Below are 288,358 nucleotides of genomic sequence, written 5' to 3' on the forward strand. Positions count from 1 at the left end.
AAAAAAAAAAACCCAAACAAAACAAAACAGTTGTTATTACTAGGGAGTGTAACATTTCGAGGAAATTTGTGTACATTTCTGGACTTTTGCTCTGACAAAGCATCTTTGTCAAGCAAATGAAAAGGTATAATGAAATGAGCCTTGAGAAAGACAAAGGAGGAGCGGAGATCCCCTTCTCTGGGCCATACGCCGTTAACCGTACGGCCAGACCACCCAGCTCTTCTCTCTGCCCCGGAGGTACCTGCTCAAGAGCCCCGGGCATCTCTCTGTCTCTCTCCTTATGGAAATTTGACCAGAGAGGACATAGGTAGGGTAGATGGTAAATACAGGTCTAAATGAAAGGAAGGGTTGGAGACATGAAACAACAGATGCTATTAGATTTGATGATTCCTTAATCTGATTGATTGAATAATCAAACTTGGAAACGGGGAAGGAGAAGGAAAGCAGCGCTCGCGTCCCCAACCGTACTCCCTTGAAACAAGTACCCGACTGGGACTGGCGTCTCACGGCCTTCTCTCTCCTTTGGTTTGGCTTACGTACGTTTCCAACCCCTTTAGCGCAGCGTAAACCTGGCAGAGCTAAACCAGATAGTTTGGGGTACGCCAGTATTGTGCAGGAGAGACGCTGGCACAGGCCCTGACTTGTAACCAGCCCAGCACCTCCTCTTCTGCTGCCGGGCGGCAGGAAAGGTGCGTCGCTGCTGAAGCGAGCCGCCGGTACTGCGTCGCAGCGTTGCCCCACGGGCAGCGTTGCCGCTGCTGAACTTGGAGCTCGGATGCCGCAGGCGGCGGTTCTCAGCTGCCCTGCTGATGCCGGTGACCCTGAGGACCTGAACAGGACGATTTGTTTGTATTCACGAAGAGGAAGGTTGTTTGGGCGTTTAACGTACTGGTTTGTGAAACAGGGGCGTTCGGTTCCTGTGGTACCTACCGAAGATTTTGTGATGTTGCTTCCGCAGTGTAGTTCCACACCTGTTGCCGAAGGCTCCTTTCCTCCCAGCCCCTCGCTTGCCGTCTGTGCAGACAGGATACACATTCAGAGTGAGACCTCGTGCTACGTGGATGCACAACTTTGGCTTGGGGTCAAATATTTAGTTGACCTCAGTATTATTCAAATATTTTCCCGTTTCCACAGAACCACGCTGGGTGGCTCTGGAGACCTGAGACCAGTCACTGGGGAAGAAAGATGTCCATGTTCCCAAGAACCGATCCACAGAAGGGCAAGCTTGGGAAGCGCTGCTCTGCCGCGATTCCCCCTGGGAGCGGTGGGATAGCAGCAGCGTGTGCCTGCCGCTCTGCCCTCTGCTCCGACGGGTACTCTGGGGCCCGAGGACCGGAGGGAAGGCGCACGCATGGAGAGAATCCTTCTGAAATACACATTTCACACGGTAACTTCTCGAGTAAAGCTGCACGTCCCTCCAGAGAGCAGCACCTGGGAGGAGGCCCCTACCTCCGCCAAGGCTCGGGTCTGCTTTGGCGAGGTCAAAGTAAATCTGGTCTTGGGGGTCGGAGCTGTGGCCCCGCGTGTGCAGCAGGCTGGGCTAGAGCGGCTGCGGCCAGCCAAGGGACGAATGACCGAACCGGCGTTTTTCTACCAAGCCTGCCGTGGCCGCGCTCCGAAACTCCGCAGGCTTTACCGCTCCTTTGGCACTTGCGTTCAGCCTCGCCAAGCCGGGGACTCGGACGTGACCGGAGCGGAGCTGTCCCAAACCCCCAGCCGCGGCTTCCGAGCGGTGCGACTCATGTTCCCCCCCCCCCCCCCCTCGCCGTCCCGCGGAGCCCCCGCCGCCTCCCGCGGGGGACGGAGCCCCTTTCCGACCCGAGGGGGCACGTTCCGCGCTCCCCCCCCCCCCCCCCCATCGCTTCGCACCGTCCGCGGTTGGGCTCCCGCCCCTCCCCGAGCGGCGGGGGTGGGGAGGGGGGTCCCGGTGCCCGGCCGGCGCCCGCCGAGTGCCGCGGAAAGGCCGCTCGGGAGCGCCCCCCCCGCCCCGCTCCGCTCCGCTCCGCTCCCCGCGGGCAGGCAGGTGGGCGGGGCGGCGCTAGGGCCCGGGGCGGCGCGGCGGCGGCGGCGGCGGCGGCGGCGGGGCCGGGCGGGGGCGGCCCCTCCCGGGCGCAGCGCGAAGGCGGGCGCGGGCGGGCGCGGGGCATGGTCCCGGTGCCGGCGGCGCAGCGCGGAGCGGAGCGGGCGCGGAGCGGTGGCATGCGGCGCGGAGACATGCGGCTCTGCCTGCGCGCTGCCCCGCCGACATGGACCGCCGCCGCCGCCTGCCCCCGCCGCTGCTGCCGCTGCTGCTCTGCGCTGCCCTCGGCGCCGCCGGGCGTCTGAGCGCCCGCCCCGGCAACGAAGGTGAGCCGCGGCCCGGACGGGTGGCTGGGGGGGGGGGACCGGCCGCGCGCTCTCCCGTTTTTTCCCCCCATTTTCCTATCCCTCCCCACCCACCCCCCCTTTTTTTTTTTTTTTTTGTTTTTTTTTTTGTTTTTCTTTTACCCCCCCCCCCCTCTCCCCGTTAAGGTGGTCCCGGGCGTCCGCGGCCCCTCGCCCCGGGACCGCAGGGCTCGCTCTCGCGTTGCGCTGAGGCAGCGCGGCCGCCGCCCGCTGCGATGCGGTGTTGGGGGGGGGGGGGAAGGCGGTCAAGCCGCCCCAGCCACCCCCCGAGGAAAGTTGGCGAGGGAACGGCAGCCCGTGCCGGCCCCCGGCCCTCCGCCAGCGGCCGTGGGGGAGCAAAGGGAGGCGGCGGGCCGGGGGCGGCCGCCGTCCCCCCCCCCCCCCCGCGGCGGGGGAGCGGGAGAGCCCCGCGCCCCCCCGGCAGGTGCCCCGCGGCGGGCCGGGCAGGGGCGAGCCGCCGCGCCGCCGCCTCCTGTCCGGCCCCCGGTAGCTGGCGGCGGTAGGAGGCAGGTTCGCTCGTTAGGGAATTAAAAAAAAAAAAAAAAAGGCATAAAGACTAAGGGGTAGCCCCCGTCTCCCTCACGCCGGCGGTGACCGAGCTGGGAGCCCTTTTCTGCCTGCCGGGGGGGGGGGGGGTTGGTTTCATTAGTGCTCCCGTGTTTCCAAACTTTTAATTAATACGAAAAAGAAGCTCGCTCCCCTATAAAACCTCTTCTTGCTTCCGTAGCCGTTCCGTATCAGGCTTCTTTTCGGGCGTTAAAACGCGCGTGTGTGTGTGGACGTGTGTAAATTTTCGGAAACAAAGCACGAGCGGTTTTGTTCTCCTTTGCTATGGTAATTTTTAAGATGACATTTGCTGAAAACGCGTGTTAGGTTTCAGGGAAAAATAACGATCGCTAGAGACTGTTTGAAAAAGTAATCGCAATACTTTTAGAAAAAGATGAAATGGCCCTTTCTCTAGGAAAAAAAAAAAACCCCAAAACAAACCAACAACGCAGCTTTTGCCCCCATGCACAGTGGAGGCAGTCAGCATGATCAGGATGTCCAGTGTAATCGTCTTTAGGGATAAAATCTGGAGGCCAAAGGTGGTGATGAACTTGTAGCATCAAACAGCCATGTAAAACTTGCACCTGCTTGAGTTGTAGCGTTTCTGTAGAGAAGCAAGTATGAAACCTTTTAGAATAATAATTTCTCCTGTACAAATAGTGTTGACGTACTCATTGATATCCTGGGTGCTTGCGGGATAAGGCGGTGAGATAAGGACTTTAAATGATTTCTGGAAGGAAAAAGAAACGTAATATAAAACAAGTAAGGAAAGATTCAAACTTTACAAATCCTGGGTAATCTTAAATCAGTTGGTTTTATTGCTAGGAAGAACCTGTGGTACCGTCTTACCAGAAGAGCAATATATAAATCTGTTTGTATGTTTTATGTAAATTTGTTTGGCATGCACAGTGCTCGATACGTTGTTTAAAAGAATGTGCTTTTAATAGTTGGTCACTCGTAAAGCCTCCAGATATGTGCTGTTTTGTAAATATTGTCATCTTTCACAAATGATTTTCAGAAACAAAACCAAGAGCGCTGGTAGAGGTTATTCTTGTCTTATTATTAAAAGCTTTTTGGGATCGTATGTGCTTCTGTCAGTCAGCAGAGCAGCTCTGCCTCCATGGCAGTGGTAGACAGACACAGTCTGTAAACTGAGACTAATTATGCAAAAAAAATATTACAGCATTCCAATTTGCAAAAAAAACCCCACTTTTTGTTTCTTTGTTTAAAATCACTGGCACTGAGAATTGAGAAAGGAGGAAAAAAATTGGTATCATACAGAATGCGCGTTAAGCATACTTGTCTGAATCAGCTTTCAGCAGATACTCTTTCCATTCTCTCTTTTCAGCTTCAAGAACTTGTACAATATGGGCAATATTTTCAAAGTGGCTAGTGAAAGCAACAGTATAAATGCAGTTACTGGACCGTGACCCGCTTTTGCATGTTTACTTTTTTTGAAGTATGTATTTTGCTATTCCTTTCAAAGAAAGGAACGCTGACAATTTCTTTTAAAAATAAGATCAACTTTAAAGGACTTCCCCCCCTACTTAGGAAAGCTTAGTAATTCTTTTATTTATTTACAGCGTATTTAGGCTGATCATGTGAGTTTAGAAATCTGAGTTATTGTAACTTGCTGACGCAGTAATTAGTTTGGCGATCGAGCGTTAGCATGCGGCTTTAAATGGTGTCAGAAGATTATGTTTTCCTCTTTTAAAAAAATCTTTTTCTCACCACTTCACTTACATCCCTACTGCTGTTACCGTAAGTTTCCTCCCAAAACTAGAGATAGATGTTTCTGCAATTCTGTGGGATATTTAGAAAAGTTTTCTTTTTCAACCACTGAGAATGAAAAAGACGTATTTTGGACAGAGATCGTTAATATAGGCATCTAGATAAAAACGTATACTTTTTTTTTCTTGCACTTTATAGTGTAGGAATAGTTATAGTTGCAATTCTCCGTATACATTGTTTTAACAAAGGATGGAACTAATTTTTGGTGTGTTTATATAGCTTTGTGTAACTTCTTGTGGATGTGAATGTTGCAGTAGGCATGTTAAAAAGTATGTTCAGAGCTACCAGTAGTATTTCCTAAATTTATTTGGCTTAAAAGAATTATTTCTATTTTTTAATTACGACTTCACTCATCATTTACAATTAACATTCAAACTGACGACTGTCTGAGTTAGTACTAATACTGCAATGGAAGTAGATGGGATGAGGGGAGAAAAGGATGAAAGAGGGGCTGAAGGCAAGTTGTTGGTTTACTTCACTTTGTGGTGCTAAATTCGGTCCTTTTTTTTTCTTTTTCTTGGAGTGCTTCAGGTTTTGTTAACTTGCTTCATCCCAGAGAAGTTTTGTTTAGAGATTTTTCTTGGTGAAATGTAAAATTTTCCACTGAGTTTATTTTTAAACTATCTGCCGTGCTCATCGCAAAGCTGCATGCGTTTTACCTACGTAATCACAGGAGCTCAGGAAGGTTCTCTAAAGTTCAGATTTATCTATGTGCAGTGGTAAGGTGTGTGCCGTTTTCTGTGAGGCAGGAAAATGTCAGGAAGATTTAACATCTAACTTTTCCAGCTCCAAGTTGCAAACCAAACCCCGTAGGTGCCTAGAAACCACATGTTCTGCTCCTCCATTCTGTTGGATATTTTCTGCTTAGGGTTGTGGGTTTTTTCTTAGAAGGATGCAATTTCTTTCTGAATTATTCCTACAGTATCAAGAAATCGAACGAGCTATATCATTCTGTAATTTAGTAATTGTTCCGCAATCTCTTTTGTAACTATATGGCCTGCCTGAGGGTACCAGCAACCTTAATTTCACTGTTTTATAACCCACAACAGTTAACACTTGACCTAGGTCATTAACAGGATTATCAGCAAATTTGTTTAAGCTTTTACTGACAACCTGAATTGCTTCAATAATATTTTGACTGTGCAGACAGGAAACTTCTTGGAACCTCTCAATCTAGCATAAAATTAATTTCTTGTGAACGCAGCTACCAAAAGATCAATATGGTAAATCTGCTTACAGTACTTGGTTTCAAATAGTGTCTGTTTTGGTTTACAGCAAGAAGGTTCCAATCAGCCTCTCCTTTCAGTCTGTATTGGATTTGGAGATGCGGTTTCATCTTTTATGCATCGATTACTACCTCAGAACTTTGCGTAACTGCGCAATTAAATGACTCTTTTTATCTGGGCTCGTCTCTTGTTAACACTTAAAAGTCACTGAAGATGACTGACTGTGCCTTTGTAGTAATGACACCCCTTGGTGTGGTTTTGAAAAACGCGGTGTTTGCACATGGAGCAAAATGCCTGCCCAAGTTTCGCGTGTAATTTTGGGAAAGGCTGGCAATACTGGGAACTTTTCAGTAGAATCAAAAGGGATTGCACGGGGAAATGCCTTTTACAAATCTCGCCTCCCTGTATGTCAGGTATCATTAGGTCAGGATAAGTCTTCATTTATCATGACACAATTCCTGCTGGTGCCTCTAGCTTGCTTTGGAGTGTTTATCTGCAAAAGAAGTTAAAAGTAGGTTTAGAAATCTTAATGCGATACCTTTTAAAATTTAATTTCGGAAAGCTCAAAGTCATGGGGGTCTAGAGGGCTGTTTTTCATACAGCTGTATCTTATTCAAAGCTTCTGTGCTTAATCCTGAGCTGTGTGATTAGACAAATAATGGACATGCTTTAAAACTGGCACCATGATGTTTTTAAAATCCTGTGCAACAGGAGAAGTAACTTGGGTAAATCCCTCATTTTCTGTCAACGTTTTTGATAGCAGGCTGTAACACATGGAATAATTTATTTTCTTTTCTGTTTGTCACTGAAGTTTGTCTTGACTTACTGCTGATTTCAGCATGGTGTATTAAAAAGAAAAATCACTACACTGTCTATAGCAAACTTAAAGCAGATGCTTGAAATACAAAGATGTCCAAATTGGACGCAGCAATTAATTCTTATTGCAGTTGATTTGGATACAACATATTTGCTACCCAACGAAGCAGTCAGGGCATAGAAACGGGTTAGAACTCTTCTGTACTCTCAGCCTCAGGAAATTAGGCTTCAGAGGCACTACCAGAAGGGAAAGCATTAAACAGATAATAGACACACTAAGTTCAACAGTTGTTCACATGAAATCTTTGCAAATCAGGAGCGCATTCTGATTGAACTTAAATTTTTCATTCCCATCTGGGAAGAGGTACAAATTAGTTTTAATTTATTTTTATTATCTGCTGGAGTTAAGGAAATTGCTATTAGTATACTTTCTTTTGATTCTGTTTGAGAACTTGTAACTTTTCCTCTAGGAGTGTATGTAATGGCTCTTGTTCTTGTAATCCCCACTTGATGAAAGTTTAGAAATACGGATGCAGGTGTTCATTTTCTTGTTTTCTGAGCTCTGGGTTTTATCACCAGTGAGGGTCACTACAGAGCTGTTACCGAATACAACAGTACTGTTTGTAGATTTTTACACAGAGCCTGAGTTAGTTCCATAAGGTACCTGTAATTCCTGTAGGTACCACTGCTTTGTAGCTGCTGTTTGATTTTTCTGTTAAAAAAAAAAATATAAAAAAATAGCTGGAGATACAATCATGTCCTTACTTTTGTTAAAGTTCAAAGCTCTACTCAGTGGAGCTGGTATTAAAATACAGAAAGGTAATTTTGATACCCTAAGATGCAAAATTGACTGGACTTGTTCAGAGGTGGGGCAGAGGGCTCTCACTAACCCATCGCCTTTCTAAAAGATAATTCCAGGATTTGAAGAGTTGTTTTTCTGGAGTGGGATGTAGGGATTGTAAATTTTTTTTTTTTTCCAAGTGTTTCCTTTCTTATGAAAATGCATTGTTCAATTTGTTGAAGCATTGTTGAAAATTGTTGAAAATAAATTTATGAGGAGGAAATGACTTGCAATAAGAATATAGTGAAATGGAAGAATTTTTGTTTACAAATGCATGTGACTACTGTTAAGTGATACATTTTGCTAAAACTGCACTGCAGTGATGTAGCCCTTCTTATTTCCATAAATGCTTCAGAGCAGTAGCTTTTTTTTTATATATATATACCTAAACTGTTCTAAACAAGAACCAAAACTTAAAAGAAAACAGTTTAATTCAGAAGATTAGATATGAACTCCCAGTGGTGTAATTTTGGAAACAGAACATGGTAGTAATTTGCTGGGTTAGGATTGTGTTCCCCACCGGTAGTCTTGTGCTTCTTAGTTTCTTAGGCGCTTGATAAATCCCAGCACAAGTATTAATTTTGCAGTGTGAAACTCATGTAAGATAAAAATTCACTCTCTTGGACTGAAGATTCCTTTTAAATTTCTGCAGTGAATGAATGAAAGAAATAAAGATAGTCCTGCCTGAAAGACATCTTGGGATGGTGACAATCAAGTTCCAGTCTGTGAGAGTGGTGGGTAGCCTGAATGAAACACCAGCATGTACAGCCTTAAATTTGCAGAGATGTTATTAATATTAAACCAGACACACTGTAAGCAGAAACATTAGTGCCATGCTCCTTTTTTTTTTTTTTTTTTTTTTTTTTTCATTAAACTACTGTGTCCTGCTGTTTCAGGCAAAATATGCAGGAAAATCCCATTAATCTGCTGGAAAAATATTGATGAAAGAAGAATAACACACCAAACGAACAGTGGTTGAAACTTGCTAGCAATTAAGTGAACAATAGGATGAATGTTAAGGTTCAGTCAGGGCAGTTTAGTGTAATAAGGTGTGGGAACGGTGCTTTTTTTTTTATTTCCAGATGGTTTCTCATACCATCTTTGTATCTATATTTGGATGGAAAGGTTTGCACTGCATTGGTCCCCTTTTAAAAAAAAATAAAAAAATTAAAAAACATGCTAAACCATAGCTGCCTCACGTAAGAGGACAATAATTAAAAGCTAAAACTTTTGCATTGGTGCCCAAGAAAAGAGGGGTTTGTAGAAAATCCAGAGTGATGGGCTACCATTTAAATAAATAATAAGTAAAGCACAAATATATGTTTTGGTCCACGGTAGGCTTCCCACAAACTTTGTGCAGTAACAAATAGCAACGAGTGACATTGGGTTTCTGGATTTAGTTGTTGAGAAGCTAGAAGGCAGCTAGAGAGTTTTTGCACTGCTTGATTTTTTGAGAGGCAAGGCTTTTTGAGAGATCTCCTTTGGAGGACGAGAGAAGGATTAAAAGAAGAGGATAGGTAGGCAGAGATGAAGTGAAAGTTGGACCTGAATCTCAGAAAAATCAGACCAAAATCCAGACTTTCTCCGATTAATGACAGTGTTAGGAACCCAGAATTTAGTGCTGACAGTGATCTGAACACTGAGCAAAGCACAAATTAAGAAATTCCTTGCCTCCCTGAAAGTCGAAGCTTTGTTTACATTAGTAAGCTTCATGACTATGATTTACCAGTGGTAAATTTCAACAGAGGCTGCAGTTAAGACAGGCTAGAGGCATTTTTACCATTCTATTCAATCCTTCTGTAACAGTGCTTTCTTTTTTTTTTTTTAAAAAAAAAGAAAGAAAGAAAAGCAAGTTGTGTCTGTCCAGCCTTAATGTTCATGACCAGCTGTGGGGAACACCCACTTTAAGGCATTTCTATCAAAACAGGTTCTGAGATGGTTAAGAGCCTTATCCTGCAAAAACTTCTCTCCCACATATGATTTACCTCGGAGAGCAAATGTCCTAGCAATGGTTGAGAGTTTAGTTTGCCTGGAGAACGTGGTTACAGCTATGGAAAATCCACAGTGCTCACCCAAACCATCTAGAGATGACCCAACCATAGGGAAACCTCAGCAGTCTCTTTCATTCCCAGCGTGCCCACCCACGCTGCCCTGCAGGCTTTTCTCTCATGCCTGTGCTTTTTCTTCTCTCTCTTCCTTCCCATAAATCCACATTCAGCCATAAAGAGTAGAAGGCAAAGATCGTCTTTTCTTTTCCTTCCTCAGTGATTGGGAGGACCGCGTGTCCATTCCTTCTTATTAAATGCTGTTTACCAGAAGGGGGATGCTTTGATCTTGTAGATGCCCAGAAAAAAAAAGACAGAGGAGAAGAATTATACGTTTAATGGCATTGCTTTTTCCATAGTTAGTTGGTTGTGTTGATCCCGAAAGCTGGGTTAAAGCTGGACAGAGGGTGTTCAAGAAATCAAAGCAGAAGTCGTCAATGGTAACCAAAGAAAGCGATTCTGGAGAAGAGGCGTGAGGAACATAGTTTGTGGAACATAATAGAAACTGGAACCATTTGTGGGAAGGTAATGGAAGTAGAGGAATAAGCAGAAGACAGGGGTCTGAAAAACTGTCTTGTGGGTAGATGGGAATAGAACAGTCATTTAGGCATTTACCTTTGTTATAAATATTTGTATTTCTCACATATGGAAATACTGAAAAAAGATGTTAGCGGGGTTTTGGTTGCAAAGGCAGCAAATGAAGTCAGGGGCAATTCCATTTTTCATATGGATAGCTCAGCACACATGTTCTGCATTAATTACCTCCATAAATTCTGTTAACCTGGCAAACAATGAAAATATCATGTTGGTGACATCACTGTATTGGAAAATAAAACTGGTTTTAGCATCTTGATTTTCTCAACATGACATTTGAGGAGATTTCTTATGCTATTGGCATTTTACTCCCCCAATTTGCACCAAGATGTTTAGTCATTTGCTCTGTGGGTTTATTTTATCTGTGGAGTAGCTGTGTAAGGACCCAAGCATTTCATAGCCTGTGCAAGCTGGAGCCCTTGATCCATAGAAGCAGAGAAGAAAAGCTTGACAAAACTCTGTCAGGGCACACCTGAGTAGGTGGCTTTCCAAATGCAGTACTTCAGGATTCTCAGAAATTTTTTTACAAGTCTTAACTTCCGTGTTTCAAACTTAAAAAAAAAAAAAAAAAAAGGGGGAAAAAAAAAAAGCCCACAACTAAACCCAACTTCACTTGCAAGGGTTTTATTTTTCTGTGCCCTATGCGAGGAATTTCTTAAAAGCAACATTTTTTTTCTGAGTTGTGGCATGCTGCCAGCTGATTCACTTGGGGGGTATCACAGCCTTCTTAACAAATGAATGGTCATTTGCTGGACTTATGCTCTGGTCCCCGTCTCAAAAATTTCTGTCCTCAAAGGAGTATTGATTACTTGCTGTGATTTTTTGGTGATTTCAGGACCTTGAATATGTTTGAACTGCAGTAAAGTTTGTGGGAACTTAAGAACTTTTAGTCATGGGTGCTGCATGTTCCCAGGTGTGTTTTCATGCTTTTTGGTGTCTAGAATTCTAGAAACTGAGCATGTCACACTAGGTGTTGAATTCTCAATTTACCTTAAGTGAACATCAACACTATGTTCCAACATTTTTTCTCCCCTTTAAGGTGCTAGAAGCTGTCCCAGGGGGGATCTTTGTGACACTCTGGTAGACCACAACTCTAAGAGATCTTCAGAGAGCTCAATTCTGCAAAACTAGTGAATACTGAATATTATTTTTTTCCCAAGAGAGGAGGAATGCAGAAGTAAAAAGACATAGTTGTGCAGTGTGCTTAAGCCCTTTTGAGAAGTGCTTTAGAGCTTATTAAAATTAATTGAGTAATGTTTGCTGTTGAGTTTTGGCTAGACATAGGCATATGGTGCCATTTTATGTGCCTCAGGATTTGGGCACCCAACAGGACTGGCAAATCTGACACATCCTGCGAGAGACCACTTCTATTCTGGGCTGGTGAGAGGCACGGAGTGGCTGGGCTTAGGTAACTGAATCTCATCCTTAGTTTCTGGTATAATTTTTTTTTTTTTTTTTCTTTCGTGAGAAAGGCAAACTTGGGTTTTGAAAGTTAAACTCCCTTTTAAAACAGTGGTCCCCATTTTGCATTTACGTGCGTAACGTGGTGCTTTACTGATGTCAGATTTAATACTATACTAGTAGAGTAGAATGAGCTTTGGAGGATTTGGATTTGAACGTGAGTTCAGCTGATCAGCAATCCAGGTATCTAAGGGTTTATGCCTTTTGTGGGAGGTACTAGAAAAGGACCAATTGGAACTGTTTTAAAAAAAAAAAAGAGTGCAAAGAAGTGAAAGCGACACAGTAATTTGGAACCCATTAGGTTAATCCATTTTTAATTTTTATATTCTTGTGTTAATGAAAAGAACTGGGACATATCAACTTACAGGAAATAGCATAATAAAACTGAAACCTTATTAGGCCCCTTTGATAAACACTGCATTCCAGCCCACCAGTCATATGTTTTTGCATAGTTGGAAATTGAGCTTTACGCCACTTTAACAATATCAAGAGAACTCTCATGTTTCAAACTAATAAAAAAGAAATAAGATCCGTTTTGTCTGTGTTCATCCATGAGAATGGATGGGCGGTTGTCAACACAACCCAGACAGGTACTCTGAGAAAAAGCAGCGTGCAGATTTGTCACCTCGCTCCTACAAAAAGAGCTGCTAGTTCATATGTCGTCATCGGTGCAGAAACGGCTTGTCTTTGTTTTCTCTTTACAGTAGCCGAAAGAACTTCTGCAAGGTACTAAGGTAGGAGGTCTGAGTGTGCCTGCACACCTGCGTAGACGCGATACAGATTGACGAGAGGGTAAGGTGAAAGCTTTACATATGCTGCCTCTCCTTAGCTATTGCTTGGAGTCCCTCCGCAATAGGTTGGGGGGAACGGCTTTTGGTGTTATGTGAACACTCCTAAGATTTCTAGCAACAAAATGGTTACTTGTTTTCTGCTCCACTTCGAAATCAGCTTCAGTTTTGTCTGCTAAGGAACAGTACAGTTCTGCAGTTTTTTGAAACCTCTCATGCGAAGCTTTTGGTTTTGGACCCAATTGTCGTTGTCCTGTCTGTTCAGGAGACTCAGGATAGCGTTGTCCCTTTTCCGCACGCGGGCTCCGTACGTAGCGAAAGGAGGAAGGCTGCTGGAGAGCTTCTACTTGGCATCAAGTGCAGGTGATGAAAGCCAGGCTGGCTGGGCTGAGGTGCAGAGAGGGCCGTGGCTGCTGCCGAGCACGGTCTGAGCCACTGTGAAGGGGGTACGGGAGGACTGCAGATCCCTGGCCGGGTCGAAATTCATGCTGTGTGCAGCGAGCAGGGAGAGGGCTGCTGTGTCCCGCCCCGATCGGCTCTGGCTTTGCAGTTTACAATCTGGGCTTTTATTTATAGGAATTCCTGCATTGCTCATCGCCGTCCTGCGTTCTCTCCTTCGTGGCAGCCTTTTGAGAGAAACTTGCAGTAAGGTTCCTGCTTTGGCTGCTTCAGTATTCAGCTATAGGAAATACTGAGGTATCTAAATCTGGCCTCAGACGCTCTTGGGGAGTGTGTTTGATGAGAAGGATAAAAATCTGGGGGGAAAATGAAACTCTTCCTCTTCAAAAGCTGAGGGCAACTGCCATAAAAGCAGAATTTGCCAAATAATCCAAGTTGATGTAGGAACCTTCTATGTTCTATGGAAGCCATAATCTATAGGTAACTTGACACGTGTTGCTAGTCTTTTGTCTTTTCACCTGAGATTTGTAACACAATCTCTTGATTTTGGAAACAGTTATTTACTGAACATTTAAATGAAAATAACGGAGGCTTGGGCTGTCCAGTCTTCTTTTGTGAAGATTCCCGTGTTCAGTATTGGAGCAACTGTTTTTTAATTCATTTTGGTTTTCTCTTGTTTGTTCATTGCTTGCTCCCCACCCTGGTGGAGTTCTTCAGTCAGCAATTTAGTCACAGATTGCACATGACAGTTGCCAAATTTGGAATGTTCTGCACAAAGTCATATTTGTATTGTACAGTATAATGGCACAGGCAAGAAGGGTTGAAAGTGCAGACCTCACAGGGTTGTGCCTCTCGAAGGACTGTAGTCTGGCTTTGAGCTGTAGCAGAAATCTCACTGTGAGAAATCTTGCATTTGGAGAACAGTTGTGTAGTAAATGGGCCAAACTTTGTTGGCACTTGCGTTGGGTATGCGTTACAAAGTATGTCCTATTGGCTGTTTTTAGGAGACTTTACTCTGTGTAGTTTAATGTCACTTTGATTCCTAGGGTATCCCAGGCCCAAGGGAGATAAAGCTGTAAAAGCAGAGCTGGTAGATGGGGACCTAGAAGAACTCTCTTACGCTAAGGTCATTTACTTCTGAACAATAACAACATCTTCACTACAACGTTTGAGGGGAAATACGGGACCGTAAAATCACAGAAGACTTGATTTTCGTTGATGGATGAGCAGGAAATCAGGCCCCATGTCTCTGCTGCTTAAAACCAGGCTTCACTGTTGGACACCCTTCCACGAAGAGAGTATTGCATTCATTAGCGTTGCTTCATGGAGTGGTTTCTTATCTACTGATTTTACTTATTTATTTATTTGTTGTCCCTTCCAAAAGATTTCACAGTCTACCTTAGCAAACTTCCTTGTGATTTCAGCAACATCAGCGTGATGTCTGATCCTAGTTGGCAATTCTGGGGAACGCACCAAGGTGCAACTTTGGCCTTGCCTGGGCCCAGCCTGTCTGGCTGGAGATGTTGCTTCTAGCCTCAGAATAAAGCAAAGACACAAAACTGATCTGCTGCCGCTCTTACGTCACTTTCACCACTGCTGGGGGAACGGAGAGTTGAGAAGACTCAGATCTGTACTCATAGGTGGATGAAAATCCAGGTGCAGCTCCCTTTGGGCAGGAAGAGGCCGACACCATTCTAAAAATGTACGTCAGGGTTTGCGCTGACTCCGCTCTGTCCCACCCTGAAACCAAGTTCTGGCTCACTTCTTGCAACAAAGTATTTTCTTTGCTGCTCAGGATTATATGACACATTTCAATTATGAGCATTCACCATTTTTTTTTTTTTTTTTTGGTTGCATAGCAAATTTGATTTTCCCCATTTGTTGGTGTTTTTTTTTAATAACTAACTAGTATATTTCTAAACTGACAGTTTGATGCCAAACAGGAAAAGACAAAGCAGTGATGGTTTCCTTTCTCTTTGTTTTTTTGTTTTGTTTTGTTTTTTAACTTTTAATTGGACATGTTAATTACTTGAAAAAAATTATATAATTTACCTCATTAGCTATTGCTCTGTATATTCTTTGTAAAGAATATGATTTGGAAATGCTTTCCAGTGGTGAAGTTGTTTGTAGGTTCTTCTTTAGATATTGCAAGTTGCCTCCTAGCAGGCTTTCCTCCCAGTCTCTTAGGTCTTGAGGGGGATCTCGGGATAGTTCTACCTGGCATAACGTTTGTTTATTTTCTACTGTGGGAGGCATTTACGCTGTGTTCAGTCCACGGTAGCGGTTGTTACTCCACGTGTTACTGGAAATGCTGCTGCTTTCAGACTAGATTGAGGTATCTTGTTAGTTTTAAAGTTCTCTTTCACTGACATTACTCCTGATGAAACCTGCTCTTAGTGAGCCGCTTGGCAGGCCCTCTACCATCGCTCTCAAACTGGAAGTGGTTTCTGGTAGCGTGAGCAGGGCCATGTGTCAAATTCCACCCAAGCCTTCATTCGTCTTCTGCCTGACGCCACGAAAAGGAGAGGGAGCGAGCTTTGCATTTCACATCCATGTCCCTGCTTCAGTGGCTGGAAAGAGATTCATCTTTACCCCCTAGGCAGAAATGCATATTGAGGGAACGAATAGTGCTTTCTCTTGCAGTTGTGAACAGGGAGGGGCCAGAGGAGTCAGGCAGGAGAGAGCTTCTAAAAAGAGAACATGTTCTCAGTCGGCGTTTTGCCAGTATGCTGCCACTTGGCAGAAATAGCTACAGTGTACAGTATGGTGAGCAAGGCTGTTGTATGGAGGGACCAAGTCACTGATTTTCATAGCCAGACGTGATGGTTGCTCAATTTCTATAGCACTGCGGTATTTTAATACCAGTAAATTCTCCCTTGTACTTACCACTAGTTTTAAAGCAAGTTAATTAGATGATGGGAACCGGTGCAGGAGAGTGAGATTATTAGACAGCACTTGATTTATTTATTTATTTGAAGTTGTTTTATGAGAACTCCTCTGTGTCTCCTTAGCATAACCAGTGATCCTTTTCAAGGCATTTTGTAGGAAGGAATTGTCAATAGGAACAAAACTGTTCAGCTAGTTTAAGAGTTGCCCTTAGTAACCGGCTGGTCAACCTCAGGGATTTCTGTAAGAGCTAGCTGAATGATACTCACACAGTTCTGCAGGAGAACGAGATACAAGGAGAGCAAATGAGTTGTGTGAGAAACACATAAGCTTCAGAAAGAGCCTGGAAATTCTGATTCTCTTTCGTGTGGCCTGACTTGTAAAACTACCTCTTTGCTCTCTTCTGGAAAGACGTAATAGGAAGGAGGAAGAGTTACTGGCTGTATTTTTGGGATATAATATGCTAACCCTTCCTCTTCTGTTCTCCAATACCTCAATTAAGAACACGAGAGCTGTGGGTAATCAGCCTCTGAAGTTAGGACCATATCTGACCTGCAGTTACGATTGCTTGCTCAGCTGTACTCTTCACTGGGCCACTTGCTTTAGAGCACTTGGTTGTTACACTTGCGACGAAAGAAAATGTATTGCCACACAAAGTAGCTTGACCTCTTTTTTTTGTTTTTGTCTTGAGTCGTTCAGTTCCCTTCATGCTAGTGTGGCTAGAGGTGCACACCTTGCACAAGACAGTGCCCCGAGAGAGGTTAGAACTCTCTTCTCTGCAGTTCCTTCTCTCATCTACTAAAGACGTCACTATGGGCATTTGTAGTACATCTAAACATTGGCTTTCATTTAACTTTAATCGTATGTGGAAAAATGCAAGGGTCACACTGATATATGCCTGCTGCTGCTGATCTGACTGAATATGTCTTCATGATACACTTCATGAATTGGTCAGGTCAGTTTCGTGAAACCAAGTATTGCTGTTTGTTACACTAGAGGATATATCAGGGTTGGAAAAAAGTTGAAATGAGTCATTGTATGAATCAAGCGCTTGTGTAAAGTTTTACTTTTTTACTTTTTACCTAACCATACAAATCCATGCAAAAAAAATTCAGACAATGAATATTGAATCCATTCTTTATGTATTTCTTCAGTCTTAGCGTAGGGAAATGCTTTTTTTCTCCTTCAATTTCCAGATTAATACGTACTGTTAGGACATACAATGACAAATTATAACGCTGCCCTTCCCTATCATTTTTGTCTAGGGACCATGATCGCTGCAGCCTGTAAGTTCCATCTTAATTGTTTGCTCTCTGTTGAGGGGTACAGCTCCCTCTTGAAGTCACAGGGAAAATGAGTGTCACAGAAGCTTTTTTCAAGGAGAGGGAGGTGGGTTTTTTTTCAGGTGACTACCTGAAAGGAAATATGTTTTGCATTTTGGATACTATTAAAGAACAGTGCACTTTTGGTGAAAAGTATTTTTTTTCCAAAATTTTTAATAGGGAAAAAGTATTGTAGGTATGAATTGTAGCTGGATTCTAAACAATTTCAGCACTCAGGCAGTCTGCTCTGTGTTTCTGCTTGCCTGTAATATAATTCTTACTAGACAAACGATAAAGACATCCAGGCAAAGTGACGGTTATCTAGGGCGTCAGTATAATTATGTTTTCTTTCTTTGGGTATTTTTTCCTTCCCCTAGTTTTTCACTTGGCATTTCACAAAAAAAGAAAAAAAAACCCCAAACCAAACAAAAAACCCCCATGAATGAGTGATCTTTATAAACATTGAAGACCATGTGGCTAGATAGGTGAAGGAACTTAAGGTTTTCTGATCTTATTCTGCTAGATATTAAATAGTTACTTGAGACGACAAGCTTTGTTCCTTCTTGCACAAATGAAAGTGGAGGAATTTGAAGATTGTGCAGTATGAAAGCTTATAAATATGTTTAGCACAAACCTACTTGTTAATGAAGTTACAGGCCTGGAATATAGCTTTGCTTTGCTTTGCTTCCCTTTGCCCGTGTCCTGTGTCCCATCCCCCCCCCCCACCCCCCCCCAGTAATGGGAGCATTTATACCACTCTTTTTCGGTACCTACTTGCATCTACTTCTGTTCTCTGACTTGCATCCAAACTAGAAGCCTACTGTAGTGGTGTGAAAACCTCCCTTCTAAGGATTTCTAAAATGTAGTGAAACATGTATGAGCATGGAAAAGTAGTTTGCCTAGCGGTGCCAGTTTGGAGGAGATAAGGAAGGTGGAATGAAGGAGAAGCTGAAAAAATACTCTTGCTATTGTAGATTTGATCCCGATGTATTGCAACACAAACTGCTCCATGGCTGAGGCATCTACCTGTCGTGGGCAACGTGGCTTGCACTGAGTGTTGAATTGCGCCCCGTGGCCCTGTCATAATGCCTGTGAGTGCCGGTAACCTGGTAAATCTGCTCTGAGATAGGCAGGCAGTAGGGAGTTGACCGTGATGGAGGTGGCATAGAGAGATATGGACAGTGATGCTGAATGCTCATCTTCTGCACCTTGAGGACGTGCTGTAACTGCTAGGTTGCTTGGCAAGTCCGGAGAGGGAAAATACCACCAGGTTGTGAGTCTACTGCCTGTTTATTTTTTCCAGAGGATTCTGATGAATTTGGATTGAATTCATAAATTTCGGAGTGGCTGCAATCATGTTTTCAAGAAGCTCATTTTTAAAGAATAAATGTATTACTGAAGTTTACTCCTGAGTGATTTGCCTTAGCAACTTATTGCCAAGTAATTTACCTCAGAAGTCATACTTCCTTCACCACCATGTATTGCAGATGCACATCAAACATACCTGTCTTATCCCAGGAGATCCATAATCTGGGGGAATTTGTAGTCACAAAAGCAAGAAGTGCGCTTTTTCCTTTTGAATTTTTATTAGCGTTTCCTTTTTATAGATGCAAACCTTGCTTCAGAGTAGTCTGCCTAGGGCCCTATGCACTCAATAAAGGACTGATTTTTCTTTGTGTAGGTGATTGAGAATTTAATTATTGATAAATTCAGACCTAAGAAATATATAATACTGGATTATGTGCTTTCTCTAAGATTAGTGAAGATATTTTGTTTATTGATGTAGGTAAAAATTCAAAATACCGTTGTTTTCTTTTAAAGGGGTGTATAACCGTAGGGGGAAACATTTTTCCTCATATAGATGGAAGAGCAGCTGATTCATAGTAGTACAGCACTGCATATGTACACACACACCAGAAATGCATGTCCATACAAATGTAGACAAATGTGTATATTTATGGTTGGTTGTAAGATGGTGTTATTTCTAATACTGTACACCTGTTTTTTCCCTACTGTGTGTCCTCCTGTACATCCCAATAGCAGGAAAAATAATGCCTTCATAGCGCTCTTTTTTAAGTGATCTCCAAAATTAACCAGCAATTAAAAGGAGGAGGATGAAATAATAAAAATAGCTTAACTCAGCAGATTCATAGATGATTTTCCTCATTTTTTCCCTTCCTAGTCCTACTCTTTTATTTTCTCTGAGCTCCAATAGCCAGACCATCTGGTTCTGGGAGCAGTGACAACTCTTCAGGCTTACGAATAGAAGCTGAAGCTTCTCAGACTGCTACAGTGGCCACCTCTAATAGATCCATCATTCTCGCATATTAAAATTCCCTTGCATACGATGGGATTTATTTCTTTTCTCATTGTCAGTAATTTCCATATTCAAGAAAAAGAAAAAGGAGGGGGGCGGGGGGCGGGATGACAGACAGCGAAAGTAAGCCCAAATTGCAGATAATAAATATTTAAGGGGCACAGATTAGTGCAGTTGTGAACAACGTTGTCATGTAGTGTACTAATACTTAATTGGTTTGTGTTTATATAGAGCCTTTTTTTTTGTATGATACTTTGTATTTATTCACCTGTTCCACTTCATGTTAATGAAGAAATGGTTAGTTAGGAAATTGTGATTAAGCACTTGGAGACTATATGGCCAGGGTAAAAAACAGAATTTATTTTTGTGCTTGTAAAAACGAAATAAGTAAACACCAAAGAAGAATATCCTTTAATTTGTTTGTATTTATTTATTTATTCATTCAAAGTACCTGTACATGTTTTAAAATGGGTATAAAAACACTGTGATTTTAGTGAGTGGAAAATGTCTGTATCAGACTGTTTACAAACAAAATCTTCCTTCTTACTCTGAAAATTGTTGCATGCCTCAAAAAAAAGATAACAGCAAGATTAGTGATGAATTGATGGCCCTCTTTGAAAGTAGGTTTGTCTGAACTTGTAACATTGTAAATAATTACTTTTGTAGCTAACGTGTTACACATGACATGTAGAAAACACTACTGCAAGAGAATTTGAGAACAAATTGAATCAGAAGGAAGAAAGAACTGCAGGAAAGACTTTAATCAGCATTCATTATTTATTCCTCTATTCTGAGAAAATTATATATGCCAAATACAGGCCTTTAATCAAATAATGATTAAAATAGTCAGATCTCACCTATGTAGTTGGATGCATTGACCCAAATTTCAGGCGTCCAAGGGGAAAACGCTGTAGTTTGTGCAGCTGATAGAAGCGCGCTGTTCCCACCCCCTGCTGTAATTAATTTGGCCAGCAATCCATTGTTTGTTGTCACTTTTTTGTTTTGAAAAGTTCCCCGTCTGCTGTTCATACTATGTTTTAAGATAAACAAGACAATCCTTTTCATTTGTCTGTCTTTTTCTTCTTTGTAGCTAACGGCCAGGCCACCTGAACAAATCAACTGCTCACAAGGTCCCCAAATAAACACATCTTTTGGTACGGGTAACTGAGGTTAACTGGACAGAGGCAAATGAAACTCATTCCTCTTCATTTTGTCTTCTTTTGTAGTTAATCTGCTGGATTCAAAAACAATTCAAGGGGAGCTGGGCTGGATCTCCTACCCATCACATGGGGTGAGTTCACTAGACTGTGAAATGGAAAAGTGCTGCTACAGACCAATGTGCTATTTAACCATTGTTTCCTCTTCAGAGGACACTGTGCAGTAGTGCTGGTTCTTTGGAGCTTCAAAAATAGTCTGCTCTAAACTTGCAGTATATAGCTTACATAGCTATGGTGCCTTCTCTTTAGAATATACATCGCAATGCGTGTAATCCCCAGGAAGAGCTCACTTTTATTGGAGAAAATGAAAGCCAGAGGTGCATTGAACAAAAAAAAATAGTCCTCTTTAGGTACTGTTCCTTCTTCTATTGCAGTGTGTATTTCTAAAAGATATCATGAGACTGTTTCATAGCATGGCTTGCTAATTTATTCAGATGGAAGTAGTGGAACGTGAAAAATGTGTGGACAGAAGTGGGTGATGTAAGTAATTATTTGATAACTTTTGTGCTGAATTGTTCAGGTATTGTTACTTATGAGTTAAAATGTTATTAAAGAAATGTCTAAATAATGTTCTTGAGGGTTGGGACTTTTTTTTTTATTTACCTTGTATCCAGATCTAATGAAACTAGACCTTCTATTTGGAGAAGTGCAGTCTTAGAGCATCTGTGCTTTCAAACTTGCTAACTCCATCATTTATAAATAGCATTTGCCACCAGTCTCTTTAAAATCAGTGCATAGCCGTCCAGTGGTGCTGACACCTGGTCGCTCCCCAACTTCTTGTCTCTGTGGAATGTGTATGTGTGTTTGTTTTGTAGGAACATCCCATTACTCTCTATGTTGCATAGAGCAGATACGCAAGGAGACCCTTGCATTCCTGCATTCTGTCCCCCGAACAAAAAAAACCCCCGACACTTGGCAGGCTGAAGCCGTGGTGTCTGGAGCTTCCCTCACCCTTAGAGAAGGCTGTGCCATCAAGCCTTTGCTGAACAAAGGCACTCGGAGACCTGTGGCTCCTTTTCTTTCTGTCCCATCACTTGTGTATACCCTTAAGGTGCTTTGTTTCCTCTGTGGCAGTCTTATTTTGGTTTCCTACCTTTAGGATGACAACTCCTAGAAGTTTTCATGCGTCTCTGTCTGCCTGTGTCTTCTACCCAACAAGTAAACGTCTGCCAGAGAGCACTGCCACTTCTAAGTCCTTGGGAAACGTTGACTCTAGTCTTGATAAGGGTGAGGAGTTGCTAACTAAGAGTCCAGCCACCGTCCTTTTTCCAAACCAACTGCATTTTGATTCTCGGTTTTGGCAGGTATTTGCTCATTGGTTTGTTTGTAGGATCATGAATATCCACTTTTTGATTCTTCTGTGGCTTTGGGCAAGCTGTTACTTCATCTTTATCAGTTTTACAGAGATCAGTGGTAACAGTACTTCTGCATGTCTGCCGTATGGGATTCAGTTGTTATTAAGTGTTGATATTAAGTGTTATGCAGGTGTTTAGCAGTAGTTAAGGATTAAGGCTTGGGTTTTTTTTTTTTTGAGTGTACACGTGGATCTTTCTCTGTATCTCTGAACAAGTTGTTCCATTCTCATGGGGAAGAAGTGGGAAGAGGGTTCACGTTTCTTTCTAGTGGCTGTTCCTGCTGACTTTTCCCAACAAGAAACCTCTATAAACAGGGTGTCCAAGAGCGAACTCTCCAGCAGTTTCTAGCTCATCAGGGTTTTTTGTCTTTACTTGCATTTTTCTTTTCTTTTTTGCAAAGCCTTTTTTTTTTCTTCTCTCCCAGCTGCCCTGCCCTCCTCTGCTTTACTCTTCTACTCTGTTCATCGTCTTGCAGCTGTGCAGATCTGAGGCTCTGCTCCCTGCAGCTGTGCCTCTCTTGCCTTGGATGCCTAAAGCAGTTGGTAGGGAATGATACAGAGTATCTTGGGGGCTGTAAGAAAACCAGATGTGCTACATTACCACACCAAAAAGGGTCCCCAGATCTCTCAAAGCAATTTTATTAGCTTCTGCAAGTTTTTGTCAGGTAAATCTAGCACAACTCGTTTGTGTGTGTCTGTGCATGCTGATCCTATCCATGGATGTCAAAGCCAAAGTAAATCATGGAATTGTACTGATGTTCTTACAAGTTAATGAAATTCTTAGTTAAAAAATCACATGGCAGTAAATTGATGTAGATCATGTACTATGAATGTTTTTGTAAGAGAACTGAGACTCTAAACTATAGCCTTCAAAATACTGTGAAATTTTCAGCTTACATATTGAAAATCTGAATGTAAAGTATAGAAATAGCAACACTTATCCTATCTGAATTGGCATTTTGCTGTAAAATGACAACTTGAAATCATGTGAAAGAGATGCCTTCTTTTTACAGCCCTTTATTTATAGTCAATTAATTAAACCTGGTAAATATGGCTGCATCTGTCTCTGAGCTAACTAAAATATGAACTTAAACTTTAGTGGAAAAACATTATAATAAAGATGTCACATCATATTGAAAGATTGCTAATAGCATAGCGGTGATTTACAAGGTAAAGCTAATAGAGCTACACTTGAGGCTGTGATTCACAAATGAGAATATTGGTGTTGTGCCAATTCTTCTCCAGCATGCAGCAGTGTTCTCATTCTGAAGCCATAAATGTCAGTGTACTGAGGCCGGAGACTTACAGAATTTTTAAAAATAGTTTAGCCAAAGTGTTTAATAAACCTCTTACTAGGTTAATAATTTTATCGATACATGATATTGATCGATTTCTGGCAAAATGGCCCAAATTAATTGGTTGTTGTTTTCAGCGTTCAATGGTTCTTCTTTATTCTTTTATGTCTGCCTCAACTTGGGCATATATAATAACAGCTTTCCAGAAATTCCTGAATATTCATGTTAAGATTTATAGCTAATTTGTATTCAGAGATTTGTGTCCCACATAAAACCACTCTAATGGCAGTGTTTTAGACCATGGTTAATAATATCACCCTGTAAGAATGTGATCTCTCCTTGAACCATCCCACACAACCACAGTCTTGGCGTCAGTAACACTGATCTGGTCAAGCTCATTAAAATCCCTTAAGTACAAAACATTGGCCCCTCTAGATAGCAAGGCAATGGAATTAAAAAATATAATAGCAGGCTTTGCTGATGCTTGAGTATGATTGGCAGCAGCCACACGGCCTGTATCCTGTACTACCATCTCCAGCACCTGCCTAGGCAACCTTTTTGTAATGCCAATCAGTCAAATACCAGTTCCATTTCTATAGGTTTCATTAAAGGGGAAAGAAAGAAGAGCTACTTAGTCTGTGCAGAGTATATTATTGATATGCTGATTAAGCATAATGCAAGTGATCATTAACTGCAATTCACATAAATTACAGCAGCACAGATGTGGGGGTTGGGAGGATAAAAAAGCAAGTCACTTTAATAATATACAATAGAAATGTGATAGATAATTCATACAGGACAAAAAGAACACAGGCTAAATCTCGCTCTGCATATTCATGCAAGTAGTTGTATTGGTTTCAGCATCATTTTTTTAGTAAGAAAGATGTATCTAATTTGACTCTAGCTTCACATTCTTTGGGAAGTTTGGAAAAAAAATAAAATTTGTGACATAATAGCACTACATCGTTCTGCAGTCACCCAACTTGTGACTTGATCTTTACATGTTTATTACTCATATTTATGGACTTGAAAGTTGTGGGCACTTCTTAATGTAGTTGCTAGAAAAGTAAAAGAGAAATTATGCTTATCTTGTGTCGTGGTTTAACCCCAGCCAGCAACTAAGTACCACGCAGCTGCTCACTCACTTCCTCCATCCAGTGGGATGGGGGAGGAAATTGGGAAAAAAAGTAAAACTCCTGGGTTGAGATAAGAACGGTTTAATAGAACAGAAGAGAAGAAACTAATAATGATAATGATAACACTAATAAAATGACAACAGTAGTAATAAAAGGATTGGAATGTACAAATGATGTGCAGGGCAATAGCTCACCATCCGCCGACCGACACCCAGCCAGTCCCTGAGCAGCGATTACCTGCCCCCCTCCCCCCCCCCCCCCCCCCCACTTCCCAGTTCCTAAACTAGATGGGACGTCCCATGGTATGGAATACACCGTTGGCCAGTTTGGGTCAGGTGCCTTGGTTGTGTCCTGTGCCAACTTCTTGTGCCCTGGCTGGGCATGAGAAGCTGAAAAATCCTTGACTATAGTCTAAACAATACCGAGCAACAACTGAAAACATCAGTGTGTTATCAACATTCTTCGCATGCTGAACTCAAAACATAGCACTGTACCAGCTACTAGGAAGACAGTTAGCTCTATCCCAGCTGAAACCAGGACATCTTGTTTTGCTTGTAGCTAGAGAAAAGAATGCTCTGGCATTTATTACTGCCATGTAATAGATAATTGTAAAAAAACCCCACAACAAAACAGGCCAAAAAACCCAAACAAAAACTCCAACTGCAACATGTTCTGTATGTGACCAAAGTTAGCAAACTACGGGTAAAATTTTAAAAGACTGGTTGGGAAATAAAGATATTGTCTTTGATTGTGACAGTTTTCTAGGTCCCTGAGTTTCTTCAGAAACAACTGACTTCTTTGAGAGCTGGCCGTGCTCAGTACCTTTAAACTTTTGGGCATGTACTTGAACTGCCAACTGTACGCTGAAGTGCTTTGAAAATCTGGTGTGGATAACTTCTCTTTTTCTTGGTGGTCACTCCCATGATCATTTGATCTAAGCAAGCTGATCATGTCAGTAATGGAAACTGGTTTGGAAGTATTAAGAGGAGAGAAGGATAACATTCCCTGCTTCTGTAATAGTTTGTCTTGTGCTAGGAGGGCTAGAGTATGTGTGACTGAGGTTAGTGAGAGTTTCCGTCAGCCAAAATCGGGTTAGAATCCAAAAATCCAAGTGAAGATGAGTAAAAAGCCTCCTTTCTTATATTTCAAAAGCCTGAAAGTAGTTTGTCACATTAAACTGTGTTACTGCCTACCCGTGACAGTGACAGTCTCCCTGGCTGCATTTGTTCTGGTTTCAATAGTCAGCTAATGTGTGGCACTGTAAAAACTTTTTGGCCTTGTTTTGTGGGATATCGTGGAAACAGCGACTGCAGAAGAGTCTGACTAAATAAGCACTTGGATATCCCTTGTGACTAGATGAAGGTAGAGGAGAACTTGTGCAGAGTTACATTTTGCCTATGATTAAGGTGCACTCAAATAAACTGTATCCAAGAATCAGTTAGTTATTCAGGCCACTGTGAATGGAAAGTTTCTCTGTTTATATGGAAGATGTTTTCAAGATTAATAAGTATTTCCATGAGCACTGGAAATGATGAGGTTTGTTTTCCTGCAGCTTTGTGTCTTGTGGTTAATTGCGTCCTGTGATTGAAGGTTTCTTTTGCAGTAGGTCCTTAATGCCAGTGGGTTTCCTGGTGTCAGAAATGCTTCAGTCTGCCCCTCAGCTGGGCATGCAAAGTTTCTCTTTCCTACATGTCTCTTATTTTCACACCACTGCAGAATCTTAGGGCAGCTGAGCCATCAGAAAAACTTGAAACTGGCCAACAAATACAAAAATTTATGAAACAACCTAATTTTAGTTTTCTTTTGATACTGATTGACATCTTGGTCTGTATTAATTTTTTGTCTGAGACACCAAACTTACCGTGTCAACTTCTAAGCGATACTGTGTTTGAAGTGGGGAGTATTACCAAAATCACTTGGTGGTTGTGAAAATCAGTTTCAAAGTAAACCAAATGATATCAAACAATTGGTATGAGATAAAAGATTGAAACTGAAAGGTATCTTTGTAAAATAAAAAATTACTTTTTTTCAAAATGAAAACAGGCATGTTATGCTATTATACACTTTCTTTTTCCTATTCATTAACAGTGGCATTTCTGTAGTACTTCTTAAAAAAATGCATTCTGCTAAAACCAAGTTTTATCTATGTTTTGCATGAGCTCTGGTGTCCTTACAACTTCATAGATTTCCTACTGTCACCCTGCCTTTCACGACTTGTGTATCAGGTCTGAAATGCAAGCAGACTATTTTGGCGATTGAAAGTCAAACGAACCACTTGGGATTCTGTTCTTGTGAATCACAGACTTTGTTTTGTCTTACACTGAATGACTGATTGAGAAAGTAGGGGTTTTTTGGTTAATATACTCTTTTTTAATCACTAAGGTATTTGCTTTTGGGGTGCATTGAAAGTTTATCTGTTTCATTTTATTCTCTTTTTCAAAATAATGAAAGAGATCGTGTTAGAAAATTAAGAGCACTTTTACTATAGCTTTCATAAGTTCTTCCCTTCACCTCCAATTTTCTGTAATCAAGCATGTGCTATTTCTCGTTCTTAGATTTTGTTTTCTTCCTACTAGAATAAAACTATTTGATTTTTTTTTTTTTTTTATTACTGTAAAGTGGATGAGTTTGCTTCGGAGAGGGACATATAAAAATCTGCCTCTTTTGAATTGAAAACTGTTCGTTCACACACAGAGCCTTCAGAATGCAATCATGGTTTCTTCAGCCTGTCAGTGCTGCTTTTAAACAAAATCTAAACATGTCAAAAAATAAAGTTATTTGTGCTGTACTTTTTTCCCCTTTATGATAGGTATTAATTTTAGCAATATAAAGCTATGAGATATGCCAGATGATTATTTTAATTATAAGATATTGTTAAACTGATGACAGCATGGTTTAGTACTGCTTACTGAACATAATATGAAAGCTTTCCTGATGTCTTCAGAAGTGGCGTGCAAGTAGTCAAGGGTAGAATATACTTTTGGTGTACTTTAGCTGACTTTGACTTGTATTTCATCTGCACGCTATCTTCAGCTGCTTGCATTAAGGATGCATTTCAAATTGAAGTTTAAATAAAAAAAAAAATTAGGTGGAGTTGACTAAACAAATGGGGGAAAAATTGAGGTCATGTGTATTACTTCAGAATTGTATTTATGCCTGTCTCTCTTTATGAATTGTTACCAGAAAAAAACGCCTTTTTAAAATGCAGAGCACTGTGATACGCTTTAGATGTGTTGTTTTGGTAATTGTAGTCTTGTATTGCTTTCCTTTGAAAAATTCAGTATGATCATAACAGTACTGTGTTTTAGTTCATTTTAAAAACAGCTTTGAACATGACATAAAGTAAAAAGTGTGCTAATTTATTCTGTGATCATCATTAAGGGTGAGAGAAAGCCTTTTTTTCCCTTTCTTTTGAAACTAGCCTTTTTACCATGTTATTTCAAGTTATGAGATTTCTATTTAAAAAAAATAATAATTGCAACAACAAAAAAAGCGGAATGTACAATAAGTGCAATGTCCTTGTACCATTTTTTATAATGAAAAATAAGGGAACCCCCCTCGTATTTCATTAGCCTCATCAGTCATTTTACTTTACTGGTAATAGGTTGCTGAAGGTTGGGTATCAGTTTTCTGTGGTTTCAAATAAAAAAAAAAAGAAAGAAAGAGCAAGCAAGTTTGGCTTCTATTCCAAGAGTTAAATAAAGATCTTATTTAGAGCTGGAATTGCAGATACTTCAGCTACCAATTTTTCTTTTTAACTTTCAAAGCTTAGAAACAACATCATTCTCCTCATGGGCAGAACATTATTTCTGTCAGCATAAACTCAGGCCATTTGTGAGAAGTTCTCTCAAATGGCCTGGTTGCCATGAGATATTTTTCCCTTTGTAAAGAAATGCTTCCTTTATAATTTTATTTTCTTTTGTGCTGAATTTATTTGCATAAACCAGAATAGAATAAATACAGTAACTGTCATGAAATACAACGTTATTTATCACGGGGGCACACTACAGTCCATTTTAGGACTCTTTTTTTGCAACATCAAGACCACAAGGAAAGTAACTACAGTCTCCAGTTAAAAATGCCTATAAACTTTTTTGCTTGATAGCTTTGCTGTGGTTGTGGATTATTTTTTTTTTTTTAATGGTCTAAATAGTTTTGGTAGATAATTTACTCTGGGTATATACTTTTTCTCTTCTCCCCCCCCACCCCCAGGTTTCTGAAAATATTCAGTGTGAAATGATTGTCCGTGTAGAATAGTATTTTCTACAATTTGGAGTTGTTCTTTTAAAAGGTATTGGAAAGGAGGCGTTTAAGTGCACCGATGATGGCTTGCTGGCTGAAAGAGCGGGGCTGAGAACGCAGTAGTTCCTAGGCAGGAGACCCACGTGTTGCTTAATTTCCCCCCCCAGTCTCTCAGCGTTGTTTGCGAAAACAGCCCGAGGATTCCGTTAGTTAACTTTTCCTCACTTCGCACACCTTTACCTTCTCCGGAGTGCTTTCCCCAGCCTTCCTCTTAGCCTTTCGGAAACGTGAGAAGGAGAAGCGGCGAGAAGCAGCAGCCTGCGCTCCCGGAGGCGAGCGGTGACCGGCCCGGCCGCTTTCCCGTCCCTTCCCTTCCCTGCCGCGGGGGGCGGCGGGGCGGCGGCCAACGCCAGGCCTGGTCCCGCGGCTGGCGGGCAGGTGAGGGACGGGGGACAGCCGGGCGAAGAAGGCCCGTGCGGGAGCTCCTGCCTTCCTTCCTTCCTTCCTTCCTTCCCTCCCTCCCTCCCTCCCTGTCAGAGCCTGCGGGTCGCGCGCTGAGGCCGTTGGGGCGGCGGTCCCGCGCAGGGCTGACCGTTAGGCTGCCACCCGCCCTCAGCGGGACCCCGGCGGGGTTCAGGGCCTCCTGCCGGCCGCGGGGCCGCCGTGAAGGGGGCGCGGCAGGTTTCCCCGGCGCCGGTAGGTTCGGTCGGGCGTCGCCGCCTCCGTGCGGGAGGTGTATCTGAGGTGGAGTACCGCCGGGCCGGCTGAGCCCGCCTCACCGCTTCCCCACGCAGCCCGGCCGGGAGGCGGTGGTCGAGCCCCCCCCGGGCGGCGGTGGGGTTCCGCTGGGTTTGCTCCCTTGCCGGGAGGCCGCGGGCCGCCTCGGGGGAGGGTTAAAAACTTCTAGCGGGTGGCCGGGACGGTGTCTCCGGTAATACTCGGCGCTTCAGTTACGGCCCTCCTACTTTTAGCGGTGCCGCTGTTACTGAAAAGCGACGGCGAGGCGCGGGTTCAGCGAGCCCAGCGCGGCTGTCGCGCCTTGCTCCGCAGCGGCCCCGGCCTCCCCGCTCCTCCCTTCCCCGCCGGCCCGGCTCCGGCCCTGTGCCCGTGCCAGGGGCCGTGCCCGCGGCGCGTCCCGGCGCCGGGAGCGGCGCGAGCGGCTCGGCAGGTGGCGCTGCTCCTTCAGCGCGGCCCCCGCCGGGGCGGGGCGGGGCGGGCGGTGCCTGCCCGCGGAACTCGGCCCCGCGGGCAGCGGCGGGCCACGGGCTCACGGCCGGCACCTCTTGGCTCCCGCACGGTTAGGCTGGCCGCCGCCTTTCAGGCAGGTGCTGCGGTTCCCTTTAGGTACGCCGTCCGGCTCCCGAACACAGCAAGCGCCCGGTGTTTCAGTTCCTCGTGTGCGAGGTGTGGAGCGGAAGGCGTTATGGTGAAACACGTGTTCCGTGCCTGTGTTCTGCTTTTAATCAGCGGTGGAGCTCGATGAAGGATATGGTGGGGTTAAGGGCTCTTTGCACTGTGTGTAGATACTATCTCACACATAACGCGGTGGTGAAATCTGTGAGTTTTACTCCGTGATGTTTGGCCCTTGCATCTGCGTGTTAGTTTTCCCTGCCTAACCACTGTTCCTCGATGTCTCTCAGGCCAGAACTTTACTTCTAGCTGTTGGATTTTTAGAGGCCCCAAAGGGTAATTAAGACATGCGGAATGATTGCTAGTTGTCTGTTAGCTCACGTACGTATGGATGAGTGCTGTGCTGCTGTGTGGTTTGTGTGCTGTTGCATTAGACGAGTAGGGGCAGTCAACACCATCCTTCCTCAAGGGCCTGACAGTTGATTTTAGTTAAGACTCCAGGGAAAAAAAATTTAATCGCTCTGGCTATGTTCTTGTTTTTAAACAAAAATAAAAACGTAAACCCAGAGTGAACCTTTTAAATCTACAGGACAGTCACTGTTTACAGTAACTGAAGCTTAGTTTCTAAATTGGATGTCAGCATTCACATACAGTACTTTCTGTATGGAAAAGCTAGGGAGTGGTAGGAATTAGAGGGTTTGTATCCTTTATCAATTGTTTATCTTAGAACATTACAGGTAGATTTTGACCACCAGTCCTTCAATTAGTACCTGTTTGGACTTCATTGATATTGACAAAAAAATGGTGGTGAATTAACTTGTTTCAGGTTCTGATGTTGCCCCAAAATGATGACTGATGGGAGAGGTGAATAATGTTAGTGTTGGTTATGGATCAGGCTGCAGAATGGCATAAATCAGAATCTACTTTTCACTTGGAATCTCTTTTAAAGTTTGATACTGAAATGTATCTCAGTTTTAGAGGTGTAGATTATCAGAGAAATAATAAAGTGTGGTTTGGAAATGTTGCCAGGAGGCCATCTAGTCCATCCAATCTCTTGCTCAGTGCAGGACTATTGCTAACATTGTATCAGGTCAACAGTTATGGTTTTGGATAGCGGAGTCTCGGAAGCTTCTGAGGGCAGAGATACCACAGCCCTTCCAGGAAGCCTGTTTCAGTGCTGCACACGCTTCTAGTGGACAGAATTCTGCCTGATACCTAATCTGAATCTCTCAAGACATAGTTTGTGGCTGTTTTCTCTTCTTACACTGTCTGCTGCTAGTGAGGAGAGTTTGATTGTGTTAAGTCCCTTTCAAGTTGTTGCCCTCTATAATTAGATCACTCCTTAGGTTTTTCTTTGTACAAGATTGAACAATCCCTGCTTCCTCACATCATGAGCTTAAAAGATAAGTGTTGGTATTGAGCAATCTTTCTCGGTATGATCCCATGCTTATTGCCAAACTAGCTTCCTGAACTGGGCGAGATGAACATGTGGAAAACCTCTACTAGGATGGCAGGAAAAAAATCCAAGAATGTGATGAAGTAAGACTGTAGGTGCCTTATCTATGTAACTGATCAAGTGTTTGAGTCTAGAAACAGTTCACAAGCAACATTATATTTTCTGATGGTTCTTTTACCACCAAGGGATTTGACAAGTAGAAGCTAAATGGGATCTGGAGGAGTTGAGATTTCTTGGAAAGAGAAGGTAACAGTACAGTATGGCTTACTTCTCCAAAGCTCTTAAAAATGAGAAGTCTGGTCCTATACTAGCTTGTTATCTGGAAGCGTTTATAATGGGAGACATGTTTGTCCACAATCTGAATGTTTTCAAGGCCTTTTCCAATCTTAAGAGCTTTTTCCGTGATAGCGAAAAATTTTAAGCTTGTATTTTCTGCCCGAAGGGGAGATTTTATTTGCTTAAGATTCGGTAGCAGGAGTGCTTTTTGCATTTGAGCGTTTTCTTTTTTTTTTTTTTTTTTTTTTTTTGGGAAAAAAAAAAAAGGCAAACATGTTTCTTGGGGGTGAGTAGGGCACAAAAAAAGAGGGCTAAGGAAGTAAGGGGAGCTGAACTGAAGATGAGAGCTCTGGGTAGAATGGAATGACATTAAAGAGTCAAAGCCTGTATGGAGAGAGCTGTCAGGTATGAGGGTGAGTGAAGAATCAAGATTGAAATCTGCAGAAAGCAACCTAGATTTAAACTGCTTGTGGATCTATTCCTGCTGCCTTCCATCTGGAAGACTTGGAGCTTCTTTCCCATGTGACAGTAGGGAATAAAGATGTCACAACAACCTTCATGTTCCAGAGGAAAGGCGGGAGGACCCTTTGGCTTTTGCAGGAGGGAGAGAGCTTGGGTTAACTCCTACCTTCCCTGTGACTGACTCCTTCCTTCATATTGCAGAGGTTGATTCAATGACATTTGTGCTTGTCATCTGTTCAAAACTCTGCCTTCATGAACCTCTGTGTAAATATTTACTAGAAGTTCAAACAAACACGATTCTCTCTTTTCCACTTTTCACTTAATGCTAATGCAAAATTAAAATCTAACCAGAACTTCAGAAGTTAATTTTCATTTGGCTGTGTAGTTTGATACATAATGTGCAATGCATTCCATCAAACTTACGGGATGTGTAACCTGGCAAAGCAAACATTGCTACTGGAACTTGAGCGTTTATGTTCCCTGATATCCTTGTGTTACCTGTTTAACTTCCACTAATATTTTTGTGACACTTTATTAATAAACATAACATATCTATGGCAGTAATTTAATTTTACTCTGAAACCTGGTAATAAATGTTTGAACTGCAGAGCATTTATGTAGAAGTGCTTTAGCCTGAAGAAATGTTTAGAGGAGAAGCTGAGCTGCGCTTCTCCTGATGGCACTGTAATTCAGCAGCATATATTCAGAAGTAAATGGTTTTCAGATTAGAACACCCTCTTACATTGATAACATCCAGAGGGTTGAACGTTAATAAGTTTGGTAGAAAAGTACTATGTGGATGAAGGACAGGCAGGGATGGTGAAGTAGCACACAAAATAAATGTGCAGCCCAGGTGGAAACTTTCCCTCTGCTACGTGACTGATTTGCTAGGACTATAGGACTCCTGAATTATTATTCTCTTCTAGACTGGGAACTAACTGTAGGTATCTCCAAAGTACATGTGACTGATCAGAGGTATTGGCTTTAAAGCACAGAGGATGGGATTGGATGGGCAGACAACAGTTACCAAATCTTGGAGCAAGCTACTTAATGTAAGTGTTTAATTTGCATAGTGTTTTAAGAGAAGGGTAGGCATTGTCTGTCTTGTGCTATAGCGGACGGTGGATTACAGACTGCCCCACTTCTGAGCTACTGAAGAGTTTGTGATTTTATTTTAAGGTATTGGTAAATAAGGTGTAAGCAGAAACTGAGAGAATGGAGAACATTTTGGAAATAGAAAGTAAGTGTTGAATGTTGGTGTTCTTAAGATTTTAGGAAAACTAATAGATACGTGGCATACTGCATCTTGAAAATTCAGTTGTTGCATGTGACTGCACCAGTGCAATGTCTTGATTTAGAAGGTGGAGGGCAGCATTGAACTCATAGAGCTAATTTCCTTGGTTAAACCACTATTAATAGAGACATGAAGTGAAAGGTCTGCAATTTGTGTTATATAGGTTGAAATGTAGTGACTTTGAGGACTGAGCAAAGAAAATACAGTTTTACTTGACTGGGAGTTGTGTTTTAATCTGAAGAATGGCAGGAGTCCATGTAGAAGGTGTAAAAGAGTAATGTAATCTGTTATTAAGTATATAATCTGTATTAAGTATGTAATCTGTTTGTGTTTATGTCATTTTAAAAACAAAGTCAACAGTGGAGCAAGGAGGTATCTGAACTGAAGGTATGCCCTTGGACAGTTGCAGTGACTGATATACAAAAGTTTGCAGGATTATGTCTGCCATCCTATTTTATGTTAAATATAAAATGTATATTTAATTGTTTCTGAAGTGTTTGGAAGTGAACTTTTTAAAACCATATGCATTTTAACTGGTGCATGTTAGAGGTATTTACAAACACTGGTCAAATATGATGTAGGTTTGTTTAACCTAGTTTACTAGTTGAGTTAAAGGCAGTGCTATGACCAAACGTAAACAAGATTTGGCACGGCCACTTGCAATGTGTAGAAATCAAGTTCATTTAGTAACTAGGGCACTGTTGTTTTTGGTTTTTTTTTTCTTTTTCCTCTTTGGTTATGCCTTGTTTAGAAAAACTGATTTAAATATACAGATTCAGATCTTCCTTTTGCATTTTTCTGTAAGTCATAGATACTGAATTAAAACCTTCCAAGTTCTTTTCCTTTTATTTGCCTGTTCAAATTCAGCAAAAGGTACTCATCCAGGAAAGACCTAGGAAATGAACAAGAAACAGTCTGTTTATAATTTCTGTTCCTTTTAAAAAAAAAAAAAAAAAATAATCAAACAAAAAATAAAGGGGGGGGGGGGGGGGGAAGAGGAAAACAAAACTCCAAGTGATAGCATTCCATTCAGCTTACCTTTTTACTGCTAAATTTCCCTCCTTCACCATTACAGGAGGAACAGACCAATCTTCCTGACTCTGTTTCTTGCTAGTGAATGCTTTGGTCCAGTTGTTTCCTCCTGCATTACCTACAGTGAGATTCTACCAACTGCACGGGAGAAGTTTGCTGGATATAGTTGAGATCCAGGCCCAGAGGTTTCTGAAGCCCCTGTAGGATGGGAATAACATGGAGGTCTTCTCCAGTGCTCTGCTGTGGATTGTGCAGAAGTAACTGTCTGTGTGTTCTCAAAGTTGGGTATTCTGGAAGAATGTCATTTATATTGCCTTATGGCTCAGCTGTTCTTTAGGGATACAAACATTCTTAAGTTGATTTAGTGACAGCCTTCTGTCAAAGGTTGAAAGATCCTGTAAGGTGTGTGTGGTCAGCGTGAGGACATTCTTCAGCTGTGATGTTGGTACGCATCTCTGGAACATATATATGCTGTACACTGGAACATATAATACACTGTATTACTAAAAATGTTGATAATATATATTGAAAAAAAAAAAGACCATTGTAAACAGTTACAATATCAGAATTGAATCCTGCCATGTTTACCTTGATCTATTAAGTCAATAGGTTTTTGTAATCCTGATATAAATTCTGTTATTTTTCATCCATCCCTAATAACTTTTGAAGACTGTCTCTCTGATTTCAGCCACATTTGACTGGAGGGGGCCAGGCAGCATAGGTCTTAAATGTACTTAATTCCTACATTTCACATAATAAGGACTTAGTCTTAGACTTAGTATCCACATGGAGGACAGCCATTATAAAAGTCCAACTCAAGAAAATCATTTAGATAAAGCTCTGCATCCCTAAACCTAAAATCAGATAAGCACCAGATAAAAATCTGTATGAAGCAAGGCTTCCTTAGTTCTCACATGCATAGGAATTATTTGTTCTAGCAAGTTTCCTTTGACTTTGGAGGGCTTCTGAGGGATGGTACATGAGTTGCAATGGCAAGTGGTAGGTGTGACCCCATAGAGGATGTACATCTCTCTTCTACTGCATAGAAGCATAATACATAAATAGAATTTTAAAAGCCGTAGAAATACATGTATGTTTGAAAGTCAATGTTTACATTCCTAGCAATTAACATCCTTTAGAAAATCTCAAGCATATGATTCTGCATTTAAGAGGGAAGCACTTCGGCGTTGTTTGTACACGCTCACTATGTTTTCCACTGAAAAGTGATTCTGCATCCTATTAAAAACTTGTATTGAGTATTAATAGTATTTGAAAATTATGCAGGAACAACTTCTGCAATATCTGCTGTTAATGAGATAGAAGAAAGTGTTATAGGAGTAATATATTGGAGGTGTGAGTGGGAAGTGACCAACTGCTTCGTAATATATATATGACAGAAAACTTTTTATCTTAGATATGTCAAATGACAAGATGATGTTAGGAGGTCTCTGCTTCCTAGCAAAGGAGCATCAGAACCAATACCTTAGCTGACATAGTTACTTCCTATCTGAATGCTTTTAACAATGTGAGGTAGTTGAAAAGGTTTATGTAGAAAAATAGTAGAGGAATAATGAAAAGAATGTCTAGAAGAGTTACGCTGATAAATTTCTTAAACTTAATTCTTAGCAGGGGGCAGAATCACTTTTATCTTAGCAAGTCTATCACTCTGGACAAAATGAAGGCTGGACAGAGCTGTAGGGACCAAAGTGTATTAAAGTTGTTGTTAACCTACCTGTGAACCCATTTAAGACATAGGAATTGTGTTGGATTTACATTGTAATTAAGAGTGAAATATGGCTTCATGCAAGTAATGCTCCTGCACTGAACATAACAAAGAGACTAGTTAATATAGTGGTTGGTTTTTTTCACCTCTGTCATCCTAAATATGAGTAGTGTTTTGTAAATGTGATGAACTGAAATAAATATAAACTGTTATATTTTGGCACCATCTTTTGTGCTGGACATTCTGTGGGAAAAAGTCATGGCTGGAAAGGACAGACATGAAATAAGTGTCTGAAGAGAAATCATTGGTTCAAAATGGCTATAAATGCCTTTGCTGTGAAGAGAGAATGAATACAGAAATGCAATAAGCAATCACTGATGGGTGGTGTGAGCAATACATATATATAGTATATTGGGCAAGTGGAAAGGTTATGGAATGGTTAATGGCAATATTAAAATGATAATAAAGTAAGAGTGCCAAAAGATCAAAACGAATAATAAAGACATATTGTATTATCTGAGAGAGAATGGGCCAATTAGGAAAAAAAAAAAAGTGAGGTATCTTAGAAATAACCCAGGATAATTTGATTAACATGGGATTTGCATAAAACCAAAATTAGATTAAAGAATTGTTTCAATGTCCACAAATCTTTAAAAATGTGTAAACCAAGAGTAATGCAAGGAAGATCATACTGGGCTAACTGACTGTGGGAATGGTTTAGCATTAACTTGTTTCGGTGACATTTGGCATTTTGTACACCGAAAGGAGCAGGGATATGGGGGAAAACAGTAGATGATGATGTAATAGACGCCTACAGCAAATGTTGCGCAGAAGGAGATGGAACTAAGGAGAAGAGCAGCTAAAGAGAGGACGTTCAGAAAGAGGGAGAAAAAAGAAAAATGAAGGATGCAATCTAACTTGAATATATATAGCTATGTATGAGCAGGCTGTGAACTGAGAGAGAGCACCATATGGCTTACAAATTAAATATTTTTTCCTGCTGTTTGTTAAACTAGTAGAAGAGAGTCCATGCTTGCTTCATGCCTTGTGGCCTCTATGGCAGCATAGTCCTTTCTCTCCGAAGGGCTGTCCATGCTCTTGGGGATCCCGAAAGGTGAAGGTGAACAATTGGCAGCTCTCAGAGCAGTGACTCCTTCCGTAGCAGCCCTCTAATTCTGTCAGAAGCTGTCAGCAGTTTCATATTGTATCATTGGGGTGTTATTCTCTGGTTAGCTGCTGAATCCTTTTACTGATCCTGTAAAGTAGCTGTGGGATGAGAATGGTGTGGTGGAGGGTAGGGGTGGGAGACCAGAAGGTAGGCAGGCAGCAGTTGCTGGATCCTGTAGAGTAATGGCTATCCCAAATCGTAACTACCCTTGTGTTGTCCAGATAAAATTTTGCTTAGTTGATAATGTAAAAATTTACTATCAGCTCTGATTTTTAACATTAAGACACAGTGCTTTTAAAAGTTTACCAGTGGATTTAAACCAGTTGGCATTGCTCTGTATCTTCAAGTCTGTTAACAGTTTCTTTGTTGCTCAATGAAGAGAGTAATTAAAAAACCAACTATGAGACCTTTATGCTATTCCAAAACACTGGTTTGCTGCTGGAAATTATCTTTTAAAAAAAAAAAAAAAAAAAAAAAAAAAAAAGAAGGATTCTTTTTCCAAGGTTCAGTGAATACCTTAATGGGTAGAATGAATACATAATCCTGGTCAAAAGTATTACAATATAAAGCAAAATTCTAATAGTTCTTTGCCTACACTTTTATGAACATAGTAGAAGCTCCCTGTTATCTTTTTTTCTGTGAAGGTCACACAAATGCAGATGGCTTTATAGCCATGTAGACACTGACTCTTGCCTGATAAAGTAGTTGAAAGACAGATGACTGTGCAAAGTTACATACATTAAATACTGTATGCAGCCTTTTCTGTTTATAAACACACATGCCTCTATTTCATAGCCTTACAGTACATGTTATCAGTGACCTGAGTAAGTCTTGGCAGTTTTGGTTTATAATGAGTTTGTTTAATGAATTAATTTTCAGGTGGTTTCAGCTATAGTTTCATAGATAGATTGTTTCTGGAACACTGAAGAGAAAATCCTAAAAGAAAGTAGTTAATTAAGTGTCATGTATACATTGTGAAAGTTAAATTTTTGCCCAGATTGACAGAGACAAAAAGATGATATGGTCACAGTTGTAAAAGGACTGGATGTCAGAACATGACACAGAAGTTGTATGTGCAGTATAACAAGTGTTACATCTATCTGTCCAGCCAGGTATTGATTGAATCCAATTGATGATGGAAAATTGCTATTTTGGGGTTCTGTAAGCAGTTTTAAAATTTGTTTCTTGTTTTGTGTATGCCAAGGCTTTTCTGTGGATGCAGGGAATAAATATGGAACATTTTATTAATGTGAAAGATACCATGTTTCCCTTTTCCACATGGGTAGCATCTTTTGTCTGTCAAGAGTAACAGCATCTCCCTGTAGGAGTGTTCCTAAACTCTAGTGGTATGAAGATGAATTCAGACCTCAGCCGCAGGTCACAGAACTTAGTAAATGTCGCTCTAGTTGTCACACTTACTTACGTCTTTAAATGACAACTTGGGTTCTTCAGGATGGGAGTGTTTTTTCATCCCTTCATTTATCTTTCTACATGTTTCACTTTATTAAGGTTTCAAACTTCTATGGACATGATATTTTTGAGTCAGCTTGCATATTTTGTCATGCAAAGGTTTCCAGCAGCAAATTTTCAGAAAAATTCTTGCTCCATCAATGCGGCTTATAGGAGAGGATGCTGGGAGCAAAGGCAAAGGACTCCATGTTTATATAGGAAGCAATAAACAAGAAGGGGGAGGGTGAGAACTGAGTATGCAGGGAGAGTGTGTGTGCAGTTTGGTGATGTGAGAGCTGCCTTTCTTAGGGAACTTGCAAAAGCGGTGCTAATGTTTGGGTGCTGTAGGAGTTCCTGCTGCAGATTTTTACTTTATCGGGTATCTGCAGTACATACATACACACACACACACACACACGAGAGAATGATGTACTCCTTCATTAAAAGTATTATTTTAGGGTTTTAACCTGAATTAAATTGACTGCATCATGGAGGCATAAGTATTCTCTTTCCTTCCCCTCTTTGCTTCTTGTAACTAGTCCCCAAGAATAGAAATGGAGGTGAAGTTTCTGTTCTTGAATTTCTGGAATAATCAGTACCTTGATCTGCAAGGGGCTCCTCTGTCAATTTTTTTGTGAATACAGTTTACCAATTTAGAACTTTGGATTCAAGCATTTGAGACCAATTTCATAGAAGAGGAGTTTGTTCATATGTATTATTACTTAGTTCCTTCTCTGTTTGGTTCTGATGTGCTAAGCTGGTGAAGGATCTCTCTCAGCTGTGGAATAAAGTCTTGCTTTATTGTGAGGGTGGGAGCACGAGCAGGTATCACAGTTACCATTCAACAGGAGTCTCAGGTGCCAGCACATTCAGAATTTGTGAATTTCTTTTGCGAACAGTTTTTTTGCCTCTCAGTTGGCAAAAATGGACCTGACAGTGGTCCATGTCAGAAGATACAGTCCTTGTGCTGTTTGTAAATACCCTCATTCTAGTAGTGTGTGAAATAAAAAGCTATTCTCCAAGTTGCTAATTCCCAGTGGCAGCCAGTACAAAAAGTCCTGACATCTGCTAGCAGTTTGCAAAGGGCAGCTCTAAATACAGCATTTTAATTTCCAGTTCTGGAAATACAGGTGGGCTTTAGGAAGACCGTCCTACTTGTTTCAGTAATTTGATGAAATCAATAACAGGGAAGTGGAGTATTTGAATAATTTTCATGACAGAATGTTGGTGTTAGGAAGTATTTTCTGCTGATCAACTGATCTTTTGGTGCTTGGTGCCATACGCCAACATGTTAGCTCTACTTTCCTCTTAGGAGTTTCCTATTGGAAAATGAGCTGTTACTAGTAATTTAAAAACAACAGTAACATTCCACCTCCCAACTTTGGGAGCGTAGTTATAGTTTATGGCATTCAATTAAAAATTATGTATTGAATTATCTGGATTATATGGCACTAAACAACAAAAGTATCTCATGGATCAAGGGTTTTTGTCATTGCAGTCTGCCATACAAATCTTTTCATCATGCAAACATGTACATGTTTGTTTGTTTTTTGCATATACGAACTAATTTTAATCTAAAAGAACATGGAGTATGCATACTTTTTCATAAACTAATATTTATTACACTAGAAGCTCTAATGCTAAGCAGAGTGCTAGTATATCAGACTAGCCAAATGCGGTGAATGTGAACTGAGGGAAATACTGTCAAATCTTGGAAATCAGATTTTGATTTTACTGGAAATTAAACAAAAAACAATCACAAACCAAAAAAGTCTTACCATTCCTACAGGAAGCAGTAAGTATTAAAATAATTCAGTTTAATTCAAATGAAGGCTATAGACCAGATCGTTGTATTGATATTAAGTTATTTATGATTTATGGTACAAGAGTGTATATGAAATTAACTTGATAGTCATTGATCTTAACTTGATAGTCATTGATCTCGTACTGCAATGTATTGACAATGTGCAGTGTGATAATCTGTCTTCCAGAGTTTGATGCTTTCTTATCACTCTTAAAGTAAAGGTTATTCTTTATTACTCTACTTCCTACTTTTTTATTAATATGAAGGAGAAGTGAGAATTCTGACCTTATTCTCCTACTGTTTTGAGGAACTGGTTTGGTTTCACTGGCATTAGATGATTTGGCCTGGACCACTTTTCTCCAAATTTATATTTGAGAAATTAAGTCTTCATTAAATGCTTTGCTCCTGAAGTCTTCATAACGAAATAAGACTTACTGGGTGACTATATGTGTAATAGATTCACCAGGTTTGCAGAGTTAAAGTCTAGGTGATAAATTGCTCTATCTTGGACCAATTTACTTGCTCTGTATTTTCTAATCTATCTCCCTTAGGTCTATTGCCTTCATTTAATAGCTCCAAATAGTTTTGAATAGCTTCTTTGAAAAGTCATCAAACCACATAAATATGATTTATTTTATAAACTTTGGAATTTAAGTTGCCATATAAACAACATTTAGACATGAATACAGCGTTCAGTTCAATGTCAGTTTTTCATTACATTACCTCTGGCTGCTTGGTGCTTGTAGGCATAGGGAAACTGTTGTAGATACTGCTCAGAGCTTTAGGGTATTCCTCTGATCCATTTAGATCTGCCTTAAGGGCTGGCTGCAGGGAGTAGCCATATAAATATCTCTCAAATATCACTCATAGAGGAATAGAAAAAACAGAATAGTATCTATCAGAAGTGTAAAGGAAAGTAGTCACATATTGTACAAAATCTTTTAATGGTTGGACTTTCTTACTAGAAATAATGGGCATTTCAGACTGCATAACAGTTTCATGTGAGACGTAGGAATATGGTGTGCAATGAGGAGAAAAAAATCAATTTTGTCAGGCCTTAGAGTCATAGTATTTCTGATAGTGGCAACTTAATTTTAATAGACAGTAAGTGATGTTCCATAGCACAAGCCTAGTCAAATCCTAATTTCTAGTAGTAAGATATAGTAATACACCTCAATATTTTTTGAGGGTAAAGAAGAAACTATTACTGTTGTTCACCAGTAACTTTTAGCAACATGTGACGTCAGCTCTAATCTGAATTGATTCAGTATACTACAGAACGGTTCTTATTTAGGTTCTGGTCTTACTAAAGGTTGGTATATGGAACTAGTTTTACTGACCATTCTGTGAACTCACATCATTGACTCTTCCAGTGCTGTTAAAGTAAATCCATTTATGATATGAAAGTAATGAGAACAGACTGTGCCTGTGACTGACAGGTAATTTGCAATGAGCTTTTCTAGGGCTGCAGCATAATTTCAATAGTAGCTATAATTATAGAGTGTGAAGAGTTTTGAATATGTGTGTATGCGTGTTTTAGTGATATTTTTTTCTTTGTTGATTTAAATATTAATAGGAAATTCTTTGGGTGCAAATCTGGTCTCAATTTTCCTACCTTTTACTGTAGCATTAGTGTGCTGATTTCAGAGGAACAGCTCTTAGATGCTGTGATTATATCACTATATAACCAGAATAAATGCTTACTTCAAAGTATTGTTAATGAAATCACGTTTTCTTCCCAGTCACTAAATCTAAGTGGGTGAAAGTGTGGTAAAAGCTAGAATCCTAACTTGCTGAAGTTTTGCTGTTGTTTTGATTCTTATTTATGTCAGGCTAATTTTACAGGCTTGATTATTCTTACAAGTAAGAACCATCTTCCCACCACCACCACCTTTTTCTAAGGCATAGGCACATACTTGGTTAACATGAAGTATTGCTGTTTTCTGAAATTAAATTAGTAGTCTGTGTTATTTAGTGATAAATAACAAGAGAAAATTTGTTCATTGCATAGCTGCTATATGTCTCACCAGCATGTTTTCTTTGTGGGGGAAAAAAAAAAAAAAAAGAAAGAAAGAAAATGCCCACCAGGGGCTGGCAGAAAAAAAAATCACGTAAAAAATATAAGGTTTTTTGGGGCTATGAGAAAGTGAATAAGAATTGATAAGATAAATAAGAATAAAATGACTTTTAATGAGAAAGTAGTTTTGTTTTCTGTTGGTGATTTGTTCTAGTTGCTGCAGTATAAAATAAGAGTTAAAATCAAACAAATGGTACAAGAAGTAACATTACTGAGGTGTGGAGTTTTCATCTAAGCTCTTAAACTTTGAACTGTGATTTTTACTATATCATTAAGCATGTCTCAAAAATATAGAGAGTCTTGATATTTGGAGACAAATAACTTGTGTAACTGTTGTTGCTTTACTCCCTGGAGTTGATTTTCAGATTTTCTGTAATGTCATTTTGAGCAGAAGTTCTTTAATCTTCTGTTACTAAGGTTTGACACTTTCTAAACTACAAGATAATGTTTTATTGTGGTGGTGTTTGTAAATAGTAAATTTAGTAAATTTTAATAGGGCTACCAGTAAAGAGCTTCAGGTAGGCATTTTTGTTGTTTAAAATTAACTAGTAAACCACTGTTCAAGGATGCTTCACTGGGATCATTAACTCAATTTAGTAGGGTATTGGACCTACAGTTGCTGAAACTTCTTGTGTGAGCTATATCCTTCAGCCTCTCCAAGGATCTGTCAATATTGTAACTTGCAGCAAAATCCACGTATTTCAGCTTCTGTGACAAATTGTGATCGTTTGTCTAGATTATATGGAGTGTACCATGGGGGTTTGCCCAGAGTGGAATACTATAGTACCTGGAAGCTGGGGACATGAAACAAAGGTTACAAAATTCAAAAGACATCACACTTCATTAGTAGGTATAAGCTTAGCTGGAATTGACCGAAGGCAGAGTTTCAGTTCAGCAAATACAAGTGTTTGAATTTGGTGGAACTATTGCAGCAAAAAGCTGAAAAAAGTAGCAAAGATTAAACATTTCAGTGGGTGAGTGGGATCATTTTTGGAAGAACTGCATTTTACCATGGAGGATTGAGGATTGCCGACCATTTTTTAAACAGTATTATGTAACAATTTGGGTTCCTCAAAAAACCATATTTAATTTTAGTTTTCATTTGTGGTATGTGATCTGTATATCATGCACACATGATATGTTTATGGCTGATACATTTATCAGCTGTCACAATGACACATCACATACTTGAGTTTTAGCATTTTAATTATACGTATTTGACTTAAAATGCTTATGCATCTCCTTTCTTGGTCAAGTAACAGTATATTATAAATCAGAGGAAACCAGAAAAAGCATCATCTTTGGTGTTGTGTCTTTCATGACTTGGAGTTTGAGACTAAAATAATTTTCTTGCTGTTCCTAAATTTGCATGACCCAGATGTTACTTAAGTGTAAGGAACAAACATGAACCTCCATAGAGTATTTTTGTAGGAGCAAAATAGTTAACATTGTATTTCAATCACATCCATAGCTGTTAAAGTTTATATCATTTCAAAAATTTATGGACAATATATTACAGAGGAGGACTGCAGTGTGATAAGAGAGCACAGGATATTAAAAGATATTATATATCCAAAAAACAGAGAGATTTACTGTACTCAGGAACTGCAGCATGCATGTGGAAAAATGGAAAGTTAGCTTGCAGATAAAAAAGAAAAAAAACCTTGAAACAATTGAAGGTCAAACACTGACAAATTTTGCATTTGAGTGATAGTCGGGCTTTGTCACTTTCTGCAGTATTCTCCTGCTCTCTGGGCTTACTGCACAGTGGTCGTGAATGCAGAGATAAACTTCTTAGTCCTCTCCTAAGAGAGTCTGTAGATATGTTTGTATCAGTGGCCATGGTAAATAGAGGCAGCAGTGCAATGTAGAATTGGAATACAGAGTTTTCCAGGCTTTCCCAGAAAACTGAATTGCAGGCCTGTTGTATGATCATGAAATAAAACAGCCGTTCAGGCTTGGTTTTTGTTTTTGTGCTTGGTTTGTTTTGTTTTTTTTGGGGGGGGGGGTGGTGTCAGTCTGTCTTTTTGTTTCTTAACATCAACTAGTCTTTTTCACCCTGAATTATGTGTATGTCACTATGTGTAACTGACACTGTAGTTCACAGAATCTCTGAATTTGTTCCAGAGTTTGTCATAAATACCTGATACTTCCTTGTCCTGTTGTTTTTAGCCTGCTTGTGCAAATGCAATGAACAGGATTGTATCTTTTTTTCTATAAATATTGGTTTACTCAAAGCAGATGTTTTGTGACAAATAATTTGAGGGTATAGCATTGGAGAGACATGAAATAAAGCTGCTTGAGAGCAGCATTGTCTGGAGGAAAAAATTGAGGCATACGGGGAAAAAATAATCCAGCAGTACTGGTGCCACCGTAGTTGAAAAAACGAATGTGTTTATTTTGGTAAAATTTGCTGAGAGTAATTTATTTAAGGTGACTGTGATGTTATAGTGGAGTTCCTAGTATAATTTATTGTATTAATCTGTTTTATGGTAAGATTTCATTAGTTCCTTGATACGTTCAGCAGTATCTGGATGTAATAAAACAAGGATAAAATATTTGTAGGTAACTCTAGTACTAAAAATGAGCACTGAGAGGACTATAAGAAACAGATTTAAATTGAAAGGGAACAGGTGGATTGAAACGGAAGAACTTTTTAGAGACCAGTACAAAGGCTCATTACTTTACTTTTCTTACCCCACCTTCCTTTGGGCTTGGAATTTTCAGTGTTTTACAGCTAGGAGAAATAGGCTTTGTAAGTACAGAAGAGCAGGAAACACCGTGCCTTACCGTGGAGTTTTTGTCCAATGTGCTACTGCAGGAGTGGCGTGAGACCTTGTGGCTGAGAATAGTCTGTTTGTGTTTGTGCTTGGATCGACAGCAAGGTATTTCACCTATCTGTTCCTGAAAAACGTGATAGAGTAGCTAGTACTTCAAGCAGCAGAGCTGTATTTTCAACACTGCTGTAGAAAGTTAACATTATAGAATATGTCTTAAACTTACCTTTGCATCTCTCTTGTGTTACCCAATACATAAAATATGTAAAAGCATGCTACGGATAGAAAAGAGTTAAAATAACTGAGGCCATAACTCCCTACTCCAGCCTTATATACCCCCACCCTAGGAGGGCAGAATGCAAACGAGCATCAAAACCATTCCCCTAAGGGACTGATCACTAGTACTGATCACTGCTAGTTCCACGTTGTTCTTGGAGAGAAGCTTATAGGCCTCTAAGAATTGTGGTCAGGAGGTGGTTTTTATGGTATTAGACTGTTTTCTAGCTTTTTTTAATAGGGACAGGAATTCATACTGTGTAACTGTAATAAGAGATTGTGCTTTCCTTACTTGTTCTGTTTAGCAGTCAGCATGTAAACATGCCGGAATAAGCTATTTGTTAAAACCTAACTCGAGCTATTCTGTGTTCTTTGAAGTAATGCTGGTGATCTTACTGCTTGGCTTTCTTCTCGGTACTTTTCTGATTCAGACCTTCTCTCCAGGTATTACACAAAGAAGCAAAATAAATCCAACTAACCTGAGAAAGTAACACACTTGAAAGGGCATCTTCCCATCCCCTAGATGAGCAGGTTGGATCTCTGAAGTACGTGTTCTTACATGTTGTTCAGCCTAATTTTAAAGTTCCAGCTTATGGGGTTCCTTTGGGAGATCTTTTTGCAGCCTGCTTTATATCTCTCACTGTTGTGAATTATTTGCTGATCATCAGTCTCTTATTTCTTAATGGGATTTTTCTTTTAATGAGTTCTTTTTGACTTTTACCCTGGTAAAACATATGAAATAAGTCCTTTTGTATTTGTTTGTGCTTTAAAGAGTTGTTATGCGATAATTTTGGTTTTGCTCTTTTAGCAAAAATACATAGCTCTCTAACTCCTGTTTCTTGCATCAGTCTACCTAGTTTCCATTTCTGTTTTTTATTTGGGTTCTCTGCCATTGTTGGTCCCTTTCTAAACTATTGCTAATAGTAAAAAGCAAACTCACTGGGCAGTCTCCTAGTTTTGAGCTGATGGAAGCATAGGTATCATTTGAAGGAATCTGAGAAATTTTTCACCCATAATAAGTGATGATCAGCAATGAAGGGGAGGTCAAATGACTATTTATGAGAATGGGAATGTAGGAATTAACAGTGGTTGCAAAGGGACGGCTCAAATGAATCCAGTGAACCATGTCAAGTGTTTGAAAAGTAATAATTCTCTTTGAAAGTAGTAGTTTATTAATGATTTATTAATTGCTTTCATCTAATTTGTACACAAAACTGAAGTTACACTGAACTGTGGTAAATTAGAAATACAGAGATAGTAAAAGGGGGAAAACACTTTGATTTATACAGTAAGCAGGAATGCTAGGCACTATTTATCACTTGAAGGGAAAAGAACTTTCATATTTTGATATCATTGAAGGAAATTCTCCTTGTACAGGGGACATAAGAACCCTTCTAAGTTTGGGCTTTGATAACTTGGTTATCTCTGACTCCAGCATACTTGAATTAGAGAACACCAGGAAATTTCATGAATGTTTTTCATAAACATTTTAAAGTAATATGCACTATAATCTTAACCCTGCAATTTAAAAAATATGATTCCCTATGGAAAAGCAGATTAGGCCAGATTAAGGTTTAAATAACTGATTTAAACTTAAATGCTACTTGTCCAATTGAACTCGTAATTCTTTCATTTTATGAACATTGTATTTTTTCATTTGTATTTGTTACTTTAAAATCACAATGTGACAAAGAGAAAACAAAATTAGTTCCTTCTAAACACCTTTCATTTTTTTGTATTCATTGAGTGATTAGCATGCAGATGTTTCTAAATTACATTCCATGACTTTTAAAAATTGTTAGTTCTTCTTTGTATATACAACTTAGACACTAGTTTCTGTGTGTATATATCAATTACAAATTTCATATACGGTGGCAGGAAAGAGAAATTGTGATTACAGGTATTTATACTACCTGTTGGTTCTAGCTGTTGTGAAAACTTCACTCACGACAAAGCTTTCAAGTTGTTCATAATAAAAATAAATCTGCTTTGAGGAGCATTTAGCAGCCTATGCCTTGCATTGAAGATGTGTGTGTGTGATGGATAGAAAACAGCTGAAAGATTAGTTTTTGCCTTTGTTTTCTCCTAATGGAAAAGTGGAATAAGGTCACTTGAATCCCAAAACTTAGTCCACCATGGTTGCATTAATTCAGTCTTGAAGGATCTGGAGATACCTGTTCTACAAAGTGTAAAGCACTTGCTAACTTTATAACAAACACAAGTAGATTGGTAAATAGCAAACTTCAATAGTATAAGGTCTGTAACAGTAATCCAGCCACAACTATGTTTGACACAGAATTGAGACCAGACATTAGCATCCTTTCTCAGCGACAGGAAATTTGTTATGTAAAATTGCAGATGTTCTTAGGAACTGGGCCATGACACAGGCAAGAGGGCAAGATATGTAAGTGAAAGTTCCTGAACATTATTTTTTGATATGATATATTTTGATAATAATCACTTTATACTTGCAGTGTCAAATGAGTTACACCAACTACATACACAAGAGACTTTAATGACATGGCAGCCACGAGGATACCCTATAGAGGAAGTGAATTTACGTTCTTCCCTTTTCCATATCCTTTCTTCAGCATTCCCACCTTTTTCAGTTTACTTTATCTGAGGGTTAGAAATATGCAGTTTGCTCCATACAGTTCAGGAGGAAATGCCCTAGTAAAAAATAATGTGTTGCAAAGACATCCAATGCAGCTGTCTTTCTAACTCAGGGTGAGATGCCAAAACATTTGATACTTGAAAAAACTGCGCTGCAAGCTTTGTGGTTTTTTTTTTTTGCTTCTGTTTGGGAAACTTAGTAAGCTCCAATTTAAAACATGTTAGCTTGCTTTGTCTGCTGTCAAAAGTCCGTTGGTGATGCAGGATTGTGTGTCAGCTTTAGAACTGATCAGACCATGTAAATTTCATCCATTAATGTCTTAGGAATATCTGCTTTTAATAGAAGAGCTATTTGTAATTAATGTTTTAAGTAGCTATCCAGAAGACAGCTTGAATTCATATTTTCCTATGTGTGTTTCTTCTCTAATAATATCTTACATTTTATTACTGAATGTAACCTTTTCTAAAAATTTGTCTCTGCTTTGATGTTTTTTGTTGTCTTGAATTAGGAAAGTACGTAAGCGTATCCTTAGCTTAAATGACTTGAGAACGTAGCTGGACTGGTTCCTGCATGTCTTACACTATTTACTGAACAGTGGAGTATTTATCATCCCTGAGAGGTATGATGTTTGTGTATTCATACCTGAATGGAGGAATTCATAGATGGTTTTCCCTGAGTAAGCAATACTTGTAATTTATACATTGATAGCTCTGGCTACTGTTACATATTTTCTGTTGTCTCTGAAAGTGAAACATCTGTACTGTGTTCCCAAACTAGAGTAGTGTTTAGGTATGTATACTTCGGTTTTGGTATGATACATTTTTCTTCTCCTGGAAATCTTTAGGGTAGGTTTCTTTCTTTCAGCTGTTCTTATTTATTGTTCTTATTTAATAGGTAAAGCAGCACAACAATATAGAAGGTACATTCATTACAATGGATGAAATAAGGCACTAGTTCTGCAAAACCTTCTACACCTGCATTGCTCACCTTTTTGGATCCCATTGGAATGAACAAGTTTGCTATCTGTTAAATTAAATATTTACCTCTGAATTTGCAGGAGCAAGTGTTTTATAATTTTTTTTATTGTTGTTTGAAATGTCAGTGTTATGAAAGTTCTCTCATAAGGAGTTAGAACTGTAATAGGGAAAGTTCTAGGGACTGAAACAGCTTTAGTTTTGGAGCATCAGAATTTATTTTGAGGTTGAGGAAGAGGAATCGTGCTTTTCTAAGAACCTTGTTTCACAGTTTTATGGTTGGGTTGCATGTGCTGGCTGACCTTGTCTCTGAAGTTTTTCCTGTTACCAAACTTGTCGTCAGGTTGTGAAATACAAAGGCACTGTTAAAGAAGGAGAAAGAAGAACCTTACTGGCATTTTATTGGAAATGTTTAAAGCATCAGAAAACTACTACTAGGTTAAATGTTGGCATTGTAGTAAAAAAAAAAAAAAAAAAAAAGAGTATTCTTGAACTAATTTAAAGTCCACAATTAGCCTGGATCACAGGTGGCAAGAAGAAGTATTAATGATAGACTGGCCCAGGCCTTGAGGTAAATCATGCATAATTATTCATAACTGCTATTTTTGGCTTGCTTGCATTTGTCCTAGACCTCTGCCTGAGGAAACAATTTGAAATAATTAGTGTGCGAGTGCACTGACAATGATGAATGAATCAATTGCATCTGGTGCCAAACATGGATCTTGATAAGAAGCAGATAACTTTGGCAACTGTGGTTTTTTTGTTTTTAAATCTCTGAGACTGGGAACAGTTTGTTCATTTTATTAGGCTGACATGCTCAAGGTAGAAAATTGCCACTCACTGGGCCATGATCAAAGTGCAGCCAGGAATTCTAGCATTGCGAACACGAAACAGGTCTGCAGACTGTGTGCACAAATATTCAGGGCAAAGAAAATGAAGGGGATATCAAGGCGGAACATTTTGAACACATGGGTCAGAAAAGCCAAAAGTTAATGTTCCAACAGCAAAATGCATTGCTTATCTTACACAGGTTGCAGGCACATTTTACATAACTGTTCAGCAGCGTAAATACAGCTGTATGTCATTACTCAGGGAAAAGCAAAAGCAGAAACAAAAAGATTCTGTTCGGATTCATGCATTATAACTTAGGAATGCTTCTGTAGTCTTCAGGGCTGTTTGTTTCTTTCTCTTTCTTGAGTGCTCAGTTTCTTGTCTACGTAATAGAGTTTGCATGGGTTTAGATGCAGGTGATTATGAGGCTTTTCTTAAATAAAAGTGTTTAATGAAGAGGGGAAACAGTGCATTTCAGTTAGTACGCCAAGATAGCTCATTTTTATCTTGTTGGATTACTGAAAGAAGTCTTAATAGATTCTGAGTTGGCTTATAATAAATTTAATAAAACAAGAAGAGGACACAAGATAGTGTTCAGGTCAGTGACTCAGTAACTTAGCTATGACGGGCAATCTCTCAATGCAGAGATTATGTGGCTTGTAATTACTACCTTGAAGTTAGACCATTGTGAGTAAAGTTCTCTGAAACAAATGTGGCTGCAAGGAAAGATTTTTTCAGACTGAAATGTGAGGTAAAAATTTGACAGAAGAGCTGATAATTTGGGAGCTGAGCTGTTTATTCACTTTTCCCTGTACGTGTTTCAGGTAAAGTTGTTATAATGAGGATTTAAATTTTTCAGCTTGTCACCTGCTGCTGCATGTGCTGTCTTTTAAAGGAGTTTCTTGGTGGTACACTTTTTACGCATTTGGTTGGATCTTAAACTCTGCGTAAACTCGAATAGGAGGAGTTTAGTAAGTCTTCTAGCTAGGCTTCCAGCTTCTGTTTCTACATATAATTAATGTTTTTCTAGTGATTTCTAGTGATTTTTCTAATGAGAATCTCAGCATTGCCTCAGAAACTTACACCTGTGTGGGTGGTACCTGCTACAGAGCTCTAATATGTTGTGGATGCCGTTGACAGAATATGGATATAAAGTAATTTTTGGCCTATCTAAGAGAAATCCCTCTTCCTAAGAGAAGTTCTGCTGTGATGATATGTTTGTGTGATCAGATATTTTTCTTGTAAACAGCTCTCAGGGCCATGTCCAAATCCCCTAAAATCACTGAAGTTTTTTGTTTGCTTGCTTGTTCTTTAATCTCAGTGGTCTCTGGATCTGCTGTTTGGTATTAATGTGGGAGGAGACTAAGGAAAGAAAACATTGTGAATGACTGTATGTTCAGAGTCTTTAACTGATCAGTTCAGAAACTTAAAAAAAAGTGATCTCAAGTATTAAATTCTGACTCGCTGCAGAAGCACCTTTCAACTTGTATACTCAGAGGCAAAGTGTTTAACTAGCATGGATTGTTTTGCATCATTTTAACTGCCAAGATCCCAGAAGCAAAACTCCTTGCAGTGCTGAGGCTACCGGGTAAAATGCCAAATGAATGCCTGAGCAAAGGCTCTGTCACAGTCATAGACTGCTGAGAGACTTTTTCATTGCCTTCATTCTGGATTCTGCCTCTCCCCATGACTGCTAAGCTTCTGCATCCAGCTCATGAAGCTGACCCGATGTGGGCATTGTCTTTCTGCAGCCTGGACTCTTCTGCTGAACAAGTGTCTTAAGATAGATCCAAGTGGATACTTCATATCCACTGTACCAAATCCAGGGGCATCCTGACCTGTGGCCAGAAGTTGGAATACAATTTTTGGTTGCCCTGTAAACTGGCTCTCTCCAGAAGTATCTGAATCCAGATCCTACCAGATCCTACTATTCAGCAGAATTTCCCACTCTCCTGGAACACAAAGGTCTTGTGGGAAAAAAGGTGTGTAATCACCGAATTAGGTAGTATCATAATGCATATGCACAGTGGAGCAGAGTTAGATTTCCGTGTCTCAAAGAGCATACAATTGATTGACATTTCAGTGGCTCTGTGAAGAGTGAGAGGAAATGATGTTATTTTCTGCATTCCTGTCTTTTTGAGGATCTGGTGGGGATGGTTTCTTTCAGGAGGTGCTGCCGGCCTTTTAGTAGATTTTGCAGCTTTGGAATCAGCATACTATTTGTCTTCTACACTGTCGGGACCTTTTGACCTGCAGGGCAAACCCAGCATCTTGATTCATTCCTGCTTCCCATTACCACTTGGTGTTCCATGGGAGATGGGGCAAGGACAGTGTTTCTTGGTAGGCAAAAGTGTTAGCTGATAGAGCAGTTAATTTTTAAAAGATGATGATTGAGGCACTGGATGAATGTCTTTTTTTCAAACTAGCAGGACTAAGATAATTAAAAAATAGGTCGTGACCTCTTGTAAGTTGTTAAAGCTGTTTATAATCACAAAGTTTATGTAGGTTTTTACTTTCTTGAAAATCTTGCCACATGTTGCAAAATGCTAACGCCTGCTCCAGTTCACTCAGCTGTGCTTCCTTATGTGCAGTGGCTTAAAATGTAATGAAATTCAGACTGTTTTGTCAGTGTTACTGAATTATATCTGAACAATTAAACTTAATAGCTTGTTCCACAAGTGGTAGGACAAAGCCATTTTTATTTTCTCCAGATTGATATCCTAATCCTAGCTTGCCCGCAAATGTCCTGTGGCTTCTCTCCTTCATAGCAGTGCTATTTCTCTAGTGTCTGTTGTTATTCCTTTTGTAGAGTTTCACACTCATTCCTGTATACACTAGCTTTCTCACTTTGCACTTGTCATCTTCCTTCATTCACTGCCCCCTGAATTCCGCCAGGCAACCAGCAGTCTTCTTGTGGTGGACTTAGCTCCAAAAAGTAAGTGTGTGTGTATGTGTATCTGTGTGCCCACTAACTGGATGGCAGGCCAAGAGGCATTGTATTTCTCTTCTTTACCTGTCCACTGACTTTTACAAGGCCCACAGAAATCCTCTGAGACCACAGTCTTCTAAAATTTAGTTGAAATTGGCCAATAGTTTCCAAAGTTAGTGGGGGCAGCGTGGATGGGAGAGGGGAGACAAAAATTGGTTGGCATAATTATGTAAGCCTTGTGTCTTGAGGAAAGCACACTAAACCACCTTCATTTCTGCCTTTTGCAGAGGAAGTAACGTGCGAGTAGCTGAATCTTATCTGTTGGTTTGGGATCTTAAAGTGCTCCGAAGTGTGTTACGTATCTGTCTGATTCCAGAAATTGTTAAATTTCCCTGCAGATCTGACTAGAACTGAAAGATGTGTGAAATCACTTGTGGTAGTCAGCTTCTTATTCCCTAAACACCTGATGAGGTTCATGTAGGATGTGTATCAGGTGTTACGTGGAGTACATTGTATTAGTAAAATGTCACTTCTCTCTTGACACCCTAAGCTTTCTGCTGAGTTTGGATGGCTTGCAAATACCTTGTGAAAAAGGCTAAAAACCTTTGCTTTGAATGTGTTCTTTGGAGAAATTACTGACAAAATGTGTGTACCTTCTGTAGCAAATACCGCTGCCAGTGAGATAGGAATCTCTTTGTCAGTCATGCAGTTTGCCCAACAAAGAGTGTTTTGGGGGTTTGAGAAATGAAAACTCGTTCTATTACCTTTGTTTTATAACAGTTTCATTCTGCTGTTCTTTGTCCCAGCTCGTAAAAAGAAACATTTAAGAGATTTTTGATTGTATGTAGGTGCGTTTTTCAGTCAAGTTCCTCTGTGCACATGTTCATAGCAGGCTTACCTGCTACCTGAAGAGGTGAGTCTTGGTGAATATTTCTCTTTAATTTGTCTGTGGGTCAAAATCATGCAAATGTGGATTTCTCAGTTGATGATTAATAAGACCAATTGATACTTCTAGTAATTAAAGCATGAAAATGATATTGGGAATGCCTGCTGTCCTGAGTAATGTATTCACAGGTGGAAGCCTGGCAGATTTGATTTCATGGTGTCGCAATGTAAGTGCAGACATCCATGGAAAAAGAATCAACTGCTGAAAATGATCAAATGTGAACTAACCAGGATGAATGATGTTTTCTGAGGCAAAGAAGTGAGTGCTGTCACGCTGAGAAGGAAGAGACAGAGCGTTTGTTTGTTTGTTGTTTTTTGTGTGTGTGTGTGTGTTTTGAACTTAGCATAATTGATGTTTAATTCTTGAGGGTTTTTTTCTTATGGAAGGACTGATACTGCAAGGATTTGATAGCTTAGAGCTTTATAGGCCTAATTTGCTTTCTGGAGGAAAGGACTGAACCCTGAGTTCAGGAGAAATTACTAATTCTCTTTTGCAGCTGTTTAAAAAAAAAATATTGAATTTTCAATGTAATGAAAATGGGAAGTTTAACAGACTTAGATAAGTAAATAATTTAGCCTTCAAAGGCTATTCAGTGGTCCTAAAACCAAGTGGATTTTTATATGGCCATAGAAAAGAGAGTAATTCACTCTTTACCTGTAGAATTACTCTCCCCAAATCACATCTATATACAGTATTTCACATGGGTTTTGTTTTGCTGTGGGCAAATATTTTGGTGTAGATTTTCAAGAAATTTGAAGGTACTAGATAATTTTTTGTTTTACAGTGTACTCATTTCCCAAAAAGCAAAATGAAAAGGATAATTTCTCTGAGGCAACAAGATTGGACTGTGTACTGGTTCTTTCCAGATGGAAGCCTAGTGTAAGTAAGAAACTTCTTTGAGAAGGAGAATATGAAAAGGTTTTCTTTGTAGTGGATAAACCTATTTTATTGTTAGCAGTCCGAAGCTGTCACTGTCAGTCTATGGACTGAGTATGGTAATAGTAGGCTTGAAGGTTATTCGCATCTTCTTATACATGCTAACAGCTGCACAGAGATTGAGGATGGATTTTTTTGGTAGTAGAGTTTTTTGGGGGTTCTTTTGGGGTTTTGTTTTTTTTTTTTTTGGGGGGGGGGGGGTGGGGGGCAGGGGTGTGATGGTTTTTAATATGAGCCTAAAGATGAAAACCTTGTCGATCATTCTGTATCCCTGCTCTTCGTTGCCATGTCAGGAGCCTGTTGTGGGGCTAACCATCCTCAGCTATTACTAGCTGCCTAATCACACCGGCTTGCAGTGCGGGGCTGGGCTGGGGTGCTGGGGGGAGAGGACACTGGCAGAGGCAGCCAGGTGCTGCTGCCAGCCTGGTCAGTAACACCCAGTTTAACCAATTTAACCTAACTCAGCTGCACCGTGCTGCACAGGCAGGCCCGGACAACAAAAGGCACACATGTGTCCTTCGTAAGCTTCATTAACTCTTTTAGAAGAGAGAGTGCTACTTTGACATATTAATTAGTTGCCCTGCTTGCTTTTACTCCAAGTTAACCTTTGCTTTGGTCACTTGATTCAAATTACTGATAATTGCAAGGCTGTTAGAGGTCTGTTTATGCAAAGTGTACTTAAAGGGGCTTTGCTGTCTGAGTGAACAGGCAAATGTTTTATATCACTTGAGGGCTGCTGGATTGTGCTTGCTTCACGCTCCTCTTCTTAAAGAGAGAAAGAGCCAGCAAGGAGAAATAAAGCAAAGATAAAACAGCAAAAGAAGTTACTGCTAAGGAAACCAGTTGTTCTTCATTGGAAAAGAAATGGAATTACTGAAAGAGTGCTCTGAAATGAAGTTGTTACACAAAGAAAATATTTCCTATGTTATTTCCTGCATTATGTTACAATATACCATGCTCAAAAGTTACTGACTTTCAGAAAGCTAAATAATTTTTTTTTTTTCATTTTTTACATGAATGCTGAATAATGTATTTTACTCCCACAGAAAAAGAGTGAGATTTTGGATTTTTTGTTTGAAACTTTCTGGCTAAGGTAACACCAAAAGAATGTACAGGTTAACTTAAACTGGTATAGTTTCGTGGATCTCAATTTTTTTGTATAAATGTTTAATATTGTGCCATGTTTAATATTTTCCTTAACAGCTGTAAGACAAAAAACACTGCACATTTTTTGTAATGTACTTTTTTTTTTTTTTTAAACAATGAAAGCAAACAATGCTTTTCACCAAATGTTCTTTTGACACTTTGTTTCAACTTTTCTCCACTATTTCAGTCAAAGCTAGTGCCTGGAATCTCTGTATAGTTGTGATTGATCCCAAACAGGATCAGGTTTTTGTTTTTATTGGTAAGCTATTAGAGTGAAAAATTACACTCTGACCTAATTCCTAGGATTATTTGCAATATGTATTTTTTATTAGCTAAGTATTGGTTGACGAGTTCTGGTAGCACAAACTGAAAGATGGTTTTAGCCAAACTTTGTCCAGTTATGTCTTCTTAGCTAAGGTCTCAGTTTTCAGAAATAGTGGCATAAAAGCTGACTCTGTCTACTTTTATGTACATTTGCATTCAAATGTTACAGATATGTCTGCTTGAGTTTTCTGATTTGTAGTTACTTTAAACCAGGACATTACAGTTACTGTAAACCAGGACACAGACTGAAAAAACATGAACTTCTGTTTTGAGACGTGTTGCATTCTTCTTGCTGTGATAATTCACTGTAAAAAAGCATGGGACCCTCTGTGTCAAATCTATGCTATAAAATAACATCTACCATTCAGACTGAAAGCTTTTTCCGGGCAGAGATGAGTCATTCTTACATATTCCTATTATGCCTTGCACAGTGGGATTGTTCCTTCTTAGTACTACCACTTTTCAAGTAATGAATATAGCAGTAAAAATACTTCTTCCTGAACTTATCTGCTACAAAAAAGTGCTATTGTCTTGCTGTCAGGAACATTAAAGGTTTTTTTTCTTTCTTTAGGTGACCTACTTTGTAGGGTAGATACTTGTTAGAGGTCTTCCTTTTTCCACAACCAATCTGTCTGTATTCTTTATTGTGCAAGTCTGTTTCTTTGTCATTTAGTGCACTGTAAATAATTTTAATTCTAGCTAAATCTTCAATTTTAAGTTAGTGCTATATTTTATGATCATAAAACAGGAATATTAACATGGATCTTAGGTTGTTTCTGTGAGACATATTGTTTTTATACAAATATATATTTAAGTTCATCAATGTAGGGAATAAGATTGTTTTGAAAATTTAGAAATTAATTTTTAACTAGCATAGATTCATGCTAGGGTATTTACGTTGTTCATTGTAGGAGATTTGGTTGATTGTTATTCTGACTGTTAAAAGATGTAAAGCACAGGAACAGATGTTGTATGCCAAAAGAAATGTTGTTTGAGTACCTAAAAATAATGTACTGCAGCTTTCTAAAGTGGAAAAAGTCTTGCAGTCTCTTCATGATCTGATACTCTTCCAGAAGACCTGCAATAAAGGGAAGGTAACCTCCAAATGGTTCAGTAGTGATATAGGAAAAGAAGAGCTTTTTTTAGTGACAAGATAGCCTGAACAAATATGGCGTAGGCTGCTTTCCTGCTAGCAGTTTTAGCTGCTAGTTTTGTACTGTGCTTTCTCCCAAGCTTGGTATGAGATGGGTAATTCAAACTACTTTCCTGCCATTACGCATTTTCAATATTGCAATAACTCAGCAAGACCTTTTTTCATAGAGCTGTATGGTGTGCAGTGTTGTGTTCTAAGATTTGATGTAAAGGATCATTTCAGCACAGCTATACCAGAGCCCTCCACAGATATATGTGCCACAGCTGATGGGGGTTAGACGATATTCCTTACAGTGACGGCTATCTCCTTAGGACTTTTGAAATTATTTGCTTGCTGGATGGTTATTCTGCAGAGGTGAGATCTGTTGAGTATTGCTTTTCATTTCACGTGCTGTCTGTGAGACAACTAGGCAGAATTTTTAGAATGAAGCATGTGATGATGGGGTGTGTGTTAGCATGCAGTTGTCTTACGTGACTGTCATTCATATGTTCTGACTCCTTTTCAACTTGGTACACCTCTGTTTTACTGAGGGGAATTTATTCACGCTAATATGGTTATCATCTTTCTCTTCCCCCAGTTTAAAAAAAAAAAAAAAAAAAAAAAGAAAATTAAGAAAAAAGTATTTAATTGTTTCCCAAATACTGACTTCAGCTACATTGTCCCAGAATGTCCCCAGAATGTAGAAGTCTTTACATCATTACAGGGCTTTCTCTGTCTTTGTCTGTTATACTTTTCTCTGTCAAAGCAGGTGGCTGTGCATACTGTTGATGATGTGAGTTTCGCCACCCCCAAAAGCGATTTGTTTTTTTATCTCTGGTCTTATGCAGAGAATGTCTCTTTCTATTTGTAAAAGATACTTGATCTTGGTATTTTTTTAAAAAACCTTTTTTACATCTCTGAGTTACCTTATATATGCCAATGACCGTGAAAATCTAGTAAAGACCAAATTGTCTTAATTAGGAGAACAGCCAGACATGCTTGCTTGTACTGTTCTTTAGAGTCACAAATGAGAAGTTGTTAAATGCAATCTCATTTCGTTCTTCCCTGCTTGGCTCACACATGTGCAGTCACCCCAAAATTGGTGTCATGACTGAATTAGCACTGTTTAAATAAATGGCTGCCAAGTATAGCCTGGAAAGAGTTAACAGAAATTGTGTTGCTACTATAAAGTGAGAATACCATCTCTGCTGACGAAGGGGATGGAGCCCTTGGGGTACAGACTGGTGGAATAGAAAATGTTGTTGATTGTGTCAGAGGGATCATAGAAGAAGATGTCTGTGAAAGTCCTTTTATGTAAGAACAATATACCTTGCACAGGTATTCTGTACAGACTCTTGTTTCTCATCCTTGGTTTAGATCACAGTTCTCTCACCACAATTTAAAGAAGCAACTTCGTGACCCATTTGCATACAGAAGCTATAAAGTGCAGTTACCAAGTTACCAATTTAACCTTAAATCACCTGCAAACTGGTACTGTTTTACTGAGGTTTGTGCTGTGCTTGCTGTTGCTATTGCTGAGATGGACAACTTCACTTGCACGGTCAAATGGCTTGTGCCAGACACAGGGTGCTCTTCCGAGAATCAGAATGAGGTCGCTTTGTAAATTATGCAGGAAACCAGCAGTGCTGGATCCATTATAAACTCTTTGCTGCAGTGTATAGACTGATATCAGTGCGGAAGGGGCAGTAATCTAGAAAGCAAGTATGTGGAACTAGGTGTCTTTTTACAAAAGCTAGTTGCTTATATCTGGGTCCTGGTGAACTGATGATGAGCTTGTGAGCAGGGGAATCCAATTTTGCTAAGTAGAAGTTCCAAGTATGTTGTTCCTCCCCAGGTGCAGGACTTTGCACTTCCCTTTTGAAGTTGATGAGGTTCCTGTCAGCCCATTTCTCTAGCCTGTCAAGGTCCCCCTGAATGGCAGCATGACCCTCTGGCATGTTAGCCATTCCTCCCAGTTTTGTGTCATCAGCAAACTTGCTGAGGGTACAGTCAGCCTCATCATCCAGATCATTAATGAAGATGTTCAACAGGACTGGACCCATTATTGACTCTTGGGGTACACCGCTAGTTACTGGCCTCCAGCTAGACTTTGTGCTACTGATCACAACCTTCTGAACTTGGCTGTTCAAGCAGGTTCAGTCCACCTCACAGTCTGCTCATCTAGCCTATACTTCATCAGCTTCTCTGTGAGCATGTTATGGGACAATGTGTCAAAAGCCTCACTGAAGTCCGGGTAGACAATATCCACTGCTCTCCCTAGGCTGGTCATTTAATCATAGAAGTTTATCAAGTTGGTCAAGCATGGTTTCCCCTTGGTGAAGCCATGCTGACTCTTCCTGATGATTTTCTTGTCCTTTGTGTGCTTGGAAATGGTGCCCAGGATTAGTTGTTTGATCACCTTCCCACAGATGGAGGCTGACCAGCCTGTGGTTCCCCAGGTCTTCCCTACTCGCCATCCCTCTGTTTCTGCCCCAACCTTGGAACTGGAATTAACACTTTGTGATCATTGATCATAGTAGCTACTCTTGTGGCTTTATTTAGGGGTTGGGTGGTTTGGGTGGGGTTTTTTGTTGGTTTTTTTTTTGCCTTTGGTCTTGTTTTGGTGTGGTTTTGCCAGGTTGATATTCAGATGGATTTTCCCCTATACCAGCTCCCTGCACTGCCACTTTAACACTAATGCAGGGAGCAGAAGAGAAGGTAGGAGTAGGGCACAGCAGAATCGGCAGTTAGGCTGTTGTAGAGCCATGACTTCACTTACTGTGCAAGTTCAATCGGTTTTCCATGTGGTGGTTAGAGGTCACATGCATATTTCTGTACTCTTCACAAGAAAAAGACACCAGATAGTATTTTGGCAAGGTATTTTTTTTTGTGGTGTTTTAGTTTCACCTCGGCATTGCAGTAGTCAGACAGTGGTTATTTCTGAAGGACAGTGTATTGGCAGTAAGTGAATTTTAAATTATGCCTTAGAACATTGTGTTAGACAATCTTGAACAAAACAAAGTCATGTCCAAAATGCCCCATCTTGAATATTGTAGAATTGTCACTCTTACCTCCACACTCAAAACCTAGCAATTAGGTATCCAGTTTGCTGTAGTCAGACTACAGCTTGACTCCAAAGAACGTGAGTGTATTGCCTCCATATTCTGTCACCTTCACAGCCTTCTGATTTAATTAGGAGTTGCCTTCATAACTTTTGGAAAGCTGCATGAATTTGTTCCACCCTGTCTCTCTGTCTCTCTCTGGCCTTCATTGTATATCTACTTGCTGGTGCAGATCTTGGTATCTCTGCTTCTTCCCCACACTTCCAAGTGGCTGGGAATAGTTCTTGTACAAACTACCACCTTTATGTTTACAACGCCTGCTTTTTCCCCGACTGTCATTCTTTCTTTGTGTCTAAGTCTCACGCTTGGTTCAGTTACAGCTTTCTTTCCTCAACTTCTCTGTCCATAATAGTTTCTGAATCATACCCACTGTTGCATTGGATTTTATGTCATTGTTTATTCTTTTCCCTCTTCTGATTGCAGCAGCATGCTGCTTTCCTCATTTCTTGTCACTGTCCTTCTCTCTATTGCCTAGTCTTGTAAACCTTGACATACTTTTGTCCCCACTTTTTCTCTCCCACCTAGGCTTCTGATACTTTTCTTTTTACTTTTTTTTAATCTCTCCCTTAAATCAGTATTTTTGTTTTATTTCTGCTTGGAAAAAATACCCTTGCCTTTTGAGATGGAGCAGTACCAAGAATTTATAACTTGTTCTGTGCATTTAGGTTCCTTCTGTAAAAAAAGTTTGTTCAAACTGGGATCATTCATAAATATCATTTGAATGTTTTGTGTGAACCAGTTTCACCCGTGGAGGGCTCATGATGAGACTTTCTGCGTGATTATTCACGTACATTGCATGCTGATGTTTCTGTTTCTTTGCTAAGATTACAGAAACTTTGTCAAAAATCTACCTAGAACACTGTTTTGCTTGCTTTTCTTGTTTGTCCCCCCCTACACCTCTAGGAAATAAAGCAAAACCATTGCTAAACCCACTATGTAACCCCTGAGCAACAGCAGCAAGAGTAAACAGAGACTAAGTTTGGGCTTTTTTCTAAGTACTATCTGCCTGCTAGTGCAAAAAGAAAAGAAAAAAAAACACCCTCAAGAGCGAGATTGTAGTTTTACACTTTAATTCAAGAACCTGCATGAAAGGTAGTCTAAATCATAACTGAATTGTACTTTTACTCTCTTGTCACGCTTTTTCAAAGCAGAAGTCTCTTGTCTTGTCAGTCCAGTATTTTTTGTGGGAAACTGAATTTTCACAGAGTTCAAAAATGCTTTAATTAAAAGAGAAATTACAGTACAAAATAGGTATCTGTAAGGATGTATAGTGTGCCCTTTATAATGCAAAATGATGCCTCATTATTAAAAAACAAACAAGTTCTTTTATTATTTTTAGCTGCTTGGGCTCTCTGTCCACGCAATTATATTTAGCAGTACTTCTAAGTCTAAGCAATGTCTTTTAAAACTGTTGTATAAGTAGACATATAAATAAAATTTATTTTCTTTCCAAAATCTCTGTGTATAGTGAATGAAGAGTTAAATCTGGATAAATTATATTCAGGCTTATGAAGCATGATTCTTCAGTATTTTCACTGATGGTTTATATTCAATTTAAGTAAATAATTGCTAATTTATCAATAACAGCAACAGAATGATTTTCCTACTGGAAGTATTCTTGTTTATGGAGTGAAATATATGCAGTGTAATTACAGTAAACACAGTTTTTCATTTAGTATGAAATAATATTGCATTTAAAATTATCAGACCAGATTCTTACAGAATGTTTAATGCATAAATTATAAAACTGCTGGGCATAAAGTGTCTATTTAGCATCACCTGCATAAAATACTTCCAAGAATTCAAAGAGATATTGTGGGTTTTTTAGTTACAAATTCTGCCTTTTTAAAATTTTTTTTTATTATTATTATTATTCCTGACAAAATGAAATGGAGACAAACAAATTTGTATTTTTTTGGCTGTTTTGGGGGGCAAATTACTATTTGCGTGACAGAACTGCTAGTCTTACCACTTGAAATTTTGGTATATAGTATATGAAATAAGGGTTTTGGTGCCATCAAAGATAACATGTATATTTAACACTTTATTTTTTTGCCTAACTCCTTTGGCTTTGGATATTGCACCACAGAGATTCATCAGTAATAATTTTGCTCATTATTGTTTCAAAAATGGAATTCTGCATGTTACAGTTATCAGCTTCCTACATTCTCCATCTCATTTTCTGCTGTTGTAAGCTGTAAGTGGCATATGGGGTTCAAGCTGTAGTTCTCATTTCCCAAAACATTGCCAATTAGGATGTTGGCTCTGGGACATGTGAATATGAAACAACTATGAAATGTACTTTTGAACTTTATTGCATATCAGTAAATCTGTGTTACTAGCTGTATTTCATGGGTTATAAATCAGTAGCGATACTGAATTTTTTCTGTTTCCTGTGGCTTGAAGCACATTCCAAGTGTTTTCATGTGACGGGTTTCTCACTAGGTCCCATCCATCTTGTAAAAGAGAGTTCTGATTCCAGCATGGCAAGGATTCCTGACAGCTCAGGTTCTCCGTTAGAATCACGTGGGCTTTGAATTTCATTCTCACAACATGTTCAGATGGGGAAGTGAGTAAAGCTGAAGATCTGAAAGACAGTTACCTACATATGGTAGCTTTCGTAACCAAGTATATTAAAATGTAATTTTTATCTTCTGGTTTATGGGACTTCAAAGACCTAAATCACATAGGAAGTGTGTGACGGGTTTACCTCAGAGTTCTGAGATTGAGTCTTCTTTATCAGAAGCATAAATAATTTGACACAATTCCTGACCTTTGGGCAGAAAAAGCCCAGGGGAATGAGACAGTGTGAAGGTTAGTTTGTCTCTTGTCCTTTGCGTGGTGATTCACCCATTACTGTCGAGGTCATTGTCAGGATAATGCGGAAGACCATATGGTTACTGCTGTGGGGCTACCTTCGGGGCAAATAGAGGGTCTCATTGTATTCTGGTTCTGCATACACTTTAACCTCTGGGGCCACAATTCATCAAAATAAATACAACAGTGAAATCCTTGTCTGATTCCCCCTCCCCACCCCCCCACGCAGTCACAAATGCAGAGAACAGAGTCAAATGCACTCACATTTATCGATAAGTGTTCCAGCAGGCTTTCATTTATGTTTAGTGCTGTGGTTTGTGTAAAAAAAACCCCTCTCCTGTGCAGTTGTTTTCATTTTGAGCTTTTCACAGTATGTAATCAGTGTCTTACTGAGAGCAGTACCAGGTTAACTTTTTTTTAAACCACAGGACCTAGAAGTGAGGCAGTTTGAATGTTTGAATACAAAAACTGCAGTGCTGTACTATTGAGTATGTTTATAGCAAGCTAGTTATGGCAAAGAAATGAAGCTTGAGTAAATAAAAGTAAGCTATAGTAATATTTTCACCATTACAGCTAATGAGCCCTGTTTAGAGTAATTCTCTGTACAATATTTAATCTCTGCAGTAAGGTATTGATAGTACTGATAATAATTAGTGTAGCATATCTCTTGAAGCACATCATGCTCCACTGTACCATGGTAAGCTAGAAAATGAAAAGTAAGCCTCATATTTACGTACAAGGTCTTATGGAGGAATTTTGTTAGTAGGATTAGGTCAGGAGTTTGTGTTCCTGGTAACATCTGTCAAGTTCCCACATAGTAAGTACACAAATATACCTATATAATGAGATCTGAATTTGAGGTTCTTTGTGAGGCTTCTTGAAAATATGACACTACTTTTAGTATTGCATGTGTCCTGTTCCCAGGAGACCTTTGACTCCTCCTTGGGCTTGCAGTGACCTATGACCTATGGCTACAGCAGAGATGCTGTGCAAGATATAGGTAACATGGTGTGAACAACAGATTTCTTTCAAGGTTTTTTTGTGTGTGTTTGTTTTTGAGCTGTTTTGTCTAATGAGGTTCTGTTTACCCAAGACTGAAACTGAACCCGAAAGCTGCCCAATGACTATAGGACTATGGTTAACTGTTTTTTTGCCTCCATATAAAACTACTTATTTCCATGACATGCTTAATTTTTTCAGTTCCCAATTGTGCAGTTTCTCAAATAATGAATAGAGTTTTTAGAAAATGATGCATCTCCCAACTTAGTGCTATAGTATAGAACTGTGAAGATTAGCTAATGCTGTTGCTCCTCAAGAGTCTTTGGTTAAAGTCCTGGTTGAGTTACTTCTGTTTATTTATCTCATATTAAATTAGGCATGAGTTCCTCTTTCATCCCTAGCTTGACATATGAAAAGTAATTGTTTAATAATGTTTCAAAGCCTTGAGAAATTAAGAGCAACTTAGCCAGAGGTTGAGAAGATATCTGGACTATCTCCAGAATTCCCAGTCTAATTACTTTCTTCTTGTTGAACTGAAGTGAATTTATCTTTAGAAAATATGAAATGTCAAGCTATGAGTTCCTGTATTAAACATATTTTTCAATCAAAATAACTATGGAAATATGTGCATAGAACTAACTTTTCCTAATTGCATGGTAAGAAAATTAATTTCCATAGAACTACAGTAAAAATATAATAATTATAATTACTCTTTTGACCCAGCAGTTGACAAAAGAATAATAACCTTTTTAGAGGTATTTTTAACTTAGCTTTTTAAGCACAATGATTCTTCTTTGATTTCAACGTGTGCTTAATTTTCAAGACTGTATGTGATAGTTAGCACAGGTATTACTTTTAAAATTTGGGTTTTTTAATTGCCATTTTTGCCGTAATTCCCAAGCAAGGGATTGGAGGAAACAATGTTATGCTTTTCAGGTACATCTTGTAACTATTTCTGGCTTATCTCCATTAAATGGAAGGTACGATGGCGGAGACAGGATTTCAGATGTTGTTTCCTTTAAGAAAAGAGTGTGTGTGTTGCCTTCTACAGGAAAAAAAAAAAAAGATGACAATCTTAGGAGGAAAAATGTTGGGTTTTGTTGACTTACTATAGAACTATCGTAGTATTAGGTACTTCACGGACTTGGTTAACAGCAGAGCTGCTGATGGACTTCTGTTAACCTGTTTTCACAGGTTCAATCGGTTGATGATGAGCTGATGTAGAGGGGTAGGGGCCATGTTAGTCCTTAGATGAGACCTTTTGTGTACCAGACCAAAAGCCGTTCTGTGTGGGTAAGCATGCTGGTTCTGAACACAAGCCTTCCTCAGTGCCTGAATGAAGAGGCTGAAAGATAAAGCTTTTAGCATATAGATAAGTTAAGGGAGGCGGTGTAGGCTGTGGTCATTACTACAGCTGAAGTATGTGGCAGGGATGTAGGAGGGGGTAAGTCTGGACACTGGAGGAAGATCTGTGTGAAAGGGAACATCTAGGCAATAGGATGCCATAGCTGTTTGCATCAGTTGAGTTGAAGCTGGGGCTGAAGAAGTGGCAGTTAATGACTAACATTAGGATATGCCTGCTTAACATTTTTCTACTGGTAGTCATGACAGTGAACTTTGTAGTTTAAGTAACTATACTTCATAATGCAGTTATAAATGAAAGTGCGAAATGATGAATGAAAAGAACAACTCTTCAAGTTTTTATTAAGAAATGAGGCTGAATTTGGGAGCATGGAGATGTGTGTGTGTGGAACTCTGCTTAGCTGAGGAATATCCAAAAAGAGCATTGCCACATAAAAACAAAACAACCCAAATGCCTCTAAATGATGGTAATTACACTGAGCAGCCTTTTATGGAGTTGACTGTGAGCTCCATCTGTCATGGAAGTTGTTTGAATTTTCAGATTAAAGTTATGAAGCATTAGCTATGTTTCACTCGTGCAAATTAAACTTTCCCATTTGTAGATTAGTTCCCCGTCTAGCTTGTGCCAGGGAGTTGAAGAAAGTTTCAAGGGAATCAAGGTCTTACAGAAGGGAAAGAATCACAGTACTTGCCTTTCACTGTCTGCTGTGCAGGATTACATCCAGTGCTACGATCTTAAAGGCGGTTGTCATGTTGGAGGCCACAGATCCTGAAGCTTTTCTCAGAATCTGTGAAGCTGCTTGTAACGGGCCCCAACTCTTTGGATTTGCCGACACTCTTGACTTGAAGGGAAGACTATTACATTCAGCAGTAATGTGCTGCGCTATTATTTCAGCAACGATGTAGTGGCCTTGCCAACATGAAGTCTGCCAGAAAGCTGGAAATAGGGACACAAAGCTTAGAGCATGTCTATAGGGCAAGGCTGTTATGTTTGCGTTCTCAGGTGCATTGTACTCCCCTTCCACTCAACATGGAGTTAATCTGCTTGTGAGAAGAAAAGTTGTTCTGCACATCTATAGAAGAACTGTTTGTGGGAATCCGTATCACTTCTGGACTGGCTGGTACTGTCTGACTGTTTCTGGAGTGATCCAGCACTTACTGTGGAATGAATAATGAACTGCCCCTCACCCTGGAAACCGGTGCTGTGTCCTGTCTCTCTACCTCAGCGCACTGTCTTTGGCAATTCCTCTTTATTCATGGTCTGTGGAAAACACTGGTTGAAGGCTTCATTGGTCTCAAAGCAGCTGGCATAGCGATGCCTGGTATTTTTTTCTGTTCAGTTTTGCACTTAGAAAACAAGCAAATATTGTTTGCGTTAAAGAAAAAAGACAGCTATGCAAAATTTGTTCAGAACTCTGCATCCATCTTTGGTTTAATCATCTAAGAACAAGTCAGATTTTCTGTTGGGAAGTATGTATTTGTGTTACTTGTCCTTGTGCTGTAGTACTGCCAATATATTTATTAGCCCTAAATATTAAACAGCTGGCAGGATTCCATTGTATATAAATAAGACATTTGAGATCTGGAAGAATGCCATTTCTAATACAGCCAGCTGGTGCTTTTTACAGTTACATTCAGCACAACACTACTGAATTTCACTGTACGTTCAGTGTTGTGTTAATGACAATAGGAGAACATGGGGTGGTTTGGGATTTCTGTAGGAAATGCCATTGCGTAAAAATACATTGTTTTGAAAGACTGACTGTACCACAGAAACGCTATATTATGCACCTGTTTTGTGCATTTTGATGTAAATACTTTTGTGTTTGTGTGTTTTGCTGGCAAATACAAAGCAACAAACTGCAGAGGCTTTTCAAATGTGAATTTTTAAGTGTTTCTGTGCCACAAATGTTTTTCACTTTCTCTACTATGGTGGTGTTTACCTATTTAAGTAGTGGTTTCATGCTTAAAAACTCTTGCTTGCTGCTGCTTCTGAAACCATTTGCTAATGGTTTGTTGTTTTTTTTTTATGGAGGCATGATTGACTCTTTGTTACAGTCCAAATAATAACTAAAATAGTAACAAAGGTATCTTCCCACTATTAATTTGTTCCTATTCTATGTATTAGAAAACTGAGGCATAAATGTGGACAAGGGCTACCTTCAGATTTACTTAACCAGCAAATCGTTTGGAGAAGAACTGGCTTCTTATGATTCTTGAATGACTATGCCATGATCATTTCTTTGTAAAGGTTTACCAACAGTACTTGTCTGGCTACATCCAGAGGTAGTGCTTTGGGTGAAGCAGAGGATAATGCTGGAGGACCTGATGCTTTTTATTCCTGTTATTATTAAATTTTAACAGGAGCTTATTGTTATGAGCCATAGAGCTCAAAATGTTATATCTAACATGAAGTATGAAATAATCTCTAATTGCAATTACTGAAGACACAATTTTTCACTAGATTGCCACATCCACAGTCTTCGGTGAGTTCCATCTTGGATAAAATTCTGCTTGCTGAAGTACCCATTGCACTAAACAGCTGCTTATTTCCATCTCTGAAACAGCTACACTTAAAGGCTGTATCTTACCTAGTTTGTACAATGCTCGTGGATGAAAGGTGCTTTTATGTGAGTGGTGGTTCAGTGCAGATTTCAACCATGGGGACTGTTGTTTTGAGAACTTCCCAGAAAATCTGCTTAACCTCTGAGATAAATAAGATTGAAACCTGTTTTCAAGGAGACGTACAGCCTAGACAAAAATAAAGCTGTAAATGCTTTGCTTGTCTAAGCTCTGAATGGGCATTTGAATGCTGGATTCAGATGTCTTGTTGGAAAGTCAGATGTTTTCCTCATTGTAGTGACCTTCTTACCTCACTGTGATTTAGAGGATTTTGCTTGCAGAAGGGTGAGAATCAGCTGTCCTTACAAGTTTGATGATGAGGTACTCGGCTGTCTAGCAATTAGAGATGAGGAAAAAAGACGGCTTTACTTATCTTTCTGCAGTTTGGTTTGATTATTAGTCTAGTATTCCCATGATGAGGTGCATACTCATGCTTTCTCAAATATTTTGTGTTTATGTGTGCTTAGTACCCGTAACACAGTTGCAGTTACTTTTTTAACCCTATTTATTGTAATATTTATGTCACTTTACTTCCCAGATTAAAGTTCTTTAAAAACTAGGAGGCATTAGTGCATCCAACACTTTTGGTTTTGAGTGAGAAGGAGGGTCAAGATTTATGTTAAATTATGTATGTATTTGTTATGCCTTGGTGAAATGAGGTTTATTTATCAGATCACTGTGGCAATATATATTGTGCTGTAGGTAGCAGAGGATGATGCATCCGTAGTAGGTAGAGGGAGGAGGTTCCTGTCCTTTCCCCCTTCCTCCATGTCTGGTCTTATTTTTCTGACCAGGCTGTGATTCTATGGTCACATCATGGGACATGGTTTCTCTCCAGTCCCCTGTCAGGTCATGTGCTGGGAACCGCATGTTCTTGTGGGGAGGGTAAGAGTGGACTTGCTTTTCTTTAAAAAAAGGTAAATAATAATTTCCTCTTTTTTCTGAGTTTCACTGTTTTGGCTTTGGTTATAGTGAAAGAAGAAAACATGAAAAAAACAAAACAGGCAAAAGGTTAGATAAGAATTTTCCATTAGATCTGCTTGTTTTGGATTATTTAGGGTAAATTTGGAGCTATGCGTTATATGTCAAAATGCTATATGTGTTCACCAAATTTAATATCTGGATACTCTTAATGAGTTTCTCATTTCACCTGAAGTCTCATCAGACAAGAAATTAAGATTTTATCTTTGTTGTAATTCTGAAACTGCTTTGCTTGGTTATGAAGAAACCCCAACTTTTAGGTTGAGGCTATGAACAAAGTCTCCTGACTACAACGATATGCTGTCAGGTTTTTGTTTCATCTGCTGCTCCCACAAATGTGAAGACTTCAGTGGGTAACTGAACAGAGAAGGAGAACAGAGTGGTAATACTAGGGGGATGTTAGACTGAATATTGTTGTGTGTAATTTTATACCAATATGACCTCCTTTCAATCTTTCATTCTAATTTGTTTATTTTCTGTCACAGTAGAGCTTTTTCTTTTAACAGTTAGGACTGGTTGGTGTGAAATCATAGACTAGTAAAACAGCATTAGGAGAAAGTATACCAAAATTTGTGTTGTAGAAGGGTTTATGGGTTGGTAGTGATAGTTCCACTGTGTGTCTAACTTAATCGGAAAAATCTTGCAATGCAATTTCCTCTTCTTTCATTTGTAACTTAAAAAAAATTAAAAAATAAAAACTGGGGGAGACGCAGTACCAGCAGGTAGTTTCATTGGCTTTTGAAAGCCAAACAGAAGAAAATTTTCATGGTACTTCCTAAATTTCTTAAACTCCCAAATCGGATCATTTTCTGTCCTCTGATCTCAGCTGATTCGTATTTATGGGCCTTGCATCAGCACCTTTGGCAATGTTATGAGGAAAGTGTTTTCATATTGATGAGCTGGTCTGAAATGCATTCTTCTATGATACAGTCATTACAGGGTTTTTGTTGATAGCAAGCTTTCAGAGATCTTGCATCCTGTTACTATTTTATTAAACTTTTTATATAGTATGTGGGAAGGTTCCACTTATCTTTTAGATTTTAATTATTTTATACCTAGTCTCAAGCTGTCCTAAAATGTGTGCTAATTTTGTTGGCTGTTTGATTTCCTCACTACTCCCCAGAATTTTGGCTGTTGTTTATAGAAATCTCTCCTTGAATACATTTTTACTTTCAAGTAATTGAAAAAATACTTTGTGTATTGGCTATGAAGTTGAGTAGGATACATTAGAATCATGTTCAACATATGTCAAAGCTTGATTCTCTTACTGATCTGAATTTGGACATATTTAACGTTACAGTAAAAAAGTCAACAGAAGATCTAAATACTAAAACAAAGTAGGCATCAAAGATACTCATCTTGACTTAAATCCTGCAACCTGTTTCCCAAATGTGTGCTTCAGCGTGATGGAAATGTTTGAAATATTGGACAGTGTGAGAGAAAGAAAGTGTTAGACTGAAATATATATATATTTAATTATGATATAATTCCCTATTATCATCCTGGAAAATTTTTAGGTCAAATTCTCTCATGCAAATGTGTTTTTTTTAAAAAAAATAATAAAAATTATTTAGATAACTGAAGGAGGTGACCCTTGAATATTAACCAGTTTTCTTGGGCCCCTCTTCCCTCCAGGGCTGTACCCTATGGTACTCTACCAAGCAGATCCCTGAAGAGTCTGAAGTCTGCTCTCCTGAAGTCCAGGGTAGCGAGCTTGCTGTGCACCCTCCTCGCTACCCTAAGGATCTTGAACTCCACCATTTCACGGTCACTGCAGCCAAGGCTGCCCTTGAGCTTCACATTCCCCACCAACCCCTCCTTGTTGGTGAGAACAAGGTCCAGCAGAGCACTCTATCCCTTGGAAGGAGGTTGCCATCAACGCATTTCGGGAACCTCCTGGATTGTTTATGCCCTGCTGTGTTGTCCCTTCAACAGATATTGGGGTGGTTGAAGTCCCCATGAGGACCAGAGCTTGTGAATGTGAGGCTGCTTCTATCTGTCTATAGAGGGTCTCATCCACTTGGCCTTCCTGTTCGGGTGGCCTGTGGCTGACCCCGGCTAGAATGTCACCTGTCCCTGCCCTCCCTTTAATCCTGACCCATAAGCTCTCAGTCAGCTCCTCAGCCATCCCCAGGTGGAGCTCCATGCACTCCAGTTGGTCATTGACATACAGGGCAACACCCTCTATGGGTGTTTTATTTCAAATAAAAAAGATGGGGGTTTATTTCAACATTTCAACTCAGGCTGTGCTCATGCTCTTATTAAAGTTAATGGCACATGTCCCTTGAGAAGAAGATCAAGGGTTCTCAGGCATGTGCCAGATATACACCGAAAAGTAAATGAAAGTTTTGTATCAGTGAGGATTAATTTCCCACACTTAAGGTAAATAGCAGAGAGCATTGTGTAATGCTGAAGGATGCTTAACTATTACAGCAACAAAAATATGAAACAATTTATTGTAATATCAACTCGGCAAGGATGTCATTGGAACTGAATTTCTTTGTTTAAGAATGCTTGTTGGTGGGACTTCCATTTTCCAAAATAAGAAAATTAACTTAAGTTCATACACTTCTGGCACAAAGAAATATCATTCTGGAAAAACTGGGAAAAAAATGTTAAATACTTCTTTTTTATGTCAATCTCTTCTTTCCAATGGAATGAACATTTCACCGGGAATGTCTACTTTATGCTCATACTCAGGACTTCTACTGAATTGCCAGCTGTAGCTTTTTACATTTCATTAAAAAATTTCATATAAAAGTACTGAGGAAAATAATAATTCTAAATGGTACTAGTATAATTTAGAGTAATATCTCAAATACCTGCTGATCAGTGATCTCAGTACTTACAGGAATTGAACGTGTATTATGCAGCTTTGGAATATTTCACCATTTTCCAAGTGCTGCATAAACCCCTTATATGCCTAACTTTAAGCTCATAATAGAACATTTTGGCTATTTTGATTTTCTGCATGCAAATATAGATTATTATTTTTTTTTGTATTAAAACCTCAATAGAAATGCACAGTGTCTACACTAATCTTAGCAGTTTTAAATACTATGCTTGGTGTGTATGTGAAGCCATTGCCCTCTTTTTAGCAGGATCTCTGGAGAAAATGGAAACTACAGACATGTATGCTCTTAAGTGTGTATATATATACAAGGGAAAGGAAGATCCCACTTAATAGATGTTGAACTCAGAGGTGAATTTTCACAGTTTCACAGAGGAGCAGATGTCTCCAAAGGCTTAAGTCCCTACAAGCTTTATGAAAATAAGCAATAGGAGGAGAGGAAGAGGGAGAGAGAGAGAGACAGAGGTAACATTAATGCTCCCAGTGAGGAAGACACTTGTTTGCGCTCACATTTTATTAGACATCAAAGTCCATGTTGGAGACCAGGCATAAAAGACAGATTTGTAGGAAACTAGACTTCATGAATTCTGTTGCTCATGGCATGGCTTGTTTGTTTACCTTTTTTTATTGTAATTACCTGGCAACCAAGGGAGGGGGAAAAAAAAAAATAATTGTGAGTCAGTTGGTATTCTGTCAGTGAAATGTTGAAAAGTTGCATGCACTGGCTATCTGAAATGTGAGATTCCTATCATAATGATCTTTTTGTTTGGGAAGGGAATTGCTTGAATAAATAGCAGAAGGCAGAAAGTGTGCATACACAGGAATACATACTTTTTTGTCATTGCTCAGCAAGGCATAATAAAGGTGATTTCTTTTTGCTGGCTGAAAAACTGTACTGAATACTAAGAGCCGGTAGATGAGAGCAGGGTCAGTTTTCAGTATTAGAACAAAAAGTGTTTTTCAGGTAGAATTTGAATGGTTGTTATGCTTATGTTATGCCTCACATAAGAGGCTTACGTGAACACCTCACAGATAATGAAAAGCAATTACCCTGACAAAAAAAAAAAAAAAAAAAAAAAATCATTTTTTTAACTTAGTTTAGAAATAAGCAATGATTTGACTGCTCTTCTCAACAAGAGTGGAACATCCTAGCACATGCCGACATTTTTGTGAGGTTTCAGTCATTTCATTCAGTTACTATTTTTCTTCTGATTTCTCAGCAAGGTATTCCCCATCTGTGTTCTAGCGTGCACAGTGGTTATGTAGTTTAAGGTATGTTCCATCTAGCCACTATTAGAATTATTAATTTATGTTAAAGGACAGTTGGACATTACCTGAAATGATGCTTATACCAAATACATTATCATACCAAATGTCTTAAAGGAAAATAAAATTGTAAATAAATGTTGTTAGACCATGGCCTGAGATTGTCAATGGAGTCTCAGGGAGTTAGCTGCCTGTGTTCCATAGGGGCCTTAAAATATTATCAAACTCTATTTTTAGTAGGTATTTTATAGTTTAGGAGTTTTATAGCAATGTAACAGTGAAAGATAACATGTAGTTTATTGGAATAATGCAGTTGCGTATGTGTTGGATTGTAAAGCATGAAATAGCCTTCAATTTCTTAATGTAAAATTAAGATTTTTGATATGAAGGACAAAAAGCCACAAAAACTGAGGTACGCCACAGGAAGCATGAAAGAATTGAGGACATCACTCATGTCCTAGATTCCCACATTGAGAGGGAACTTTTTAGTGAGACTGCTCACTAAATGGAAATGGCCTACATTTAGTTCGGTATGTTCCCTTTCGTAAAGAAGAAAACCAAAGCCAGAAGTCCAGCACACTCTGCTAGATATGTTCTGGAAAAGACAATCCTTTCTGTCCTAATTTTGCCACTCAGTATGACTGGAGTGTGTGAGTTAGACCCTCTCACTGGGGATGTCGGAGATTTTTCTATACCACTGAAAGCACTGTCTTATTTCCTGCCATTAACAGTATCCAAAGAAGATTTAAAAAATGAGAAGCAAACAAAAGAACACTTTCCAAAAGCCGGATTACATGCTGGGGAGGGAGTGGTGGTATGCCACTTCTCCTGGACATGTTTCAAAAGTGTTGAAGGTGCCTGAAGGCATTAGAGTAATATGATGTAAGTCCTGCGTAATAATGTGAATTCAGAAATGGTGGTCACACCTCTGCTCCTTCTCTTTTGACAGTAGCAACAAATCCAGCACCCAAAGCCTCATATCACAGCCTCAGATTTCCAGCTCCCCCATCATGCTGTCATAAAATCCCTGACACAATTTTATAAATCTCTTTCATAGAAAAATTTGGATTTATCATCCCTATTGGACTGCTTGGAAGATAGTCCTGTCACTTCATTCTTCCAGTATTTAGAACCCAGCTATTAATTTCTAGTCAGGACTGATAAATATCCATTCGTTCTCTAGCTGCACAGTGCTGAAAGAAATGCCAGTTGGGACACCTTTGGATCCATGGACCAGCGTTACCCAAGTAATTGCATGTAATTGAGGTGAGAATTAGGTTTGAGTCCCACCAGTGTCTGATTTACATGGTGTAAGTACAGATCTTTCAAACAGTCCTTCTGCCAGCATCTCAACAGATTTTCTCTTAAGTTCTCAGCCTAACTCCCACCAACACCCTTCCTCCTCAATATTACAGTGCCAGTTTCTTCCTTCCTGGCTCAGGTAACCTTCTCTAGGTCTCTCCTAACTCCTGGGAGTTAGGAGTGCCTGTGCCCAAATTCTCTCCAGTATTTCTCTACTGTCACTGCTGTGCAGTCCATCTGTCTCTGTGACAGCTTCTCCTTCATCTTTCTGCTTATTCCTCTGATACCTTCTGGTTTATCTTTTCCATCTATCTGGAGGACAAAAATGTAAACTGTTCTTATTTTCTCTTAGCAAAGCCTCAACAAGATGAAATTTTGTATGGAAAAATGCAGTATCCTCAGAAACAAATTATCTTTTTTTTGAGTTCCAGCTGGGTTTCCATGGTAACTAAGTTTGGGTGGCCATACTTTCTTGCTGGATGCTTTCTTGCCCCTTGCATTACATTCTTGTTCCTGCAGAAATACTAGTGGTTGCATGGTTACATGATGTACTGTTTAGGAGAGTTGATTCAATAGAAATGAGCCTCCCACCCAATTCTAGTTTTCCATGGGATGGGAATAGTCCTGGGAAGCTGCAGGTGGGATGAGGGGAAGCTGAGACTGCAGCAGACTGGACTCAATGCATAAGGTGAAAAGAAGCATGTCCCTTTCTGCCATCGGGTTGCCCTACACAGAGTAAATATCTGCCTTACATCTGAAGTTTTCTTTCAGTGTCTTATATCTCCGTTGCATTATTCTCTTTTTGCATTTCATTGTTTCATTTCCATTTTGGCTGAATTCCTCTTGACGACTTTTCAGTCTCTTCCTCTTTATTACAGCTAACTGCCTTTTGACCTGTTCAAGCCCTAGCTGTCCAGGTTCCTACGTAGGCAGAATGCCAATCTTTTCTTTCTGTACCCTAAGATACAAAGACTCATTTTAATTACAACACAGTAATTCTGGGCTCTTCTTTTAGCTGATTTGCCACCCACCTCCCCACAGATCAGAATTTTCCTCATGTGTTTAAAATACCTGAGATACTTTTTGTTTCTAGTCCTTTTTCTTGTCTCTGTGCATCTCTTTTGTTCCCTACAGCCAGGGCACCTTTTCTGTAGCTTTTGTTGGAAGGAATATCTATGTCTTCTATTATAAGGAAGATCTCTGGTTTTTTACACTCTGCTTTTCTCTAAGATTAGAAAATAAACTTTATCTCATACTTATTCCTGTTCATATAACTCTTCCTTTACCTTTTAACTCCTACTTTGTTGTTCTGTTATTGCAGCTAGCTGTTTGGGAATATAAGCCAGACTGATGCCTGTACAAAGTAAAACTGCACTGACTACTGTAATGCTGAATAGGCTGTGTGGCGATGCCACGCAGGAGGTTTGCTTCCTATTGCCACTTAGCCTCTTAATAGCCAGCACGTTTTCATGACAACGCTCTCTATAAAGCCAAAGTATACATTCTCAACTACTACAGTTTTGTTTGCTTATTGATTTTTATCCTCTATGTAATGATAATATATTTTTAGTGCTGAAAGGAAATGCTGTGAGAGGCATAGTCTTATTTGCGTACTGTCTGATACTTTGTTCTAACAGCAGTGGAACTCAAGTGCAGCTTAAGGGGGAGGTGGCTCTACAAGAGCAATATTGGGAAAAGAACAAGAGATGCTAAACCAGCATGACTTTTCATTAAAGAGGATGTGCATAGTCTCCCCTTGGTCTGAAGTGGGCATAAGTTTAGCATTTTGCAGTAGTAAAACAATATGGAACTTTTTGATTAGTTGTGTTCAGAACAGGTTTGGGCTGAGAAGTCCTTCTAAATGATGCCTCAAAAGACCTGTATTGTAGGATGCCCCATGAATGTAATATTTAAGGATTTACAGTGAAGACTGCTTGCCTTCATTTGAGCCCCTGAAATCAACACAGGAGCAATTGACAATAGTGATTAAATAAGAAAACATTCAATATTTTATTAACTAACATGCATTTTATTTTTTTGTCTCCTTAATTCTATCCCTGGAATAAGAATCTCTCTCTCTCTTTTTTAAAGTAAGTAATTTTGTAACTTGTAACTTTACAGAGCAAGTTGAACAATGAATGACAAGTACAGAAATAAAAATTAAAACAACTAACAAATATAGGTGTTCGAGAAACCTCACTTAATAGAAAAAAATCATGGGTTATGGAAGGGAAATTGTCTTGATATTCTTGATAATCTGTTTTGAATTAATTTCACTTGGGGATGGCAATATGATAGTTTACTGGGAAAAGTTGCAATATAGGAGCAATCAAACGTACTGCTTGTTTTCTAGTTTGATCATTATAATTATTGAAGTCACAAATCTACTTTAATCTGGTACATGTTCTGATTTGGCCACTCTTCCTGTAGTTTCAGTGACTTATTTCACCTTAACTCTTTCTAAAGCAATAGCTGCAATCTCTATAATTTTATAACAGTTAAAGTATTTTGGTCAAGTTAGCACCCGGCATGAGAGTGGTACTTCCATTCAGCAATGGTTCAGAATTAAACGATAGATTTGAAATTTTGTTGCTTATATAAGTGGACTAACATGGCCTACAATTGTTTCCAAGCAATTTGGTCTTCATTGCAAAGCAATGAAGTGATAATTGCACGTTGTAACTTCTAGGTGAAGAACACAGTAGTGGTGCTACCTTTATCATGGAGTTCATACATCTACATTCAACCGTCTGTGTAACCATGTTGAATAAGAAAGTTCTGAAAAAAAAAGGCAAGGAGACTTGTTCAGAAAATAACATCTGCTGGGGAGGTGTTTTAAATTCTGCAGGTTCCTGGTTTTGTTTCTGTCTCCCACTGGACATGTAAGATATGTTGAACTGATTAGAAATCATATGAAAGAGATAATCAGTAGATCACATATGAATTAGTGTGAGCTGCTTTAAATGTCCATAAAATGATGTTTCATTACATAGTCTTACCTAGTTTCATCCAGTTGTTGTAACTGCATTTTTATTTGTCCAGGTAAGACCTGTAGTTAAATAGGTACATCTAGCTTCATGGGAGGCAATTACAACATCTGAATGGCTTTTTGGAGCAGGACTAGATTATTGGCTCAGGGGCTGTACTTGTACCAGGACAGCTGTCAGATGAGGGTCCTCCACTCAGTTTTGGGAACTTGGCAGAGGCTGGGAGCCAAGGTCCAGCTGCCTCTTATGCAGGCAAGAGCTTGTCCTTGTATGATGGGCTGCCACGTGGCACCCAGCTCTCAAGTGGCCGTGAGGACTGGTGTAGTAACTTTGACTCTGGAACTCCCCGTACTGCTAGCTTGCTTTGGCAGCATAGCATGTTATGGCTTGCTGCAGCATTTCAGCTGCTGTATATACATCCAAGATTGTGTTTTTAACTCTGTTGAACTAGTCAGGAAAAGATAAAACTTGTGTATAGTCAGATCTGTAAAGTGAACTAAAATAAACTTTGTTTCAATTAAAGGAAGAATATTTATACTGCTTTTATCTACTGGTTTAATAACATGATTTAGAATCACATCTTCAGTGGTGCGTGGACAATTTCATTGTGCAGACCAGCTCTTAGTCATACCAAAACTTCCTTAAGTCAGTGGGCTGGGACTGAGAACTCTCAGATGTTACTCTGATGTGGTCACTTTTTTTTTTTTTTCCTTTTCTTTCTTTTTATGTGTGTGATGCATGTATTGTAAAACCAAGAAACTGTAAAGACAGTCGACACTTCTGCACCTCAGTTTCTTGGCTGGTACAGTGGGAAGAGTACTTTCCTCTCCTAATGTTTGCTCTGCAGCACATTAAGATCCTGCAGCAAAAGGTGCTTATGTAAAATGAGTAATTGTTAGACTGAGATCTTACATATAACATTCATGTGACTTGATTTTTGAGGGAAGATGTTTTTTCTGGTTCTTCTTTGTCTCCCTCCCCCAAGAGTGGCAGTAATTTCTCACAAAATACTTAATTCTGTCTACTTCTCCAGTTTTTGTACCATGCAGCAGCAGCAGCTCTGTTTGAAGCTCTACTGCTCCCCAGCTGCACTGTGTCTGGTTGCGTGGGGCAGCGTTTGTGATTTTTGCAGAGGCTGTGTATGTGGGTGACAGCGAAGCAAGGATTTCTGTTGCCTCTGTGCTACCGCGTGCTCTATTAATATGTGCTTTATTATCACGATAGGAGTTTACCTCTTTTGTTTGCCTAATTAACTTTGAAGCGTAGAACAGAAGGTGATAAGGCTCAGGGGTATCTTACCAGTGCATATAAATGCGTGATGGCAGGGTATAGAGAGTATGGAGCCAGACTCTTCTCTCTGGTGGCTTGTGAAAGGCCAAGAGGCAATGGATACAATCAGAAATACAGGAAGTTCCATATAAATGTAAGGACCAACCTTTTTACTCAGAGTACAGTCAAACGCTGGCACAGGCTGCCCAGAGAGGCTGTGAAGTCTCCGTCCTTGGAGATATTCCAAAGCCTGACTGGACAGGATCCTGAGCAACCTGCTCTGGCTGACCCTGCGTGAGCAGAGGGTTGGGCTAGAAGGTCTGGAAGGGTTTCTTTCAACTTCAGTGGTGGTGTGATTCTCTAACAGGCATTGTTCACTGTAATGAGTTTTAATTCTAGCGCTTTGGTGGTGAGGCTCTTTATTTGGTATCTTAAGACTCGGAATATAGAACAGCTGCAGTTTTTGTGTGGGTAAAAGCTGAAGAATGATGAACTTAAAACAAAAAAAAAAATTGGTCCTAGTCATCCATTCAGGGAGAAAGCCAAGAAAGATGCATCTTAAGGCACTTAGATATGTATGGTAAATGACGAACATTAAATATTTACTTTAAGTACCCCTGTAGTATTTCTTTTTTCCTGTGATTTGGTAACTATTCCTCTCGGGTAAGCGTGACTTCAGAAATCAGGCAGGACTGGTACATGAGTAATTCACAAATAGGAAACCCTTTCCTTCCCTCTCTGGGTCAAGTACGTTTGTCAGCTGATGACTGATGTAAAAACAAATGATGACTATGTATTCTTCAAAAACCATTTTAGCATCATAGCGTATATAGTCCACAGAAGAATTAAGTAACCAAGATACTTATGGTAAGTTGGCAGTAATTTTTAATAACTCTGGAACTGGGCTAAGGTTGACTGTTTGTCCACAGGACATATATCCCAAGCAAAATGAATTGTCATGCTTTGAATAAATTTAAAACTGTAACATTTTATTATGACTATATGGAATTTCAGTGGGAGCCATTGGCTTTTGTTTGTAAGATTTAAAATCTTGTTTAATCTTTGAAATACAACTTGATTCTAACGGTGAAAAAGTGGTGGTGTCCTAGCAAACCTCTTCTGTTTGAGGTGAGTGTGGTTGTAGTAAAGACATGTTGGGATCACGACGGAAAGGACAGCACTGCATATAGTTTAAGAAACTAGAGGTTTTTAATAATGCAAAACAGCTGTAGCATTTCTTTCATGCCACCTTGAAAGAACTTGGTAAAACCTGACTTCATAATGGTCAATTCTGCGTTCTTTTAAGATGTTTATATGTTTTAATAAGAAAAAGTAAGTACAAGATTGACCAGACTTTATTGTCTATTTTATAGTGATCTCCAAACAAAATGATTTTTGCTTTTTCACAGCTTTTGTCTCTAAATGTGATTTGTATTGGTGTAGTCATTAATTTTATAATATTTCCCCTTTTTTTCTTTTTTTTTTCTTTTTTTTTTTTTTTTTCCAGTGGGAAGAGATTAGTGGTGTTGATGAGCATTATACTCCAATCAGAACTTACCAAGTGTGCAATGTGATGGATCACAGTCAAAACAATTGGCTGCGAACAAACTGGATTCCACGCAATTCAGCTCAGAAGATATATGTGGAGCTCAAGTTTACCTTGAGGGACTGTAATAGTATCCCTCTAGTTCTGGGCACTTGCAAAGAGACCTTCAATCTGTATTATATGGAGTCTGATGATGACCATTTGGTAAAGTTCAGAGAGCATCAGTTTACAAAGATCGACACCATTGCGGCTGATGAGAGCTTCACCCAAATGGATCTTGGGGACCGAATTCTCAAGCTGAATACAGAAGTCCGTGAGGTGGGGCCTGTCAGCAGGAAAGGCTTTTACTTGGCTTTTCAAGATGTAGGTGCGTGTGTTGCCTTAGTCTCGGTGCGAGTGTACTTCAAAAAGTGCCCTTTCACTGTCAAGAACCTCGCCATGTTTCCAGATACAGTACCCATGGACTCTCAGTCGCTGGTGGAGGTGCGGGGTTCTTGTGTCAATCATTCCAAGGAGGAAGAGCCACCCAAGATGTATTGCAGTACAGAAGGAGAATGGCTAGTGCCCATAGGGAAGTGCTTGTGTAATGCTGGCTATGAAGAAAGAGGCTTTGCGTGCCAAGGTAACAATGCCCTCCATGTTCATAGTTCAATTATTAACAGGGGCTTCACTTTATGTCCCTACTCTTTGTATTGGGTTGTGTTAATTTTTCCCAAGTTCTTGAGAGAAATAAATTAATTCATAAAATCACCATGAAAATGGGGTTTATTTAATTTGTGTAAATAATGTAATTTCCTAAAAAAGGAATGGATAAGGGTCAACAACTGATTTTTAGTTAATACAGTGTGTAGCAAATCTAGCCTCTCTTACCACTCTTGGACTTCCTTTCAGTAGATTATAGTTTTCTCAAATGCATTGTTTGTGTCAAAATATTTGATTTTTTTTGCGTGTTTTTTTTTAACTTTGTGGCTTGTTGTATAATTTTTGCTACTGAGCTGTGTTGATTAATTGGGATTGGTCAGAAAAAAAAAGTTAGCATTGTTTCGGGTAGCATAGTACCTAAATGCAGATACATTTGGAAACTTAATATTTGAACTTCAAAATTGCATTTTCATGAATACTCTTGTATTTAACTCAAAATAAGTTTCTCCAAACTTTTGGTTTCTGCAAACTGTGGTTATGTGAATGCTCCCAAGAACAAGACTACATGAGGGATTTTGAGTTTTTCCAGAAACGGTCTTTTAAACATTAGAGAAATGCATATTATTTTTACCTAATTTTAATACCAACCAAAATGATGGTGGTTTAAATTTTGCTTTTTATAAAAGTACATTTCGAAGTTTTGTGTTAATTGAATCTTAAACCTCTTTTCACAGAGTGCCTTAAAGGGTGCTGGCTGTGGCAAAGGGTCTTCCATTAAATAAATAAGTAAAAGTTAAACAGTAATATCTAGAAATACCATGGATGGAAGGAGTAGTAGCTGAGATATTTACTGTGGGGTGTGTGTTTGTGTACATGCACGTATGGGTGCAGCCATAAGAACAGAAATTTAAAGTATTCTGAACCTGGTTGAGAGAGCACCTATTCCTTTTTCAACAGTCCTACAGCAACCTTTATGGCAAACAAGTAAGTCCTGGAGAGCTACTAGGAGCCCACCAAACCAGAGCCCACAGGTAGTTGTGAAAACTGTTGCTCTAATTAAGGTGACTTTTTCTCAGAAAATGCCAGGGAGTTGTGGGAGGAAAGGAGTAAGAGTGCGTTTTGTTTGGTTTTGCTTTTAAGTAGATTTTAAATTGGTCTTGCCGTCAAACTGGGGAGCTGAGTCTTTTGAGTGTGCTTTTCTGCATTTAGATACCCATATTAAGAAAACCAAGTTCAACTCTTCTGTTAAGAGCTGAATCCAGGAGAGGATATTTTATTATTCAGAAATGCTTTATCAAGGGCCTCCTATAGCTACACTTAAAATGCTAAAATGTTAGTGGTACTCTAACCACTGTATATAGTGATATAGCTATATGTATATAGCTGTTGGTTTAGAATTTCAATTACACATAAGCACAAAAGAACAATCACTCCAGAAAGTGTCAGACTACTATTGAGCAAAAGGTGAGCTAAATAAAGTAAAAGAAAACAATTTAGTTTTATTAAAAACGGGTTCTCAAATGCTTGGGGTAGGCAAGGCAGCTTCTACTGCGTTCTGCAGAGATTAGGAGTGAGTTCACATCCATGTGTGAGTATATCATACATGATTTGGAAGGCACAAAATCAGACCTCAGGACTAGTGTCTTTTTCCTTCCCCCCCCCCCCCCCCCCCCCATTTTTTTTTTCTTTCTTGACTTCCTCACCAACTGTTGATCAAGGGAGTGATATATGATGAAACCATTAACAATAATGACAGGTTCTTCTGGTTTATTCTGATTTAACATATAATGTTCTATTAACTTTTATTGGAAGTCATATTTATCAAATATTTTCAGTGTGGTGTGATGGAAGTGGCACTCTAAAAGCTGTCAGTAATTCAAAACCTCCCATTTGTTGGCATCAGTAACGCAGCAGGAGTTGGAAAGCTTGGAAAAAGAGTTCAATTTTGACCTCAGGCTCAAGGCTGCTCCTGCACCTTTCCTTTCTTATTTTTCTCTCCTTCTCTTGCTCCTTCTTTTAGGGTGTTGGGTTTTAAGGGTTTTTTGGTTTGTATTTTTTGTCAACAAAAGGGCAGTAGGGTCAGGATTGTAGAGTCTGAAGAAGATCCAAAATGGTGTTACAGGCATGGGCTGGAATGAAAGCATAATTTAGGAAGACAAAAATGTTTCAGTTGAAGTTTGAAAGAGTAATAAGTAATAGAAGTTATTGTCTTCCCAGTAGTTGAAAAAATTCAGCAACTTAGTGTCTGTCACTACTTCATCCTACATTCAAACTGTTTCTGATTTTGTTTGTTTCCGTAATGCTGTTTTTGGAAACAGTGTCATTTTGCATTAGCAGGATATTATTGCTGATGATTAAAAGGAAGGACCTTCATGTTACATGATCAGCCTATTTAAATTTCATTCAGAACAGCTTTTCTTGGTACTTGGAAAAATATTAAGGCACAGTTATTCCCTCAAATAACAAAAATGGTACCATTTTCCACAACTACTTCCCTTTCTCTGCATAACCAGGAAAAGTCGACGTAAGGCTTAAGCTATTTTTTTTTATTGGTGTACATGTACCTATAAAAACATATGTGTTTTTCTAATATATTTGTATCTAAGTTCTGAAAAGCCAAGGTTGGACTATTGGCTTTACTCAGCATATTGGTTCTTGTTGGAAAGATTATTGTTCTGCTCTGAGTCCTACCAACTGATAAGCATTTTACACGTACAGCAGTACGATACCTACCTGTCAGTCAGTTAAAGAATCAGGACCAATTTTGCTGTGACCATCCTTGTCCTCATTATTGTGCATGTGTGGAGAAATGATTTCTCAAAAGCGAGTTGTATACGTCACCTTGAGGAATTGTTGTCTTCGTGGTATACTTTAGGTTAACAGTTTAAGATTTAAGACCTCCTTTAGCAAGGACTTTTGCACTTGGTCAGTATTTTGGAGGGATTGGATTTGTATAAGGCAAAGTAAGATGTCGCAGGGAGCATGTTGGAAAAGCCACTCTTCATACCTTTTTTTCCCCCTGAGCTAATACACGTTAGTTAACTAAATATGGAATATGTCATCTACTGTAGACTGTTATTACAGCTTTGTTAGCACTTGCATCATAGTGATCCTGTCTATTTAATCTTATTGTAGTACTTCATGGTTGAATAAGACTTATTCCTCACAATGTCTTTTCTAAATTATGTCTTCATGCTGTTTTGGCCAAACTACATCTCTATAGCATCTTCTTTCTTAGAATTAGTCTGTTTTAATTTTTTTTAATTAGAGAAAAAAACCAACTGGCTGGAACTGCACACTAAACCTAATGCTTTCTGATAGTCTCCATTCTATTCCCCAGTCAACGAGGATAAATCATCTTTTCCATTTGTTCCCCATCAAACGGCCATAGTAAATCATATCAGAGGTTTGTCTGCCTTAGTATTCTTTCTCTGACAGTGGTTAACAGCTGATTCCTAAGGAAAAGTATTAGAAGCTGTATAAAGTGCTGCTTTACTGCATATACCTTTCAGCTTCTGCAAATCTACTGTTCACTTTCTAAGACTTAAGATACTTTTTGTCGTGGTTTAACCGCAGCCAGCAGCTAAGCACCACTCGGCCGCTCACTCACTTCCCCCCACCCAGTGGGATGGGGGAGAAAATCGGGAAAGAAGTAAAACTCGTGGGTTGAGATAAGAACGGTTTAATAGAACAGAAAAGAAGAAACTAATAATGATAATGATAACACAAATAAAATTACAATAGCAATAATAAAAGAATTGGAATGTACAAATGATGCGCAGTGCAATTGCTCACCACCCGCTGACTGACACCCAGTTAGTCCCCGAGCGGCGATTCCCCGCCCACACTCCCCCCAGTTTATATACTGGGCATGATGTCCCATGGTATGGAATACCCTGTTGGCCAGTTTGGATCAGGTGTCCTGGCTGTGTCCCCCTCCCAACTTCTTGTGCCCCTCCATCTTTCTCGCTGGCTGAGCATGAGAAGCTGAAAAATCCTCGACTTTAGACTCAACATTACTCAGCAACAACTGAAAACACCAGTGTGCTATCAACATTCTTCTCATACTGAACTCGAAACATAGCACTGTACCAGCTACTAGGAAGACAATTAACTCTATCCCAGCTGAAACCAGGGCAATCTTATAAGAAAGACTATGTGTTATATGAAACAGTGACCTGTCACCTGTTAATCTCTGTTTTGACTCATATTTTTAGTCTCTGTAAGTTTTTTTTATGGCAATTAATGCAATATCTTGTCTTGTGTAGAAAACGTATCTTCTTGCTGTGTTTAAGCCTTCTGTTTTAAGTCAGTTGGATAAGGTTTTCCATGTCCTTATATAGTGAGAAAATAGTAACTGCCCCCTTTTCAGCTTCTGCATTAACAATTTTCAAGGTCTCTTTTCTGTCTAATATCTCATCTCTAATACCTATTTTCCCAACACTCCCTCTCTGCTGGTGCCTTCTTGTTTGGAGGGCAGGCTAATTGCTCCATACCTCAACTCATCCTTTTTGACTGTCTCTGTACATAATCATAGTAAACAATGTGATTTTTATGAAAAGGGCAATAAGGCTTGCGTGCGCTGTTTAAGTTGCAAGTACACCAGGAGATTATACAGCGGCATAGTGTTTGGAACAGCCCAAAGATCAATAAAAGGAGCATTCACATCACCTGCCCAGTGAGTGATTTGCATGTGGAGAAGCTAGGCTCAGTTTTGTTTGGAAAGCTACAGAGAGGAAATAGATCTCATGATGTGAAGATTGGTTAGTTTGGTAATAGTACCAAAATAAATGGGAAAATGTAGGATAAATCTTAGAAAAAATGTCTTAAGCTCTGTAATGATCTAGAAGTCTCCTCGGAGAAATAATGGAAGCCTTATTTCAGGAGCTGTTTTTTAAAAATGCAGTAACTAGATGATAAAGGAAATCCTGCAGTGGCAGGCTTGAACTAATAAATCTTTTCCATCCTGAATGTGTCTATTCTGTTGTTGGTTTATTTCATGCACTTCAGAAGGACTAGCTGGACACGGAGAACAATATTTGTCATGATGATATACTTAATTAGCAAACGTGCAGCGGGCAATTTTTTATCCGTGTGGGAGTACGAGTGAGCTTGAATGTTCTTCTGAATGCTTCCAACAGGTGACCCTTTAGACCAAAAACAAGCTTTGTGGCTCCAGTTATCAAATGGAAAATTAAATTGGTGAGCCTGAACAGAATGACTGGAAAAAGCAGAGAATTACATTTTCTGCATGCTATCTTTTCAAGGTATAGTTCTAAATTTTAGTTGCCAGAATTGAGTAAGTCTGAATTTTAAATTTCCTTTGTAATAGTATATAATAAAATTGTAAGTTTAAACCACAAGTGACTGACATATTTTCTATAACAAAGTCAGAAGAAAAAAGAGAATGTAATCCAACAGTCCTTCCTTATGTATGTAATTTTTAGCTATTAATCAGGTGGATTGAATGGGAGAACAGGGAGTAAGGGGGAGAGGTGAAGTTTACCCACTGTGCCTGGTTATTGCAAAAATGACTTCACAGAATTTCCCCTAACACTAAATTATTCAGTGCTTCAAGTTGTATAGTGAGCATATCCTAAATCATATTTCTCTCTCTGAGTTTATGGAGATATGAAAGGAATGCCATCTGTGGCTGCTAAATCTGAACCAGTGCATACATTGCTTAATTCTTTCGGTAGAATGAATGCTGTACTTGAGATAAAAATATGTAAACCATCATTAATACTAAGGATGAAAAACATTTCTCTAGATTTCTTTTTTCCCCTATGCTTGAAATAACCATTTTGTCTCTGCATAAGTAAATATACTTTTTAGTTGCTTATATCAGGAGATAAAAGGTAACTTTACATGTAAAGAGAAGAAGGTACTATGAGGAACTACTCAACTTTGTGCAAGTGAAAACAGACGGAAGGCATATGCGCTTGCTGCAACTGCAAAGACAATAACGTTTTCCCTTGGAAATAGCCAAGTGGCTCGGATATGTTGCTTACACTACCAAAGTGTGTGGTTTTAACTCTTAGGCTCTGTATAGGAACAAGTATGTTTAATAAAATGTAGGAACTGGTCATATGAAGACCGTATCATATAATAATGGAACTATTAAGAGAGTTTTCTTTTACATTAAATCTGAAAAAGCTAGGTATTCACATTTTTTAAAGCAGAGGTTTGAGGTGTATTTTTTTTCCTTGGGTTTGAAGTATTGTTTTGATTTTAAAAAGCAAGAGACGTGCTTTTTAAAAGGTACTTTTAATCTTTCAAGCTAGTAAGCTAAAATGACAGCAGCTATAAATTATGAATCACTTTATTTGTAAAATATTCATTGTTTTTATCCACTTTATATTCTATAAGTAGATAAACAGAGCACACAATGAAGGATTTACCTTTCTGCTTAGAATTTATTTAACTCTTATGAAAGTTATGTCAGAGATATCCGGATGATTTTTCTTAGGGGAAGAATTATGTTGCACTGAATACGTCAGAAAGATCACAGCCGACTTTTTATTAACATTTTCTGACTGCTACAAATTTGGAAAATCTTCTCCAATTTGTACATCATGAGCAGTAGATTCAAAATGCAAGATTTAAGGCAAAATTTCTTGGGCACAATCTTATGGTTTGTGAGCATGTTTGTTACATGTCCTAAAGAAACAAAAATTAAAAAGAAATATTCTGAAATTACTAGAAAATACTTTTTTTTTCAATATAACACTATACATAGTTTCAAGTTAGAAAAGTGTTGTTTCTTGTAGTTGCTTGAGAAGAGTCTTTACTAAATTTACTGGAGATTGTGATAGAAATTTTTAAACAGAAATATGCTTATAAATACTTCTATTCATTTTTAATGTGCAATGATCAGGAATCTAGTTTTAGTGTTCTTTAAAAAAGCTTACTAATACATCCCTCCATGTTGTTCAGTACTACAGTGTCAACATATGATTAGGTAATTTAAAATTGAATTTTTTGGTTTTGAAACTATTCGGGAAATGGAAAGGTTCACTCAGAGAATGAAATATTTGCAGAAGTGTTAATGACTCACAAAATGCAACTTAAGACCTTTTTTGAACTGTATGGTTGTTCAATCCAGATACCTTACCAGTTTAGAGGTAGTGCTTGCTGTGCCACTTCATATGTGTTTTGGCAATTTCTTCCTTGTCCCCCTCACTTGTTTTTCAAGCGACAAAAAGACACAACCTCCATCACCCAAACCCCAACAAAAAAAACCCCAATATCCTTCCTCCTCCTTCCCTCCCCCCCAAAGTAGTGGAATATACTGGGTATTGACCCAGACTCTCTACAGTGTAACAAGTATGTGTGAGACATTTGCTTCCTCTTTTTAACATAGAAATTTTCACCTTAGTTCTCTGACACTTACGTGTTCAAAGCCACTACTGTTGAATTTTTGTGCAGGATTTTACTGCAAATATCTCATGGATGTCTATCACAGAGAATCCTAAGGGATCTTGCTGGCATTTCCTTAACCTTTTCATTTTAATGACTTTGCTTCTTTGGAGGCTTTCAAAAGATTAAAAACTAAATTAATAGTATCATCCTGAGCATGTTTTGCTTGTACTGTCTTTGGTGACTTTCAATATCAGCTTAGCTCCAAGTTGCACAAAGATCGTATTGTCAGTGTGAATTCATTGAACACACACTTTTTCCATCGGTTTCTCTGCCACTTGTGTCTGTGTATAGAGCTATTTGCCAATCCCTTATTAGTTCCAGAGTGGAACTTATAAAGGCTAACAGGGGTTTGCATTACAACTGACAGCTGGTACTAGACTTTAATAGAGAGCAATTGTAGCGAGAGCTGTAAGTTTTGATAATGTTCAACGAAAATGCTCTTAAAGAAAGAACCATCTTGAAAGATGAGTACAAGATGACAAGAATCTTCTATATGTCTGCCGCTCCTCAGTGTGAAGCACAAGATATTGTCAAAACATGCTGTTGGCAGACATCTAAATAACCGGTAATTGATATCAGACTTTATTGAAACACTTAGACTGCAGGAGAAGTTTCAGAATTGGCTGTTTCTTTGGATCACAAACTAAATAACAAGGGTTGCATTTGTAATGTCTTATTTTCTTTGCATGTGAAATGGCAGCTTTATTCTTGATAGCACAACAGGAATGTAATAACTTGGACTTCACACAATCTTATTAGGGAGAGAAGATGAGAAGTTCATTGCCTAGAATTTGTTTGTAGCTTCAGCTTTAAGTACCTGCCTGCCTTGGATACCCTGGCAATCGGTGTATCTATTGTGCTAAGGCAGAAATAGACCTAAACAATGACAAATCCTTCATAGGTCAAGGATTCACTGTCATGAATCTGTGGGTTCAGTGGTTGTCTACTGTGAGGTTAAAATTTGATGTGATAATTTAGAACAGCTGCTCTTTGACAGAAAGATTCACTTTCAACAAGGGAAGAAAAAGCCATATGGTAAAAGCTGACACTGTGCCAAGCCTGAATAACTGCAGAAGTGATACAGGACAGTTCTCTTCAACGGCATGTATTTTTATTTGCCATTGGTATTCCAATCTGTACGCTTTTTTGAGTTGTACCCTATCCCATGATACTTCTTTTGTAGTTATTTTTTAAATAATGTTTTTTTATTAACAATGGTGATTAAGTGACAGAAAAGAGTTGTGGGTTTTAAAAATATACAGTTTGTTCATAACCCTATCCAGGCCACTCTTTGTGCTGTAAAAACATACCAAGGTTTCATAGAAAGATTGCTTCAAAATTTTCAACCAAAATGACGTGCATTGTTAGAGGGGATGTCTGATACCCGAGTTCATATGCCTGTAGCAGAATATTTAAGGATTCACTTAAGTCACACTGCCTTTACAATTCTAGTAAATTGAGCGTGTGAATAGCGTGAAGCCTAATGAAAGTAGTCATTTACTGTGCTGGTGGTAGTGGTCAGCTTATGTGTAGGAGTAAGGTGGTCATCAGGAGTTCAAAATCCTAGGGAGGATTCATTTGTCCTCCAATTTGGAGGAACCATTTTTCACAACAATTAGTCCTAGGTAAAAAATAGACAGACTCTCTTCTTTTCGTTTTGGCAGAGATTTTTTAATGGAAGGAGAATAACAGAATAACTTACTTAGAAGTACCCAGCTCTTAGCTCTAAAAAAAGCCACTAAACAAGTGACCAAAATCCTTCCAGCAACAGCGTACTTACCTCTAAGAATGCATCTGGTTTTGTTCCCCACCCCCCCCCTATATAATGAGAATGGGGTACAAAATTGTTGTTTAAGGAAGAAAAAAATTGTCTGTCATTCTGTCAGAAAAAATAAGACCATCTCTACGGTGATTTATTATAAAGCAGTAAAATATGTTGAAATGGTCATCTGTTACCCAGCTGAAGTAAGAAGACATAAAGTTTGGCAAACATATTAAAGTCAAATATTAAACATATTCTTTGATGTTTTTCAACCTTATACAGAGTTCACTCATACAGGATTTGACCTAACGTGAACAGTCCCTTAATCTCCGTAAGAGTTAATTCTAAGATTTAGGTATGCACATATAGAATTGTTTTATTTATAAATGTATTCTGAAGCATTTTTTTTGATGTCACATTAATAGTAGGAGGCTATAGGATACAGTAAATAAGAATTGCTCCCTTGCTTTCATAATTAGTGGCATAATGTAGTCATTATTATTATACAAAGAAATACAAGCAAATTATCCAATAGTATGTAGTTCCAGTTTAACAGGGATGTTTCTGGCTGCCATAATGTCCTCCTTTAGATTACAAAACAACTTGAATTCTCTGAAGGTCTAACAGTATTAGATGTATTTTGGTAATGCAATCCTAATACTGAGATGACCGGTAGGGGCAGCTATTTTAACAAGCTGCTCTTCAAATCTGTTCTAGGAATTTCCAGGTTTTGCTCCCAAAAGAATAATACGGAAAACTGAAGCAGGGCCGAGGGATTGTGACTTGAAGTGAAGTCAAGGTTTATTAACCATGAACATGAGAACACTGTTCCAGCTGTAAAACTGGTGTTCATCCTGAAAAAAAGTAATGGGAGTTGGGTAGGAAGCAGGACATATTAGCAGCAGCAGAATTTGTTCAGAAATCTCAGTTAACCACAGCTAATGAACCTTCTGTTTCATAAATTAATAGAGCATTCATTAAGCTGCCATTTTTAGAGAGTGTACAATGTCTCTGACTTCTTTGACTGTGAAGATGCGGTGTCCAGAGCTTTCACCTCAAGGCATTACAAATATGTATTTGTTAACACAGGGGATGGAATTCGAAAGACATATAATTGCTACTTGTGCATGACATTTAATAAGCAATGATGGTCTTGTTTCTCACACTGTGTGAGGGGATGAACTGGCAGTGAAATTAGCAGTAAAAGGGCGATCAGCTTCTGTATCTTTCTCTACCCACACTAACCACAGCAGATGGTGGAAGAAAGCAAGCTAAAGACTTTTTTTTAAAAGGGTCAGAACAAGAAAGAACAGGAGGAGAGAGAAGAATGGAGGGAAAAATGTACCATGGTAAGTAAAATATACCTATGCAATTGTTTCACTGAAACCTAAATGCTGCAGTGAGTATTCTTTTTTTTTAAAAAAAAAAAAGAAGTTAAAAAGTAAGAGGCTCTTATGAGAAAGGGAAGGATATTGATTTGAGTTCAGACAGGAGTATGATGTAATGGTGTCTTTAAAGGAAGATGACTATCTCTGTGCAAGTTTGCTGTGTGCCTAACTGCTAAAAGGTATTCAAGTTTCAGGGGGGAAAAACATGGTGACTGTTTGAAGTCTGTGTTTGGGTATATGGTAGGTCTTGCATGGAACTGGTCTGCAAATAATGCTAATAAAAGTGTAATAATGAGTGTGTTACACTGAGAGATTTAGAGCTGATCTGAACTACGGTAAATGGGGACACATCTCCTGTGTTTCAGTGAGCACTGTTGAAATGAAGTTGCAGTCTAGAAAAAAATTGTTGTTTTCTCAAGAGGCTTCCCCTCAGAGGAAGGCAGCGTGTAAATGGTCTCTCCGATGCTCTTCTGGCCAGTATTTCAAGAATGTTTCCTTGATGTTTCTTTACATCAGTGAATTTTCAAGAGCTCTGAGTATGTACCTAGCGGTGTCTCAGAAATGATGGAAACAGACTTCAGATTCAAAGGGCTGCATCTTGTCCTGAACTCAGTGGGCTGTATTTTCTCCTGGTACAGCAATTCAAAGAGCCTGCCCGGTGGACTCAGCCCCGCTCTGCAGAGTACTTAGAGGGACGTGAGATAAAGCCCTTGCCCGTGGTCACGTATACGTAATAGTTTCCCTTTGCAAGCGTGGTTCGGAGGTGCGGTTTACCATCCGCATCCTTTGGGAGCAGCTCCTTCGTGCCGTGTTGTAGGCAAAGAGCTGCTGTGGCCGGGGAGGAGGTGTGTGTGGCGCGGGCTGTGGCGGGGCAAGTCCTGCGTCCTCCCGGTCTCTGCCCTCAGTAGCCACTGGCTTACGGCAAGAGGAGGGTACGAGCTGATGAATCCCTGAGAGGGCTGGATGAAGAGGGTAGCAAAGGTTTTGGGGCTGAGGAGGAGTTAATCCTCGTTTGTCCCCACACTGCAGCCGTGTTCCTGATCCATTCTCATCCACAGCGAATCTGAAATGTGATTGTAATACGGGTCGCGTTAGTTCTCCCTCAGTTGGATTTCTAGTTTTACTTCTGATTCGCATCTGCAGCATGATAACAACCTAACCTTTTAATTCTTAATCTGTTCCCTGAACAAGTAGACTCCGCTGTTCCGCCCAGAAGTTAAATATTAGTCTTTTAATTGAAAAACACACAAACCCCCCAAATCCTGTGGTAAAAGCAGGTGTTCAGGCACAAGTCTGTTTAGTACAGAGCTTATTTAAACATGGATTAAGGGCTTCTTTGGAATTGAGTACACTGTTTTTCTGCGCAATAATTACTTTCCAGGGCCAGTGTGTTTAAATTAGTGCCTTAAAACCCAGGCATACCATCTATCCCAAATTCTCTTATAATTAGGGATTATCCCATCTGTTGGGAAGCTTCCTTGTCTATCTTACAATCATAGCAGTCAAGCTGTTACCTCACACTTGCACGTTAGCATCAGATCCCCCAATGTGCATCCATAAATTGCACATCCACCAGGTTGAAACAATCATCTGATCTACAGGTATTTTCTTCTTTTGATATGGCAGGAAATATTCTAATATATTACTCATGAAAGCAGTATATTCTGGTGCATTCATGAGTACATATGTGGTGGTGTGAGTAGTTTCTCTCTACCAAAGAAAAAAGTCCCAGGTTATAATTCTCTCAGAAAGATAGCAGAATAAAAAGCATACTGGTTCAGTGATTTTTCATAAATTATTGTCTATTTGTAGTCTATATTATTTTCCCACCATGCTTTAAAATTTCCACTATTTGGAAGGACTTTTTTCCACTGTAATGTAGTAATTTGACTTTTGAGTTGTTGCATCTTTCATTTTCCTCTGAAGCATCGGATTGGCCACAGCTAGCAACCAGATGTAGCTTGAGGATACTGATGCTCCTCCAAGTTGACTTTTCTTGGGTACCTTGGATACCATGTTCTGCTTCTGCCTTCTACATTAATCTTTTTGCTAGGTTTGAGGGCAGGAAGGGGATTTTTTCCCTGGACCGATATGGTCAAGTCTGTCAGATTCCACAACCCCTCTGCCCAAACACATGTGAATTATGCATTCATTGTACTGTGGGATATGTCTGATTTTTGTAGGATTATCTGGGAGACTCTGAAAGTCTTTGCTATTGCTGTGAGCTAGGACTTTGGAAATGCTCTTGACATCTTAGAGATGAGGTGTTTTGATACGGTTGTGGCTTTTGGTCTTTTATTACAGATTGTAAATCTGATTTGGGGCATTGCAACTTGTTTTGTGGTGCTTGATGATGTGTTTTGTTGACTTTCTGTGGACCGCTTCCATGAGTTGAAAATCTGGCTGTATCCAAAGGTTGATTTAAAAACAAACCAAAGAATAAATACAATGTTGCATGCCGTCTCTGCAACCAATTTAGAAACAGTTACTGTTTTTGGATAACAGTCATGTCCTGCAGTAATCCGAGGAGTTTTCTGTTTAAAGAAAATATATTCTTTCCTTCCTGTAGTAATTATGAAGAAGTTTGGAGTCAGACAAACTTGTCTGTTGCATACTGGAGACTCTTGGATGTAAGTGGAATCGTTCATGCCGGGTCCCATTAGGAGTTTCCTTTATGTCAGGTTGAAAACATGAAGAGGTTTGATGATTGCGATTTTGTATAGAGATTGGGAAAAAAAAAAAAAAGTTTATGAAGACAACTATTGATAGAGGTATAGAACAGTTTTTATCATCCCATTGAAGAGTCATCAAGAGCATGCTTGCAAGGCTTTCATAACTTCTAATAAAATGTTTCCTAAAAAATTAAGACCTTTTAATTCTGGAGGAGTTCAACTGAAGAGAAAGTAGTAAAAATGACCAATGGCTCTGTGGCTACTTTTCCCTGAGGAGCGGGGACATGTGTGGAGAAGGCCGGAGGGGCTGCAGTGCATGCAGCATGCCTCACCTTCTGCATCAGCAGCTATTCATAACATCAAAGCGTTCATCTTTTCTTTGTTGTTGTTGACATAACTTTTTACTTCACCTTCTCGTGCTGTGAGGGACCTGCAGACCTTTGCACAGGCGAGGGTTTTTTATCTGTGTCCACTGTGTTCCTGTCTTGGTAAGAGAGAGCGGGTGGGTAGAGAAGGCCAGCTTTCCCATCTCACATAGCTGGCAGGCTGTTTGGCTGAGGATTGATGCTCGTTGCTGGCTCTCAGTAGGAGTCGGTGGAACCCATGACAGAGACAGATGATGGCATGCTGGAGTCTGTCAGCTGAAAACGGCAGTGGCCTGAATGAGGAGGAATGCTTTCCTCATCAGCAAAGCTTGCTTTCACCTTCTCTAAAGGTGGTTGCTTGTGCTGTCTCTGAAACCAGTTGCAAAGTTCCCATTGATCTGATGGGAACAAGCCAAGCATTTCAAACAACAAGAAATTCTAGGACAGATGAGAACATGTAGCTTTTTGGTTCCTCTTAAATAGCAACACATCGCTCTACAGTTAGGGAAAGCAGTACAATAAATCAGTGAATAAATTTCTTTTTGTATTTGTGAAACAACTTACAAATCATATTATGAAATTTGCAAAATTAGGAATGAATCAATTGTTTAGCCAATTTGCCCGGTGAAGTTCTTTAGCTCTGTCAGTCATTCAAAACTATTTTGGATTATATTGTAATTCAAAACACAAGACAGTTGGTGTGCTAATAATATTAGTCAAGTGGTATTCTTTTAGATTCCAGTTGGCTAGCCTCTATAACTAACATCAACATGAACTTGTAAACATTTTCAATGAAGTATGTAACATTTGTGTGATACTAATTTAAGTGCATGTTATCCAGTTAGAAAACCAAAGCAATTGGCCATGTGATTTTAGTAATAGATGGAGTCCAACTTTCAAGTGATCAATTTAATAAACAAATATGTAGTTAAAGAGATTTTTTTAGCAAGACACTAAAAATAGTGTCTTACAAAAAAACCCAAAAAAGCAGCAGCTGACCTTTGCCAGCACAAATACTTGCAATAATTATTGGTATTTGTAGATGTAATTTGGTCCAGCTGAAACTTAGGTTAGAATGTAGATAGCTACATTCTAAAATGTAGATAGCTACATTGTAAAAACACTGGTGTTTTTACAATTCTCATTCAGGGTCCAGTTCTGCCAGCTTTATGTGGCCTGGGTAATTGCAGAGAAACTTAATGGAACGTTTGTACATCAAGGCTTTTTAAAAAATAAATATTTGTTATCAGTTACAAAAACTATCACCAGCTGCCCACACATGTCTTGTTACAGAAGAATTACGATAACCTGAAGGCTTTGTTTTTATTGCTTTTGGGTTTGTATTTTACAGGGTCCTTGTGATCACAGTTTCACTATAGTTATGTGCATGAAAAATGCTTCAATTAGCAATATATTGAAATGGGTTGCAACTGTCACGCTCCTTCCCTATAATTTAGAAATTTGCATAAATTACTACATTCACAGGACTGAACTTCCAGCATGCCTGAGGGCTTTGGGTAGGGTCTTCTGGTTCAAATAAGTCCTTTAAATGCCTTAAAAGAAAAACTCTCTTTCCCCCCCTCTTTTTGTCTTGATACATATTTTCTCTCTGTCATACCTATACATATGGCTCTGTACAGATATGTATAAATATATAGATACAGCCCCCAAAGAGAACTGAACGTCTGGCCTTTACTTGCTTTGCACGTCTTGAGAGAGTAATTTATAAAATACAGGACAGGGAGATTTATTTGAAAACATATGGAAACCGTGGGGGTGAAGCCTGAAGAGGCTACTCATCCCAGCATGGGACACTCCGTCTTAACCTGGATAGAAGCGGCTGGATCAGGCTCGATGACCCCATGCTGGGGCTGGCAGTCTGCAGGAACTAAGCTCAGTGACCAGGGGACGTATTTGGCTCGCAGGCCACTGCTGCCACGTAATATATTGCCCTGTCGGTAATACCAAGTAACAAAACTTGCAATAGAGGCATTTCACCTAATGCAAGGTATGTTAAAAAGCAACTAATAAGTGTGACACATTTCATCTAAAAACACATAGTGCTAACACAAAAAGAAATTGGATTTACTTGAATTTGACTGCATTGATGAAGGGAGACAAACTTTGGCATAAATAATAATTAACGCTTTTAAATGCGGGAGGTCTGTTTTAAAACTCTATTTTAAGCTACCAAGGCATATGCAGTGAAAAGAATCAAAACTTGGTGTGGAAATTAAGTATTAGTGTTATTTAAACCTCCTAGCAGCTCTAGCATCTGTAGCCAAGAAAATGTTTGTTTGCTGGACTTAATTGGAACTGTGACTCGGTTATTATTTTTTTTTAACAGCTGTTTTAGTCTGGTTTACCCTGAGGAAAGCTCATAATTCATTATAGAACACTGCTTACAAATAATTATTCAAATAATGCAGTAAATTATTACAATCTGAATGGGTGACTTTTGTTAATACTTTCTAGTTCATGTCTTCTCAGCTTTGTTCACAAATGTCACGTGTTTGTTATGAGAGCTTTTTAAGTTGCAGTCTCTTGGTCTCTTTTGTTAGATTCTGAAATATGAGTGATTTCCCTCAGATGCCAGTTCCTGGTAGATTTATGGAGCTGCAGTGCTGGCCCTGCAGTTTCCCCCCCTTCCAGTGCTTCTAGTGGTGCTTCTGAGACGGCAGCAGGCACAAAGCTGCCCCACCACCCTCCGGGGAGGCGGGTTGCTAGCTCGCCCACACTGCATGGTTTTTCTTGACTGTTGATACGACCTTTTCTTGTCACCTGGATTTGAACGATGCTCAGGAACTGGCTTGGTGCAGCTCATGCTCTTCGCTTAGGAAAATCATTACTTCTAGCTTTTCTGGTAAATACAGCCCCAGGGGCTTTTCTAGGGGAAGATGACTCTCCAAGAATAGTGCTAATTATGACTCTCTGACCTCCTCCAACATGAGCTTTTCCTGTTTAAAGTGTGTTTAAAAAGACTACCGTAGCGCAACTTCTGTCGGTGTTCGGAGAGCAGGTCCTTCCTGGTGTAGAAACAGTCTCGGCTGTTTTTCAGACCTGCTTGCAGTTTGCCTGCTTTGGAGTTCACAGGTGCACACTAGAGAAGTCACTTCCCAGTTTGGGGAGCTTTTTTGGTGTGCTACCCTCCTGAGGGAGGCTTGCCTTAGTCCCAGGCACACTGGAGCTCTGTGCTGGGGAGAGGGTTGAGGACTGTGGCGATACCGGTGTGACCCACCTGTCGCGAAATGGAGTGGTTTGGACCCCTTAAAGAAATGTACCATCACAGCACCGAAGGGGCAGGGAGCAATCATGCCATACAGGTGCTGCTAAAGCAAAAACATCCGTAAGCTGAAAGGACTTGAGGGACGTGGCCACTCAAAGAGGAACGGGCGTGCTGTGCCCCAGAAGGGTCGAGAGAGGCTACATCCCTGTAAGGCCTCAAGTCACTATATACTTCTTTTCTTTCCCTTTTTGGTAAAATTGGCCTTCCATCTAAGGGCCACAAAATTTGGTGGTTGTAGAAAATGGGCTTTTTAGTGAAGGTGGGCTAAAGTAACAACTTGATGTTAGGGAAATACTTTAACTCTGTTAAATGAGAGATTTCCTGCTTCGCCTGCATCTCATTGAATAGTGTCTCATTCATATTTCATTGTGCTGATGATTATATTTGCAAAAAGTCTCCTTGTTTAATGATCAATCAGGGATTTAATTCATTAATCTGAAAGCACTCTGCAGCATAATAAAATATCATCTACAGTTTACTAATAGAGTATTAAAATAGAAAAAGATGCAGTTGCTTGGTCACATAAATCTGTCGCCCAGTGAGAAACAGTACCCAGGTTTCTTAAGTCTCATCTCTCTGCTTGCTTCTTGAACCGTGGCCACCTCATCAGTGTTTGAAAGTGATAAATGCCTCCCATTTATAAGTGCACATGCATGTTCTGGTAATACAGTAAACAATGAAGCCTTTCAGTATTAAGCGAAAGTATTCGCAAGAGGCCAAGCCTGTGGTCCTTATGCAGACAAAGCTCTTGTGGGCTTGACTCAGAATTTTGCTTTGAACGATTACTAGACCAAGCTCAAAATGTGTGTTTAAACCTTCTCAGGGGAGAAAAGCATCTAGCATGAAACAAATCAGAAGCGAGACTTTTTTTTTTTTTTTTTCCCTGTGAAATGAAAGCGAATAAATGTAGTATCACTATGGATGAGATCATATGAGAAAGCCCATTGCAACAGAAGTGAGCTGATTTTTGCTGTTCCTAAAATGCCTTTCCTTGAGGTCGGTTAATATATTTAACTTTCATAGTTCATCTGCCTGGTGACTTACAGAAGAGGTGTTGCTTTCCTTTGCTCAGTAAATTATGTATGATTATAACGGGTGCTGTTCTACAAAATAAGAAATTTAGTGAAGGGTCTCGCATTTTGTGGTTTTGCAGACATGTTAATTGGACTTTGGATTTGAAGGTTAAGTTTCAAATCAAAGGTATTACTTCTAAAAGGTCTTTTCTAATCTAAATGATTCTATCATACTATGACTAATTCAGCTACTATGTTCTCCAGGTGGCTAAACTTTAAACATACAGAGATGAAAACATTTATTGTGAACAGTTGTTTTAAAAAACAACAGCTGTCCAAAAAGACCAGACTTTAGCAGGAAAGCATTCTGGAGGTGAAGGTACCTTAGAGTACTTTGGTAATACAAAATATAAGAATAACTATTTTCATCTCCCCTCCTTCCTCACATAAGAGGACATGTATATTCTGAAATGAAATAATCTTTTCCTCTCATCCTAATGGCAGGTTCATAGCTGCTTCTGAGAAACCACAGTGTTTACATTTCTGTGTTTTCCTTTGACAATATAGTCTGGCTTTCATTCCTGCAGTCATTGTCTTTAACCTTTCTATGTTTATCTTCAGCTACTTTGTACAAAGAAAAATCAGTCATTCAAGAGGGAATGGAATCAAATAAAACAAAGTTGAACACAAAATTTAGGCTATGTAACACAAAGTACTTACAAAGACAATATTGAAAAAAGTTAATTCTTTTTTTTTCTTTTTTTTTTTTTGGTACTCCTTATCATAGTGAATTTGCTGAGGAATTGCCAAGTGGGTAAATGTAAGTGTTCAGTGGTGGGCTGTGGTGCTTAAATGGGTCCCAGCTCACTGATCTTTTGCAATCTTGCTCATCCCAGGAGCTTGTTGGCAGCAGTAAGGGTTCTTTAAGTGTCTAAATTTGTTGTATGTATGCATTTCAGAGCAGAGCTTTTTAGCAGTTACCTATCTTGAGCATTTGTGCCCATATTTACATGCATGTAGCATGCACGTACGTAATTGGCATGGCTATGAAATGCACTTGCATGCATTTGCACTGGGCTGTTTATAATGGTGGCAGAGCACAATAATTTTATTGAAATATCATATGCAGCCGTGAGCAGTCTTTCAATTCTCTCCTTTCCTATCCGTACAGAAAGATTGTGCCTCATGTGTATACTGTCATAACAGCTCAATGTTTTTTTCCAGCTGACAGTGTAGGGCTACTATATGTGTAGAATAAGAAACAGGTTAGAATATCAGAATCTGTGATTTAAATACACTCAGAAAATGAGTATTTTTGAAATACCAGATGGTAAGCTTCCAATAACCCTATTTTTTAGGATTACATTCTTGGATTTGTATGCTTAAGCATAGATTGTTCGTTTACTTTCTCACAGTCACCCAAATATGTATGCACATGCACACATCTTGTCAGTTTTGAGAAGGGATTTCAATCTTAATGTAACAGTATTTTTGAGCAGAAAATTGTTTGGTGAAGGATTTTCCAATCAGCTATAATCTTATATGTCTGAGTAGCTTTGAAGTCATTTTGGTTTTGGAAAAGAAATACATTTCCTGGTTCAGATATTGAATCCTCCTACTGAAACCATCTCTGTCCAAAGATGAAAGGAAGCAAAATTCAATCAAACTTCCCTATTCTTAAAAGTATCATAGTTTTAAATTTATATAATTGGTACCATTAGTAAAAGTGTAATTGATTTTTAAATTTAAAATTAAAAACTAATGCCAACAAAGCTTGATGTAAGCATTTTAATTCCTGGGAAAGAGAACATTCCCACCTTTCCATTGAATCTCCTGTTCCTATGCTAGGAGGACCAGAGTTAAGGTTGTAATCCTGCCGCATTACTTTTTATTTTTTATATATATATATATATATATATATTAAAAAAAAAAAAAAAAAAAAAAAAGTCAGATCCTTTCCAAGTATACCTGCTAAAGTGCTGGACAACCATATAGTGACCATGATTTTTAGATGTTTTCTCATTTTGATATTTTCAAGCTCTGGCAGTTTAGATTCTCAGTAATGAATATGATACAGAAAAGAGTCACAATAAATATTTTACAGTCCTCCAAATTCTTGCACTACCAACTAGTGTAAATGATGCATAATATCTTAGGGTGTGGAGCAGTGGTTTTACCCTCACATTTCTCGAAGATATCTGTGGTTATTTCCTTACTTTAACCTGTTCTATCATTGTCTTATTGCACTTTAAGTTATGGGACTGCTTGCCATGAGACACTGTGGATGCTGAAAGCCTACATGGATTCAAAAAGTGACTGTATAAAAAATGATGGAAGAAAAATCTGTCAAAGGTTATTAAATACAAAGGCACCTTCTTTGGCTCAGAAAGTCCCTTTACCACAAATAGATGGAGTCTAGGAAAATATTCTGAGGAAGCATAAAACCATTTGTTTTCTTGCTATACTCCTGTCAGGCATAGGCAGTTAGAGAGATGGTCTCCAGTAAGGGTAGATGTCTCTGGATGTCTGGTCTTACTTGGTAGAGTGCTTCTTGTAGTAATTTTTAACATTTGTAAGGATACTGGCTACGAAATTTTATCCTTAAGAAACAAAGTAACCTTATTTGCAGCAAACTGGCATTCAAACTAAGTAGATGTGAATGCAAAATGCATGTTGAGTAGAGAAAGAAAGGAGTAGTATAGGAGATCTCTAGGCTCAGTCCCATTTGGTCTGTTTGTCTATAGTTAACTGATATTTTACATGTAAACTGTATCATCATACTCAGTGCCGTATTTCTTATGCTGTCACTTAGTGGTGCCCAATATGTGAATATTAAAAGAGTAATATTTGGACCAACTCAGGTTTATGCTCTGAGTTTATGAAAGTAGTTCCTCTTCCATTTACTCCAGTGGGGTCTAACCAAGGTTTGAATTCATACTTCCAACACAATAGATCTGAATGTCAAAAACTAGAAAGCAAGCAACAACCCCCCTTGCCCCCAGTTTTATTGATGAGAGGAGGTGGTGTATCTTGCATGAGATTTAATTCTGATGGAACTGAAACATGCTCCTTTTGTAGAGATGTATTTGATAAATAATTGCTTCATGTTAACAAAGCACCAGAAGGCAGGAAGAAGGATATCAAGTGAATCTTTATCAAACCTGTCAATATCTCGAAGTAAGATTATTTCCTTTTCCCTGGAGCTGTGGCAGAGAAGTCTGAGGACAGTGGGAGAAACATCTATGAAGAGCCTAAATATTACTTTCATAGATACAGCGATGTTAATATTTTATATTATTTTTCATTATTTTTATTGTGTAAAAGGAGTCTTACGCCTTCATTTGAAAAAAAAAAAAAAAAAAAGGAGGATTTTCCAGATGATTAAACCATTCAACAGACTGGAATACCAGACCCAGGCTTACAGAGCTCAGAACTGATATAATATTTGTTCCTTTTGTGCCCTTTCTGAAACAGCGTAATTAATCAAGGCAATATTTTCTAATAATTTCTGTGAAAAGTAATTTGCTTCCTTCTTGTCTCTCAAGTGACAGATTGCTGAAGTTGAACCTGTGATCAGGCGCCTCTTCAACAGGCAGTTTCGTATTTCAGTGAATGTTTCCCTGGCCTGCTTGGCTTGATTTATAACAGCTGAGGTTAGTGTGAAATTAAAAATTAATTAATTTCAATGAATTTGTAATCAAGGAGACTGGCCTGAGCTGTGGAGGTGCTAATAGGTCTCCTGCCCGTTCCCCTCCAGCCAGCTGATCCCTCAGAGTGCAGAGGAGCTGCCCAGGCAATACCCACAGCTGAACACAGGCAGAGGATCGGGCTCTGCCTGCCAGCCCCACGGCGGCCGGGCTTCCTCCTGACGCTTCGGGTTAAGGAAGAAAGAGTAACAGCTTGTTAAAATAACACGTCAGTAGCACACTCACGAGGAAAGCCTCTGTGAGCGGTCACTGGTGTTAATCTTCGGTATCTGCTGTTGCCCTCTGGGGTGCAGATGTCTCCATGCACATAAATACTTGAGGGACAACGTCATCGTTTTGAATGCTTGCGAGTGATATGCTAGGTTATATGCTGCTCTGGAGGGTGGAAACATTCGAAAAAAATAATTGGCTTTTTGAAATAATTTGGTCCTTACCGTGGCTTGTGGGTGCTATGTAGGACTTCAGAAGCCTCTTCAGGAAAGGTATGTTTATGTAGGTCAGGTAAGTCATTTACATAAGCTACAGCAGAGATTTGGATGCTGCAGAGTGCTCACTTCTGTCCTATGCAAGCTGCAACCTCTTTCATGGCAAACAAGTTGAAAACAGTCCGGTCAACAGCAAAAGGACCCGTCAATGCTCAGTGATATGAAGAGTTCTGTAAAGGAATATGTCATCAATCTGACACGACTGAATCTATCCCATAAAAGAGCCAAATCAATCTCCTTCACAGAAATTCTTGTATTGTAGGGAGGTCATTTTCTGGAAACTGTTCCTGTCAAATGGAAACATGCGAGGCATGATGCACTAGTTCTTCATCAACTCCTCTCTATTTTTCCTGTGAGAGAAGAAGAAAATGGTAGAAACAGATACCACAGCACGTTGCTTATCTCAGTTGCTTTCTGAAACACATTTGTGATGTATTTCAGTGCAAGGTGAACAATTAGACCCCAAAACTGTTAAGATGCAAAGTGTTTCCAACTTCCACTGAAACAGTAAGTTAAAAAGGTAAAAAAGTGTGATACTAGCCTGATAAACATCCCTTTCTTCACCCTTACTGTTCATCATACTTTCACTTTTCTAGTCACTTGGATTTTGATGATGTATACAACTTCAGAGTCTAGCTGTCCTGCTCTGTTCAAGGAAAAAAGCTTCAGGAAGAGATGGTTTTATTTTTGGATACAAAAACTTCAGTGAGGTAGTAACTGAGTTAAGTCATGTGATTCCATGGAATATTTTTTTAAAATTTTAATTTTAAAAGAAAAAAAAAACTTTTTTTGTAGGTACTTACTGAAAGTAATTTAGGTACTTACTGAAGTTTTTAAGTTTGTACCTGTCTGAGGATAAAACAGAAGGGATGAATTAATGTGAGACTAATTTGACCAACTGAAAAGGTACAGCTGGATTTGAAACAAATCTATAGTTGTAACGTTTGACCAGATACTGACTAATTGTTTGACTAAATGCTCCTCTGACAAAAAAATCTACTGGCAGTAGTTTGTATCAGGCTACAGATATTAGACACTTATGGGTTATGCATAAATGTTTCCCTTATAAGGATTTCCAGTGACTTTTGCTTCTCCTGGAGGACCATGGTTTGGCTCTCGTTTTGAATAAAATTTAAATCGATCTGTTTGGGGACTCAGTTCATACCTAGTAGCACCGAGTCTTCTAGCGTATTTCTGATCTAACTTGAAGTGGAAAGAGTAGGTCTAACTGACAGGGATGGTAAACTTCCATTATTGGTTCTGTGACTAGCAGGAATACAACCATGGCTCTGTCTGATCGGCTTTAAAGGTCGCTTTAATTCTTTGAAGGCTCAGGACAAATGTATGCGTTAATAAGTATCTCTCCCATCTTCACACTGTACTGCATTCATTTATTTAAGAATCTGGACAGAGAAAGAAAAGCAGAGGAATAGTCTCATGTAGCATCCCTTTAGAAATACCTTAACTGCCAAAATACCATCCCGTGCGTGCATGTGCGTGTGCGAGTGTACGTATGTAAATGTTTATATGTATGCATATATAACAGTTTCTCTAAAACCGTTGCAAGATTTCCTTTCTGTTGAAGGAAGGTAGGTTAGTTGGAGCAAAGCTGGTAAAAAAAGATGTGTTACATTCTCTGGAGTTGATGCATGAAAAGCAGAAAGACATTTTAAAATGTCAGTGTGAAGTATTTTCTAACATGTTGTACCATAAATACTGACTCAACTGTAATAAAGCATGGCGAATACAAATCTGTACGTTTGAAATTTTACCTTGAGCTAAATATTAAATCAGCAGCAAATCCTCAAATGAGGTATCGATATGTGAGATGGGATTTAATAAAAAAATAATTTTTTTATTAAAAAATAAAGATGAATGGATTCACTTTTTCCCTGTAAGCGTACTCAGGACCAACCTAAAACTGTTCGGTGTTTAGTTTGTTTAAATGTTTTATTTGGATTTCTCTGAGCAGAATTGCTGTATCCTCAGCCATGAGCTTAGCGAACTGTAGAAATGTGACCCAGCTTGGCTAGGAGTGTCACTTGGGAAGGGCGTGTGACATACGGGAATTGATCAGTGCCGCTTGTAGAGGGACGTTTGGTAGACAGAAACCCAAAGGGTAGTCTTCCCAGCTTCTGCCTGTTTATCACAGTTATAAGAAAAGATACTTACTGAACCTAAATGAAAAAGAAAAATTAGACCAGCAATGCACACACAGGGCATTCATAAAGGGCCAGTATGGATATATCCCAGTAAGCATCTGTCACAGGATTAATGGAGTGGCTTACAAGTATGTGGAGATGAGGGTTTGTACTTGCAATGTCACCGTATATTATTATTTAAATGTAAATTCGTATCTCTTTGAACTACTTTGAGATATGTAGATTATGTTTTTGTCTGGTAGAGTAATATTTTTGCTATTAATGACAAAAGCTATAATTTTATTAATATCTATTTTGACACTCAGTGTGCTTTAAACAGTTAGATACCTTATCAACACAGAGAGACAGGCAGGTTGCTTCCCTGAACACCTGCATCCTGGAATTTTGCTACCAGTCCAGCATAACACAGAAATCCTGCAACAGCATGAACTAGTCTTTTTCAGGATTTGGGGGCATTTTCAGATCCTGATTGGGTTTTTTGTTTGTTTCTTTTTTTTTATTCCCCATTGGAAAAGCAGATATCTATATGGTGAATTTAAGCTTGGCTGTGGGCTTTCTTTTCTTAAGTAACTCTTGCAGAGTATCTTAGAAGTGGTTCAAGAACTATTGGTTGAAAACAAAATGCATGAAATACATAGAAGTTTTTATTTTAGAACCTTCTTTCCAAAAGTTTGATAACAGACACTGAGATTATGATACCCTTAGATTTTGATTGTGTGTTTATCATATATTCCTGTGAACAGAAATTTATTATATTTTAAATACATTGTGCTAGGTAGTGACAAGAATTTAAATAACCAGGATTCTGCAAGAGTGAGGAAAGCTGCCCGATCTGTTTGTATAGGATTGATATGTGGATGAGATTTCAAATATATTCTCAATAGTTTGGGTACATTCTTCCACAAAGCATGCTTCAGCTGTCACATTGGAAAGAAGACTTAAACCATGCCATGAGATTGCTATTCCTAAAGTGATTATTATCCTAAACGTTAATCCAGTGAACTCCACCATAGTACAAGCCCATCTTTAGTAGTTAACTGGCTCTAGTAAATCACCAGATTGAACCTGAAGTCTAGTTTTTGAAACCTAATGAGTTTTATCTCTTCTTATTTAGAAATAGAGTTAAAATATATTTTGATGTGAGAACAATGGTTTCTCTATACGTGGGCTCTCAGTGTTGCTAATGAAATATTCAGTCCATATTAATTACAATACTCTGTTCATTAACTGTAGGCCATGGAGTTCTTTATCTCTTATCTCATTTCAAGAATGCTCTGAACATAAAATGAATATATTTAAGATGAGCCTGACCATAATATTTTGGATAAATCTCCTCTCAAATTCATCTGGTTTAAGGAAACGTGGGAGTCTTTAGGGTGCTTTTTCATCCTCCTTCAATACTGTTCCAGGTGTCATTCAGTTATTCCCAGTGATAATGAAAGATTTATGCATTGACAAGTGTGGAGGTGAAACAGTGGTTAAAGCAGTTCTGCAAGTGATATTCCTGATCCCAGCAGGAGTTGCTGGCATGCTTGCATTTTTGGAAGATTTTGCAAAGTTTCCCCTTGTGAATAACCATAAATTATTTTCTGGAGACTTCTCTTGTGGAAGCTAATGTCACCTCTTCTGGCCTAGAGATTCCTGAGGTGCATAATAGAAGTTAATCCAGTACATTTGTGCTCAGTGGATCTCAAAGAGTTTTAGTATATGAAAAAAGAGGATTTTCAGGCTTATGAAATAAGAACAATTACTACCACATAATAGTTTGAATACTTCTTATTCCTTTCACCCACCACTTTCTTTGAGAAAGGAAGGAATTAAGAAAACCTATCCAAACAAAGGGAGGGGGAGGGGGGAACCCAAAACTTTTAAGGACTCAGAGTAAGCTTTAGTTGCTGTGGTCGTGCTCTAACTGCAGTTGGTCTCTTGAGAGCTGTAACATGGATTGAATTCATCAGAAAGAGAATGTGTGTCAGAAATGGCCCTATGTATAATGGGGAGAGATCAGGTTCTGGTTTCATGCTGTATTAAAAATAAAGGCCAGTTTCAGGTCTCACATATAAAGAAAAGAGGGGAGGCTTTTTGGGAGATTACCGAGTCAAGCAGTGATGTTATAAATAAGCGCTTGCCTTGATTAGTAGAGCACAGGCTGCACTTCCAAATATTTGTGGTTTTGAACGAGCTTCAAAAGCCCTTGCTGATAGCAGGGAGATTCTCAGAAGGGGGGAAAAAAAAAAAAAAAAGCATAAAGTGCAAATCAGAAAAGTTTGGTCTATCTGCTTAGGGAATGAGGGTACGGTGGGTATCTACGAAATAGTTGAATTTCGCTGTAGTTCTTTCCTGTAGCATTTAAAAACCAATGGCTATCATCCTACGCTGCACCTCGGTTGTTTCAAAGGCAAGACTGTCCTCAAAGAGAGCCTGCACATAGTGTATGTATCTTGTTTGGTTTTAACGGTTGGAGAAATTGAATTTATGATAATCTGAACTGCACAGGGCCTTTCATCCCCAGATTACATTAACAAAAAAGGAGGAAGTCTAGCTCAGTGTATGCAATGATAGCATCCCAAACCATGGATTTGGGGCTTAAAGATTTTCAAATTCTGAAGTGAAAAAGCTTGTAAGCTTGAAGGGCTGGGTATTGGTATTTCAAAAATACCATTAGAAAATACTGGTGAAGATCACAGGGGCTCATGGATTCCCCCTCCCATCCTCAAACAAGCTGATAGTGGCTGTATTACCATTGCTGCCCCCCCAAACCCTCCAGATGTGCTTTCCTATGAAGTACATATACAGTCAAAGGCACACTAGCCTATAGCAGTTTGCAGGTTTAGGACTAGGAAGCTTCAGAGCTGGATTTGAAAGTTCTTTAAGGGATTTGCATGAAACAAGCCCGTGAAGGAAGGTTCAGATGCGCTGCAGATATCTTTGAGGTATCAAAGTGTTTTGTATACCTGATTGACAGTAAGGTTTTTATTTTTTTTAAGCTGTCACTGGCCTGTATGCAAAGCTATATACATAATGCTTTTCTTGATTCAAAATAAAAATAAGACCAAGAGATAGATCAGTCAATGTATATGTGTTCTTCTGTCAGTCTTTTTGGGGAAATTGTTGGTCCAAATTTATTTGACTGTTAGCTGTTTCTTCTTTGGAGGTTTGAAGGGCACAGCAGGAGACATGGCTTATTTTAAGAAGTAGACCAGTCCCCAGTTCACAAATAGAGGCGCTTATTTTGGGAGACATGACATTCTAAGAGGAGTGTTGAGACCAGCCCTTTTCCTAACTCTACAGGAACTGTCAGTCAGCCTACTGCTGTCATCTTTTCCCTATGTACTGTGATTTGTTTCATACGAATTTTATCCTGTGTGGCTTAAAGGAAGAGTTCATAGATGCAGCAAGTTTTTGTTTAGTATTGCAAGGAGAAAGAAGCATGCCTCCTTGAGAGCACTCTGGTTGTTCTTCAGGTTACTCCTACAGTCCCTTAGGTTGCTGGACTGTGAGAAGCTTCCCCAACATCTGTGCAAGTCCGTCCTCTTGTTCAGAGGGTTATCTCCTCCTCGCTTCCTCAGAAAATGAACCGCGAGCTGAAACATGAGAGAGAGTGAGGTAGATATTAATATTTTTTTTTTTACTCTCTCATGTACTTCAGTATACCTGCTTGTCTTTATGCTGTTTTAGAGTTAGATTCAGGAGACTGGTGGGGGGAAAAGCGGGAAAGGAGGCAAAGAGATCGACAGAGGAAATCACGCAAGAGAGTCAAGAAGTAGAATGAGTCTTGTGGGCAGCTACTAACTGGGAAATTCCCCGTTAACTCCAGGCAGAATTAACAGCTCCAGGTCAGCACTACTGGATTTGTTTCCCCAAGGTGGGAATGAAAATTGCCCCAACTGTTAAAAATGCTTATCTAAGGCCAAAAGCAGGGCCTGGGCACACGTTGCTGGGCATGGAAGAAGGCATCAGTGCAGCCTGTGTCTTCTGGTGTGACCAGATAATACCTCTGCTGAACAGAGCTTGCCGAAAATGTAGGACGTAGGTAGGCGTTTGCTGTTTTGCCTTATTTTACGGTTGTTCTGTTGTACCTTTGAGGGAGGGAAAGGTAAGGGGGGTACATTTGGGGAGCTAACACAGGTGAGTCAAAAATACTGTAGCTTTGGTATTCCTGACGGGTATTCCTATACACGGAGGGGGAGGGGGGAGAGAGGACTATGTGTGAAGCAGCAAAAGAAACGTAAGAAAACTTGTTTATTTTTTGCAATATGGAGCGTAAATAGTAAGTGCAAAAATGAAGCAGGTGAAGTATGGTGATCACTGACCTTGTAATTTGTCAAACTCCCCATGCATAACGTTGTTGCACTGCTTCACTACCTTACGATATATTCTATTTTGTTCAGATACTGAGATCCTCCTACTCAACCTTTAAAGTCCTTCAAGAGTAGTTGACCTTTAAAAATTATTTAAAACAAAATGCCAAATGAGAGATTTCTTCAGTGAAACTTTTTTCGCTACATCCTTTTCCTCAGATATTATTCATTGCATAGACACATTTTATGCTCTCTTGCTATTATAACGCAACCAGGCTTGCTGGTAGGAGCTGAGAAGGGGAAAAAAAAACCCCAACAAAAACCCAACCCAGACCCTGAGACTGCTCTTTTTCTTTGGTAACTAAATTGTAAATGAAACAGAGTAAAACATGTAGCAGAAAATTAGTAGAAATCAAACTGGATCAGTGGGAAAAAGTAACCTTATCCTCAAAAAGCCAAATTCTGAAAGTTACAGAAAATGTTTTAAGGCCCCCAGAAGTAATTTAAGGAGCTGGTGAGCAACATTATTGTTTGCTTTGTAAATTAATTCAGTTGGCTGTCTGCTGGTGTGGGAGCTTGAGTTCTGGGTAGGCAGTTTGCTGTATATTCACTGAAAGCATGTAATTAATTATCTGCGGTTATTTTATGCAGTGGATAAATCAGACCTTACTGGGCCAGCAAACAGGAAAGAAATACATTGTAGGAAACAATCACATACTGGCCAAATGGACAAGGAGGGAGGGGAAGCGAAGGCATGGGCTGGATGACCTAGGTCTTTTCCATCTCTAGCTTCTGTGAATCTATGAAATAGGCTTACTGGGGCCTTGGGATATTCTCATTAAAAAAATGAGGAGTCAGCAAATACTCCTGAGATGCACAGCATGAGCAACCACACTGCAATTCCCCCTGGAAATCAGAGAGGGGAATGATAGACGAGGAAATAAGCGTCAGGAACTGCTGGGCTCAGGCCTTGGGGCACCGGTCACGGGGAGGGTATCAGCTAGACAGTGTTGCTTAACCTGTATTGGTTAAGTTCAAAATGCTTTTGAAAGTTTCCATGACAAATAACGGGGGAATACACTGTGCTTGTAATGTGGTGTCACAACCTGAAGATCTGCTTTGTGATTGACATTTGTGTTTAGCAAGCATATCCCATTCTGTTTAGCACCGCCTGTTTTCACGGGGTTTGATTCATCGTTTTTGCAGCTTTGGTGAAACTTTCCTTGCTGTTACCTTGGACCTTACGTGATGCCTGTGTGCTTTTTTAAGCTGCTTAGATCTGACCTGTGATGTGGGTCTCTACCCATTTCTGACTAGAGAATGGTCTAAATAGGTCACCCGGGAAAGCAAGGCAGGTACCGTGCTGTGCTGGGACACTGTCCTTTCTCCTCCTCTCGCCTCAGCCTCACGTTCCTTCGGTCCGCCTGCCGGCTCTGGGACACGGAGCCCCATCCACCCGCCTCCTTCCATCCCGGGGGGGACGTGTGCCTGCCATCCAGAGGCAGCCTCTGGGCTACCTCTTGGACCGTGGCACCTGCGGATGAGGGAGGAGGGCCGGCTCCTGGGTCTGTCGCGTTCACCAGTGCTCTGTGTTTGCCCTAAGTGCAAAACCCAGAGTCCTTCTGGACCCCAGCTGGTCGCTTTTTACAGATAAACTGAATTGCCCAAAGCCTCATCAGTCAGGAATGTGAACAACCAAATTGTTCGGGTTTCCTGCTTGTACACGTTGATTCTGCACCTCTGTCGTGCTTCTTTGTCTTCACTGGTTATGCAGAAGCATTGGTATGAAAGTAGGGCATAATTTTGATGTGAAGTCATCTATTATACTACTTTCAAGATCTTTCATAAAACTGGTCCAAATCCTTGAATAAAACCAGAAACCAGGTTGGAGAAAATCTCTGATGGTGTAAGAGTTATATGGTCTGTGTTTCGACAGAAGCGTTTCACGTAGCCTTATTTCTAACAGCTACTCAAGCCCCAACAGAGATCCTCCAAAGATCATTTTCCTCTTTGTTAAAACAGGTGACGAATGCTCTTCAGAGGGATTTATTTATTTTACCATGCTAAGAATTTTCTAAAGAATCATTGTTAAGATTTTATTTTGGTTATGTACATTCATAGACTATGTTTAGACATTTTAGTATTTTCCTAAATAAAATGAAGCTATGAAGACTGTTCAAAAACAGGCCAGCATGCTTATAACATTAAGGATTTCACTTTCAATTGCTTCATAGTCATTCTAATGATTAAAAAAAAAAAAGAAGGAAATCCATAGCAAAAATTTCTAAGGACAAATTTAGAATGTCTGAGCTAAAGATTAAAGAAGACCTACTGGTTCTGTCTTTCTCTTTCAGGGCTGATTGCTCCCTGCAGTACAGAGGGGGTTTTGTGCTTTGCTTGATCCTACTTTAAATAGATCCGAAGTGGTGGATTCCATTGTTTCTTTTGAGAAGTTATTCCAGGGTCTAAGAGATGTCAGTCTCACATACGTGTTTCTTTCTCCTGGAACTCATTAAATCTTTTCCCTGTAGTTTCAACCCCTTTTGCTTCCAGTTGATACAACCTTTTTGGTTTCCCTTCATTTTCTTGGTGTCTGATATTCTTTAGATGCATTAGATACATACTGAGCCTCTCCCACTGTAATAAAGCGGAGTGGAAGGAAAATGTGAGATTGCAAAACTTTTACATGACATGGATGGTCAGACCATGGCATGATCAATGCTTTTCTTACACAGTAGCATTTCTGTGTGTTGCGAGTAGTGTGTTTGCTGGCTCTATCGTTCCTCTTCTTCCTTTGTGCTTATCTTCTTACAACTGCTCCTTTTGGTTTAGCCTTCAGGGCCTGGGGAGTCAGTGTGATAGGATGGAAGACTAGAGGCAGGCCATAGAAATGAGGTGCTTGTTACTGTGAGAAGGTGTTTGAGTGTCACGTGTAATACACCTGGGCAGTAGTTCAGAGTATGAGATACCGAATCAAACACGTTTGCATTGTACCATAGACAAGCCCTCAGTTGTTGATTAGAGCTGCCATTAATTGGCTGGTTTTCCAGTATAGCTATGGCTAAGGAGAGTTCAGCTGTTGTCTGTCCTAACAAATCTGTTCAGAGGGTTCAGGGAAGGAATCGTTTTAATAAACTATTGGTAAGGGTGGTTCTTCTGTAAGATTGATGTATCTTTTTTGTTGTCCATGCTGTTTCCTTCCCCATTTCTTGTCCGGTCGATGTAGGTCTCTGTGTTCTGTGGCCTTTCCCACCTTTGGCCACCGTTTTGATGTTTTGTTGAAGCATCCTGTAGCATTGTATCTTAATGACCGATGCTCCTCGGGCTGAGTGTCTCCACCGGTTGACTGCATTCCTAGCTCTTCCAGTGAGTGCACTGTGTTCATGCATAATTCATACGCCTGAGGTTGGAACGGGACAGATTTAAGGCAGGAGATTGTCCTCCTGCCTTTCGCTGCATCTAGGGCTTTGCAAAAATGCCAAATTTTCTGCCAGCACATTCACTGTAGTTCTGGAAGGAAAACACTTGAATCCTTTCCCACTGCTGGTATTTACTAGGCTGAGTCAGAAAAAACACTGCCAAAACCTGCTGCCTCTCACTCCAGGAATGGCATGGAATTATGTGTTTTTGCTTGTGCTGAAGTGCTAATAGCCAAGCTGCTGTTGTTTCAGAAGAAAAGTGCTTTATTATCAGGGGTTTGAGCAACTCTACCAAATCCCCATCCCATATTCTCCAGATGGTTTGGGTGACTTTTTTTTGGCCTCAGTGTTCCATCTCTAAAAAGGAGCTAATGTTCTCTATTCTGGTGAGTGCATTGCAATAGCAAGTTAGTTTCTCTTTGTGATACCCAGATAATATGATTGGCTCACGTAAGTGTAGACAACAGAAGGAGCTTCATCAGACCTAGGTAAGAATGCTGTGTCTTGCATCACAGCTTTTGCTGGTCACTCTTGCATCGTGGTCTGAGCTGTTTTCTCCCTAGTTAGTAGAATGTCTGCTGCTCCTTTTTTTCTTTTTTTTTTTTTTTTTTCCTTCCCCCCCCACCCCGTGCAAGTATTTAGAGGTTAGGCATACCCCTCAGTTAATAATGACTGAGACAACAGAGGAAATCTAAGCAATGTTCCTGGGCCTTGAATTCAAGAGAGGAAACCTATTTTAATGTTTTTACAGCTGACTAATTTTAACAAATAATGTTCCCCTGCAAGAAAACATATCTTCTAACCTGATGTTTTCCAAAAGAACTGACAAAGCTTATGAATAGGCTGCTACTGTGGCTATCTATATGTAGTAACTTACCAGTGTTTTCTTTGTTCACATAGCTATGTCATCTAGTCCTGAAAATACTGACTGTGATCTGTCTTGGGGGGGGGGGGGGGAGTGTGGAATAAATTATAAGAGTCCTTCTTTGGGAGCATGGTGTTCTAAAGTAAAAATTGTACAATCTTTTGTACTAAATAAGGAAAGCTTTGGCTCCCTCCAAGGTTTTAGGAAAACCTTTTTTGGAGTCAGAAGAAAAAATGTTTCCTATCTTAAACAGAGGAAATGCAGTTCCTTTACTGGTTTTGTCAACAGTGTTCATAGAGCAATACTTGAGATTGCTCAGTGAAATAGGAATATGACAATTGTTCTAGATAGCTTTAGCCTTTGCACAGTGATGCTTGCATGTAAGTACAAAATCTGCTGTTTGAAGTCCCAACAGGGCTTCTAAAGGGCTAATAGGATATTTTCACTGTTAAAACTAGGGCTATTGTAAATGGGTTATCATCTTACATACAGTCACATGAAAATTCCCTTGAGAACTACTGGATACGAGGATGAAATGTCTCTCCTTTTTTTTTTTTTTTTTTTTTTGGTATTGTTTATAACGAGTTATAGATTGCCTTTTTATTTAAGGGACTGGAAAAGCACAGCAAGACTACAAATTCTGTTTGATGCCTAATTTAGAGGAGATTAAATGTAGCATTAGAAATTTGTTCTTGTACATCTCTTACAGCACTGAACCGTATTCAGGCAACTACCATTGGCTAATAGATGGTCATTTTTTTGAGCTAAATCAATTTGGATCACTTGAAAGGAAAAAGTTTTCTGATACTCTCACATGATTTCTATACTCGCTTGGCAGTATACGTTTGAATTGTTTAAAGCTATTTTCCTATGCAATGTTGATTTAAGTGCAGGTTCAGTTTGTACCTCACAAAACAGGGCAGAATAATTTTCATCCATTACAAACACTAACTGCGGGCTGAATGGACTCAGAGACTGACCCTCCCATTTCTTAATGCTAGATGTCTTATTCCAGGTTACAGTGCTTTGCTGAAATAGTGCTGGAAAATTTGTATCTGGAAGAAAGCTTTGTTGCTTTGTCAACAGTACTGTGAGCTGACTGTCATAAATTTCTTTTATAATCCAGCCTCACTTTTGCGAATCCAAAGTCGCTTCTGCGATTTGGCCACCTTTGTCTAAGTTACGAATGACTAAGAATAGGGTTTTGTGATGGTAATGCTGACACGACCCGACCTATAGCAATGAAAATACTGTGCTATTTGAAAGGCTCTTTAATAAGTTTCAACTGAGTCCTCGGTGTGAGGAAAGAACCACGTGCCATGCTGAGACTTCACATCCAGTCTTCATGGATTATTGATCATTCTACCTGTCACAAGCTGGTACTTATGGGCAGGGCAAAAGGTGACTGAGTGGAAGAGAATTTTTAAATGGTTGCCTGCCTGTGAGGAGAATAGTATTGTATATCCTTTATACCATGTGCCTAATTAAAGCCTGAATAATAACATATGTGAAGGTAACTTGCTCACTTCTATTTTTGATACAGCAGTTTCACACGGGCATATAAATTAAAAAACACAGGAGCCGAAAGCAGCAGTGAACAGCAGAGAGCTAGTTTAACTACTTAGATGTTGTTTGAAAAAAGCCTTATAAAATAAGTTTGATTAAGTAAGAGAGTGAGTTTTACTGAGCTTTCTACATTTGGTAGGAAGATTTATGAGAATAAGCTAAATGGTGCTCTCAGGAAGCCAAAGTTCCCATAGAACACAGGAAATCACGTATTTTTTCTGTAACACTAAAGAAGGCATTCTGCGTTAAAATGCGTATCCGTGAGTCACTGATGTTCTGAGGCAGTGCAGCTGTGATACTAATCCAGACCACTGTAATTTTACTCCCATTTAAAGAAAGAAGATAACCAAAGATGGATTTACGTATGTCTGGCAGATATCTTAAACTGAAGATTCAACAAGACAATTAGTTGTAATCTGTAATCTTCAAATATTCTCCCCCCCCCCCCCCCCGCCGATGCTTCCCTATATCATATTGTTTCCAAATAAGTGTTAGAAATCACTTCCAGCATGAGTATTTCAAAAGCCTTGCTCTTCTTCTTTTCTGCCACCTGACAGCTCTTTCTTTCTTTGTTTGTTTGTTTTTTTTTTTTTGCTAAAGTACAGTGTTTGGTCTGAGAAATCTATTTCTTTTCTCAAACGATTACTGTTTGAGTTTTTACTGGGTGCACTTGTGATGTCGTTGCAGTCGATAGCTGCATTCTGTCCCTGACGTCTGACAAAGTGCGAGCACTCCAAGTGAAATGGAAAGTCTGATTTAAGATATGTTATTTCAAGCTTGCTTTCATAGTTACTGTTTAATTTACAAAATGTGGACATAGATTGTTACAGTAGCTTTTTTCTATGTGCTCTCTCGACTTGCATTTAGTGAGCATCACATTGAAGGATTAAACTCGTGGCTTTTAATGCAGTAACTTTTTTTTAACTAATTGTTCTATGAAATGACCTTTCTTCCCTTAAAATTTTATGGATTGAAATTTGTTGTACAGCATGAAATCAACAGGCTTGGCAACTGTGGGTCATCTCTTCCTGGGAAGAGCAGACCCTCATGTTTAATGGGAACTCCCACTGTGGATTTTCTAGCTGACATATTTTTGTCATTGAATGGAAGGCTCGAAATTGAAATAATCTCTTAACAAAGTGGATAGAAAAAATCATGGATGAGTTCTTGAGCTACAATCCTGGGCTATGTTTACTTCCAGAGAATTCTGAAAAGAATGTTTTTACACAAAAAAAATCAAACTTTTCAAAGTTTCAGATATTCAGGAAACTTTTTTTTTTTTTTTTTTAAGAGGTAAACAACACTTGTTTAATTTACAAAGATACGGAATTGGACATCTTAAAAATGAGCAGACGCACCGTATGTAGCACAGACGTAGAGGAGCATCGATTGCTTTAGCAGAAAGGGGAGGATGAGCTTTTTAGAGTGGCATTCAACCCACATCAGAGAAGCCAGACATTTGTCTGGGTGGTTACATTATCCTTTGTAGTAAGGTTCTGATTAGGTGATGAAATAAGAATAGTTGATGAAATAAGAATATGAGCCAACAATTTGTTAAAATAAGTGTTTGCGTTAATGCGCTTGTCAGGGTAATGGTACCAAGACTGTGATTGCATCTCAGAAAGTGTTAATATTGCTAGCAAATGGTTGCATTTAAAATTACCACCTTCTCCTAACTCTTCTTATATTATAGAAGCATTTCCACATACCTTTTAGATTTTCAAACAGAACTTTGTACTGTCTTGCAGTAGTGAGTCGTCAGCTTTTTACAATTTCTTACCACTTCACATTTCAATATGGACCTTTATTTTCCCATGTTCTAGGGGCCTAAGATCAAAAAGGGCTTCCTTTTTAATTTCTTTTCCTTTAACAATAGAAGTTCAGTGCTCTTTACCTTAATTTCCAACTGTGTAAGACCAGAAGTTGAATACATGTTTACTTCACCTACATTTAATATTAATTTGCAGTAACAACATGATAGAACACAAGAGTTTTTAAGCAGTAAGGTTTTTAAAATTGTCTTGATCCATTCTGAATAAACCCTAAATTAGTGGGATTAACACAATTGGATCTGTGTTTTACCTGGTAAAGACCCTCTAGGGGATAAAAAGGGCAGAGAAGAGGGAATAAGGCATTCATCTAGAATAGCTCTTAAGTATAAGACACTCCATAGGATGTAGATACGTGCTTAAAGTATATTTTAAACACACTTCCTGAATCAGAGCTATAGAGAGCAAGAGCTCCTGGACTACATACAATGAAGATTGAAAAATAAGGAGGCAATGAAGTCAGGTAAGAAAAGGGAACAGAATTCAGAAGTTTTTTAAAGTATGAATAGTATCTGTTATAGAAAGAACAGCCGGTCACGCCAGTTCATATTTTCAAAGCTTTGATCTAACTTCAGGACATGACATTTCTGTCTCTCTTTTTCTGATGGGGAAGAAAGTGACTTGTCATTGAAAAATAGTTTGGAGTTGAGGAGAAGGTTACAAACCTGAACTTTTGATAAATCTAAACACAAATGGGAGAAATTCACAGCATCTTGTTTTTCACTAGCTAAATACAATTGATATTCAAACAGTGCTGTTTCTGGAAATGTTGTGTGAGGTGTCAGATTAGCTCAAAGAGTTTTTAATCTTTATGAGAAGAGTGGCAACATCTTATTTTACTAGGTAGCTCGTTATGCTTCACTGTACAAAAAAAAAAGATTCACGGATGATATGTGTCTTTGCTTTTAGAAGCTTCACAATGGGTTTGTACTTTTTACAATATGTCTTTGAAATAGCACCTTTTTAATTCCCCTGAAGCCTTCTGAAATGGACTTTGGTAGCTTTGCTGCTGAATGAAGATTACCCTGAAGACAGATTTGTGATAACTTTTCTTGATCACCTTTCCCTTTTTGAAGATGTATTTCTAATCCCAAACACACTGGAGCATGATTCAAGGCATATTGCTTGATTTTATTCCAGTGCTCTGCTGGTTCCCTCTCAGTATCCAAGTATGTCATATCTCTTGAATAAAGGCAGCAGCGAGCATGTGGTTAGCTCTGTAGGTGGTTTCAGGTCGAAGAAGCTGCCTTCTTTCAGGTAGGAAATCAACCTGTCAGACTGAGTTATGGAAACATGATTAGTTTACTGAGTTCATTAAATGAAAACTTTTGCAGCTCTGGGTTCCCATTGCTCCCTGTGTTTGTTACAGTGAAACAATCCAGTTTTTCATTCACTGAGTAGAATACCATGTGTAGACCCAGCAGGAGGACATTCCAGATTCCCCGTTGATTTCCTCTACCAGAAAGTTGTTTTGTGATCTAGTTGGTGTCATGTATAGTATCTGTATTGTCAGTTCTCTTTTGTCTTGCTCTCTTGCTGTTGTGTATATGCAAAAACTAGTGTTTAGATAAAATGTGGAAGACCAGCATGTACCAGAATGTCTTGATCAGACTATTGCAGTTGCCCTTCAAATATTTTGCTCAGTACAGAATATGTATATTGATACCCACTTAGATATGGGACGTTTGCAATCCAAAAGGGTTGTGTCCCCACAAGAAATCTTTAACACAGAATATGGTGCATGATTTGATAACGAAGGGTGTCTCTAGCTCCAGATGTTGCCATCCTTTGCTATTTTGAGGAGCTAAGGAGCTCCCCAGGTTAGACACAGTGATAAATTTCACTTGCTGTCAGCCAGAAACTGAAATGTGGTGCCATTTTACTTTTATCACAGGTTCACTGCTATTTGCTGCCTTCCTTCCTGAACTAGTCCTTCCTCAGTGAATGGGACTACGTGGGGATAGAAAGGGTTGCAGGATCTGGCATCAGCCTGCCATGCTGTAGCCTTTGTGGAGTTTTGTAATGGTGAGAACACAGTCTGGGAAGTCATTCCTATCAGAAGTGCTGTCACGTGGAGTTTTCATATTTTCCCCTTTGTTATCAGCAGTATTATTGAAAATAAACCCAAACAAACTGAAACTATTTATGCAGGCTTTCAAGGGCACTTTCAAGATGTTTATCTGACACTGACATTCATTAGGAGCGAGTTGTCTTCATTCCATTTTGTCCCTCTTAAAAATCATCCCTTAAAAGGTTTTTGAAGAGGGCAGGGTGCTTTCCGTTGTTATTTATTTATATGTTTGTAACCGGAAAGAGTGGCCTTCTTCCTAATGAAACATATCATGTTCTGTTAAGCTAAAAGAGGCCATTTCTGACTTAAAAGCAAACTGTTAGCAGTCAGGTATAGATTATTCTCTGAGCGGCAAGCAATATGCTTAAAAGGTTGCGCAGTCCTGGCTAAAACAATAGCTGCACTCTGCTTGTCTTTCAGGGAGAAGATGGAAAAGGTCAATGAGGTACAATTGCTGAACTATAATATTTACAGATAAAGTACCAGATAAGACCTAATTTATAAAAGAAACATCATGAGCTATCCGTTATTAAATAATTTTATACTGTCCTTTTAAGCATCTCTCTATAGATAATTGGTTAAGGGCTTAAAGGTTTGTTTAATAAACGCCTAGGGTAAATGGAGCTGAAAATTCAGAGAAACGTCTCAATTTGCTCAGTATTCAGTAAAATAAGCTGGTGCGTCAGCCAGTTGTATGCATAGGATTTTGACTAATTGATCACAAGTGACATCCCACTGTTTCTTAAGTGAGGGCATTCATCTTCCATAGCATCCTATAAAAGTGCATAGTTGGTACAACATCTACGGTATACCTAAGGTGCATTATGCCTTTTAGATGCTGTACCCTGTTCTCATTAATTGTTAGCTTAAGCTAGGGTTAAAGCCTTTTAAAACTAGGTAAGATGCCTACGTCAGTACTGAGTATAGAGACCATCAGGAGTACCATTTAGCATCTCCAGGATAATTACATGCAAGACTGAAAAATATCCTCTTTTCAACCTATTTTGGAATGTTTTAAAAGGAGATTAATATATTGCTTGAATACAATAAATATGCCTAATCCCTTTTAAATCAACACAAGTGCTGTTTCTTGATGATAACAGTTTTGCAGATGTAAGTTACCTCTAGCTTACTTTATTTTTTCTATCCAGTCTTACATTTGAGAATTAAAAATTAATAACCACTGGTTTTCTCAAATTCTCTAAAGAAAACTTTTTTCCTTTCTCAGCGTATATTATGTGGAGTTAATAAAACTCCCCAAAACTAGTAAGACAAGAACTGCAAACCTAGGTGTTTGGACCTAATGTGATCCATTCTTTGGGAAGTACAGGGCAAACTAAAAAAATCTAAAGGGTACCTATGATCCGTAAATGCATGGAGTGCCATTAAATGCATCGCTTTTACTCATGTTAGTCATTATTCAGTCTCTGGAAAACCCTCTGGAATTCTTTCAGTTCAACATTATATTTCACAAAAGTCTCAGCAAGTTCTTCCTCAGAAACTGAGAAAAATGAGTCTAGAAAGCTGAGACCTTTTTACATAGACTAAGTTAAGTGTTGCATTAGACAGCCCGTCTGCATCCTTACGACAGCGGTGTAGGGAGAGCTGCTCAGATTTAACGCTAGATCAATATGAAGGCTGCCAGGGTCTGGTGAAGCAAACCAGGGGACACATTGTCGTCTTGTCTCTGCTGCCTGTTGTACAGCTCATACAAATCAAAGTGCTTCAGCAGTGACAAGTGATGTTTCTATTCCTATCGATCTCAGCTGAGTGAACTATCCTGGAGGGAATGACTGTTTTTCAGTGTCACATGTCCTATGATTGGGTTTCAGACATATTACAAGCCCCATCAGTACAGCTGTTAGAAATGGTTGGAGGTCATGTTGATACCTACCTACCTCTGCGTAGCTGGATGTGTGTAATGCACACGTGCTGTGTAAGTGGTGGAGTGCTCGCTGTGTGTTTTTTATCCAGTTGATCAACAACCTGAAAGAAGAAACAAGTAAAACTATGTGGGAATTGGGTAGGAACCACAGGTGTATTTGCAGTGTTGGTGTGCCTGGCTTCTTGGCTCTTCAGGTGGCCTGAAGGCAGACATGCCACACGCAGCCAACAGAGCCAAATTTTGAGAAGTTTAAAGGTTCAGCCCCAAAAGCAATGCATGCAAATTGAAGAAGAAAATTAAAGATGGGAAATGGCGAAGCTGTGTTGGTTTTGGAGGTAGTAGGCTGGCTTATATCAGCTGGTCATTTCATCAGATGCTACTTTTTCAGCAGAGGTCTTCTGGTCTATCATGGTCTTCTAGACCAGTTGGTATTCAGATTTTAAGTAGGTAAGTGAGTATACCTTCTCCAGAACTTCTCCCAGCAGGAGGATGCATAGCAGGAAATCAACCTCCAAAGATGGTCTCACTATTACAGGAATTTAGGCTTTTTTTTTTTTTTTTTTTTTTTTTCCGGGATGTGATGGCAATCCAAGCCAAACATTGCTTCAGCTGATTTTTCTCTTTCTCAAACAAAAATTGAATTAAAACAGCTTGAATCAAAGTTGAGGCTAAACAGCAACTGAATCAAAAACTTATTGGAACAGTTACCTATTTTCAGCACTCTTAACATAGCTGTTCATATGGGATTCAGACTTTGCTGTTGGCATCCTTTGCAGCTACAGCACAAGATGAAGGCAGCTAGGCACTTATGTTCACTGCATTGGCTTTGAAGAAGTTTTGCCAGTGAGGAATAAGTTTCTAACTCATAGAACAGAAGGAGTCTGTAATTGAATAGTTGCCTGTTACCTTAATATATTTTCTGTTTGAATTACTACCTGCAGTTTTGATGTTCAGTTTCTGGTGTTTTGACAAGGAAATCTATTGAGTGTTGTAATGTGTTCGTGAGGAAGACAGACAGGTTCACTCTTCTATTTTCCTGCTTGGTGACAGCCATGAAGAATGGAGTCCTATATTTATTTAAGATTTTAGATAATACTCTATAGACAATATCACTGAAATTTTCCCATGCTGGTGGGCTTCAACTGGAGATCAGCCAGAAAACAAAGAAGTTGATACATTTTTATGTTTATTTGATTTTTATCAGCATCCACGAGCATTGTTATCTAAAGTGTTGATATGTTCTGCAGCATGGAAACTGATCCTCTTAAGATTGAGAAATTTGCCAAACATTTCTGTGGTGGTGTTGGTCCACTGGGGCAACAGTAAGTGATCTGAAAATATCAGATCTGTTGTTCACGATTGTTCTGCTCAGTCATCTGGTGTCCAAGTCATCAGGATTTTCATTCACTGTAAATCCCGCTTTAAGGAAAATGGAAGGAAAAAAAAAAAAGGCATTTTTAACCTATAGAGATCCAGGTGGGACTGTGATATTCACATACCATGCATTTTATGTCATTACTAACTTCAGGAAAAAGAGACTGAAGGGTATGACACTGGTAGTGTTTTATACTGCTTTGCATTCATTTCACACTGGTTTCAATTGCTACGTGTCATACAGCACAAGAAATCCAGCTGAGATACTAGCAGCACTAGGCAGAAGTGATCCTGCGGCATACAGTTTTGGAAACTGAAATATAGTAAACTGATAGTCATGTGTTGTGCAAGTTTTACAATAGCTGAAGTGGAGTGTTTGATTGACACCATTTCTTCTTCTTCACTCATTATCATTGGAATTGCATGTAGGAACTGTTGAATTTTGAAGCACATGAAGACATCTGTCATGGTAAATCTATTTTTGAACAAAGCCTCTGTGCCAAAACCATACAAAATTCTGTCAAATTATATTTCTCATAAGTTACATGGTCTGTACCATTAATAATGACTATTTTGATGGGTGGCAGTGGTAAACGTTGCCTTCAGGACACAGACATTAAAGCCGCCTTTTTTATTATTATTGTTATTATCTCCACCTTCAAAGGTCAGAGACATTCCATTATTTATTTATTTATTTACCAATTTTATGCGAGCACTGAAATTCTGCTGGGGTCTTGTACTAAATGCATATACTGTTTGCCTATTTCCTATTTGTGGCAAGCTAATTTTTGTAAGATACTCAAACATGTGAAGTTAGGCTATTGGCAGTGGCTAGCGTAGCTAGCTTTGACTGCCTCCAGAAACCCGGTTTTAGCTCTAGTGCATAGAACTGATAAAGAGGAGAAGGTGCTGAAAAGATAAGTTGCAGCTGGCAAGTGGGAATAGAGGCTTCTTGGCTCCCTTGCTCTATCTTTGACTTATTGCATAACCTTAGATGCATTATTCATCCATGCGGTGTCTCAGCTACCACAGATACACAATAGGACCAATACCCCCTTGTGTGAGTATCTCTAAGACGCGTAGATGAAAAGTGACAGAAAATGCTAAGTAATATTTACACTCTTCCCATTTCCTTATCTGTGGCCTTGTTGCAGGTTGTAAACCTCATCCCAGCCCCAGGGTACTTACCATCCAAGCAGTTCTGTGCTGCTTTGGTGAGCATACTGTCTTTGATGCAAGAGCGTTTATGACGGGCTCTTGGTTCTCTACCAGCGAATAACTGCAAATATTGCTTCTTCCCTGGTGTTCTCTAGTGACAACTCAAGTCATTCTGTCTCTGACCTTACTTGAAATTTATTTGCCTTAAAATACCAATTGAGGCAATTGAAGTATTTCTGAAGCTGAAAATAAGAAATCAGATTTGTGAGAGACAGGCGGGTGGCCCTTTACAAAATGTTCTGTATGGCACAAACTCAGTGGGGGTTTAGGGGGAGCGATGGAGATATCATGTGGATGGGGATGCCCAGGATTGCAGCTGTGAATGTTAAAAGCTTGTCTTCTGGGTGTTGCCTCAGTGCAGTGTGTCTGAATATCACTCTATTACAATACATTCATAAATATTTGTTGTGTATGCTAATAAGATGATATTTAGTCATGAAGTTTGTACACATACACTGTTTTATCTTTCTTAAATAACTAGCAGAGCAGGATTCACGTGAAATAAATGGAGCTCTTAAGGATTATGACGCTTACTTTTTCTGATTTTTATTTTAACATAAAATGTCTATTCCAAAATGATATATGGAATCCAGTACTCCTATAAATTGTTAATTTGAAGTATATTTAGTTCTTTCCAAATTTATTTCTAAATTGTATTATATAAGAAAATACCTTAGGATTTCAATATCTTAATAAATATTCCATGAACGTCTTGTGAAGAATGACTAAGATTGACTAGTAATTGATGCTTAATTTTAAAATTAGAAAGTTAAAAAGCTTAATTTGAGGACAATCTCTATTTTTGTATCCAATATACCCTTTCCGGAAAGATGTTTCTTGATAGAGGTTCAGTCTGACTTTGGTATTTTTTTTGCTTGTTAAAAAGAGAGAGGTTACGCTGGCTTGTGTTGCCTTGCATTGGACCTGGTCTGCCTTAGAGGAAGTTTGGTGACTGAACACACTGTGAAAACTTGGGAGAAAGCAGCCAGATAGAGGAAACAGAATTGTTGCTTTTTCTGGTTGGCTTATTACTTGGTGTGCCAAATTCAGTATTATTTTTGTGTTCTATTTTCTAGACTACCAACCAAAAAGAAAGTTTCTTGTTCCCAAGTCTACCAGTAGGCTTGCTTTTTCAGATGATGTTCTGAAGGTAAAAGCTGTAAGGTGACTAACGTGTACTTGAGAGGACTGTGTTATTGACATGAGACAAACCATAGTCTAGCCTTCATGAATTTCTGAGTACCCAGTGTAGCTCCTTTCTACATATGCATTCTAGTACCTTCTCCAGTGGTGTTCAACAGTTTTTAATGGTTTGAAATTGAAAAAAGGAATTGGTATAAATGCTATTAAAATATTTTTTAACTTATAACCGTGTCTGTAAATAAGTACATCTAAAACTAGTTTGAAAATTGCTATCTCTTGCTCTTGTTCTTGGGCAGCATCTCTTCGCTGTTTTTATTAAGTCATCACATTTGGTAAAATACACCAGAAGAGTGAGGAGGGTACCTTTTAAGTCAGTGTGAAGTTGGGTTTGTGGTGTTTGTGGTTTTTTGTTGTTGTTGAGTCCTGGGTTTAGTTTTATAATGGCTAGACCACTGGAATTGTAAATAATGGTTGAGTTGAACAATAATAGTTTTTAATTAATTGGAAAGTCTCGATGTAGTTGATTTTCATCGTGCGTGCCAGAATCTTCCCAACTTAGTTCCCGGGTTATCCTGTAGGAGTTGAAAAGAAAAAGTTTAGCAGGAAGTAGTTTTTACTGTTGTCTAATTGTGAACTTTTTAAGGCTTTTCTTGGAAAGTAGGAAAGTTGTATTAACATCTCTCTGGGCATTTTTTTATGATAAAATTAAATATTTGGTTCTGGCATCTTGCTTGATGTAAGAGCATCCTTTGTAATTTAACGTAGATGGGATTAGTTTTTTTCCATTCATGAAAGAGTAAAATCTTTTGTGTTTTGTTTCTCTGAAGTGGTTTGTGCAAGATCCTAATGTGAAGAGTGTCATAGGTGATGTTTTAGGGGTAAAATATTTATTTTTATTATGGCTGTCTAGATGATCAATGTAATAATGGCTTTATTATATCTTTCATTTTTCCTTTAATTTTTCCTTTTACAGGTAAGGAGTAATAGTCTCACGGATAAATCCCTGAGATTTGTGGGGTTGGGTTTCTGGCTCTCTTGGATCCTTTTGAGAGCTGAATCCCCTTGTCTCTTCCTCAGTTCCCTGCCTGTGGTGCTAAGCTCTTATATCGGATGGATAGCAATGACATTAATTGCGGTGTGACTGAATTCCATTTAATGCAATGCATAGTGATGAGTTGTTTCTTTTCTCTATTTTTGCTTTTTCTGTAGATGTGTGAGCATATTTTAGCACAAGTGGTTTGTATGAAATGCAAATGTGCCAGTTGTCCTGGCACTAGCTACCTTACATAACTTCTTAAAATGGCTGTGATTCTAGAAAGAGCTATGACTGTGTAGGTGTTTTGTGCATTTTCAGAAGCCAAAACGTTAAAGTATTTGTTGCGCTGGTGAGAAATCATTCTTCTAACTTGGAATTGAGAGGAATTATAGATTTTCAAACTATGCTTGTACAATTTACCATAAACCATCTTTATTCTTTACAGCAAGTTAGGTATGACTCTGGTATTAGCAACAGAGGTTAACAGACTCTACCTGTGGTAGCTGGGCTTCAAACCGTGATGGTTTTTCTATGCCTTACAAGATCTCAATGTCTTGAATTGATGGCTTTGATGCTTTAGCTCTGACAGGAGTAGCCAAGCAGTTTGTTTTTCCTAGACCTGATCAATACAAGTAGATGGTGTTAGATTACAGGTTAGGGAGTGACATCTCAGATGAAGTAATTGGGCATGGACTCAGTTCTAACAGAGCTGATAATTATATGGAACAGGGTGGTTGCCTCCCTGGGTAGAGGGCTAGAACAGTGCGCTGAAGAGAGATCTGACTGGAACCGTGAAGAGTATGTGCCCAAACTGTAGTTCTGTGACACCAGAAAAGCACATCCTTCTCAAGGCTTCGGCTGTGCCCAAACCTTGCTCAGGAACCAGAGCGGGGTCTGCCAGGATCCTTTCCTTTGCTCCCTAAGCTAAGAAATAGCAGAGAATCTCTGCACTTCAAGGGGCAAAGGATCCAATATTTGTGTGTCTTTGCAGATTCCCATCCTTCCGAAGGAGATAATACTCAAGAGCTGGTCAAAAATCCCAGAGTTACCCTGTGTAATCTACAGTGAAAAACCAGCTTTCTAAACCACCTCTAACTATAAATATGATTGTAACTGCTACAGCGTGCTTGTGTTTGATACGCTTGCATGAATGCAAAGAGGCTTACAAAAGCCGTATTTAGTAGCAAACTGTAGGACATTATCTCAGGCTCGTGATACTAGAGTATTGTTCAGTTACAGATGTAGGCCTTTGCCACTGGAATTGCATTAAGTGCAAGGTTTGGTTTGTCTCAGTTCCTTGTAGAATAAATGTTACTAGTGCAAACATTCATTAATATAATGGCGCTCCTCATATAATGACCACTGTGTTAGCCTGCATACAGGCGCTTCAGTACAGTAGACTTCATATTCTCTACAACTATTTAAGATAGTCTATGAAAAGGGCTGTAAATGCCAACACGGTACAGCGCCATAGTACTTCATTTGTGTCAGAGAAGGCATGTTACCAGTTAAATATTTAACCTACCCAGGAATTGTATTTGGCATCCATTTAGGCAGATGTTTAGAATGAAAAGCGTATTATGAATGAGATGCTTCTCACTATGTGACCGGCTATGAAAAATGTGTCAGTCATTAATGGGAGAAAAATGCTATTGTTTTATAAATCTGACAAAAGTTAGGATGATATTTTGATGTAGAGTATGTACATGTCAGTGTGCATGCATGGTATAGTTTAAGACCTGTGGCGGTGCCGTGGTAATAAAGACATGAGGGGAGAAAAAACATGTAAAAAAAGTCAGACTTTTTGGGGGTGTCTTTTTTTCACACATATTGTTTCATTCCTTTCAGCTCCAAAGCCTTTTTCTTTCCTCTCAGCACCAAAGGCTGTGTGATTTGTTGAATTGGCAGCCTCGCTGCTGTAATGAGTACGGGAGCAGCAGTGCAGTGCATTTTATCTGCTCACTGGACTACATCGATAGAGAATGGATGTCTTTAGGTTACAGTTTAGTGGGATTCCCTTTGAGTGGCCTAATTGGGTGAAAACTCTATTTTAATAGCTGATAATTAGTTGGAACAGTCACGTGTTTTCCATGAGTTTGTCATGGCATGCCTTTTCCCAAGAAGACGATGTCGGTTAAAAAAAAAGGATTTCCGAAAAGTAGCTCACCATGCAATAGGTTATTTTTAACGTGATCTCTTTGCAGTCTCCTACAGGACAGAGGGCTGCTGATCTGGTCTCTCTGTGGGCATGCAAAGCACCCCACAACCACACACAGGCGTGGAATCACACAGGTTTTTGCAGGAGCAAAACCTAAGACGAAACTTTTGAAATAAATTTGTGATGTTTAGAAGCCTTTGAATGTATGTTTTACATGGCCTTGCTCCAGCTGACTCTTTAGAGAGCCAAAGGGGCTTTCTGATGTAAATACTTGATGGAAAATTAAGGCCTCAGCTGAAACATCAGAAAACTTGTCATTATGTCAGGTGTAAAATACATGGTACCAAGAGGTCTGTAATATTTTCTACCATTGACTGTTGGTATGAAGTAGGGAATAGCTTTTAACCTCTTCTGTTATTGTAAAGCATTTCTAAAAATATGGTGATGGTACCTAGCTGCCATCTTAGAAAGCTAACTCTTAGAAAGAATTTTAAGGATTTTGATCAGTTTGGACCTGCATATGAATACATAATAAATAAAGGGATGTGCTGAACTGTGAATCTCGTTTGGTTTGCTGATAAGGGGTTTTGGTTTCCTGCTGAAAGGCAACCTTGCCTTTACAAGGCGGTCCTGGTTTCAGCTGGGATAGAGTGGCTGGTACAGTGCTGTGTTGTGAGTTCAGTATGAGAAGAATGTTGATAACACACTGGTGTTTTCAGTTGTTGCTGAGTAATGTTGAGTCTAAAGTCAAGGATTTTTCAACTTCTGATGCCCAGCCAGCGAGAAAGCTGGAGGGGCACGAGAAGTTGGCACAGGACACAGCCGGGGCACCTGACCCAAACTGGCCAACGGTGTATTCCATACCATGGGACGTCACATCTAGTTTAGGAACTGGGGGGAGTGCGGGCAGGGGAATCGCTGCTTGGGGACTGGCTGGGTGTCGGTCGGCGGGTGGTGAGCAATTGCACTGCGCATCATTTGTACATTCCAATCCTTTCATTACTACTGTTGTCATTTTTTTAGTGTTATCATTATCATTATTAGTTTCTTCTTTGCTGTTCTATTAAACTGTTCTTATCTCAACCCACGAGTTTTACTTCTTTCCCAATTTTTCTCCCCCGTCCCACTGGGTGTTGGGGGAAGTGAGTGAGTGGTTGTGTGGTGCTTAGTTGCTGGCTGGGGTTAAATCACAACAAAGGCCAAGTATATAATAAATTTCTCCTTAGTAGAAAGCATATGGGCATAGGGTAGGAGCTTAGTGAGAAATCAGGCATGGGCTATTAACATCTGTGTAGTACATAGACTGCATTTTCTTCACATGGGACTTGCAAAGCTGCGGAAACACATACATGGCAACATGGGTATAACTATGCATAGAGATATGGCTGCTGCCAGTTAGAAATAGTATTCCAGAGCTTGGTTACACCAGAAAAATATTTTTCTTGGTAGAAACTTTAATTATGACAAATATCTGCTTTTCATGGAAATCTTTAACTTTTTAATACAAAACTGAACACTTTAAATTGGAAAAAAATTTCTTCAATTCATACAGAAAGTCTTGATTAGAAACTATCATTTTATGACTGTAATATGCATTCCTTTAATTTTCTGTGTTAGGCTGCCTGTGTAGATAGACTGCATCTCATTAAAGCACTATGGTGTTGAAGTTATTTTTTGACCCTGAAAGCCCCTCATTAAAGTAGGTTTCTGAACAGCTCTGAAAAGGAACGTGTTTAACCTCACTTTTATTTTACCTTTAGTTTGGTCTTGTGGGGAGAGGTTAGTTTGGTAAGCTTTACTTTAAGCTTTGTCTGGCAGAAATCAGGAGTTTCCCCCTGCACACACAGAATCACCCTCTCAGAAATGCCTTGTCTCTTTTGGCTGCCAACTGTTGGGAGGGTAGTTTTTCTTTTCTTCACCTGAGTATAATTTACAAGATTTTATCTGTAAATTTTGTAAAATATATTTCAGCATTTTAGGGCATATGGGTATAATCAAATGGGTTTGATAAAGTTATTTTGTATAAAAGGATGATGTCTTTTCTCAGAGTTCAACTTGTGGCCACATGAAGTTTGTAATGCTTTTGCTTTTTAAGGAATATAATGTGAGATAGAATGTAGTCTAGCAGCACAAGTTTTTGCTTTGGAAGCTAAATTTTTGGAAGCCTGGCTGATTTGCTGTGACCCAGGATGCTACACTTTTCTGTAACTTTGCAAAGTGATAAAAAGCAAAAGGAATATATCCTTTTTGCATCATCCATGAGAATATCCAATTTGTGGCATTTGACCATGTAAGTGAATGTAATTCAGTGTATAAAGGTTAGTAGAGTTAAAATAAATTGAACTATTTATTGTAAAAGTTAATAGCTTAACAAGCACCTTATGCACAAGAAGGTATTTTCACAGATAAACCCTTTCAATATTAGGAAATAGTAAAGCCTTCTGCTAACAGGACGCGACGTCTCAGAGGCATCCGAAGGCCTTATTTCAAAGCTGGGAAAATGGATGAAACCAGGTGTCATGCTCAGAGACTCAGACACAATGACAACGATGGACTCACTTTTGTTGTTGTGGTTTTTGTTGTTATTTATTTGGGAGGCAAAATGTTTGGTGCAGCAAGCAAATCGTAACCCTAGCTCCCATGATATGAGTAGCTACCTTTAGCAGTTTAATGTTCAATTATTAGCACTTCTCACTGGGTGAGTAGTTCTGAGAAGACTAATCCTCACCTTTCCCAAAGGAGAGGGCATTTGCAGACATCCAAGTTATACAAGAAACTGCTTTCTTTAGCATTCCTGAGGCATGCAAGGGATGCCTGGCTTGGAGAAAAATCGTGGTATTCTGAACCTGCAGAACCTAATTATGTAGAACAGCTTGATGTATATGCAGAGATGCTTACGGAAAGTTAATAAATGCACTTTTAGTCCTCAACAAAAGCTCAAGCCTGGAAGAAAGGGGAGGAAACGAGAATTTTTTACAGAATATTTGAATAATGAGGTCAGTACGAGATTGCACATTGAAGATACCTTTTAGGCAATTTAGGTACTTAGGCTGAAGAGTTATTATTAAACCACTAACTGAGGACCTTGAAGTGCAATGTTGCATGAGATTATGTGCAAGGATCATTTCCTGCACTTTATAACTCTGTCGCTTACTGACAGCAAAAAGAAAGAAACTTTGTTGTGCATGGCTAAAAGTTTGGGCTGATTTATGTGACATGGGTGCCCAACTGGCATGATATATGAAAACATCTCTTCTCCTGATGAACTTCTTGTTGTTTGATGTATTTTGAGCAGGTTTACAATCTGCCCTATGACAGTTTCAGTGCCCAGTCAGTGGAGATAAATTGGAGATGGCTGGCAGTGAAATCTTAACAAATGTGCTGACATCCCAGCTGAACCACAGGCATATGATTTGATTGATTTTTTTTTTTTTTTATTATTTATTTATTTTTTTTCCCCCCGGATGGATGCAGAGACTCGCTGTCACTTGAGGACCCTCTGCTCTGTAAGCCTCAGGAGATGAGCATTTTTAATTGATGTACTCTGAAATAAATCAGAGAGCACTCTTTTAACTCAGCACTAATGCTTCTGTCACAAACTTTGCTAGTTTTCTCCCGCTATTGTACACAACAGGCTGGGCAGCTTTTTGGTGTACTATGAGCTCAGATGTAATATGTAGTCAGCACTTTCTCATCTGTTTCTCTGTAGTGCAATTATAAAGCCTTTGCAGCCTGCGCCATTGCTTCTTTTCAACTTTGTTTAGTCAGGCTTATTTCTGAAATGAAATAAAGGAGAAGGAACTGAAGAATTAATACTGGCACGTGCCAGTGCTTGAGTTAATGGGCTATATGAAGGAAAGCCTTGTGAGATCTCGCGCTTTTTTTCCTTTCTGTTTTAATTATTCCGGTTATCCTGTAGCACCAGTCAGCGCTCAGAGTAGTGTTAATTTATTTGCCACAAGTAGTCCCATAAAAAGGGCTACTTCCACGTGTAATTTCAACCCTTATGTATTTCCTAACATCTGATACAATTAAGGAGCAAGCTGAAACCTGGCATTTCTGTCTCTTACAAAAGCAGAGCTTCAGCGTGAGTTGTTTCTCCGCTGTATGCTGAGCTGGGAACTGTGAAGGCAGTAACTGACCCTTCAGTTTTTAACTGACCCTCCTCATTGCACTGTCAGACTCCACTCATACATGTTTCCTGACCATCTGAGTACAACACTCTATTTGTGCTGGTTGCTGCTTTTGGCTGTTGCATAGAAAGAGATATCCTACATAGGGTCCGGCTAAGCCAATTTGGAAGAGACAAGTCCTGCAGCACTCCTGCGCTGAGTATTCAGCAGCAACTTTGTGAGTTGCGGAGTTTTGCTTTGTTTTTTTTTTTTTTCATATGACTGATATTTGAAATTAAATAATGGTTGAATAACACACAGTAAGGTGAACTGCATCTCTGTCTTGCTGCTCACCTACACCATGCTTCTGTGTAGACTGCACAGTAATAGGCAGTGACTCGCTACCATTTCATGCAACTTGGTGTCTCCCATCAAAACGTCTCTTGCCTGTTATGTTTAAGCATTCAGTTACTGCAGCTTTTTGGAAGTCAAAGCCCCAGCACTGTATCTGTGAAGCCTTTGATTTTAGATTAAAATAATGCTCAGCACATGAGGGTGAAACTCAGAATGGTGTGCTGAGTTTTGGAAAGGTGACATGGGGAACAAGAAATATCTAAAGTGTATTTTTGTCCAGATATTCATCAAATAGTGGCTTCATCGAACCGAAGGCCATGCAGACAGCGAAACAGCAGTCTCAAGAGGATGGTAGCAGGAGAAAACCACCTAATTAAAGGAAGACATTTGAAGTGTCAAAATGACTGTTTATCTGAGTTGCCAGCAGGTCCCTGCTTACTCTTCATAAATATAAAAAATCTTCCTGTGGTAGAGTGTTTGCCGAACTTTCTCTTCATACAGGCAGAAAGTATAACTTCCAGATTCTGTGTTTCTAAATGTTTAGTATAACTACGGTGTAAGTACAATAAGAGGTTCCTTTTCCCATGTCTAAAAGGGATGCCTCATTTTTTTGGAAAACTTGTTCACTTTTTAGTACCACAAAAAAGACAGTGCATAATTTCTGAGACATCAAGCTGTATACTTGTCATGGGGCAGTGAATAATGGCTTTAACACTTCATTTTTAAAATGGGAATTGCATCTTCAGCTTTCTAATAGCATTTCTTTTTGGCTGAAGATTGCTATTCTCTTCTTTGGGGGTGGCTGAGTTTTTATCTTATTTTTTTCTTTCTGACGCTGTTTTTCTTCTCCTCTTGTTTGTGAGAATTGCATCCCACCTGCTTATACATTACTGCTTCAAAAGTAGTCCTATTTTAGTAGTTGCAACATAGAAGCCTCTTCCTAAGGTACAGTGGCAATGTAATAAGCAATTACTACATCAAAAAGGAAATTAATTTTCTCTGTCTTTACTGAGAATAGTTACTTAAAATGAAGGAATTTAATCTGAAAAGATTGGATTGTTTGTGATGTAGCCCTGAATAAAGGAATTGGTGTTGCTTGTGCTGCTACCTTGACATCTTCCTTTAGGATTACCAAACCCAAACACATTAAATAAATAAATAATCAGAGAAAGGGAAATAATTTCTCTGAACTTTCCAAAGCCAGGTAAACAAAATATTTCTGGTGTAGTTCACATGGCTCTATCACAGTATTTATTTGGTTTGTTCTTGTAACTTCTTTTTTTCTCTTGTATCTGTCTAATTTAATATTGGTAGTTAAGGCTATGAGGGATTTTGCTGTCTTCTCTGAAAATATGAATAGTGGACTGCAGATAATGCTTTGCTCAGTATGAAGTCTACCTTAAAAATATTTCTCTTTTTTACTATGCATTTAAATCCGTATTTTATTTTTTTTTTCAAAAAAAGTCAAAAGTATCTTATTTATGACACTATTAGGATTAAGGGGCATAACTGAAGGTTATTAACTTTCAATGCAGTTGCATCACTTAGGCAAAAGGAGGGCCCCTCATCTCTCTGTGCATGCATGAATAGCACCATAGCACCAGTTCAGCATCTGCCATGACTATTTAAAATAATAATGAATTTCATTCTTAGGAAAGCAAAAGATTAACAACAGTAGCTCATGCCAGGATTAGCGTAAGGAAGTGCTGCAACAACGTTTCTCAATCACTCTGCCAAGACACTTGAGTTTTAGCTGGTAAGAACAAAGCTGTTCAAGTCATTTAAATTATACTTTGCAGAAGGAGACTCCAAGGTCCCAGAACACGTGTTCTCAAGATGTAGGTTGTAACCATGTTTCAGTGTTTGGTGCTCACACTTGCTTGTCTAATGGCTGACAGGGAGCAAGGTCATTATGCTGCTTTGTTTATAGCAAAATCATGTCATGGCAAAGGTTGAAAGTAAGAGTCAAGAGATATTAGAGCTGAAAAAGAGTTTCTGGAGTCATTTTGTACTTAGCTTTGGGTTATTACATGATAGTACTGCTAGTTTTCTACAGTAGTTCTTTGTCACATCCAACCTTGAAACCTCTGTTTGAAATGGTGATCTCAGAATCTCCTTTGCCAAATCATTACGCTATTTGTTTTTAGTAGTTTCCTTTTCATCTTTTAATATGTTAGCTTTAGTTTTTTGACTACAGGCATTTTTCTCTTGCGCTTGCCTCACTTTTTATGAATACCTCCTAGGCTTTTATGAAGAGTGTTAAATTTTAGCAGTTTTTTCTTTTCCTCTGGTTAGCTGATGAAACCACTTTTAAAAAATTGGTTTTTCTAAACAAATACAGAATTTTGTTTCCTGACATTTTCTGGATGCTTTTCTGGACAGAGTTGGTGGGCATTTTTACTGTAAACACCGTACTTATGCACTTCACCGCTAGGTAACGGATAGATGGACCAAATCCTCCCAGCATACTGGGTGAAAGATTGGACATGCCTGGGAATGCTACTCTTTCTTCAACTTCAAAACAGAAATTTCACTGTCCTCTCCCTAATACAACAGTATTTTGTGAAGTTTTGATAAGAATGTGAGATGCTCTGCTTGTAGCTTCGCTCTTCCTATTGCATGAAGTTCAAAAGTATGATCTTGAAGCACCACGTCATGCTACTTACCAACCCTGTATTGACTTTTTTTTCTGTGGAAGTATCCCCTTGCACAGCTATTTATGGCCTTAGTTTAGTACTGTCTGCTTATGGTTAGCTTGTCTTCTCTATGCAGCCTTGATTTCTCTGAAATGACCCATATGGACTGACTGAAGATTTAAATCCATTTGTCTAGTCTTGTCAACTGCATTTGCCACATCTGCAATAGCATTAGCCCAGGACGTTTTATGGGGATAGGTAATATCCTTGGAGTTGCCTAGTGGTCCTTGGAGAACTCAGACACTGCCTTGATGACGATCCAGTATGTCACTAAATGTGGTTGTACTTATTTTCACATTAGTCAATGTGTGTGCTTGTTCTGCCAGCTTCCCCTTTATCTCGGGAAATATTTGCCGTGCAGGTTCTTGTACTGTATTTTGGCACTGCTGTTCCAAAGACTGTTTTCTTTTTTATTCGATGGCTCACATCCGTCAAATCCTTTCTATTCGAATAAAACTTCAGCAGCTTATTGTAACTGATCGTCTTTCTTCTTGCTCTCTTTTTATTATTTTTTTTTTTTTGTCTTCTCTCAGTCATTATGAATACCAAAGTTCACCAGTAAAATAAACCAGAGAATGTTGTTATTACCTTTCTTCCGTGCTAGGTCTTAATCTTGGTGGCAGAAAATTAGTGGGTGGGATAACAAAGGGTCTTCGCATTGCTTGCGCCTAGCTCCAGCCATGTGTAGCAGCAACCTGCAGCCTCAGGAGTTGTAAAAGGAGGAGTTGCAGGTCTTGGAGCTGTATAATGAATGAACATTTCTAAAGAGTTGGAACAGGCTGGAACTCAGTAGGCCATTTGGCTGAGTGTAGGGTAATAGAAATCTTCAACTCCAACAAAGGATTATTCTGACATAGGTTTGTGTTTGGTAGTCTGCTGCTTGAATCAGCTGCTTGAATCAGCTGCTTGAATCAGCTTTATGTGGAAAAGAACCTCAATTTCTGCACAGTACCACAGGTTGTTCTTAGTAATGTCTGGCAACTGTATCTCAGATATTCAAACAACTATGTTTAGCTTAATTAAACAGCAGATAGCTAAAGGAAATCAACATACTAACACTGAAAATGATTGTGTTACGTTTCTAATATTTTATGTTTAGGAATATAAAATAGTAAATAATGGAATACGTGCATTGTTCTTCCTAATAAGAAATTCCCACAACTAATGTTACTGCATTTATTTATTAGGGCTTATACATTTCTCCTTATATATATATATAAAAAAACCCCATACGTTTATACGTATAAATATGTATATATTCATATTTGTCTGTGCAAATATCAGGTAACGAAGCGTTTGAATCATCATAGATCAAGCTAACAGAAATCAATCATCGTCCAAATTGGAAGTTATCCTAGAAACAGCTGCATTCACCAAACTTCATGTTAAAGGAAATAAAGCACTAAGTAAACCAGCTTCAAAATAAGAGTGCTGGGTGGGTGACTTGCACTTTAGAGGCAACTGTGAAGATGAAAGTCTCATTTGTAGGACAACTGGGAAATCCTTCCTAGCTACCACTTCTAAGGAAAATTAGAAACTGTTCTTTGAAAAATGAGGGAAATATTCTGCTATATCTATGTGATACTAAGCCTTTAGGAAATCACAGAAAATCGTTCTTGTACTATAATTGCATAGGTGAAAGGAAAAGGAAAACATAATGAGAACACAGCTGTGATGTTTTGGCGTGGTTTATTTTGCACACTAGGGTGAGAGCTGTCACAGGAGCCATAATGGTGATGTGGCTCTGAGCTGAGGAAGAAAACTCAAGAAATGCTCAACTAAGACAGAAAAGTGAAAAAACAGAGAAGTCCTGGGATACTGTTGTGGAAAGACAATGAGAATGGAAAGATAGGACAAACAGTCCTGTCCTAAAATATGGGAATTAAATAATTAAACTACTGCTGTAGAATTGGTATGGTTTTGTCCACTTTTCAGTGTGAGTTGGGATTTTCCCACAGAAATTTTAGAAATGACAGAATCAGTCATTTTGTAATATGTATTTTAGCATAGATTTTTGATCTATGTTTATCAGGAAATCCTGTTGGCTTGCATCCAGATTTACCATTAGATATGCTGGTGTCCTGAGTAGTGAGAACAGCTTAATTAGATAATTGCAAACATATGTGGGCATTATTCTGATTTAAGAAACTCTTACTTGGATTTAGTGCTTATATTCTTGTTTAGCGCATCTGCAAACTGTGTAGCTTTCGGTGAGGTGGTTGTTTGAAACTGTTTTATTTAAGCTAGTGCTACTTTGTATAGATTCTGGCTTAATTTCAGGCTAATTTTGTTTTAACTGGAATTGATTAAGAAGCTATTTAAGATCAGCTGATACAAATGACTGTTAAGCAAAAGATGTACAGGGAGATTTACAGTCATGGAACTAAAATAGGTTAATACACACGTTTAGGTGGTCCATCTGTCTCTAGCAGTTACCTGAAATGTGATTAGCATCAGCAAACCAAAATAAAATTGTGTTGAATGTTTCCAGCCAGAGCACAGATGCACGGTTGAATTACTTTGGATCTGCTGAAACCTCTTGCAATAGTTTGATACAGGTTGCAGTTGTTCTCTTAGACCTTAGCTCTGCGTGGGAGTTACTGCAGCTGAGTAAGTCGTGGTGTGGAGGAAGGGTGAGGATCTGCCATATCTGCCATGCCTGTAGCCCACGGTAAACAGTGAAGAAAGCTTATACAAGTGCATTTTACAGTCTCATATTTACACCAGGTGAAGAACATACACAAATGCAGTTACTAGTGCTCATGATAACCTCTTATGATGTGGCTAGTCAGTCATGTTGGAACTCTGTTGTCTGCTTCTAAACATAGCCCAAGCGGAAAAAAACCCAACCAACCAAACCCAAAAAAATCAAACAAACAAACAAAAAAAAAAGTGAGGATTTTGAGAGGAGTTTTTGAAAGATTTTTTTTTAATTATTTTTACAAGTACTTCTTATGTATCTATGAGGAGTATGTTTCAGCTGCTGCAAAGGAGGATTGGTCTTATTTTATTGCTGACTATAAAAACGCAAAGCTTCAGATGAAAGTGTGAAGATATAGCTAAGAAAAATATTGATATACAGAAGTTTCTATAGCAATTGCTGAAAGAGAAAAACATTATTAGCCAGTTATAATGCTGTAATTCTACGAAAGCTAGGGACTACCATGTAGAATGGACGGGGAGGAGTGGTTTCCTGGTCTGGTGTCCTTTCTGGCAGTGATCAGTCCTAGGTGCTTGTTGTCTGTGGTCTGCTTTTCAACTTGTGAATATGTGATGATGCACAAGTATTTCTTTCTCACAGGTTTTAAAGGCCCATCCAAGAAGTTCCTGGCCCTGTCTTGAAGTGGGAGAGAGTAAGGAAGGACTTCACTGCAGGGCCATCAAAGTGGGCAGGCAGGGATCTTGAGAGGACTTTCAGTTCAGACCTTACCTACTTTTCCCATGCTGACTGGTTATTTGCCATTTATAATCCAATCATGTTCCCTTTCACTGGTGTCACGCCTGGAAACAACCTTTTAAATTTTCCAGAGGAGAGGGTCGGGGTTTTTCCCCCCTCACTTCTTTTTTTGTTTTCTGTTCTCTTTATCTACCCCTGAACTAAATCACTGCTTCAGGAGCTGATCAGTCATTTGGGATCTCTTGGACTCAGAGTTGGACCCTCTTTTCTGTATGTGGCAAAAGGCTGGTCTGTGTAATAACTTCTTAATAACTTTTGCGTTATTTCGTATGCTCACTTTCTCAGTCTTGTCTATATAATTAGAGCGATAAAGTCTAGAGATAAAGCCAAGTCCTTACTAATCTGGTTTAGCTACTCAACATTCCTGCAGTCAAAATCAGGCTAGGTAGAAGCAAATGCATTTCCAATGTGGTTTAATGGGAATTCAGGATTTTTAGCTCATGGCTGATTAAAAGTGCTCCTGATACCAATTTGTTGTAAATTATTCTTGTTTTGCATAACCCCCGAACATATTAATTTGCTACTTAAAACTGCTGCTGCCTGCTGCTAACAATTAGATAACCAGGTTGTCACTCTAAGTTTTTCACCACTGAACTTGGCAGCGTCTTCAACTGGCCCTCTTCTGTCTCATCTCTGGGAGTCCATCCCCAAAGAGCCAATATTAAATTTAGCAAACATGAAGACTGAATAATCACATGGGTTCCTAAGTGCTCATGTAGGCCAACTCTTCTCTTGCTGAAATTGGAACTGTTTCAAGAGCTCTTATAAAACTGAGTTATTTTAGTAATCTGGAATTCATAGAATATTTGGTGTCATGGTTTAACTCCAGCTGGCAACTAAGCAGCACGCAGCTGCTTGCTCACTCCTCATGCCCCAGTGGGATGGGGGAGAGAATCGGGGGGAAAAAAAGTAAAATTCATGGCTTGAGATAAAGACAGTTTAATAGGACAGAAAAGGAAGGGAAAATGCTACTGCCAATAATAGTAACAGAATACACAAAATGCACAATACCGTTGCTCATCACCCGCTGACCGATGCCCAGCCAATCCCCGAGCCGCAGTGCCCCCCCGGCCAACCTCCATACTGGGCATGACGTCCCATGGTCTGGAATACCCCTTTGGCCAGTTTGGGTCAGCTGTCCTGGCTGTGTCCCCTCCCAGTTTCTTGTGCACTCCCAGCCTTGGCTGGCAGGGCAGTATGAGAAGCTGAAAAGTCCTTGAATTAGTCTAAACACTGCTTAGCAACAACTAAAGCATCAGTGTGTTATCAACATCATTCTCATCCTAAATCCAACACACAGCACTATACCAGCTACTAAGAAGAAAATTAACTTTATTCCAGCCGAAAACAGGACATTTGGCTATGAAAATGTCATAGTAACTTCTTCCTGTATATTAGGAAGGATACTACTTAGGTACTGCACACATCATTTACTTTATAATTGGACTGTGGTATCTTAGTGCAAATGAGTGTTGAGGTAGTAGGCTTATTTGAAAATAATAGAATTTAGATGGGCAAAATGCTAATTAAAATATTTAGTCTCTCCTCCTGTTGCTGTTTTATGATTTTTTTTCTACTGTTTTCTTTATGTCCTTAAATATTTCCTTCCCTCTGTTTATGGTCCGGTAGAAAATTCAACTTGACATTTGCTTACAGGCTTCATTTTGAAATTGTTTTGGCTGTACAATGCTTTTCTGGGACGGAAAGGGCCACACGTTTCTTTTTTGAAACATTTTCTTAGAGAAAGTTGTCTTTGTAAGAAAACCTGAAGTAGTCAAAGACTAGAGAAAAATGGAGAGGGAGCTCCACTGTATCCTTTGAACATTTTACTGCTGGTTGAGCCCTAACTCCTATTCTGACTTTGTTGTGCCACAGTTGTAAACGGTGGAGAAAAGACTCTGTAAGAAGAAAGAGATAAAGTCCAAACCTTATCAGAGACTTTGGAGAGTGTATGGAGAAGGGGGCGGGGATGGGGATTCAGTATTAAATGCAAATCTAGAATTTGGTAATGTGATATTAACAACTGATATTTTTAAGAGGATTGAAAGCATTGGTCACAGCAGTTTCAATTCTCTAAGGAGTCGTGTCTGTGGAACTAGCTTTCATTTCAGAGCTGTCAGTAGTGCAGATACACAAAGACCGATAGGTACAAATCGTCCGACAAGCCAGAAGTCTAGAATTTCTGCCCCCGGCCACTAGGCAGCTGGATGTTTCTTCTGGTGAATTTTAGATAATTATTTCCCCCCCACTGCAGATTCAGAGTGAAATAATTGTGGGATGTGCAGAAAGTGTTCCACATGTCCCTCTGTTCATTAGAAGAACCAGCTCTGGGAAGTGCTGCTCCTTCTTCCCCACGATGGTCCATTGAGTTTAATCTTTGCTTCTGAACTTTGGAAGTGGCCACCTATTAAATTGGGTGAGAGTCTCATATTGAATTGATCATGGTAGTATCAGTCTCTGAGTAACTTCTGACAAGTTGAGGATAGGAGTCAGAGAACCATTGCTACAGGTAAGGCAAAGCAAAAGGAGGGTGCCACCGAACAAGCAGGGCAGTAACATTTCCAACTGCTTGCAGGGTAGCCGGGGGATTAATATGATTCAAGACAAATTTATAAGCATTGCATCACCCTTTTCTAAAGTGGGACTGTTGGCAGCTATTAAATCAGTTGTAAGTATTGCAGCTCTTAAGTTACATTATTCATCAAGAATAACAAGGCTAGTTGCTGCTAGCCTATTTCAAGTATTTGCTGTACACACATTTAACCCAGTGTTCGCTGTAACCAAGAGAAAAAGTGGGAAAAGAGCGAAACACTCCTTAACAGTGAGTCCTAACATAGAAGCGAAGTTTTCCTTTTTAGGGAAGAGTTAGAAAGTGAACTATAGTTGTATCTGAAAGTGACTGGCTTCCCGGTCACTGCAAATCAGTGTCCCTGTTCATAGCTGGGCCATCTGTCCCTGAACACAGCAGCTCATAATCCCTGTCCCAACTGGCACAGAGCAGTCGAGAAAATTGTGACTAGAGTACTAGAGTAAGCTACCTGCCCTTAGGTTGTTGGCCATGCGTTGTCCAGATAAGGGCATTTTGTCAGTATTGAAGGCAGTCCAAAGGAGGTTGACTGCACAGTTAATTTATAAGATGGGAACAAGTCAAAATGAAGGGTGGTGTGTGCCATTTTCTTGGCGCCAGGTGGGGATGTGAGTACTTAAATCAGCTGCTATGGCGTGATGTTGGAACTACAGTGCCAGGTTTATAACTGTGCAAAGCTGTCTTAGTCCTACTTCGTGATGTCAGTACAGCAGACCGCAGTATTAGTGACATTCATGTTAGTGGAGGATCATTTCAGATTAGTTATGCTATAATATGGCAATTCATTAATGCATTTTGACAGTGCCTTCAAAATGTAGTTATACTTGCTTGTTGTAGTCACTTGTTGTACACATCTAATCCGACATACAGCGCAGGCAGCAAGGAGAGGAGCAAGAAAAAGAAATGTATAAGAGCTTTACTGACTTACATGGGCACTGAGGGTTATATTGGCTGCAGAGCATGTTTATCAATGGTTTTGCTTTTATTGTTACGAGGTTTCTATTATACTTCAGCTAACTGGATTCATCTGTCTGAAGAAGAGCCGCTTATGCAGGAGGAAAACTGCGTATGGGATGCTTACAACTGACGTACGCACTTACTCTGTGGTTTTGGTGGTGAAATGAGAGTTCATCATCTGCTGAACCGTAGCTTTGCAGAAAGACACAGTTTAAGTAACGTCTTCCAGTAGTCCAATGTTGTCCCAAGCTGAATCCTTGTGCAGGCTGTGGACGAGCTACACCAAAGCAGTAGGTTGCCTCGGGAGCTGGCTTCCCCTGCGGTGCACACAGCATCCCGGCACGGGACTGGGAGCTCCAGCTGTGGCCAGGGAGCTTATATATGAGCTGACCAATCTGCAAAGCCTTTACCTCAGATGTAGATTTCAGTCTATCAGTCCTGGGTTCTCAAAAATGCGCATGGTTAGTAATGGATGTGGGACATGTAACTGAGTCAGGGAGGAACCTTTTCCCTATTCTCCTCCCTGTGTCAGCTTGGGAGGACAGCAAGGAGTCTTAGGATCTGAGTTTTATAACTTGTTTGTTGAAAAAAAGATCATTTTAAGTGCGTTGTGTACCTCAGGATCTTTTCTGCAAAGCGATGATATTACCTTCATTTTATCTATCTCAGTGTGGTTCTGATCTAAGAATCAGGGTCTGAAAGGGAAATTTCTTGTCCGATGCCCAGTGACGTTTACTGCTGGACATTCAATTGGCAATTTTTTCAAATGTAGTATTTAGTGACAGGAAGCTCACAATGTTGTGTGTGGTGGAAACGAATCGTCCCAGTTGAAGTCGTATTAATAATCAAAACATTATTTTTGTTATAACTTTATTTTTCAAGAACAGACTTTATTTACTTGGTTGTTTTCATTGGAGAAATTAGCTACTCTGTTTATGTTCAACAGCATAGTCCTCGTCCATGTTAGCAGTATGCTGCATACCCCATGTTAAATAATGTTGGGGTCATCCACCCTTTAGTATCTATTGCTATGGGTAGGACTGCTGAGATTGCATTCAGAAATGTACTCTAAGGTGGGGGATACTGTCTGTGCCTTTGCAAGCTCCACTTGCTTTTTGTTGAATCTCTGCACACCCCGGGTTTTGCAAGGAAATTTATGAGAATCAGGGCAAGGAGGGAGTTTCTTGCTGTATGACATACAGGGTGGTGGAAGAAAAAAAGAATAGAGGACTTAGGTATGCTTTTCTTATAGCTTTACCAAAAGCCATCCGAGAAGAATATTTTTCAGTTATCTGAACTGATTTGTTTAACTTGATTTTTCAGTTAGCAATAAAACAAATCTTTTGTGTCCAGTCTCTTGGACACAACAAAGCTGATATTGTTTGGGTTTATGTGCTATTTTCTATTATTTGGCTGTAAGTTTAGTGTGCTGAGTGCTTTTCTTCTAGATGCTTTTTTGTTCTTTAAAATAATATAAATAAATAGAAATACTGAATATGTGACTTAGCCAAGAAAGAAGAAAACCTTTTTTCATTGTCTTGAGATTTGCTCTACCCTCTATGCCTGTAACTTGTTTTAATTTTTTCATATAATAGAAGATTTAAAAGGCTTTATTAAATGATAAAATGTAGGCCTTTCACTACAGTTACAACCAGATCAAAATTGTCTGTGCTTGAATGTATTGAATATTCTTCGGAGGGCTGATTAAACTACTATTCTATTAATATGCAACAATTTCCTGTGTTTTATATACATCACTGTGATGCTATATCACTTATAATCTAGACAGCAAGGGACTGCCCTGACCCAGTAAGATTCAATTTTTGTTCAATATCCTACCATATAATTTACTTCATTATCAAACTTGCCATCAGGTTTTATGACCTGATTTGGTCAGAATAAGTAAAATAGGTCTTTTAGAAACAGATCTCTGATAAGGGTTTCACTAAGCAAAGTAACAAGCTGTAACTTGACTTCCCTATTTTCAAGATGAAGCAGAAAAATTATTTCAGCTCAACTGCAGAGTGTGTGGCTTAAAACTCTTAGTCAGCTCCGAAGGATTCTAGTGGGAGTAGGTGGGAATATTCCTAGTAGGATAAAAACCCATCACAACCCTTCTTCTGCATCAGTTGGTACCGACGGATGCAGAATTTCATATCTCGTGGAGGATTGGCCTAAATGCTTTCACCTTTTGAGGGGTTTGTGTGTCCCTTCAGCCTCCGTGGTTTCTGCTTTTGAATTGTTAAAGAAAGAAGAGGAAAAATGAAAATAAAAACAATGATGTAGTTAAATCCTTTGTGTTTACAATAGTCTTCCTTCAGTCAGAAAATGGTATGATGTCTATACAGCAAAAGCTTTTGTATAAAACAATGCAGTCATAAAATGTATTTTAATGCTGTTCTTCAGTTCTCTTCCCATTAGATGCAGTGGTTTTAACTTGCTGCTAGTGTTGAGCTTCAGTGGAATTGAAAACTGTTAATTGAGCATGTGGCATTTTATACTAGCACAGAGTATCATTTCTTAGAGAAAATACATACAGAATGCAATACTGCAAGCTTAGTTTCCTCTCCCTTCTGATGAATTTTCTGCATTGCAAAGTGAATGCTGTTGGAGTATATTGAGTTCTTGTTGCTGTTACTGTTTGTAAATCTTCCCCACTTCAAGGAGAGATTTAATTCTGTAGCAAATACCCTGTAAAATGCAATACATCAGATTCTTTGTTTTCTAAACAGCTGAGATTCTACCTCCCCTTGAATTCACACAGGTATAAGGCTAGTGAATAAAAATGCTGAACTATGGGGTTTTTTTTAATTTACATTTAATTGGGTTTTTGTTCAGCAGGTAATTGCTTACCCTGCAAAGCTAGACATTTTTAATACATGCATAGAAAATGCATGTTAAGTAATTAAGAGTTCTCTTTTAAAAAGGCAAAATACCAAGGAAGTCCTGATAAAAGCTAAAGCATACAATGTATAAATACTGCACTTGAATGGTTAGATAGTTTTGCAAAAGCCTTGGGCTTTTCCTTTCAGCTGTGAGAAGAAGATTGTCAGTGCACAGATGTCCCCAGAGGCCGTAACTGTTTAATTTTCAGGCTTTCTGCTGCAAGGATGAAAATACAGTCAGTGAAAAAGGCACATGAAGGAGAGAGGATTTTATGACGAAGATGAAGCCGTAATGTTTTGCTCTTCTGGTTTAAAGCTTTTCTTTAGTAATCACTGAAACCTTTCTTTGTGCCTATTCAAGTCCTATTAAATATGGTAAAATACAGACAATAATGTCTGTTTATTTGTGCTTATACGTTTAATGGCTTTATAATAATAAAATCATTCTCTTCTTCCATTGCCAGGGCTTTTGGAATCTTTGTTCTTATGGAAATATCTAACAATTTTAGCAACGCTGACTGTATTGAGATATTTGAAGGCTGGTAATCGTGCATTAAGTCTGCAATTAGCAAGTAGCGTGGCCAAGTAAGAGCAGATCAGTAGCATTAGGCGGTTGGTATGAGGGACCCAGTACCAGTACCATAACCACTTCAGCACGTGTTACTCCAGAATATCTCTGGTCAGGTCCCGTAGACTCCCTATAGCGAGGAGTGCATCTTCCAGTGTACTTATTCATGTGCTCTGGAAACCCTTTACATTGTGAACCAGGTCATGGCAAGAGGGGAGAACTGGGATTTTGCTTTAAAAGTGCTCTCCAGATCTGAACTGAAACACTTGCGTAGATACACCCATTAAGTGGCATTAACAGCATCACTAGCAAAGCAATGGCTGTTTCTTGTACACTGTTACAAATTACGACCATGTTCTGATACACTAAATTACATCCCAGACTTATGTCAGCAAGTAACGACAGCAGCTTAAACCACAGGAATTTTTTCATACAGGTTTAAGCACCTGCCATTACAGCACCATTTCTCTTCTCAAGAGTTTCCCTTTCCCAGCACCACCTCAGTGAATTCAAGCAGCAGTACGTCAATGGTTGGCAGTGAAATTAACAGTAAAGGATTCAGCAGCCCTCACTGAAAGAGCCATAGCCACACGATCTTAGCTTTTCATCTCCTGTTAATCTGAGTGCTTAAAAATGCCACCTTTTTTTTTTTTTCTTTTTTTGTTAAGGGAGGACAGTATAGCATCTCCAGTGCTTGCTTCCTAAACCTTAAGGCTTATATGCATCTAGCCATGTCTTGCCTCCAGTGGTTGAATTCAGAAATATCTTAAAATTGGGAAAACAGTGCACTCACTATCTTTTGGATACTTCTGCAAATTACAGATCAACTGAAAGAACTAACTTTGGGGTGTGAGAAAGTTCATGAAAAATGAATATAAATATTGTAGCCATTGGCCATTAATTGAGACTTTTTTTTTTTTTTTTTTACCACAAGCTGGTGTATTTCAGTGTTATAAAATTGATTGTCTTTTTTATGTCAATGGGCTGCTTGTGCCAGGTACTGGATTAACAGCTCCAGAAACAAAAGTCCTCTCTTTTTATCAGCAAAACAGGTTCAGCGAGGGCGTAAGGAACATAAGCTTCCCCCACACTGTTCAAACAATGTGCCTCAACCCTGACCCGAAAGAATATCTCTAAGGGGAAAGGAATTTGTTAAATTTCTTTTCCAATTAATTTGACAGCTCTGGTGAGACTACTAACAAAAGTACTAATTCATGCTAATTGCAGTAGTGGACCTATGTCATTGGGGAGCTGGGTTGAGCTCTACATAACATCCCACAACCCACCAGGCAGCATTTTGATTAGGAGGTGTCACTGGAAGAACGAACACTGGATTTGGAGCCTGTTCTGCATTAATTTTTTCACCCTCAAAATGGGGACAGCAACACTCTCCTGTATGTGTTAACAAGGGTGGAAAGTTCCAAAAGAGCATTCAGCCTCAGTAAATGCAGAATCATGTTCTCTTGCTCCGAGAGAAAAGTAGACTTTTTGTACGTCTGAATTAACTGTTTTGGTTTGGGATACATGCATTGACACAGGCAACTGGGAGACGTAAGCCTAGTCAATGGATTGCTGGAAATAAAAAACAAAACAAAGCCCCAAATGTGTTAGAAACAGAGGGTAAGAGATAAAATGTAGTCCAACATATAAATCAATCAGATTCGTCAGAAGCGTTATGGAAAGAATAAGAGTATTTTCCACCTGATAAATGCCACTGCAGAACTAGAGATGAGTATAATCAAAGGCATAGAAGATATTCCTATAAAAGGTGATTGAAAAGTGTGTGTTTGTTCATCACAGAGAAGATAAGTTTATGATAGATCTTTGTAAGATAAGGAATGGCTTAGAGAGGATACATCAGGAGCAGCTGGTCTCCCTGTCTCATAGTAAAAACCAGGGATACTTTGATTTGACTAAAAAGCTACGAAATCTGGAGGTAAACTGAAGGAAAGGTGTATTTTTTTCAGTTCACATTGACTACCTAGACTGGAGAGGAATGTCAGAGAAATTCTTTGAGACCGATAATTAGCAAAAAAAACCATTGGATATTCTACATGAAAGACAGTGCAATGGAAGATTATCATAATTAATCTTTGTTAAAAAATAAATTAGCAGATATATTGAACCTTGGGTTTCCAAGTCTTTGAAATAATATCTAGGTTGTAGGGATGAGGGTGAAATAATGAGGGATGGCAAATGATCATCTGCTGTTGGCTTTTCTCTTGCACTTTCATATGGTGCTACCATTATATGCAAGATAGGCACCAGGGTAAGTGCTAGGGCTAGATGTAATCTGCATGAGAATTCATTTTTTCTTCTTTATTTATATTACCTTTCATATTGTTAACCTGTTAATCTGGCCTGCTCCAGGCACAGGGAAATTATATAAACATCCCCAAGTTATGAAAGTTGTTTGTCACTTACTAGTTAAATCTAGCCTGGGAGCTTTCCCGGGCACTGAGCTGGAAAGGAAACATCTTCTGAAGAGCTCATGTCCTGTGGGACAGAGGCTGCCAGGTCTGTTTGGTTTGCCTGAGGGGGCTTGGTTGGTTGGTCTTGTTTCTGGTTGTGCTTTTTTGAAAGTTCTGACATAGAGAGGGGAGGTTGAGGAAAGACTAAAGCAGAGCAGTACCGCCGTTATCCTTTTGGAGCACTCAGCCTGATGTTAGAAAACATTATTGTTTGAAGCTGTCAGGATCCTACGTCTAGTATGCCTTTGAGGAGTCTGTAGTGTAATTTTAGTTCAAGGAAAAAGTATCTCTTTACTTTTTATCTTTGCCAAATGGTCATTTAAAACTTCCGTGTGTGTGTGTTTGTACAACCTTTTTTTTTCTGTTCAAGTTGATGCTGGTGGGATTTTTTCTGGTATTTCTTTAATTTAGGGGGTTTTTTTTACAGTGCTTCTTGAATTAGGAAGTTATTTTTCATCTCTGTGTGGATTAAATTAAGTTTTAAAAAAACAGAACATGGAATTTCTTTGTTTGACAAAATGATAGCTTAATATATCTCAGCATGTCCAGGCCTTGCTTCAGGAAAACATCTTGTTTAGGGCAAGTGAAAGACAGTCCTTATAAACACGGGTTTATTAAATTCCCTGGTTAAGTACTTGTTTAAGTGATTCACTAAGTATGGGTGGAATTAAGGTAGAACTTTGTTTATTTTGCTTTAATTCTGAATCAAGGCTGCAGTTCCCAATGTTTTCCTATTACTGAAAGATTTCTTTTCCCCAAAACTGCCTGCAAAGAAGCTGAAATGCCTTATGCATTTTGGAATAAGATATTTGTGTATGCACAAGCGAGAACATCTTTGCTGTAATGCTGTGTTTTAGACATACTATCTTTGACATTGCACTTCCAACAATATTGCTGGTAGCAATCACGGCTGTAATGCACTTCATAAAAAGAGATACAGAAGCCTGCAAGGCATAACGTGGAGCTATTACAGACTGCGGTTGAAAGGTGCAGTGTTATTCCCTCAGGATAAAGCTATCTCTTATGTACATATAATTAATATGTCTGCCAGTAACAGTTATTAAACAAAGAACGGGAATTGTTTCTGCTGAATGACTTGACCTGGGAGTAAAGCCAATTTAAAAAGCATCTGATTAAAATATGTTAAGGTCACAGATCACTATAAAATATGAAGTGGGGAGGAAAAGGCAGAAATTTACCCACGAGTAAGATTAAATACTACTGAGTATGTTTTTTGTGCTAGCAGCAGCTTTCAGGTATAAAAAATGAAAAGTGCTCCTTCCGAAGAGTATTTTTCTAGAGGCATTTCAGTGTCACATTGCACCGAATCCTTGCTCCACACATACCGCACAGTCCATCCTGCTGGCACAAAGGCTGGAGGGGTTGGAAAAAATGGAGAGAAGAGAGATCATTTCCTGAGCCCTCAGATTATTGGCCTCTTACTGTTGGAGAAGCCCTAGTGATAGGAAAGAAATTGCATCAGCTTTGTTAATTGTTGATTTCTTCTCACAGTTGACAGCTGCGGCTTTGGCTGTGATTACGGTATTTTCCAGTCTGGAGATGCAAAAGTACACATGATGCGTGTTTCCTTCTGCAGTATTTTCCCCCCCAGGGATAAGGTATAGTAACTAGTAGTTGCATTTTTCCAGTGCTATTGCACAGCTAGTAATGAAAGGAGTGGTGGGAATTCACTTTAGTGTTTAAAATGCAACTTTTAGTTTTATGCCTGCATTTTCAGAATAAAAAGTATGTCTCGTGCACAGAAAAGGCAATATGAGATTTTATTGGTTTGCCTGTAATGCTTAGCAAAAATGGCTCGGTCACTTCTGCCGCTGGTCCCAGCACTACGTGTTTTGTAATTCTTTCAGGTATTACGTATAGTGTGCTGACGACTACAGGGAAGGCAATGTAAGAATGCAAAGAATCCTAAGAATAATTGTAAGTTTTTATTTCCCCAACAAACAGAATAGAATCTTACGGGCAATGAGAGAACGCCAATGTCCTTACCTGTTTCGGGGGATATTCGTACCTTGGCAGTAATGGGGTCCATCCCCATCAGAGCTCTTAGCCCTCACTAAAGCCTTTCTCAGTCTTATTTCCCTCCTCCCCTGAGCGCAGACAGCGTACGTGCCAGCACCACAGCCCAGCAAAGAGACAGCGTGCTCTGCCTGTGCGGCAGGAGCCTGTAGTGGGGATCCCCACCTGCTGACAAGCATTAGGGCTGCCCCTGCCTCCTCCTCCTCTTCCTCCTCCTCAGCAGGCACAGGGAGTAGTCAAAGTGTAGCAGTGATGTTCAGCCCTGTACCTCTATTTCTACTGTAAGGAGTAGTACTTAGCTTTGAGACCTATTACCTCAAGTGGTGTCTTACCGTTTACTCTGATCTGGTGCCAAAAAGTGTGCCTTGACTTCAACGGAGCTAAGAATCGAAAATAGGCTGTAATTTGTAGAAGCCTGTTTGGGGTAGCTGGGTGTGCAAGAAGGTACCTAGAGGCTCAGGAGAGAGAGAGGATGCGCACATATGTAATGCCATAGATTATGTGGCTTTTCATATACTAATGGACAATGAGAGCTGCTGAAGATGGTTTCTCCGCTCTGAGGGATTTTGCAGGAAACCTACGTTATAAAGCATGGTTTCCTGCTGAGCGGGGTGCCGTAGTGAACAAGGGAGATAAAAATGAGACATTTTCAGTGTTGTGAATGACATGTGATACAAACTGAGAGCGAGATGGCTCAGGGCAGAATTCTACCTTCATTTCCTACGCTTCATGTATCTGAGCCAGAACTATACCGTATCTGCATAGTGTTATTTGTAATATAGCAAGTGTAACACGTATGGCTGGATATAATTTGTGATGGAAGTGTGAAATGAACAGTTTTGAAATCTTCATTTAAAGTTAATCACGATTTTCACCCTTTTGTTGTTTCTCAAAGGTACAAACAAAGCGCAAGAAGGGAAAGAAATGTCTCGCCCCAAAAAAATACAATGGTTTTGGAAGTTTTATAAGGTTAATCTGTGCTGCTTGTTATGCTATCCATTTTCACAAGCTGACAGCAGTGTTACATCTCATTTTGCATGTGTGTGTGTATGTATGGGTGGGTGAACGTGCAATTCTGTTACTGGTGATAAACATACTGCTGTTGGCATCTCCAGAGCACGACCGTAATACGCGTAGTGAGAAAAAAAGACGTGTAAATGCTTTTAAAAGGGGACTTGAGAACATTGCAATGATGTAAGGCTCTACATGGGCATCCAGGTGAGGCAGTCGGTAGCGTTCACTTCCCAGCATGGCTCCACAGCCACAGGTCATCCTGCGGTTTGAGGTGCAGCGTAAGGACCTCAGCTGCTGCTCATTGGCATATCATTTCCACAGGCGACAGCGGGGTTGGGCTGCAAAGCCCCTCTAACAGGGACCGCACGCGTGGGGGGTGCTTCCCTGCCCTCTCTGCAGGGGACAGGGACAGTGGGCTTGTCCCAGGGTTGCCGTCATCCGTCTTGCTAACGCACGCTATGAGAAAGTGTTAAGGTATCGGTGAGCTGTACAGGTTTATGACTGAATTCCCTTCTTTTCGAAATGCTGTAGTTTAATGCCACAGTGCCATCTCGCCCCCAGGCTGTTTTATCGAAGGGCGGAGGAGCAAAGGAAGGAAACGCTCGATCGTTTGGTGGATGCTGCCCGTTGCACGCCCGGTTTCGGGGCTGCCTGTATCCACTTCCAGGGCGTTGCGATGCTTGAGCCTTGCCTCGAAGCATCGCACCTCTGTTCAGAGCACAAAAAGCAGAGCTCCTGTAGGACCGGGGAGCGCGGCTCATTTTGCAAATAAGGAGTTGCTTTGACCTTGAGCAGGGAAATGTACAGGCCCTGTCAGGCCTGGAGTACCGGGGCTGGGAAGTCATCTGCTCAGGCAGCGTGGGCTCAGGTCGTTAGTTGGTATTTACGGCTGGGAATTGGTGATACTGCTCTGTGTACAGGGGGCTGCAGGGTCTGAATACTAAAATGCTCCTATTTACTAGCAGCTTTATATTTTAATTTAAAATTAATTCAGATTTAAATGAATCATTTAACCCTTAATTAGGACCATGTCTTCATCTCAGGTTAGTCAGAGGCAAAATTTGCATTGCTGTTGGAAAGGCAGTTACGTTTCTTTAAGCAGTAACTACCATAGGTTGCTACATGCATTTGTTTTTCTTTCACTGGAATAACTTTCCCCACTCTCTGTCTCCGAGACAGACTTACCAGTTAACAGCTTAAGGAAATTCATTTTCATATGATAACAAGGACAACAGCAGCGTTGAAATTCTTACCAGTACGTGGCTTCAGTAAAGTCAGTGCGGCTCACTCTGAAATAAAAGAGATTGACATCAGGCTGCGTACAGTTTTAAAATAATATTGCAGTTTGGAGTTATCACAGGAGTCGCTGGGGCCAACACGTATCGGGCATCTGACTTGAGGAGAGTTTCTTAAAAAGCAAAACCAGACAGCCTTGCTGTACAGTTTATATCATGCGTTTAGAAACTCTCAAGGTTTCTTTTACACACTTTTAGCGTGCCGAGAGTTTTTCTTCCCGGCTCATTGCATCGACTTCCTCTCGCATCATTCCCCCTTGTGAGGGAAAAGAAAATTTCTTAGCTTCTAGAAGATGTTGAGAAAAAGCAACTGTTGTTCACAGCTCATTCCTGAGCTGAAATTACAGATTCTGTGAAGACTTCCTATGCTAGTCCTTTTGTTTTCAACCTGACTGAAACCAAAGCCATGGTATTCACCTCAAAAAGCCAGTTCATGTAATCCAATTTATCTGACATAACAAAAATGAATGCCTTTTGAAGTAAAGGGTTCATTTGTTTCTCTTATATTTCAGAATTTAAAAATTACTAGGAAAAGAATAATGATACTAAGTACATTGACAACATTTTCTATTGGCGCCCTCCTTTCCCAGCTTCAATTTCAAGTATCATTGCCTTTTTTTTTTTTTTTTTTTTTTTTTTTTTTTTTCTCCTTTGGGCTGCAGCGGTGAATAATCTTAAATTGGTCTGACAGACAAAGACAGAAAGCGTGAGACAGCCTGAGGGGAAGACACGAGATTGGGATGCCCTCGCTAGGGCATAGCAGGGCAGCAAGGATCCAACCGGCTCATCCCCCCACCCCAACTGCACACTCTGTACCGGGATAGCAGAAGCACGAAACAGTGAAATCCCTGTCCCTCTGGAACAGAAAAAGCCCGATCGCGTGTTAAGAGGGTGCTTCCCGCATGCTCCTCTTTCTTCTTCTTTTTTCCATCTGGTCCCACACCACCGCCACCTTTTCTTAAATGAGGTGCATGAGTTTTCACCTAAGGGATGAAAGAGATATTTATTAATGGAGCAGTTTGATTCCTTCCTTTCTCTTCCTCACTCCACAAAATCTGTCCACTTCTTACACAAGGTTGTTTACTTATGTTAAAATCATTGCTGTATTAAAATGTTGGTGCTAGGTGCTTTGAAAGTGTCCCAGATAAACAGTCTTACTGTAGTTCCATCCTGTAAAAGAACGCTCGTGTGTTACGATGCTATGAATAAATTATGCTTAATAAGCAGTGGAAACTGTATCTTGTAGGAGGACGAACCACAGAAAAAGGTTCAGTTTTAGGTTATTAGTCTTTTTCCAATCTTTACATTGAACTAGTATATAAAATTATTAAAACCTTAAAAAATTATACTGGATATATTCATAAATACATCTTTGTCTTGTGTATGCCTACCCATAAATATAAAAATGTCCCTTCAAGCTAAGTAGATATGGTTAAGTGAAACCATTTGAGTTTAATACCTGGCAGTAAGTTTCCATGGGAAGTTTTGGTGAAAGTGCTGTGTAATTAGCTGGACATATGTAGCGCGATGTTTAATCCTTAATGCATTTGCTTAGTTACTAGTGCTGGTAAAGAGCAGGATTGGCGTCTGTTCTATTCTGCCTGGCTCATGCCAGGAATGGCTGTGCTGTGCCGTGCCCAACAATGGTAAAATCATTTGAGGCTCCTCTGTCAGCTGGAGAGAGACCAAAGAGGCTCACTCTAGGTACGGCACACCTATCATGGGGCAGTATTTGGGAGGGAATGGGATTTGAGTCGTAAAAGGCTGCAACAATAACAGTGACAAAACCAAAAAAGCTAACTCTGTTTCCTTCTGCGTTTTCTCCTACTGGAGGAGTTTCAGAGAGGCCTAGGTTTCCTTTTTTTCCTCAAGTTAAACAGAAATCCCCAAACACCCTTGCAGCCTTCGAGGAGATGGAGATAGAAGAAACGCCAGCTGAAGGAGGACGGGCTGTGCCAGGTCAGGCGGGTTGGCCTTAGGCTCCGTGAACTTCACCACAAGGTCATTTTTAGCAATTCCGCTTTCCCAGGTTGCCTGTTGGGCCCATGCCTCAGAGGCTCAAACTCAGGATTGTTTCCTCAGGGCTCGCAGGAGAGAACTTGGAGTGGGAGGTGTCTCTCTCAGCCGCTTTGCTAGCGTGGAAGTGGGAGGTCGCAGCTGCGGACAGGTGCCTTGATTTGCAAGGGCTGTGAAGTCCTGAAGGGTGGCTGAGTTTAGGGAGACCTTGTGAAACACTGTGTTCAATGCAGTGTGAGGAGGGTTTCCTTTATTAAGACGTTTAATAGATGTTTAAGGTGTTTTAAGAGTAGGACGTACGACTGTACAGGGGTTTGCTCTCTCTCTCTACTTGCCAGTAGGTGTTTGGCACCAGGAACTAATAGACAAATTTGCCTGACACAGATATTCAGTTAGGCTTTGGTTGTGGATGATAACGTGGAAGCTGAACATCCAGTTTAATGCTGCAGCTTCCCTCTCTCCTCCACCACTTACAAAGGTGCTGGGATTTTTATTCTGACTTTCTTTCCATAGGCTGCCCATCCAAACACTTTTCTGTTTAGGCAGTGCATGAATGACCACAAAAGGCCACGTAGTCTTGTATCTTGGATTTTATACTAAGTTTATGAATCAGTTCATCTCCATAAGCAAAACCAAAAAGTGTGTCCCTGTTTAGGCTTACACCAAGACTGGTGAACCCATTCTTTTGCCTTCAAATTAGCATTTAATTCAGTGACAGATCCTGGCCAGTTTTATTTAAGCTTAACTGTCTGGGTTCCAGACACAAAAAGAAGTGGTGTTTTTCTTTGTATTACTCTTTTTTTTACATTACATTTGTAATGAGAATGTATTGGGGTTTTCCTAGTGTGCTTGTGTGTTAAGCAGTGTTTGCTGTGGAACCAAAGTGTAGCAAAAGGTGAACGAGTTTTAAGAAGTGCTCCCTTTTGTCATGTTGTCTGTGTATGGTTGCTGCCGGCATGAGTACCGACCTGCGGGTGACCAGTGTCAGCCAGAATGTTTCTACTTGGTAAATTCCATTTGGAGAAGGATACATGTCTTGGGGGGGAAGCAGAAGCTGAACAGTAGAGTCTGCTGATTCTTATCTCTTTCAGTCTCTTCTTTTTTATTTTATTTTTTTTCTTCCTTTCCAGATGGTGAGACCATCTTGGTGGAAAGAAGTCAACAGTGTTATTTCACTGCATGGGTTTTTCACATAAAGTTCTTTGCTGAATTGTTCATTTCTGTAACTTACTTCAAAGGCTCTTTTCTTCCGATGCAAACGTGGCCCTGAATCAGTCTAAAATGCAACAGGAGTCAAAACAGAGGGAGCGTGCCAGTGTTAAGGAAACACCACCACCCAGAGTTTTTCACAAGCAGCTTTTGTGAGTTCAAGCACCATCCCTAGAGGACTGTGTTAATGTAAAAATTGTACAGACCATGAGAGTTCCCGATAGTATCAGAAGCAGCTCATTGAGCCTGAAGCATGGTCCTTTAGATATGGAATAGATCTTTCACTGTCCAGGTTATTTTCTTGGTTTTGGCTTGCTTAGTCCTGCTGAACTGAAGAGACAGAGTTTACAATTATTGTGCCCTTGTAAGCAAACCTTGGCAGCAGAGGGAGGATAAAGTTAGGTTCTTATACAGGATAGGGCCAACGTTCTGGTAAATTAACCAGAAGAGAAAAAAAATAAGTGAGGATCTCAAAATGCAACATAGAAAATGTTTCTTTTTAGTGGTGAAATACACTGTTTTGTTTTCCAGGCAAAATTAAATGCAAATCCAAGTTGATGCATGAAGAGCTCCGTTCTACCAAGAGGCTTTATTTCCATCAGCTTCCTCATTATGAGAAAAATCTCTATTATTAGACCCTAAACGTCTGCCAAATGTGATCTACATATGGATTGGTCGCAGGGCGGTAGCAAAGTCACATGTTAAAATCAAGGAGATGTCCATGGAATCTAAAACTATACTCCTATTATTTTGCAGCATGTCGACCTGGATTCTACAAAGCCTCTGCCGGCAATGTGAAGTGTGCCAAATGCCCACCTCACAGCTCTACCTACGAAGACGCGTCTCTGAACTGCAGGTGTGAAAAGAATTACTTTCGCTCTGAGAAAGACCCTCCATCCATGGCTTGCACCAGTGAGTAGCGTCATTATGCTCGGGGCTGTCATTCTTGCTCCTCCATCTGTATCTCAGCAGCTTGCTTGCTTCCTCTCATGACCCATTGCAGTCAGCCATTCCCTGCCTCCCATGTCTTCTTACATGTTGGACAGGCTACCAAAAATTGGTGGGCTGGGTTTATGTCTTTCTATTTTCATTTCCTCCTTCTTGTTCTCTGTCAGACTCAAGAAGGAGACCTAGGTTTTTTAAATTGCTACCAGTATTTTCAGGCCTCAGTCCTGAACTGTACCCTGAAGGTACTGTCTGTCTATAAGAAAACATGGTTCTTGATAGTCTAGGTCTGTAGTCCAGTGAAATATTTCAGGAGTCTCTACAGGGAATAACTAGAAGACTTTGGTTATTTATGTTTTTGACTTTTTTATTTTTGCGCCCTTGTTACTCCCATCTCAGAGCGATATAGAGAATCTCATCCCTCTGATTTCCCGTTTCCTTTTATAGGACCACCATCTGCTCCGAGAAATGTTATCTCTAACATCAATGAGACGTCTGTTATCCTGGACTGGAGCTGGCCTCTTGACACTGGAGGTCGGAAAGATGTCACTTTCAACATCATTTGCAAAAAATGTGGAGGAAACATCAAGATGTGTGAGCCATGTAGCGACAACGTGCGATTCTTACCCCGTCAGACTGGACTCACCAACACCACGGTGACAGTAGTGGACCTTTTGGCACATACCAATTACACTTTTGAGATTGATGCAGTCAACGGGGTATCTGACTTGAGTACACTTTCCAGACAATTTGCTGCTGTCAGCATCACAACTAATCAGGCTGGTGAGTCTCTTTCCGATTACCCTTTCTTTGTTCAAAACCATTGAGATGTAAGTACCTTTGTTTACCTATTTTACAGGAGTTACTCTGGCTGCTGGTGTGCTAGGGTAACTAATTGACTTGAATATGCTAGTAAAAGTAAAAGCAGAAACAAACCCAGTATGTGTTGCTGTCAAAGGACCTGGCAACATGACTGTTGTGATTAACTCCCAGTTCCCAGTTAATAGTCTCTAATAGCAGACTCACATGATTCCTTAGCCAGAATGTGTTTTATTAATAAAACCAGATTTTAATAAAACACTCATTTCAATAATGTCCAACATAAATTCCTGTAGTAATCTTAGTGATTAATTTTGATTAAATAGAAGTGAAAAAATGCTTTGATGTTAGACATATAAAAAGCTAATATTAAATTAGAGAGGTTTAAAACACTGCTTTTTTTTTTTTTTTTTTTTTTTTTTTCTTTTACAAGTTGTCTCACCAACTCTGAATTATTGCCAACATGATGGGGGCGTGGAGCTGAATACTGAATTAGGTCTACTGATAGTGTGCAAAGGGACTGCTCTGCTTCTTTGGAGACTTATTAAAGTCATTGAGGCCCTGCATGAGCACAGCAGTATGCCCTGACTGTCGGATCAGAGCTTTTGTCACTGCTGCACTATTCTACCATTTGCTTCTCATTTGGCGAGGTTAAATTTATCTGAAAGATGTGAAGAATCTCGACTCTTCTCTAGCATTTGTTTAGGTACCATTCTTTTAGCAGCAATGTTTGCCAGTGAAGAGAGACTAGATCCTGAAATTTCTTAGTTCTGCTCCACATGGTTCACCATCAGGAAGCTTTGTACTGAAAGCATGCGTGTGTGCAGGAAGTCTTCTCCCACCTCCTCCTATCCCACACCCCAACCCCAAAATACCTACATTTCTGTCTTCCTCAAAACACAAACCAACATTGTTCTAAGTAGACGTTCTCCTAGTAAACTACATTATTGCAAGCCTCACTTTAGAGGCTATATCTCTTCTCCTCAGATCACAGATCAGCTTTAGTGGGAGGCATAAAAATATGAGAACAGACTGTTTTCTGACAGCAGTCACTACGTTTCCAAATGCTCTGGAGGACTGTCTATGCAGCAGGCAGGCAGAGGTGAATCTACCCAATTGAAACATCTTCTCATGATCTCTTTTTCATTTAGGCACTGACGTCAGCTCTGAAGCTTGCATTTTACGTCCGTTCCAAATAACTTACTACTGTTATAGTTACATGTTTTGTATATTTGTGCCAGTGACTTGAGCAGCCTTTGTTTAGTTGCTCTCTTTTCTTCTGTTTTTTGTGTCAGAGATACAGCCTTTCAGCCTGTTCATCACTGTAGCGTTAGAAATCACCTGGGGACGCTCCCCTAGAATGAACTGTCTAGGATCAGTGAAAGGTATTTCTCTGCAGAGGCCTCCTGCTTTGCAGCGTGCTTCCCCAGGGCCCAGAGCTGGCTGCCTTTGCACTGCAATGCAAGGTGGAATTTTATTTTGTTTTGGAACGCACAGTTCCTCTGACGTGGCAGTGTCAATGCATTTCTGGCAATAGCAACTTTGTTTAATGCAATCCACAGGCTGCTTGAGCAATTTGTTTGTTTGTTTTCTACTTTTATGCATAGCCCATTTTTGCTTTACATATATTTAGGTGTTGTGGGTTACTACAGACTTAATTGTGCTATGTCTTGATCATGGTTTACTATATTAGAATTCCCCTAGAAATTCTGCAAGTTGCTAAAATTAGACCTTAAATATCTAGATAAGTAGTCTTTTAAAGCATAATTACAAAAATGCAATTTCTCTTGCATTCCCCTCCTCATTAGATCACAAAAGGGACGCACCAGAAGCATATTTTTAGCTAACGTCATACTTAAACACCTGTGTGGGGGGAGAAGGTCTGAAGATCTTAGACTGCATTATAATTAAGGGTTTAACTGGGGGGTGTTTCAAAAAAGAATTGAAGCACCGTTGAGGTGGATCTGGAAGAGACCAAAAGACTGCAAAAGCCACTCATGACTCTTAGGGCTATTTTTTGTGCCGTCTGATTTTAGGTACGTTGCTTCCAGGACAGAGGTATCCACCAGTTGGATAAAGCTTGGGTTAAATGACTGAGCTCTGCTGGACTCAGGGGAGTAGGAGAGGCTTGTTGCTTTGGGACGTTGCTCCGCGGATGGGGTATCACACAGGGTGATAGGGTTCGGTACGGCCAGACGGATCCTGGGGACAGAACCTCTGGCAAGCCTGCAGAAGGAAAGATGTCAGTCGGTAGGCTGCGAGTTTTGGAGAGAGGATTGAAGTATAGAAGGTCCCTACAACCTGGATCTCCTCAGTTTTTCCTGAATCCAGGCTATTTCACTCCTGCCAACCATGATTTGAGAGGCCTGTACCCTTGCAAGGGGTATGATGCAGTTGCAGTCTTAATCTTGGATTTTCAGTGTCCACACGCTTTCTTCAAGCACTGCCAGGGCCCATCCCAGCTTAGTGAAAAATGTTCTGCAGAATGTCCCTCACCCATCCAAAACACTGGTTTTCAAGTATGTGAGTTTCTGGGAGCCTGAGGCAGAACTGCAGAATGTTTTGTATTTTCTAATGATAAAAATGTGATTTTTGCGGCAGTTCTCTTGCTGGTAAAAATTGGACATTGTACATATTTACTTCAGATGAACTCAGTTCAAGACAGGCATTGGTTGGTGTTATGTTTGCTGGGTCTCTGAGCTACAAAGGCCTGCTGAAAATCGAACAAACATTTCTTTCCATGTTTCTCACAGTACATGTGAGCATTTCTGCCTGTGAATCCATCACCAGCCTAATAGATCAAAACGTGCATAGTACTAATTTTCTGTAATGCAGCAACTGGGAGATCTGCCAGAGTGTGTTACAATACATTCAGCTGATATGTTAGGAGTCAGTCAGTTTGCACAGCAGCTCCATTTTTTTACATAAACAGATTATATACACACGTGCATACACATATTTGTAATTTACATATACACGCAGATACATACACACACAAAAAGGGTCACCTTAAATGTTGCTGAAAAATTTGCTGATACCTTTATAGTGACTCTTGAGTTCTAGAGTCTGTAACTGAAAATCTCAAAAAGATTTTCCTGGAGATTTTTCAAACCTGGTCTAGAAGTAAAGGAAAGGTGTGCTTCTTTGTCACTTGTAAGCTTTGAAACATCCAGACTCTGATTCTGCTGGTGCTGTGAGTGCAGGAAGGATAATACATTTTACAGTACAAAACTGTTGTAAAGCCAAGATCCAGTCCCCTGAATTGAGGGAAATTCAGAATTGTTTCAGAAAATGGATTGGTTTTTTTTCCTTCCAACTGTCTGGCCTGAGTTTTGCTGTGCTTTTATTGCATTTTCTTTTCCTTCCCTTTCAGTGAAGGTTAATGAGCAGACATCCCTGGAAAAAAAAAAAAAGTGTCTTGCAAAATATGGCTAGACAGGTATGACACTGCAATATTTCTAATTCCCGTAAGTCTTTCTGTCTTTGGTGTGGAAGTAAAAGACAAAGGGCACACGTTTCTATTTAATTTAGTTTGTTGATCATCCTTGTTGATTGGAGTGTAATACATGCCTTCAGTTGCTGCCTGATACAGCTTCCTCTGCATTATATTGAAGCATTCTGCTGCTGCCTGAAGAAAGCTCTCACCTCACGTCAATATGTTGCACCTCACAGATGTTATCTCCTAATAACACCAATCAACCCCGTTTAGAAAGGGTCACTAGCTGCTGCTGGAGAGGGTACGGAATTCGGTACCCGTGGAGGTGGCCTGCTAATTGTGAACGTGCCACGCAGAGAGGCTGACAGCCATGCCACGCCGCCTGGCTTGTTGCGAGTGTGATCAGGTTCACTGGGTTTTCTGAACACAGTTCATGGGCTTTTTTAAAATGCATTTATCTGTTAAGACCAGAAGGTTGTCCATTCCTGGGAGCTTTATAAGTAACCCAAAGGGAAAAGACGTCCAGTCCAGGTCAGGGCAGTTCTGCCTTTACTGCCTTTCAGCAGTAGCAAGCAGAAGAATCATATTGGAGCCCAAAGAGGTTTTTAATGGAAATAGGGTGTGGAATTCACTGAAGAAAGACTATGATTTGGTAGGGACAACACAATCATGCTACTCGGTAATCAGTTTACAAAAATGAGGGAGATGGTTTTCAGCGTGAAACACAGCCATTTGGCCAGGGACATACATAAGTTGAATATGTTTTGCAGATGCTGCATGAGAAAGTAACAGTTTTTTCTGCCCTATCACTGCTTTTGTGGTATCACACACAGTCATACAGGTTGTAGGTATGAGTCAGGAATGCTGAGCAAAAAGATTAATATTTTAACCAACTACCTAATTGTCTTAACAGCACTTTAAATAGACATTCTCTGCAGTGATCTTGATAAGGAGAACTTTCAGGAATCTGTACCATTAGCAGATATTGATGTATCAGGTACATCTTCGGAAGCCTTGGCCATCCCACTGGTATCCCAGTACACACAGTGCCATCCCTATCCTTTCCTCCAGGCAGATCTGGTGAGCAAGGTTCATCATACAAGAAGTGGTTCTGTTTGTTTAATCTAAAATCTGTTTGCTTAGTTTTGTTTAGTTTATATTTGTTAGTTCTAGTGACTATAAACTCATGCAAACAATATGATAGTGGCATGTCTAATAAATAATAAATACAGTTCTCGCTGTATTTATTGTGTAAAACAAAACAAATACTGAAAGCATCCTCAGCTTGTTGAAAGTTGGGGAAGTCCCAAAGTGAGCAATAACAAATAAAACCTTCTGTATTCCTGAAGGGGGCTACACTTCCTGTCTAACAAATAAATGTGGTATCTATGTAATCACTATCCATACAAGTCTCTTGGATATAAGCATATACCTAATGCTAAAAATGTATTTAACTGCTTAAAAGCTAAGTCAGAAACAACTAGCATTCACTGGCCGTTACCTTTAAAGGCTCTAGTTTTGCCTGGAGGAGGTGTTAGAATTGGTTTGTAAAGAATTCTTATTCTGGGTCTGTGTCCCAAAGTTGAATAAGATGAGGTGTAAAATTGATACAGAACATTTCCTCAACAGTCATGTTTTTGGTACTGTGAAGAAGCTTAGAGTCTGCATTTTCCTAACTTTCCAGAATGTAATTCTGGTGAGCTTCCTCCAGCATGCTATTTTGAATGTCAATCTTTAGCATTCCTGTAGTTGAGTACATCCTGCACGTGGGGAGGCCTAACCCCCTGCACCAGTCAGTAGGTGCTGGAGGCAAACTGGAAGGAAAGCAGCTTTGCAGGAAAGGATCTGGAGGTCCCGGTGCAGCATCTGGGACTACAGTAGAAAGAGCAGTGCCAGCAGGTCAAGGGAGATGATCCTTCCCCTCGACTCAGTGCTGTTGATGCCACATGTGGTGTGTCCAGCTTAGCCCCTGCCCGGTACAAGAGAGACAGAAATACTGAGGCAAGACCAGTGGAGGGTCACTAAGATGATTAAGGGAGAGGAACATCTGTCCTATGAGGAGAGGCTGAGAGAGGTGGGACTGCCCAGCCTGGGGGAGAGGAGGCTCAGGTGGATCTTATCAATGTATATAAAGGCCTGATATACAGGAGGGTATAAAGAAGGAAGAGCCAGGTTTTCTTCAGTGGTTCTTAGTGACGGGATAAGAGGCAATGGTCACAAACTGAAATACAAGAAATTCTGTTTAAATGTAGGAAAAAACTTTTTTACTCTAAGTGTGACTGAGCACTGGAACACGTAGCCCAAAGAGACTGTGTTATCTCCATCTGTGGTGGTATTCAAAACCTGACTAATCAAGGTCCTGAGCAACCTGCCGTGGTTGACCCTGCTTTCAGCAGGGGAGTGGGCTAGGCGATCTGCAGAGGCCTTCGTCCCACCTCATTCCATGTGTGATGATTGTGTGCAAAGAGGGTAGCGGCAACTGGAAGGAGACCAGGTAAGGGCCTGTTCAGTAATTACTGTTGTCTTTTAACGCTGATCTTTTCATCCATGTATCGAGGCCTTCTCAATGAAATTTAGGGGAGTAAACTGCCCATACGCTTACTCAGGCTGGAGAGAAAGTACACCTATGGGTGCTGAGGGGCTGTAAACCTCAATATCCCCCCTTCAAAGAAATTCGGGAGAGTATTGTTGGATCATTTGTTTTGGTGTTTAGCAATGATAACCTCAAAACTCTTACCATTTGTCGCAGCACATAAAGTTTGCGCATGCATGAATATGGAAAACTGTGGTAGGATTGGTTTATTTTACAGAATACTTCCGAAAGACTAGATGGCTTTAGAAAGAGCAATTTGATTTAGTTAAATTGCCTGTGGCTTACCAGCTCCTTCCTAAGCTTTTTCATCAGAAAGACTGCAGGATCCAGTCTTGCTCATCTGTGTATTGTACAGCATTATTGTATGCTCTGAGACTATAGCAAACAGCTATGGTAGTCCCCCTCGGAGTCAGCAATGAATAAACTGAGACCTACTTTCCACTAACTAACTTTCCCCATGTGAATATTAGGATACCTCATTATGGGGAGGAAGCAGTTTTGAATTGCATAGGAGCATTTCAGTTAAACTGCTGCAAACCTCTGCATGCTGACACTTGTTTTACTCTAAGAATTAGTTTTTTCCTACTTTTTCATGTTAAATTAATTGGAACACTCTAAAGGAAGAATGCCCATTTTGGGATTTGAACTGATCTGAACAAATTAGTTTATAAACAAGTTTACATTATACTAGTACAGTTTTACTGTGGAGACAGATAATTTATGTTTGAAGAAGTCTTTGGGCTTCCTAGCTGTAAGAACTCTGTAAGCTCTGGAAAATGAACTGCTCTCCCAAGAGAGCTTGCCTACAGTTTTATCTTTAATTTCCATGTACCATATACAAATGGTTCTGGGTCACCATGTAGGGTAGCAAATCTAGTTGTCCAGGTTAGACCAGAGGGTTCACAGGGGCAAAGAGAATGAGCAAAATTGAAACCTTGTGCAGGATGGGTGGGAACAAGGAATTAAGTCTGTGACCCTCTTTCTGCAACAGCATTTTTCTGGATAGAGCGGCTTACTCCATGTCAGGCTGAATATTCTGTTTCCAAACCACGACTTTGCATGTGCATCTTCCTGAGCTCTTACCCTTTCCATTATTTCTGATAAGATTCAGTTTCCAGGATTCCAGCAGAATAATTATTAGCAACAAAGTTCAACGAAAGTAATTACACTTTCTATATTTTCCAAATATAACCATGCTGATGCCCAAACACTTTTTTCTTTTTTTTTTTTTTTTTTTTTTAATACTTCAGGTCTTTACTGCATGCCTGCTTGATAGTAAAATAGACTGTTTTCTTTTAATTACGAAAAGCACAGTGCAACAGCTTTAAAAGTAGTTTTATGTTTGATTAGTTCTTAAGGACTTAAGGCCTTGTAAACCAAGGTCTCAACAGTGCAGCTGCAAATGGTGGTAATGACTGAGTTCAGCTACAAAAAGCCAGTGTCAGTACTAAATTGATTCCAAGGAGTTTTGTGCTATCACGTATTCTGGCATCAGGAGAGGAACAAAGGGGACATGTTGTAACAAGAGACCCCCTCAAACTCTGCCTTCAGTTCAACCCAGCTCTTCCACACAATCCATATAGGATTTAGATAGTTGACCCCCCGCCCCCCGAAAACAAACAAACGAACAAAGAAACAGAGTATAAATAGGAATCTCCGCTTACCTGCTGTAGAAAGAAATGCAAAGGAAACACAGGAGGCTAAATTCTACCTAGAAATGCCGGTCTTTTCCTAGTAACTATAGAAAGTGATTATGCTCCTCAATTAAGTGCCAAAAAATGCCTAACGCCGAGTTTTGGTCCCCCCACAATTCAGTTGTGCACTTGTAAAATGTTGATTTCCTTTCTCTGGATGGCTCTTTTCATATAGGAAGCTTTAATGAGAATAACCACCCCTGGTTCCAAACCGAGGCATCTATGCACAGCTATAGTACAAAGAATAACAAAAAACTAGATATACCCTATATCATCTCGAGCTTCCCCAGGAGAGCAGTAGTCAGATTATCAGGAGTATCTTCCTTTTATCTTTTGTATTTCTAAAACCCACAAAGCAGAACAATTCATGTAGCCTGTTTAATCATCTTGCTTAATCGCTTAACCCACGCATGAAGAGGTGTAGGAAAACAGATGACTGCAATAGTAGCTGTGCATGTGCACCTACGTGTGGCAGTATCGGGTCTGGAAGTTGACTCTGTAACCCATTTTTCTCTCTCATTTTTTTTCTGGATTAATCAATAGTAATATGATAAAAACATATCAAACATATATTTTTTCTGGTGTAAACACATGGCCCAGTCTGTTACATTCATTGAGTCCAATTTATTTTCACTCCTGTCTCTTTCTTAAATGTATTAGCTGTTGTTTTGAAACACAGAAGATATACATTTGTTTAAGGAGGAGGTAACCGATAGGGCGCTATGGAGTTTTTGCAAGGGGCCAGAATGAAAATTGTTCAAAAACGCTTGAGAACAAAACTGACCACTAGGTACAGAAATTAGGATCGTTGGAAGGAGAGTCTTAAGGGGTAGACGTAGCTGGTTTGTAACGTCTTGATCTACATGTGTCATTTGCAGATTGAGATTGAAAGTTTCAAGCCATCCTGTAGTTTCAGCTTGGAGGATAAACATTAAAATGGAGAAAGAATCAGTAAAATTTTCAGTGCCATTGTAAGCAAAGTCTCACTTAGCTCCCAGCAAAAGTTGTTAAAACCTCCTCAGAAGTAGAATTTTATTTGCCTGAAATCTGTGGCTTCAAGGGAATAAATTCGACACCAAGTTGAGCACCAAGCTTTATTTCAATATATGTCTTTGATTACTTGCAGGAACTGTGATGCTATTTTATGCATTCAGCCTTTATTCTGTTAAGCTAGACTGCATGGTCTTCAGCAACTCACAAACAATGTGTAATGCTCCCTGTTTAAATAAAGGCCATATTTAGAAAGGGTTGTGTGCACTTTACAATCTATATCCCAAGACAGGTCCCTTAAGTAGATCTATCTTCTAAGAGAGACAATTTGAGAAAGCCACAGATGTTTGGTGCATGATATATTTCTTTCTTTCCCTATGGTCCTTATAAAAAGGACAAGAAGATAGACTTATTAAAAGTGAGCTAATGACATGATGTAGGGAGTCTCTGGTTCACTGACTGTTATTACAGCTGTGCCCCATTACGTACTGAATACCTAGGACATGCTTGGTTTTTTGAATGACATTTATCTTTTGAGTTTCAAACATTCCTGGCATAAATAAAGATTTTACGCTTTTCAAATGTGTTTTACAGTTCAGCCCAGAGGCTATTCAAGGATCATTTTAACTCAATAAAACTCCTCCTTTAGGGATATAAAAGGGAAGTGTTTTAACAATGTCACTCCATGCATAGCCTCTTACTAGCTAGAGACGTTCTGCCTGCAAAGCCTTTGATCCCTTTTCCCCTGAATGTCAAGGAAGCTCTGCCGAGGCTTCAAAGTGTGTGACATGCATTGGTCTCTTCTGTGTGCACACAGTCCTCATGTGAACGCTCTTGACCTTAGAGAAAGTTCGCAGGTGAAGTTTGCGGCTCAGCCAGTGTTTTTCACTTCCAATGCTTTTACCTACCTTTTCCAGAGGTCATAGTGAAGTTTGTAGTCAGCGATCTGTGGATAATGGTTTTCGCTACTGCTTCTATTTCAGTCTTTAATATGAGGCTATGTGTGGATTCTCATTTGATATCTTGGTTTGGTAAAACAGTGAAAATAAAGCAAAGTAGGTAAACAGGATGCTTAGCGCTCAGTTAAATAATATTCCTTAGACTTCTGGCTCACTTTCCCTTACCTGAGCTAGCATTCTCAGTAATCACTGAGGGTAATAGTCCGTGTTCCTCTTGATCATGAACAAAGCCATCAACTTCCCTTGCTTCTTGAAGCTATTCTATCTAGACAATTTGCAGGCTGGGGACAGCTGGGAAAAAAATGTTACTTGTTTCTTTGGGTTTGGGGACTGTTCTTGTCAATGGGAGTTATCTATGTAATAATTATTTTTTAAAAGCATTTTAATATAAAACCAAATTATAGTTTCAAAGTTACACACCCCTGCATGCTACAGTCTTCACATACAGGAACCAACTACATAAGCTGATCTGAGCCTGTGGATGTGTCATCCTGCTCATGAAGACAGGTACCCCCTGAAGCCAGCCTTGTTCTGAAAATTAAAGGCTTTGCTTCTTCTCACTAGTGCCATCTTCCCAGGGCTGCGAAGTGAGCGTCCTTGGGATTTGTAAGCTTGACACCAGAAATCCCTCAAGGAGCTTATATTTCTTTGCTTCTCTTGACTTTTCTTGCAGTGTCTAATTCTACAGCAGAATACATATGAAAGAGTTTTCTTTCTAGCATTCCTTCTAGTAAACAATGCTTATATATGTAAAGAAACTGTTTAAAACCAAACAAAACCAAAAGTTCAATCACCCCAAAATCCAAAAGAAAGTGAAAGGAGATGTGATCACCTTTCAAGTCTGTTCCATTGGAGATCCTCCTGTCCTGGTTAACCTTTGCAAAAACAATTGGTCCAAAGCCATCTGTGAAACTACCAAAGAATGTCAGGGCAAGAAGTTTCAGAAATACTGTTTCCCTTCACAGTGTTTTCTGACAAGGTTGAAAAGACACTGATGGAACTTACTGGCAGACTGGTTCAGGAGCTTTTGGTGATGACTTAAAAGGAGAGAAATACTTTATATCATAAATTACTTACCTGAGGGCAATGGTCGTCTTCAGTTTTGGAAAATGGCATTTCTAGAGATGCTTCTTCAGTATACTTAAATTATGAATGGGATTTCTCTGGTTGAGGTAATAACTAAACTTTCACAGAATGGGAAAGCCTACTCAATGCCTGACAGTTGATGTTATGAGCATGGTGAATAAATTCTTCTTTCTGAAAACTTCACACCAGGAAGCCTGAGGCTCTAATGCCTTATAAAGTAATGTAACAAAGGGAAAGGGAAAGCAAAACTGTTTATTTTAAACTGATACGGTCTTAAACGCATTCAGTGAAAAATACAAAGTGTTGTGAAGCTCCCACCACCACCATCGAAAACAGAGAACAGAAAGAATAACATTTGTGTTATGAGTACCTTTGGGCTGAATCCTTATGAAAGCATATATGGCATTTGTCTTCTCTCTGAAATAACAGCTGTGAACGCCATGGCACCATAATTTTCAGTTTCTGAAGCGAGTGCCTTGTGCAGCCTGATAATTCCCAAATGGACATGGCGTTTCCGTGATTTATTACACACGTGTTAAACATATGAGCAAGTCTAACATTTTGTTTGCTCTGTGGAAGGCATTTGCTATCTTTTTTAATAAAAAGAGGGAGAAATGAGAACATGAACGTGCAACACTTAATGAAGTTTGCTTTTAATTTAGCATTTATTTGTAAGAGTGAGAAATGAGCTCTGCTAATCACTTGTCCAGTGACAGCTGCTGCCCAGAGGGTTGCCTTTCTCCCCATTTGAGAGCGAAATCAAGCAGCTGCCTTTTAGCACAATTCCTGCCGAAGCTTCTTGTTTTCCCCTTTCCAGTTCCCTGCCACCTTTTCTTCACGGCACCTGTGCAATGCCCACAGCCGCTCCGGAGTCTGTGACCGCAGGCTGGAGTCCGCCAGCTTCCAGATGCATTTGGGTACTTCTGCCGTAATGCAGGCAATCATCCATTAAAATAACCATGAACAAGTCAGTCTTTAAAATGTTTTGTCCTTTTTCAGGGAGAAACATACACAGCTCCCACAGGCAGCTTGCTTTCATCCAGAGTTAGCCTGCTTCTGTTTGTCCTTAAAGTTTTGTCCTACTTCTTTCCTTCCATGTTTTGATGTGTGCAAATTCCCAGATCTTGATAGCCCTCTCCCAGAAACTGGGAACCTTTTCGCCCACTTCTTTGTGATTGCATCCTGCTAGGATCCAGCCTGGATCCGCTGTGAGGGTCCCGTATGCTGACATGGGCCGCTTGCTGGCGGGGTGGCTAGGCTCCCTGGTGACACGAAAGAACAGGGAAGGTGCGTTGCGTTCTGGCTGACAGTCACCCAATGATGTTACAGAATCAGATGACATTTTACAGCCCAAGTCATAAAAATATATTGAGCCTGCTTCAGCTCAAGGAAAAGGTGCAGGAGCACAAACACGAGTACTGTGCTAGTTTAACTACGTGTCCTGGAGATTAAAGGGCAAAGGACTGTGTCTGCAGGCGCAGTGAAGAGGTGGGTAATTGTATCTGGAAGAGGAGCGCGTAGGGTTTAGCGGGTTTCCAAAGCGCTGTTAAAGTGTAACTGCTTCCTCCTCCTCCTCCTGCCTCCTGGGAGGCACCTGGGGAACCCAGCGCTGACTGAGGCTTCTTGGAATGTCTCTGTGGGATCAGCCTTGCTTCAGCACAACCGCCTGGAGGGAGGCAGCACCTTTCACTGCGCTTAACAGGGAAAGTAAATAGTAATGCAATCAGAGAAGGCTTAAGATAGTGCAACTCTTGCTTTCTGTGAGCAGGCTTCTATAATAAACCCCTTGGATGTTTAATCCACAGACTAGATGTTGGAGATGTAAAAGATCCAAGGGCAAGCATCGCAGTTCTTACAGACAGCACGTTAACGTGGGCATGTCATGGAGATGTGATGTCAGTACACTGATTTGCGAGTCAGTACTTGGGACTCTGTCAGAAATTGAATGCTGGTTGGTAGTGGAAGTCTTGGATTAACCTAAAGATAGGAAGGCTGATTCACAAAAACCCAGGAGTTGGGTTGTTGTTCCATGAGTGAAAAGGGTACGTACAGCGTTATGAGCAGTGCCAGACCGAGCTGTGCGTCGGCCCCTAATGCTTGCACCGGGGTAAGTTCTCGCCTGTATCCTGACTCTGTGGATGTGACTCCAGTTTTCTAGACAAACTGCCTCTAAGCGAGAGATCAGTTTGTTCATTCAAACATTGGTATTTCCACTTTGACTTGTACGATAGCGTTGTGGTTTGGACACTGGTCCTCTAAGACTTACAGCTTTGGGTCCCAGTGGATCCTACTGTCAGAGGCTGCAGATTTAATTTTCAGATTATGATCTTTATTTACTGCTCTTGTTCCACATTACCTCCTAGGGGCATCATAGACATTAAAGAAAATTTATACATTGCATCAGATGAGAGTATTATGATTAGATAATAAAATCATCAGTTTTCTGAAGAAAGAAAAAGGAACAAGCCTTCCATTTATTCAGCAGTGCGGAGGAGGATGCAAGTTGGGAAATACAGTCAGTTCTGCTGGCTCAGATATGTTCTTGAGCACCAACTTTCAGCACAGCTTGGAATATTTTACTCTCTGATGCTGATAGCTGGTTGTAAGCAAAAGCTGGAAGTGAGCAGGCCATGGTCATTTTGGAATGAAGTCCTTTCCTAAAATTTAATTTGTGATCTAGAGACCTAAGCAAGAAACAACAGGACTCTAAATGTTTCAGCACTTGTACGCACATGGCTTCGCAAAGTTAATACTGAGTTCTCCCTGTCACAGGACAGGGAATTTTCTTCCAGTGTGTATATATATATATATACATCTGTAAGCCAGTCACATATGAAAACAATAATCAAGGAATAAGGAAAAAGTCAATAAGGAGATTTATATACAGCTGCTATTAAACTGGAGGAAAACAAATGATCTGTTGGGGTCAGTTTCTCTGGGAAATCAATTTGAGCAGAGTTTTATTGTCGTCTCTGCTAGATCCTTCATGTTATTTGCTTACACCTTTAATAGTCATGACTGAGGAGGTTTTTACACTTGTGAGTTTAAGCTCCCTGGATCATTGCGTTTGTTACCTTTTCAACATCCACATTCCCAGTTGTCACAAATGCTACCTAACAACATTGAGCGCTCAAAGTACATTTCCCCTTGTAACTCCAGGGAGTTTTGAATGTTCATATTAACTGCTTAAACTAGTCATAAACCAGTTAGATTGTAGTACCAGACAAATAGTAACCATCTGATGCATAAAAATGCTTCTATATGCATTGCATGTGACCGTTGAGACTAAACCTCTTAATGCATGGCCACACAAGCCTAAAGTTAATTATAAAAAAACCCAACTCTTATTCAGTGAAGAAGTTAAGAGTACTAATACATTAATCAAAACACTAATAAAAAAGTAAATACATAGATGTATACAAGCCACAGGATTTATCAAAAAATGGCTGAAACGGTGTGCATTCAACTTTTTAGTCTAAAAAAGTACTCTCCTTAAATTTTACCTTGAAATATATGTTTTCTAAATGATAAATTAGTTTAACCTAACTTTGTGTTGCTATTGATGCCTTAATATAATTTTTAAAACTTCCATTTATCCTAAAAAGCTTCACAATGTGTCATTATTGGCTAACCCATAGTGCAATATTTATTTTTTTTTTTTCAGTGGGAGCTGCAGACATTTAAAATATCTGTTCTATCATTCTGTTGTTGCACAATCTAACTGTCTTTTAATTTAAGAAAGGAAAATCCTGGAACTGCAATGAAAAAATGGCTATTCTAAATATGAAGTACTTCTCTTCCTTTTTGTAGCCTGATTTTTAATTTAGTCTCATCCTGCTAAGGTTCTTTAATGGTTTTCAGGAAACAGGAAGCTCTTGGTTCTCTCTTCCTCATACAGAAGACTAAAGACTATATGCATTGCTGCTCATGGTGATGCCTTCATTGTTTAATGGTGTATAATGTTAACGTCCTTTAACTGTGGTTTCTCTCTTTTCTGGATTTCCATAGTCTTCAAAGTAAATAGTAAAATACAGTAACTGAGCTGCTCTGGTGAGAAGGAAGGATTAGTTGTGTTACAAAATGGAAATAAAGGCTGACTTCTGCTTACACACTATTCAGAACACAGTTCAGAAGTTTTGATTTATACATTGTAGTCTAGGGATGCATACAAAAAGACATTAATTCCATGGTCCGAATGTCAAGTTATTCCTCCCAGCTGCACCCCGGCCCTGAGCTGGGGCCGTAGGCACCTCTGGTGCCATATGACTGTCCCTGTGCAGGACAATACAGACTTGCAGGTTACCTTAACTCTTACCGTATCTTAAATTCATTGGTTGCAGTAGATTTAAGCGTAAACTTAGAAGTCATCGGAACAAGATGCTTTCTTACATTAGGGCTCAAAGACTTCTAACACTTTTCAAACCCACCTAACAGGTATAGGAGAAAACCAAAAAAGATTGCATTAAGATTTAAAACTTTAACGGTCCAGCATCTTGCAGACCAGAAAGGAAAGGTTATGCCATGTGCTGTGCTGGTAGTTTTTTCCTTGTATCTCATCTCGGTCAAACCGTCGTATCTCATCCTGATCAAACCGAAGAGTGGCGCGTGTTCATCAGTCGATCCCATGTGTCAGTAGAGGAGTCAGCTCTGGACGTGGGCAAAGAAACAATTCAGTAAATAGAGGGAGAGACGTCAGTTGCGCAGGGCAGCAGGCACAGCAGAAGAGCCAGGCCACCTCTGTCTCTCTGCAAGGGCTCCGCAAGGCTGGCTGTCGGGGATGCTCGCTTCAAGATTTAGCCTTGCTCCCCTCCCCTCCACTTTTTGCAGAAGGAGGGTCCAGGTGCTGGAATCGTCCCAGGAGCAGCACAGTTCGGTCTCACCTGTGCTTCGAAGAGCTGTAAGCCTGACGCCGTGCCGGGAGAGGAGCTGCTGGAAGAGGCTCTTGTGAGGGCCGTCCTCTCCGGGGCTCTGTTTTGTCAGCAGAAACATAGAGCCGGATCAAAGTCAGCTGTTGCTTGTAAAGTCCGTTGTGAACACACAGAGATAGTGGGAACATTGTGAAATCTACATCTAGATTTTGAGTCTTTATTTTTAACATCCTGTGTTAAAAATTAAAATTGTTACAAATACATATCTTCCCCTCTGAGCATAAATAGTGCGGTTTATCCTCTAGAAATAAATAGTTGACCGCTGAAATATCTGAAGGCGCTGTTCCTTTTTGCGCTGAAGATTAATGCCTTAAAACTAGGTAACTTTTGTAATCCACATAGTTAGGATAAGATGGTGATTTAAACAGATTTGGAAAACATAATTTCCATAGCTCAGAGGTTCAGTAGCTGTTGGAGTGGGCTGGCATGCAGCACTGTGTTGCAGAACTCAGATGTGTTCTGTGCGTGGGATTAAAGGTGCCCAAAACTTTGTGTTCCCCATGATTATCCACCTCCCCTCCGTTTACCCGTGAGGTGGGATGCTGTCTCTTCCAGACACTCTGTATGTGTCATTTCTAAGCAGCTTTGGGAACCCTAGGGATCAGAAAAGGTATATGAATGTTTTATAATGTTATTGATAACTGCAGAGCAGACACTTTTCTAATGAACTGCTGTGAGATAAGTTACTGCTAGCATCTGCAGAGATGTGTGTAAATGAGCTCAAAATAATTAATACTGTGTTAGAAGAAAGCTTTTTTTTTTAAAGCACATCTGTATTGGAGCATATAAGATTATTTCAGCCTGCCCTGAGAATGTGTTATAGCACAAATTACCATAATTTATTAGGGGAAAAGCCATTTCTGTTAATCATATATTAATTATTCATAAAATCTGTATTAATGTTACCTTAATGGGAAGTGTTACCAGCTGGGGTACTGGGCTTGGCAATCTATTCACATACAAAAAAAGATTAATAGCTTGACTTAAAAAGAAGACATAAAAATGACTTACAAGAGCATAAAAGCAGCAAGCATGGGTATATGAGTTAACGTAGAGCTGGCTATGGTAGAGCAGTCCAGCCAGCTAACCACTTTGTATTTTGGCTCCAGCACTGGTTTGTGCCTGGGTGGAATTCAAGTGGAATTACTGAAGGATGTTCATTACAAACCAGTCCTGTATACCTTGCCCTAATGTTCTTCAGCAAGCCTGGATCTGGTGAGTCTGAGTAAAACAGAAAGAGACTGTTTCCCATTCTACTTATTAAAAAAAAAAAACCCAACAAACAAAAAAACTTCCCCATAAACCCAGACGCAAACAACAATAAAGAAAACCCCAACCTCCAAAATCTGATTTCGGTAATTTAAATTCAGGATAAATTCTTCCTGCTGGGAGGGGGGGGGGGGGGAAGATTTTTGCAATTTTTTAATCTTCTCAGAAAACTATTGTGAACCATGTGACGTGTGAAAATGCTGCTCAGAGGATGTGTTTCAGCCCAGAATGGATGTGGAAGTATGTATATACATATGTGCTTGTGTGGGTGTACGTAGCTTTCTAGATACTCAATTAAAGGAGGATGCCAACATTTAGATTATGACTCAAGACTAGAAGGTATGTTTTGATGGAAGTTTAGCAAAATCAAACACAGAACGAATTTTCCAAAATTTATTTCAATTAAACCTTCTTTTATTCTGGCTTTTGAAAGTTCTCTTGCAGGAATGAAAACCCAAACAGAAAGGGCACTGGCTAATGCATGTAAATGTGTAATGCCTGTAAAGTGCAACTAGTTTTATATGGACAGTAAAAGCTTCACAGGATTCAGCTGAAATTAAATTGTTTAGATCAGCTAGAGCCTTTTTATTAGGACAGCACAATGTTGAACTTATAAACACATTTTTTTTTTACATGTTAAGAGAAAAGGCTGTTTATTGGTAAAAGATTTTTTTAAAAATGACAGTTACAATCTTTAATGTGTGATCTGTAAGCTATCATCTGATGAATTTTGGCCAAAGCCATGGAAGAGAAGGATTTGGAGTGGGAAGCCAACCCAAAAGAAACAGAAAAAATAATTTTAAAAATTGCATAGCTTTCAGTGAGTCCAGGAAACCTAGCCCTGGTCTTGGAACAACGTGTAGAGCTGGGTGGTCTAAAGCTGAACTGATGTACAAGAACCTTAGGTAATTATGATTTTCTTCTGTATGTTAATAGTACTTCCAAGTTTTGGGTGATGGGTGAGTGAGTCTGTGGCATGCAATCAATTGTTATGCCTAACTGATTAATACAGATCAGAAATGAGGTTATTTTGCAGTTTAGGGTTTTTTTCTTCAAACTTCATTTTCAAAGAAATGCGGTAAAGGAGAAGAGTACATGGGAGCAATTTGTATCTGGAGAGCTTACCAAATAATGTTACAAAAGAGGCTGTATTCTGCAGTGTGCTGATGGTTATTACTAGTCGTGGATACCAGGAGCTCCTTGTACGTAATCTATCCCAGCATCATTTTACACGTGCATATGAAAATGTTATCGGAGTTCTTCAGAGTCTGGTAATGATAATACTTCAGCATTATAACAAATAGGTAGTACTGTTATTTTGTTCTCTATTTTAGTATATCAAATGTATTTCATTGCTTACACTGTAGTAGCAGATCGAAACCATCTGCTGTCTTGCCACTGGTCTGCCAGTCTAACAGAAAATCTCAGCTCATTTTCCTTGAGGCCAGGATGCTTTAAGGCATGTGTTCTAGGACTATAATCCAGCTGCTGAATGTTGATACAAGTCCAGACCTACGCTCACGAGTCTTTTAAATGGAAACAATACTCTTTGCCAAGGATTGGAACAGAGATAAACTCAGTTTACTTTTCTCTCTTCCCTCCTCCCCCCATGCCCCTTACAGCTCCATCCCCCATCACAGTCATAAGGAAAGACAGGACATCCAGGAACAGCGTGTCTCTGTCTTGGCAAGAACCCGAACATCCGAATGGGATCATCCTGGACTACGAGGTCAAATACTATGAAAAGGTGGGAAGAAAGATTGAAGGGGACGTTTGTAATGAAATTATTGCATCTTGTCTATGTTAAGTATTCAGAGACACCCTTGTTCACTCCCTGTCTGCCTCAATGACACCAAGTGTTGAAACTGTTCAATTTTAGGGAAGGAGAACATTATGAAAATATGAAGTGAAATTGTTGTGTTGTCTACCAAGTTCATCCCCAAACACATGAGAACAAATACAGAAAGTAATACAGACAAGCTGTAATACTATTTTTTTCTTTCCTTGAGTACAGTTTACTTCTTACTCAGTTCTGCTATGCTGTCGGTGTTCATACATTTATTTGCCAGCATCCATGTTTTGGTGCTTCCCTGTGGCGCAAGCACTTTTACACAAAAATTATTGGGAAAAGAGATGGGCAATCCTTTTAGTGACTGGTTTACACCATGAAAGTTCCCACTTTCCATGAATAACTGAATTCTTCATACATTTTATGTAAATAACTACAAATCAAAGAAAATCTGCCATTAAATAGGTTCTGCTTTATATTGACATTTTCTTGTATTTCCAGCCATTCTACATCATATCTTCATAACATAATGGGGTTTTTTTAGTAAATCTTAATGGTAGAATTGAAAAGACCATAAATTGTTGTGAAGACTGTGAAGAGCGGTATTAGCCATTTTTAGATTGGACAGAGAGACTTTTTGATAGAATGTATTGCTACTGAAGTTGACAAACTTTGCAAAAATGTCAGAAATAATGATTTAATTTAGCATTTACTGATGCTGTTCATATCTAGAAATCAGGCTTATATTTCATACGTACCGGGGAAGACGCGGTGTCAATATCCACTTCAAAGCTCCGGTTAAAAAGGCTCTACGGGTATTCAGTTAATCTTTAGAAAGTTTTCTCCTGGAGCTTACCAGTGGGACAATTTGGTGTTCATAGTCCACACCGGATCTGCAGCTAAAGAATGGTGATTAGGAAGCTGTATTTTGAAAAGATTTCTCCCAAATTAATGTCATCTGATTTTGGGTGGAGTTTTTTTGGTGAGCACTTGAACCTTTCAAAGAACTTGGTAAAAATCTGAACATACGTAGTACTACTGATAAAAGGGGAAAAAGAAAGCTTCCTAAACATTTCAGTTCAGTCTCACCTTACAGAGCTGTAGCCTATAGAACTTCACTTTGGGTTTTTTCTGTTATTTCAACGGGGACAGGATCAAGTCCAGATCCTGGTCTTGAGAAGTAAAAGAGAACTGGCGCATACATCAAATTGTTTTTATTTGTACGTCCTCAGCACTGAAGGGATGCAGGAATTATTTAGGCTCTCTTGCTTCCAATGTTTTTAAAGAACAGAAAACAGATACTGCCTTTTAGTAAGGCTTGGAAGAGCTATTTACCTCACAAAAAGCCTACGCCTGAAAGAATCCCAGAACTGCAGCCTGTTTTGCACAGGCCAGGTTCTTTATCTGCGTGGTTAACCTGTGCTTCATTTGAGACCTACGTGGCTGCTCTTGCTGCTGTTGGCCGTATCTTTGTTTCCCAAGGGGTGCGGCAGCCCCGACGCAGCTCCCCCTCCAGTCCCGCTGCGTGGAAGCCCTTGCCTGGGGGGCTCTGGGCAAGTACCGCGGGGTGCGGGATGTAACACCGCGGGGTGCGGGGTGTAAAACACCGTGGGGTGAGGGATGTAACACTACGGCTGCGTTGCACGCTACGGCAGTAGGGCCATCTCTCTGGTTTTAGTTGCTCCAAAGGGAGAGAATTTTTCCACCTGTGTGCATTTAGTTCATTTTAATTGAGCTGCTGAGAAGTTTTATTTCTGTATTTGTCTTTTTGCGGTGTTTTGATCATCACTGAAATTGGCTTGCTTTATTCAGGAAAAACTGTCACCTTCCAGTACTCGGCCTTGCATAGGCTGAGCTTGTGGCTGCTATTCCCACCGAGTATATCCAGTCCTTACAGAGCAACTGGTTGTCATACGACAGCTTCATAAGACAACCGGTCTTATGAGGCTGATCTTGCACATGTGTTTCTTCCCTTTGAAGTGTGTGATCAAGAGTTCATATGCACCAGACAGCTTGCTTAAACCCAAAAGCCAACTGCTTGACAATAGGAGCCAGACCATTTAGAGCAAACGGATTTTAAAAAACAACCTTCTGACACCAGTGTTTTTAATGTGCAGTCTTGCAGCCCCTTGGGGAGTCAGAAGCCTGTTCCTCAGGGTTTGTGAAAGGTAACTAAGAAAAGTAAATCTCTTGTCAGGAGGCTTTAATCCATTGCCCTTTTTAGGTCTGCAAATTGAAAAAGGTTGAAAACTACTACTCTGTACATGTTAAACTTACCTGAGGTCAGAGCAGCCCGTGCTGGACTGTTACTCTTCATCTCTTCTCAAAATGCCTTTGGAAGATGCTGCTTTTCAGTCTGAGATCTCTAAGCAGCCCTTCGCCCCTCCTCTTTTGAAAAGAGAGCTTTCATTTTAAACTGGTGCAGTCCATTTGAATTTCTGCTTCAGAAGTTGTCTTGGTTGTGCTCATCAAAAAACCCACTGCTGTTAAGTGGCAGCTGCTAGGAAATAAACCCTTCACAGTTAGCGATCTGGGTATGTCTCCTGACAAGTCGTACCTGATTGCTGGTAGATGATTTATGTTGAGCCGTTCTTTTCCCTTCTGCTTGTTTTTACTTGCCATACCTTTTGTAATCTCTTAGAAATTAATAAATACAACATTAATAGAGTAATACAGGTCAGCCCAATTCTGTCATATACCTTGTCCATGCAAATGTTTGGGTTTTTTTTTTCTTTGTTAAGTTGTTCTTAAATTTCAAAGAACACATGATATTTATGGGCAACAGCATGGTACTGATATTCAGGATGTTAGAATAGATTTGGAATAAAAATAGAATGTCCTGTATGTAAATTATGATATCATGTAGTTTTTCTGATGCATTATTGGCATAAAGTATGTGGAAACTATTTATTTTCTACAAGGGTAATTAATTAACCTGTTCAGGGTTTTTTTCACCAGTGATTTCACTTGTGTAACCAAGAGATAATAGAGCTTTATGGGATGTTTCTAGAGAGATTGAGCTACAGTTTTGGGAAACTTTTTTAACTTTTTGGATTGAAACTGTGGGGTTTTAATGCATAACATCATGAACTGAGTGTGACAGTTTTTCAGACTCGCTGTTTGGAATAGAATTGTATTTTCTGTAAAAAGCTATAGGGCCTGGTTCTGAGGCCCCAGTTACTGTTTATTCAAAACATTTAAAAGAAATAAAATCCTCTTTCAGAGGAATACTGCATGGAACTTCTAGGCATTTATTTTATGGTAGGGCATAACATTTTATGTTAAGTTAATGGTACCAAATGACACCCCAGTTTAGTCCAGCTATATAATGCTGTGCTGCATTTTAACTGTCTCAGCAGTCAAAGCACACATATAACACAAGTCAGGTTTCTTTCTTACACAAGCAGATACTTTGTTTCCTCCTTGTCCTTGCTCGCATAATTATGTTTTCTGGAAGGAGTATCTTGTCATGCAAAAAAAAAGCTGTCTCCTAAATACCACACACAAACTATTAATTGCTTCATTTAAATATGTGGCTTACAATTATGATAACTAAATCCCACACACTTTATTAAGGTGAAGTCTGCTGCAAACAATGAGTAAAATTTAATTGCAGTCTCAATAAAACAGATTTGACTTTTCCATCATTGAAGTTATGTGCTCAGTAGACTGGTTAAAGCCAACAAATAAATAACGATATCTAGTTTGTGCTCTTTCTGAGTCTGAAAAAGTAAATTACATGCAAATGCACTTGGTTGCTTTTAAACTCTTATTATTCTGGCTTTGAGGGTGGGTAGACCACACTTACTCCACAAGGTTTGTAGGAACTGTCGTACTGATGAACAGTTCACACCTGACAATAAGGGGAAGCAGTATCGGGACTGTGGGTTCCTCCCGAAGATGTGTAGTCTGGTTTTGGCCTCTCAAGTGTACTTGCAGCTGATGGAGAAAATGTTCTTCCTCATACAATATAAACACCTTAACTGTGCTTATCTGAAAAAGGTCATACTGTTGACTCTTACTAGTACTGCCACTATAAATGTTAAATGTATCCAAAATATGTCTTTTGTAAAACATAGTTTAAAATTATAAAAGCTCGTTTCAAATGAGACACTAAAGGTAGTGGGATTTGCTTCCCAGAAAGACTGTGTCTGGTAAACTATGCAGAAATATTCAGGAAGAATATGCTTTGTGCATCCAAGCTCCTATTTATCATAGAACAGAGTGTTTGATTAAAGTTCTGCTTGGCAAAGACTGACTCTGCTTTTTGTATATTCCTTCTGCTTATGGCAGCTACAGTGCTGTGTTTCTGAAGTTTTACTTCATCTCCAAGAAAGATAAACTTGGGCTTTTATGTGGTGTTTCACTGATTTGATTACTAGTAACATAAAAAATGACTTACAAAATATGTGTGTAAAAAGCTTACCATAAACTAAGATACCATGACATCCTCCATACCATTGTTTTAAACGTTTATTTTCCAAGTTCCACTGCGGATTATTAACAGACAGGGCCGTGACTATATTTTCCCTTGCACATATGTATCTGCACAAGAAGGAAATGTTTGCATTTCATAAAAGCAGCCTGAAGTGAGATCAAAATGAATGTCCAGTCATAGCATACACAAAAGATTTTATGTCTTAAAGACAAGATTATTATGTCTTTGAATTTAAAATAGTTGCCTACATTCAACTGAGTGATGAGATAAGGAAAGCCTGCAAATTATAATACTAGGCCTTTGTTAGTTCAAAAGTAAATAATTTTATGCAAACCTGTTAGCTCCTTAGAAATGTCTTCCTGTAGGTTTTCTCCCCTGAATTTATAACAGAAAGCTTTTTCAGAGAGGTATCGGGAAACGATGAGGAGGTGCAATGCTGGTTTCCTTTTTATTCTTAGTGTGAGATGAAAACGGGCTGTGGTAAACATTTTTATAGTCATTCTTTGAAGCCTAGGTCCAGCTCACCCTCTTTGAGGTTTTGATTCTGGATGATAACCTTTAGGCACAGGCTTAGCTGCCTGCTCGTTCTATCGTTCTGTCGTTCTGTCGTTCTGTCTTTCTTTCACCCTTTACTGTGATTACTCACATGCATGATGTTGAATATTATGTGGAGATTCTGGCAATTTCCCTAGCTATGGTGTAAATGGTTCTTTTTCTCTCTATATCAAAGACCGCCAGGAACAGAGTAGTTAGGCTTCTGTAGCACCAAAGTGAACAGTTTCTGATGTCAACCTACTAACTTAGAATAAACCTAACTTTCTTACTGCAGACAGCACTGCAGAGCAAACAGGCTAAACTAGCTCTAGTCACTTGAACGTTTCACGTGAAGGTGAGGTGGCTTTGACAATGAATGCGTTGAGTATTTTCAAACCTCTGTACTTGTGCATTGGCACTCTAGTGCCGTTCAAAGTTAAAATGTCAGTACCTTGCAAGCTAATGCGGTGCCATAAAACATAGTGGGAATTGGGTGAGATTGTTTGCATCAGACATACGTTAACTTAACTCAGTTTCTGCTTTCAACCAGGCAAAACTCAATGGTTTTAGTATATTTCGGAGTGTTCAAAGCAAAAGGGCAGCATATGAAATCCCCACCACCTCCAGAATAAAAAAGTTCATGGTTGGGAACCTAAACAACTGAGATTCTCACAGTTCCCCACATGTGTGGCTGCTGTCCAAGAGTTTTTCTGAGGCAGTTCCAGCTGCCATTTTTAGGAAGCTGAAAATGGTCTCTTGGTGCAGGATGGCTTTAGTAAAATAAGCAATACTTCAGGCTCCAAATGCATGCTTAAATTTTTAGGCTATGTGCTTACAGTGGGACTGAGACATACTTTTATCAGAATTAGCTTTTTACACAGTGTGAAGTGTATCCAAACTTACTAAATTACAAAATGGTCCATTCCTTATTTTATATAAAAAGTTGTTATGTCAGAAATATGTGACTATTAAACAGAGTGTGGTCGTCAGAGTATTATCTGTGCTGGACACACACCTTGGTCTTTAGCAAAAAGTAGTAAGGAGCAAACACATTTCCATTCTAGCTAGTAAAGCCCAAATGAGGATGGACGCATCAATCTCATGGTTTTTATAGCATAGTAGAAAACCAGTTATATTTGCCTGTTCGCGGAGCTGAGGTGAAGAGCCTAAGTGGAGTTTCTTTTCTGACTGTTACAAAGGTAAACGCTGTCTTGTAAAACACGAGGCAGTAAAAACTGAATCCTGCAATAGCTCTGCAGGGTTCTAAAATGTCTAAGCTGGCCTGTTACAACTTCCAGTTCAGTGCAGTAGGCAAATCTGGTTTATGATTTTAAATAACATTTTAATCTTCATTTTCTTGTATTACAGACTATGGACAAAATGATGCAAAGCCATATAATGAAATGTCATATACTCAGCACGTCTAGTATTAGATTTACAGCACAAGGCCATAGAAGCTCTAATGATTTAGATTTCTTGCTAATCAAAAGGTTTTTAGCTGATTGAAAATGAAAGGCTGTACAAAAATTTGTCAGGCTATAGATATTAAAAAAAATACACTGGTGGTCTCCAGGTGATTTGTAGTAATTTTATACTGACCACCTCTTGTTTCTGTTTTTTTAGGGTGTGGTTTTAATCTGATAACTTCTCTTCCCAAAAGCAGGAACAAGAGACAAGCTATACTATTCTGAGAGCCAAAGGCACCAACGTTACCATCAGCGGCCTCAAACCTGATACCACCTACGTCTTCCAAATTCGAGCCCGAACTGCAGCTGGATATGGGACAAACAGCCGCAAGTTTGAATTTGAAACCAGTCCAGATTGTATGTATTTGTTCAAATGGTTTATACTGACATCGTGCCCAGTTTCTGACTGATTTGAATGGCTGCTTTCACGCCTTTTCTAGTTTAGTAAATGCAACTCATAACTATTTATGATGTGTCTTTCTGGGTAGCATTGCTATATAACTTTATATTTTATCATTAAACTTGAAACATGCTATAAAGAGTATACCATGACTATCAGAGGTGGTATTTTCTTCCATTCTCTACCCGACCTCTGCCTCTTGCCAGAATCGATTCCTTGCTAGACCAGACCTCCTGCCAAGGGAGGAAGTTTGATAGAAAAACAGATTCACAGCCTCGTGCTGTTCCAAGTTTGTGACCTGAACCCTTTGGACTATAAACCCCTGCTCCTAGAGAATTAATATTATATTGGTCCATTATTCCTGTGGGTCAGGGTGTAATTCTCCATGCTACTGCAGAGCAGTGCTGATGTCTCCTATGTAGCCTTGAGATGAAACTAATATGCACAGGCCAGGAAGGATGGTCATTCAGCTGAGCAGCTGGTCAGGGAGTTAGGCTGTTTGGGTCCCTTCTCCTTTCTTTCACTACATTTCTCGGTGGCCTCGGGAAAGTTATTTACTAGTCTGGCACTCCTTTTTCTTTCTCTAATGCCTAGGTAATAGCATTATTTAACTGATGACCTTATAGGTCTGTTGTTATATCAGAAAGACTCTTAATAGAGCTCATAGTCTTAAATGTTACTTTCTCATCACTTGGTACTACATAGTAAGTCAGACCTTCTCTTTGCTGGAAGCTGAAAGTGGCTTAATGCATCAAAAAGTCAGCCTTTGCTTAGGTACCCAGTTACTGATGTAGACTGATGATGCATAATCAAAGACTGTTTGCTTTTTAGAAGGTTGGGCTTTCACAGGAGACTCATATCTCCTGTTCAGAGTTATAACACAACTAAAGACTATAATTCTGATACTCTCTCATAAAGCTTATTCCTGTACTCATGATAAGGCTTGAGAACCCATGGTGTAAGAAGTGCTCTGCTAAAAGCAACCAATTTTCAACCAAAAAGAGTAGCATCAAGCCAAATGGTGTTTCACTTGGCTTCCATGTCTTTTTGCAATATGTTATGTACTTCATCCCTCCTCCTTCCTCCCCCACCTCAGCTCTTATTCTGAAAAGCAAACAAACTTCTTGTTTAAAAAAGTAGTTACAAATCGCTGTTGTGGTGACATGCAGCTTTGGCATACTGGATGAAACTCCAACTAAAGACAGGACAAACAAGTACAGCAAGGAGAAAAAAACAGTTGGAGTGATAACAAATTTAATAATTCAGAGGTTAATGAGTTTTCTCTGCAAAGTACTATCAAAGAAAAAAGAAAAAAGTAGCTGTCCGAAAGTGTGGAAAGTGACAGGAGACACTGGTGCACATCATGATAACGAGCGTACCAGTTATACAGAGAACAAGTCACATAACTTTGTTCCTATTGCCAAGTTACCATAACTACATGAGTGCAGTTGTAGGTCTGTAATAGGCAGAGGCTCTTCCCAGGGGGAATGGCGTGACTCCAAGCAGGCATGTACACAAACTGTCTAATTTGTGGAGAGCAGGAGCGCGAGCTTTCAGCTCAGTTTGGACAGCTAACTTGAAGCGTAGTGCTGAGGAGCCTAATTCTGCCGTGCTTGGTGAAGTTCGACAGATGTCTGCTGAAGATTGTTCGTAATGCCTAAGGTCTAAAGGTGTCCCGTCATAGTATAGCCGTCTAGTGCGCCAAAGCTCCATGCTTAGGGACCGCAAGGAAGCATCCAACATAAGGCAGAAAATAGCCCTTCTTTTTCCTATAGACATTGATTAACCATGGATAGTCCTTCTATCTGCTTCTGTGTGTCCTGCTTTTCACAACCTTTACAGGGATAGTGTCAAGCTTAACTGGGAAGCTGAATTCATTAAAGCACTTGCCATCATACAGAAGTGAGAGTAAGGGTGATGATTACTGACTGGCTGGGATTGCTTGCCAAGGAAGAATTTCTTACTGACCATGACAAATAATATGTATGTCATGGTATGCATGTTTGTATTTACATATATGTTTATATGTAAGTATCGGTTTAACAGCAGTTACTGTGATCAGCAAGAGTAAAAATCAGCAGTAGCAGAAACAACTTTGGTAAATTGTCAAAGATGGCCAGAGTCTTTTGTTTTCTTCCCTTGTATTTATTTCTCTGATGAAAAACTACTTAGTAGATAAAATATTTGGCAGGAGACCAAATGCTGTGTAGTGATGACTTAATCTGTCTGTTCCCTGTGTGTCAACTGTGATGTAATCAGTGTTATGTGCGGGGGGCGTTATTTATATATTTTTGTGTTAACTTTCCAGCATTCTCCATTTCCAGTGAGAATAGCCAGGTCGTAATGATTGCTATTTCAGCGGCAGTAGCCATTATTCTCCTCACGGTTGTGGTGTACGTCTTGATTGGGAGGTTAGTTTATCATCGGTTTTGCACATTTACTCCCACTTCCATTTCCCTGAGGGGCCTTGATGAGCATGGCAAATTGGGTGTCGTCAGGCAGTAGCATGGCTGGTTTGCACCTTCTCCTTTGTCTGCTGCCCAGGAGCTCTGAATACTGCTTCATGCTCGGTAATGAGCCCGCGAACATTAGCAGCCCCAATCATGCAGCAGTTGTTAAAAAATGCTATAAACACATTCTTAGGCAATTGTAAAATTAAACTGTAGGGGTCAAAAATCAGCAAATCCTCTCATTAGCCAATTTCCTCAAATTCCCTGAGAACATAACGTGCCTCTATAAGGCACAGAGAATGTAAATATCATTAAACTTTCAAACAGGCATTTAATTGTGGAGGGAAAACATTTTATTCTGTTTCCACCTGCAGCTAACATATAAAATTCTCTATATTAATTTTTTTTCTCTCTGTTGCTTGTAGATTCTGTGGATACAAGAAGTCTAAACATGGCACTGATGAGAAAAGACTACATTTTGGGAATGGCCATTGTAAGTTACCGAAGCCTTTTAATGCTTCCAGATCTGTTGAATTCATTCCCTAGATAACTGGTATTTTTCAATTTAAAAAAAAAACAAAAGTCATACCTCGCTTAAACCGAGGTGAAATTGGGAAGAGAATTATCTCTTCTCTTGTGGGTAAGGAGATTTTCCCCAAACAATTATTCTTTGTTTCAAATTCTTTCGTCTGTGTTCAGGTTAGTAATGAGCAAAACATCGCCGTCTATGTTCAAACAATGCGTGTGGTTAGCAATATGATATTGATTCTTTTGTGCATTACTGAAATGCAGAGTGTAACTTCAACTTCCTCATTACCAGCTGTTTAAAGTCTAAGAAATTACTTTTTCTTTTCCCAAAGCAAAAAATAAAATCAATGAAATCTGTCTTGATGACTACTGGAAGGACTGTGAAAATTGCTTGCTTAACAGAGTTGACCCACTAATAATTTAGCTTGGAATTAGTCTAAGCATAGGCTGAAAAGTGATTTGGAGTAGTTTCTTAAATTAAGAATAACTACTAAACAAGTGTCTCTCAAATTAATGAGACTTTTAGATCCAGCTCTGTTTACAAACATGTTTTGTTGAAGTCCTGATTCCCCACTTGTAAGAATGAATATGTCTGTGCTTTCTTTGGGCCTCCTCGAGGACGAAGAAGAGAGCCTTTCTAATTACTTATGTTGTCTTTGTATCACAAAAATTGTATATAGTTCAGAATGTGAGATTTTGCTTATCCTGAGGAATCTGGGCTACTTTTGAAACATGTTCAAAAGCCAAACCAAAAGCCTGTCTATTTCTGATGTTTGCATATTGTTTTTAATAAGGCTAAATGGGACTTTATTCATGGCTACTGTGGGTCATTAGGGTGTGCCCTGTGAAAGGAGCAGTGTGGAGGAAGATCCCATCCAGGAGATGCTCAGGGGAAGAAGTGTTGATTTTCTGAGCCTGAGCTTGTGTCCTGGCTACCAGGAAGAAGTAGCTTGCTATGACCCATGGCTGGAGGAGAATGTCTTCCTGAAGTATTTCACCTCCGCTCGGATCCTGGATCCTCTCTGCAGTGTGTATAACCCTGCAGCACTTTTCCACAGCAGAGGAGCTGTGGATCCTGAAGACTTGATCACAGTCAAAGTTCCATCCATACCCTCTTTAAAATAGAAATAAATTAGTTTTGGAGCAGGAGAAGCCGAGAGGAGAGGAAGGTGGTAGTTTAACATTCATGATCAGAAGTAGGGGGGGCATTCTTGGGTTTTTATCAGTGCGTTTTGGATTTTTTTTTTCATTCTTACAGGACAAAGATAACACCCTTTATAAACACCGAGACTGGAAATTCCTTTTTTCTACCCACAGAATTCTTGGTGTCTAGTGAGCATGTTCTTAATAAGAAGCAGTAGTTTGTCTCTGAAGCTGTTTCAGCTCCAGATAAATATCCTGCTACACCATGTAAACCGTATTGAACCATCTATGTCTATTGCTTAGCATGTTGTAAGTCTAATGTACATGGGGTTTTTGCACACAACGCTGGCGCTGTACCATCTGCAAGAAAAGAGTTGTTGGTACCATAATCAGGTGCCTCCCCACCAAATAGAATTGAATTAACATTTTAATGAGGATTTACCTGCAGTAGTTGGAAATTAGAACTGCTTCCTAATCCCAGTGACAATGGAGTGACTGTTCTCTGACTGTTCATATTATTATTAAGTTTGGAGCTCCTCCTTAGCTCCAGGGAGCCATGAGCATGCATATCCACAACACGTGCGCTCCTTCCCCTGCACTGTCAGGAGATACACAAGCGGTAACAGTGGGTTTGCTTCGTGCAGCCCAACAACCGCTAACCAGCTAGTCTCAAAAAATCTGTACGGTTACATGTGGCCCATAGAATTAATGCTTCATCATCCAAATTTAATGAGGTTATAAAATAAAAGCAGCCAGTAAAAAAAGTGTCACAGACAAATAACAGGGCAAAATTTGCTCTCCTTACTCCCACACAAAGGAAAGTTGCAATCGCTATTCTTAAACTTGTCAGTGCTGTTAAATTCCTGTGGATTAAATTGCTTTTAATTTGGCTTCAGATATTTATGTACTGTTTTCTGAGTAGTGCCATGCTGATTCACTGTGTAGTAAGAGCAGAGCCAACCATGGACCTGGTATTTCTGTTAGAAACTCTTGAAAATTATTTCTTCATTTTGTAGATATTTATCTGTGTGGATTTGTATGCATGTATGTGTGTGGCTGTGGAAACTTTATTCTACTAAATTACAGTCTTTCTCAAAGAATAAGAAAATTGCTCCTATGAACTAAAAAAAGATAAAGTAACTTCCATGGCTGTCGTAAACTTTCAGCATCTTAAATACAGCAGCTGGTTTATTTCAGTCAGTTTATTCTGAATTACTTTAAAAAAGGCTTCAGCCATGAACTATTCCCTGCAGCCTTATTACAAATCCTATAATATTACTTCAAAGGAGCAAAAATGTTTCACCTCCTCAGATCCTCTCCCTTTGCCTTCTTCGGCTAGGCCCTTTTTATTTTTTTGCTACCTTGAGGGCAATTCATGCTGTTAAAATGAAAATGTAAATTATTATGTTTGCACAGAATGAGCTGTAAAGTAGTACAGCTTAACACATGTGCATGTGTTTATTATCTGTTTTTCATGACAGAACCCAGTTACTATACAGGCTGCCCTTAATTATCGGTGTGAAGGGATAATTCTCCTTGCAGTCACCATCACCTGATCTTGGGAACCTCTGGGGTCAGCATTAAAAATCTGCAGCCAAAAACCCCACAGTGCAGAAGCTTTTAATTGTTATTTTTATTGGGGGTATGAGGGAGCCTGTAATGTACATTCAGTATGGACGGAAAGGAGCATTTACAAGATTTTTAACCAACAGCAATATACAGCCAATTACTTTTTGTTTTACTTGCAAGTAATTCTGTAATCATCGGGCTCTTGAAGGAAACAGTCGGCATTTAATGCCGTGCACACGCAGCCCTTGTGTTAAGAGCATGGCTCTTAGTTTGCATTGTTTTCGAGGCAATTAGCTTGGGAACTCAGTTTTATCATTTCTTTGTCAATTCGGAGGCCAATAAATCTCCATAAAATTGATTTTTTTTTTTTCCATGTACACTTGGGATTGTTTGACAAAACAATGGTGTGCTCTAACTAATGGTCCAAAGGTATTTTTTCCCATCTGTGTAACCCCAGCAAAAAAGGTTTAACTATTCTAGCAGTCAACAAATTGATGCAGTATAATAATGCCAAGCTGGAAAGGATATTCCTGAGTGGGTTAAGGTAGTGTTTGTAGGAGGAGCTAGCATCTTTTACAAGACCGACTGGTACAGTTAGGAGAAGCTAGAATACATGTCCAGGAATGCAAGTTTTGTGTCAGAAGCAGAAAACTTCAAGCTGGATGTAACGGTTATTTCACTTTTTGTTAACAAAACATCTTTGTGTTCTAAAATGAATACAGAGGCAGGCATGCATGCAAGGTACCAGGTACAAGCACAAGCAAACAGAGCCTTGAGCTGGGAAAGGGGAATAAGTCTATGCTTTGCCTTCAGCGTCTTTGCTGGAGAGAAAGGCTGGGAATGATAATATGTTCTTCCCACCCCTAGTCCTGCTGGAGGAAGAGATGTGGAGAGCTTGCAACTGCCCTTAAAATCATTCAGTCATTTGAACTAGCGCTTGCCCTGGGAAAACAGAACAATCCCTGGCCAGGAAACAGTAGATGGGGATAAAATAATGGCATGGATATTAGGGTAACAGCACTAGAACCAGACTAATATTAAGAACAACTGGCTGCCGTCCTTGTACGTACTAGCAGAGGGATTGAGGCAGAGGTGCATTTGTTCATGTATAATTTTTTCTTATGCATCTTGTTGGAGGACTCGGAAAGAAAAAGTTTGAGTTAATGTGCTCTCCTTAATATATTCCTAAGAACTTTTCAGGTTGACTGTAGCAGAACACATTTTATTCCTTGCCTCTTTGTTGTGATCTTGAAAGGCACAATATAAAGCAGCAAACTGGGAGGGGTGGGTAGTATTTTAATGTTTGAAAAGTGGTTAAATATGGCAAGTGCAGATATTTTTAAAATTGGTTTTCAGACTTCTGTGCAATAACTACATTAATGTCTCTGGTTTCACTCTACGTTAAGATTCATGAAGACCCGTCAAAAGCAGTTGATTTGAAGAAGCAGTGTACCTTTTTCTTCTACTGAATTGATTTCTATTGTCTCATGAGCTTTCTTTAGAAGCGTTAACTAAGTCTAAGTAACATTTTCTCTCTGAATTTGTTTCTACACAGTAAAACTCCCAGGCCTGAGAACTTACGTAGATCCACATACATATGAGGATCCCAATCAAGCTGTGCATGAGTTTGCCAAGGAACTAGATGCTTCTAATATATCCATCGATAAAGTGGTTGGAGCAGGTAAGGACCATCAAATATATTGAACTAAAGGGAGTTTTTTGCTGTATGCTGTTTTACATCTTTGGGTTTCTACGTGTGACTGGAAAGAAAATGTTCTAAAGTCTTCAAATCAGTAGGTCATATTTACAGCTGACTTCAGTGCATATGAAAAGTTAAGGGCCACACAGTTCCATTTTTTTCCCCCAAAGAAAACAGATAGCAAGACAGTTTTTCAAAGGACGCCCGTCAGCCCACACTTGGACACAGCTCTGCTGGGAGTGAAAAGAGAGTTCAGCTTCGCTTCTATGTTCCTCTTTAAAATCTGTCAGCACAGAGAATGGTATCAACTGTGAAGATGTTTTCTTTTTTTCCCTTAAAAGGACTGTTGATTATTATGCCTTGAGTGAAACCACAAACTCATTTCATACCAGTCACCACGCATCCATCAGACTGCAATGACCTTTGGTCATCGGATTGATTTTGGTCACTGCTTTGGATTTGAATTATCGATTTAGGAGGAAGGGGTTGTCTGTCTGATAACTGATTGTATGAGCCATACAGACGCCATAGATTGTTGGGTTTACAGAAGACTAACTGTCGAAATGAACAGATTTTGTAGCAGAGGAGCCAGATCACAGAAAGTCTCGTCTCACTGAGTTGTCCGTGTTGCAATGCACCATGTAGTTCCTGATTGGATGTGTGCTTGCTCTTTGAAGTGAAGTGGCAGATTGTCTCATCGAGTCAGAATATCATGAAGTGTTAGCTTTCCTGTTAAATTAAAGCATTTGTGAGAAGTACTATTGATTTTTAATCCATTGAAAATTACTGGTTCTTTTATTATTGATTTTTTTTGCTTCTCTCTAAATTTACCATTTGAATTAAAATCATGAGATGTGAGAGAGACAGACTTCTAGTGCACAGAAAAAGATTTTAATTTGGAAGAAAATGTAGAACCAAGCTACGGTACTCAGTGCATCTCCTGAATCACCCAGTAAAAAGAAACAGTATTCATCCTCTCTTACTGCAGCTGCTCCACTGCTTGTATGAAGTTAGGTTATTATCTGCAAAGGTAGAATTCTTGTTCCTTGCTGGTTTTAATTTTGCCCCACAAGAGTGCACTGTTCTCCATCATCTTCAGTCAAGGCAGCAAAGCTCTGCTTACTGCACATAATAGAGAATTAATAGGGGGATAGAGAAGGGGGTTACTGAAAAGCTACGTTCAAGAGCAGTATGTTTCTTTATAAGACTTCCAGGAGCCTTCGTTCATAAATGTAAGCTTTCTAAACTTGGTCTATATGCAGTATATGAATCTAGAAAACAAATTCATAAGAAGCAATGATATGTCATATTCTATAGCTCGTTGTTCTGACCTATTTTTAATCAGAATGCAATGAGAGGTAAACCAAAATTAGCCAAATATGGCCTCTGAAAATGGAGAAAGAGTTTTCTGAGAGGCTTCAAAAAAGGAATATGTCCTAAAAGAGTCAGGTGGTATTAAAAATAAGTCCCTTTGCTCCACTCCACATCAGTGAAAGTGACAGTAGGTTCTGCAGGTCCTCTGCATTGAAGCTTGGACTCAAGATATAATAAAGACATTTGTTGGAGGCCATGACTCAGATTCATGTAGCCTAAACTCTATACAGCATTACAGTCGGCATTTCCTATTAACAATTGCCAGAGGTGCCAACAGGAAGAACCAGGCAGGGGCGAATAGATGAAAATCAGGCTGTAGAGTGCTGGGAGCTTCCAAAATGCATTCGTAGCATCACTTTACACTGCTGTCATGTTCAGCATGTGGTGGCTTTTGCAGTTGGAGTGAGTGCCTCCGAGGCTGCTTTTGCAGGAAAACTTCTGTCCTCCCTAAAAGCAGAAAGGCATTTCCTGTCTCTTACTTGAGTCAATGACTTATTTGAGTGAATGACTTAGTCCTTTCCTGCCCTTCTCCTTTACAAATGCAAGTGTGAATGAAATTATAAAAAGACAGTGATTTGAGAAGAAGGGATTCATTTAACTGCATTGAAGTGTGACGTAAGTAATGAGACCTTCAAGTCAGGCAAGAAATCTTGATATTTGGAGGTACTTTTCCAAGTAGTTTTTCACAGCTTTAGCCAGAAGTCTCTGAGAATAGAAGGCAGTTTACATAGCTTTGAAAACCTACCCAAATGCAATAAGGAAATACTCTTGTCCAAAAGAACCTCAAGAAAAACACAAGGGATTTTAGTGGGAGGCTAAGCATAAGAAAATTGAGGTCAGGAGCCACTTTTTCAGATTTTTCTTTACAGTAATTCTTTCTTTTAAAACAACTCACTTGTTTTTATGGATCCAGTTCAGCAAACCACTTAAGAAGTTTGAATCCAATTGGATAGCAAGAGAATGCTACAGAAAGTACTTTCTTGATTTGGGGTAGATTTAAGTATGTGTTTTGCTGAGCATGAAAGCAAGCATCTGCTTTTCTTTCGAACTTTAAACATACTTGTAGCACAACATCTTGTTGATCAAAGTGTTTCTAAAATTTAGGGGCTACCTTTCCATGAACTTACTGTGAAGGTTTGCAGTGTCTCAGAGCTTGCAGAGCCTTGCTAGAGGTTCACGAGGTTTATGAAACATTCAGCTTAGGTGCCTCTCCAACTCCAAGGGAGTTCTGTGCACAGCAGTACAATCATGATTTAAACCACAGCAAAGTAAAGGGAGTAGCTAATTTCACAGAGTCATCTTTTACTTGTCCCCTGGGTCTAAATGCACAGCAAATGCCATTCACTGATGCACTAAGCTGTCTATTTAAAAAAAGAAATTAAGATCTCCTGAAGAGAGATTTTTATACCATGAACAGCCCTCCTAATAGTATCTGTTTGCTTTCCACATGTAAATAGACATATCAGTCTGCAGGGCAGGTTATACAATGTTTATGTGTGCAGCATAATTAAAAATAAACACTTCAGAAAGGCTTTACGTGAAAAGCCATCAACCTCATCTCTTAAAATCAGTGCCAGGTTTTCCACCTTCCAACTTGATCACAAGTCCTTATTCCTCCTGAACAATACCTGATGAGATCTAGTCCATTTCTTACTGGGACCATATAATAATGGTTTGCAGGAAAAAGATGTAGTGTAACTGCATGTCACTATGGGTGTTGACCAGATAGACTTACGTAGCATCCATACTGTCCTGTATATGAAAGAACCAAAGGTTAACATAGTTGGGCTGCCCAGTGAGCTTTTTCCAGTGAAAACGTTTTCCAAGAAAGAAAACCCATTTTATATTCATGGACAACAGTAAGCTCCATTGCTATAAAGCGTCCAACTTCTAGTCTCTTGCAGCATCCACTGGCCTCTAGGCACTTGTGGAATCCAATTAATCACCCAAGTTCTAAATTGTCCAGCCATGGCTAAATTGGACTGTGTTGATGGACATTACCCATAACCTTTTCCTTCCCAAAAGTCAAACAAATATCAGATATACAATTCTGGTTAGAAGTGAAGGATTGATTGCTGGTCGGTCTGCTTGCTGAAATCATAGCTATAGTCTCCATTGACAGTAACTGAACAATACTTTTAAGAGGTTAGCTTGTTATAGCTTTTTGGACCATTAAAACATAGAGAAAAGGGAGTACAAAGCTGGACATTACAAGATTTAGGTCAAGCACTTTTTTCGCTTCCATTTTCAAGATGTGCTTTGGTCTTCCTCTTTGTGGTGCTCTGACAGTATTGAGCTGGGGTTAGTATTTGAACTGAAGCAGTTTTTGTGCTTCGTAAAGTATACTAGTCATTTTGGCTTGCAGAGGCTGAATATTTTTAATTGAGAAGTCTGAACGGAACTCAACGCCCATTAGTTACTAGTAATAGGTTTTACAGTTCATTTTCTGAGCTGCTTCCTGTCTTGGCAGCCTGAAATACAAATAATGTTAGAAACAATGGATGTAATGTAAGTGCTATTTCAGTAGTATATATGTATATAAGGGTATACCCTGGTTTTCATTTTTTTGGTTATTGAATTAATAGCACGGTACCATGACTTGTTAAGGGAGAAGCCGCTGCCCGAGCATTCGCACACCAATCAAGGAGTCACACACGCACACACACCATCCCAGGCTTTAACTGCTGGGTCCCGTCCCGAGTCCCTTCACAGCAGGCGAGTCCGGCGAGCCGACGGGTGCCCCTTCTGACTCCTCACACACGCACTCGGCCTCGGGTGCTGCTTCTTCCCTCGGGCTCCACCCTAGGTTGTCCTTGCCCTATGACACATTGGTTCAGTTTGTTTGGTTAAATTGGCTGTCTAAAAGAGAAACTTTAGAAAATAAAGCTGAAAAGTGACCTCAAGAGGTCATTCAGTCCACACCTTTGCCCCAAACAAAACTTGTTAGGTACCGTTCTTGACAGATGCTTATTTTTTACAATTTCCAAGATAAAAGGGGTTTTAGCCTCCCTAAAAAAATCTTTTGTACTGTCCAAGTGTCCTTACTGTTAGAATTTTTTTCCTGATCTAACTGACCTTTATTGTAATTTGCAACTATTTGGTTTGCCTTTTATGTATAGGAAATTGAGTCGGTGTCCATCTTATTTATAACCATAATTCTGATAAGCCAAAACTATTGTCATGTCTCTCTTCTCATCCCTTGCTGTATATAAATAACACCAAATCCTTGAGCTTTGAACGTGAACACACAACCCTGACTTTTAAGATTCTGGTCATTGTTATTACTCCCTTTATCATTCCTGAACTGCAGTGCCACAAATGGGATACAGACTCTAATGCCTGCCATACTGGTGGCAAGTTAATAAAAGAATAATTTCAATTTGCACATAAATGGGCTGAACGTAACATCTGAAATGTATCCCATGTGGTATCATATCTGAAGTCAATGGTGAGTGGCTGTCAATCCATAACATGTTTCTGAGCATTAAATCTATGAAGAGCAACATGATTTAAATTTGCCTATTAAAATATGTGGGGTTTGGTAATTTTTAGTTTTCACAGATGTCACTTAATGTAAACAATCAGCTGCAGAGATAAAGAAAGAATCATTGTGGGCAAATGAGCTCCAAGAGCCTTTGCTCTTTAGAGGCCTAGTAATGATATTGTATTTAGGATTATTACACATTAAGTTGGGAAAAGGTCGTATGTCAGCAGTATAATCACTCTTTCCGTGATGTTTCACTCACAAATAAAAACAAAATTCCCAGTTTGCATAATGCGATGGGTTGACCCTGGCTGGACACCAGGTGCCCACCAAAGCCATTCTATCAGTCCCCCTCCTCAGCTGGACAGGGGAGAGAAAAATATAACAAAGAGCTTGTGGGTCAAGATAAGGACAGGAGAGATCATTCACTAATTACTGTCACGGGCAAAACAGACTCAGTTTGGGGAAAATTAACTCAAATTTATTACAAATCAACCAGAGTAAGGTAATGAGAAATAATAAAAGCAAATCTCAGAACACCTTCCCTCCACTCCTCCCTTCTTCTATGGCACAACTTCACTCCCGGATTTCTCTACCAAACCCCCCAGTGGCACAGGGGGACAGGGATGGGGTTTACGGTCATCACACGTTATTTTCTGCCACTTCATCCTCCTCAGGGGGAGGGCTCATCACACTCTTCCTCTGCTCCAGTGTGGGGACACTCCCACAGGAGACAGTCCTCCACAAACTTCTCCAACATGGGTCCTTCCCACAGGCTGAAGTTCTTCACGAACTGCTCCAGCATGGGTCCTTTCCACGGTGTGCAGTCCTTCAGGAGCACACTGCTCCAGCGTGGGTCCCTTCCACGGTGTGCAGTCCTTCAGGAGCACACTGCTCCAGTGTGGGTCCCCCACGAGGTCACAAGTCCTGCCAGAAAACCTGCTCCGTGACCTCCTCTCTCCACAGATCCGCAGGTCCTGCCAGGAGCCTGCTCCAGCGCAGGCTTCCCACAGGGTCACAGCCTCCTTCGGGAACCCACCTGCTCCAGCGTGGGGTCCTCTCTCCCCGGGCTGCAGGTGGAGATCTGCTCCACCGTGGACCTCCATGGGCTGCAGGGGAACAGCCTGCCTCACCATGGTCTTCCCCACGGGCTGCAGGGGAATTTCCGCTCTGGCACCAGGAGCATCTCCTCCCCCTCCTTCTTCACTGACCTTGTTGTCCGCAGGGTTGGTTCTCTTACGTGTTCTCACTCCTCTCTCCAGCTGCTGTTTTCCGTCTGTCCTAACTTTTTTTTCCTTCTTAAAAATGTTATCACAGAGGCGTTACCACTATCGCTGATTGGCTCGGCCTTGGCCAGCGGCGGGTCCGTCTTAGAGCCGGCTGGTGTGGGCTCTCTCTCTCTCGAACACAGGGGAAGCTTCCAGCAGCTTCTTACAGAAGCCACCCCTGTAACCCACCCCCCCCCAAACCTTGCCACACAAAACCAATACACATAAAAATGATGCCACCTAGATTTAGATTTTTAGGGTTTGTTTGTTTCCAAGTCAAACTTTCTATACAAGGCCACACGACGAAATATGGATATGAAGGGCTATTTATTTTTAGATCTCATGTATGTTGACAAAAGAACCTGAATAGGCATGTATCATTGAAAAAAAGAGTGTTAAAGCCCTCCAATAACACTATAGTTTCTCGAAAGAAAATAAACAAAACACAAAACAGAACACCTTTCTTTTCTTCTCTGTTCAGTTAAGTTTTTTCCTTGTCTCTAAAGATAAATAATCATGTAGGGCAATTCTTGTCATCATGGTTTTTGTATATTTTGTCCATTCTCTGTTTTTATTGTATTTTTCATTATTTCAATTATTTTGTCATTAAAACAAGGAGACAAAAAGTTGCTACTGTAATTTTAACTGACATGTTGTATGTGCAGTTTATTATATCATATGAAATCTAAGATGGGGTGTTGTATAACTGAGAATCAAAAGTCAGTTGCTGCTCAAATATTTTTTAAGATACTGAAGCTTCCTTGTATGCTTTCTGTAATCAGTAAATACAGAAATTTTCAAGTGAGTATTTTCTTCCAGCAATTTTTCAACATATTTAATACTTGCTCATTTGAATGCTAAGATAATCTTCCCTGTGCACTCTTCTTGGATGTTACGTAGCAAAGGAAAAATCACGTTGTATAAAAGTAAACATGCAGTGATATCTGCTGTTTCCTATTTAGGGATCTCATGCAATATACGGTGGGCACAATATTAATGGTGGACTATCAGGTTCCATAGCCCATAGTGACAGTAGATATTTGCATGATTAGATCAATCTGAATAATGATGGAACAAAGACAATCTGTATGGATTTCTTTTTTCTTTGTAGCTGTGTAGATAAATTCTTTTGTTAAGAATTATCTTGCTACTTCAACTGAAATAAGTAAAATAATTGGGAATTGGACTATCTCTGTCTGGTAGAAATGAAGAGTGTAATGTTCACAAGGATGCATGACTATTCTGATACTTCTGCGTTAATCAGCCCTCCTACTATTGTCTCAAAGTGCAACAACTGAAACAAAAAGGGGATTTTCTGGTGACATTTATGCATTCCTCTGCTCTGCAGTCATCTGGATATGCAGTGTAAATAAGGCACATTGTCCAGTTTGACAGCTGGAGAACCCAAGCATGGAAATGTTAAGTAGTTTTCTGAAGGCCTCCTTTGGAGCTCCAGTCTGTGGCCCACCAGTAAACATCACACTTCAGGGACTTTTGCTGAATGCTAAGTCTTCTTTCTTAAATCCCTGTGAAATAACTACATTTCATCTTTTGTTATTTTTCCACTTTTTTAGGGGAATTTGGAGAAGTGTGCAGTGGGCGCCTAAAGCTACCATCTAAAAAGGAAATTTCAGTGGCTATCAAAACCCTGAAAGTTGGCTACACAGAAAAACAAAGGAGGGACTTCCTGGGAGAAGCAAGCATCATGGGACAGTTTGACCACCCTAATATCATTCGATTAGAGGGAGTCGTCACTAAAAGTAAGATATGACGGGGGCATCTGTTTTGCATGGGAAGTGTCACCGGAAGTGTCCCTTCCAACCTCAAGTATTCTGCGATATTTGCTGATCTTTCAAGGAAGAGCAAAAGCAAGTAAAAAACCTGAACCATCCATGTTTACACTCTGCAAACCCTTCCAGAAATGTTTATGTTACAACCCTGTCAATATGTACCAAATAGCCTTCAAAAGCAAAACAGCAAAAACACATAGCTTGGCTTTTGCAATGTATATTGTATTTCCTCAAAAGCAGGAAAAAAGTTACCCACGTGAAAGCACCAGCTAAACCCATGCTGATGGATCCAATGAAGAATGGTGTCGGAGGCAGTTGCCCACAGTGCAGCTGCAGGACCTTCACTGTCTTGCTGCTCTCAGGCTGCTGAGAACTTAGAAACAAGACCCTGGGTTGCTGAGCTGGGAAAAATTGGGGAATAAAAATAGTATGCTTGAAAAAAATATAGAGAACATGGAGAAAAAGGAGCATTTCTGAAGAACACTGCAGCTCAGTAATAAACTGGAAGTTTTAATAAACTCCAGAGCTACAAATTGCTACCAAGTGGCCAGGAGGCACTTCCTGATAATCTGTTAGGAGTCATGGAGTCTGATGTCATAAGGTTTCCTAATTGCACTGAAGCAGTATGTTCTGCTTTCAAGTAAATCATCAGATTTTATTATTAGCACAAATTAATGAACAGCCTACCTGGCTACAGCAACTGATACTAGTAAATTAATAAGTCCAAATTTTCTCCTACATGATTTTCATGCAGTGAAAATATTCCATGTGATATTCGGTATGTACCGGTATGAGGCATTTTAAAGATCCTGATCCTCCAGAATTTATACCTCTTAGTAAAAATATCAAAAATAAAAATAGGGGGCTTTAAGCTGTCAGTAGTAAAATTGATTTTATTTCTTTGATAATATATATGTACTAATCAACATTTGCTAAGTCTGCCTTTGCGTGTTTTTGTTATGGGTTTGGGTTTTGGGGTTTGGGTGTTTGGGTTTTTTTGTTAAAGCATATTTTTGTCTATGTTTATAATAATAAATCACCTTCTCTTTTTGAGACAAAAAAAGTAATTGAAACCTCCATCCACATGTGGTACCTTCCTGGAAAAGTAACATATTTGAAGAACCCTCTCCAGCCCCACTTTTGTTAAGATAACAGCAAGTTGTAACAGGCATTCCTGAACGGTGGTGTCGGTTTTAGAGCCTATCTTCCCCATGGCAGCCACGGTAGTCTCCTCAAAACCACCCAGATCCTGCATGCTCTTCTCTTTATGAGCAGCTGATGGGATTTGGTGCTGGTGATGCTGCCTCATTTAGGCAAGTTCTGGCTTTCATTGCTTGTGCTGCTGATTGTCCTCTACCTTGAGGTAGAAAGGCAGAAATAGTTGGTAGTAGAAGAGAGAGGTTGCATGAAGTACCAAAACTGGCTTGTTCTGCAAGACATAAATTCAGAGACTTCAGCTACACTTCCTAAATTGCCATCGCAGCATAAGGTGATAAATTTAATGAGTAGTTATTAAGTGGGAGATCAACAAGATTTTATATGAAGTATTCTTAAAAATACTTCAGGAATGCTCTGAGATTTTTCAGGGGCGTCGAAAAAATTGGTAGGATGTTTCCTAGTTCATCCTAGAGGACTGCTGGCAAAGCAGCTCCTTGCCATTTCAGTGAACTGCTTGGAATGTGCTGAGGATATTTCCAGTTTAACTGGGTAGAAGTATACTGAATACATTGCTGTTAAGTAGATGGTTTTAAGGAATCTTTTTTAAAAATTGTGTGATTCAAGGTTTCACAAACATAGAGAAGTATGAAAGAATTTCATAGCTTACTGCAACAAATTATATGAAATAAAAAACCCACAAGAATGTGTCTAAAAATAACTAGTGAAAGGTATGTAAAACCCTGTATGTTATGAAGAGACATAATTACAATAATAATGCTTTTTCTAGGTGTGATTCATGAAAGTCTGTTTTGCTGATTTAAATAACAAAGAAGTTATTCTTCAGCTTAGGTCTCGCAGTCCCATTAGGAAAGGGCTGCCAGGTCTGCCTGTATAAATCCAAGTTGTCTCTTGCTTTTTTAATGACACACACTCTGTACATTCAGAGTAAGATTTGCAGTCCCAAAATTACTTGAAACACCAGCATCAGTCTGTACACAGCTGAGCTAAAGTCTGTTTTGTTACATTTTGTATTCCTGTGGCACTTGAGAAAATAATTTAATTGCTGTGCACACAGGAATTTGTGCATTGCTTTTGAATGTGCATTACTAATTCTGTCTGTATTCTGTTTAAGTGACTATTAGTAAGTTTGCTACTCAGCTGTATTCACAGCAGACTGCTGTCTGTTTCGGGGGGGTTGGGAGTGCCAGCTGCCTGTCACAGTATGAGAGAGCAAGCTCTGAATATTCCCAGCTGAAGTCAATAAAAGCCTCAGGGATACAACACCCTCTCCAGATAGCTTAAATACAGGAGTTGAGAAAACTGCTCTGAACCTATTTGTATCCATTTTACTGGGTAAAATTATATGGCATAAATGCAAGATAATAATTTAGTTTCTTTAACATTCTGTAGGGTGATAGAAGGACAAGAAGGCTGTGGGGTTTGGGTTTTTTTAAACCAAACCAATATAGTGTAATAACAAATTAGCAAGTGCTCATATTTTTTAATGATAGCTATTAAATCACACTCAAAAGCGTCAGTTTATGTACAGTCAGTAGAGAGCCCGTGGAGTATTTGCTGGATCACTCTCCGTACAGGTAATGCATGACAAACAGGCAATACAATCTTTTCTTCTTTAACCAAATTCTTTTTGACAGGCAGCCCTTAGCTATGATCTAGCTTTTCATACTAAGCCGATCTCTGAAACAACTCCTAATAACTGCAGTTGTCACAATCCCTACAACAGGACCATTTGGTATGAGAGGTTCTCAAGCTGGGGTGGCTCTGGTTTGCCAGTGGGACAACCCACTGGCAGTACGAAGGAGGTGCACCCACCAGATAAGACTTCAGTCCCTTGCTCCAGCACACAGTTGTTCCCCTGCTTCACATTGATTTCTGTTCTGCCTTTTCCTGCCACTACAACCAGTCTCCTGGGCACGCTGTAGGCAGTAGTCTTAATAACCAGCGCACATGTTCTGCCTAGTTTACTAATAATTTACAGCAATTTGTAGCCTGTTAGTATAATAAATTTCGGCAACACTGTTGACACAAGTTGTTATCGTGTATAAACGGCTGTGCTTTGATAAATGAATGCAGAATGTTCTTTTAAAAGTGCACCGTATTGCTTCAGAGCATATGCTTCTTATTATGGACATATTTCCAACTGAACAAGAATGAAACCCTTCACTTGGGGATTTCTGCGTATGGGTGAGCAAGGCAGGAGGATGCTCTCAATAATTTGAAAGACATATCTTCTTACTCTAATTTCAGTCTTCTGATGTGTCATAAAATTGACTGAGTTTATACAGAAACCAGGCAACTGTCTCCTGGTTTCAAAGTACGTGCATTTATCGTAGAAATTTTTGGATAGCCCTACTGGTGCGCTGCCCTTTACTTGAAAGATCCAGCAGCATTTTCTCTGTGTTATCAGAAACGCCTTTGGTTAATGTTATACACACGGTGTAAGTTAGGTACTTTTCCTTGCACTGCATATTTCTTGGTAACAAGAGTAAGGAAGCAACAGAAATCATTTTGAGGTTTTACGTCATTAGGTCTTTTATCTGTACTATATCCTATATAATTCAAGATTAATGTTTTGGATAAAGAGTTTGTTCCTACTAGTTAATGGATGACAGAGTCGATTACCCATTAGCGTGATTCCCACAGTATAACACATCATTTGCACAGCCAAAAGAAAATATTTTAACCTATTAATCCATACAAAGAGGACAAAGGATTTTCTCTTTATTATATTAAACTCATTCTTTGTAATCAATATTTCTCTTCTAAGAATTTCTATTTGGTAGAAGTTGTATTTTCTGAAAAACAAAAAAATAAGTCGTTACCATTTACTTTGCTTTTTTAATGGCTTTCTTGCTTCTAATTATACTGGGTACCTCTTTCAAGCCTCATGCTGTTTAATTTTAAAAGCTAAAATATCACCGTGCCTGCTATACAATATGCAGGCCTTTGTCATGCTTTTACGGTCAGATGCCTTCCTGTATTATATGTGAAATAATAATTCATCTCTTTAAATAACTTCATGCTCTTACCCACCTCTCACTCTACCACAAAGAGAAAATAAACAAAGCTTTAGAAAATATTATGAAATAATAAAATCCATACGATGGTAAAATATTAGCAGGGCAATGACCTTTGTCTGGAAACTTCACCGTCATCACATTAATTTTTGCATTCATTTCTCTCCAACATGTCAGAGTTGCATATGAAATCTTGGTTATGTTACAAAAATACCTTAGGGTAGAAAGAATGGTTTCACAAACTGATCTGAATCTGCACATACAAGTTTTGAAAGATATTAGAGGCTTTTCAAGGATGCAGGACTGTTTCTTTAGAGCGTGCCACTGCCCCGTGGATGCAGCGTGTTTGGCTCCCAGCTAAGTTGTGCTTGGCAGGAGGGGAGGTTCGTGTTATCGGCAATCCCGCCGCGGAGGGAGGCAGGACTGCCTGGAAAGAGGGCTAACCCCCAACAGTGGAAGGTGGCTGAGTCACAGCTCTGCTTCTCTTTCCAATGCCCTGTATTACTTTTATTCCATCTCTATCCCCACCCCAATGTTTTCCTCAGGTTATACTAGGAAAATACTGAAGCTCTACGATTTAAATGCATTGTAAATGCCCTCCTGAGGGAGAGGTTTTTGCTATTGCCTCCACGTAAGCTATTTAATCTCTCCTTTACCGTAGTATCTGAGGAACATACTGACTGTGCCTACGTGGTAGAGCACCGCTCCACAGTCCTTGCACCTCCGTTGTGCAGACCAGGGCACCTCTGGAGAGAAACTGCAGCTCCTTCCCAGAGGGGGCCTGGGGACAAATACATGCCAGAATACACCTACTTCATTGCATAAATTCAACGATTATGTGAATGATCATATTCAGCAGTGATGGATAAGACACCGTATAGTGAATGTGCAGGATGCTTCACTTTGTTTCTTGGGACTTGAGCTGTTAAAAATCGTATCAGTATATGCTGAAATGACTGTTATTTCTGTTGATGTCAGTGGAATCACAATTACGTTGTGGACAGAGCTGGTTTTGCCCATGCATCTTTTGCTTTCTTTCTAAATGTAAAATTATCCTTGGGATTTGGAAGATTTGGGGACAGTTCTGAAATGCCTGGTTTTACTGATCATTATGTATTCCTTTTAAATGCCTGACCCCTGTAATATATTTGCAGGTAAACCAGTTATGATTGTAACTGAATATATGGAAAATGGTTCCTTGGACAGCTTCCTACGGGTAAGTGCAATAGAGAACTACGTGGTGCAAAATTGGCTCTTGTTCTGAATTTGTTACGAATTTGCTGCCACTGTACTCTGATCCATCATCAGCTCTTGTTGCTTGATATTTCATTATTTCCATTCGGGTTTGCGTGCATTGTGATGTGCTCAGAAAGCCAGGTGGGTGTCTCCTAGTCCATTTTGACTGCTTGCAGCAAGTATTATTCCAATGAAGAACATTTTTGTTTTATTAGTATGTCACATCAATAATAAAAAAAAACCAAACCAAACTAAACCAAAACAGCATTCTGGCACACAAAAATGGAAATTGTTTTTCTGAGGGCTGAATTATTACCGTAACACAGTTGTGCTTATTGGTTGGCAGCCTGTATGTCTTACCAAGCAATTCCAAAAGTGAACAGATTTGTGGAAATTTTATCAGTAAACCAATAGTATTGAGCCAAGAGCTGTTTCCCTAAATATGAAAAGTTTAGGGAATAACCCCTTGCCTGAGGGTATTTGAAATGTTTTGCTAGCAAACTTTATTGGCCTATTTTCTTTCCCCAATCTTAGACATACTAATACTGTTGTTGATTTATCTTTGTTTTCTGTCAGAGTTGGTAGTGAGCCTAAAAAAATGTGAACGCTCCTTGTGTCACCAAGATTTACTTGTGGCAAAACAAGAAGTGTAGCAGAAATGAAATCCCATCTGAGGGGAAACACTAGTTTAATTTTAATTTGTTAGGGCAAACTCAGCCATGGATGGGAGACTGCTTTGGTTGTGCCACAGTTGAATGACATTATCCCCCAAATTCATAACACTCAACTAGATGTTTAACCCTGAAAAGGGATATATCGTCAGCCTTGGTTTCAGTATGTACTATATATGTTATGATGTTCACTGGAGCATGTAAAGTATGTATAAATAATGTGTCAGTATATCTGAATGAAATATATCTGTACTGAACTATATACATATTGTTTAGGCTGAAAATCCTTGAAGAAAGCTCTGAGGAAAGGAGAATAATTTCTGACTGTACAAAACAGTTGTTCAGCTTGTTTGTTCATTTGAGTGTGGGGTTTGGGGGGGGTTACTACTGTTTTGTGGAAACATAGATAAGAACCTTGTGACTCATTAATATCACAGGCAACTCAGGCCATATAACCCTTTTTATAAATGTCTTTTAAAACTAGTTAGTTTGCTTTCCCCATTGCCATTGAAAGGCTATCTGAACATCTCATTCCTTTCATGGTTAGAAACCTTCTGAGTTCTAGCTAAATCTTTTGCAGGGTCTATATAGATCCTCTTGTGTTGGCTCTAGTTAAAGAAGGTTTCATAACAGGGAACTGTTGAGGGTCTTCCGTAATAATGAATTTCTTCGTGAGGGGGAATACTGAGAGGCTATTTAAGCATCCACTGTGACAGATATTTGTCTCATGTTTACAGTGCTAATATTGCCCCTAAGTATATTAATCAAAAATGAAATGAATGCAATCATTCTTGCAGACTGATTCATGTGAACTCACCCCACATGGCCGAGCCAGTTCCCATGTATTTAATAAAATTCTGGAAGAAGCAGCAGGAAGAGCTGGAGAGCTGCCCATGATGATACATTTACAGCACTGAGGGATCCATTTGAGAGCAGCACTAGGATGTGCTGTTGTCCTGTCCTCTATGTATCCGTTTATCAATATCAAAGCTAGATGTTAACAAACAGCACTAGTAAGAGCTGGGAGATTTAAAACATGTGTCTAGAAGTAGACAATTAGAAATATATGCAACTATTTGTTTCTAAGCTAAGTCACAATGTGTTTAAGTGATTTTTGTGTTCCTGAAGTTGAAAATTTTGAGGAATGAGTTTAAATTTAATGGAATTTGAAAGCCACTGAATCAGATCAGCATTTGCTTTTGTTAAAAAAAATGCTTGTGTAATAGAAAGCTTTCATTAGTCCATTGGGTCAGGCTGGGATTTTCATTAACAAATCCTATGGCTTTTCAGAGAAGTTGGGCAGCTCTTTCCCTAATGTCCTGACACTCCAGTCTCATGAGTACACACAACTTAGATTTACATACTGCTTTCACACAGGTTCCATCTAGGAAATTAAAATTCTGCTGACAGCAAGGATGGGAAAAATGCATTTTTATCTGAATCGAAAATCTGTCCCCTTCCCTTGGCTGATTGGGAGATTATCCTCCGCAGATCAAAGTAGTTCCATGTGTGGCATTTAAATCGTGACCCCTGACTCACGAGCTGTTCAGTTGAGGAGCTTCCAGGGTCTTCATCAAAAATTCTGTGCAAGGAGGAACTTGTCATTTCAGAAATTGTTCATTTCAAATGTTTTACAGAAACATGATGCCCAGTTCACAGTCATCCAGCTAGTAGGCATGCTTCGAGGGATCGCATCTGGCATGAAATATTTGTCAGATATGGGTTACGTCCATCGAGACCTAGCTGCTCGTAATATCCTCATCAATAGTAACTTGGTATGCAAAGTCTCAGATTTTGGTCTCTCTCGTGTACTGGAAGATGACCCAGAAGCTGCTTACACCACAAGGGTGAGTTTCTGTGTTTGTTTATCCTTTTAAAATTCTTGTTGGTTGTGGCAAAGTTAAACTGAAATCTGAGGGAGTCCCTGAGGCTTATACTCTGTATTGCAGAGACCTTAAACCATATGCTCATCGCAGCTATTTTTTAATCCATGTCTCAGAGAAGATAAAAGGCAAAAAAATATGGTTTCTGTTGGTAGATTATTTTTCTTAAAGTATGCAAAATTCATGGTTCAGTTTCTTTCTGCTGGGTGTGTAAAGGAGTGAATACCACAATTAAGGCCTCAGTTGATTTGGCACACAATAATGTAAGACTTCATGTGTGCCTCGAGCAGGTTTTGTTACACTGCTGATTTAGCTCCCACCCGGTAAAAAAAATCTTACCCTTCAATAATTTGTCTGAGTGGAGCATACTGATATCACTGTTCTGCAAGGGTGTATCAGTTATACCTGCTGTTGTACCCCTAACTGAGTAAAATCTTGAGTAAAACAACAAAAAAAGAAATCTTGCTTAACAATGTAATACGCCTCCTATACTTTCTCCTTATTATATCATATATACAAAGTGGTACCTGTCTTTTGGAGATGTAATGATATCAAGGAGGAGACTTACTTCTGACTGTTTTGTCCTGAGATAGAGAAGCTTTTAGCAGATTGGGGACTGCCCATAGTGTCAGCTGCTGCTTGTTTCTTTTCTGGATTTCATCCAGCTTGAAAAGCTACCTGGAAGCTACACTGTTGACTTAAAGCCTTAGCAAAGCCACAGTGTCTTCTAAATACAGCTTTGCTGCACATCTTGTTCTCAGTTGAATAAGACTTCTGTTTTATTGTGGAAACCTTGAAGGCATATATTTAGCTTTGTGTATGTAGTTATTACACTGGGATGTCTGGTTGCTGACTTTGATCCTATTGCAAGTGGATTTTATTAACTTCAGAAAAAATGGCATTCATATCCCGTATCTTAGGTGAAATTTGCAGTGATGCCTAGTAATTGTCACCACTTCACTATACAAACCTGATTAGAGGAGAATGTAACAGCAAAATCTTAATGTGGGTTTTCTAGGGCTTCCTTCATTCCTGATCACTGACAGGAACAATTAATTATTGTGGTAGTTGTGCATGCTATCTTCTTCTTGATTGAAATAAAATAACATGTTGACAAATGAGTAAAGAAAACCTAGCTGTTTTCTTAAACATTATATATACATTATATACACATACCTTTATAGATATGTATTTATCAATCATACCTTCATAACTTATCAGGCATAAAGACTCTATTTTTCACTTGACCTTTCAGTGCTTTCTTTGACCTCTGATAAGCTTTGGCATGTTGTTAGAAATATGCAGTATATACCACTTCAGAAAACTGCAGAGATCTCTCATAGTTAATATAAAGAGACAGTAGTAGGAGAAAGCAGTTTTCATGCTTAGTATAGGTTCAGCATTCATAAGTAAATATTAATATAATGCAAGAGTTCCTCAAGAGAAAATTGTCTGTAGTTCAGCCAGACGTGTATTGCCATGTCAGATATGCTTGCCTGCCCTCTTCTATAAAACTCCTGTGAAAGTAATAGGTGTTACTGTCCCTGAGGTAAACAGTTTTAGATATAGTATTTATCTAGTCTCATATTTAACCTTCCTCCCCCAGGATGTACTTTTGCAAGCTAAGGCAATTACTCTGTGTCCTAACACAACTGCCCATAGGCAGGTGATCGATCTCCCCTTTAAAGCAGCTGCTTACATGCATATGATTGCTGTCATCTTCACACGCATCCCTCCATTATTTTATTTTTTAAGCAATTTTTCCAAACTTACTGTTCTCGCTAGTCTCCTTCAGATTCTTTTCAACTTAACTGCATTTTCCTTAAACGTGAAGCCCATAATGAGATACTAATCCCCAGCACCAAGCATAGCATATTTATCTCATGTTTCTTACACATGCCTTTCTGTTAATATCTCCACGGATGAGAAGTCTCTATTCCTCCTCCTACCCCCAGCATGGTTGGCTCGTGCTCTTCTGCTCAGACACATACCTCTGCCAGGCTTTGAAGTTCAATTCTCTTATTCCAAAAATCATCTGGGCATGCAAACTAATCTATAATTTAGTAATGGCATTTTGTGTACTCGCACTAAGAGTGGAAGACACCTTTATGTCCTAGTTAACTTAGATGAAAAGTTTGTATAGGGATGAAAAATTAGCTCCCCACCAAACTGCACAGCACACAGCTTTATAAGGGAAGCACACTTCCCTGAAAATGAAGAGTACATCAGTGACTTATATCTGCAGGTGGCTAGGACAAACCAAGGTGTCGGTGTTTCTGGCCAGTATTACATGTGGATTTCCTATGGCCAACTGCAGTGTTGATTATTTTTTTTTTCTTCCTCTCCTTCTGCCACCTATTTTCTAAGTCTACCTGCCTATTTACATTTAGATAGTAAAATCAAATGGAAAGAAGCTATTTTGTGAAGTGTAATCATCTGTGTTCAGTAAACTCCATCTGGCATTTACGGTGTATATGCAAACTGCTGCAGGAAGATGCTCAGATAATTAAAACCTTCAAATACAAACTAGGACAAATCTGATTTCCTTCAAAAGTAGTTGTTGAATATATCTCTGCCCCGTCTTGACTCTGAGAGAAAGACAAGGCTATCTGCTCTTCATCTTTTTGCTCAAGTTTCCTTTGAAGTGAATCTTGTATACATGTCCAGGTAGTGTGTCCCTGGGGCATATTTGATCCCCAGCTTAAAACACTGGGGAGCACAAGTGTGAAACAGATCTGCAGTCCACTGGTGGAAAGCTGGGCAGTTCATGTTCCTGCTGCTTAGTCATATCTCAAAACACAGGACCATTTCCTAGGCTACTCCTAGTGTTTTGCAAGCACTAATTCTAGAATTATGGAATTGTAGAATAGTTTGGGTTGGAAGGGAACTTTAAAGGTCATCTAGTCCAACCCCCCTGCAATGAGTGTGGACATCTTCAACTAGATGAGGTTGCTCAGAGCCCCACACAACCTGGCCTTGAAAGTTTCCAGGGATGGGGCATCCACCACCACCTCTCTGGGCAACCTGTTCCAGTGTTTCACCACCCTCATTGTAAAACATTTCTTCCTTATATCTAGTCTGAATCTACCCTCTGTTAGTTTAAAACCATTACCCCTTGTCCTGTCGCTACTGGCCCTACCAAAAAGTCTCTCTCCGTCTTTCTTGTAAGCCCCCTTTAAGTACTGAAAGGCTGCAATAAGGTCTCTGTGGAGCCTTCTCTTCTCTAGGCTGAACAACCCCAACTCTCTCAGCCTTTCCTCATAGGAGGGGTGTTCCACCCCTCTAATAATTTTTGTGGCCCTCCTCTAGACCCGCTCCAGCAGGTCTGTGTCTTTCCTGCGCTGAGGACCCCAGAACTGGACACAGTACTGCAGGTGGGGTCTCACCAGAGTGCAGGAAAGGGGCAGAATCACCTCCCTCGACCTGCTGGCCATGCTTCTTTTGATGCAGCCCAGGATACAGCTGGCTTTCTGGGCTGTGAAAGTACATTGGCAGCTCATTTCCAGCTTTTCATCCACCAGTACCCCCCATATGACAAAACCAAGACAAAAATAGTGCCACTTTTTAACATAATGGCATCGTCCCAAACAATTTCATGCCCTTACAACTAAAGGATGAAAACTACTCAGTAAGATCTTTCAAAAGAGACATCCAAATTATATTATGTTATTAAATCCAAATTATAACTGCAATTCCAAACATTCAAACAGTAAAGAGTGCATATTATATTAATGGGTAGAGAGTTTTGCCTCCCTTCCACTGCTTCCCACTTCCAGTTCTCTATTTAGTATCAGTGGTACTAGGGAAATTTATAGAGTTAGCTGCAAAGATAGATGTTTTATCTATTTAGTCTCCTCTTTTACCTCTATTTTCTGCCTGTAAATGTCAAAGCCTGAGAACGATTCCATTGCTTTAATTCATCATTGCAACTCAGGATTGGTCTGCCCCCAAGAAGCCCAGTCAGCCCTTCAGGCTTTCAATACACACCACTGACTAGGTGAAATTTTATGTTGTTCTGTTCTCAGCAGCTGTGTCTGAAGCTTTGCATAAAGAATATGAATGTGTATCCTTTTATATATCAATTATGTATGTATCCCTTTATATATTAATACGTAATCTGTGATATTCATGCTATTGTACAAGAGCTCAGAAAGATAATGTGAAGATCACAGATGCATATGTGAAATACAGGGAATCAGGAGTTGTAAGAAAACTTTGCTACCTGACAGGGTCATTTTTTACCTCCTGAATTATTGTCGCTGACTCGATACCACAAAAGCCTTTGGCAACCTGTGGTCTGCCTGCTTACAGAAGCAGAAGCCAACATGTGAATCAGGCTGACTGATTTTTTTTTTTTACAGAGTCTTTGTGCCAGAGGGGATGTACTGTAATTATCTACATTCTCCGTACCTATTCACTTTTAATTGAAAGGCCAAGACTGTATTAAAAATGTCATTGTCAAATTGATCTTTATTATTCTTATTATTTTTAGATGTCTGTATGACAAGTAGGTGGACTAATGATACAGCATGAACTGGAAGTAAATTTAAGCCATCACACGTGTAGAGGGACTGTAATTACATCTCTCAAAAGCATAATATTTGGGTAATTGGTAGACAAACTTTGACTATTTAAGCGCATAGCTGGATACATCACGGGTGTTCATGGCATTTCAATGTAAAACACTGTCCAGTTATTATATTTGCATGGATAACTTCTCATTAAAACTACATAATTTCAAAAAATACTGTGCTTTGATAGCAGGTATTCTGGTAGCCTGTTCCCCCACTTAACAGTGCTGGAACAGGGAGTACACGGCAAGGCACTGCTCCATTGTGTGCCATAGAGAAGGGTGCAGAGGTCCTCCTGCACACATTATTGCAACTGGTCCTTGACAGAAATTTGTTGTGGTTCCTTTGTTTCCTATATATGCAAAAACATGGTAATACAGTTTGAGTGTATTGAAGGGAGTGCTAAAAAAGGAAACAAAATCCCACATACTCTCTTGCCTGATAAGCGCGAGGGACAGAAACAGTGTTCTGTTATAATTTACCACTCAAGAAAGAGATAATGTAAAGATAAAAATATTAATTAGTAATGGATGAACAAGTAGCATCAGGTAATTTTCAGGTGCTTAAGAGGGTAAGTCAGGCTCATCTCACTCACATGAAACCATCTTGTTCTGTACCAGTAAGATATCTCCTGAACTAGCCTAAGTCATCATGTAATGAATTAATGTCAGGCTTTTACCTTCAGGTTTTCCTGTGAAGTTCTTCTAATAATTCTGTTAGAATCCATTTTTCTTGATTCCCTCTCCCCAGGCCTGTGGCTTAGGTGCCTGTGGCAGTCACCCTGTAACAGATTATAAATCAGAATATTGGAATGGGTTATGAAGGCCTGGAAACAGCTGCCTTGTGCTGGAGTGCCAGACGTGCTAGAAATAAATTGAGGACTTCATTGACTTTAGATGAATTATGCTGAATGGCCAGATACTGTAGGAATCACAGCTCCATCTAGAGCAGATAAAACTTTCGGTTACTGCTGGCTCACTAATTTCAAACCCTGAGAGTGGTTCTCTGATGTAGACTGCCTGGGATTTTGAGCTGCAATAACAAACTCCTACAATTTCTAATACTAATGCTTTCCTTCTACTCAAATCCAGGCAGCTTATTTGGCTTCATGACGAGCATGCCCTTAAAGGGATACCATGACAAAAATGTATAAAGCTTGTATTTATCTTCAGAAAATATTCAGTAAATATATTACTAGTAGCTATTGATGCATGCACACGTAGATTTCTCTTTATAAGCCTGTATCAAATAAATCTGGGCAAACCTTTTTCCTAGGCATATCTATAATGATTTTTCATTTTACCAAGTTTGTCTAACATGTCCAGTCCCAATAGTACTAATTTTGAAGGGTAGGAGCCCAGTAATACCAGCCAATAATACTAGAATTTCAGATTTTCCAGTGGAAGGTAAACAACAGAGATAGCAGATAAACAAGATTAAATTGCATGAAAGCCTAATGGACATACAGTGCATAATTTAAAAAAAAAAAAAACAACAGGTAGGATTTCTTAGCACTTTCATCACAGCAGTTTACAGAGCAGGTATCATGATACACTTTTAAATATCAGGAGACTGGGGAAAGGGGGTAAAAAACAAGAGACGAGTAAAGAAACAAGCATGGGAGCTTAGTTTTCCCAGCTCCAGCTCTGTGGTCTAGGAGCAAGTGTTTGTTTTAATTTATGCAAAAGTAAATTATGGAAGATATCTTTTGTTCCTGGCAAAAGATATTGCAAAGAATATCCTGATTTCTGGCAAAGCAGATATGTGATATGTGTTCAGATGAGATCTGTATTTCTCAAAAATGGTGGAGAGAAGTGAAAAGGGATTTTCTAATGCTGAATGATCATGGAATTTCAAAGTAGACTTTTTGAATTACAGCAAGCCTTATAATTTTCAAAGCTAATAGCAATAGAAAACCATGCATTTGGTTTGAAATGACTTCTCAGATTTTCTGTATATATTGATATTTGGACATCTGCTAAAATGTGAATGTTGCATAATCCTTTGGGGGAAATTGTTTTTGTGCTAAAATGCTTATTTGTCTAAAAAATATTTACCAGTACTTTGGGTTTTTGCTGTTCTTGCTCTTAAATTATTAAAAAAACAAGTCAACAAAGTCCCCTTTTAAACACAAAGAAAAGATTGACATTTTTATGACAAATTAGGGAGCAGAATAGCAAAATTGTAGTTTTACACTCTATTCAGTGGCAGTTGATTTCTTTTTTAGCTACATTTTAATGCTCTCCTTATTTCACACTCATTTATGGTTATGCTACGTGTATCTGTAGGCTTGTATAGAGTTACAGCTGAGACTTAGCAAAGAAATTTGTTTCCTTGTAACAGAATCTAGGGTTGACGTACCTTCACTAAAACAAAGCCAGAAGAACTTTGTTTTATTGAGTTTATAATCTTCCTTACCCTGCAATAAAGCAGTTCCCAAATGTTAAGAGACTAATTAGTGTCATTTTGTGTAAATGTGTTTCTCCAATTGTATAACTGACTTTTTCCATAAGATTATAAAGCTAAAGACCTCCTATCAAATACGATATTTCCTGCCCTTGCCTAAAGTGCTCATGTTCTAGCCACGAGCACATTTCTCCATGTGACGTCTGGCAATTATTTCTCTAGGGTTCTGCAAGAAGAGCTCCATTTTCGTATCTTAACATGAAATTTAGAAAGTGCGCCTGACGTCACCCATGGAAATTCCGATTTTTTAGAGTAATATTCTGAAAAGGCCAAAATGATACTTCTGTGTTTCACAGAACCAGCCACTACGCTGATGCGAGAAGAACATAACTACTCCCTGCCTTGAGGGCTTTCCTATGTGGCACGCTGCAGGTGTACCTTCTGCCCTCCCTCTATTCAAAAAGTAGCCATAGCGACTGCTGGAGAATGAGGCCGGGCCTGGCTAGGTTTCCACGAGCCCACTGACAACGCCTCAGAGATCTCTCTCGGATCGGTTGGCACAGGAGGTCTCTCTCCCAGCAGCGCCGAGGCCTCCGGGCACAAGGGGAGGGCTCAGCAGAGGTGAGAGGTGGCTTGGGCCTTGCCTGGGCTGGCAGTGCTACCGAGGAAGCAACCAGGATCTACTGAAGCTATCAGCCGCCGCAAGGATCGATAGTTCCCTCTTTTACGTCTCCTCCTGGCCAGGAATTGGAAATGTTTCGTCTCGAACGGAACACCGGCGTTGGTCTGGCTTGGTCCCTTGCTGGACACGCTGACCTGTGGGAGCTCTGGCAGGGGGATGGAGCTCGGAAGCCCCCACCCGCCACGGGGCGGGCTGGCTGGCGGCCCCTCAGGCCTGGGCTGCAGCCGCCCCACAAGCTGCACGTTCATTTCCAGACGCGGGCCGCAGGGTCGGGGTTGATCTGTAGAAGTCCTCTGCAGTTCACGCCTCGGGTGGCGCGGGGGCAGTTCCGTCCTGGCAGTTGAGGTGGGCGGCAGGTCTGTGCTGGGAGGGCTGCCCCCCCCCCCAGCCTGGGACCCCCAGCCCGGGCCCCCCCAGCCCGCTCCTCTGTGCTGGCGGGCAGCAGTCAGGCACCCGGGCCTGGCCGCTGCGCTGCGAGTCCGCACGGTTTTGCGGGCGTCTTCTGAACCTGTGGGACGAGCGGGAGACGTTTGATTAGGAAGCTCTTTCTCTTCGCGGTGGTGGGGGTTGGTTTGTGTAAATTTAGGATATGGCTTTCCCCCAGCACTGACATTCTTTATTGGAAATCAAAGTTCACTCTACTAGTATGCGTAGAAAAAACATTGGAAAGGCGGGATTGGTTTCTTTATCATCCCCACATCTAAAAGCGTAAGTGGATTTGTTGTGAAAACACTGGGACACAGGAGAGCTTTCCTCATTTCTTGGCTGTGTCTTGGCCTCCCTGAGGGACCCTAGACATTTGTAAAGGGGGTATAATATTGCTTATCAATAGAGTATGAGGAAAAAAAATAATCACTTTTGTGTTCTCAGTACTGTTACAGAGCAGCACTGGGAACTGTGAATAAACTTCCAGTGAATAGAAAATACAATGTACTTTTTGAGAATAAAGAACATCATCTTATAGATTTTGAAGAGAGAGACATCAGGCTCTCCAGTCTGGCTTCCGTGATGAAACAGTGGTTTCAAATACTGCTATTTATTTCTATTTGTTGGTCCACAAGTATTGTCAAAATTCAGTGTTTACCTAATTTTAAGGGTTGTGTGTGAAGTGTAGGTTTGTCTTTTGCTTAAGGTAGGGAGTCTGCTAAATAGGATGGGAACTGTAAAATTTGTATACCAAGATAGATTCCCTCTCTGACCTTTGCCAAGCCTCTAAGACAAATCTAGTGACATTTTAGAGGTCTGAATTGTAGCCTGAGGCAGGCCTGCCTGTGTTACTTATATTTAATCTCATTTGCGCAATACTTGCCATGAAACTGCAGATGCTTAGGCTCCAGTGTATTTAGGCTGTATTTAGGTTTCCAATTAACACTAATGTCCAGATTTCTATTGTTATCCAAGTTAGTTAATCCAAAGCTGGTGAGCGTATGGCTACCTTCAGTGCAGGTACACTTTATGGAAGTGTAGGCAGAGCATTAGTATCTTTACATTTTATTTCTTGCTGGTTATTCAGTGGAAATAAGACCAATCCCTTCCCACGAAGGTTATTGTGAGGATAGATGTATGACTGTAGTATAATGGGGGTTGCAGAGGTACCTCAAATAGCTAGTCTAGTGTGAAATCTTCAGAATATATCCCTGTACGTGTTGTGCATCCCTGGAACTGGAAACAACTTCAAACTCTCACAGTTTTCTGTATTCAAATATATTCACTCCAAAATTACCTTAACTAGCAAGTTTTGCACTGCTATCTTTTAGAACTTTGTTTTCTCATGTGTGACTTGCAAATCAGTCTTAAAAACCTGTGCCAAAGCTGGAACCATTGGAAATTGTCTCTTTCCTCTAATTCTCATCTTGCAGAAACTCAGCCTGAGGCTGCTTGTGTGCATTTTACTCATTTGACCTATGGCACCAAGTGGTGGCCGTAATCAGAGAGGGATGTTCCCCTAACTGCAATATTAATTGTAATGGTAGCTTTAATCCTTTTCAAGTTTACATCATTTATTGATGGCTTGCTTCTCTTGTGACTGTAAAAAATGTTTAAGACCACTTCCCCAGATGACATTTTTGCCCTCTCCCCTCTGCACAGATGACCCCATCTGAATCTGTCTTTCTGTGACTGTCTCTGACAGCTTTGGGATGGGAAATTTGTCCATATGGTCCCACTCACTGCCCTGTGCAATTGGAGGGTTGGCATTAGCAAAAGAGACCAACATCATGGCCCCTCATTTTCCTTGAATGTCCTGGAAAACATGGGATGAAAACATGGTGAAACCATGCAGGTTCCACAGAAACAGGGAATTCACTTGAAATGCCTGACAAATAGCCACATCCAGCCCTCACGTGCTGTGCAAAGGGATCTAGGATGCAAACAAGGACCTCATACTACCTTTTTCACCCTTAATGCTGTCTGACTGTCCTATGAGTTTCCAAACATTTTATAACTGAAAATCAACCATACTTAACTTACCATTTATTATTATCTGTGCATATTATGCTACACATAAATATGTATGTGTGCATATATGTATATATATATGTACATGCTTACAGTAGATTTTGCATTATAATGTGTTTTACTCTCTATAGTGTACAAGATGCTTTCATGACAAATGGTAATAGCATTTTCCAGCTTACGCTGGGTTTTACACCAATAGAATGATAATTGAGAATCTCAGACATAAAATAATCAATCATGCAAAATGTTATTCATTGTATTACAGTCAAATGGACTGTTTTATTTTGTTTCACTTCTAGGGGGGCAAGATTCCTATCCGATGGACATCACCAGAAGCTATTGCGTATCGGAAGTTCACATCAGCCAGTGACGCTTGGAGCTATGGGATTGTTCTCTGGGAGGTGATGTCTTATGGAGAGAGACCATACTGGGAGATGTCCAACCAGGATGTGAGTATATTGTTATCTGAGTTACGTTCTCAAATAAAGGATCAAGCTGTGAAAGGAAGCGAAGCATAATGAAACCAGGTGGCTCTGAGTTTTTGATGTTGACATTGAATAAGATGTAGAAATGAAAATCTCAAAATCTCCCTGGTCAAGTAGAAGTTCTAATGAACTTAAAAAAAAAAGTCAACAACTTTGTAGCAGGGTATTTTGGACCTCTGAAGGAACATATTAGAGAATTTTATCATGCTGGTGGTTTTCTGTAGGATGATTCAAACAGTTCCACTGCAATGAGGTCATTGCCTTTTACATTCCTTAGCTTATTGTTAGAAAACCCTCCCAAACTTCCGATGATCCCCTTTGGTTCCACTTGTATAATATTCTGTAGAAGTTTTCTGTAAATGTCAAATGCACAGAATAAATTGTTCTTGGCGCTTGTGAAAAAGAGAAGCAAAGCATTTCTACCAAGAGTTTAAAGAAACCAAAATACTTCTGGAAGTAATCAATGGGTAAAATAGAGAAGTAGAGTGATCTGATTAGAAGACTTCCAATACAGGCTTCTTTGCAACATTAGTAAACTATCCAAGCCTGCAGTCCAAATGATTAATGGATCTCTCCCAGTATTTTTCTAAGCAGCATAACATTTCCCCAAATAAGATTTTTATTATATCTGTTTTTGTTCTTTTTCTGTTGTCTTATTAATCCTAGATTTATTCCACATGAGTTACTCACGAACCAAATTTTCTTAGGTACAGTCAGTAACACAAATGGATTTTCCAAGGGGTTGGTATATATTGTTACTAGCACTAAATTAAAAAGTCAGTAGCATAGTTGTAGTCAGACATTTTCTATACTACTTTATGTTAAACAAGGAAAAAGAGAAGAAAACTTCTTTTCAAATGAGTACCTCTGGATCACAAGTCTCTGCAAAAAACTATATATTTCTTTTAATTAGTCATGAACATTTTTTCTATTGTTTGTGGAGATTAATGAATCATTATGTAGGCTGATATACTAGTAGAATGCCTTTAATTACATCACATTAAAATCAGAAACAGAAGGATTAACCTATTTATGTGCCTCTGCTTCATGGCTGCTTAAACCATGGACTGTTTTCCTATCCCTGTTCTGATTCGGAGTAGTTTGTCCTGCTTTTGAATTAAGTGATCCACATTAAAAAAAAAAGATTAACAGAATATGGCTTTATAATTTTCTCCTTAAAATACATTGGGGTTTTATTCATGGTGCAATAGATGGAGTAGGACTGATCAAGAGGTATTTATACTCTAGTGAAAGTGTTGTATTAAAAAACTTCATAAGAGTGTAAATTCTAGGCGTTTTTTGTCAATCTAGAAAAATGATAGATAATCTAGACAAATTTTGTCAATCTAGACAAATGATAAAAGAATTGGGCCTGCACTGCCCAGTAGGAAGTGTACCGTTATCCTCGTGCAAAGTTTTAAAAATATTTTCTGGCCCTGTGAGATCATCCACAAGACCTTCTATCTATCAGTTCAGGATATCCCATGAGAGGATAGGTTGGTTTTCTGCCCAGTGCAGTGTCCTCTAGAGAGTGTGGAAAGCATGTGTTGCTAAGGGTGATCAGACAAGAGATATTCAAGACCTTTTGAAGTTTGGCATAGTTAAGCAAGCACCTTACTAACTGTAGCTATTGTTTATGGATTTAGTTCAATCAAGTGTGAGTTTTGGAGATCCTTTCTAGACTCTCACCTTCCTCAAAGTCATATGCTGTATCTTAACTCCCCTTTATGTATGCCTAATTTACTGCCTGGTTTACTTTGCAGATAAACCAGCGGCATTGCATGACAAGACAATTAGTGAATAAACACATTTGTTTAAACACAGAATGTCCATGTTAATGTGGTTCACAGAACTGATAAAAACAAGTTAAGTGCCTTTAAGTTTTCAAAAACTTTTATCCTTGTGCAGGTGATTAAGGCTGTTGATGAAGGGTACCGCTTGCCACCTCCTATGGACTGCCCAGCTGCCTTGTATCAGCTGATGCTGGACTGTTGGCAGAAAGACAGAAACAACAGACCCAAGTTTGAGCAGATTGTCAGCATCCTGGATAAACTGATCCGTAATCCCAGCAGTCTGAAAATAATCACCAATGCGGCGGCAAGGTGACATATTAGATCTTACATTGCATATAAATAAAAGTCTTTGATTTCTTCATCTTCCGTAATTAGAATTTGTTTACTTTTCTTCACCCACTTCTTAAACTTTCAACTGCAGCTCTTTGTAATCTTGAAAGCTAGAGAAATCTTCCTAACTATCCCTTTGGGAGAAGGATTTTATTATTATCGCCGTTGTTGTTGTTGTTGTTGTTGTTATCATTATTATTATTATTACTGTTATTTTTATTAATGATTTGCTATTATTTATTCAAATTGCGAAAAGCTGTTATGCTAGGGTTATGAAACCCATTGTAAGATTGAGCAGGGGTTTGTGAGAAAAACACAGACGGCAGAGTTGGCCATCATGTGATCTTCCTTTTCCTTCTGACCTTAGGTGGTATTTTAAGCACTTAGTGTTTCATAGGTTACAGCCATGTTCCTAAGTATCTTCCTTAACTGGATCCAAACACATATCTTACACTCTTATGCTCTACTCTGACAAGTCACCTTAACTTTAATCATATGAATAATCTTTTTGGTTTCAGTAGGAATCACAAACTGAAATGCACTTACATTCCTTGTTAGATCAGTGCCTTAACTAGGAATTAATTTTCAACCTGTGCAATATTCCTAATTGCATTAAAAAAAAGTCATTTATAATCCCGGTTATTCAACGCACTCTGGAACATCACTACGATGAATTAAGAGTCATCTCATTGAGAGAGGGTAACTGAAGAGTGTGTTGACACCTAAGGACATAATGAGGATGTGGTGAAAGAAGAGCTTTGGTTAAGTAGAGTTTAAGTGAATTGGTTTATATGATGCACAAAATATCATACTCTTACTGCAGTGACGTAAAAGATGTAAACTTACTTTTAACATGAATGCTAATGCAAAGTCTTCTGTCCACAAAGCAGGCAGAGTCAGGGAGAAATGCACACTGCTCCTCTGCTTCTTCAGACCCAGGTCTTGGAGGGTGCTTCAGTGGGCAAGAGATCAGAGTCTGACACAAGGCAAGCTTAAAAAAAGGAACACAGCAAAACTTTTCTTTCAGCCCTTTACTTGTAACATGGCACACTTCTCACCATAGCAATTGAACGGGAAGGCACAGAAGGGAAATGGAGCTAAGGCAGTCAGAAGCACCACATTGATACTGCAGCCTGCTGTGCAGGTGACATGGACCTTGCCTCCTTTTTGCTGGCCCGAGGCATTGTGTTGCATCCTGAGCTAGAGGCTGGCCATTCTAATTACCTCCTTCTGCCACTCCAGAGATGTGAAAAAGAAAGCAGAGATGGGAGGAGGAAGGCAGCCATACTAATGGGCTTTGTTTCTAAAAATAGATAATGAGAGAAGACTGCTTGCATAGTAATTATGTTTCAATAATTTAATTGGTGAGCATTTAACACATAGTAAACCAACACACTTACAAAAGCAATTATATCTGTTACCTGCCAGGAAACAGAAAACAAAAAAAACACCCCAAAGTTTTTTGGAAAAAAACCCAACTGTTTAAACACTACCTTCTCAGTCAAGCTTCTTCTAAACATCTTGCACCCCTATTTGGCAACTGATTGGTGGAAATAATTATTTTGTGGGGATATACTGCAGCAATCTGCTGAATAGGGGAGTTGGGAATCATGACTGTCATGTTTTGGTTTGGGGATTTGATTGCAGAAACCAGTGCTGCATATTTTGCATTCCAAACAGAAGCAAAATGTTCCTGTTTACTGTCCTTCCAATTAGGGAGTTGAACCACAGCAGAGCTGAAAACAATGTTGAACCGTTATTTCCAGTTACCTGTTCATAGCCAGTAAAAGCTGATATCCTCTAATGGAGACCAAATTCATTCTGAGTACTGTTTGCACCTGCTGGATTCTGCACAGAGCACCACAGTGCACCACAGTGCACTATTCCTCTCCTCCGTCTCTCTCTTGCTCTCTTTGCTCTTACTCCATTATATGCTTTACTGGTGCAGGCAGCAGAGGCTACACATCCATACCATGACACCATGCTCTCTGATCATGGGACAGCCTGGGTTAGGAAGGAGGCTGCTATCATGGTAGGGGACTTCTCACAGCTGCTTTAGGTGAGCTCTCTGTAAAATGCTCCCCATGGCAGGCTGCTGCTTTGGCTTTGATATGGAGCATATTTCTGAGGAGGGGAATGTCAAAGGTGATTTTTATTCGCTCCTTCCCAATTACCTTTCTGCTGCTATGTCCTTGCACCCTTTGCATTCCCAGGCAGTGCAGTGTCTCTCCCTCTCTGCAGCTTCTCACTCCCTGGTGACAGATGGGTGCTATGGGGTCCGGGTGGTGGCTTAAACTTGAGTACAACCAAGATTTAGGTATGACAATGTGAGGGGTGCTGAGCAGTCCTATGCAGATTTGGAAATCCGTGATCACCCCCATGTATCCATTGCCAAAACTGACTAATCTCAAACCTCAAACCTAGCTGAAAAGCTGCAGCCAGCTCCCCACCTGCTTCGTGCCCTGCAGAGTGGCACTGCTGGCAGGTAACGTGCTCCTGCAGCCAGTGGTGCTGCTGGCCAGGGACTGAGTGCTGGAGGTCCAGCATCGCTTTCTGACAGACTGACAGAGAAAAAATGAGAAGGCAGACTTAAAATGGGTTTGGGTCTTGCTGTAGCCTTAAGTGCAGAAATATGTAACTGATACGAAAGGGTGGTGAGTCAGGGCAGCTCCTCAAGGAGACGTGCACTCAGATCCCTGCCAGTACCCTTGTACTGTCAGCAGCCAGAGAGGGGCCGGCATCGCTGCAGAGGTAAAGCTCTCTGCGACTGATCCCTGAGGGCTCAGGGGACTACATCGGCTCAAATGGCTGCTTTCAGTTGTTATTTGAGGCTGTAGTACTCCTGCAGCATCTCTCCTCATATCCGTAATAAGCAATTAATCTAAATTATAGAGGTCCCAGCTCTCTCTTACCCATGTCTGTGATGCTACTGGAAAAATGCTAAAACTTTATGCCCACCATATGCTCATAGGTGTTCAGAATATACTTCGTCAGGAAAAATGTTTAACCTGCCGATGTCTGTTGCAGATGCAAAGCCTATCTCTTCTTACAGATTTTAGGGCTGATGTTTGTTTAAAATAGTCACAGTGCTGTTGTATCCTATTTAAAAGCACATTGCTGGAGGTGCATACGATATCCCTGTCCTCTGGTACATTACTGTTAACTGACTTCAACTGAAGGATGTGCTTGACTATACGTCTGATTCCAGGCCGTAGCCCAGGCACGTTTTACACTAATACCTCATAGGAAAATAGGAGAGGAGTCAAAGCCTTCAATTCTCCATTTCCTTTTCAGTTTTCTGTCCCTTCTGGCTGGCCACTCCATGGCATCTAGTAATTTCTTGATACCCAGGGGGATGTTTTTATCCTTATTGATCATTTCTTCGCAGACTGTTCTACGTGCTTGTGAACCTTACATTGAGAAAAAGGTTTTGTAACCTCAGCACAGCGAACGTTTCATAATACCTTTCCTGGTGTTGTGTTTCATCTCAAATTCACGTGAAAATTCTTTTCCTATTCTTTGTAAAGTACATAGTATGGCTGATTTCTTTCTTACCTGTCAAAATTCACTTTTTTCATCAGGTGGCCACCTTGAGCTCTTGCTAACAAGACCTGCACTGGTTATGGGCACATGGGTGTTTTGTGTCCTTTAGGCTGCCTGGAGTTACTTAGCTCTGTAAAGGGCTGTAGGAACAGAACTCAGTACACAAAAAGTTGTACAAGTCATGCAGTTTTCTAAAGCACAACCTCATGATATTTTTATTTGATTTATGTCTTGCTGTTCTTTCCTGTTTTCTGAGCACGATGTTCATTTTTATAATAGAGTCCTTAGGTTGTTTGGATATCTTTAGGGTGGAAGTGAGTTCATAGTTCTTCCAGTTTTGATCAAGTTCATTATTTTTCTTCTTGAGCTTATTATTTTTTAGTCCACTGTGTATTACTTCACATTTGTGAACACTTCATGCAGATACAAAGCAGATGGAAAGTTTTCTCAACTTGAGTGGGAGAGACAGAATCACTTCACCCACCTGCTAGCCAGTTGGTGAGGCTGTGGTCTGAAAGGGCTTATTAGCTGTTGTTTCGTTTGCATGGGAAAAAAATGTAACCCAAGAGTCACGCAACTGGAATTACTTTGTATACACTAAAAAAATTAATTGGACTCATAACCTTTCATTTTCTTTACCTGCTGTTTTTTTGGGGTTTTTTTCCTCACTTATTTAGATTTCTGATTTTTTTTTTTGTATTTGTATTTCTGATTCTGATCTTTTATAGATATACATCTAATGATGGTTTTCTAGAGTTACAAATATCATTTTATGTATATGAACGTTACTCTTACACAGCCTTTTAAAAAAATATATTTAAAACATAGTGTTAGAAAGGTATAGATTAGATAGATTAGAAATATATTTAAAGCATTTCTGTGTCCTGACGTGAATTAAGCTGTTGGAGGATAGTGTGACCTTGAGGTATAAGGGTTTGTGATATGGGATTCAGGCAAGCCAAGTCTTATGGAAGTTTTCCTGTAGTTGCTGTGTATATTCATATCTGTGACATAGGTATGACTAAAGACACTTAGTCTTCATGAACCTGCTGTAAAACAGGAATAGCCGAGTTAATCCACAGCCTCTGCCAAGAAAAAGCATTTGAAAAAAATGGAAAAATGTTTCTAATTCCAACACATGAGTTTTAGAAGTTTTGAATTTCTGCCAGGTCTGTGACTGATTTCAAAACTGACAAGGAATCCACACAAAAAAACCAACCTGCTCTGTATTTGCTTTTGTTTCTATATAACCTTTTGGTAAAGTGAAAGTCGGTGTCAAGTATTGCTGCTGTTGTTTCTTTATGCTGCAAGCATATATTTAGGAGAGAAGGAAAGAATTACATTGCAAACAAGGGGAGAAAGCCACCTGAGAATTCAGGGTATTGCTTTAGTAAGTGGTCTGTAACCATTTTTTGGTTTGTTTCTAGCTGTATTAATAGCTATATCTAAGTGCAAGAATTGCAAGAATTTGTCTCATATATCGAATGCACAAAATAAACACCTCATCATCTTCCTTGTACAAAGATCATTATTTTATGAGTTGCTCAGAGTTAACAGCTGACAATTTTGTTAGTTTTGGGTCTTTATAGAAAATGCTATTTATTTTGCATTGCAAATTGAGAGGAGGATCTCAGATGAGATTTTAATGGGACGTGTATCATTCAGTATCTTTATTCTCAGTTCATATCTAGCCCAAACTTCTAACATGGAAAGTCATTATCTCATCTTACTGCTTACGGGTAGTTCTGTAAAATTATCCAATGATTTTTGCCCACTTATTAAAAAGATGCCAGTAGCATGGTTTCAAACACATTTGTGAAAGAATTTTCAATTTGGAAATGCAGGTATCAAATGTTTTGCAAAATCTGTTGGTCCTCATTTCATTTTAGAAAATGTCAAAACATCATCCATTTCAAAGGCAGCTGCCTTATTGGGACTTTTAAAATTATTATTTTGTTTAGCTAACTTCTCTGAGTCACTGAAAATTTAAATTACCTTCCTCACAGGAGGATTAATTAGCAAGTTTGCCCCAAATCTTTGAAGATGAAGGTGTTACTTACAGGCTAACCAGCAGTCATTAATAGGATTCAGCATCTGTTTCTTCTGGCATGGAGCTACTTTTAGTATGAAATACATGGAAAAGACAGAGCATGTTCAACAAAGGCAGCAAGCTTCAGGGAAGCCATTTGATTTCATAAACAGAGACAGGACACAAGGCTGGCTGCCTTGGACTTTGTAGATGACTCTTTCTGCTCTCCAAGCACTACTTGTTGCACCAGCCAGCCCAACTGCTTTCCAGTCAGTCCTTGGGTTTAAGATACTGTCAAAGAATTAAAAATCTAATTCTGTGTTCTTAAGTACAGAAGCTTCTGAAGCAAAGTTTTATTTTGTAATTTTAAGTATTCATTTTAGTCCACTAGTCTGCTCCAGGTAACATGATAAATGTTACGTGTTGCAAAATGCAGAATTTCTGAATAGATGTACAAAGTGAAAAGCTGATTCAAAATAGGAAACCAAACCAGATTTTTGAAGAAATAATGCTGCTTACCAATATAAAAACACATTTGAAAATATTTTTATGCTAATTTCAAAATGAAGATGATCAAGCATGTTAACTATGCACCTTTTCTGTGCATAGAACTTAAATAAAATTTAACCCCAAATTCCTTTTTTCTAGAATGAGGTACCTCATCAAGCTCAGTCAAGCTATTCTTGATTTAAAATAATGAATATGCAGCTTGAACTTACTCTTTGTGTTTACGAATGACAATTAAGGTAAATGGATAAAACCTCTTAAGATTTTATTGAAGGCTCTGGAACTGAAGTTTACAAAATTTGTAGTTGCCTCCTTGGACATCCACTCAAAGGCCTGAGACTGTATAATCCATGCTATTATACAAATTCCATATCTTCCATTAATTTCCAAGTTCCAATTCTGTGATGAGGAAGCAGCATGCCTGACTGTGGGAATAAAAGAATTTAAAAAAAAATTTCATCTGTGAACAGTTATGTGGATTTTTCTTTAATCCCCACAATACATCTTTTTTTGGTAATTCATGATACTATGTTTGTTTTTTTTTAAAAAAAGGCATTATTTCTGGATTGTACGGCAGCGTTGGATGTAGATTTGGTTTCAGATCTCTCTTATGTGCTATTAGTTGTCCATTTAAAATACGAGTTCTACTGCTATTGTTATAGCTAAGGCTAGAAAAACAACAAAGCCACTTATTTTCAGAAAAAGCATAGCTGAAATTCTTTTAATATAATCCAGGAAATTTAGGGGTGGTCAGGGTCAGTTACTCTTCCTGATGAAAATACAAAAGTGTTCGAAAATGCATATGAATAATTCCTCATACATTCTTTCATGTGTTAGCAAGTTGTTTACAACCCAATCCTGATTTTCTTGAATTTGATGTGTTGTTTGAATTTTTCACTGGAGTAATTTCCTTGAGCAGTTTTTGAATGACTTGTTATTTGTGAGCAGTTGATTGCAAATGTTTGCTGCTAAACATGTCCTTTGTTGTCCATCACTGTGGTGCTCTCACTGGTGTCAAGCGTAATATTTGCTCTTGAATGTCCAGAGGCATCATTTGCAATTTAAAATTAGAAGTTTGCTTCTCTCAAAGTTTGTTTCTACTTAAAATCTGATGATTCAGTGGAAACTCCCTAGTATGCTAGCTTGGTAGGATATTTGTGAAAATTAAACTCAATAGGAGCAGTGAACAGGTCAAATAAAAAATGCAGGCTGCTCCATTATGCAGCATAATTCGAGCCCTGTTTTTACAATAGTATTTGCAATGAAATAACTATTTGTGTTGGCTGAACATTTTGTTGAAAAGTTCCCTTTTTTTTGCCATTCAGGTCAGGAGGCTTCAGATGCTTGACATATATTGCTGACCTGCTGCAATATTGCTTGTTTGCTTCTCCCTGTTAGGAACTTCCAGGCTGGAAGGGCTGAAGGAAGGAGATTTGGGTTTTACTTGGAGTGTTTCAGAGAGGGCTTACGCTTTGTGGTTGTCCAGGCATTAACAACAGGGTCCTGGTTTGGCCAAATACTGCGTAATGCAAGCCTACATGTGAATTTTTACCCTTGTTCAAAACCCAGCAACAATATAATCCACGTCCTAAAATGGACTGCTTGCTCTAAAAGAATTCAAGTAATGCAAGCCTACAATGCTAGCCCTCTAACTGAAGTCTGTTAAGCATAAAATAGTGAATTTATGGAAGGGAGAAAAACTTAACTACAAATCACAAAGAAAAATGGAAGATTACAGTAAATTATACTCCTTGGTGTCTAATCATAGTTTGGGTTGTGCGGGGAATCCAGGAGTTAGACTGAGGAGGGTTTTAGGGACTTCAGTTAGTTAGCATGCTACAGACAGAGAAGCCCTATTTTCACCTGACTTTTCCAGCAGTCATTAATACCGTGCCTGAGGCAGACACGAATCAGCCATTGTTCCTTCCAAGTTAAAAGTTGCTGGGGCTCACCGTTAACAGAGACAGTAAAACATCTATTTGCAGTTTCGCACCTCTAATTTGACTCTGCTAGTGAAACTCAGACAAGAATTCACAGCAGACCTAGTTGGGTACTGTATAATTTAAATAGTAATGCAGCCAGATCAGCGGGTGGCCTGATCGTGAGCGTTTGCTGTTTACTGTGATTCCGAGGGATTTTGTTCTGCTGTTCAGCTCGATGTGCCGGGTTTACAACGTGAAGCCCTCGTTAGCGCTAATGGCAATTCTGTGCTGGAAATGCTGGAAAAAGAAACCGCATGGAGCCGTTGCGTGATGCTGCGAATGCTATAGCAAAAGCCTAGAAATTTACAGCACAGCCAAATGTGAGATGTAAGGGCAAGTCATACACAGCAAATGGTAGATGCAAAGAGCCAGAAAAGCATTTTAAGAGCTCTCTGAGGCATTTTTCTCTCCCTCTTGACTGTCCTAACAGTAATGACTGGTTGCCATTAAGGGTCTGTCTCTGGGCCAGCTACGAATCCCAGGAAATGGCCGCGTGATGTTACTTCTGCAGTTTAAAAAGCACAGCTTAAGCTGTATTATAAGAAAAAGAAAACCATTTCAGCAACATGCTGGTATTTTTTGCCTTCAGTGGATTGGTGGTGGGAAAAAGTAAATTGTGGAGCATTGATACACCCAGGCGTATGATTCATTACCCCACAAGGATGCTGAAAAGATATAAGCCCCTTGAAAAGCATGTTCTGAGGGGCAGCTAAAGTAGAAGGGAAGACTGGAGGACTGACCTATGGGGCAGTTGAAATTTTATTTGCTCATTATCCTGGAGGAAGCTGTGGTAAGTTTTTTTGCCAACAGGCAACACGGAGCTAGAAAACAAGAAGTCCAAGATGACATTTAGAGAGTTGTATCATTTTGCAGCAGGCCATCAGCCTCACCTGCATTCTTTTCCCCGTTGGCTATTTGTCTTACCCCTCTTCATTTCTCCAGCTCTCTTTGGACTTCAATGAGAGTAGTCACAACCTGCTTATTCTTACAGTGTGCAACTGTGCTATGAATGAAGCCCCTTGAGAAAAGCAAATATGCCACCCTAAGAGGTGAATTGTATTTTCGGGACTAAGTTATAAATTTTTGCTAAGAGTACCTTAAAAATGGGCATGAAGAGGTGGAACTCCAAAAATTCTTATCTTGAAGGTCCAGGGATAATCATGTAAACACAATGACTCTACTTCTCGGCATGTCACTTATTTACTAGTCTCCTGTTGATACCCATGTAAACTTATGATACTGCTTGCTGTAGAAGGTAGAACTAAAATTTGCTTTCTATGCCAGCTGTTGTTTTTCGGTTTATTTTTCTCTTGAAATAGGAGATATCCTTCTTGTTAGACCTGAATTCTGTGCTTCAGCTTGCCATAATCGTAAAGCACATAGGATTTGTGTTCAGACTAGGCCTGGCTCCCTCCTAGGGAGCAATTTCACTTTACAAAATCAGCTTATAATTACCTAAAAATTGCCACAGGAAATGACTTTATGTTTTTTAAATGCTTTCCCCTTTAAAAGAAACTGACTGTGGAAGGGGAAGTCCAGATTTAAAAACTAAAGGTTGGTTGTGCTGTTTGGAGGAAGGGATGGAAAGAGAGAGGCTCCTGCAACACAAAGTCCAGGATTGTGTGTGCACAGCTCCTCTGTGTATTTGCAGAATACCACCCACCCTTCATGCTGAAGAAGTGGCAGGACATTTTCCTTTTATTTGTCTCGGATCCTGGATTTTACAAGTTAATGTATCCCTTTCTCGCCAGGCAGCAGCTGACCAGAGATGAGATTTTCATGCTGTAAAGGGTTCTAATGACGTTTTCTGTGGTCTTTGTCATTACTATAAGGTGCAGCAAAAGTTTCCCTGTGTTGTGACAAAAAGCTGTGCTAATGATAACAAACTATAGTTCTCCTCTCTACTGCAAATGACTCAAAGGTTAATTCCAACTGTTAATGTAATGGGCACAGCCAGAGAAAGCTTTCAGCAACAGGGCATTTTGTAACTGGCATCTCGCTGTTAAATTTGTCTCTCTAACCTGAGTCTTGCTGATTTTTTTCAAGGCACCACATGTCAGTAAATATAACTCTGTAGATGGACACACAGTCAGGATGAACAGGATAGAAAGTCTTTCCATGCCTGTCAAAAGATGGGGTATATCGTTGGTCAAAGCAACAAAGTAAAGAAAGTTCCAAAAAAAGGAGGGGAGAGAAGAAAAGACAAAGGGAAATGTTCTATTTCACTTCCCCTGAGCAAACATGTAATTTCCATGATTTCTTTTTAATGACTCTCTTCTGAAGCTAGTAGGTACTGATTTATGAAAAGCTGTAAAAGATCAGGTGGAACCCTGCAGGACGTCGTTTACAGCTGCACGGATTGCAACCCGTCTAATTTGTCTAGTAAAGTGTGAGCTCATGGCGCACATCACCCAGACCATAAATTTCATGTTCAGACCTTCTGTCTAGGGGCTGGGTCAGGGGGAAAAAAACTGCCGATGTGTGCAGATGCTCTGAAAGCCCAGCTTTCCCTTGGTGCATGTGAGGAGACATCACAGACTCTTCACAGTGAGACAAATTCCTGTTCATTGATAAACTGTCCAGATGTCCTCTCTGAGGAGGAAAGTAACTAATTTTTGTTTGGAATCCTACAAGGAGAAAAATGATACTTTACAGTCCTGGTTATTCTGAGGTCACTTGCATTAAAATTAGGTCATATTTTTTGTCCTGATGATACTTTGATCCAAGTCATAAACATAAAAGCTCTTTTGGGCCACTCTAATTCCTAATCCTAGAGACCTGTTCTATTTCAACTTGTTTATACTTTTTTTTTTCATTAGTGATTCTTGAGTCAGGCCTTGTTTTATTAGATTTAACTTAAAAAGACATACTAGGCTGGAAAAAAAACCCCTCCAAGCTTTATCGCTAAGAACACTTCATAAATACTCTTAATAAATGTCTTGGGATTCCAGATGCTATACCCAGAAAACTATAAATAACAAGCATTGGCTCTTCATGGGACAAACAGTAGTCAGTGAGATGCAGGCTGTACAGCTACTGAATAAAAATATCTTGGGCCTGATGATCAAATCTGAGCCTTTAACTGGAGGGCATTTAAAGCTGTGTATCATGTAGGTGCCTCAGATCTGCTTTTAGCACGAGAACAGTAACCTGGTGTGCTGCATCTTCTGTCCTCAGCTAAGTCTTTGTGTTAGTGCGGCCATGCTGTGCTTTCCCTTCTTTAGTGTTTTGGGGGCAGAGCAGGTTTCTGGTGTCTTCCGTCACTTTCCATCTACAGCTGTTCCCAGGATGCAAGGTCCGTAGTCCATGCAAGTGATCACAGTCATTTGCAGCAGCTCCTTGTCCTGGCTGGGCTCTGGAAGGAAGGTAGTCGGGCGAAAGGTGTCCCATCAGGGACATCGCTGCTCTGAGACTTGGTGAAAATTGATGGTGAATCTACAGTGGTGGTATGTGCATTTGTGGTTTTGAAGTTACGATTTTCAAGCATCTAATGAGCTCTTTAATTAGGGCCTGCAAACCCAGAAAGGAAGAAGATACTAAAAAATTTTTCTGAACCTGAAAGAAATCAGCTGATTGATACCAATTGGCAAAACATCAGAAGTAAAAGGTGCTGATATGTAGCCGGTATCAAATGTTATTGTTTCGCAAAGCTGTATTGTTCTTTTCTTCAAAGGTAAAGGGTAAAAGTCTCGGTGTAACTGGTGTGGTATTTCCTGATTCCAGTGCAAGTCAGATGTACTGCAAGGGTCTGCTATTGTAATGCTGCCAGTCTTGATGAAACTTCATAAAGACTTGTGTTGGGATTGAGAAGATTTGTTTGGATTTTCTAGGCTGTTTATGAGATTAAATTCACTGGTATTTTAATACTTTGTTCTCTTTGGTGCCTTTACAACCTCCCCCATTTATGTTTTTTCCAATGCTCAGAGATGCCTTGGGTTTGGGGTGAAGAGAATGTTTTACAGTTCAGATCAGTTCTCCAGTACCAGTAGCTGTCACCTACCTGTTACACTGCGTGAGCACTGCCTTTACATTTCGGTGTTAGTCTAACCACCTCTCATTTTCACTTCTTTCTGGTGACAAAAGTCACTTCAGATGGATTCAGCTGTAGTAGTCAGACTCCTGTGCAGGTGATGTTTCACTAGAGCCACAGGGAAAAAGAATTATGGGGCAGAAAATAGTTATCACTGCAACTTTACAGTCTGCTTTGAACATCCCCTAGTCCAGTCTCCTGTGCTCATGAGCAGCACCATCATAATAGCACAGCTAAGCGCATACTTAGCTTTAAGCCTGAGGCAGACACCCATAAGGTACTTTACTTAAAATGGAGTACATATGTTTCTGAATGGGGGCTAAAAAGCTGTCCGGTATGGACATATGTTTGTCAGTGGAGGGAAAAATACAGAAATAGAGTTGATGTCTCTAATAAGATCTGACTAGTCGAGGAAGTCATTATTGTACTAATTAGCACTGAGACACTAGAATTAGTAAGATGTCTTGTCAGTAGAAAGAAATTACTGATCCTATTGCTATTCAGGGGCTTCTCACACCTCTTAAAATAAGATAGCAAGTCAGTGAGGAGGAACAGCTGAGAACAGGTTCACTCGCCTCTCTGAGAGCTGGGTGTCTCCTCCAAGCTGTTTGCCTGGAAGACCTGTTTCAGAGAGGAAAAAAACCCTGCCTGGAAATGCATGTGTCTTTCTATGGACTGCAGCAATAGTTCAGAAAACTAGCTGGGCCTATTTGTGGTATTTCTAGAAGGCTAAATTGAGGTGTGCTAGAGCCTGACTCTAGTGACATCATGGGGAAGGGCTGGCATTTATTTTTAGTCTTGACGCTATCAAATAAGAAGTTACAGTATGCTTCACAAGACCTTGAAAACAAGAGTATTCACAGCAGACGGAAATTAATTTCTGGATCAATATGGGAAGAGCCATTTTTGCTGTTTGCAATATGCAAGGTCAGCTGCAATATATTCCTTCTGCATAAAAAACATTATACATTTAATCATTATTTTGAGAGGGATAATTTTTTCTCAACAGCTTATAGGTAGACTTAAGCAGATGAAGAAAGGTTTAAATGGGCAAAGAAGCATGGATATATGTTTTGTTTGATTCATTGTGTCGGTTTTGTTTGTTTCTTACCGGTTTCTTCATTGTTTTCTAAGTAGAGAACTTGGATGCAAATCATGTCAGTTCAGCATCCTTCACAAGCACCAAGTTAATTTCAAAGGCAGGAGATGATTCAGGTCTCACTTCTAAATTTTTTGTATGATAACCTTATGGAAGGTTCAGTCTTAAAGTGAGCATTAATTTTACATTTTAATTTTTACATTTGGTTTAGTGTATTTAATAACAATTTTCCTCATTTCTGCCTCTATGCACTGCAGAATGCAAGTCTTGGGCAGTTACGTTTATCTCAAATTAACACTTGATTTTTAGACTTGATATAAATTTTTTAAAGGCACTAGTGTCTTATTATCTGTGCTTCTAACTTAGTAGAGGCATTTAGGATTTGTCAGTGGGCTGCAATACTCTGAAAATTTAATATGTGTAAATTCTACCAACGTGCTCACCTTGGAGTCTAGAGTGTGCATCGTTTGTGTGTTGTTTGGGACTAGGTGAATCACATAAATATAATCTAAATTAGGCTTGTCTTTGCTAATGCTTCACACATCAAATTGTAAGTTAACAATACACGTCATGAATTGGTGATGCTTCAGTGATTTACACATGGGCATGAGAAGCTGGTGCTCATAAGCAGGATGATTACACAGCACAGAGCTGCCAGTGTGAGTACATGTGGTGGCCTCAGCAGCAGATAACTTCCATAGATAAACAGAAAAGCCACAGCTCGCCTGGAAGCTCCTGCCAATGCCAGTGCTAAGTTTAGACACAAAATAAATCCATATGTATCCCTGCTCCCTAATTTTCATCATATTCTGTTTTATTTCAGGCCATCAAATCTTCTCCTGGACCAAAGTAACATTGACATTTCAGCCTTCCGCACAACAGGTGATTGGCTCAACGGTTTTCGGACAGGGCAGTGCAAAGACATTTTCACAGGCGTGGAGTACAGTACCTGTGATACAATAGCCAAGATTTCTACAGAGTAAGTTTGAATTGACTACAGGTCTTCATCATTGGTTGTGGCTGGAGGTACAAGTTTAAACATAAGCATAAGAGTAGTGTTTTTATACGGAGTTTCCAGCTTTAACTAAAATATTCCTACACTGAAAGAGACACATGTAAATTATTGTTGTAGTTGCAATACACTTGCAGGAAACTTAGATGCTCTCGTGACTCCGTGAAGGCCACAGTCCCATAGGTTTTGTCACTGATGACAACAAAATTCCCAGTTTCTTCTGATACAGTAGCACTGTGCATTATCTGGTACACCAGCATCACTTTCTTTCCACTCACAGTTTAGGAGTTTCTCTCTTGATTCTTTGTATTCTGCCTTTTATATGGGGGTTTCCCCACAGCTGGCACATGTGCCGATCTTTTCTTTTATTGACCATCCCACATTCCGTCAAACCAGGTGAGACAGAGCAGGCTCTTTGTAGCTGCTTTTCTCTTACATGCTAATAAATTATTCAGGGGCTGAACTCCCTCCTGCCTCCAGTTTTGACACTTAAACTTGCTAAACTTGGAAGTTTACAACTTGCAAGTTTATGACATTTAAATGCAATCCTTCTTGTTTTTGTGATATGGAAGAGTAGGGTAATGTTCTCTCTGCACCTGAAAAGGCATCAAGTACAGTTATGAACTTACTGCCAAAGGAAATCTTGATTCCCTGTTGGGCTAGCTGGATACATGACAAGTTGTGAAGAAGTAAGCAGCAGCTGCAGTACCGACAATTAAACACATCAATGCCATTAATTAGTGTATTATTGCAACTATTAAAAGGCTGCTAATGGCTTTTTATAACAATTACCCTTTGGGGACAGTGCAGAAATCCTCTAGGAATGCCCAATTTCCTGTGAGCCACTGGTTAATTGGCCCTTCACAAGTGTTAAACCACTTCTGTGTTGCACAAGGAACAAAGAGACTGGGCAGCCTGGAGAAATGAGAGGTGAAAAACAGGGTAGACGCTGGAAGCTTGGCCATGTAGCCGTTAATGCTGATATCAGAGTGAAGACAACCATTCAGAGGGCTCAGCACATAATAACGAGATGTCAGCACTGCTCAGGAAAAGCGATCAGGCTGATAGGGGGATGGAGATGTTAGAGAGGCTCAAGATCACAGCTGGCCGAGAAGTGAGCCCCTTGCCCCTAAATCTCAGTGCATGTATCACCGGAGAACACTGTTTCATTGTCTTTTCTTCTAGGTAAGCCAACACAACAAGGCTAAATGAGTTTTTACTCTTTTGCGGCCGCCTGCTGTTTTCATACAATGGCTCTCAGTATTTTTCATACAAGGGCTTGTGTTTCAGCAATATCACTGTACCTGGAGGCTGTTCCAGTGCAGCAATATAAGATGAGCAAGTTGATTGCTGTTTGCTCTCATCAGCGCTAGAAAACACAGAGATAGTATGCTCACTCACCCGATGCATCTTCTCTTTTTTCCAGTGACGTGAAGAAAGTTGGCGTTACAGTTGTGGGGCCTCAAAAGAAGATTGTCAGCAGTATCAAAGCTCTAGAAACTCACACAAAGAACAGCCCTGTTCCTGTGTAAGGTACCAAAATGATGTTGCTCAGGAGAGAAAAAAGGAGAAAAGTTGCGTCAACAGGGCAAAAGTGATGGCTGATAAACGGCAGAATTTAAAGGAGTTCTTTGCAACAGCTTTGGAAACATAATGGTTGAAATTTCAAACCCACTAAGACACTCAAATATTGAGTATAAATGCCTTAAAAGTAGGAGCGAACTTGTTTTCTATCTGTTAATCCTAAAGGGTGGGTGCTCTTGACTGACTGTTAATGCAGATAGTAAATGTCAAAAGAAAAAAATATGTAAAAAATCCTTCCAAGTAAAAACCAGTGATACTAAAACCTAGAGCCATTTGAATATTAAGTGACTGAATAACACAAAAACCCATGGACATAAAAGCTGTGTATTTGACCTATACAGCAAACGCGAAGAAAGAAAGACTTGCAGTATTTTTATACAGAAGAGATCTGTAACAGGTATTTTATTTCTTTAAAAGCAAGGAAAATAGAGGACTATACCTCACAACCTGTCTGGCCATATTTACTATAATGTCATTGTAACATGCTATTTCAACTTCAGAAAGGAACACAGAAATAAAGTTTGTAGTGACTTTGAGTTAGTTGACAAAAGATTTTTGCCATTATGTTAGCTTCCCTAATTGTGTTCATTTAAATAGAAACAAGTCTTAATTTTTTAAAGACTTATTTATTTCCTTTGGGTTTTTTTTTCCATTATTGTTTATATTTATGCTTAAATACCTTAACCTGGCTGTATTATTGCCAAGTGCCAAATATTATCAAAACTTCATTGGTTCAACCTGAGAAATTGTCTGAGGGTTAATTACTAGATTATTTTATACTCATAACTTCGTCTATGAAATACAGAAGGAAAGAAAGATGATCTTTTTTCCAGCTCTGACACTAAACAAAGTATCTGGACTTGAGATTCCTTCCATTTGCTGTGAGTGGTATTTTAACCTGGGCTTGAGTTTTGGCAGAGTTGTCTGCATTATCGATCTCTACATCAGTATCTGCCCCGGTCAAGCACATACATCTCATTTACTTCCCAAAGACCTGCTTTCCTGTCCAAATAAGAACCCCCTATTCTCAGGGGGATTTGCCTAGCAAACATAAAAAAGTCAGGGTTGCATCCTGCATTAACTGAGGATGCTTTTTGAGTTCATTGGGGAGTGGTCCATTTCTGGCTTCCATCTGGCAGGCTCTGCTCAGGAACTGGGAAGTGTACTACCGTGTGGGCAGTCGCTGGTAGTTACGCTGGGATGGTGACCTGCAGCCAAGGCTAAGTAGATTGTTTAAAAGGATGAGTTAAGCTGTGAAACAGGGCTTTGGTATGTAATTTTACATAAGTCTGAGCTAGAAGGCCTCTGTCCAGGCGCTGCCATTCCGTAGGGCACTTGAGGTTTTGGCACAGGTTCCTTAGGCACCTGTTTGTTGAAAGAAAGTGGAAAGGGGCCTATCTTTAGGAGAGCGTTCACGTTTCCTAGTGGAAAAAGGAGCCTGGAAGGTGGGATTTGAGAGCCTTCCCCCATCTTCAGCATCTTCCCAATAGCAAACTCTTAAGCTGTTGCTCTGGAGCACATCAGTCCCAGTTCTGAGCAGACAGAACTCTTTGCTGTGAAAATGAGTGGTTTAAATCAGTGTGAGGCACTTCCTGTGCTACGTACAGGCGAGCTTCTTAATGGTCTAGATGTGATGCCAGGCACGCAGGCGTCAAGCTTTGGGCGCTAATGGAAGCCACTCCGATTCCCAACTTGCCATGCTGGAATCTAAACTTGATTCTGATGAATAACAACGAGTCCCTAAAAGTCCAAGGCTGTGTGGAAGGCAGATGACTATACGGCACGCCGCCTTTCGCTGGGCATGCAAAAGCAGGTAACTAGTCGGGCTTTCTTTCTTTCTTGTATTGGTCTCGTTTTTGAAGCTCCTTGTAGCATAGGACACGTAAGTAAGGGAAGAGTCAGTTCCTTGGATTTGTGTGGCTGAATCAGCTTTTAAATTGTTCTTCATGGGTCCAGGACTTATAAAAAAATGTAGAGACACAACGTTTATCACACATCGCTAAATAGAAGCAGAATTAGAGACTTTTTAATGAGTGCTGGCAGTGAGCATGCTGTAAAGGACTGGATTTGAAACACACTCACAGGATAATAATTAGTAATATTTTCTGAAAGAAAAATGAATGGGTTTTAAAGTAAGTTGAAATAAAAAATGAAAGATGGAAGAAAATTAAAATAAAGCACTTAAGTTGTAAAGAACACTTTTCCTTATCTGCCACAATCTATTGTGAAATGCAGCATGCTGAATATAAAAGCTGTATTTTCCATTGCTTGGTTCATTCGGAATCTTTCTTTTCTTCAGTTTGAGATTGCTCTAAATCAGACATTGTTAGTGAATTTAAGTCACCAAAATCCATTTGCAGACATTGTCTGTGTGGGGACAGCTTTTTATAATGTATTCCTCGTGACGTTTCTCTTCAGCTTCATTCTGCCGTTGGAGAGTGGGAACGAGGGGGCTGGGGTGGGGGGAAGACATCTGTGAAATGCGTTTGGAAACACAGAACCAGTTCTTAGAGTTTTAGATGATGACTGGAAACTTTGCACCAACCACCCTCAATTTTCTCTTAGTATCATGTCATGTTCCTTGCCCACCATTTGAGCATGCTCAGCATAAAAGATTAAATCTCACTGATGCTTGGGAAAAAAGAAACTCAATTTTGCTTTTCTTTGCTATTAGGAGTAGAGAGTTTTAAAATACATTTAGTTTTCTCTCCCTGTCAAAAGTTGATTTGTACTGTAAGTGGCCTCTGTTGCAAGCATCCTATACTCCTGTCCCCGTGTACATATGTATACATAGCAGTGTACAATTCTTCATTGTGGAGTAGCGATACTAGAATTCGTGTGGCCATCTTCTGTACAGGACTTGCATCGGTTATTGTCATCAAGCAAAATGCAACTACTCATGAAATGACATGCCATACTATTGGTTTTGTATCTTTAAATATAGTTTCCATTTTATTTATTTCTGTTAACATATCTAGTTTTGTGCTGTTACTTAGCATTCAATAAGCAATGTATAGATGTGATTTGATTGGCAAAATGTATTTACTTTAACTTGTATTTCAAAGCATTACTTACTCATTTAGATTATATATTGTGCAATTGTAGATGGCCTCTTACTAATGTAAAATGATTTGTAGTGGAAACATTTATATTTTTATAATAAACATAATGAAAGTATTTTTTACATACTGGAATACTGAGGTGATTGCTTGGAGGACAAAGTAAATTTATTTGATTAGAGAAGTGTGATAAAATTGTAATTAAATATGGATAAATTCTGAGTGTTAAAGCATGGGTTTGGAGTGAAAGCTAGATATTACCTATATTATCTATTAAAAAAAACAAGTAGTGCAAGTTTTAACTAGACAGACCAGTATTTGTGCTAAACTGACTTACATCAGTCAAAGACTTTACTTTCTCTATGGATATGGGAAAACGTTGTCTACTACAGCCTGCCTATGGGATGTTGAAAAAGCTGTCATTTATTTTAGTTGTGTCAAGTATTTCCAAACTTTTGCTTTTTTTCCTCCCTTGCCAGTGGACCTCTTTTCATCTTATTACTATGTTGAATCCAGTAAAAGATGTACTTTTCAACAAAATAAAAAAGCCCACAGCTTACTGTAATTTAACCCCATGATCATTTCTTGCCTCTGAGTATCTGTATTAGATAGTATTTTGCTCCTCTTTTGTTATGTCCCTACCAAGTTGTTTCTGTATGCTTCATTGAAGTACAGTGTCTTTGAAAATGCCAACATACAACTCAACTTTGCATCTCAGGAATTGTCTTCCTAGAAAAATAAGAGTGGTTTGAATGTTCGCCAGTTACTTGAGGAGTGACGTTACAGAATCTTTCTGTACCATAAACGATTTTGCATGCTTTTGTATATTACTGCACTCACTGGTGCAAAACAATGAATGATATACCTGTCCTGGAGTCTGTAAGTTGATAAATTTTATGGATGTAGCTTTTTTTTTTTTTGCTTTTTTTTTTTTTGGCATTTTGTCTTGGTATCTTCAATAGAAAGGGGAATCACTGAAAAGAGCTACCCAGAATTGGACTTAACTTTAAATGGCAACAGCTGGACTGAAATCCACTTTTTCTTCATAACAACAGTATGCCCCATCCTGTGCTGCAGTGGGTACATATGGTGTCATTTTAACTTCTAATGAGTGGGTTTCAGTGCTATACTTCAACGACAGGGAAGCAGCTCTGTTGGTCTAATCTATGCAGTATGCTAACTATTTACATTATGAATAGGTTTCACTTCAGCAGTTGTGTTACACTGACTTGTGTCTATCCCTTAAGCCTTACTGGTACATTGTATTTGCTTTATATTCCAAAGGGCACAGTGGATATTAATGCTTTTATAACTGTTGTGTTTATTGTAAAACGGTATTAATACTCACAGCCAGTTCTGGAATGGCAGTAAGGATGCATTCACATGAAGAGCAGCAGAACAAGCAAATGCCTTGCAGCCCACCACCATGCCTCAGCTCAAATCTTGAGGCATAAATTGCTGATAATTAGTTCCACAAATTCAGATATGCCTATTTTTTATAGTAATGTCCAAGTGATGTTTTTCCACTTTGCGTTCCTTCTTAAGGTTGATGCCCAGACCTAGATATCTATACAAGTAAAAACCTAAGCAGTGCCAAGTAGAATCAGTTACTTCTGCTGTCTCACATATGCCACTCCTGTTAATTCAGACAAATATCCATACTATTGACTTCCCTTCATTTTCTGAGCCACTATAATTCCTCAGATCCTTTCCAAGCTATCACCGCCTGGTCGGTAATTCCCCATTTATATGTGTGCACTCAGTTCCTTTTTCAGTCCTCAGTCTAATTCTTTGTGTGTTTCTTACTGAATTTTACTTTCCTAATTTAAAAATATTTCTCCTAGAAATATTTCTCTCAGCCTTGATTCATTCACATGTCTAAACATGCACATGCTCATCATCCAGATTACTAATGCAAACGGTGAACAGCACGAAACACTAAGGACAGCCTTCTCTTGGCTTCTTTGTTATGCTTTTCAGATGGCCAGAGAACCTCTGATAAATGAAGAGTACTCAGTATGCAAGATTTTTCAGCTCACTCTGCTTTCACATTACAATGATTTCATAATAGCCCATATTTCCCCAGTTAGCTCATAAGAACGTCATGTGGGACAGCACCAGAAGTCTTACTAAAGACAAGATAAATCACATCTACTACTTTTTAGATTATCCTGTCACAGAAATAAATTAGACGAGTTTGACATGATTTGTTTATTCTTGACAAATCTTAGTTGGTTTCTTAAGACCTTGTAATCCTCCAGCTGCTTAGAAATGTATTGTGTGATATATATATATATATCTCTCTCTTTCTGGGTATTTGAGGTTAGCATACCTAGTCTGTAAACTGCCTGGCTCTGCTTTTCTCCCGTTTTTAAAGCTCAGGATGATCTTTGCTCTTCTCCAGTTGCCTGGACTCCATGACTTCTCCAAGACAATAGCCAGTGGCTACCCTTGGACTAGTACCTTAAATTGCTATAGTAAATCTCACAGACTCTGCAAGCCTGAATGCATCGATCACTTGTGCTGACTCCTAGGATCCCTAATTGTAAAATACAAATAAAATACATACAGGCAAATGTTTTTACTGCATGCCCAGGTTTTCAGCTTATGTCTTGACTTTTTGCAAGCAAGCAACTGCTAAGATTCACCATCAAAGAAGCATGGAGTAACATCCGTTTGGTTAGCAAATTTCATTATTTGTTTTCAATTAGATTGAACAACTGGGGTTCATCACCACTGTATGTCTTTGAAGTTGGATGATAAGGTCAAGCATCCTACAAAGGTAGTTGAGGTCCACTGTCTGGGATTGTTACAAATCTTTTAATTCACTCTGCTGCTTTCTTCATAAGGGGGGAAATATCCTTTCTCTCCACTCCTTTTCCATCCAGTTTACCCTAATATTATTAGAAAGCTTAATTTTTAAATCTCTTCAGTAAAGTGAACCGCTGGAGTTTACCCACCATGGATTTGTAATTAATCCTGAGTTTAGTTTCCAACCCTTTCAAAAGTATATGTTTGCAAGAGAGTGTGAAATAACCAAAGCTTTATATTCTTGCTATTTGGGGATTTAGGGAAGCAGATGTTGAGCTTGTATTTGAACTGAATCATCGCTGAGCCGTGATACTTAGCAGCAACAGTAAAGCACATCTGGGCGTAAAGCATCAGACCTGAGCTCTCATGCACCCAAAGATATCATCGTCCCGCGTATGTAAGGTGCCTGTGGGTTGCTACTCTAATAAATATTACATATCATTCCCAGAAGAAACTGTGCTGTAACTATACGTTGAGGCTGCTTCTCCGCTGGCAAAGTACACGTGCCTCCGCGTTGCCGAGCAGCCGTCCGTGCCGGGAAGGCGCTGCCTCTTCAGTGCCTCAGCCAAAGCCACATCTGCCGTAGGAGGGCTGCGGTCCTCACCCCGAGATGCTGCGCAGGCCCCGGCCCAGCTCTCCCCGCCGGGCTGGATTTCTCCTCCTGGCACAAGGCCTGCAAGGACGAAAACTGAGCGTTTAGTCTCACTGCGTTCGCATGAGCACAGAGTATAACATTTAATTTTAAGGCACAGAGCTGAAATGAAGCCAGAAAAAACATATATATGCTAAAAAATGATTTGTTTGAATGAAAAAGAAAAGGAAGGTCTGGTAGCTGTGCGCCATAGTATGACCAGGGATTCAAATAAGCATCTCTGAGGCTAATTTTCCTGTCGTCCCCCCCTCCCCACCCAGCAGAAATGAGTCCTTGGGTATAGTTTACAGCTTGAAGTGATTTATTTTCACAGGGTGGTTCACTCTTTTCACTTTCATTACTCTCAGAGCTCCCATCTTCCCTCATGCAGTTCAACAGCCCCCCAAATTAGGCTCAAACCACAGAATTTTTGTGTTGTAGCACCCCTTCCTCCTGCAGACTTTCCTTGGTACCTGCTGTCCTCTGCCATGCCCACCAAACATCCTCCTGACCCCTCCTCCCCGTGCTGGCAAAAGGGGCTCCCCTTCCACTGTGGCTTATAGCCCAACCTACCGGAGAACCCAAAAAGCAGGATGGGAGATGGCTGAAGTGATATTTTAGAGTCAAAGCAGTATTTCAATAGTTGCACTGTTAGTTGCTTGCCTTGCTGCGCTTTCCATTTCTGATCTCTTGCCATACAAGTTTAACTATGTGGAGTCCCACCAGACATTTAAATTTGCCTGGGATTTTTTTCCCCATAAATCACATTCAGTGTAGACATTTCCTCCCACTTAGGATTTAGAGTGGTAGAATAATAATTTTAGCTACAGAATGATAATATTTTAATAAAAACAGATGAAGCTTAAATACAAAAGCAAAATTAAGAAAAACAAAACCAACAAACACACAGACACACACACGCCCCCCCTCCCCCTCCCCCCCCCCCCCCCCCCAAAATCCAACAAAAATCCAGGTTACTGAGAGGAATAGTGCCTCTTTAGCTCATAATTTGGACAGTGAATAGGTATCCCCCACACAGGCTGGTAAAGTAGGGATCCTGGGTGTTCTCCCCATCTTTTCTGTGGTATCTGGGTGGCTTTTTGCACAGCTAGCTGGATGTTTGCTAGCAGGTTTGGTCACTGCTAAAACATGCAGCTTCCCCTCAGGCTGGTTGTCAGTTAATCAACAGTAATGATTCCCTGCTTTTAGTAGGCACCTTTAAAGCTGCATCACCTTTTATTATTTTACTATTTTTAATCTCTTTCCTTCTCTCTCATAAAGGTTTTTTGGGGGCTTTAGTGGAGGACTAATCCACAATTCCCAGTTGTGTATAATTTTTTTAAAAAAAGTTATGCCTCATTAACTGAGTTAATACTTGCCTAATTGTAATAGCAAAGCAATAAAATTCAATCCCTACACAATGTGATACTGTAACTTCCTTTCCTCTAACTGATGGAGCACTGGGCTACCTGCCAAGGAAGTCAAATGGAAGTAGGAAACAATATGAACAAATAAAATCTCTTTCTGAGGTTTAGATATAGATATTTTTCTCGGGGTTTCTTATTTTTGTGTTTGTTTGTTTGTTTGGGTTGGTTTGTTTTCTCTTCTGTCATTACTTGATTCATTTTTCTCTTTCTGTTCCCAACTTTCATTCTGTCATCGTGCATGTGGGGTTTTGGAGAGAGGAGGAGTTGGTGCACAGAGGAATTCTTTTTCTGCTCCTTTGTACCTCTTCCTCATATATAAGCTATCCCCTTTGTATAAGGTTCCATAATTTATTTTGAAAACCCAAGCATATCAAAGACATTAAAAACGTGTATGTGAACACCTCCCCACCATGGACTACATAAAGAACTGTAACTAAGCCAAAGAAATAATTAGATTCCTTCAAATATAAAATAATGTAAAATAAAACAGAAAGATCAAATTGAAGTAAACCTCTGTCCCTGGCACCAGCCAACCATTGTAACTTGTAACACAGCTTTATAAATTTCCTGGTGCTTCTGCCGCAAGCAGGCCAGGTAAGTGGTCCCATCCCCAGGCAGAAGGAAGGCACGCTCAAGCACAGGGCTGAAGAAGTCAGAGACCTTCAGTAGCCTTCATATCCATATTCATATCTTTCTCCTTTCTCCCATGGTTTCTATTCAATATATCCTCTGCTGAACAAGTACAATAGCTGGCTAAGCTATGCGTTTGTACTGAAAAAAGGTATTAAATAAACACCCACAAGGTAACCAGGTCCTCCATGCTATTAGTGCTTAAGATAAAGTTGCCTGATGCTAGATGGTGATGTAGGTCTACACTGTACAGACTAGTCCGTTATCTCAGCTGTGGTTTTTGACATAAAGTATATAAACATTATGAACACAAGTAGGTCTTTAGCTTATTCTCTTTGGCTGCCTACTGCTGTTTGGTTTTTAAGCTCTCTCAGTCTGAAGTGCATTTTGGGCAAAGCTGTGAAAAATGTCAGATTGTATGTATCTGGTCTGTTTTTAACTATGGCAAGCACACTACCAAAAGAACCCCCCCCACACCTTTCCCCAAGTCTACCCGCTTCAGTGACATGCGAGTTTTCACTGGTATCTGTTAGGTGCCTTTTTAGAGGAACCTATCTCCCAGGATTCCTTCCTTGGCCCAAATTTTGACATTTAGTATAGGCAATCACTAGCTGTTATATGGCCTCCTAGTGAGACCATATAATGATTTTGGCTATAGTCTTTTTTTTTTTGCTAAGTGCCTGCTAGGGGAGCACTAAAATTATGGATGAAATACTTCTCTGGTCTCAAAAGAAAGATCTTGTGGGTTGTAGTAGATACTGCTCCACAAGAAGGGATGCTGTTCAAAACAAAACAGAACAAAAGTTTTCCATCTTGTGAGAAACTAGTGAAACAATCAACTTGGAAAATTTTCTCCTAATCTTTCTGAACTTAACTTACTGGAAGCAATCTGAAATCCAGATCAGAAACTTGCTTAGCCCATGTCCTTGGTGTCGATAGCGTATCCTGACTGAACAGGCACAGAGTCAAATGAATCAGTGGTCAAAAATGTCTTAGGTGTTTGCCCCAAAGGAATCTTCCAAAACCGATTGCTACTTTTCTATATAAATCTCTCTGCATGTGACTTCTTTCTCCAAATAACTGTTCTTGTCACACTGTAAAACACATTGAGTTTTCTGTGATAGGGCTGTCTGTGTGTAAAGGGTCTGAGTTACTGTGATGCTGAAACTATAATTTTTAAATATTTATCCAATAAAAATGGCATGGGCTTGTATTGCCAGATATATGAAATGCACTTAATGTTTTAGTCTAAATGTTAGCCCTGTATCTTGAGGGAGAGATTGCCACTACTATGCAGAGAAAAACTACATCTTCCAGTACAAAAGAATCTGAAAAAGCTCAGGAGAGTTGTCAGAAATTTCACCTACAGTTTGTGAAGAGCTGATTAATTTTCCAATGGGAGGGTGAGAAAAAAAAAGTCTGGTTGAGTACCTGAAATACCAAGCTCAGTAAAATCAGAGGCAGAAAGTAGAGGACTCGGGGGAAGCATTCCTGTTTCCTTCATTTAGCCTTAGCTGAGTATGGACACAGGGCTGACATTACCGCTCTCTCCAGAGATGCTGTGCAGGGTCCTGCATGTGGAATGGGAACGGTGCATTATAAATCTCTTTGCAGAGCATAAGAATGTAAGATTCTTGGAAGAAAAATATATCAACTCCTGTGTCGTTTAAGGGTTGTGGCATTTCCAACCTTGCAATAATTGCCTAGCACTTTGCATTTGTGAGAAAGTAGAACGAGATGTCTTAAAAGTGGGTTCTGCATATTGTAAAAGTCCAACTGTGACTTGGAGAAACACCCGTGAGACTTATTGCTACCATTATAAGCTTAGAGTAATGCGCACATATTTTTCTTTTTAGACCACGTACACTTTACCCAACCCCCAGAGGTTAAAAAAAAAAGAAGAAAGACCTGCTAAATTTGGGGAGGGTTTTTTTCTTTGTTTCGATCTTCCTGGGTCGGGCACACCAATGCGTGTCACGAGGTCGGCTCAGCCAAAGGCGAGTTCTCCTGCTAGCTGGTGGTGAGTCCCAACCACCGCACCCATGGCATCATGCACCGTGGTGCCATGGCCTCTGGGGGTCTGTCTGAAGGCCACAATTTCACTGTTGGGGCTGGGATTTCCAGGCCAGAAGGGCCAGAAGCAGCAGCTCCAGGGGATGATGGCGAGGGAGAGGGCTTCATTCAGGCTGCACGCTCGGGAGCTCGGTGTCAGTCTTCCCTGCGGGTTACCAGCTCCTGGCACAACAATTCCCCAGTCCTTGCTGGGGTACAGTCAGTTTTGGCAAGGCTAAGTAGTGAACCGTGGTAGAATACTTTATCAAGGAAAATGCTCATCATCTGAATCTCATTAAAGTTCATTCCCTGTGTATAGCGGCTGATGTGCCTCAGCAACAGAGGAGACCGAGGTAGCAGCCCAGGCTTTGTTAAACACCTCAGTCAGCTTTGGTTCTCCTTGGTTTTGTCATTGCATTTTGGAAGATCTCAGGCCTACTTTGTAACTTAACAACTGGAAATTTTCTTCCTTCTGCTCAAACTTCTTAATGTACCTTAAGTCAGCTTTAAACAGAGGGTGGCAATGATTAAATCACAGCAAATAGAAAAACACGTACAATGATAGGTGTAGCTCTTGAATGATTCAGAAGTTTTCACTTGGACACTAGCTATGCTTCAAAATCAGCAGCAAAACCGATTATGAAACCTGTCACTAAAGTCTTTTTAGAAAGAGATAGACTGGGATCTGACAGAAATCATTTGGTGTGGCTGAGGCATTGCCCAAGGCACAAAACCTCTTGGTCTTCAGACTGCGTGATTCACCCATAGTCACACAGCTCTTCCCACCCCTACTTCTGAAAAGTCTTTGGACTAAAAGACAAATAGCATTGTTCCCATTGTTCCCTGTTTCCATGCCAGGCACAGACAGGTGACAAGAGTTGTTGCAAGTGTCTCAGGTGGACATTAATATTGCTGATGCCTGAATCAGGGCTGATTCCCACCCAGTACGGTCCCTCAGCCACTGGGCTGCTCGGCCTTGCCTTGGCATTGCTACAAAATACTGACATACTGTGAAAGTTGCAAGGTGGGGGAAAACCCAATGCACATCTCTCCTGCTGCTCATCAGTCCATAGCTTTTCTCTCACTTTCCCTCAGCCCTCCACCCTCACCATTTTAGTAATGAGAGAACAACTTGTGCAATCTGTTCAGCGAGAGAACAACTCATCTGAGCACAATTTCCTCTTCTCTGTTGTTGAATATAACTTCCCTTGGGTAGGTGAAAATTTTGGCAGTCTGTACAAAGACTAGCAGAGACTGAAGCAGAAGCTGTAATAGAGCTGTTATGACTTGACAGCCTGGTTTTGTAATGCACTGGGGGATTTTATTACAAGTCAATTGTAGCTTCAAGAAATTTAAGAGTATGGCATCTGCTTGTATGATTTTTTTTTAATGTTTAATAAATGAAATCGCTGTAGATTTTAACATGGAGACTATGGCTGTAGCAGGCCTGGCTGACTTCATAAAAACCGAAATCAATCAAACAACTTGATTTTGTTGGCAAGTTTTTGCTCTGTAAGTGGAAATAAATGTTTTTGCAGCTCTAATAATTTCACGCACATTTCTTCAGGTAGTGGCGAAACATTGTATTTTTATACTGTTTGCTGAGTGCATTGGTTTTTTGCTGAATTTGTGTTTAAAAAACATCCTGTTAAAGATTATTTAACATAGCCTCACGAGGACCTGTGTCACTACAGTGTGTATCAATGATGACCAAAAGCTTGAAGAAAGTCCTGTGGCTTCAGAAGAGACTTTTCACCTCCCCACTCACTGTAACCATTCTTTTTCTTGAATTAATTAAGGGAGAGGATGATAGCAATAAAGCTTCAAATCACTGGCTCCATGTACTCATAATATAGCTTCTTTTTATTATAAGACTACGATTCACAGTGGTGACAGGAAAAGGGACAACGCTTTAAAAGAGAGGCAGTGACGGATTCTTTGCTGCCAGCGTTTTTCAAATCCTAAATCTCCTGATAGGTGAAATTGTAGGCTTCAGCGTGCCTGGCTCTGAAACCTGTCGTCTTTGGACAGGTCTAGTGTTACTAGTTATTAGTATTGTAGTGATGGCACATGTGGCATGAGCCAGCTGAAGAAACGGGTCAGAAACTAATGCAAACCATTGAGACCCCCGGTGCTGCCACAGGACAAACCAGGCTCGCACTGAGCCCCCCCTCGGCAGCCTGGCTGGGGAAGACACCAGTGGGTGAGGACTCACGGGCCAGAGTAGGGGCTGACCGCCCTCTCCCCCGTGGGAAACTCAAGGGCTGCCGGAGGGTCTGGGGCCAGGAGCACGGTGATGGGCTCCCACAGCCTGCCACTCCATCAGCTTTTCTAGGCGTTTGCTTTCTTGGTATATTTTCAGCTGCAGTCCTATGCAAAGGTGCATATTAGCATGCCTCAGGTTCCTGTGGGAAGTCCCTGTTTGATGTTATTGGGAGCATGCTGTTGAATAAAATGATATAAAACTACATACTTTGGTGTTTAGTCCTTGGCAGAGCAATGGAAGATAATCGATGGCCTATCTTTGGAAGAGTAGTCAGTTTACATGTAGTCCTAGCCTTTCACTGGGCTGAAAGACATCATCCTTCAAAACCAGGTAGTTACCATACCCGTTATAATCTCATTATAGTGCTGTAATGTTGAGCTCCATACCTTGCTGAGTTCCCGTAGTACTTAGCTCAGTCCCCTAGCTTGGCTTAATCCACATCTGTTTGTAGGACTAATTCTTCCAGCCTGCACTGGAGACACTACCTATTTCCATGAACTTCTGACATTTACATGAAACCCCATGTTTAGTTTAAAAAAGTCCTGAAAAAAAAGAAGAACAGAAAGTGTTTGAGTCAGTCTGCTTGTCATGTTTTGAAATAAATGCCTTTGCCTGCATCTGGGAAATCAGAGTAGATTTTAAAGATAATTTAGACATCACAACAGCAACCCAGGGAGTTAAAAATGCACCATGTGTTTGGGGGTTTTCCCCCCACAGTTAGAAACAGGACCGCTTTAGTGCATACAGCCTTACAAAGTATATAATGCTCTCGCTGGCAGTTATCAGCAGAGAAAACCTGATGCATTGAATGCCATCAATACATCATGCACACCTCAGATACATCTGAATTTTCTTAGTATATGATCGTTAACCACCATTTTAGACAACCTATGTTAAAGCAGCGGTTTAAAACATGTGAAAATGAGGGGTGGTGGCATGTCCGAAGCCTGAAAGTTGCCATCCAGCTAAGTTGAAGTGGTTCTTACATTGGAAGAAGGCCACGTGTCTTGTGGCCATGGACAGAGAGCAGAAGTTGTCCTTTAGGCAGAGCGAAGCAGCGCCCAGCGCGCTGCAGGTCATGCAGCTGGAGTGTGCATCCACCCCACCAAGGGTGCTGCTAAAGCCAAACTGCTGGGCAGCACCCTCGAAGGATGCAAAAGCCCAGCCTCCATCTGTTTTGTTTTTTTTTTAAACAAAAGAGCACATCTGTCTGTGGATTCCACAGCATTACCTTTAGAGGATTTTTCAGACAGTCTTGATTCTCAAGGCATCGGGGGATTTGTGGTCCATGAAGTATAAAACCCTGAGGAAGCCAGAAAAAAAAACTGGGATTTTTGAGCCCTGCTCAAGACTTGAAAAGCCCTGCTGGGATGCTTGCCACCATGTAGGACTCCGAGATACCCAAAGGAGGAGAGTGCGGGTATCCATGCCCACCTGCCAAGAAACTGGAAATTTCCAGGAGCCCAGGCTCAAGCCAGATGTGTAGCTGGAGTTTCCATGACTTCCTGTGCTCCTTCAAATCCCTGGCTTTCCGCTCTGAGGCAGTCCTCATAGCAGAGGAACTGAGGTGGGGACATCTGTAAACTTATTAGCTGCTTACCACGTTACTTTGGGGATAAATATTTTTAGAATTTTCATAGAACATTGGAATTTCCACAAATCAGCATTTTCTAATGAGAAGGTGTTTTCTCAAGGGCACTGCAAACAATCCTGCTGAAAACCATGTGCCTGCAAGGTGGTGGGACAGAAATATACAGAGGACACAAGCTAGCTCAGATCTACCCAGTACCATATGCTATGTTTAATCTTCATTTATACCCATGAGAATATCTATGCCCTGCACTGTGGGTGCTGGGAAATTGAAGAAAATGAGATGTATACTAGATTTATACTGAGTTCCACTATTTTCTTCTTGACTCGTGGGCTCCTTTTTGGAACAAATCAGCTCATTCATCTAAAACAGATTTTGGGTGTGTTTCTGAAGACAGTTAATCTTGGGGTCTTTGGCAGAATAAGGCCTCACAAAATCTGCTGGTGCCCCACACCATTCTGCATGTATCAAAGCCAGCTCAGCGCACCCGTACACCTGCACAGCACCTGTACCCTCTGTTTCATGGTATGAAATCACCTTCCTGATGGAATTCAGCACAGCCCCCCACTTCCCTCCCTCACCCTGAATGAAAAAAGGCAACCACATGTATAAAATGATGACTTTGCCATTGGACCACCAAATGGGCTCAGAGCACGACAAGGTGCAGCCAGCACCACCAGAGCCGAGCAGTCCCAGGGCTTAATGCATTAAGCAGTACAGGTGCAGCCAGTGGAGGACTGACATTTTTAAAGAAGTCATTAACAAGTCAGCTGACAAACACATCAAAACCAATCAGAGTTTTTAGCTGGTCGACATAGGGAGGCCCAGCCAGAAAGCTGAGAATTTTGTTCTCTCCTGGCTACAGCATACAGCGAAAGATTGGTCTTGTTAAACCCTCTTGCTGGACAGAAGGGCATGAAGAGGTTTGTGTCACCTGTGCAAACTTCAATGTCATGCCCCGACCCTTTTCTTTTTCTCTGTACAAGCAATTTCATGAGCTACAAGCAGTAGAAAAACCTGTCCAGAGGCAAAACATTTCCCATTTAGCCTTGAGCTCCTTTGCTTTTCAGGGTTTTGCTGACAAAGAAGACATGACTCCTTTGCGGCGCGGTGGCTCTGGGATGGAAAGTGGCCTCTGAAACAGCAAGGTGGGTGGAAGCCCACCAGAAACACTGCTGCATCGTCTGTAGCATGCTCAGATTGCGGATATGCCTCTGAAGCTGTTATGAAATCCCTATTTTGGATCTCTGCTGTCTCGAACTCCAATTCGATATTAGCTACAGTTTCTCGGTGAAAACCAGCATTCCGTTTCTTGTCTGCCAGGAGCTGGTGCACTACACTGCCTTTCAGGACGCTGCACAGTGACAGGGATGGTGAAAGCATGAGCTTCTATTTATTAACTGATACCACATGTAGATTCAGTGGATGTTTACAGAACTGCGTGGGTGGGTTGATCAAATGCACAGGGCCTTCCCTTTGGTTAATTCCTGTTAACTGATGAGAGTGAAAAAACCCCCAACAAATCAAAACTAACTGGGCTGCAGCCAAACAAAAACAAAAATGAAAGATGGTCAAATTGTATTGTGCTTGTATCTTGGTTTTTTTGAGGCTTAAGTAGAAAGATGCCTGTCCCCTTTCTTGCCATTCCAAGCCTGGAAGGAGCTCTGCCTTCCAGCCTGGCACAGCTGGAGCCCCGTGTCCCCTCGAGATGCCTAATGACTTGCAGATTTATTCCAAGGCAGTTAAGGGATTTACCTCCTTCCAGAAAATGCTTAGGAAATGATCATCTGATACAGAAGGAGTGGTTTCATGTACTAACATGTGAGAGAGAAATATGTCATATGTCCAGGGGCCCAGAACACATCTCCCGGTCATCTAGATGGATATTCCCTGATGCATGAAGTGCTCGGGAGTCCCTTGTCACGGACCCCACGGTCATCAGGGAGCAATGCTGGAGACCCAAGCGACCAGAAATTTGCCCTACTGTCACAGGAACCTCTGTTTCTGTTGTTATGAGCTTAACATTTGACCTGTGCAGCTTCAACCTTTTCCTTTTAGCATCCACATATCTTTAGGGGAAACTCTGTAGCTGAGTTTGAAACGGTATCAGTAGCCACTACCTACACCTGCATCCATCTGCAGTGAATAATAAAGAGAGCTTGCATTTAGATATAAAAGTGTATGTTTTCCCATGCTGTAACTTGATTGTCTTCCACAGAATTACACAGGGGACAGATTTGGGTAAAAGTAAATCCAGTCCAAACTTTTACTCAGGGAAAAACTTATACTGGAATTAATAGGTTATTGTGGCTTTCCATCCTGCAGAATCAATTAAAACCAGTTATAAAGAAAAAAAAAAACAAACCCACCCCTGGGGTTAATGGGCCCGTTTTTTATAGCCTTTTATCATGTATAGTCCTCAGCACCTGTTTAAAATACTATGTAATCTGAAGGCAGCTTCTTTGCATGAGTGTAAATGGAGGTTCCCTTGTCACAGCTGTGCATACTTAAAGCAAGAGTGTCTGGCTCTCACTGATGCCCAAGCACACCATGACTTTCTGAGGGTTGTTCTCTGTGGGCTGACAAAAGGTAAAATAACTCCTGCTGTTGTCCTAGTTGGTGTTTTCAAATGTGAGGTGCACCTAGAGCTGTCTTGCAGCAGATGTTATGGGCTAGTTTGTAGGCTAACGCATGTTAAAATCTGGCTTGAGAGGCTGTGATGTGGCAGCGGGGGGGTCCTGACATGGCTGATGTGCTGCAGGTGAGCTGGACGGCCCTGAGATATGGGGGGAACTCATCTCCATGGGGAGCCCCTGGGTGTAGGTGCCTGGCCCTGTGGCCTTGAGATACTGTATGGGCTGGGGACTCTGCTATGCCTACCCTTGCCTTGGGGTGATGCAGAGATTTATTGGCAATGTGAGAAGAGAAAGCTGCTGGACTGAAATCAGGAGTGGTGGTAGCCTTTTGTGCCCCTGCCTGCCTGGACAGGCGGCAGGCTTGTCCGTGGATCCCTGTGGTTATGATCTGTCCTGCTTTCTGCCTGAGTTTAAAACAAACAAAAAAAAAGTTATCATAGCTTATGTTTTAGTAGCATCTAGTGTTGGAGAGCGAAAGGCTTGTTGTGTTTGGCATGTGTGCTCAAAGGAAACGGTGTGGACAGATGTATGTTAAAGATTGCGTTGACTGACCCTCATCGTGTGCTTTAATGCCCAGTAAGTGCTATGGCTGCTAGGAATCGGGCTTTGATGGGGTTTTAAAAAATAGTGAGGATTTTCCCCATGTAGCCTTTCCTAGGCTCTGGTTGAGGCACTCGGAGACCCCTCCTGCTTCTAGCATAAGTCTCGTGCTACACTGTGGGAATGCTGATAAACTCTTGTTCTGCATTTGTGGAGGTGATTCTGTGTTAGACATAAATATGAAGCACTGCAGGGAGCAGCCTCTTACTCTTTTGTTTGTTCGGTTTTTGCCCTTCTTTGTTTTGCTGAATGTGGGCCTCCTCTGCCCTTGTTATCCCTCTGTGCCTGGCTGCTTTATGGTCTCTGCTTTGCTGCTCTGCTCCTCCTGGCCCTAATCCCTCAGCTGTGTCCTGCTGCTGCCTTGGGAGGTGGTGGGCAGCCACCTATGGGTGCAGAACCCCCAGCTGTGCTCTTGCAGGGAGTGATGGCTGTGGGAAACGGTCTTCCCAGTTGCCCAGAGCTGGTATGGGCATGGGGGCACCGAGCTGAGGACCCACTTGCCATCCTCGCAGCTCCAGGAGGGTGGCCAAGAAATCAGTGCTTTGCTGTGTCTCTCTTTCCCTCCTGTGCCTTACTGACCCTCTCTTTCTGTCTAGATCTTTGCAGTATTTTGCTTCCTGTACTGTTGGGGGTAGGGGGATTTGAGATGGTTTTTCGTTAGACTTCCTGTGCCTCTGTGAGCCCTGAACTAGATATGCCTTGGGATGGATGCCTGGCTCTTCATGTGGTAGCTAGACCCCATGGTTTCTGCTTTTATCAAATACCTTATAATCCATAAGGTTTACAGGTGTGATAGCTATATCACTTTACAGTACGAGTCCTTTTAAAAAAGTGATAAAATTCCTTGTAACATATATTATTTGTATGGTGGAAATAGAACTGCCTTGCTTCCTCTTAGTGCCCTTTCCTAGGTGGGTAGGTGCTGGGCTCACATACTATAAAGATGTTTCCTAAATCAAAGATGTATATGATGGGGTGGGGTGGAGAATTTTGTGCTTAGGGGCAGGTGAGGGATTAGAGGCATCTTAGATGCTATCCTCAGCATGGAGAGTGATGGTCTCAGCCCACTTTACAGCTGCCTGGTAGCTGCAAATCTTTTGTTGAATTAGAAGTTGTCTTTTGTGAGTGGATATACGTTGATTACTTTGTTTGTTTGTTTACTTGGGGTTGGGCAAAGAGGTGAGCACAGTGGAAAAGCACTGACCCATGTTGTTTCTTTAAAGCAACGCTTTGCCCAAATCCCTCCTGTAAGCGGGGAGTGTTTTCTGTTTTATGCTGAATGCTGTGTATGTGTCAGAACTATGGATGCCAGACACAGCGATAAGTAAAAAGATCACACAGTTAATTATCTTGGCAAAAAGCAAGAGCAGTTTTGTGGTGCTAAAACACAGAAGGCATTCTTTGTGGAGGATGTCTGGGATAATAGCGTTGCTGGTCTGTTGCGGGCTTTTGGAGTATCACTTACCCTGTGCGCAGAAGGCACTAATGCCGCCTCTTGTCAGGACACTGAATTGAATTACATTCCAGGCTTGAAACTCAACCTCCCACCTTGACAAATTGTCTGCGAGCTGAACATGATTTGAACCACTCCAGTGCAGTTTCGCTCAGCGTCACCCCTTGGTACCCTATTAATAGAACGCGTTAGCATCAGACAGCTTGGCAAAATGGTAAATATTACAGAGCACATGGCCAGATCGTCTCCTTGATGGTAAATAGATTGTGAATAATTGAATAATGCTATAATAGTGAAGAGGATCTGCCTAACATAAGGCACGAATTACGCGTCTCTCTCTGCTCCAGCTCAAATGTTTCAGACTCCTTTTTCTTTGCCATAATTGGACATAATCAGTAACACAGTCAGCAACTAAAGACTGTCTGGTATCAATTCCCATATCCAGGAACCACAACATCTAGATTTTGAGAGAGTTAATGCTCCCTATTAGCTGATTAGTTCAGTTAATTTGTTGTGTCCCATGGTGATTGTAAAGTAAATAGGAAAGGGTACTCTGTTTCAAATATCTTCCTGCAGGTCTGTGTGTGTTATGTATATGTGATCCATGCATATGTGCATATCTACAAGCTTGCCTGGTAGTCGAAGGTGTTGAGAAACTGCAGTTTTCCTTGGCTTCAGAGGAAGCTGTTGGCTCAAGACCTTCTAAAGAAAAGTTGTCCAAGACTATTTAGTCTGGTCCAAAGGGAACGACTTGTTCCATAGATCAACTCAGAGAAATGTGCATGAGCATTTGTCTCGATTTTACTGCTAGATATAGCCTGTATGTCTGCCTTGTTGGCTAAAGGAAATGCTTTGGGCAGGACTCATCTTCTACAGGAATGTGACCTCGTCTGCAATTAAGTAATAAGGATGATACAAATCTTCCTTTCCCTCCTCCCCAAATAAAGCTTACCCATGAATGTGTTTCTTGCTATCCCCAGATTTCAAAACTCGTAGCTGCTATTCTGGAGGCAAAGGTAGCTTCTTTAAAGCGTAGACCACTGATAGATAATTAGGTACATATTTTCTTGTGACTTAAAGTTATGGGTTTCTGAAGTAGCTCTTTTCTCTATCTCAATCCATGAAAGACAGCGTATGTTACTGGGCAATGCTTTTGCTGCATTTGGCCGATTGGAGATGCTGAAAACACCAGAGAGAGTTTATGCAGTCCCCACAGATGTGAGAGGTAGAAAGGTGTCCTCCTGGAAAAATGGCTTTCTAGGGTCAAATTTTGTTTTAACGTGGAGTCAGACTGAGGTTTGTCAGAACTAGAGATAGAACCTATTGGGTATGTATTTGAGGTGTACGGAAAAGAGGGCCTTTAGCTCCTGAATGCCATCGTGGTGATCCCCATGCCAGCACTTCTGCATCTTCAGCACAAGCTGAGAGTCTCTGGTGAGGGGGATACTTGGATACCTGAGCTCCAGGACCGTTTGCTTCCTCCTCTGCCCTGGTAGGCACCAGCAACTTCCATTGACTTCTGTATTAATCTTTATGCTTGCAAACAGGCAGAGATGGCATTTTTCACTCCGTGACAGCTGCAGGGTGGCTTGCAACGATGGACCCGAGTGTGGGAGGTGCTTCCAGCTTGGTGGGGAACAGCAGCTTGTAACAGTACCATGATTAAAGTGTCAAGTTACGGCTCTTTTGTGTTATATGTAGACTGTAAAAGATTAACGCAGGGTGATTTATCTTCTGTTGGATTCACTTGACAGTGAACGAGACTGTAACCAATTTACCCGGAGCAGGGGAGCTCAGCATAAACCCTGGAGGTTTAGGGAGATCGTTCCCTAGGGAGATGGACGGACCATCTCATCTGGACAGCCTCCTGTGTCCTTCCATGGCCTGGGGAAGTCACTTCTGAAAGTAGTAACGGAACATATTGTGGCCACTTTTAACTGTTGAACCTTAGCGTTTTGAAGCTTCAAATAACCTTTTCCATAAGGTTGTCTCAGACCAGCAAGTTCTGTCACCAGACCAGACTGCAATACTTCAGTTTGCTCACACTTTCTGCAACTCCCCAGTTGCCTGCATTTTTTTCACTGAAAGCTTTCTGAATTAAAACTGCCTGTCAAGTTTATTTTGTTTTCTGTTTGTGAGTTTGGGGGGGGGGGGGGGAGCCTTAGTCTAAAATTTGCCTTTAATCCTATAGGATGTGGAGTGTCATGAAATTTTATTCCTCCTGGGCACTTGCAATAGCAGTCCCTGGCAGTACTAGGGAAACATCCTAAACCCTGATGGTGACCAGATTGTGAGGGCTGCTGTTTTCCTGCTGTGAGCACTGTGTGTGTATTTTGTACTCCTGGTTGTTAAATGGGGATATATAAATGCAGCAGCTGAGTAGGAAAGCACCACTGATTGGCAACCAGCATTAGCCAAAGGTCAGTGCTAATTATTCTGCCTCATTTGCATGAGAGGCTTTGAAAGATAGAGAAGAAAGTGTCTGTGGCATTTTCTGCCAACAAATTACTTGGCTGACAGGAGGATGTCAGCACTCATCAGAACCGATAGACTGCAAGTTGGTACTTGTGCAATTAAGCAGGATAGAAATATTGCCTCAGAGAGTTAACTTTCTGGGAGTAATTACCGTAGGTGTCAACACACACTGATGAAAAGGAAGAGGATGTATTTGCTATATATGTGAATCAAGGTTATGAATGATTAGATAGTTGTTTAAGATGATCACCTCTGTCTCTAGCACATCCTTTCTTCCTCTTGTTTTTGCATGTTTTACTGCAGATTATGCCACGGAGGGATAGAGGGCCACATCTATGCTAATTAGGCTCTGCTGATCAGAGTTTGGACTGGTTCTCATCTAATTGAACCTTGTGAGCTTTAATGAAAGATTTAGGCTTTCTTTTTTTAGCCTTGCCATATAGACATACCCCAGCAGTTGTGGTAAAGGCGTTGCAGAGCTGAAGTTGAAGCAACTGAAACAGTAACACAAGGGAGGTCTGGAGGAGCTAAAGGAAAAACTGACTTTTGGAAGAAATCTGAAGGCAGGAGGCCCTTAATTTATAAGACCAGTGGCTTTGGATGTTTCAGGTTCTGCATGTCAAATTTTCATTACCAGAATTTCAGTGGGGGGCTAGGAAACTGGGCTCTGGAAACTAACCCCCTTAGGAATGTCTGTTGATTACCTAAAGGTGGAGTCAATCAAGGCCAACTTTTTTTTTTTCTGAGGATGTAAAGCATGACTCTGATGAAAGCTTTTGTTCAATAGCATTGGTAGGATGAGGCTTGGCTCCAGCATTTAAAATATTGCCAGAGATCTGTCCTGAAGCGTGCCAGGTCTGGTCTACGTCCATGTCACTGTTGTGTACCTGTGACTTAGAGCGAATGCTGCTGAGCCTTTGCCATCGAAGAGCTGGAGTTTCCTTCAGTGTCAATTGTGCAAATTCGGTTATTTAAATCTGCGTGCCTTTTTTTTTTTTCTTCTTCCCCTGAATAAATCAAAGTAGAAAATAGCAGTAGCTTCTTGAATTTGTCAGTTGAGCTGACAAATACATTTTTCTTCCATCTATGTCCCTAGCTTTTCTCTGTTATTGTTACATATTTAAACTAGGTGCACGGCGTTCCAAATAGCCTACCTACCTACTTATTAAGTTACAACTACTTAGGCAGAGCTGTGCAGAAGCCAAGTGTCCAAGCTGTGCTGTCACTGAATGACAGATGAGTGCGAGTCCTTTATGCTCCTTTGAATGTCACCACCTTTGTGCTTGTCCTGTGTACAGGATGTGCACATAAAGTCTAAAACACACACCAAAGACCCCCTCCCTAAGCAAAGCAGTGACTGTAGCCTCACATAAATCAGAGCTTTGATTTAACCTTTGCATAACAGAAGAAAGCGCATGAAATACTTGGAAATAGTACTCGGAGACAAAGAGCTGCATGTCGTCCTCTGAGACAATACCATTTATCATACGTTAGGATCATGTGTGTGGCCAAAGGCAATGCTCAGTGGAGCAGGGCAATGAATGCTTCTCCTTCTGTCCTACTGCGGTGCCTGTACCCCCCTGTATTTGGGATTGCCCTGTGTTGTTTCCCCCTTCCTTCTGGATGTGATGGGGCAGGTGTGGCATCTCCTCGAGCTGGGGGTGCTTTGGGGTCCTGCCCTGGCAGCCCGTGAGAAGGGCTTGCTGCTCTTGAGCCCTCGCACGTTTCTTCTAGTGCAGCAGCTACCCTGCCCCCTCGCAGCAAGCCAAATTGCTCAGCTCTCCCATGGAGGAGCCAAGGTGCACCGCTTGCTTCTCTGCAGGAACAGTGGAATCGTCAATAAAACACCACATTGACTGCATCAGCATAATCTAATATAAGCTCCAGTTTTTGGGGTACCCCAAAATTGCTTTGCAACCAGTAAGTTTCAGTGCCGATTCAAATGATTTTTCAGTGTTTGAAGAAGCCTCCTACTGAGAGGAATGAGACAAACGTTGCTGTCCCTGTAAACCGTCTTTTGCTTGTTTGCATAAACTTTATTTCTGTTTTGTTTCATAGTTATAGTTATCAGATAACACTCATGTTCAGAAATCAAACTTGCACAACATTTAAGTTGTAGGGCAATATGATGAGCCGAATGGTTAATTCAAAGTGAAAAATGGTCAGATGGCAGAGAACAGAGGCTGAGGCTTGGAGCTGAGTCAGAAGCAAGATGGCACAGTTGTCGTCACCAGAATGTGGTGATAAACAACAGGAGTAAATGAGATCTAGTAAAAATGGCAGAAAGAGGATAGGAGGCTAAGGACAAATCTTGTGGGATTCAGTGGGCAGCGAGAGCAGCACTGAGGAAAACAAATCTTGCAAAAAGCGCTATGGGTAGCGAGTGCCACCTTGATAGAGTTGAGGAACGTTACACCCATAGTTTGCATAGCCTTTTCAGCTTTGGCTGTGCTATACCTTGTTAAAGACTTCCAAAATCCCTTGTTTACACTTTGATGTTTGGTCTTCTGATAAAAAGAAAGCAGAAAAAAGTTTACAGTAAATGATAACTTCCAGATGGAAAACCTTTCATTGATTTCTAACTCAACTGCATGAGACGTATGTGAGGTTTTATTTCAAGTCCCTTCATAAACTAAAAGGGGCTGCTGATGGCATGCTTATTTTCATATTTGATTAGTAAGCACACTAAAAACTTACTAAAGAGCAAGACTCTGCAGGTGGGCCATTCCTCTCCACCTCATGCTATCATTTGTCACTCAGTGCTGTTAGATTAAAAGCAGCATGGCTGCGGCTCAGCTATTATCTACAGCCACTTAAAGGCCAACAGTTTCAATTTTGAAACCTTTTACATTTCTGCGGTTTTCAGTAACACATCTTCATCCATGGCTGCTCAGCTTTTTATTAAATCTGAATGAAGGAGAAATGGAAAACCATCTCTGCTCTGTGCCTTGAAGAGCTCCCAGTAAAAGGGAATGTTTCAGTGTGTTGGGTTTGGGTATGTTGTTTGGGGTTTGTGGGTTTAAAATTCTTTTTTTTTTTTTTTTTTTAAGCTTTTTTTTTTCTTTGGAGTAGAAGTGGGGCAGTAACCGTATGTCGAGTGCCCAGGAAACTGGTCACTGGTGGGCACGTGGTGATGGAAGCAGCCTGAATTGTCTGCTACAACTACGTGCATTATCATGAAACTACTTTCATTCCTTTACCTCTATAAATGTAGTGATACCTTTGATTAGCTGAATTAATATAACTGGGGGGTGGGGACAAAAATAATTTAATTAAAGGGAGATCTTTACAAAGTTGGTACTGATGTTTATCCCAGCTTTTCTTTTTTTATGTTATGTAGTAAATGTCAGTTAATCCTACATAGTAATAATCAACAGGGTCTACGGTTGGGGGGTTGTCTGTCCAGACCCTTGGGTGTCTGTATTTAACAGGAGCTGGAGAGGGGGCTGAAGGATGCCGATGCAGCTGGGTTACCTTTTCCTGTACTTCCTTGTGTCCTTACTCTATCGCAGCTCCCACTGAACAACCGCACCAACCAACAGAATAATTCTTTATTGAGCAGAAACATTTGTGAAGAATGTGTTGATTTAGATTTGAACTGTCTCATGGCATGGACTATTTTAATGTGCCAGAATTAAACTTATGAAGAGTTCATTGCGCTGGCAGTTGAGTGGACATCATGAGGAAAAATTGTATAGTTATATATTTGAGGATAGAAAGCAATCTGCAGACACATGCCTTAAAAGATCTCAGATCCCTGGACAAGGAGATCTCCCAGAGTTTTACAATTACAGAGACTGGGAGAAGTGGCAAGGTAAACTTGTTGGGATCAAAACAATTTTCATAAATTATCAAGTCCTGAAATATTTTAATACTGACAGAGATAAAAATCAGCTAAGGGAAGAACAATCGATCTGGCCCTCAGGTGACTGCCCAGTGGTACATAGCTCTTCTAGTAAGACCAAATAAGCCTTCAAGGCAAAGGATACTGGCAATGTTTTTTGCTGTGAGCAATGCCCTTAACGTGCGGGGCAGGAATTGGGTACAGTAGAAAGAGGATAAAATCTCAGAAATAGTTTTATAAAAACACTTGTGCAGCTCAATGTCCTGATACAAGACCTCTTTTTTTCCTGAGGTTTATTCTATAAGAACAAGAAAGATGGTCTTGATCTAAAGAAAACCCCCAAAACTCACAATAAAGTGGTCACCTGGTGATGTGTGTGAATTACTTTATCTAAATAACACTAAAGAAGTGCTAAAGGGGATTGGCTGATTGCGATGAGAATTGATCCGGGGCGGGGGGGAAATAACTGAGGACAGTAAAGGTTTAGGCTCCTGTCTAAAAGTTAAGGTTAATATCTCCCTCTGCCATGAGTATGGGGTTGAAGGAGCAAAGGAAGTATCTGCCTGTTGCCTTGTCTGGCAACCCTCCTCCTCCGCCCTCTTCCACAGTTTTTGTTCTTGCTGAAACATTAGGAGAACAGCATGCATCCTGAGAGGGAAAGGGGAGCTTAAGGGTAAATTTCTTTATGCTTCAGCAAAGGTGAAATGATCAGAGTAAAATTAATGTTATGTATTAAATTATTAATTAACTATATATTAGAGAAAAGGCCTGCCTAGATGGTAGAGCTGTATTCACTGAGAGCAAACACAGAGTAGCTGAACGTATTGGGGATGTAATTTTGAACCCCCTTTGATTCATTTGAACTGTGTTGCCATCGGCTGACTGGCTGCAGAGTTCCCCAGCCTGCTGGGAAGGTTTCTGCAGAGCAGTGACCTCTTCAGGGGTAACCACAGCTCCCCAGCCTGGAGTCACTCTCTTAGACAGAAAGCTAGAAATACCGACTGAGAAAATACTAATCTGTATTTGAACATGGAAGAAAGCTCAATATAGTTTAGAAACTGGTGCAGCATAACCTCTGACACCCTACAACCACCTAACTCTCAGGTAAGAAGCACCTGTGCATTGTAAAACAGTAAAAATCAAAAGCTTTCAATCAAAGGCTGCTTTTTTTCTTTTTGAAGACAGTGAAACATCATTGAAATGGAAATAGGTTAGTAAAGCAAAACTTGAGACACTGAATTTTTTTTTTCTCCTTCCCCACTATTGTCCTCTGAGGAAAAGAAAGAAAATGACTGTCTGCCATTATGGCCCTGGTATTATTATACTGAGTAGGTGTACTGAGCTCTGCTACTTCTGCCAGTAAGCATGGCCGGAGTTGCTCACAGGAGGTGGTGAGGACGTTGCCATGAAATCCTGGAGAAAATGGCTTGCTGCTTGGGCCCTCCTTGCCAGGAAAGGGATCTTGCTACCGTAGGCATAGGGGTTCCTCTAACCTGAGAGCAGAGCCTCTCGAAGGTGGTACAAGGCACCGAATTTCCCTTAGAAAGTCGCTCTAGGGTTGCATGGTCCAAAGTGTGCGTTGAGGGGGTGGAAATCCTTGCTTTGAGAGGGGGTTCCTCTTGTTTTCATAAACCGCTAGGCTGACTGCTTTGAAATGGTTGCAATGACTCCTGAATTGCCTTTAAATTGGAATTTAATGTCACTGCATTCAAAACAAACAGCCTCCGCATATTTTTTTTTTTTTTTTCAACCTCTGAGTTTTCTTTCCTCTATGTTTTTTGTATCGGCTTGAGCTGTTGTGCTTTTGGCTTTACTGCCTCTGAGGCTGCAGTAATCTCTTTCACTGTGGGGAACACAAAGCCCTTAGTACTGTGGTGGGTTAGAGTTCCCTGCTTTTATTGCCTCTGCTGTCTCAGACTTGATGATCAAACAGGAAAAACCATTAAAAAAACCCAACCCTAAACCCCCTTCCAAAACCTCCCACAATACTAAAAAGCGACCTCAATGCAAAACTCTCTTCTTCTGTCAGCAGTTCTATACGTAGGCTTTCTGCGAATCAGTATGTAAGTAATTCAGAAGCCAAAGTTAGTTGAAGGTTGATGAAGACCCTGGAAGGAGCCTGTGTGAGTTGGACAGCCACGTGCTGCTCGCTCACACTACCCTTGCACCAAGGAAGCCACCCCAAAACCCTTTTCTCAGCATTTTGTCCTTCTACAAGATTTATGTTTACTAGCATATGCTCTACCGTATCATTCAGGTTACAGCTACACCAATCACTGATGTTTTAAAGTGTATTCAAGCGTCGTAATTGTCTGAAACTGAGGTGATTTAGCTCATTATCCTGTTTTAAAATTCTAGTGGAATGGCACTGAAGCTGTTGTGATACTTTTTGTTAATATGGAACATGTAAATTTCTGAGGCATTAAAAATGTAACATCAAGTCCCCCTTTGTAGGGCAACAATCTGATGCTAACAGGTCTTAAATGTAGCAACCAAAGGAAAAAGTCCATTTTGCTGCTCTGCAGCGATGCAAGTGCTTTTATGTACTTCCTTTCAGCCTGATACTATTAAACCCTACAATATTCAGCCAAAACAAAAAAAAAGAAACCCCACACCTAAACAACATCAGTAAAAATAATTACTAGTGATGTTACAGGAAAGCTAGCTTTAGATACGGGGCTCCTCAGCCTTTTTCTGTTTTGTCAAACTCTTTGCATCTGGCCACAGCAAGAATCCTTGTGCAGTTTCATGGTGCCGGATGCCGAGAACAGGTTGTGTGGCACACAACAGTAATATTTGTATTTTTTGCTCTTGGAGTTTCATCTCAAGGAGCCTTCTCCCAAAAAGCCACTATACATACCGATAAGAATATACAGTCCACACTCTGACGCAGCCAGATCCCAGACAAAAGTGACAAAACTCAGGGCAGGGAGGGGAGAAAGAACAATTTGCTTTGCTTTTTTTTTTTTTTTTATATATATATATATGTATTCTGAGCACAGGGACAGGGAGTCTAAATTTCACTGACTATTAGAGACTTGTATGCACTTGCAACTTCTTTACAGAACAGAAGACAGGTACAGACCTTCTTGCAAGGCCTATTAGGGCAATGCCCTTAAAATAAGTGTACCTCAGTGACTTGCTCAAGGTTACACAAAAAGTTGCTGGCGAACTTTAGAGCTGAGCCCTGGTGGCACGATGCCTCTGTACTGAGGGGGCTATGAGACCCTCCTTCCTTCTTAACTGGCATTTGGTTTAGAAACCTGGAATATTGTGTTTGCGTACATAGTTGCCACATAATGTGACTCAGCTTGTACCAAACAAAAGACTAGCGCTAATCTAGTCTGCTTTTGGTATACTGAGTAGGGGCAAAATTGGAGACAAAGAGTCATAATACTGCTGTTATGAAAGTAGGTATAGTGGGAATGCATGTGTTTAATTCTAGAGGAGTGCAGGTCTTTTGTGACTTTTGGAATTACTTCACTAAAATCCTGCTTCCACATAACGGCAGCCTTTTGAGTTATGTGATGAGAATGGTAAGCAAAGATTAAGAATAGTGAATGTTTATAATACTGATGTCCTCAGTATAGCTACGGGCGGTTAATAAACTTCAGATGTTATTTCTCAAAGAAAAAATTGGATTTTTTCATCTGTGTGATAATACTGTAAGTAATGGATTGTTATCCTACATGACTTCAGTGTTTAATGTAACATTTTCATTAAGTTTAATAAAATGTGTTTGTGTACTGTGTGTGATTGACAGCATCTAGTAGGCTGCAGTGAGATAAACAAAGGAATTTCACATTCAGGCAGGGATGTCAGAGGAGTCTTAATAATTAGATCCAACATTCAGAGGGTCCAATTCACCTTGAAAGGATATCGGAGCAACCGATGAATTCTGTGTACTGCTGATATGCAGTCACACTTCAATTCTTTGGGTAAAGAGTGGGAAGGTTTTCAATTCTCTGTAAAGTAAAAACCAACAGAAACTTTTATGAAATTATATGATACATCTACAATGACTTCTTCCAAGCATCATTTTGTATCAGTGCCATTCATCCGGAAAAGCCTTTGCTAGCATTCAATCTTTCCCAAGCACAAGATCTTGATCCAAATGCTGCGAAGCAGGGGTCCCATTGACTAGATCAGGCAGCTATCAGTAATCTCTTCCTCGTGAATTCACAGTCACTTTAATTATGCATTTTTACATGCACGTGTTCAATAAATATAGAACTTCTTAAAATAGTTCAGCTTTTTGATCAGGTTGCAGATCTGAATAATTAGAATACAAGCTCTGAAACAGTAACATTTAAACATTTCATTTTGAAGGATGATAGTGTGTAAGTGCCCTCCCTGAAGATTTTTTTTTTTACCCTGTGATTAATTTGCTTGCATTTGCTTTAATCTGTTGCCATGTGCAGCAAAAAAGATAAATTGTGTTTATGTTACCCTAGTCCCTCCCTTCATTTCCAAAACAACTGCTTTTATGCACTTCAGGCAGCTTGAATCAGGCCTAATTACAAAGTCCTACATCTGCTTTCAATCTATGGGCTAGCACACAAGGTTGCTCTTGTATTTAGGCTTACACAGTGGTTTCACTTGTTTGTTTATGTTTTGCTTTAAAAATGTATATGTATAAACATCCACAAGGACAACAACATCCTAACATCTGACATCCACCATACAACAGCTGAGAAGGATTTCCACTTTCATGCTTTGCTCTTTCCTCAAGACACCTGAGCTCCATCAGTCTAGGCACAAAGCTCTAGGCTAACCAAACCCTCTTAAGCCATATTGGGGCTCATTAATGTTATTTTCTTTTTGTTTTAATTTGTGTCAGTTGTCTTTGGCTATCAATGAGGAACCCAACTGCCTAAGGACTTGAATAAAAACTTCCCTCTCCACATTTTGGGTTGGTTTCCTCTGTGCTGCAAAAAGAAGATTTGCTGAAATAAAGTATTACATAATGGGCATAGGGAGGAAAGATGTCAGGCTGCTAGTGTAAGCCTTCTTAGGGGATGCATTTGTCTCAATTCTCCCCGAAAAGGTCACGCATCCTTGAAGTTCTTGTCCGTGCTGCAGATAAGACAAAAAGCATCCTGGTAAGACAAAAGAGCACGCTTCAGTGTGAAAAGGCTAAATACAAATCTTGGGGGAGGGGAAAAAGAAAAGTTTTAATTTTTTTCAACTGTTTATTTTATGAAAAGTTTTACTAGAAGGTCAGGAGTAAGAATTAAAATACTGAAGCGAGAGTCTCACAGTGGGTTGAAGTTCTGGATTTTTATCACTCCTGCCCAGCGCCTGCTAGCCTCTTAGTCCTGCTGAGCACCGCTTAATTCTGAACGTTTGCCCACTGCAGGCCGGTGCTGGGCTCTGCAGAGGATGCTTGGCCAGCTGGTCCGCTCCTGGTGGCTGAGGAGCATGAGCACTGCAGCGGTTTGAGAATTTGACAGAGAGGTGAGGAGGGGAAGAGGTGGAGGCAAAACCAGGAGCTCCATTTCCAAAAGTTGGTCTCCTCTCTTAAAACACGAGGGGTAGGCACTCCTATAATTCAGTGCAGAGTTGTAAGATGCAACTTTCTGCTGGTGTATGGCACTCGTTTAGTCACTTATCAACAATACAGCCTTCTTAAGTGTGTGCTGAATCTCTTTATCCCACCCGAACATTCCTTTGCTCTTTTTTCTTAAACAGAGGGAATATATGGATGAATGAGAGCATGTAAAATACACACAGATTTAAGGAGGATTACTTTGTGTCTTATGATAGCTCATAAAATGTTTTTTGGGGGGCTATGATGCTTGATAACAAGGATAAAAATTCTTTACTAAGGAATAGAAAACATCAGCAGACCATAAGAACAGTTATCTATTAATGTTCTTCAGGTATCATGTAATAAAATGCATGAAACTGTAGAAAACTGTTCCTGAGAATTTCTGTATTAAAAAGGTACAGTAGATGGATGGCAGAATTAGCCTTAAAGAGAGAAACAGCTACTTAGAAGGCCATTCTTACTGCAAGAAACACCATGTAGATCCATGATAAGCCAACTTTATGCATGAGGGAAAATCTAAAGTTTATTTAGCAGAAAACCAGAATCATATGATATACCTTGTATGGCAGGTGGTGTTTGGTGGTGGGCAAGTCCAGGAAAATTGCTTTCTTTCAGGAAAATACCAAAAATAACAACCATCAAAATCTCAAGTTTCACATATGGTCCAGATCAACATATGGAGCTATTGTTTATTTTTGATAAACTATTTTCTTAGCTGGGGCACCAAAAATTAGGTGGGATGAATCGGGGGTGTAATACTTTATCTTGTCTGCTTTTTTAGTCAGAGGAGAGGGGGTAAGCAGTAAGCCCCAGGTGGGATCTCAGTCATAAAATGCTGTGAGTTTCCTGGGTGCTGCCATTATCCAAACTAATTGTATGTCTAATGAAACATGTGTACGTTGCATACAGGTGCAGTATAAAACTCGGAATAAAATGCTGTTTCTTTTTCAGATGCTCTGATTTTTTTCTTCTCTTCCTTGTTGAAGGCGTGCAGCCTTTTAGGGCATTTGAATGCTAGTTTTGGTCTTGTCTGATTCCTTGACGTGTTTGTGAATAACAGTGCTAGTATTCTTCCAAATTTTTGAACCATTTGTGGGGTTTTTTATGCGTATAATTATTGCTATTTTTATTATTACAGAGTACCTCTGCTATGGAATAAATCCCCTATATCTGTTTCGTGTTGTGGGATATCTTTTACTATGCAATAAGACTGTATAAAATTGAGAAGGCTCCTTTGCTCCATTTACATTACACTCTGTCTTAACATCACATTCTTCATTTCCTTCATTTCCTCAGTGACTTAATAAGTACTTAAATTAAACAAGAAAAGCGTTCTAACACAGAGGTGAGGAAATCTAGAGTTAAAGCTGCTACTCTACTCTTAATTCACCCGGTGGTGCATAGGCACTCTATTAAGAAAGCCACAGAACAGCAGGTGAGCTTTTATCTTATGTTTCTGCAATGTATATACCATATGTGCTACACAGTTCACTGCACATGCTATGTACGGTCACCCACTGCTTCGGACCCCTGCTGTACCAGGGTACAACCAGGTGATGTAAGAGGATGGGGAATGACTGCCTGATTAATATATTCCTGTTTTTCTTGATGATGTCTCTGCTCACAGCACATTCTTTCAGTGGAATGGGACCTAAAACCATCTCTCCCCCCCCGTCCCCAGTCTCCTGTTCTTTCCCTCTTTCCCTTCTGCAATGTGTGGAACCTCTTGTTGTGGTCTTCTGCTTATTAGAAACAGAGGCGTTTTCCTCAAACAGTAAAAACACGCAAGCCTTTCAGGTTTCCCAAATTACTCTTACGATTGAAGAAATTAGTCCTGGGGTGTGCCAGCTTTCACGTTGCGGAATGCCACTGCGACGATGAACAGAAGATGTCGATAGCTGCCTCCCTTTGCTTCTCCTCTTGCACCAAACGCATTTTGCATTACGCGCTTCTGGGTGAAGCTAATTGTTTTCATGCAATACTCCTCTGTACGTTATTACATATCTAATGCTCAGTAGCCGATTAAAGTAATTCACTCTGAGGTAGCTTTCCAGGATATAGGGTCTTAATCTTCAGCAATACTTTCTTTGCGATATTATTTGGACCACAGCAAAAATGTATGGGAGACTGTTCTAGTCTGATTCTGCAGCTTTGGCTCCCCATCAGCTCGGACCCTTCAAAAATAGCCGACCGAGTGTGTTTTCTCTCCTGCTGCCCCATCCCCAAGGCTGTAAAAAGCTACGAGACACACAAGTGGAGGTTGCCTCCCTGCCGCGCGCAGGGGACCGGCAAAGCTATTAAGCATCCGTGGCGCTCTGTGTTGCTAATTTCTAAGTCTCTTTGACTCTGTCTTCTGAGACAGCAAAAGAAAAGGAGAGCAGAGGGTGAAGTCAGAGTAATTCCTCTGACTGCGCACATTGGGAACTGGCTGTGAAATCTGTGTAGACATAGTTGAAACTGCAGTTACCCTCGTTTTGAAAATGCATTGATCAAAGGGACTCTGTCAGTATCTGATTAAGGGCCATGTAAGAGTACTGAAGACATTTCCTTCTGGTTAACAGCTCTGATTACAGGGGGCTCCTGGAGTGAATTTCCCTGCTAGCAGACAGGCTTGTCTCCAGGCTCCACCTGACGCTATAGGGTTTCTCAATGGCACGGCTTCCTGTTGTTGAAGGCTACTATTCATTCACAGCTTGTAAATCAGTGGCTTGTAAATCAATGGATGAAAAAACTACTGTTAGAGAAATGTTCCTCAGCAAATTCCTCTCCCTCCCCCAGATATATTTTTTTTTTTTTTCCCGGGGCATATATAGTCCATGATCATGGAAAAATATTTTAAAATTCAACATGTGTAACTAATGATAGAGGTGGAAATGAAGGACCATACCTTCTTCATTACCTGGGAAATTTGCTGTAACTACTTTAATGTGATTTTTATTTTTTTTTATTGGTTTTGTTTTTGTTAGGATTGGGTTTGTTTTATAGTAGACCCAAATTAACGTTTTCAATGCTAACAAGCAATTGACTTGCCTATCTTTACAGCACAGTAACCAGAATGACTGAAGGCTTAACGTAAGCAAGAAGATGTAGAGAGATTTGGGCTTGCTTAGTACTGATTTTCCTGCGTAAACGATTGAAATAGCGGTAAGAAGCTCTGCCCTGATGAATGCATCCAGGTGACTATCAGCAGCTGCTACTCCTCCAAAGAGCACGATACATCCAGCAAAAACATCTCGTGGGGGCTAGAGAGCGCCAGGAAGCTATGATAATTAGAGCGCAACATTTGGTAGCGAAACCTCAAGAAACACACATTTAGAAATAGAACAAGCTCAAACTGAATTACTGCCAGGCACGCCGCTTATCTCGCGTAACACTGAGAAATGTGCTATGCGTGTCACTTTTATTAGTAATTCTCTGCTGCGAAAACAGCAGGCAGAGTTGCGTGCTGTCCTGCGTGGTTCGTGATGCGCTTGCAGAAATCCCCTTATTGGGACAAATTTTAGATAATCCCGGTGGTTAATACCCGTGACCCGAGTGCAGCCCACGCGAGCTTGTGCAGGCACCTACGAAGGTGAGCTCAGGGCCCCCCGCTCTAGCGAAGGAGTCAGCAGGGCACAGCGGAGCCTCCCTGCCCCTGGGTCCGGGGGGGCTCCTGCCCTCACCCCCACCAAAGCTGGAGCTGCCTTCTCCCACCGGCCAGAGCAGCCCGGCCTCTGGCCAAAGGAACGGACCCCCTGCAGCGCGCTCGCTTTGGGCAGGGATGCAGACGCAAATCTCTGCAGGTCTCGAACAAAGTCTGCAGCTGGTGTTTGCTTTGCTTTACACTTTTATGGCTGGAATAGTCCAGTATGATTAAAAATGACATTCTCAATAGCTAAGCTCATTAAACATGCACCAGACGGTCCTTTTTGTACTGAGCCCCAGCAGTTGCTGAAGAGCAAGTGAATGACTGGGAGAAGGGCCATCGGAAAGGGATGTGAGATACTGCTGCAGCCGTAGCTCTGAAAGAATGATGTGATTTTGTAGGGGGAAGAAGAGATAAAGAAGGCATAGAGAACTAGTGAACAAGCTGAGGCAAGAAGAATTGAGTGAGCAGATGAAAAATAGTAAGGTCTAGTGTAAGTAAGAAAGAAAGGAGAAAAGTTTGAAAAGGAATATAATTTTTCATTTATTTAAAAGCTAATATATGTGACTTGCTTAACTTTCTAAAGGAGAGTGTGGTGATGGGGGATGAGGTCTAAAATTTCTGTTCTTGCTGATTGCCAGGGTGTCTCTTTGAGACATATTTTTCTGCATCAGAGTTTTCAAGTGTGTGATTTAAAAAGGAAATAAAATAAAACCTTCCATGGAAAGTAGGTTACCTTTTAAAAATAAGCTCATTCAGTTGAAATCACAATGTCTGACAGACAGCTATAGTTCCAGTATCCCATACATCCTGAGCTGTATTTGAGTTGAGTTGCAAAAGGGTAGTCCAAGACTGATTCCAACAGATGGCCTTATTTAAAAAAAAAACCAAAAACAAACAAACAAAAAAACCCCCCAAAACCCCAAACACATAAAAACCCCCAAACCAGAAAAAACCCCAAAGCAACAAACAAAACCAAAACAAACCCACCTACTCCCACAACTACTAGCCTTAGTGGTGTTTACAAGAAAAGGTGGCCTGAGCATAGGTGGAATTCACATAATGAAGTATAATGTTCTTGGCACAACTTCACTGGGAGTAGCTTCTGCTTGCATGATGAGTAGGAGCACTTTTCCTCCCTCGCTCTTCCAGTAAGGATGCTGCTTTCACTTTTTTTTTTTTTTGGGGGGGGGGGGGGTAAGCTTTCCAAAGGGAAAAAAAGCGATATAATTAATCTTAGGAGGTAGCCTCTTGCTGCATTAAGACACATGATGTTTGCTTTCTTGTAGGAGGTTGTAGGTATTGGGTAGGTGTGTTTGCATTGTGGAATAGGAGAGAAAACTCCTTTTTTTACAAATTGGGATGATGCTGCAGCCAAGAAACATATCAAAATGCAAAGGGCTGGAGTAGAATAGCTACGGTTAAAAGAAAAAAAAAAAAAAAGGAATATTTCTGTTTTTCTTTTGACTATAATTATCAAACCATTAATTTTGAACTTAGAAAAATACTTGCTATATTATTACTCTTGATTATCCAGTTAGTCATGCATATTGTGATATTACTTCTTGTTCCCATGAGAAAAATCTGTAAGTGTACTTTGAAGTAAGATATTCTGAGGTGCAAGAAAATATGCACCCTAAAATGTATTGACAGCTTTCAGAAGAGACTGGGATAGCAAGAAAACCTCAGCTATGGAAAGAATAATGTGCTTAATTTCACAGTTCTTAGAAGTGTTCTCTCCAAAAGCACTCTGTCTTTGCACATGCATAACATATATAGTGAATGCATAAATCTCTTTGGATTCATGTTCCTAATAAAATCAAGTCAAAACCCTTTTCTTAAGTGAAATCAGAATTGAACTTGACATATAAAATAGTTGGATGATGTTTCTCTTCTCCATAACTTTTATTTTTTATGCTTATCTCCATTTCCTGCTTTTAACGAAGAATAAATACAAACATGCTGAAATGCCATGATGAAGGGTTGCATTTGCATTATTTCCATTAGTAAAGGCTAGAAACTTGGTGGTACCTCATCCAGTTCTGCGTACTAAACGAGCCCAAGAGGGTACCTCAGCTTCTGGGTCTTCACATAAACCAAAATCTCAGACTTTGAGGTTTTCCAATAACTACAAATTGAGAGAGATTACTTGTTCTCTAGCTTTTTCCCCTTAGCCTCTCAGAACTTCTGAAAACAATTATTTTTATTGCTCTTACATTTAGGAGTAAAATTTCCTGAAGTTAGGTATTTAAAAATGTAGTTTTGCTCCCACACAGATGAGTTAACCATAAGGTCCATGCAAGACTACTCAAGCCCTGTGACACTTGACCCTTCAAAATCTGCTTATTCACCCGAAAATGCTGACTTGGAGTCATGCGCTTTTTTCCTGTATTCTGCTGTATCTCAGTGAAATCCAGTGCACTTTATTCTACTTGGGAATACTGTGACTTGTACCTATCTATTTCTGAAACTTCTATTACTTTTCAAAATTGGACCTCTGGACATAAATTCATGTAGAAGTAATTTATTTCTAAGCCATTTTAATAGGCTTAGGTACTAATTAGTTTCGATTTCTTGATTACTGTCTTTAATCATTTTGTGGCTGGTCACTTGACCCTAATGACTCAATCTTTCTAATTTGATTAGGAAGCTATGGGCACTGCTAAGACTAGTTGCCCGGACGTAAACTGTTTCTGGAAGAACCTTTAGCATAAATGTCAAAAGAATAGTTCCTCAGATCCATCATTTCCCTCTTATTCATACTTAGTGCTTTCCCAATTTAGTAACCAAGGTCTTTTAGGAGACCTGATGGGTGCTCAGTCCTTCTTGATGTTGTGCTAGACGTACATCAAGCTGAGTCTAGGCATGGCTGGTACTTCATCACCAAGAAAGGGAAAGACCTGTATGGAATTACTGGGTCTGTTCTCATGATGAAACTGTTTTCCCTAGAAAGAGTCCTTAAAAAGATAAAACAAGTTTAATATGAGTAAGTGACTCTGGTATGTCCATTCTGTTATAAGAGTCATGTTACAAACTTCATTCCGCTATATGTGATTGGGGACGAATTTAGTATTCAATTTTCCCTTGGTTCCTACTGCATCTCTTATTTGTGTAAATAGAATACTTATGAAAATACAGTACATAAAATGTTTTTTGTATCATGTGAATTGATTCCCCCCCCCCGCCGTGTGTTTTCCCTTATAATTTTTGAGTTTCTTCTTGTATGTGTGTCTGTGTTCTCCTTTATCACGGCTCTGCTTTTGGCTCTTTCTTTTTTTTTTTTCTTTTTCCTCTGTCAAACACTTATTTTTCTATTTGTGTCACATTTCCTTCTCCCTTCCCCACCTTTCGTGCCCTCTGAAGTCCTCATTGCTTTTAACTTGGGTCTTATTTAATCATTACATTACTTCCTGCTGAAACTTGCATAAGAGGAGATGATCTGTAACAGTAATGGAAACCAAATCACTGGACTGTATTCCACTTTCTTCTACTATTGGAGCTTGTATGTGCAAGGGTTAGAAGGCATTTAGCCAAGAACATCTTGTGCTGACCTTGCCGGAATTTGATGGACTTTAATGTATTAAAAGTGTGTAATCAAGGCAAAGTGACAGAGTTTGAGCACTTGCTATAAACACAAAGAGCACTATAGCTTCAAAGCCTTTCAGAAATTGCGTTTGTTCTTATAATACCTCTGGAATGTAGTGGTTTAGAGTCTCTGTAATCATTTAATTAGTCATTTTGCAGTCTTATGTGGTTGTGGTTGAGGATTTCTTTCAGGGGTACTGATTGGCTTCATTTTTGAAAAAATCTGTGTTCAAAATGTTACTGAAGAACCTCAAAGCTGTAAGTGGAGAAGATTCATTTTTTGCTTCTAGCTGGTATGGAGGCAGTAATCTCTGAAAGCGGGGTTGAGGAATTATTCAACACTACAACTAAGTTTGCTAACATCTCCCCAGTTTTATAAGGAGAGAAACAGATACAATCATTAGCTGGCCAGTGATCTTCATGGTGTGTCAGCCAAGATGAAAAACTGATTATACCTGTGAATTGGTATAGTGAGCCACTGGGAGGTATAAAGCATGTCAATTGTTTTCCAAGGTGGACAAGGATGTTTGGCCAAGGTGTATTTTTTTTTTTCTGTCTGGAGCTAAATCAGAAATGATGATAAGAATGTGAAGGAGAAAATCGATCAATATTCACAAAATTGAGTACAGACCATTGAGACTCTGGGCACTGGGTTTTAGTTTTGGTTATATGCAGCACCAAATGAAATAGACCTTTGGGTCCAGTATGAAGTGTTAAGAAAAGCTATCGCAGAGAAATATTTACTAAGTAATTGGTCTATGATAATGCCCATCTCCAAGAATCTCTGCTGCATGCTGAAGGGAAAATGTTTGTTGTATGAGGGACACTTTCACAGATCTTGAATGTGTGAAATATTAATGCATGGTATACAAGGACACTATAAACATTGATAAGAATTCATGAAGGCAATAGGTTTTCCTTTTCTATCATACTATATCTAGAGAAAGAAAAATATTGTTAGACTGACAACAGCTTTTCCTATATAGCTTCTTCATACTCTTTTCAGTGCATAACACTTATCTCTGCAGTTGCTTGAGCAACAATCTCTTGGATGCATCATGCAGGGTTCTCCACTCTCTGGAGTCCACAAGTCACTGCAGAGAAATATATGTTCTTCAGGTGCACACTTTTCACACCACTTTTTCTAGTCTCCAGGGACTTCTTGGCCTTTTTTCCCGACCTCCTCCCCCGTATCCTCTCGTGAGCTATATACCCTCCAATAGTTAAGATTGATTATTTTTTTTAAAAAAAATTTTTGGAGGGAACAAAACTCTTATTCAACGTATTTCTAATGATAGCACTAAATTAGATTCTTGGGGAGGGTGGGGGGGTGGGGTGTAGAAATTCTGTATAGCTGTTTCAGACTTCTAGCTGAAGCATACCAGCTACCTATTCCCAGCTGAAGTGCCTTTTTTTTTTTTTTTTTTTGTAAATTTAAATGTCATTTATCTGTAGGGGATTACAAGAAATTTATTATGAGATGGCAGCTCCACCTCTTGGGATTAAAGCAAAGATTTAAAATGTTTTCTATCTATCATTTTGGTTCCCATAACCTATATTTATTCAGCAGCCCAGTGAAGAAAGCAGGGGAGTTAGGTCTTGGGTGTGTGAAGTTTACTAGCTTGGCTGTAGGCTGTTGTGTGGCTTTTCACAACTTTTTTCACTTCCCTGTGCATATTATTATCATCATTTCACAGTCCTTTAAGATTTCTTTCTGAAAGTGCTATAGAAGAGCTGCATATTATTATAAGAGAAAGGGAGGGAGTGACAAAGCTGAAAAAGACCTTAAAATATCTATATCTCTTCCTAGCACATTTTTGCAAACATGCTATTAGAAATCATAAGAGTTTGGAATAATCATTATGGAGTCTGATATCTTTAAAGAGAAACAAAACATATTAAAAATAAAAATTTAAAAGCCCAAACTCCAACCCACGCACCAAAAACTTTCCAGACCAGGCTGTGGAACAGCTTATTATTTTTGGCTCCATTTATCCCATCTAGAAGGATGATGTCCACAATAAAATGAAACTAAAAAGTCACAGAGGGTCCCGTTCTAATATTTATAGCCAGAGTTGTTCATCCCTGGCCTGGTCCCCTGGAGGTGAAGGAGAGCTGCTGTGGACAAGGGAAGGCGACATACTGTCCTCTCTGGTGGGTGCCCTGAGGTGCCTGGTGGGGCTGTTTGATGTCTCACCCTTTCCCACGGGATGCTGCCCCAGGTCTGACGGGTGGGCCGGGGGACTCTGGCAACAGCGGCCAGGAGGAGCGGGTGGGAAGAAATGCCATCAGGCTGGGTGCTGTGAAAGCCCACAGCCTCGTTCCTCAGGGGTGGCCGAAGTCTGCAGCTGGTAGGAGACGGGAGGACAGAAAGCAAAGACTTGGGTGGAAAAGGCAGGAAATCCTGTTTCCCCGCAGGACTCGGTGAGAAATTGAGTTTTATTTTTCTTTTTAATTGCAAGATTCCTCCATGATGTTTTGCTCTTCAGCTGGTGTGGGCTTCAGAGTGCGGAAAGCTTGCGTGGGGCGTTCCTCTAGTGACTTTGTTGGAGATGGTGTTTGGGTTCAGTTTCTTAAGGGCTACTTAAATGGAAGATGAAGATTGAGGGGATGTATGCATCCCTATGGTTAGGGCATGAGAAACCTTCAGTGTTGGGGGAAGGCAGGACAAGGTCCTTTTTTCACAGAAGGCCGGGGCAGCTACTTGGGTAATTCCTGTTGTTTTTCTATGTGTACATGTTGTCCATTATATATATCGTCAAATTTAATATATACCATCAGCTCTGTTTCTGAATGCACCAATAGCAGTGCTTTCTGTTGTGGTTTGTTTGTTTGACTTGTGGGTGAAACAACAGGGAACCTGCAGATGGCATCTAATATTTAGGCAGGAAGAAGTCGGCATCGGTATCACAGAGGAAAGTGTTATAAATAGAAAATGTGTCTGTAGAAGAGCTAATTAATTTACAGTGAAAACACTAAGCAAGATAACTGGTGCCAAATTCTCACAGGAATATTTTAAACTGACATTTTCCCAGTCTTTGGAATAACTTTCTTTCTGCTTCAGCATGAGGAAGTGTAAAGAAGCTGTGGGAAGTCTGAGAGTGTGTTGCAAGCTTTTCTGAATACCAGTTCTGCCAACTTAAACTCTGTCTCGGTTGTGTAGCATGTGCCGGTAAGGAGAAATCGTGATCAGCTCACTCATAGCTTTTAGTTGCATAAAGCATTCCCCCTTACCTCTTGGGGAAGCTCAGGGATGCAGTCAGCTCCATCATGGTGAAAAGCTGGGCAGCACACTGGAATTTCTTCCATGTTGAGGTGGGGCTATAATAGAGTTAACCACCAACAACAGATGGGTTTGTTCACTCTTTTTTTTTTTTTTTTTTTTCCCCCTTGGCACACTTTAAGATCTGGATTTAACATCTATGGTTAAATGATACTTCACCTTACCTCCCACATCTGGCCCTTTCCTTTGAGCCCTGGATGCAAATGAATAGCATGTCTGTTCCATATGCCTTGCCTTAGACTTTAGATCTGTGGCATAATTCGGCCCCAATTTGATAAGATGCAGACACGAATTCAATCTGCTGTAACTAAACCTCACCATTTATAAATCTCTTGATGATACTGACACTTTAAACTATTTTTTTCTCTGTGATATATGGGGTAGAAGTAGGTCTGGTGTGAATGCCAGCTAAACTGCGGTATGATACCTCGGGTCATACGCTGGGGGCACTGGCCCGTTCACTCACTTAATCCGCAGCTCCTGCCAAGCAGCCCAGTTTGTATCGGACTGCTGGCAAACTGCAGACAATCTGCAGAACTGTTTTGGATGTACCAGCTATGAGTGCTGAGCAGCTCCCACAGAAATGGGTGGTAGAGTCCAGAGCGAGAGGGTCTAAAGTCCCTTTTTCTGTCTGTCTCCTTTTTTTCCTCATCCTTGGCTGACAAAGAACAGCTCTTTCTTCCTGAGGTCTTTTTGCCTACTACCTGTAGATAATTTTTTTTATATATATTTAAGTTGAATCAACACAAATATCTCTCTCATTTTGTCGGCACGCTTCATTTTTTATATAATTAAATAGCTCTTTTTAAAGTTACCGTTAAATATCCACCTTTAATGTCCAGAATTTTTAAATTCCCTTTTCTGTAGTGGGAGGCTCTCAATACTTGTTCAATTTATGGACTACATGACTTCAGAATAACTGAAGAAACCTTTCAGGGCAATAAAGCTTTTCCTGCTTGGAATAAATTTACTTAAAATGTTTTGTTCCGGATCTTGCAACAATGCAATATTTAGTGGCTCTTGAAGAGTAGCTATGTGAAATATACAAATAATGAGACTAAAATATTTTGAAATTAACTGTTCCCAATTTTGATTTTCAGGATTTTTTTATTGTTCAATTTGCATGCTCATCTAACTTCTCCAGCCACTCTAGTGAGCATAGTAAATCCAGCACCCAAATGTGTTAAGAGTCCTACTCTCTCCCTTCAGCATTTTACAAAGTCGCTGTCTGTTGGACTTATCTCTGGAAATAGCATTCAGGCCTCCTGATGCAACGCTCTTGTTCAAATGTTCAGCAGCTCTCATGGCTTTTGGCCTCGGTGAAATTTTCCCCTTCTTCCCCCTCCTTCTCCTCTCCCCCTCCTCCACCTCCAGTCTAAAGCCATATGGACTCCTTCACTCCGAGCACTAACCTTTGATGAATATGCCCTTTATTGCGGCTCACTCCCAGAGTTTGCAAGAAGCAAGACTGATTTTTGCAACTGGTTTATTTCATATCATAAAATCATCCTGGGTGAGTAAGGATCACAGAAGTTCTGCATCTGAAAGTTGTTTTTTACCCAATGAACAAGTTCACCAAAGTTAATCTCTTCATAGAGCCCAAACCATTCCTTACTAACAAGAACCATGTGCACATCAAATAGCACAGGTCTTGACAAAAATACTTTGATGCTACAAATACAGAACATCTTCAGGTTAAGTGTGCTAGTGGAACCCCTGAAAGGACTTGCTTGATCAACCCAGCCTGCGATGGGCTGTGGGCTGGATCCTCTGCTGCCTCGGCTGTCCTGCCCGTGTTTGCCTGCGTGCTGCCAGCTTGCAATGGAGACAGCCAGCCCCCGCGGGACACCCACCTTGCACAGAGGTCAGGAATCCCCTGAGCGCTGGGGAGAGCTGGGAAGTCCCCCATTGCTTTATGCTTCGCTGCTCTCTGAAGGGTGGGAGAAAGAGGAGGTGTGGGACAGAAATGGGGTTTTGGAGATCAGCATCAAAGCTCTGTGTTGGGAGACAGAGGCAGGTGGCAGCTGGGTCCGTAGTGTTTCGGTCCCCTTGGGCAGGGGGTTTATGTTGTATACAGCTCCAAGCTATCACCGGAATGAAGGTCTCCAGAACTCACTTTCTCAAGTGTGTTAGGTGAAGCATATCTTTTTTGGCTAACACCTTGCAATTGGAGGCCAGGGAAGATACCGATGGTTTGGGGAATTGCTGAAGAAATGTTTTATACATAAGCCAAATTTGAGGCTGTATTAACGCTGATGTCATCACTTGCATTGTCACTCAGCTTTATTTCCCATTCAGAGTGTAAAGCAGAAACAAACTTGCTGTCAAACTGGAATGATTGTTTGAAAGACTTCAACCATCTCTCCGTGTTTTATGGGAACTGGCTGGGGATGGGGGGAAGGATGGAACAAAATCCACTTGGACCGGGACCATGGGGGAGGAAATCACAACAGTGAGCAGACCATATGCTGTGGCTGGCGGGTAAATGCGCGGGCTTTTTGTGCATTTATAACCAAGATTAATTACATCTGCTTTATTACTTTCTATAGCATTGCAACGAGCGCACAGCTTTACAAGTTCACCATTTGTGCATCTGCATGTTTATATGAAACGTTCCAGCTTTATTTCTTGTACTAATTATTCCTTCACAGCTAAGGACAGCTCTGATATTTATCTCTGTGTAAAAAGATGCAGTCCCATTTTCGATCACTTCTAATAATCAGACGCAATAGCTAATCCATGCCAAATAGGTCCCTGCAAGCTGATCTGCTTTCCAGTTGTTTCCTTAGCATTGCATGGGATGACTTCTGAAGTTCCTGTCCTCAGACAACAGAGACGAAAATAACTGTGTGGATAAAAATGAACTATTAGGCTTGAATCCTCAGGCATATTACAGTAGAAGATGCACTGCGGATTTTAGAGGTGGTTTTCTGCTCTTACGGTTATTGAGAAGCCATTAGACGCGTGCATAACTGTTACCGATCGTTTTGTTTCTGTGTACTGTTACCCTGAAGGCTCTTCCCAGCAGACGAGCACTACCAGCACACAGCCTGTTTGGCTCAGCTCGTGCGCGCCATGCTGCAAAGGTGCGTGTGTGTGGAATGCGTGCACCACTGACTTTATTTCGACTACATCAAGCTTAGAGTCACTTTTGTCGCTAAAAGGCTGCAAGCTGGAGTTAGCCCAGGGCAAGGCACAGCTGATGCTGTCTCTGCTAGCCCCTCGCACCTCCCCTGCTCCTTCCACCCTCCTCCTCCTCTCCGCCTCCTGCCACTATCAGTCCATCCAAAGGAAAGCAGCCTGTTGGCTACAGGGTCCTAACAAGGATCTGCCCTACTGCCGCGTCACAGCTCTTATTTGTAGCTATCCTGTGTGCATCTGTAGCTTTATTTTGCTTTTTAAGTCAATAAATGAGGGGTATTGTTCTCCCCTGCTCCCTTGCCATGTGCCTTCTTCAGGGACCAGTGCAACTGGGCAGTTCAGGTTCCAGGAGCTCCACCTGGAAGCCATCCTGCTGCGGCTCCCCCTGCCCGCCCCGCGGGGAGTAATAGTGTAATAGTTTACACGTGTATTTCAATTATCTCTTCCCTGCTTTCAAGCTATGTTACCTACCGTGCATCTATCATTACGCAATGGCAGCTATCGGGTATAAGATCAAGACTACCTTAAAGCCCCGCTTGATTGATTTCTTATAAAGATTAAGGTTGCTGACATTTTCCGCCCTAACGCAAATAGTGCACGCTGGCTTTGATTATTCTCTATTCCACGCCAGTATAAATCTGAATCTGTGGACTTACGCAGATGCAAGGAGAAGATCAGATGTGGCGGCCAGGCCTTTTGATGTCACCAGCTGCCTGCTCTGATTTGCATGTATTGCTGCCGAAGGAGAACAGGAGTTCTCTTTGTAACTAATCACTCCAATTCAATAATTAATCTAAGAGTGCACAAGCTATGTCATAGCTGGAATTAGTGTGCCAGGTTTCATCACTCTGCCTTCATTTGTATCTCCCTGGTAACTGACTGCGACAGGGAAAACAATCAGTGGGTTTGCTTAACCAAAAGCTTAAGATGGAAAACACATTCAGCTTTAGGTGCTAAAAGTTTTTCGGGGGGGCGGAGAGGAGGAGGGGGGTGAGCATGGAAGCTTTGAACCAACGATGCTCACTTTAATACCAGTATTTTTACACTGGTCTACCAAAAGCAAAGCCCTTCCACGCTCATTCCATTTTTTACTTTTCTGCCGCTAAAAATGAAACTTTTAAATTTTTTCTCACTGCCCTCTGCTGCAAAAGGGCACATTCTCCAGCAATAAGCAAGAAAAGCATGTTTTATTGAGTTCCTCAATTCAAACCCTCCGCAGCAGCGTGCCACAAGCCACCCTTCCTCCGGACCCCAGGCGGGCCATGGCCAGCGGCTCCCGGGAGCAGGGTGCTGGCACTGGCACCCCAGCGGCTGTCGCGTTGGACTGCGGGCTGTCCGGTCGCCTTTGTAGCACCAGTTTGTTTTTCTGTAAGTGGTGGGGGGTCGTAGTGGAAGAGCCTGTAGTTGTTGCTCTTCACTTGGATACATGCCTTTACATGAGGCCTAATTACTAAATTAGGGGGTTTAATTCTCTAATTGTGATAGCTGATGCAGTTAGTGGAACTATTCAATCTATGTGAACCTCTGCTTCTTCTACATGGTTACTAATATTTTAGCGGTATACTTTCACTGGTATTTTCCTCTTTCAAGCTAAAGTTGATAAAAGAGGTCATCTTGGTTTTCTTTTCTGGCACGCAGGAGATCTTAATGAGGCAAAGAAGTCGAGGGTTTGAGCCACTGAGCAGCTTGGGCACTGCCCCACTAACACTCCGGGTCTAAGCTCTAGCGTGGCTGTGCAACCTATTGCAGGCGGCAGTGATGTCTCCTGGGGGCTCGCAGAGCTGTGTGCAGTTTAGGAGGAGTCTAAAATGACCCTGTGAGCTAAAGAGGGACAATACTGTTGAAAGGTTGGGGAGAAGAGGTGGAGCTTAATGCTTCAGTACTGCTAACGGGTAGGTCCCGGTCTCGGAGCTGGTATTTCTTGTCTACTTTCTTTCTGTTGACGCAAATGCTTCACCCCAGCCTCCCTGAAGGCTGCTTTGAAGATGGCTCTCCTGGCTGACTTGGACTGGAACCTCTTCGTGCTTCTCATTGAATTCGAGGCAGAGAACAAAAGAGTAATTGGACCAGAGAAAGCAAATAAGAGAAGTCTTCTTCCAGAACCTCCTTCATGTAAACTATAAACCCAGACTTCAGGAAGGCATCTGGCACTTGAGCCTTACTGACTGAAGTCCTGCCTGGTGGAGGCACTTCGTGTCTTAAACAGAAATAAGAACTGGCAGCACATGCTACGTGGAGCTAACTTGTAAACGTGCATCAGAGGTTTTCAAAGACTGCCTGCTAAACTGCCTGTCCTTTTTTCCCTCCAGGAGATTAAACAGAAAAATATCTAATAATTTCTATATCATGATCCCTTTTTTTAAAAAGGAGCAAAGGACCAACCTGCGTCAAGACTGGGACAACCCTGTACGTGCCCAAAGATATAAACTTAAGCCTTTGTAAGATTTTTCTCTCGGAAGATAAAACTAGAAAAGGCCAGGGAACTGGAACTCTTGCAGCTTGGGCCACAGATGGCCATGAGCTTTTAGACCCACAAGTTAGATTTGAGTTGTGGGTGCTCAGAATAAGACTTATTTTGAAACCTGGGTACTGAGGGTTGCAGGAGTTTGTGATATTGTCGCCAGTTTGTTGCTAGACTGGTAAGTGAGCAGAGGAAACTGCCTCCCTGCTCAGCTCCCCCCCCACCACGTACCTTTCCTCCTTGTATTTTCTGATTCATATTTCAAACCACAAATCATACAGAAAGATGCCCGCTATAGGTAATTTTATACAGTGATGATTTACTCACAAATGCTACCCCAAGTACTTTTCTGTCAGTGTGCCTTAAATCTCATTCCTGTTGGAGTTGCAAACCTGCAGCCCGTTAGTCCCCCACAATGGGAAAATCTGTGGGTTCTGATTATAAACCTACATTACCATATTCTGTGTAGTAGTTATTTTTCATTATCACTTTGCAATTTTCTTGCCCTCTTCCTACCAAGAGAAAAAAACAGGTCTTCATAAATTGTGAATAAGCTCCTGTCACTTGTGATCCATTGGTTTGTAGAAAACCATTAATTGTGATTCCTCCTCATTAAGTCTGACTATGAAGATCATGCAGAGACCAGTGTTGCATTAAGCTTTTTTTGTTAAGAGGCAGCGGTAAGCCATGACCTTATAAAGAACAGCAGTCAGTATTTTTATTAGTATATAAGATATGATGCATTATACCTGCCATTTCTGTTATGTTCATGGATGGTGCATAGCCCTTAGAAACTTGGTACTTGACATTTAAGATTGATACAGCACCAATTAATTTAAAAATGCAACCTAGTACAAGATTCCTGGCTATTCTAGTTATTGAATTAGCACAGTATTGTGAATTGCTTGCATTCTGTGTGTGAGAAACAATTCATAAGCAGATCATCAATGTTAATGCTGTTTTAACCTTTGCCGGTTTGCTTAAGGATATAACGTTTGATTAAATGCTTGCATCTTCTGGAAAAACTGTTCATTTCAGCCAACTAAATTGACCTGCTTACTGGTATAGTGATGGGAAAAATGTGCTTAGGATACAGGTTATAACCTCGACGTTCTGGTCTTCAAACTCGCTTACAAAAAGCAGGCACCTGGTAGCAAGACTGTGGCATTGGTGGTGATGGGAAGACAGGGGTCGGGGTAAAAACAGCAGCTGGGAGTTAGTATCAACTACTTATTCTTAAGAGAATGATTCCGTTGCTTAGAGAATGTCTTTAGAAGTACGATGAAAACTCTCAGCTGAGCTGGCGTAGCCCAGATTTGCTAGCCCAGCCATCTTACAGACTTTTAAAAATCACTTTACCTCCTGTTTTGCTAAAAACTCTGTAGGAGTCTGCTGCTGTTCCCACTCATGTCTAGGCATGCATGTGCAACAGAGGGGAGCTTTTGGTGTTGAATTATGTTCCCTCAGTGAGGAGAAGAAGCTGCACAAGGTACCAAGCAGCCAAGAGGTTGTGCCTTGAGTACTTTGTATACTGTGCAAGAGAGTAAACAGCTTTGACGAACCACAGATAACACAAGGGGCTTATTTTGATGCCTGTATTTGTAAGCTTGCTAGACTGAAGATGATCTTCTAACAATGAACTTTGTTCTGGCTTTGAAAAATGCCTGTATCAGCAGCCCACGAAAAGCTAGCTCTGTGCTCTCACAGTGAGTCCTGCAGCTGCAGGCTTCATCTATGAAAACTGTTGTAGGTTTTACCTTCTCTGTCCACGGCTTGTTTTAACTGAACTTTCTTAGAAATGTGTGAAGCCATTGATTGGAGGGGGATCTGAGGCAGTGGTCAACAAACTGACCTCTGCAGATTCCCTCAGAACTGGGAGCGGACAGGAATCAGAGGAGGAGTAGGGAAGTTTTCAAACCCATGTTTTAGTTGCGTTTACTTTGTAGAATTCTTATCAGGAATGAGACCCGTTCTAAAGAATGCACCTCTTTTATCAACCTTTAGGATGAGGTTTTCAGGGTCAGTGATCTGAATACTTAGATGGAGTAGTTCAGATTTGGATAAGAGCACAAACTGCTGTGGAAATTGCCCTGTTTAAGCTGATCAGGATACAAACCCTGCTAATTTGAAAACTAAATAAAAGTTAATAAAGTGTGTGCTAAGCCACCAAGTAGAAGCAACAGTCAGAAAATGGTATTCAAATAGTTGCTGTATTGGGGAAGCTGCTAATTGCATCTCCTGGGTAAACAGGATGGGCTTTGGGCATAGGCAAAGGAAGGCAGTTGCCTCAGGCAACAAAATCACAGCCTTTAGCCAGACACAGAAAGACCTTCTGGGTTCCTCAGCAGCTGTTGTATCTTTGGATTCGGCAGCGGCGAAAGAGTGTCTCTCTTGGGCATCCTCTTCCCTGGCAGGTTGGGGCCGTGCCATCCAGGGTGTTTTGCCAGCCATGACTGGCCTGCCCTGAGGTAGTATGCAGGTCGTGAGCCATCCCCCTGAGCAAGGATGAGGGAGAAGAGCCAGCAATTTTGCTGTGTTTCTCCTCATCGCCTTCCTCCTCCCTGTCCCATCCACTGGGGCAGGGGGGCACTGAGCTGGGTAGGGGCTGCTGGGCCAGGGGCAGCTCTGCTGCACCAGGGAAGTGAATGTGTGTGCCCCAAGGAGGCATGTCCTCTCGTGAACAGTTCATTTGCTCATTCCTCAGTACGGACCTGATGTTTTGGAAGTCACCACCCAGTAACTCAGCTGGTAGATACCAGCAAAGGCAGTGGTCAAGACTAAATGAAACAAAAGACTTGCAGCTCTTTGATATGCCCTTTCATTGTCCTTTGCTGGGTATGGAATAACAAAAAAAAACAAACCCCAAACCCCCATCCTGGGAGCTAGGTTGTTTTCATAACCAAATACTAGAAGTTTTTTTCTGAGCCTGGTGGGGTGATGCTGGCTGCACCCCTTTCTGCTGCATCCATGAAAGCCCTGCAGCTGAGTGGGTACCCTGTTTGGTCAACAGCTGAAGGGCACAAAGAGCCAACTTCTACGTTCTTAAACTACGAAGAACTTGAGAGATCCTGCTCCTTGCCAGCAGGCTGTTCTTTAAAATCGTCAAATAAGTTGAGTTAATTTCATCAGGCTGAAATGTAAGTGTTCTGTCATCTTCCATGTCTCCAAAACCTTTTTTCCTTTAAAGTTAAAAGAAAGCAAGGGAAGAAAAAACTTTTAAGAGAGCTAGCTCCATCTGTTGTCTTCAGCAATGTAATAGTGTAACCCACTAACACACCTTATTCTTTTTTTTTTTTTTTTTTTTTTTTTGGTCTGAATTTGTCTGATCTATTATATCAAGACTGTAAACAGTTTGGCCTGTTATGTCTCTGCTTACCTTAAAATTCAGTCTAATCTGGTGTGATGTATTCCCTAGCTCCCATAGGAAAAATGAAGAATTTGCCTCTCTAGAAACTGCTTCACTCCTAAGCCAAAATATCCATAAAGCAGTAGCTACTGTTTATTCACTTGCACAGAAACATCTATGATGTTTTACAGTTTTTGGATCCAGTTGCAAAAAATGTCACAAGTTAAATAACAAACCTTATTCCCGGAGATCTGCCTACATTATTGATGGCGCCTTTAACAAACTGGAAAACAAGTAAAGGGGCTGCAGTCTAGCTTCTGCTTTGATCTCAACATGCAGTGGGGAGAAGCGTCAGCCAAATGGAGAAAGCATGCGTCAAAACAGAGGGATGGAGGAGGACTTCGGCAGGACAGCTTCTGACCTTGTGTCCAAAGACTGCCAAAACTTCACAGTTTTTTGTTGATAAATGGAAGAGCTTTTAAATACACTGTGATTCCCGTTCATTCCCCTTGCTGTTACCCCACACCAGACTCATGGTAGCTTGCAGGTGATTTCTTTCAACTGTCTGCTGACAGGGAAATCTCTGTGCTGATCCATTCACTGTAACATTCAGTTGCATACCCTTCTGGTCCTCAGGAATTAAAAGAATATAACTATCTTTACTGGCTCTTTTGCAATAGTATATTGTGCTAATTTGTCAATCTAATTAGTTCTTCACATGCCTGCTAGAGCTTAACATTGGGAATGAGGAATGGAGCTGGGATGTGATCTGGGAGTTGGGTGCGCCGAGTGCCCTTCCCAACAGGAGAAAACAAGCTTTTTCTGTCCATGTGGTATCGTCAAACTCCCTAAGCTATACCTAGGGGGTGAGTTCATTTCAAATAACCAAGCTGTTCTGGCTTTGAGAGCAGCAGGCACAGTGATTGCTACTCCTGGAAAATATTTCACAATCTCGAATCTTGATTGTATACACAAAATAAAATCATAGTAAACTATGTACATAGGATGTACATGATGGAAGAACAGCATGGTCTGCTTCCAGGTACTGTACTTCAGGGAGAGACTTAGGACAATGGTGACTCTAAGTTTGCCTTATTAAACTTCAGCCCTCATGGTGGCCGCTCTTCTTAGGGTGTTATCTAATTAAGCCTAAACCTGGAAGTCCTGTTAACAGTATCTTAAACAAAAGGCTGCGTCCAAGCTTGGGCATGGCCCTTCTACAGAGGGAGGACCTGGCTGCTGCTCTGCCCAGAGACCACAAAACGCAAAGCAGAGTCAAAAATCTAGGTGAGTCTGATCGCATCTGAGGAGCTAATGCCTGACCTTGTGAGGGTTAGTCTGCGGGTCGGTGTCTTCCTAAAGAGCTTGTTCGTTGCGAAGGTGTGGGGTTGGCTTAGCACTGCGGTCTGTGCTCTTATTCTCCTGGGGCATCTCTGTGTGATACTCGAAGCTTTTGAGCTGAGAAGTGTTGCAAAAGCCATAAAGCTATATAGTGCCTACAATAAGCTGCTGATTTGCCTCTTCTGTTCCAGCTAGTGCTGGCTTTGTGGTGCTTATCCAGAAATATTTGGATATAAATAAGCTATGGATATCTTCTATTTGTTGCAGCAACAGGCAATTGAAAGGCTAAAATAAATGTAATATTCTCAAAATAAATCTAGGGAAAACCAACAGCCTATCTTCAGCATTTTGGCAGCTAGTGTGGTATTTATTTTTCTTTTCTCTGAGTCAAACTGTGACATTTTTCTTCTCTCAGTGGGAGGAAGCCAAAAGCATATATCGGGGTGGTTCTGTGAATGGCTGAAGCATTTATGGCATTCCAGTAAGCGTGTTTTGCCCAGCTGTTTAGGAGAATATGCTGCATAATTGGTGTAACATAAACAAAGTGACTATTGGTGAGCACAGCTGTCATTTTTATAGTCAGACTTCATGGAGAGTCTGGGAGTAACTTGTTATGGAAATCTGGTGGGTCTGTTTTGTCATTCTAAATTTGTAAGCTTCCAGAAGAATCTAGAATATTTCTCAAACAGATGTGATGTACTTGTCTTTTGTACAGGGAAAACCATAATCACTTTCCTCATTGAGATACATCACTATTTCCTTCAAGCTTTCATTTTTGGTGTCCAGAATTAATTTCTAACAACTCTGTTTGATTTGTGTGTGCAAAGGGAAGTAATCAAATCAACTTAACCAGGGGTTTTGAATGTGGGTTGGGTTTTTGCTGTGTTTTTTTTGTGGGTTTGGGGTTTTTTTGTTTGTTTGTTTTAAAATGAGGATGGAGGATGATATTTCAAACAAGCAAGTAGTTTTGTGTTTAAAAATAGACCATATTCAGTAATCAAATCTTAAAAACTTAATGTGCTGAAAATAACTAGTAAATAACTTCTTGGATCACGTTATTGCCAGATCTGAGCTATCTTCCTGAAGCTGTGAAGTAATAAGAAAATTGTTCAGAGTAGGAATCTCTCCAATTGCAATAGTTCCATAAATTGATATGCTCTAGAAATTGTAAAGGGCTACTTCTCCTGGCATCATGATCCTCCAGCCAGAGAAAAA

The 288,358-nt window shown here is 40.0% G+C and overlaps 1 protein-coding gene across 2 annotated transcripts; it reads left to right on the plus strand.

The window, feature by feature from the left end:
• Nucleotides 1-2,174: 2,174 nt before the first annotated feature.
• On the plus strand, nt 2,175-238,959 carry EPHA3 (EPH receptor A3). 2 transcript variants are annotated; one of them, XM_049824741.1, is made up of 17 exons: nt 2,175-2,346; nt 20,644-20,708; nt 80,723-81,383; nt 156,945-157,100; nt 157,581-157,916; nt 176,530-176,654; nt 183,329-183,491; nt 185,843-185,945; nt 186,410-186,477; nt 190,780-190,905; nt 198,624-198,809; nt 204,190-204,251; nt 206,580-206,789; nt 217,241-217,390; nt 219,335-219,528; nt 233,563-233,718; nt 235,178-238,959. In XM_049824741.1, the coding sequence occupies exons 1-17, from the start codon at nt 2,247-2,249 to the stop codon at nt 235,281-235,283; spliced, it is 2,967 nt and encodes a 988-aa protein (XP_049680698.1). In that variant the 5' UTR covers nt 2,175-2,246; the 3' UTR covers nt 235,284-238,959. The 2 variants fall into 2 exon arrangements, with proteins under 2 accessions (XP_049680698.1, XP_049680699.1); XM_049824742.1 differs by having other exon boundaries at nt 183,332-183,491.
• The last annotated feature ends 49,399 nt before the right edge of the window (nt 238,960-288,358 follow it).

The sequence above is a fragment of the Accipiter gentilis genome, chromosome 21, assembly GCF_929443795.1.
Source record: "Accipiter gentilis chromosome 21, bAccGen1.1, whole genome shotgun sequence".
In the NCBI taxonomy this organism is placed as follows: domain Eukaryota; kingdom Metazoa; phylum Chordata; class Aves; order Accipitriformes; family Accipitridae; genus Astur; species Astur gentilis.

Excerpts from the sequence above, each read along its gene's own strand:
- EPHA3 (XM_049824741.1), top strand. The coding sequence starts at position 2,247 with ATGGACCGCCGCCGCCGCCTGCCCCCGCCGCTGCTGCCGCTGCTGCTC. Across the intron at positions 157,101-157,580 it reads TCCATCCATGGCTTGCACCA|GACCACCATCTGCTCCGAGA; the intron begins GTGAGTAGCGTC and ends TTCCTTTTATAG. Across the intron at positions 198,810-204,189 it reads AGAGGGAGTCGTCACTAAAA|GTAAACCAGTTATGATTGTA; the intron begins GTAAGATATGAC and ends ATATATTTGCAG.